Genomic DNA, 235,070 nt, shown 5'->3' with positions numbered 1-235,070 from the left:
GTTCACCAAGTGGATCGAGTACAAGCCGATAGCCAAGCTCACACCAGATCGGGTTGTTGATTTCATCTCTGATATCCTGCATCGCTTTGGCTTCCGGAATACCATCATCACGGACCTGGGATCAAACTTCACGGCTAACCAGTTCTGAGAGTTCTGTGAAAATGCATGCATCAAGGTCAAATATGTCTCTGTTGCACACCCAAGGGCCAATGGTCAAGTCGAAAGGGCGAACGGCATGATAATTGAGGGCCTCAAGAAAAGACTTTATGATGAAAACAGAAAGAAAGGAGGAAAGTGGATACAAGAATTGCCACATGTCATCTGGGGGCTCCGGACTCAGCCGTCCAAAGCCACAGGACAAACTCCGTTCTTCCTCGTCTACGGCTCTGAAGCTATCTTGCCGGCCGACATCATGTGGAAATCTCCACGGGTTGAAATGTACAATGAGGGCGAGGCGGACGAAGCGAGGTAGTTAGAGCTCGATTCTATCGAAGAGGCTCACTGCACCGCTCTTGTTCGGTCAGCTTGATACCTGCAGGGGATTCGGCGATATCACGATCGCAACATGAGGGAACGGTCATTCAACATAGGCGACTTAGTCCTGCGTCGCATCCAAGAGGAGTCCGGCCTGCACAAGCTCAACTCAACGTGGGAAAGTCCGTTCGTCGTCAAGCAGGTTACATGACTGAGGTCGTATCGACTACAATATCCCGAGGGCCAAGATGTTCCGAACTCTTGCAACATTGAGAACCTGCACAAGTTCTACCCATGAGCAAATATTCGAAGATAGCTGATCTCCGGGCGCTCAGACGGTCTCTTTTCTCCGAATCAATTTGGAGGCCACGTGTCACAAAATTCGGATTGTAAAATTCTCTGTGAACACACGGAGGCTACGGTCACGTGCATGTTTTATGTAAATCGACTCCTTGTCATAAGTTTGACGGAGGCTACGGCCACGTCCATGCTTTATCGACTTCTTGTCGCGAGTTTGGCGGAGGCTATGGCCACGTTCATGCTTTATCCACTTCTCGCTATGACCCCTGACGGTCGTTTGCGATGACGATCGTGTATTTCCCAACAAGATTGATCCGTTCGATTGGTTTATACCTAACTTGTTGGATGGGCTCCCATACGGAGCTATGTCGACTACGCCCAGAGTCATTGCACTCAGGGCAATTTCGACTCCTTGCCAGAAGCATGGCAGCTGCGTGACGATACTCGCGTTCTTTCCCAACAAATTTGATCCGCTCGATTGGTTTATATCTAACTTGTTGGACGCGCTCACATGAGGAGCGATCTTGACTACACCCAGATTCGATGCACTCGGGGTAGTTTCGTTTTCTTTGCCATAAACACGGCAATCCCGCAACGATGATCGCGTTCTTTCCTCATAGGTTAGACCTGCTCGATCGGGTTACGGCTAACTTGTTAGTTGGGTTCCTACTCGGAGCTACTACGACTACTTCTACGGTCGGTACACTCGAGGCAGTGTTGACTACTTTGCCTTTAAGTCTGGATGATAGTTCACCTAAGGCATACACAAGTCAAGATATCAAATAAGAATATATACAAGACAACAAGTACTTGTTTTTTACATTCTACTCTTGCAGTACATTTTCCACTATCTGTTCTGCTACAGGTCGGACTTCTTGGAGGTATTCGTTGAATTGGTCTTTGGTGTACTCCACAGCCACTCCCTGAGCAAATGTTTCTAGCGGAGCCTCCGGCCAAAAGGACTTTACAAAGGCAAGGGCATGGCTGACACACGCGACCGGGGCTTCCGAGAAGACCTTGACAACCTTTTGCAGCGCTCCGCGGAGTCGCTCCAGCAAGGGCCGCTCGCCTGCTTCGCCTTCTTCCGGTGGATCCACCATGTCCACCAGCTCCTGGGCGGCCCCCCTGAGTTCCTCTAGCTCCTTTTGCCACCGCTCATCCTTCTCGCCCAGCGTCTTGACCTGCTGAAGGCAGTCGGCGAACTGTTGTTCAGTGTCACCCGATCACCTTCTGCAGCCTCTTGATGTCATCTATACGGTGATACAGCAGGTTCTTCACGTCATTAAGCAACTCTTCTTTACACATTAAGATTTTTCTAAGTTCTGCGGTGAAGATTTTTTCAGAATGCAAGACAAACTGGTAAATGTAAGTATTCAAGGGAAGCACGGGCTTACCTTGGTGCGCTTTCTTCTGCTCTTTGAGCTGCTCCTGGTGCGCTTTTTTCTGCTCCTCGAGTTGTTCTTGGAGCTCGGAGTTGGCTTTCTCGAGGTTCCGCAGGTCATTCTTGAGTAGCCAAGTCTCTCGAGTCCTTTCCTGTTTCAGCATGTCGAGCTCCCTCCGCAGATAGCAGTTCTTCATCTTTTTATTGGAGACGCGCTTATCCAGAGCAGCAAGCTCTTGGTGACCACTCACAACTGCTTTTAGTTTTTCTGATTTTTTCTGAGAGTGTGTGATCACATTCTGCATAAAGGACGAGATTAAGACAAGCAACTCGACAACATATACAAGCAGAAAAGTACTTGGATCTTACCATGGCAAAATCATATAGTTCTTTGTAGGCCTTCTTGAAGGTATTTATGTTGCCAGCCGTCAGCATTAGATCATCCACCAGATCGGTGGTGATGATATTCTGGTACCCGGGCCCGGCCTTCACCAGTTCACCAGGACTCCCTGAAGTCCCTGCGGCGTCTTCAGGCGGTGGTTGCTGGGCACCTGCAAGGCAAGATGCTATCAGTACAGCATACCTGGGGCTAAGTAGCTAGCCATGGGCAGTCACACACTTACCTGTGCTATCTACAGGAGCGGCATCAGGGGCCTCGACTTGTCCCTCGCCATCGCCATCAGCCCCGGCTTCAGCTTGTTGTGGCTCGGCGGGTGGCGGCAGGTCGGGCACCGTCGTGTCTGCCCCGGTGGCCGGTTCCTGGGGCGTGGGCTCTTCCAGGGCTGAGGGCTCGGGGGCTGGGGTCGCTACCGCCGGCTTCGGCTTCTGCTTCACGGCGCTCGCAGACCTAAGGAAGTAGAGTCAGTCGTATCATCATACAAGTCGACAAGAACAGAATGTTTACTATGCAACAAGAGGCAAACTTACAGTGTCGACTTCTTCATGACGGCTTTCTTCAGCCGTGTAGCCCGTCGCGGGATCCTCGTTGTCGGCAGCGGGGCCACACCAGCTGATGGCGCGGTGCCCACCACGGCAACTGTAACCGCCGCGGAAGCCGCTGGATCTGTTTCCATCTCTTGGCATCTGGGCTGGGGTGGAGAGGCTGGAGGACTGCAAACGAAAATGTTAACATAGAACAATATTGGTGTATGACAACAAGACAGCATGTACGTACCTGGAGGACTCGATTTCTTGCGCCTTTCGTTTGCGCACGACCCGACGACCCTACGGGACCGCGGGCAGGGCGTCAGTCAACTCCACGGACGGTCCAGGGGAGTTGCCTCTGCTCGCCTCCTCCTCGGTTTCTTTATCCACCAGGGGGCTTCCGCCTTTCGTGGACTCGCTGCCGGGCAGAGCCTCGACTACTTGAGCTCTCTTGGCTTCGGCCGCGGCGCTGGGGAGGAGGTGGTCCGTCCGAGGGATGTCGGGTTGCGGCGGGTAGCTCCGGTACAACTCTTTGTGCCCCTACAGAAGGTTTTCAGCTAGCAGCGGTAGAACAGAGTTTGTTTTTAACAAAAAGTAGTCGAATACTGACCGGTCTTGGAGGACTTTGCACGGAAAACAGTCCTGGGACGTAGGGGACGGCGTTCACGTCCAACGGCACCCACTTGTCTCGGAGGAGCGCGGCTTCGTCTGACAGCTCCTCTGCGCACATGCGAGACCGATCTTCAGTGCCCGTGTACTCGAAGCCAAGACGATGGCGTTGTTGGATTGGTCGGACTCGGCGTTTGAAGAAAGAAAATATGACGGATGCGCCGGTCACTCCCATCAGCTTGTGCGCCGCTATGGTGTCTAACAGCTCCTCCACTTGGTCCATGTCCCCCCTGGACAGCTCGATGTTCCACTCCGGCCTCACAACAGGTGGACTGTTTGACTTTTCTCGGAGTTGGGGGGCATGATTTTCGATATAAAACCAATGGTTTTTCCACCCGGGAATGTTGGAGGGAAATTTGTATGCAAGGTACTTGTCGCCGACCTGTTGTCTAAGCTGGATGCCGGCGCCCCCTACAACGGATGGATTCTTGGAGGTGGGATGTGGTTTGACTCGGAAAAGGAAGTGGAAAAGATCCCAATGGGGTTTAATTCCGAGAAAAGCTTCGCAAAAGTGAATAAAGATGAAAATATGGCAAATGAAGTTCGGGTTGAGGTGATGGAGCTCAAGCCCGTAATAGTAAAGGAGGCCACGGAAAAAAGAACAAGAGGGGAGGGCCAGACCCCGTTCGGCAAAATGGTAAAATATGACGATTTCATCAACATTTTCCATGGGGAAAGGTTCGCGGAACGAGGGGCGCCAATTGACAAGATTCTTGTCTTGGAGCAATCCCTCAGAAACTAGCCTATTGAGATCGAGGGAGCACTTACTGTGGGTCCACTCCCCGGTCGGCGGCTGCGCCTCTTTCTTCTTCCCTTCTTTCTCCGATTTCTTGGGCGCCATCTCCGGATCCGCTCGCCACGAGTTGCTCGGGGGCTGCGGGGAGAGGGGCGGGGAGATCTAGGGGATTGGGATTTCTTCGGGAGGATGAAGGCGGCGCGCGGCTCTATTTGGGGATTTTTTGGCAGTTCTTGGCGGATTGCAGATTGGAAGCACAGTGTTCGCCTGGCGTTACCGCGGGGTTAAATAACCAGCGGTTGGGGTAAAGTTCTACTGTTTCGAAGTTGAAGAGTCGTTTCAGGAAATATTCGGAAGATGAGGGGTCATTTGGTGGATTGTTTAGACAAAATATTCGATTAATCATTTTTTCAGGGTTAATTGTTCTGAAAAAATAGGTTTTTCGAGTTCCAGATCTAACTTCCATCATTTGTACCATCATACTAGTAATTTACCATGTGGGCATTTTTACACTGCATGCCACGACTTTTGGATCCTTATCTCCAAATTTGAGGGATTTGGATTCAAGGCTCAGGGGCTGCGGGATACATGGCATCGACTACTTGTTTTTTAAAATTTATTTGAAAAAATAAGTAAGGAAGATTCAAGACTAATGCGACCCTCAGTCTGATTCTCCGATTCAACCTAAGGTTCGGGGGCTACTCCATATGGAGTGCGATTTCTCAATTGCACACCATATCAAAAATAAAATTCGGGGCATGAGCACGTCATAGCTTCGATGCAGCCAAATAAGTACTCGAAGAAGGACTTCAAGATGGAGCTTTAAAAGAAGCCGAAGACTATTTCGAAAGTACTCGATAAGTCAGCAGTACTCAGCTACGAAGAGCTCGGGGGCTTGTCAGACCCGGGGCCACGGGACTGTGTACATAACGTAGTTTGAAGAGGTTTAAGAGATTAAGTCCATCTTATCTCTTATTTACCTCATTTATCTCTTATTTATTCCGTTTAAATAGGGGATAAAGCTGACCGATACAGAAGGAATCTACTCGAGATATGTTCTGGTACGATTCCTTAGCTGGTGTTGGTTAGTATCCATGTAACTCTGGCCTTCCGGATATATAAGGTGGGACAGGGACCCTCTCAAAACAGGATCTCCATATCATTTTACACCAAAGGCAATACAAACCACTACACAGGATATAGGGTATTACGCGCCTCGCGGCCCGAACCTGTCTAAGTTTTATGTTACTTGCACCTTCGAGTTCCTGATCTCGGCGTCTTCACACCTAAACTTACCACCTTGGGTATACCCTTCGGTGGGCAGCCGGTAAAACACCGACAGAGGCATGATTTTGTTTCGAGCGAGATTTGATCGGGAAGGAAGATTAAAGAATCGGGAGTTCGATGGGGCATCTTAAGGATTCGAAGAAGACAAGATTAAAAGGATGTACAATAAGATACGGCTCGGTCCGACTATGATGAGAATCAAAATAGACATATTTTTCAGAACATATTTTTAATCTTAAAATAAATCTAGAAAAGTTTAGATAAATATTTTAAACCATGAAAAATATATCCGGAAGAATCCCAAAATTTTCCAAAAAACTCGGGAGGTAATTTTAGGACACGAGGAATCCCAATAGAATATTTGGACTTCATGAAAAAGAATTTTAGAGCTTTTCAAATAAATAATAATAATAATAATAATAATAATAATGGATCTAGCTCTAGGATAAATAGAATAATTGCTAGAAAAATCTTTAAAATTCTTGAAAAATTCTATTGATAGATGAACATATTTAAAAGATATTCACATAATAAAATTGAATATTTTAGGTTGTCACATTCCTTCATCGGGCGCTGATCGTTGGGGCCTCGTGTCCGGGTTAGGTTGATTTCACTATCATCACTACAGTAAGAGTAGTCCTTGGAATCAGGAAGAGTAGTTCCTGAAAAGTTGGACAATTCGAAGAGGACAAACCATGAGACAATGCTGCCAGCAGCGGACGACCGAGCTGGGGTTCGGTTGGCCTGTCCAGCTGGGGTTCGGGCAGCCCATCCGCATTCGAGTTCGAGCGCCGTGCTTCTTACAATTTTTTTTTTGAAAAAAATGCTGCCAGCAGCGTTGGCCTCTGGATGTTGGCAAGTCAGGGTCGTAGACAGCGTGCATGAACAGAAAACGATGATGCTTAATGCAAAGTTGTTTAATGCCTCCTGCCTCGCGATGATAATGACATATTCGGGCCCAATTCCCAAAATGATCAAGCCAAGTGAAACAGATCTCTGTGAAGACTAATCTGATTGAATGCATATGACTGAAATCCTCAATCTGATTTTGAACGCATACGACAACATCCTTTTTGGCCATGATAGGTTTCAGAAAACGTTCTAAAAAGATTTCGTCAAAACCAAAATTCCGGAAATAGGATGGATCAGAAGGGAAAAGTTTCCGAAATGAAGAGGAGGAGAAAGTGTTAGTCTGTCAGATTTGCATGGTTTGGCTTGCTGGTACGTATGCTAGTGCGTGATCAGTAGGGTCTTCTTTTTTTTTGGCCTGGATCAGTAGGGCCTTTGGAAGCATCCACAACGCAAAATGCAGATACTAGTGCAGATCATGATGGATCAATATAAAGTTGAAGGTTGCTATTACTGACACCTTGCACTGAAAAAAATGACAGATTCCGTCCCTTTCTCAAAGGATTGAGCGTAGGTCCTCTATGGAACCAGATGTCGATGTAGAAGTCGCCCAAAGGTCAAGCACCAAAAAGGAAATGATTGCGCAACGCAATTTCGTAAGATCAAAACTCCTTTTGCATAAGATCGAAATCCACCTCCAATTATTTTTGCCTTGGAAGATATGAACTGACTGAACCGCTACGGTTCAGCTTACTAGAACCATAGGCTTATTCTGCAACCAGCATAGACTCGTGAGCATCGACGGAAAGCAGAGGAAGAGGAGCATCACATCAGCTGGGCAGGATTCCCAGTGCCTTGCCGTACTCGACCATGTCGTCGTAGATGTGCTCCAGCGTCTTGTACTTGAACTCGAATCCCTGCTTCACCAGCTTCGCCGACGACAGGCACACCCTCGGCTTCTCAAGCCGCTCGCCGGACCTGCAAACGTGCAAGCAAAAGATATCATCATCAGTCATGGGCGCGAAATCTCCGTCAGAATTCGGAGCTCTGGAGCCTGTTCGATTCTTACAGCAGATGTGTTTTGACGCCGTAGTGCGGGTACTTGTCCGCCAGGAAACGCGCGAGCTCGGCGATGGTCGTGTTGAGGCTGCAGCAGATGTACCTCCCGGCGGCCCCCGCGTCCTCCTCGGCGGCGAACAGCTCGGCGCGGCAGAGGTCCTCGACGTGAACCAGCGGGATGCAGCCGGTGCCCCTCTCGATGCCGTGGAGCACGGCGAACGCTGCCTCGTCGCCTGAAAATGACAAGGCCATGTCACACACACACACACACACACACACACACACACACACATCCATGCGCACAAAAATAAACACGCGAGAAGCTGGTGATCCGATTCGATGGGTCTCGCCTGATAGAAGGGAGAGGCAGTTTGGGACGCTGGTGTGCGCGTTCGGGGCCGGCGCCGCGCCTACGGTGACGACGGGGCAGAGGGTGACGAGGCTGATGCCGTGCTCCTCCGCGAACCTGCACGCCGCCCTCTCCAGGAGCACCTTGGAGACCGGGTATCCCTGCGATGCAATGCAAACGGCGTCGCGCACACCATTAGCAGGCTGCGCATTCAGGACATGAAGAGGCGCCGGGCAAGGCTGCATGTACACAGACTGGCATGCGTGTGCGCGTACCCTGTAAGGAAACTTGGTGGCGGTGAGGTGCTCGACGTCGGACCAGGAGTCCTCGTCCAGCACGTGCCCGTCGCCTTGCAGCGGCCTGCTGGTGACCGCGGCCGCCGACGAGGTCAGGACCACGCGCTTCACCGTCCCCGCCTTCACGCACGACCGCAACACGTTCAGAGTTCCCCTGACCGCGGGCTCGATCAGCTCTTTCTGCCATCACCCAATCGAGCAATCGAAGAACTCATGAACAGTCGAATGCCGTCAGCAACTGCTAGGTAAAATGGGAAATCGGAACACAACGAGCTGCGAATGCTTGCTTGCGCACCTCAGGATTCTTTGTATGGATGTTCACCGGAGCGGCGACGAGGAAGGCGTAGTCGCAGCCAGCAACAGCTTCGTCAAAGCTGCCTTCTTCATCCAAGTCGGCGCGGAAGACCTCCAAAGGGCCAAGTGCCTGCAGGTCCTGGAGGTGGGAGTTCTTCGCCATGTCATCTGGGATTCAGAATCACAGTACAAACCGCTATTATCAGAGACCCAACCTATCACTGCCAATTCTTTGTGATCATCACTACTCCAGTATAACTCCACTGCATCGGTAGCTTAAAACACAATACAATTCCGGAATCTTTGTTGTTTGGTGATGCAGCTTTGCGTAGAATTCAGGTTCTTCAAAGTTGAACCATCTATGTCGTTACTACCTCACCAACTTGTGAAAGTGAATGCGTTCGGATTCTCTCTCTGTCCAGGAACAGGGATCGGACCGGCCACGGAACACTGGACTGAAGTGAAAGATCAAAGAGTCGAACCGGGGTTCCTGACCGTCGTCTTGACGGCGTAGCCCTTCTCCAGCAGCATCCTGACGAGCGCCGAGGCGATGTAGCCGTTCCCTCCGGTCACGCACGCCGTCCTCTTCTTTCCGCCGGGCGACATGGCTGAATGCCGGTCGCCTGAGAAGGGGAAGAAGAGGGCTCACTCACAAGCCACAACTAGCGCACGGTGGCTCTCAACCACTAACAATGGTTTGGTAATCGGCAGCTCTGAGCCTCCGACTCTCTGGGTCTGGGGGGCCAGGTTATAAAGACACCACGCGCACAGAAGTAGGTGATGATACTGACGTGCAGGAAGCACAGTATCCTAGGACGAGATGTGAGATCCAGGCCCCGTTTAGATCGCTTCCAAATGTTATAATTTTTACACTCTCTCTCCATCACATCAATTTTAGGACATATGCATGGAGCAGTAAATGTATGTAAAAAAATAACTAATTGCACAGTTTAATTGTACATCACGAGACGAATCTTTTAAGCCTAGTTAGTCCATAATTAGATAAAATTTGTCAAATACAAACGAAAATGCTACAGTATCAAAAAGTTCCAAATGTTATACAAATTTGCAATCTAAACGTGGCCCCACTTCTTGTAGGAAAAGGTGAAAAGGATCAGTGAGACATCTATCAATGAGGCCGCGTGCCAGCAATGGTGCCGACTGGTCAGGTGGTGGCCTAGGATACTTGGATCTTTCTCATAGTAGGATACCAGCTACTGCTAGTAAAGCGTGTGTGATCCAATTATTTGCTTGTTTCTTTCTGTATGTAAATATGTCACAAAACTGCACATTCCCAGTGGGTGAACCACCGTGTTTCTCCATTCCTTGATTTTGATTTTGATTTTTTTTTCTTCTTCAATTTTTTAATGAGAGAAATGTTAAAACCATTAATAATTGGGGAACAGAAAAGACAATAAAAGAAGAGAGAAGAGGAGGGGTCGGGTGCCCATGGGCCACTCAAAGCCTTTTGGGCCAAGCAGCCCAGGTGAATGGTGGATAACTCAGTTTGGTGCTCTTGACTTGTGGGCACCCTGCTGCACTCATGCGAAGCATATGTCGTGGTCAGTTGGGAGAATTCCCAGTGCCTTGCCGTAGTCGACCATGTCGTGGTATATCTCATCCAGGGTGTTGTACCTGAACTCGAACCCTTCCCTGACCAGCTTCGCCGACGAAAGGTAGACCCTCGGCTTCTCAAGTAACTCGCCGGAGCTGCAAAGCGCAAGCACACATTACATTGTCACTCGTCGTCATTGCAGGCCAACTAACTGTGTGTCAGAAAGAATTCAGAGCTCGATCTGAAGCTGATCCTTACAGTTCCGAGTTCACGCTGTACCGGGGGTACTTGTCTGCCGGGAAACGCGCAATCCCAACGATGGTGGTGTCGAGGCCGCAGCAGATGTACCTCCCCGCGGCGGCGGCCTCCTCGGCGACGAGCACCTTGGCACGGCAGAGGTCGTCGACGTGCACCAGCGGCACCGCGCCGGAGGCCGCCTCGACGCCTTTCAGCATGCCGATCGCCGCCTCGTCGCCTGGAACCACTTCATATATAGAAACCGTACGTTAGGCCTAGGCATGCGTGGCCGGTATGAAAGGGCGCGGCGCACGATGTGCTGGCGCTTTGGTCTCACGGGACAGCAAGGAGAGGCAGGCGGGGACGCTCGTGTGGACCTTTCTGGCCGGCGCCGCGCCGACGGTGACGGCGGGGCAGACGGTGACGAGGCTGATGCCGTGCTCCTCCGCGAACCTGCTCGCCTCCTTTTCCAAGAGCACCTTGGAGACCGGGTAACCCTGCCATGAATATAGTTGCAAGCGCCGCGCCCGTTCTCGTCGTCAGCAAATATAATGGTTGCTGGACTCTTTCTGAATTGGGTTCTGAGCTAGGGCGCGGTAGTGCAGGGCTGATGACGTGGACGTACGTACCCAGGGGGCAGACTTGTTGGCAGTGAGGTAGTCGACGTCGGACCAAGGGGTCCTCGTCCAGCACGTGCCCATCTCCTAGCAGCGGCCGGCCGGAGACTGCGCACGCCGACGAGGTCAGGATTACGCGCTTCACCGTCCCGGCTTTCACGCATGACGCCGTGACATTCAGAGTTCCACGGACAGCAGGCTCGATCAGTTCTTCCTGTCATCAGTCATCACCATGCAGATTGAGCGCAGTCAGAACAGTATAATATGCCATACATACACCTAGGTGTGACGTGCGTGCACCTCAGGATTCTTCGAGTGGAGGTTCACCGGAGCAGCGACGAGGAAGGCGTAGTCGCAGCCCGCGACGGCATCGTCGAAGCTGCCATCCACGTCCAGGTCGGCGCGGAGGACCGTCAGGGGGCCGAGCGCCTGCAGGTCCTTGAGGTGGGAGATCATCTCCAAGTCATCTGATAATAAAAATCACAACGTCCACTAGCGGATTCAGAACCTCAACCGATGACTCATTGGTTGCTTGCTTGCTCAATGTTCTGAGCTTTTTTTTTTTGAAAGATTAATGTTCTGAGCTTAGCAATCACATTCTTGACCTTGAGTACCTTTGCTTCCTCTGAACTAATCAAAAGTGAAACACTGAACCGAAAAGCGGGATCAAAGAATCGAACCGAGGCTCCTGACTGTCGTCTTCACGGCGCAGCCCTTCTCCAGCAGCATCTTGACGAGCGCCGAGGCGATGTACCGTACCCATCCCCTCCGGTGACGCACGCCGTCCTCTTCTTGTCGCCGGCCGACATCGCCGGACGCCAATCACTGCTTCTCCTGGCAAGGGACACTCACCAACTCATTTGAGTTTGAAACACTGATCAGATTCGCGTGATGGTGACTGCAGCTCCCTGGAGCCTGCCTGCGTTATACGTATAAGATATAGTACCCATTAGCAGGATAAAACTAGTTCACATACTGAAATTACGTGAGACAAGAGTAGCTGATGCTTGATCGGCGTGCTGCATTGGCGTCAGCAGCCAAGTGGCCACATGCTCGACCATGGGTATGGGTATTTTATAGTATTTTAGTCCGGGTTAGGATCAGGGACTAATTTTTAGTCCGGGTCGTATCAAAAATTTGGATATCAATTAGGGAGGCTAAATATGAGCTAATTGTAAAATCAATTGCATAAATAAAGACTAATTCACGAGATAAATCTATTAAATCTAATTAATCCATCATTAGCATATATTTACTGTAGCACAACGTTGTTAAATTATAAACTAATTAGATTTAATGGATTCTTCTCGCGAATTAGCCTCCATTTATGCAATAGGTTTTGTAACTAGTATACATTTAATACTTATAGTTAGCATCTAAATATTCGATGTGATGGAGCTAAAATTTAGTCCTGAGGATAAAAGGTATCCAGGGATGTTAGTTGAAGCTTAACCGGCGTGTACCATAAACTGCACACATTTAAGAATAAACGAGTCCTACTAATCGGCACATGTGAGCTAACAGGTGAACTCGACTGTATGAGAATTCTATATTGGAAGCTTTGCCGCCTCCCGTGTCCTTTTCAATTTATGAGAATTCTTCCCAAAGATTTCTTTGATTGATAATATCAACTTTTCAGAAAATCTTTTACAGAAAATGTGCTTTTTCATAACCGTCAAGAAAGGATTTTCAAAATAGAATTTCAAAACAGTTTGACAAGAACTTTTCACAAAATAATCAAAAATATTTTTGAAAAGATTTCACAAAAACAAGTGAAAACTTTTTTAAAAAAAATCATAAGAAAAATATATGGATATTCCCCAGTCCCCACACAAATAATTATCACCCCTTTCTTATCTACTGGTCAAGAGTTGTACGAAAATTATGTAACCCCACGCGCAATAATTATAAAACATCATTTAACTCGGCCTTTTTCCAAAGAACAACTAGTAGTTCATCCTGACATGGGGTGGGCTAGGTTACGGACCCTCAGGATACAATACAACCGCACGCACCGCGCGCGCGTTGGTCCGCCTTGATGGTCCACCATTCAACGTGTGGGCCCAACTCGGCGGCCTAGCAGTAGCCCTGTCAAGCTACTAGTCGTTGGCGGGCTAGCGGGCTTTTCTCCTCGAGCAGCTGAGCTGGCCCAACTTAGGCCCTATGCCATCTCTTTCGCTCCCACCAGAACCAGACGCGCCTAGGACATGGTGGGAGCTCAAGCTAAAGCTACCAACAATCCTGAAGAGAACGAACAGCATACAGAGACAAGACACCACAGGATTGCGAAACATCGTGGACGTTGTTATTGAAGGTATCTGATGATAGATTACACAATGTAGAGCCAGAGCATGAGTACAATGTATGGGAAGCAGATCAGAGGAGCATCGTCATCGTTATTTCAGTAGTGCAGAATTCCCAGTGCCTTGCCGTACTCGACGACGTCGTCGTACATCTCGTCCAGGTTCTTGTACCTGAACTCGAACCCTTCCCTAACCAGCTTGGCAGACGACAGGCGCACCCTCGGCTTCTCGAGGAGCTGATCACCGGCGCTGCAAAGTGTCGGAATCCAGAGCTCAGAACAAAACCACAGCGAAAACATCAATAATAGTCTCTGCTGGGGATCGGAGTCGGAGCTGAGGCCGGCCGATTCTTACAAGTTTGTTTCCACGCCGTACTGCGGGTACCTGTGCGCCAGGAAGCGCGCGAGCTCGACGACGGTCGTGTTGACGCCGCAGCAGATGTACCTCCCCGCCGCCGACGCCTCCTCGGCCACGAACTGCTCGGCGCGGCAGAGGTCATCGACGTGGACCAGCTGCACCGCGCCGGAGGTCTTCTCGATGCCTTTGAGCGCGCCGAGCCCTGCTTCGTCGCCTGAAGACCATCACGCATGCATCGATCACCACCGGAACTATGATGAGCGGCGTAAGCAAGAGCAGAAAGGGACCTCGTCGCTCACCGGACAGGAATGAGAGGCAGGCTGGGACGCTGGTGCTGACGATCGGGGCCGGCGCTGCGCCCACGGTGGAGACGGGGCAAACGGTGACGAGGCTGATGCCGTGCTCCTCCGCGAACCTGCGCGCCGCCTTCTCCAGGAGCACCTTGGACACGCAGTACGCCCACCAGAGCGGCGGCTTCTTGGCCCTGAGGTACTCGACGTCGGACCACGACTCCTCGTCCAGGACGTGCCCGTCGCCTTGCAGCTCCGGCCTGATGTAGACCCCGGCCGCCGACGAGGTCAGGACCACGCGCCTCACCGTCCCCGCCTTCACGCACGACCTCATCACGTTGAGCGTTGCTCGGACGGCTGGCTCGATCAGCTCTTTCTGCCGTGCACCGAGTTGGTTTGAGCGGGTCAACTGGTACCGCACGTACGGGAGAGAAAAGAAGAAATTTGCAGCAGAACAGTGAGGACTTTCAGGTGATGCCTGCGTACCTCTGGATCCTCCGCCGCCATGTTCACCGGAGCGGCGACGAGGAAGGCGTAATCGCAGCCGGCGACGGCGTCGTCGAAGCTGCCTTCTACGTCAAGGTCGGCGCGGAGGACTTCCAGGGGGCCGAGCGCCTGCAAGTCCTTGAGGTGGGAGTTCTTCGCCATGTCATCTGGGATTCAGAATCAAAACAATCCTTAGCACTTTCAGAGACTAAACCAAATCTTTTTAAACCAATAACAACTTGCAACAGTTTAAGCATATGTACACGATTATTAGCTCAGATATGATAATTGTAGGATGCGTTCGTTGCTTGCTTATGTCGCTGTAGCAATCAGATTCTTGAACCATCAAAAGTAATAGCGTCCAGATTCTACAGTTCCCAGCACATTCACCTCGTAGCTACTGAAGCGAAACGAGGATCAGGGAGGACCAGACCTGGGTTCCTGACCGTCGTCTTGACGGCGTAGCCCTTCTCCAGCAGCATCTTGATGAGTGCGGAGGCGATGTACCCGTTCCCTCCAGTCACGCACGCCGTCGTCTTCTTGGCCGCCGACATCGCCGCTAGCACATCACCTCGACGGTGCTTGCGACTGCGCGAAGCTGCCACAACTAGTTTGGGCCACGGTTTGGAGAACGTGCGAGCATTCTAATTGTGGAGAGGATGGTGAGCGGGTGTAGCTTTTTATCGATTTGTTAGGAACAGCGATCAAAGGTTGGGCAGTTTCGGACAGATCAAATGATATGAGTGGCATTCAACGATGCAATGTGGACGAACCTTCACCTCAAAAATAAACACTATTTACAATTGGTTTTCCATGATTTCCACGGTCGGTATCTGATCCGCTATAACTCAAGCTGACTTTATTTGAAAATGAACGAAAATAAGCATTACTGTCATAATTGGTTCTAGCCACAAACTGATAGTGATGCTATTCTTAAAAAAAAAACAGGCACAGAAAAAAATAGAACAAAATGTATCGTAACACTGGCTCCCATATGGTAACACGTTGCATGCCACAAAAGCCATTCTATTTTTTTCTCTAGAAAATACATGTATAACCTATTTATAACACGCTTACAAAACTCGCATAGGAGAATTCATAGACTCATTGATTGGGGGGCGTGAGGGGTACGGTACACGTAAATGTACAATCCATCAGAAGTACCAAAATTAGTACCAAAAATGTACAAGATATTAGTGTGATGGAATTATATTTTAGTACCAAAATTTTGTAGTTGTACCAATATTCCGTGCACTATATGTCTGCCACTGCTTTAACTGAAACCCTTACATTTTAATTAGCTTCTCATGCTGACTAGGTTTTATGGTTTAGAATTTAGGGTGCCGGATTAAAAAATTATCCTAGATTGAGAACAAAACATTTTAAAAATATTAATATTTTAGAAAGTAATAAAAATGTTCATATATGTTAAATAAAAATTTTGCACACCTAGAACATATCATGTAAGTTCATGGAATAAAAAAAATGTATACATATAACTAAGCATTGTTAATATGCAGCCAGTATTGTAAAATGAGGAAGAAAAATTATTAGTATAGATTATTACAACTTTGAATATACACTTGTGGAACAAAAATTAAGTAAGCTAGAACAAAAGTTTGTCCAACTTAAAAAGTGCAGAATGGAATGAATTAAAATATATCATGAAACAATAAAAAGCTAAAAAGATCTTCGAACTTTTTTAAAAATCATAAATCAATTGATTCATATCCGGAGGACAATAATTTTCTTAGGAATAAAACTTAATCAATATGTTACAGTGGAGGAATCTAAAAGGAAAATAATCAGGATAATCTAACGAAACCGACTTTTGGGTTGAATGCATACTACATATAGGACGGGCTAAGAAATATGGGCCAAAACAAAATAGTTGGACTGGTCCAGTGGATGAAGGATTCGGCCCAAAACAAACCCATAACCGGTTTGATTAAAAAAAATAGGAAAAGGATGTGCGATGGTCTGCACTCAGCAGGACACTTTCTGACAACTGATGGACACCTAATATTTTTTTCAGAAAATTAGAGCTCTGAATAAAATCATTGCAAACATTCACAATATAACATTCAGTAACTAGGAGCGTAAGCGTAGACAACCGTAGTACACTGCATACAAATTACAGAATTATACGATATATCAAGAGCATAAGAGCGTCGTCACATCAGTAGGGCAGAATCCCCAGCGCCTTGCCGTACTCGACGACGCCATCATAGATCTCATCAAAAGTGTTGTGCTTGAACTCGAACCCTTCCCTCACCAGCTTCGAAGACGACAGCCTCACTCTCGGCTTCTCCAGGAGCTGATCGTCGTCGGTGCTGCATGGCGTCGGAAATCAGAGCTCATCAGAACCAAATCACGGCAAACATTAATGATGTGCAAACATTCACCGTGATGACTGATGAGTACCCCCCGTGTTTCTTACAAATTTGTTTTCACGCCGTACTGCGGGTACTTGCGTTCTAGGAAGCGCGCGAGCTCGACGACGGTCGTGTTGAGGGCGCAGCAGATGTACCTCCCCGCTGCCGCGTCCTCCTCGGCGACGAACAGCTCGGCGCGGCAGAGGTCGTCGACGTGGACCAGCTGCACCGAGCCGGAGGTCTTCTCGATGCCTTTGAGCACGCCGAGACCTGCCTCGTCGCCTGACAGCAAGGAGAGGCTGTCGATGACGCTCGTGCGGACCCTGGTGGCAGGCGCCGCGCCGACGGTGAGGACGGGGCAGAGGGTGACCAGGCTGATGCCGTGCGCCTCCGCGAACCTGCACGCCTCCTTCTCCAGGAGCACCTTCGACACGCAGTACCCCTGCAATCGATCGGCATCATCCAACCACCGTACTTCGTCAGACCAGGTTAGTGACATGCGCATGTGTCATGTGATGATGGAGCACGGCCGGTGTAGCTAGTAGGTGGGGGCGGCTGACCCAGGTTGGTGGCTTGTTGGCGGTGAGGTACTCGACGTCAGACCAGGACTCCTCGCTCAGGACATGCCCGCCGCCCCGCAGCTCCGGCCTGATGTAGGCTCCCCCCGCCGACGAGGTCAGGATCACGCGCCTCACCGTCCCGGCCTTCGCGCACGACCTCATCACGTTCAGCGTTCCTCGGACCGACGGCTCGATCTGCTCTTTCTGCAAATCAGCAGAAGGAAAAAACACAGCAGGCTAGAGTGACGGAGAGCACCGCAACGAAGGTTCATGGTGGCGACGTTTGTGCTATGCACCTCTGGATCCTCCGCCGCCATGTTCACCGGAGCGGCGACGAGGAAGGCGTAATCGCAGCCGGCGACGGCGTCGTCAAAGCTGCCTTCCTCGTCCAGGTCGGCGCGGAGGACCGTCAGGGGTCCAAGCTCCCGCAAGCCCCTGAAGTGGGAGTTCTTCTCCATGTCATCTGGGATTCAGAATCAAGGCCAATTCTCAGCATGCGTGGGATCACATCACAACCATTTGCAACAGTAAAAGCTCATGCACGCCTTTGCTCAAACAGAGAGTTCGTTGCTTGGTGATGTAGTAGCAGAGAGTTCAGATTGTTCAACCATCTTATCAGAAATGAACTCGATGGGATTCTTGTGCTACTGTCCACTCCATTGTACTACAGAGATGTCGTTGCCTGCCCGGCTTGAACAGGATGAACCACGAAACACTGAACCGAGAACAGAGGGGATCGAGAACCGAACCGGGGTTCCTGACCGTCGTCTTGACGGCGTATCCCTTCTCCAGCAGCATCTTGATAAGCGCCGACGCGATGTAGCCGTTCCCTCCGGTCACGCACGCCGTCTTCTTCTTGTCGCCCGCCGCCGACATATCGCCGCTCACCACCGCACCTCGTCGAGTCGTGGATGTTGCTGGTGATTGCAACAAGCCTGATGATGGTCGATGAAATTAGTTTGCTAGGACTAGTTTGGGAAAGGTTTTGCCAAGAGTGGCATCCAGGGTATTTAATTTTTTCCCCACAATCCTTATATATAGGTCCATAAACTCTCAAAATAAGCATCTAGGTCCTTAAACTTTGGTTCATCTCAAATCAGAGTCCAGGTTTGTAATTTGAACTAGAGTGAAACCACATGAAAAGTTTAGGACTTCAAATGCTCATTTTGATTTGTTGACCTATACTATGTCCCTGCTCTGGTCCATTGTTGACGACCTGGATTTATAGTCACACTGGTATCGTGCTATCAGCATAGTCGCACATAAAGTGCACCGTTTCTCGACTCGGAAATACCGATCCCGCCTTGAAAAACCTATGGTAAGAACTGGTTTCTCAACCCCATCAATCCGGAAACTTTATGACTATGCTCACCGATTTGCAGCACCGCATCTCCCTTTAGCGCTCGCATATATGTACATCCATTCCAAGAAATGTTACCTCAGCCATCTCTTGGAGGATATATTTTAGCATGCGCCAACTCACTTTATGTAACTCTCTTATCTTATAGCAACTCCAGTAATAATCTCTAAATCAGATCCTTCAAATATTAAATGGGGTTGCCTCTATTTTTTAGGCCTCCAAATTCACTCCAACTCCAGCAATAGCCCTCAATTATAAGGGCTCTCTAGAGACCCTTAGAAATCGAGAATGGAGGAGAGGATTTAGAGGTCTTCCCGAAATAGAGAGTCTAGTAGAGTGTCTGCTGGAGTGTATCTTTTTTTGCTTAACTCTATAAATTTGAGATAGAGGTCTGTGGTCTGCTGGAGTTGCTCTTATGGCCAGCATTTTTCGACCCTTGTTATTCACGAGAATAAATATTTATGGACCTGTGGAAAAAATTAAGGGTCCAAGTGCATTTTACTCTTTTTGATAACATGTGAGGATTACTCTTCTTTAGGTTAGGTTAGCCGATCCGCTGGCTGCTTTTTGAGTGGTGATAAGACTGACAGCGATCTCAACTCGTCAGCTATTGGACAGATGAGCCCGGTGGTCCTAAATAACGGTTGGTGGCGCGTTCCTGTCACCTCAAAATTAAGAAAAAATATAGCAGGGTGATGGACATTTCGGTGGAAGCTATCTCGCGTGTCATTGTGCCAAACTACCTGTTTTGTGCTGAATTAAATTAAAATGAACATCTGCTTCGCGCATTAAGACTTGATGCGCTACACTTCTGATATTCTTGAGAGCAGGCATTGCTGCTTCCCTGTGCCGCCCAACTCCTCTGTCTCCGCCAGAAGTCCCGCCGCCAAATCACCACTATTGCCCTTCACCGCGCTAACGCCCAGTGTGCTTCCTTACCGGCATGGCGGAGAAATGAAAAGAAATTTCCTTATTTGTCCCGGGGGGGGGGGGGGGGGGGCGGCGGGCGGGGGGTGATCTCAATTCCTTTTCGATTCATAAAACCTTTTTTTCCTCTTTATATGACTGACTCTAAATTTCATTTCTTATTTGATACTTCCCTTAAGCCGAGATACATAAAAAAGCAACCTCTAAATCACCTCCAAAAATTATAAATTTTTTTTGGTAACAGTGAAAATGGTGATTGACCAATTTTGCTTAAAAACACACATGTACCTTTACAATTTTAATTAAAATCCACCACGTTAGGCTACTTTAGAAATTCATCTAATTTTTACGGTACTAAAATAGTTTCCCAAAATTACGAAAATAGCTAACATTCCATAAATGTGATGCAATAATTTATAAAAAAAATTCATCATAAGTTACATAGGGAATTGTAAAGAATATATTAACTTATGATGGAAAATTTTAGAAGCACATGCAGAGATGATCCGGACAAATTTTAGACCGTCATGGTTACTAGTGCAGTGCAAGTTGCCAGCAGCAGACAAGCTCCGTCACGCATACTGCACAGATCAAACAGCGGCCTGGACTTTGGCTGAAACAACAATGGACGCAGATGTCGCTGCTATGGCACGTATCAAAAGTTGGGCAGAATCCCCAGGGCCTTGCCGTACTCGACGACGTCGTCGTAGATCTCGTCTCGTCCAGCGTCCTGTGCTTGAACTCGAACCCTTCCCTCACCAGCTTCGCCGACGACAAGCAGGCTCTCGGCTCTCGGCTTCTCCAGGCGCTGATCGTCCGTGCTGAAACACGCCAAGCATAGTAGCATCACGATTCAGAATGGTTGCAGCTTGCCAGAAATTCAGAGCGGTTATCCTCACCGCAGATTCCGCATCACGTCGTACTGCGGGTACTTGCGCGCCAGGAAACGCGCGAGCTCGGCGACGGTCGTGTTGAGGGCGCAGCAGATGTACCTCCCCGCCGCCGCCACCTCCTCGGGGGCGAACAGCTCCGCGCGGCAAAGGTCGTCGACGTGACCCAGCGGCACCGAGCCGGAGGTCCTCTCGATCGCCTTGAGCACGCCGAGCCACACCTCGTCGCCTGAAATCACACGCCAAACTCACAACCCCCCTCAGAAATGGGATGAGAAGAAACCGAGGAGTGCCTCGCTGCTTGCGTCTGCTTCCGATCTCAATCCTCACCGGACAGGAGCGAGAGGCAGTTCGGGACGCTGGTGTTGATGTTCATGGCCGGCGCCGCGCCGACGGTGATGACGGGGCAGACGGTGACGGGGCTGATGCCGTGCTCCTGCGCGAACCTGGACGCGGCCTCCTCCACGAGCACCTTGGACACGCAGTACCCCCAGGTCGGCGACTTCTCGGCCCTGAGGTACTCGACGTCGGACCAGGACTCCTCGTCCAGGACGTGCCCGTCGCCCTGCAGCTACGGCCTGATGTAGACTGCAGCCGCCGACGAGGTCAGGACCACGCGCTTCACCGTCCCGGTCTTCACGCACGACCTCATCACGTTCAGCGTTCCCCGGACCGCAGGCTCGATCAGCTCTTTCTGAATTTGATTCATCAGGTGAGACAACAGCTTTCGAAACAGCGAGCGTGCCAAATGTACATCCCAAAAAGGAAACGATTGGTTGAACTTTTTGACGATGTCTGAATGTCTGATGTCGGCGCACCTCTGGATCCTCGCCTGACGCGAGGTTCACTGGAGCGGCGACGAGGAAGGCGTAGTCGCAGCCGGCGACGGCGTCGTCGAAGCTGCGTTCCACGTCCAGGTCGGCGCGGAGGACCGTCGGGGGGGGTGGGCGGCCGAGCGCCTGCAGGTCCTTGAGGTGGGGAGTTCTTGGCCATGTCATCTGGGGATTTCAGCTTGTAGCCTAACTAAGCATGTCACTCCGGAAATACTGAACCGGAAAGAGGAGGGATCAGATCAGAGAGCATCAAGCAGACCTGGTGGGTTCCTGACCGTGGTCCAGCAGCATCTTGATCATCACTGCAGACTGATTCCTAAACAAGATAAAGTTTGGAGGCGGGTAGAACTGTAGAAGACGAAATTAGTATGCGCAGAATACAATTTAAAATGAACAGAATGACAAGTCCCTGACACTTTAGGTAGTGACAGGTGGCGTTGGCGGCTACGGCTTTGCCAAAGATAAGAATCGATCGACAAAAAGACGTCAGTTGAATAACTGGACAAGATGGTATAAAGTATAAACATTTCATTTCTTTGAATTTTCCTAGTCGAAGCAATAAAACAGAGGAAGATGAATGCCTCGTAAGATGCAGCAGTGCAAAGCCAGGATGACCGACGTGCTGAAGCCTATTCCACGTCGGCACATGGCGCTGAAGACAGGACCTTTCCCGGCCTTTTCATAGTCATGGACCTTGGTATAAAAAATATATATTCCAAGGAAATACTATATAAGACATAAAGTAGTTATTTGAAGAGTCAAAATTTTGGCCACTAGGCTACATGAATTGCAAAGAAGCAGATGTCATTTCCAGGCCTTGCGGCCCCTGAACTGATTTCCGGAGCGCTTGCGCAGCTGCTTCTTCTCCTGCCGAGAACGCGCTGCCTTGGCTCTAGTTGCTGCCAGAGGCATCCTCTTCCTGTGTTGCTTCTGCTTATTGCTCAGGCCACCGGTCTGCGAGACAGCACACCATGCAATCAGGCAAAGTATATAGAAGAACGAATGATCAATCTGATGGTAAGCAAGATGTGTTGTAACCAGAAACAGACATGCAGGAACCTAAATCTTACCTTTTTCTGTTTCACAGCTGCTCTGGCTACATATGCCCCTCTATCCTCTCTTCCAGCTTTCACCATCGCTAATCTTTCTTCTTTCGACATCTTTCTTCTGACGTGAGCCTGCATTATAAAGTGTACGTGTCAAGCACTTGCGTGTGTTTCCGCGTGTGTACGAGTGCGAGAGAAGAAGGGAGCACCTCAAGCTGAAGTGGATCAACACGCTTCCTACTGAGCTGATCAGAAGATGGCATCTTAAAGGTTGCAGATTTCGTATCAACACCCTTGATTAGTCCATGTTGGGCCAAAGCCAGTTTTGCCTCTTTCTTTGCCTGAAAATCAAAATTTCCAATAAGACATCCATAAGCCATCAAACTATATCTTGTAAGAACAGAATGCAAGCAAATTTATTTTTTAGACATAAGTAGCTTCTCTTTCAATAAGCATTCCCAACTTTGTCGTTTGAACACTGCTATTGGAAAACTATTAGCCATCTGAAATTCACATACCTTGAGCTCTTTGATGCGCTTAAAATCTTCATCCGATAAAATTTTACCAGTTTCATCCGATGAAACTTGAGCCTTCTTGGCTCCTGCTAACCTCTTCAGAGCTCGAAGGCTTGCATCAGCAGCATTCAGCTCACCAATATAATCACTCAACTTCCTCTTCTGTACCTTAGAGCCGCTGCCATTAGACTTCTCTCCCTCATCACTGTCTTCGTCATGGTCTGAACCTTCATCCTCTGAACCATTTATGCTCTCCTTAAGTTCTTCATCATCCTCATCCTCATCAGACATATCAGTATCAGCATCCATATCAGAGTCATCATCTAATTCTTCATCAATATCATCAATATCATTGTCCGAGTTATCTTGACCCTCATCTGTACCATCATCATCAGATGCTTCGTCCTCCTCTTCGGTATCTTCATTGGCGTCAAGTTTGTTTGCATCAGAACCCTCCATATTTTCTTCTGTTCCAGGAGGGGCAGATGGCAAGGTTGTCTCATCATCGGAATCAAAAGCATCAGACTCATCATCTGAACCTTCCCCTTCCGATGAAATGTTTTCATCTAGCAACTCAGCACCAGGCACGTCGCTAGCGACAGTGACTTCACCAAATGCCTTCGGCCGAGCCTTTGGATCAACAGGACGGCCTCGATCTTTCTTGACTAACAATGAAGGGCAGATCTGAACTTCAATGAACAGATGTTTAGCACTAAGGAATTTCAACATACAGAAAAACATTGGAAATTTGCAAGAAAAGACCTGACCTCTCTGAACAAAGTGATCAGCGAACGAGCAGCAATGGAAACAGCTTTCTCATGGGATTTTTTGTACAAAACAAGGTCTTGGAGCAGATCCTCATTCATCATCTGCAGGTTTCCCGGATGAGAGGATGGAGCAAGGAAGATAAGGACAACAAAGATAATAAGTGTACATCACACCTGATATTCTAGAATGCACAAGAATCTCAGACTTGCATGTGCGTTCTATATCAGCAACAGCGCCAATAAAAAACTTTCGACCACATAATCAGCAAGAATGGCAGACAACCACAAACTAACACTGTTCAAAGGTTTATTCCTCTTCATTTAGTGACATGATTAGAATTTCTAGAAGCACAAATGTCGTGCTGTTCAGTCTATCAGTCATTGATACAGAAACCAAACAAAAAATAGTGAAATTTTTTTATATTGTTCCCTCTGCTTGTTTTGAGACTATGCTAGACACGAGGAACACGTCACATACAAAACACAACTAACATAAGCCCTAGAGTTCAGGGAATCCAGTGCCTTAAGGGATGTATGGCCAGTAGCATTGCATACAAGGTACAGGTTAAGGTATCCAAAAAGATTAAGGCACCTACCAAAGGCATTCTCATGCAGATCTCTCTCACGACATTCAAGCCAACAGCAATAGCCTAACAAAGCAAAGTCAGTATTTGCTCATGTAATCATGTTAGCTTGAAGAACACATATGATCCATATGCTGAATAAGAGAAATGCAAACCTCCGGGCGAGATTTGTCATGCACAAACTGATTTACTATCTGCTTGAACAGTGGTTCAACAGCATCCGGAGGTACCTAAGTTTGAACATGTGTATGTTTTGCATTTAGAAAAAAAAAGTGAAATAAGTGGGACCAATATAGATGAACAAGGAATGAGCTTTTGAAGCAAGACATAAATCGAACCATATCATGGCAAGCCTGAACTGCTGCAGCAAGTAAAGTTGTCACATCTCGTTGATGAGGCTGCAGCATTTATACCAGTGTTACTACAACCAAATTAGGCGGTGTTTCAAAGGTTGATACAAACTAAAATACCGTGTTAAATTAACATACTTGAACATATCTTTGAAGATATGGGTAGAAGTTCAACAGAACCAAGTGATGCAGCCCAATAGTCCTCGCAATTACTTTTAACATCATCATCCTTACCTGCAAGGCAACGGATTTTCTTTAAGCTTTGATTTTTATTAAAGAGAAGGGGGAAGAAAGTATTGACAATGTTACAATGGAAAAAAAAATGAGGATGACCTCAAAACGTTCATTGCATTTCTGCAGCCGGGAGAAAAGCTTCTCAGCAAAACCCTGCCAACCAAACCAAAAACACTTTCAGTATATAGAAGAGTGCATTTCATAGATACCATCTAAGGTGATAACATGATGAACAGTGGCACTAACGCACCTGGGCATCCTTTAAATACGTCAGGGGTGAATAGTAGCTGGAACCAGCCTCGTCAACAGATTTCCGCTGTTGCCTTTTCATGCTACGAATAACACGTTGTAATTTAGCTTTCTTCTTTTTCTTACTAGCAGCTGTGCCCTTGTGATTTGCCTGGGAATTAATATACCACCAAAAGATAAATAACGCATCAGAAAGGGCAAAGTAAATATCCGAATACTATCAGTTTTGGCATGATGAAAGACAGTTAAAACACCTTATAAACATCCTGTTTGCTAAGCAGAATTTGTGGGTTTTGATCTGCTTCATCTTCACTGCTTGATGCATCACTGTCATCCTCTTGTTCAGCATTTTCATATCCAAGAAGGAATGAAATAGCAGCTATCATAATCCTGCATGTCATGACAATCATTTAAGCAAGGAGCAGCCAATAGCAAAAAAACAGGATATTCTACCAGCATGTACCTAGAGGAAGGATGGAAGCAAGCATCGCATATTGCATTTGTTGTGCGTTCATCAAACCAGACCCTCCGACGGTGAAGATCGCACACTATAGTAAATGCCCTCTTTGCCCGCGACTCTTCTTCAGCCTGAGAAACAGGAGGCATAATTAAAAAGGCAAATACATATATGTTTTCCAATATGAATATATGATAAATCTGATAGTACTGATCAATGCACTTGCAAGATGTTGCAAACCTGTAAGAATTTAAAAAGGATGTTCTGCAGTTTACGATTCCTTGTATCATTCTTATGTTTCTGATTCATCCTCCTGATACTGTGTACAATATGCGAAAATGCTAGCTTTTTAACAGCTCGATCTCCAATAACCTGAAGCTCCATGAATAACTCCATTGTGTCCTCAAGATCAACAATCTAAACATTTTTTCCCAAAAACAAAAGGCAGGGATAACAGGTCAGATTTCAATGGGACAAAAAGGTCAAAATAATCTGTTAACACAATGCAAAAGTGAAATGTTTCCACCTAGTTAATACTCATCCAAACGAACTCTTGTTTGTGATACATATTTTCCCATTGCTTAGTTGAATGAGGGTACTTAATGCTATAAGTCTAGCAAAAGTCACCTAAGACTATACCTAAATGTAGTCGAGCCCATGTCTTTTAATCGAATCAAGGTCTACTGATGTTAGATCTTCAGATACAGAAACAGGGCAACAAGATATCACATCAAATTATGGAATTTTCTATTTTGCAGAAGATAAGAATCAAGGAACATGAGCTTGTCATTTTGCAACATCAACAGGAATTATTCTCAGTGCAAAGCCAATTAGCCTAATTCGTTGCTATCCTTTCTAAGCCAACCACAAGGGCATCGAACTCCTCAAAATTTGAGCCAACAAATCAAAACAAACTGAGCCCAAACCTACAAGATGTTGAGGCGAAAAAAAAACTAGTACAACTCTACCCTGAAACATTTTACCTTTCGATTCACCAGCAATATCAACGCCTGCACGAGGTGCGTCCTGAGCCCCGGCGGCAGCCCGCGCGCGTTGGTGTCGAGCAGACCCCCAATCTGGTCCGGCAAGTCGGCGAGGTCGTCCGGGTAGAAGGGCGCGACGTGGGCGAGGAACAGCGCGAGGTCGCCGAGCTCCTTGGCCACCTCCCCGCCGCCGCCCGATGCGGAGGTGGTGGCCAGCGCCGCCTGCTGGCGGAAGAGGAACACCGAGGACTCGAAGTGGCGGTGGAGCTGCCGGAGCTCGTCCTCGTAGCCCTCCGGGTCGCGCTTCATCTTCGCCTGGAGCACCGGGAGGTTATGCGGCTGGCCAGCAACGACGGAGGCGGAGGCCGCCTCCGGCGTGAACGCCGGCGCGTGCTTGCGCGGCATCGGCGAGGGGGGTTTGGTCTGCGCCGCCGGCGAGGTGCGCTAAAACCCTAGCGGCAGTTGGTCTGTGCGCGCCTGCGGAACTTTATTTTTCCCAGCGAAAAAAATAGTATATCGGGGAAGGGAAGGGTAGCTCTTTTCCGCTTTCGATGTGTGGTGGCGGAAAGATAGTTTCCGCCTTCAGAGTAAGGTCTGCTTCCCTGGATAATCTTCTACCTCCAACTGGATTGTGTCTTTTCTCTTTCATGCAGTGCCGTAGCCCTCTCCTCTGCAAGGCACCTGCGCAACGGTGCAACTTGTCTGTGACCGCGCGAGCGATGGGCTGAGCCACGACGGCGTCGACGAGTGATGCGCCATTGGCAGCGAGTACGCTCTTCTGTGGATGGAAGAGCAAGATGGGGAGCGCAGCAGCGGCGCGCGTGGCCGTCGCAAGTCGCTGCAAACAGACAAGGCCGCCCCGGCCGATCCCGGTCCCGGCCGCCGTCTCCACGCATGCCTAGCCCCCACCGCGTCCCATGCCATGCGTCATCGCCCATCGTCTCGTCTCATGGCCCGGCTTGCCTTGCTCCGGGCCCTACGATTTGTTCGCGTTTCAGCCTCTAGGACGGTGTCGCCACGGTTCGGTTGTCCTCAGCGCCTCCGGCGTGGCGACGTGCCACGGGCAGGCCCCGCCTCGCGGTCGCTCTCTCCCGTAACCCCGTGCCCATGCTTCAGCTCGTTCGCCCCAACCAACGGTGCCACGCGCGCTCCGTTGTCCCAGGCTCCCAGCCGTTCGGTGCGCCCGCCGCGCCCTCGGAGTTTGGAACGTCGTAGCGACAAGGAACCCCGGCGGCAGGCACTGTCACCGGCACCTGCTGCCCCGGCGTATCCCCCACCGACCGACCCGCGCCCGGGCTAAGGCTATCTCCAGCGATATCCCCTAAATCTCATCCTCTATATCCATCCTCCATATCAACTTCATCCTCTATACCAAATTTAACTCCAACAACATCCCCTATTTCCATCCTCTATACCCCACAATCTCAATTTTCGATCTTTTCTTCCAACTACCATTTCCCCAGCTGCTCCCGCCGCCCCTGCTCCCAACCGCGCGGTGCCGTGCGGCCTCGTGTCGGCAGGGGGCTCCGGGCTGGAACTCGTTCTGGACGCCGGCGGGTTGATGCGCGGTGCGGTTTCCCCGCCGCTTTCTGCAACCAAACGCGCGCGCCCTTGCTTGGTTTCTCTCCCGCGAGGTGGTGCGTGCTCGTCATCGCGACTTTCGATTCCAAAATCCTTCCTCGCTTTATCCCTGCAGCAACCGGCAAGCCAGTCAGTTCGTCAGTCAGAAACCTTTTCCCAGAGAATCTTCTACCGATCAGAGAGGTGCTCATCCATCGGTACGGCTCTATTCGAGTCAAAAATGATGCCTGTGGCACCAAACTTTCGCTGCGACTGATGTGACACGGACCCCATACTTGTCAATCCGCCATGCGATCGTCCTGCGTGAAGTGCACGACGGCGCTAGCTTCACCTGCAAAGCACCATGTCAGGTGGGGCGCGCGTCCGAAGCTACTACCAAGAACCGGATTACAAGCCACATTGTACACATCTAATGATGATGGTGGCGCCTCCATCCACAACCCGAGTCGCTAATCATTGCATCCCCGCACCGATACTTGGACTGTACTTAAAGCACGCACGTACGACATTCTACGCTTTGTATCAAACAAAAAAAATGAAGCTTTCAGAATTCAGAGCTTCATCAATAAGAAAAGGCCTCTGATCTGAAGAACGATCTGTGTGGCCCTTGTCTGCCAACGCGTCGGTGCTTTGGAGAAAGGTTTTGTGTTTTAACCTTCAGAAGAACTGAGCTGCCGGACAAACAGTCCCCAGCAGATCCCTAACCTAATCGGCAGTTCATCAGTCCCCAGCAGTGCCCAAATCATCTGGGAATGTTAGTTAAGCACTTGCTAAGCCCCTGACACGACGAGACAAAGCAGCGATTAGCGAGCGCCGATCGCCGGTAATGGCGTCTCGTCGTCGTCGTTCTCGTCCGGCGGTGAAGCGACTGAAGCCTACCACAGTTCCGGAGGCGCAAAAAGGGACGTGGCAACGTCGCGCTGGTGACGTGCCTCGCCTCGCCCAACCCAACCCGAAAGGGACAAAAGCCGGGGAGAGCAACGTCGCAACACGCTCGCTCCGGCGCGGCCCGGCCCGGCCCATCTCGAGGCCCGCGACGCGGAAGTTGACCGTTCATCGCGATCGAGTATGCCGGAACTGCCCCACCCGTGGGAACGAAACCCCGAGACCGCCACGGGGCCAGGCCGGCCAGCCACCGTTCCGTCACGAGCGGCCGCGGCCGGCGCTGAGCTACCCCGCCACCTGCCGCGCCACTCCCCAATGGCAGGGGGAGTAAATAAACCCGCCCTGCCACATCGGGCCGGGTACCCCTTGTCGTTTCGAGTTCAAAATATTTCGAAAAAGCTCCGCCGCCTCCTCCCCTCCCCCAGCCCCCCTCACATCGGCTTCTCGCTCGGATCCGAGCCAACGGAAAAATCCCCGGAAAATCGAAGGTGATTTCTCCGCAGGTCCATGCGAGCACCTCGGCCCCGCGGTTCTGCTGAGGTTTTCCGGAGCTTTTTGGATCCCGGGTGCGAATTCGTCGGCGCTTCAAAGCCACGAGATTCTTTGCCGTCGGGCTCACTCCACCCCGCACCAAGAAAGCTCCACCTCTCCCACCGCCGGGAGGAGAAAACCTAAGCTAGAACCCCTAATCCCACCAGGAACCCACCATGGCCTCGTCTGTGCCGCCTCGCAGCTCCTACCTGGTGATTTTTTCCTCGCCTCCCCCGCAAACTTTCTCCTTTTCTTGGGTTTGCTATTCGCTTCTGAGTTGCTCGGGATTCGGAATGCGGTGAGTGGTGACGGTGCTGCTGCTGTTGCCGCAGAAGAAGGAGAACGCGGGGACCGCGCGGCGCGAAATGGGGCTCAAGGTGACGCCGCGCCGGAACGTGCTGTCGGCCATCAACAACGGCGAGGCCAACGGCGGGACGTCGTCCGCGCCAGCAGATGGCGGCGGGGCGGAGGCCGCGCCCGTGGTCGAGTTCAGTGGGAGGGAGGACGTGGAGCGGCTGCTTGCCGAGAAGATGAAGGGCAAGAGCAAGAACGATTACAAGGTTGGTTCCGCGGGGCTTTATTGGTTAGGCGTTTTGTTGCATATTTGGAGGCGTTTTCTTGAATTCGTCATATTTCTGCAGGGGAGAGTCGAACAGATGAGCGACTACATCAAGAAGCTCAGGGCGTGCACCCGGTGGTATATGGAGCTAGAAGATGGCTATTTGGCTGAGCAGGAGAAGCTCAGGGGTACTTTGGATGCCGAGAACAGCCGTCATACTGAATTGGGTAAATAAATCCTAACTCTCCTTTTATTCTTTCCGTTTGGCTGAGCTCACGGAGAGGAAAATTGAGCCCTAGCAGGCTCTCAGCGCACTGTACTATTTAGTATCGGAAGATTCTGAATTATTGTTCATTTGAGTGTCTGTCAGCGCCACGTGGTATTTATTGATAGAATTCTCGTTGCAGAGACCCAGCTCAGCAATGCGATTGAAGAGTTGAAAGCTGCTAACTTGGACTTGACAAGGCGTTGCGAGAGTCTAGAGGAGACCTTGAACAGGGAGAAGTCCGAAAAATTGGTGAGGGATAGATAAGCTTATGTCACTGTTGCGTGATAATTGATACACCTCCGACTTCTCACTAAAATTTTGTTTGCTCAATTTTGTATATGGCAGATTGCTGTGGAGTCTTACGAGAAAGAAAAGCAGGAAAGAGAATCGGCTGAGAGTTCACGTGATGTACTGACTGTAGATCTAGAAAGGGTCACTCATGATGCCAAGCGCTTTAGTGAGCAGGTAATGGTTGGCATAATGTTTTCAGGGAAATAGTTAACGTAATCTTATCACCTTTTTAAATGGTTTTGTACCTCAAGACCTCTCTGTTAACATATATGTCATGAACTGCCAGCTAAAAATGGTTCAAGACACAAACAAAAGGCTTCAAGAATACAACACCAGCTTACAACAATACAACAGTAATCTTCAGGCTGATGCCTCAAAGAGTGGCGAGACTATCTCAAAACTACAAAAAGAGAAGAGCGCCATGATGGAAAGTATGGCCACTTTGAGAGAATGTAACAATTCAATGAGCAGCCAGCTAGAATCTTCTAGAGTGAGTACTTCCATGAAATATTCTTGATCAACTATTTATTGAATTTTAGCATGGACTGTTCAATGAATTTGAGTGATATGTATATTTCAGCATGAATTATAAATATATATGTTTTAAGTCTATTTTCTTTTAATATTCTGTTAGGCTTCTCAGCAAGAGGCTATTAGGGTGAAGGAAGAACTCAGGAAAGAAGTGGAGTGCCTTAGAGCTGAGTTGAAGCAGGTTAGAGATGATCGTGATCATTCGATTGCTCAACTGAACAGTTTGAACATTGAACTTGCTAATTGCAAGGAACAAATTGGTAGATCATCAAAAGAATGTGAAAGCATGAGTACAAAAGTATCGTCACTTGAGGTTTGTATCTGCAGGTTCGAATTCATATCTGTAGCTCATAACTATTGGGCTTAAAATCATTCTCTGTTATTAGGAAACATGCAATACACAGCAAAAACAGATTCAGACTTTTCAGAAGCAGCTTGCAGCTGCAACCCAGAAGTTGAAGGTTAGAAGTTGAAGATTTGCTAGTTGCCGCTAGTGTTTCTATACCTCTATGAAACTAATGTATTGTTTCATTTTTGTTGTTTGAAACAATTGTTTATCTATGCAGCTTGCTGATATGACTGCAATCGAGGCGATGACAGGATACGAAGAGCAGAAGGAGAAAATAAAATACCTCGAGGAGCGTTTGGCACATGCAGAGTCTCAAATTGTTGAAGGTGACGAGTTGCGGAAAAAACTACACAACACCATACTGGTAATACTTGAAAGCATACTATCTCTTTGTTAAGCTGTTATTTATTAGTATCTCTTTTTTTTAAAAAAAAACTTTGAATGAGCAGTTGAAGTATTAATATATAAGTTTTACTCTCTAGGTATTGATTGGCCTTATCTTTGCAGGAATTGAAAGGAAATATCAGGGTTTTTTGTCGAGTTCGGCCACTTCTTCGGTTTGATGGTGATTCAAATGGTCCAGAAGGTGCCTCTATCTCTTTTCCAACATCAGTAGAATCTACTGGGCGTGCTATTGATTTGATGAACCAAGGTAAATTATGTGTTCAACATGGTTATTTCTTGGGTTTCCTACTGAATTTTATATTATGATACTAATGTGGTGTTCCTTTGTTGTTATATGTTCCTATGAAGGCCAGAAGCTTTCCTTCTCATATGACAAGGTTTTTGACCACAATGCTTCACAAGAAGATGTGTTTGTGGAAATATCGCAATTAGTCCAAAGTGCCCTTGATGGATACAAGGTATTAACTTTGAATTACAACATGATGTGCTGATGGATAGTTATAAATGTTCATCTTGTATGGTTGCAATCATCCTAACTCCCAACATATGTAATGGAAATCATATGCTTAAAAGTATTAACATTTGGAGTTTCTAGTGATGTGGTGCCTTTGTTGTGTTAAGACGACCACATAATTCACACACAATCAAGTTACTACTATCCTGATGGAGCTTTCAGTTCATATGAATTGTCATTTCTTTTTCACATATCTTCGTTAGTTGCCATATCTTTTGTTCATCTATGAAGCAATTTATCATGGTTAATGTGTCGCTGTGATGCAGGTATGCATATTTGCATACGGTCAAACCGGATCTGGTAAAACTTATACAATGATGGGCAGGCCGGGGATTGATCAAAAAGGCATAATACCTCGCTCATTGGAACAAATTTTTAAGACAAGTCAATCTCTAGAGTCTCAAGGATGGGAGTATTCCATGCAAGTTAGTATCACACAAGTATTTGGCTTTCACAATGCTGCTTTGGTTTGTGTTGTTACTAATATAATTTATTTATATTTGACTCAATGTGTAGGTATCAATGTTGGAAATATACAATGAGACAATTCGCGATTTGTTAGCACCAGGCCGCCCAAATAGTTTTGACATGACACCCAGTAAACAATACACTATAAAGCACGACTCTCATGGGAATACAACTGTGTCTGACCTTACAATTATTGATGTCTTCAGTATTGCTGATGTGACTACTCTACTAGATAAAGCATCCCACAGCAGGTGAGCCTCTTTGATCGCACATATGCATTTGACCCTTGTTTTTTGTTGAGCATTGACATCTGCCGGTAATTTTTCACTTCAATAGAATAGACTTACTGGTGTATTATTTATTTTGTGCAAAGACTAGTGTTAATATATAGTGCTTGTTTTTAGGGAAGTAAAATCACTAGTTTAACCTTGTATCTAACCTGGTGTTCCTACATGTATATTTATGTGACTACATATCTGTATTGGATCTAATTATGTGTTCTCCATTTTTAACAGGTCTGTGGGTAAGACCCAGATGAATGAGCAATCTTCTAGGAGCCATTTTGTGTTCACACTAAAGATATTAGGATCAAATGAGGTATGCAAAGTCTACATATTGAGCTATCAGGAACTATATTAAAAAACTTTTAACTTTATTATCATGCCAACATCTACCAAAATATATAGTGTGCTTAATGCTTCATTTTCGTATGGATGTTAATTCTTTTTTTAGACAAATACTCAGCATTTTAAATAAACATAAATGATGGGAGAATTTTTTTTTCATTTTCTTACAGAACACAGGTCAACATGTCCAAGGGGTCCTTAACTTGATTGATTTAGCTGGAAGCGAGCGTCTTGCTAAAAGTGGTTCCACAGGTGATCGCTTGAAGGAAACTCAGGTAAGTGTTTGTTTCTTATAGATTTCCAATATTCTCAGCATTCGATAGTGGTATGTAATCATGCTTTTTTTTTTATGTTTTAGTCAATCAATAAAAGCTTGTCAGCTTTGAGTGATGTAATCTTTGCGATTGCAAAAGGAGACGACCATGTTCCCTTCAGAAATTCAAAACTTACATACCTATTGCAGGTTAGTGATTCAGGGTATCTATTTAAAGGTGTATATTCTGGAGTCTATTTCAAACAATTTCTTAGCTATAACTTGACTTTGCAGCCTTGCCTTGGAGGAGACTCGAAAACTCTCATGTTTGTCAATATTTCACCTGAGGCATCATCTGTTGGGGAGACGATATGCTCATTGAGGTTTGCTTCAAGGGTGAATGCTTGTGAAATCGGGATACCAAGACGTCAGACACAAGCACGTTCCTTTGATTCTAGGCTGAGTTATGGGTAAAGTCGTTGTAGCCATCATTGTAATATGATGTATAATGAGGTGGTTTATGCTACATTTGGCCACAAAGGTGAGGCGCGACAGAAATCTTGTAATTTGTACAGTGTAGGCAGTGGCAATGTGCTGAGAGCAGCATATGTTTGAGTGCTGACATCTTGTCACGCTTTCCGTTTGGTATAGCAGATTTTTGAGTAATATTAATTGTGACGGTGGTTTCAAAATTGAAACTACGTTTTTTTCCAGCCAAGCAGAACTCAGCTGCTGGCTTTATGGCAATTGGCAACAGCAACAGTACTATATGCTACTATGCTACAACGAAAAGTCACTTGGTACCTTGTACTCTACTTATTTGGGGTCATGAGTGGCTGTTCCACGGGACAACGCAGCAAAAACTGAAGTATTGCCTCTTGAAGCAGCCATATTATATATATTATCATGGACGAATCTTTTGACGAGCTAATGCCAGTTTCCAGCTTATGACACGAGTGACGAACAATTCACAGCCTGCTTGCTCGTTTGCTGCACTATGAGCTTGTTTTTCAGGTAACTTTCTTCTGTACTGTCTTTTCTCTGAAACCTTTGTATTCTTGCGTAAAACTATCAGGATGGCTATTCCAAAATTATTCTATATTTTTTCAATCTGGAGCACGAGCCAGCAGCAAAGTTTATGATCATTACTCTGGTTCATTCAATTTGAAAAAAAAAATGAAACAAAGAATTCTAATATCTTGAGCTCACACACGCGGCCCATCCTTATCCTGAGCCCAGGCACGCGCGCAGCTGCGGCCCAAGTTCAAGCCGGCGTTGCAACTTGCAAGCACGGGGAGCTCGTCAGAATCCGCGGCGGCGTCTTCTCCGGCGGCGACCGGAGACTTCGACGGCGCAGCGCCCTGAGACCTCGAGCGCTTTCCCGGAATCGATCATGTTCTTGATCGAAGCCAGCAGGCGAAAGCTATGAGCAATTCCTTTTCCTTCCGTGCGGCAATCGGTAAGTGTATGTACTATACACAGCTAGGATGCAAGGTGTTTGCTATAGGTTATAATTCTAAATTTCCAAAAAAAATTCATTTGTTTCCTAAGTCACTATCAGAATTAAGATAATGGCATGGATCTTGGGTAGAATTATGCTACATTACGCGTTCGCGATTTATAGGAGACAACATGGAGCTTGATTGTGATGTTAACTCGTACTGTGTACGCTATACCTTGTAACTACGCACTGGGGTTGTTTCATCCTGGATCAGTCCTTATGTATGATTGAATTCGACATTCCATGTTTGTGCCTCCACTAGATGGAATTTATGGGTTAAGCTGGTTTTGTCAAACTCAATTATTGCTCATATCATACAAAATCATTGCATTACGTGTAGGTAGGGGTTGTTTCCCCATCTATTTTGGATCTTATCCCTGTCTGTACTAAGGATGCAACACCAGTACGGATTGGATAGGTCTGTCGGATCATCCATGCTCACGCTGCCTTGAAACTACAAGAAGCAAAATAAATATATGGAAGATTCTGGATTTGTGTTTCTGCCATAAATTAGAAGATAGGTTCAAGGTGCCTTGTCTTGATTCATTTATTCCCATTTGGTGAAGGACTTTTCTTATAAGCAAAAGCACCCAAAGTCATACTAATATTGTAGGATGGAACTTTTATAATACCCCAGAGACCAGGTTATTTTTCATTGGATAATCCAAGTTCTATTCAACATCCCTTTTTTCTCCAACGATGCGTGAAAGCTGTGTGTCATTTCATTAAGAAGGAAATAATACAAAGGAGAGGCAGGCAGCCAACTCCCGGAGATGTCCAATTACAGACGTGCCACGTACGTTAGAAACTCGAGCTCCACCAAACACACCGACCTAAGTGTCAAGGATAATTGACCTGATGACTGTTCTATTCAACATCAAAAGATACCAACTAACGAAAGTAGGAAACTAGAGAGTTGATTGGTTACTTATACTGGAGGGGTACAGTATCTTTAATTGCCATAGTGCTGATAAGAACCTATGTATAATACTCATCTTCACGGGTTTTTCTTGGAAAAAAAAAGAAACTTATTCCTTATCTGTAGTTCTCATATAGTCCAGAAAATGATACCTTTTCATTACTAAACACACTGGGGGTCCATGAAGTGGTTTTCGTTACTAAACACCACTGGGGTCCATGAAGTGGCACCAAAGTAATCCTAACCTCATATGAGGCCCATGTTTTTGTGATGCCGTGTGCTATCATCGATGTGGTGCTATGTACCATCTTAGGTAAGGAAGCTGTTTTTTCCCTCAAGAAGATAGCAAGTTGATGCCACAGAAGAATGTAGCACTGCCAGCAACACACTATGATGTGGATTTGACTATGATGGACGCGTTTTACTAGGATGTTAGTTAATAAGGTTAAGTTGTGGGCTCCTTTCCGGCATCTTACCTGATAAGCATTGTATTAATATTTATGCCTCACATGTTCTCACCTTATAAGCATTGTATTAATATGCTTCCATTTGTATGCCTCTCTTTTTTCTACTACTGGAAGTATCTCTTATGTGGTTGACATAAACACATAAGATTTTTTAATACTGCATAGGATCCTCCTGACTTCAGAAAAATCAGACCAGCCAAAATAAGGCTGGACCCACCATCTGTAGAATATATTCCCATGCTTATCTTAGCGGAGTGGATTGGCACACCTTTGCTTCCGTAAACAATCTGTAAATCTTTTTCTTGCTGGGGAAGGGATCTGGGAGGAGGAGACCAAGAAGCAGAACAGAGAAGGGGAAGAAGCTTGTGTTCTCAGGCCATATGGAGATCCAGCAGCCCCGGGGGTTGGCAATTCGAAGGTCGTGAAGGTTCAGAGCGAGGAGGCATGGGAGCTATTCACCAATCAAGCAAGCAACGAAGGGCGCCCTGTGGGTACCCCTTCCTCTCCCTTTCCTCCTATCCCCTCTCCTTTGGCCTGGTTCTTTTCTTCTTGTTGAGATTCCGTTCAATTTTCAAAGTTCCAGCAATGCCCTTTGATGTTGTGGGCTCTCAGTCGTTTCCAGTTTGGTCCATTCTTTGTTTCTGTTTATGATTGTGCTAGAATGATTGATGTATATCATAACGCTGTTGCTTTTGTGAGATTATGCAACTTTTTAGCAACTTGGTTTCTATATAGCCATGCTCCTTCTTCTTCTTCTTCCTTTTGCTGTTTGTGCATCCTTTACATCTTTTCCTTTCATTATAATGAGCAAAATCAGTAGAGCTGGGGAAAGATTAGCCTGACGGTGGTGCTCTGTTTTGCTAGCGATCCTGCTCCTGTTTTTCAAATCCACACAAAATTTTAACCTTGATAAATTATCCCCCCCATGTCGTGCAGGTTGTTGCTCATTTCGGGGCATCATGGTGTGTGACATCCCTGTCCATGAACTACAAGTTTGAGGAGCTAGCTCAGACCCACCCTGAGATCTTGTTCCTCTATGTGGATGTTGACGATATCCAGGTAAATCACTTTTGATCTTACCGGTCATGTGTCTGGGCTTTTTATGGTCTAACCTCTAAGGAAAGAAAGGAACTCTCTTAGCCACATCATATTTATATTTTATAAATTTGATATTATGACACAACACATGCAGAAACTCACTCTTCGTACATGTCTCTGAAGAAAGCCTGATTATGCTATGCCACCATGATGTACTGACGCACCGTAAATGAATGCAGAGTGTTTCATCCAAGTACGGAGTGAAGGCCATGCCGACATTTTTCCTCATCAAGAACAAGGAGGTGGTGAGGAAGATTGTTGGGGCAAATCCAGATGAGTTGAAGAAGATGGTGGATGCTTCTGCTGATCCCTTCGAAACTCAGATAGTCGTCGAATAGTCGTTCCTCGCCACCATGTCCTCTGAAACTCTCATATGGCCGAGAGCACTGCCTGGTCAGGTCTTCTGAATCTGGACGTTCCAAACTGTACATTGTCGCGTTTGTGACTCTGATGGGTGTCGCTTTATAACTCAGTAGTCTTGCCTGTTGGTTCTGCAACTGTGACAGCAGTGTGTGTGACTCTGAAACATTTTTTTTTTGAAAGAGTGTGACTCTGAATGTGGCATGCGTTTGGGGTTGAAAAATAAAGGTCGCTTCAGAAATGGTTGATTATGCTAGTGCCAAATTCCTCTCTTCTGACAATGGAGTATTAAAGTGTTACCATCTCTGCAGCATTGCAAATGTGCAAATCCCCATGATTAAGCGTGATGTACAATCCCAGATTACGTTGGTAGGTACTATGTGGTAGAGGTAGCTTCTTTTTTTTTAGATAATGGGTAAAGGTAGCTTCTAGATAAGATTATCATATATTTGAAGGTGCCAGTGCAACTGCAGCTTTGCATCTGAATCAAACGAATATACAACAGAAATGGACCTGACCTGCAGGCACCACATCTAACCACCCTAGGATAATGAACAAAACTGCAAGCTGTGCTGTGGCCCAATGCAACATGTGAGCAACTATTGATATGTCACAGGTTGGCTTCAGCTTTTCCCTCAATGATACTCATCTTGGCCCAAGAGGCGCTGAAGAAAAAAGATGAAAGGGGAGACGAGGAAGGAAAGGCAAATCATTGCTGGGGAGACACCATGGCATGCTGCCATGGCACCATGGACTGTGGTGTACACTGTACAGTGCATTCTCCATGATCCCATTCCCAGGGTCTGTGGGGCTCTGAAGCTTCACACTTACTGTCGCCTCTTCCAATAGATCCCCACCAGGAGTGTCGGCAGAGTAACTTCTGTTACTGACAAGCACAACAGATGGTAGAAGTGTGCTTTTGTCGCCTGAGAATCTCTGCTTGTTTTCTGCAATTCTGCCGACATCAACCAGCACTTGATCCCTTGAATCTGTCAGGTGAATGCAGAAGAGTACTAGTGCAGAACGTACCACTGCAGAAATGATTTTGTGTTGCCGTAATCTGACCTTTCTGTTCTGTCATGCAAACCAGAAAGCACAGAGCATAGAGCATGTTCTTTCAAAAACAGAGCACAGAGCAGGCTGATATGATGACCAAACACCAAACTAACTGCTGAAACTGAACGGCACTGAATAAGATAAAAAGTTTTTGTGACATAATTAAGTTCTCGTGATTGTTTGTTAATTGCTTATAATACTGTGTGTACTTCGGTAACAGCAACTAACAGAACTTTTTCTCACGCTCTCTCTCTCCTTCACGTGTAGCCATGCACGAGCGCTAATCCGACAAGCAGCACCAACACCAAAAACAAAAGCGAGGTGGCCGAGTGCCCCCTCTTCCTCTGTGACCCATTCGCCATCACCCTACCTCTCTCTTCTCTCCCCCATTCTCCTTCCGTGCGTGCTCTCCTGCATGTTATGCTGGTGAGAGAGGAGGGAGTGGTGGCTAGAGGTTGAAGAAGAGAGGGAGCAGCGGCGGGCCTGCCTTCCGATGTGCTGCTACGTGGGCAAGGCCACCAAGATCTTCCTGTGCCTCGTCGCGGCGCTCCTCGTCGCGGGCCTCGTCCTCGGCTTCGGCCTGGCCCGCCACACGTGGGGAGCCAACAGGGCCCAGACAGACTGCCGCTGGCCCGACTGCCAGCAGCAGGGGCCCGCGTACGGCGACCCGCTCCTGCCGGCCACCGCCGGCGCCGCCACCACGCCGCCGGCCAACCCGCTCACGCAGCCCGCCGTGGCTGCGTTCCCCGGTGTCGCTTCGTCGTCGTCGTCCTCCGCCTCAGCCGCCGCGCCCCCGCCCACGGGCGTGCCCTACTTTGGGCCGCCTGGGCCGTTCGTAGTGGGCCTCGGCCCGGCTGCTCACGCATGAGGGGCTGAGGCAAAGCGAGTTGGATTTTGACCTTTTTTTTCCATTTGTTAGTTTCCTGGATTTTAGCGTTTGAATGCGATTTATTTCCTTTTTTGTATTTCTACATAGTTTGGATTTGTTTCGCTGTACAATTGCCTAAATTACTCCGAACATGTGCCTGTTGTTTCCTTGGATACATCTAAATTAAATTAAATTCACCTGGATTTCTCCGGTTCATGTTTGGGGGGATGGACTTCGTACTCCTCTTCCAAACGGTCCTGAAATTTCGACGAAATTCGTGTGAAATTTCACGTACCCAACAGTCATTATCTGCCGTTCCGTCGTGGCCTCCCACACGCTTTCTTCCACCGTAAGCCACGGCCGACCGTTTCCGTTTTCGCAGCCAATGAGAATATTTTCGTTTCCCGCTCGCGTCCTCCCACTGACAAGTGAGCCCGGGCGTCAGGGGCCCACTCAGCAGGCAAACAAAGCTCTGCAACCAACGCGGCGCCACTCTCCCAAATACTTTTTCAGGTCTCGCCCGCCCGCCCGCCGTCACGCACGAACCAACTCGCCGGATTCCCCTCGCCGCTGTAGATTCTCGCAGATTCCGCCGGCGCACGTGCTCCCCGGCCTTCGGCGCCGCGCCGCGTGCGTCCGCCCGTCGATCCCCGCCCGCCCCGGCTCGCCGATTTCGGAGCAGGTAACGACGACGCTGACTTCGCTTCCCCGTGGTGCTTTCCTTGATTGGTTCGTGGTCTGCTTCCTGGACGGAAAGCTATTATAATATGGTTTCGTTGGATGCGAGTGCTTTGATTTACAGGAAATTTAAACGGTATTGATTCCGCTTGGGATGGAAAGGCGGCGCTTTGCGCAGATTAGGGCGTTGTGGTTTGCCGGGAAGGGGAGTTGGGGAAGGTTTAAGCGATCGCGGGATTGGTTGGGTTTGCGAATTCCGCATATGTTGCCTAACGGGATTATTTTGTACGTTCGTATGTAGCGCTGTGGGTGTGGGTTCCTGTATTGTACTGTTGCTTGGGAAATAACAGTCTGATGACAGTTTTCCTGTTGCTGTTGTGACGAATCTACTTCGCTTGAATCTTGATCCTTGCAAAAATTCTGCACCTTTGAGTTCATTTTCTTTTCGACTAATAACCGGGGGGGGGGGGGGTGCAGTTCTGTTAACTTTTTTGAAGAGCTAACATCTCGCACTCGAGTATCAACTGTTCCATCCTTTTTGCACACTGCTGTCTCCTCCTTTGTTGAAGCCAAATAAAATTCTTGATAACCGTTGGTGTCTTTTTGTTGCTAGAGTTTCACTTCAGAATTTGCATTACTGCCGACCCTGACACGTGTAGCTGAAATTTCGTTTGCCATCTTGATGCCACTTGCAGGCTAGCTGCCGCCTGCTCTACTGAGATCTGGTCACAAGTACTAATCTGAGCTGCTTGAGGCTTGGTGCGCTATTTATTTATTTATTCCTTGTCACAAGTCATTTCATAGGAGACAGGCATCAGCCCTTCTGATGTTGATTAATTTGATTATAGCTGGTGATCAAAGCTAGGAATAACAGATATTCAACAAAGCAGATTCAACGCTTATGATTGCAAGCAGTATGGACATTATTGACTTGAGTTCAGATAGTGAGGAAGGCATCATTGACCTGTCTTCTGATAGTGAAGACAACAATGAGTTCCATTCATGCAGAGAAGATGATACCGATTATGATGATCCTGTTAGTCCTTATCACCTGCCTCTTGTTCCTTTGAGCACAGCACCTGATCAGAATAGCGTGGAACAACTGACCAGCCTGGAATACGATGATTGGCATGAGATCGCTAAAAAAGAATATGATGATTGGTTTAGCAGTAGAAATGCTTCATCCTCTTACAGCCCTGTGGACAATAGATCAACCACTGAAATGAGCAGTGGGGTGAGCAATGATATCAGTAGGGATCTTCCATTATCAATAACATATGGTTCTGCAGCAAAATCTGAACATTTCTATGTTCCAAGTGTTGAACATCAGCTTCCACAATCTTTCACCGACGGAAGTTTCAGTCCTCAATCATTTGCACCCAACCATTCAAGTTTAGATGACAACAGAATCAAGGAAGAGCCTGCTATGAAGTTTATTGGTTTTCAAAGATTCACTGCCAATGGAAATGGGATGTCTTCATCTACAATGCCAACCGGTGACATTTTATTTACTATCCAGTATCCATGAAAGGTTTTAATTTGAGTAATCCTACAATAATTGTGCTAAGTGTGGATATTAAGACAATGTTGTTTGGAACTGTCAGATGATGTCTTTATATATGGAGGTTCGCGTTCACATAGGATATTCCCTCCGCCAATGCCATCCAGGACTTCTGTTAATGATGCAACAATTGACAATGATGTTGAAAAAAGGCTTTTTGGTCTTGACGAGAGAGCTGTATATGAAGAAGCCCTTAAGGTTTAAATCTTTCCTATTTCTTTTTTTAGTCATACTTGGATGAACCATAGTAATGTTCCCAAAACAAGTGCAGCATATCAGCCAGGAAAAGGGCGAAGAAGATCTGCCTGAAGGTGTTATGTCAGTATCACTGCTTAAGCATCAGGTAACCTTTTCTTTAGTCTCAGTTCCTCAGTTATTTTGCTTATTCTGGAGGCCATCTTCACTCCATGTTCTTTTATGTTTCAAAGAAAATGGCATTAGCTTGGATGCTTTCGAAGGAGAATAGTTCACATTGTCTGGGTGGAATTTTGGCAGATGATCAGGTTATTTCTTACTTTTCTACCTTCAAGTAACTTTTAATTCTTTCTGTCAGATTCCTTTATGCTTCCTCTGATCACAAATATTAGTCCATCATGACATTAACATGGTCTTCAATGTGTAACTTTGACAGCAAATATCTATAAGATATATTCTCTCAAATAGCAAAACTTATATAGGAGTATAATGAAAGCGCATTTCATGATGAATCTACTAACATTGACCTTACATTGTCAATCTATGTGTGTTTTTACTTAGGACAAACCTAGATGGACTTATATTTGTGATTGGATGAAATATTAAGAAATTAACTTTCTGCGATACAGGGTCTTGGGAAGACAATATCAATGATTGCCCTTATACAGAAGGAGAGGGTTAAGCAGTCTAGGTTCATGACTTCTGGATCATACTGTACAACATCTGTCCTAAGCATTGATGATGATGACGTGGTGATTGTCATGGACAAGAAACAACTGAAGGCTGAACCCCTGAACAAGCTACATGATTCTACACAATTGCATGTTGCCAACAGTCTTAAGCTCTCTGATAGTCAGTCAGGTGCTGTTACTGATTGTGTTGAACCAAGGAAGAAGACCAGGGTGAAGCCCTCTGCATCAACCTTGGGGCCCAAGATTAGACATGCTGCAGGAACATTGGTGGTGTGCCCTGCTAGTGTTCTTAGGCAGTGGGCTAATGAGTTGTCTGTGAAGGTTATGGAAGGCGCTAAATTGTCAGTTTTGGTTTATCATGGAGGTTCAAGGACTAGAGATCCAAATGAGTTGGCAAAATATGATGTCGTTGTCACAACATACATGACTGTGGCTAATGAAGTGCCTAAAGCAAACTCTGATGATGATACAAAGGACATTGAAATGTCTGGAACTTGTCCGGAATTGTGTGTCGGTGGCAAGAGAAAACAACCCAAAAAAAAGCAGAGCAAGGCAAAGAAGAAAAATAAACCTAGCAATTCATATGGTGGTCCACTTGCCAGGGTACGATGGTTCAGAGTTGTGCTTGATGAAGCTCAAACTATAAAAAACTACCGGACTCAAGTGTCGAGAGCTTGTTGTGGACTGAGGGCTCAGAGGAGATGGTGCTTATCAGGAACACCCATACAAAACAAAATTGACGATCTATACAGCTATTTCTGTTTTTTGAAATATGAACCGTATTCTAAATTTAGTTCTTTCAAATATATGATCAAGCACCCAATCTCTAGAGACTCAGTTCGTGGCTATAAGAAACTTCAAGCTATCTTGAGGATAGTTCTACTGCGGCGCACAAAAGGTGAAATAAAGTACCTGAACCATATATATATATCTGTCTGCATTTTGTACCTCTGAGCTAGACTATGAAACCTGCACTGATGCACGCTTTAATTCTTTTGCCTGCAAAACTTAATAATTCCTTAATATGGAATGGCTTGCAACCATCAAACTTTGTTCAGCATATTTGATCTTGTTTGTTTCATCCAGTACTTTCTGAAAAAGAATTCTATTGTGTTTCGTATATCATTATTTCCAAGGTTTCTCAGTATATGCCATTGTCACTTGGTTCTTCATTGGTTGTGATATTTATCATTGATACACTCTTGAACGGTTGTCCATACAGAAACATTAATAGATGGAGAACCAATCTTAAAATTACCAGCAAAGACAATCATGCTGAGTAAAATAGATTTCACCCCAGAGGAGCGAGCTTTCTACTTAACACTTGAAGAAGGCTCTCGACAAAAGTTCAAGGTACCTTCAACTTTACGTCATCTTTCTTCAGTAGGGTACAAACTCAATTGCTTAAGTATGATGCTTTTTTAGTTGCAATCATGGTTGGATTGTCTTTGTCTAATCTCAGAAGTCAGTAGCAGTATTAGTATAATTGATGTATGCTCCTTATATTTGCACTACCTTTACTGAAGATTAGGTCTAGCGGTTTATAATCACATAAGAATTAGCTAACATATTGAAATGCCTTTCAAATTAAAGTTCAGTTGCTCCTTATGATTTTTGCCTTTTCAAATTAAAGTTCAGTTGCTCAGGAATTTCAGTAAGAAATGCCTCAGGTCATATGTTCTGTTCGTGATATAGGCCTATGATGCAGCTGGAACAATAAAGGAAAATTATGCAAACATCCTTGTGTTGCTGTTGCGGCTTCGGCAGGCTTGTGACCACCCTCTTCTTTTGAAGGGGCAGGAATCAGATCTGATTGACAATAATTCTATTGAAATGGCAAAGCAACTTCCTAAGGAAACAGTCACAGATTTGCTTGAAAAGCTGGAAAGAGGTCCTGCAATTTGTTCCATATGCAGTGTAAGCAATCAGTTCACTCAAAATTTGTCACATGCACAGTTTTTGAAATGTTTTCTTCTTCTTTGAATAAGCAAAAGAGATATGTGTTAGTGTGTGACGAAACATTAAACAGTTACCGGTTTGTTTCGTTTTAGCTAATGTTTCTTATGAGTACAGTAATTTATTTCCACATTTGCAGGATCCACCTGAGGATGCTGTTGTTGCAACATGTGGCCATGTTTTCTGCTATCAGTGTGTGCATGATACCTTAACGGGTGATGCACATGTCTGCCCCTATACACTTTGTGGAAAGAAACTGAGTGTTCGATCTGTTTTTACACCAGCAGTATTAAAGCTTTCTATCTTGCCAAAGTTGGAAATTGATAAAAAAACTAGTTGTTCCACTGTGGATGATAAAGCATCTTCAATCTGTGATAGCAGTTACATCTCCTCGAAGATCTGTGAAGCAGTGGGCATACTTAAATCAATCATCAAGACACGTGCCGTTACGATGGGGGATACTACTGAATCAATTCCAAGCGAGGAGGCCCCTGTTAAGGCAATAGTCTTCTCCCAGTGGACTGGCATGCTGGATTTGATGGGGCTTTCACTGAACAGCAATAATATACAATTTAGGAGGCTAGACGGGGCAATGTGTCTCAACTTGAGAGAAAAAGGAGTGAACGAGTTTCAAACTGATCCAGAGGTCCTTGCATTCTATCCTTTCTCATCCAGCACTGTTTGCTTATATTTGACACATATATTTAGATAATCCTTTTCATCCTTTAGGTGAGAGTGATGCTAATGTCACTGAAGGCTGGCAATCTGGGTCTAAATATGGTAGCTGCTAGCCATGTTATTATGCTTGATCCTTGGTGGAATCCTTACGCCGAGGACCAGGCGGTTGACAGAGCACACAGGATTGGTCAGACCCGTCCTGTTACTGTTTCGCGGTTTACAGTTAAAGAAACGGTGGAAGACCGCATATTAGCTTTGCAGGTAATACTTTGGCTCTTGCATTTTCATTTTGAGATCACAATATTCTTTCTTTTTGTAATTAGAGGACACATGCTCCGTTAATGGTGTCACATGTTGATTTTAGGGAATGTTTGGCATTGACAGCTTAACAGATTCAGCCTATAATTGATGAATCATAAAAAGTAGTTAAGCTGGTTCATATTTCTCTCAGTTCAATTTAGTTTTGTAGCCAACTTTAAGCCAATACAGTACTTCAATTTTGTACCACGTCTTTTATTAGGAAATAATGATTGCTGTAAAATGACATAGCAGCTACAATGAACAATGAAATGATTATGAATGATAGCCTAACGATATATATCAAAGCAGCTATTACATATGTACATCACATGCCAGTGTCAATCTCTTTCTTCCTGAAATAATTTTATGTGAGCTAGAAGGTCTATTCATCTTGTGGAGTGTATACTGCTAATCAATTTCCATGTTTTAATTGACAAGACGTGTATATATTTATCCTGCCAGGAGAAAAAGCGAACGATGGTCCAATCCGCTTTTGGCGAGGATGGTTCCAGCGGCAATGCTACTCGGCTCACCGTAGAAGATCTCCGGTACCTCTTCATGGTGTGATGGCGACCCGCAAAAATTCGTGGGGCTGATGATTATTTGCTGTGGCAGTCCTAACACATAGGCTAGGTTAGAGTTGATCGCGTATCTGGCACCCTTGTTTATGTAAGTAGGCATCTGAAGCTGAGGTAGGTAGTATATGCTTATGCACCTCACCATCACTGATGCTCCAAGCTCACATTATATCGACACTGTTCTGGTAGTTGCTGGACAATGTAGCGTTTGCTGGTTTTCGCAATTATGCCCATGCGTGTTAGCTAGTCAGAGAGTTATTCCATCCGCAGGAGAATACCTGTACATAAATGACATAGATAATCTTCCATTTTGGTTCTTTGATTATGGGGTCCACGGGCATGCCTAGAAATGAAACCTGTAACTGGTATGGTGCTGCAGAAGAAGAGGGCCAAATGCTTTTGAGGGTCGGCTGTGAATTGTGATGCAAATGATATGTCGATAATTGCTGACCATCTAGGCACAGAACGCCAGCAAATTTCCAAGAGGATTTCAGAAAGGGAGTGACTAGACATCACTTGAGTGATTTTTTTGTCTGGCTTTCAATCGATTTTTGCACCAATCTAATCATGGCACGTAGCAGTGCTGGGAGCAAACTCATTAATTGAAAAATGGACGCGATGTGTGGTTGCGCTTGGCGGTGGCAGGTAGCAGCAGAGCAACAATGGAGATTGGAGAGGGAGGAGGACGAGGCGGCGGCGGCCGCGGCGGCAGGATGAGACGGCGCGGAGCCGAGCCGCTGCGCCTGCGGGAACGATGTCCTTATCACGAGTCCTCGTCGCGATCCGTCCGATGGCCGCGACATCCGCGCGTCGCTTCGCGAGAGCAGGTACGCACACGATCCAGTTTGCATACCGGATGCAGCGAATTTTTTTCCAGTTTCCTTGCTTGGTTCCTGGTTTATCGGTCGCCCGCAGCCCTCGTTTTTTTTTGCGAATTTCAAATCGTCTCGGCCAACGGTACCCCAGGTCCCACGCCGCCAACAAATACCCTTCCTCCTTCCCCTCGATCGATCACCACAACTCCATCGCCCAAATTCCGCCCCGTTCGTACTCCCCCACGTCTGCAAGACTGCAACCGCGCCGGCCGCCGGCGCTCCACGCTGCTGTCTCCTCCGACGGTCCGGCCGCGGCGACACGCACGGACGCCGAGGTAATCCGAGGCTTCAGTACGTGATCACGAGTTCAGGTCGGCGTCGGTCGACTTGGATCATGTTGCACGCGCGTTCGGCAGATAGTGGCCGACTAGATCATGTTCTGATCAATCGCTTCATTTTTCGTACATTTATGTGCATCGTAGATTCACTAGTTCGATCGGCAGACAGTTCTTATATGCATGTAGCTTCCTTTTTATACGTGTTGGCAGATTGATTGTGTGATGCTTGCTGTGTGATGAACCCAGGGCATTTCCTGCTGTTCCTGTTGTGATAGATCTCCTTAGCGTATACTACTGCAGCTACACTTTTTGAGTGCTTCAGTTTGCCTTTATGTTGAAATAACGACTGCTCAATCCATTAGGCACTGCTGTATAGCCGCAGAAAATGCATTCTTGTTTACGTTTCATCTACCCGTCGAGCATCTACTGTTGACACTTTTCTTATAAACCAAATATATGACAAGGCAGGATTGGATCATATGCATGTTTGCAGGCACTATGGAAATCATCGACTTAAGTTCAGATGGTGAAGCAATTGTTGACTTGTGTTCAGATGGTGAGGACAGCAGCAGCACCAATATGTGCTCAGATAGCGAAGACGATCACGGTCACCATGATTTCCGCAATCCTTTTCGCCAGCAGCCTCTCCATTCTCTCAGCACAACTTCTGATGACACGAGTAGCGATGATGAACCAGTTATGCTGGATGGAGACGGCTTTTTAAGTACTCATCAGGCTACATCCTATTATAGAACAAGCAAGGACCTCCCTCGTCAGCCAATGCCATCCGTGACTTCTGTTATTGATTTTGAAGCCGATAGTAGCCAAAACTCCCTAAAAAGAGTCATTTTACTGTCGATGAGAAAGCCGTGTATGAAGAAGCCTTGCAGGTATGCTACTTCAGTTTTATTATACTTGGTATGAACCGAATTATTTTCTCCTGAACTGTATGCAGCATTTCGGTCAGGAAAAAGGGGAAGAAGATCTGCCTGAAGGTGTTCTGTCAGTTTCGCTCCTTAAGCATCAGGTATCTTTTTTTTTGATAATCGCAGTTTTGTAATTATTTATCTTACTTCGGGGGCCCTATTCATTCGTATGCTCTATGTTTCAAAGAAAATAGCATTAGCTTGGATGGTCTCCAGGGAGAATAGTACACATTGTTCTGGTGGAATTCTGGCAGATGATCAGGTTATTTCTTATGAACCTTATTCCAATACATTTTAGTCTTTTTTTTATCAGATTCCTTTGTTATAGGCACATAGTTTCATTTTCATGTGACGCAGGGTCTTGGGAAGACAATATCTATGATTGCCCTTATACAGAAGGAGAGGCTTCAGCAATCTAGGTTCATGTCTAATGATTCAGAATGTGATATATCTGCTGAAGACGATGACGAAGCAGAGCTTGTTGTGGACAAGAAGGACTTGAGGGCCCATGCTACCCAGTCAAGGCTGTTAAAGCTCAGCCCAAGAAGAAGACCAGAGTGAGCTCCAGTGCATCAACCTTGAGGAGGACGTCCAGGCCAGCTGCAGGCACATTGGTGGTGTGCCCTGCTAGCGTTCTTAAGCAGTGGGCTAGTGAGTTATCTGCAAAGGTTGCCCAGCGCGCAGAATTGTCTGTTCTGTTTTGCCATGGAGGTTCAAGGACTAGAGATCCAACTGAGCTGGCAGAATTCGATGTTGTTGTCACCACATATGCAATTGTGTCCCTTGAAGTGCCAAAAGAAAACACTGATAGTGAAATTAATAAGATGAAACTTGAGAAAAATGCAGCAGGCAAGGCAAAGAAGAAAAAGAAACCTAACAATTCAAAGGGTGGCCCACTTGCCATGGTACGATGGTTCAGAGTTGTGCTAGAGGAAGCTCACGCAGTAAAAAGACACCAGACTCAAATGGCTAAAGCCTGTTGTGGATTGAGCGCGGAAAGGAGATGGTGCTTATCAGGAACACCTATCCAAAATAGCATTGATGATCTATACAGCTATTTCCGCTTCCTAAAATATGAGCCTTACTCTAACTTTAGTTCATTACGCTCTATGATTAAAAACCCAGTTTCTAGAAATGCAACTCATGGCTATAAGAAACTTCAAACTGTCTTGAGTATAGTTCTGCTGCGGCGCATAAAAGGTCAGTTAAAATATTTTGAATACATATACCTTTCTGCAATTTTTACCTATACATAGGCTACACTGAAAAACCTGCCCAGTGCATCATTCTGCCTATAGCCCTTACTATTTCCCAAATAATCTGGAATTACTCGTAACAAAAAAATTCTGTGTTTAGTATATAGATTAGTTACATATACGGATGTATTATGTACAGGACTAGGAGTTATATAGTTGACAACATGAATTAAAATTTTCTGTTCTGAAGATGCATAGGCCTCTGCCATTTGCAAAAATCATGGGTATTGATGTAGCATATAAAGTATTATATTTTCTTATTACTTTTTATGGAATAATACTTGGCACATCTCCATTTCATTTCTTTTTTGTGTGTGTCCAGTTCTTTGTTTCTCTGAAGGAAATCCCATCATGTTTTCACCCTAAGTTTTTAGACGTTTTCAGCATATTTGGCTGTTATTTGATTATTTTCTGGTTATGATATTTTTTTCATTGATCTACTTTTTAACTCTTTCCATACAGAAATGCTACTTGATGGAGAGCCAATCATAAACATACCACCAAAGACAATTCAGTTGAGTAAAATAGATTTCACCAAGGAGGAGCGAGCTTTCTATTTATATCTTGAAGAAAGCTCTTGTCAAAAGTTAAAGGTAGTTTCCAGTTTACATTCTCAATTTTCTTTATTTTGTATTCTTTCAATAAGTAGTCAGTAGCTTGCCCCATCCCCCTGTTGTCTTACATGATAAATGTTTCAGTCCAGATGATAAGTTTTGATGAACATGAGCTAGTTGTCCACATTAACTTTATGAAAGTTAGGTTCAAGGGGTCACATTTAAGTCAATACTTATTCTATGTGTTCATTTTACATTTCTGTTTTCAAAGTAATAAGTTTCAATTGCGCAGAAATTTCAGTGTGCAATATCTGAATGCTTGTATGTTGAGTTCATTTTACAGGGACGCTCTAAAAAGTACATTCAGAAAAACTATGTGCATATCCTGGCCTTGCTGTCTCAACTTCGTCAGGCTTGTAACCACGCTTTCCTTTTTGTTGGACCAAGGATAAAGGCCTCCACCCCTCCCACTATAACACCTGGGTTTTATGGTCGGGTTGGCTAGGTGGGACGTTCTAACTTGGTACCAGAGCTGAGGTCCTGGGTTCGATCCCTCCTGGCCACGCATTTCCGCTGCGCGATTTCCCCTGCGTCTCTCGTGTGCTGAGACCTGCTGCGGGCTACGCCGGGCTCGCACGCCGTAGGGGGAATGTTGGACCAAGGATAAAGGCCTCCACCCCTCCCACTATAACACCTGGGTTTTATGGTCGGGTTGGCTAGGTGGGACGTTCTAACTCTTTTGAAGGGGAAACAATCGTTTGACCACTCTCTAGGATTGGCAAAGCAACTTCCTGTGGAAATAGCAGCAATGTGCTTGAAAATATGAAAAGAAATGCTGCAAAATGTACCATATGCAGTGTAAGGAAACAATTCACTCAGTGTTCGTACATGCAGATTTTTTTCACCTTGCAATAACTGCTAGCTCACTTATTCTCGGTATTAATTTTCTTTTGCAATATACCAATATTTTCTTTCTTTCTGTAGGAACCACCAATGAGAGCTGTTGTAGCAACATGCGGTCATGTTTTCTGCTGTGATTGTTACATGATAAACTAATAAACAATGTGAAGGTTAAAGAGAAGGTCTGCCCCGCTTCTCCACATTGTGGAAAGGAAATAAGTCCCCAATCTCTTTTATTAGCTTATGCTTTGAAGTTCGTTCTCTGGCCTAAAGTTGGAGTCAGATGCAACAACGAGTTGCTCCACATCTGAGGACCAACCATTCTCAATCTGTGAAAGTAGTTACACCTCCTCGAAGAGCCAGGCCACCATCGACATACTCAAGTCGGTCATCAACACAGGGAATGATCATGATGCAACGGGATCAATTCCAAGCGAGATAGCTCCCTCTAAGGCCATAGTCTTCACCCAGTGGTCTCGCATGCTAGACTTGCTGGAGCATTCACTGAGCAGCAACCATATTGAGTTCAGGAGGTTGGACGGGTCGCTGCCTCTGAATGTAAGAGAAAGAGCAGTGAAAGAATTTAACACTGACCCAGAGGTTCGTTTCTTGCGTTCTACATTTTATTTTCATTCCACCCTAGTTATTTACCTTTAGACATTTCAGAAAGTAATCAATTTTCATTCTTCAGGTGAGAGTGATCATTATGTCACTGAAGGCTGGCAATCTTGGCCTGAACATGGTAGCTGCTTGCCATGTGATCATGCTTGATCCTTGGTGGAACCCCTCAGCTGAGGATCAGGCAGTTGACAGGGCACATAGGATCGGGCAGACCCGTCCTGTTAGTGTCTCCCGTTTAATCATCAAAGACACGGTGGAAGATCGCATTTTATCTCTTCAGGTAATATTTGTCACGCCGATGCACTTACATTTTGGGGTCTTTATTTTCTTCCCCTGCTTAGATGGTATGAATTTTGTTGATCATGTGAGTTTAGAGAGAATTCAGATCACAGTTCAATAGAAAAATGGCCCCAAAAGACTAAGTTTTAAAGAAGATGGTCCAATCTGCACTGGGCGAGGACCAATCCGGTGGCAGCGCTGCGGCTCAGCTCACCGTCGAGGATCTCAAATATATCTTCAAGATATGACGATACCATGTAAAAAGAATTGCAAGGATCCTTCCTAGGGCTGATGTGATCAATATTTATCGCCACGATAAATATGCAGCCATGCAGGCTAGCTATAGGTTGCTCCCTTAACTGATGAAGAAAGCATGAACATGAAAGAAGAAAACACTTGCCTGCTAGTGATATGGACCTTGAGGCTGTTTTCCTTGCAATTTTTATCTTACCACAGATGTTATGCCAGACTTATTGTCTGTGTTGTGGAGTTTTTGGTCTCTCAACTTTTTTTTTAGAGGATTATTTTGGTCTCTCAACTGCCAATATGAAGCATCAAGGAATTTTTTTAAAAAAGGGTTAAAGAAATTAAATTCGAAAAAGGGGTGCTGTTTTGGAAATTTTCGAAAAATGGGTACCTCCCGCCCGTTCAACGGGCAGGATGCGTGGGGCTGGACACCTCCCGCCCATCCAACGAGCGGGACGTGCCAGATCTTTTCCCAGGCCCCTCCCGAGGGCCTCTTCGCGAATAAGAAACTTTTTTATTCGCGAAGAGGCCCTTGACACGGGCGCGGGGGCATCACACCCTCCCAACGGGCGGGAGGTCCGGGGCCCGTACAGTGCGGAGGGGCATCCCGCCCGTTGGGCGGGCGAGAGGTTCCCCAGCCCCTATATAAGCCCACACTTGCCTCCAAATTTTCATTTTATTCAGTAAAAATCAGAAAAAAAAAGAAAGGAAGGAGAGGAAGAGAGGAGAGGAAGCGGCAAAGCCCCGTTCATACGTCAGTTTGGAGTTATATACTCGTTCTAGTCGTATAATTACTTGAAAATAACTATAATCTAGGAAATATTTCTTAGGGCAGTTATATTTTGAATAGTTTTTAGTATTTTCAATTATTTTTAGAAATATTTCTTAGGGTAGTTATATTTTGAATAGTTTTTTGTATTTTCAATTGTTTTTAGAAATATTTCTTAGGATAGTTATATTTTGAATAGTTTTTAGTATTTTTAATTATTTTTAGTATAATTTATATTCTGAATAGTTTAGAATCTGGAAAATATAATTCGAGAATCGCAGAAATTTAGGGTTATTGTGTATTAATATGTAGTATAACTAGTTTATTAATAATTGATAGATATGTCTTCCGAGTAGTGTATTTTTAGTATATATTACGGAGAAGGAAATGTGATTTATGGGCCAAATATGGTAGATTTAAGTGAATTCAACTGTGCGGTCAGAGGAATTACCAGACTGCATGAGAGGACATTTGAATCCCTATGTAACTGGTTAATAAGTGGATTAAGGATTAATCAGGAGACACACACTGTGAATACACTGTGAGTATTCAGTGCGTCATAAATCGTACCACTCACGCTTTGATCTGGGAGCCGATGCTACTTGCAAGCAACGATGACTGGTTAAGTTATCTGCAAAATGCAAGTCATTGGCAATGACCACTGGTACACCTTGTCAGTGTGTACCAGAAGTTTTTGATAAACATCGAAGCTGTTGCGGGGATGAAGATGTTGATGAAGAAGTTGAGGAGCCAAACATTGAGGCAGGTGGCACCGCAGCACCTCAATGCGTGGCTGATGAGGGGGAGAACATACCCCGTATTGTTGAACAGCTACGAGACAAAAATCGTGAGTTCGATGAAGTAATGAATGTCGATTCGTCTGATGATGATGAGGATGTGCCTGAAGAATAGGTGAGCAGCGACTTCAGTCATCTTGTCATAGATGAGGGACCCAGCGTGCCTTGGGATTGCAGAGAGAACGAAGTTGTCCAGGGTGTGAGGTACCAGTCAATTGATGAGGTGAAGGAAGCTATTAAGTGTTGGTCTCTCTCTTATGCGAGAGTTCAAAACAGTCGAGTGCAAGTCTCGTAACTACGATGTTGTATGTGTGAAGGAGGGTTGTCCGTGGCGGGTGCATGCGTATAAGGGCAAATGGAAAGATTATTGGGAATGCTCAATTGTCACTCAGCACACTTGTCATCTGGACCCGGTATACCGCTGCGGCTGCCCAGACACGTGCGCCGTACGGGTTGTCCTCCCTGTGCACGCGTGACGAGGCGTACTGGCTCACAAAGGCGAACCTAGTGTTTGATATTGTCATGGAGCTCTAGTGCGTCGAGCGAGTGATGAGGCAGTTCGGGCGACGACAACACTTCCCTCTCCTACCCCGAGAGTTCCAGGCCGTGCCGCGCAGCGTACACGAGTAAGTTTGTGATAACTCATTTTCTATTAATTATATAACCGTTATCATAAAATAATATTGTCTTTCAAATGTTTGCAATAGATATTCGCGCAGGGGATATCATGCCAATGAAGTCAACTGGGTTGTCAAGCTGTAGGAGTACGTAAGAGGGTGGCTAGACGCACCTGACGATGTGTGGGACGAGCCGCAGCCACACACAGAGGCGTCTTACGGCGCATACCTCCGCTGGTACCTCACTCGCACGCGTTCGTACGTCACTCTTTCACGTATTGATGATGCGGAGCATCAGCACCCGCCGACCATCTCGGACACGTATCCCTTGTACCGTGATCAAGCGCAACGTGGCGCGGTACGACTTTCGCTACTTCAATTATTAAATCTTTTTAAAAAATCGATAATAATATTACTCTGCTTCCCATTACTCATGCAGATCGATCTGCTCCACTGCGCGGAGGTCGAAGCTGCATCTTAGATCACGTTGTTTGATCGTGGAGTACGTGTACCGGAGGCACGGTACAAAGAGAGCTTTCGTCGGATTCATGACAAGTTGACGCGAGCGTTACGTGCACTGACGTGTTGCAGCAGAGATGACGTGGGGGCCTCCAGTTCATCTCGTGCGTCCGCCCACGTATACACAGCTGGCCCATCGACCTCTCCAGCACCGCACGCAGCGTCCAGCGGTACTGCCGCCAGTTCGAGCTGTAAGTTCTTTATAATTACCATTTCGAACAACTTTGATTTACACGACTAATTTCATTTGTTTTTATAGTCATGCACTCAACGGCAATGTGGCCTCCTCCTGCAAGAATGGAGCCTCAGACGTTTGGCGCCTATGCTCCAGGAACGTCTCTCCTATCGGGTTCGACGCCAGCTGCTCCGTATTCTCAGGGCTATACTCAGCATGCGTGGTCGATGGGAGCTCTTGCACACGGTGGTCTGTTCGGTGTGCCGGACTGGGACGGCGGCTCCGTCAGTTTGTCGGAGTTGGAGGGCGGCGGCGCTGAGCCAGACATCATTGGCCTCTCCTAGATGTATGCCGCTCCACCTCCACAGTTCTAGGATGACTCGTTCACGCCGGCGCCTCCTCCGCCTCGTCCTCACCGTGCTTCAGATGCACTCACGTACTCGGAGGGGCACATACGCCGACGGCATAGGACTAGGGGGAGGACCAAGAGAGCGCGAGGATCGGGACAGGCGGAGTAGATACTCCTGATTCGGTGGACTCTGTATATTTAAACTATTTTTTGTATCATACTATTTTATTTTTAATGGCTTGATGTATCGTACTATCGTAATATTTGGATTCTACGTTGCAAAACGTTATCGCTTAACCATCTTCGTACGAGTTTTAGATACCATAATCTTCTTCGTAAAATTGAACTAAATTTTTTTATGTACACAGAAGAGTACGGTGAATAAATCTTGTATTTCAAAAAGTATTTTAAATAATTTGTAAAACATAAATTGAACAAAAAATAAGAAAGTGAGCACCTCCCACCCGTTGGGCGGGCGGGATGTCTTACAACGGGCGGGCGGGATGTCTTAGGGGCCTCTTCGCGAATAAGAAAATTTCTTATTCGCGAAGAGGCCCTCGGGAGGGCCTGAGAAAAGATTTGGCACCTCACGCCCGTTGGATGGGCGGGAGGTGTCCGGTCCCACGCCTCCCGCCCGTTGATCAGGCGGGAGGTACCCATTTTTCAAAAATTTTCAAAACGGCACCCTTTTTCGAATTTAATATTTTTAACCCTTTTTCAAAAAAAATTCAAGCATCAAGCAAGCATTCGAGCATTGCAGCGGCAGCAGCAGCTCCGGTGGGCTAGTTTCGGGTACCCGTTGGGCCATCTGGGCTGAGGATTGCACTGTGGGCCACGCCAGCCCAAAGCCTAGAATCCAAAATAAATAAGTAGTGTTGGGGGGGGGGGGGGGGGGGGGTCAAACTACTTTTGCGTTGACCCGTTCCAACCCACCAGTGCTGTGCACCAGCAGCACCGTAGCGGCGACGGCTGGGCGACGACTCCTGCGCCAGTGGCGACCTGCAACTGCCATCCTCTCCTCCCACCTGCTGTCCCCCTCCACTCTCTCCCCTCTTCCTCCGTTCGCCTCCCCTCTAGCGCGCCTTTCTTTCCCTGCGGCGACGACTGGGCCAGCGACGCCGCCGCCGCCGCCGCCATCCGCGCGCGCCAGGTATCCCTTCTCTTCTCTTCCCTTGCTGCCGTGCGAAACCGATTGAGCACCCCGAACCCTAATTGGGCTTATTTGTATTCGGATCTGAGTATATGCATGATGCCTACTGACTTCGAGTTTTTGCAAAAATTCTATCGGGTGGACACCCAGGTCCGATACTGGCTCAGGCCCTGGTGGGATACTGTCTCTCGGTGGCTGTGGGGACCTCTGAATTCGCCCTCCCCTTTTGTTTCATTTTTTAAATTTCAGTTCCTGGATTGGAGCTGAGAGGGAATTACCCAGATATGGCAAGGTTCTGCTGCTTCGGAGCCGTTCGCTCAGAGGTAAGCCCTCTTTCGATCAGTTTCTGCTGGCACGTATTTCGTTGATTGTTTGCGGCATATATGGAATTGTTCTGAAGCTTTTGTCAATTAATTATAATTATGTATTCCTGTGGTACTAGTAATTACTAGTGGCTACTATTGACTTATTGGTACAAAATACTATCCAGCGACACGAGTTTCATTAATTTGTCACCCTCCACCTGGAAATACTCTAAAAAGTAAGATGGTTCATGATATATCTTTATTCAGAAGCTTGCTAGTAAGCTAGGATGACTACTGCAACTTATATCATATTAACACTTCAACCACATTACCCATGCTGATTGTTCTGCTTGTGTACAGTTCACGGGGCATGGGTCGACAGCATCTGGTAAAGGGAAAGGCTGTCAAGGGCAAGTCAAGGTCTGCTATGGCTACAATCTTGTAAGAGGGATGACGAATCATCCGATGGAGGACTATCATGTCGCCGATCTTGTTGATGTGAAAGGAAACGAGCTTGGTCTTTTTGCTATTTTTGACGGCCATCTAGGAGATACTGTTCCTGCGTATTTACAGAAGAATTTGTTTTCAAATATTATGAAAGAAGTAAGTTTTAAGCTTTTGTTTCAATGAGATTCACTAGCGGTGTGGTGATCTTATTCTTATCAGGCTATTTTAGGAAGAGTTTTGGACACATACAGATAGAGCGATCACAAAAGCTTATGAAAAAACAGACCAAGCTATTTTGTCGCATACTCCGGATTTGGGACAAGGTGGCTCCACTGCCGTAACTGCCATTCTTGTAAATGGCAGGAAGTTATGGGTAGCTAATGTTGGGGATTCAAGAGCTGTTCTTTTGAAAGGTGGTGAGCCCATACAGATGTCAGTAGACCATGATCCGAATGTTGAGCGCAGCGTAATTGAAAATAGGGGTGGCTTTGTTTCAAACATGCCAGGTGTGTCCTCAATGGTTTACATTTAAGCACGGTACCTTGATTTAAAAGATTCAGGTGCCTGATCAACTTTTCAATACTCAGTTCACTGGTCTTGTTCCAGAGCATTTGAACATTTCAAATTCACAATATTAGTGAGATATTTTTTTAACGGTATTAGTGGAAGGCTTTTAGGTAGGGAAAATAAAAAACTGTCTACTAGCCAAGTTCAGCTACATGATTACTTATTTTAATCTTTGCTACTAGTCATATGCAAGTGTTCACTGTACAACATCATGTGGTTAGCTTACTATTGGATGGTTCAAAGTATGTTTTGATAAAACCATACATTTTGTAACAAAAAGGATGCTGCTAATGGCTTAATGATGCGTTGCATGTCAAAATAATGTAAGCAGTGAGTTCTTGTATTGTGATAGTTTGAAACAACAGTGTTATGCCATTATGGGCAGTGTTGATAGAAACATAGCAGTAGTCAATTTATGCACTTCCTTGCAAGGAATAATTCGAAATTGAAAATTACAATATTAGCATTGACATATATTAAGGAGTCCTAATTATAGTAAGGTGTAGTGGCATTACTTGTAATTCTTTGTCTTTTGGAAACTCTCTATACAATTGTTATCCTTTAAGATGCTATTCCTAGATAAGCAGTTAAGCAAGACCATGTGCCTTAAAAATAAGCAGAAGCATGACAGCATATTGAATCTAACACTCTAAATTTCAGGAGATGTTCCTCGGGTATGTGGTCAGTTGGCTGTCTCCAGAGCTTTTGGAGACAGGAATCTAAAATCACTGTTGAGATCAGAGCCCGATATAAAAGTTGAAGACATAGATCACACTGCGGAGCTACTTGTCCTCGCGAGCGACGGCCTTTGGAAGGTGTGGCTTGTTATTTCAAAATTTCCAAATGGGCAGAATATAGCTGATCGGAAGCATATCCATGGCTGCATTCTTAATACTTTTCCTTTTATCGACATCACCAGGTGATGAACAATCAGGAGGTTGTCGATTTGGCCAAAAGGTACAAGGATCCATATGCAGCTGCCAGGCAATTAACTGCCGAAGCGCTAAAAAGACAGAGTAAAGATGACATATCATGCATTGTTGTTCGGTTCAAGGCATAAATGGATCGCAGGCAACTCACGAGGATTTTCATGGAGAGCAGAAAACGAGCAAGTTAGGCTGCCTGACAACAGTATTGGTAATGGAATGGATGAATAATCACAGGGGGGCATTGTATGTTCATATATAAATATGCTAGGTTTATTCAGTTTGGCGATTTCAAAGGTATAGGTTTGAGGGCCCGAGAGCTATTTAAATATAGCTATCATCTGTAAATAACGGTTGCAGATATTGGAAGTTGACCGGTGCTCCACTGTGAATTTGTGAGAGTAGGTTTAGCCGACATTTGGATAGTTGCTAAAAGAATTGCAAAGTTCTATGTTCAGAAAAAAAGGTTCTATAGTTTCTATTGGCTCGTCTGGAAGAACTTCCACCGGCTTCTGCTTCACCTGCGAAAGCACTACAGCGACATTGTTCCGGCACTAAAGTGCAAAGTCGTTTCATAAATCGAGGCCCAAATGAACCGTAAGCCACTGAAGCCGCTGGCTTTTTTTTTTCTTTTGGCTTCGGAATACCTGACTTTTATGGCGCCGCAGACTTTTCCAGACGCCCATGCGGTCAATACAGTAGTGTTTTGTGCGTAGGATGGTTGCTACTTTGCCACCGCCGGATGGCACGGGCACGCGCGGTGTCAGGAAGCCCAAGAGTCTTTTTTTTTTGAGTGGCAGGAAGCCCAAGAGTCGGTTCAGAGTTCAGACTTCAGTACTACTTGGTTCTGCTTTACACTTAACCCCCTTACTTCGACACTGTGCTGGTAGTAGAGCAATGAGCCAAGATCTACGCTCACCTATTTTCTTTAGTAGTAGAGGTCGAATACGAAAAATGTACAGTAGCTGTACTATATGGAGTGCCGAGAGAGGCGGCAGTGTCCGTCCCTTGGCCTTCTCGACCTCGACGCGAGCCCCATAGATGCCGGTGGCGCTGGCGCTGCTTCGCGCGGTTCCGCTCGCCGGGTGAGCTCAGGCTCCGTTGCCCGCCGCGGCGGGACGCGCCCAGCTGCTGCGAACCCAGCGTCGCCGGGTCCGCGCCAGAGGGGCCTCGATGAGTAGCCATCGCCGGTAAGCAAAGCACCCATGCATGCCTCCTTCCCCTTCGGCGCATCTCCATGGCCACTGGCATCACCACCAACCACCGGTTCACTCCGGGAGGTGCAATTGTGCAAATAAACTGTGACCTACAAGTTCATCATATCACTTCCCCTGCTGTAAACTTTCAGATGATGCCAGACGTGCAAGCTTTCTGGCCCCGCCATTTCCATCCAGGATCTCTCGCCCCGGCATGCGAAGTTATCGGGTCATGCCGCCATTGTTCCCATCCAGCTGTAATAATGGCTTTGAAGATGTCGATGGCCGCGACAAGAGAAGCCAACCAGAGGAAGAAGGTTTCTCTCATCCTAGCGAGAGAGCTGTCTACGAGGAATACCTCCAGCTGCAGGTATGTAATCTCTGGTCCATCGAAGCACGCAAGTTCACGGTAACGCGTTAGCCCCGAGACTACAGGAACAATATATATGCTACCGGATTTTTTTTTAATTTATGCAGTCCATCCATCGAGAATGTGGAACAAGATCTATCTGAGGAAGGCATGTCAGTTACGCTCCACAAGCATCAGGTAAGCAACCTTCACTTGTTAACTACAAGTTTTCTTTTGAACGAAATGCACTATAGGTCCTTAAACTTTTGCAAACCAGACCCTTAATAATCTAATATAAGTAAGATAAGAAGGCAGGTACAAAGCTAAGTTAATCGGCAAACATTTTGTGATATGGCAGGAAAGGTAGTGATTTATCTGAAGGATAAAGATTATCCTAAATAAGGGTGGTTGGACCTTTGTTGACCTGCTAGCTTATACAAGTTTATGTATCTAGATATGCATTACATAAGTTTAGGAACCCTGTGTTGATTCAGGACATACTGTGGAGTTTACTCTAACTCTTTTTTTTTTCCTCTGTTTATTCCTGATACCTTTGTTCATTGGTAACCATTTTCCGTGTTTCAAAGAGAATGGCACAGAATTGGATGCTTCTCCGGGAGAACAATTTACGCAGGTTTCAGGCACCTTCAGAGGCTTTTCCCGGAGGCTCTTAGCTTTAGGTCGCAAAATTTGGTTCATGTAATAGCTTAATTGTTTTGGACCTGAACCTGGTTAGAGGAGCTCGCCATCGCGAGCCCCTTGAGCCTGTTGCCTGTTGTAAACTCCTTTCCTCCTCTTAATAAAAACGTGCTTAGGCATGGTCGCAAAAAAAAAACATTGTGCAGGTGGAATTCTGGCGGATGAACAGGTCATTTCTGACTTTCAACAGCCATTAATCATGCTACCAGATCCCCTACGTTTTACTGACTTTCAAGCTCACAGTCATGTTTTACAGGCTACTACCTCTTGTAACAGGGACTTGGAAAGACAATAGTAGTGATTGCTCTTATTCTGAAGGAGAGGACTCAGCACTCCAAATTCATGTCTAATGATTCAGATAGAGCAGCCATCGTTGTTGACAAGGAGATGAAGGATCAACCTATGAAGTTATTAGGAGCTTTTGCAAGCTTGTTATTTCGTCAAAAACCATCATGTCATGCCACCGATGTTAAGCTGCGTGATGTGGATAGAATGTCATCCTCTGTTTCAACCTTTGAGGTCCACGTACATGGCCAAGCCAGCAGGAGCAACACTTCTAGTGTGCCCGAAATGCATTCTGACACAATGGGAGGAGGAGTTGTCTCATAAGGTTACAAAGGATGCTACATTGTCTGCTCTTGTTTATCATGGATGTTCAAGGGCCATGGACCCAGAAGAGCTGGCTAAGTATGATGTTGTGATCACCACATGGGATTGTGAAGCAACAATTCCGTTCCAGGAAGAAGGGGGTGTTAGGATTGATCTAATCTGACATGGTCCAACGACCGTGTCGGACTCCTTGATCGCGCCCTGATCGGGGGCGTCCAACCCAACACGGTTGGCAAGGCCCCGTCGCGCAGCGCTATAAAAGGGGAAATGAGGCACATGGCCCAAGGTTCACTGAAATAGCACAACCCTAGATCCCGATTGATCCAGCGCTGAAGCGACGGGAAGTCCGCCGCCCTCTACACCGCGCCGTCATCACTGCTACATCGTCTCCAACCTCATCACCACCTCGCCGTCGGCCACCTCGTCAATCTCGACTTCGACTTCGCCGTCAGCTCCTCTACAGTGAAAACCGACGGTCCTCTACTCCTCCCTCTCCTCTCTTCTCTCTCCCTCTCTCTCGGCCTCACCCTCTGATTCCAACACTCTAGCGATTCCTAAACCTAACAGGGGGTTGCGAAGAAACCAAGTGATTCAGATGACCATAAAAGCAAACCGGTTGCCGCGGTACGATGGTTTAGAGTTGTGCTCGATGAAGCTCATGAAATAAGAAACCGCAATTCTTTGGTGGCCAAAGCTTGTTGGAAATTGGAAGGTGAAAGGAAATGGTGCATGTCAGGAACACCTTTGCAGAATAAATTGGATGATTTCTACAGCTATTTGTGCTTCTTGAAATGTATACCATATTCTGAATATAGTTCATTTTGCTTTTTGTTAAAGAATCAAAATTCTACATATGCAAGTCTCGGCAAAACGGAACTTGAAATACTGTTGAGAGTAGTTCTTCTGCAGCGCATGAAATGTGAAATAATGTGCTTTGACTGTTTGTGTGTCTGCAGTTCTATATCACTTTTTAACACCACCATTATGGTTACATACATTTGCATTCTGCCTGCATGTGAATTGAGCATACTACTGGTGCAAAATTAACTTCACCTGTTTCTCATCTTGTTTTTAGTATAGATCTGTTTAATTTTATTGGGGCTAATTACCAAAATTATGAAGGACATCAGAGAACTGGAAAACTGAACGAGGGGGATACATAGTTAAAGAATCTGTTTCCTCTTTATTTTGAGGAAGAAAATTGATGCTAGGCTCATTGATTTTATTTCGATGTTATTTTTCATTCTTCCTGTATGACTTTTTAAGGAACTTTCATAAGTTTGCATCCTTTGTAATATGCTCTTTCATTACCTTCGGCTTTACCCTGATTCTTCATTCATTGTTCTGTTCTATCATTGATATACTTGTACTTTTTTGCATACAGAGACACACATAAATGGAGAACCAATCATTAAATTGCCACCTAAGACAATTCAGATGGGGAAAATAATTTTCACCCCAGCGGAGCAAGGTTTCTATTCGAGGCTGGAGAAAGGCTGTCAGGAAATGTGGATGGTAATTTCCAGTTTTAATTCCTTCAATTCATTATCAAAGCGTCAATCCGTACTCAATTTTTGCAGTCATGATGCGTTATTACTGCTTAATCTCAGAATGCTAGCTAGCTATCCAATCCTTTCTTGTTGAGCCTAACTAATTGCACCTTTTTTATACTCTAATCTCAAATCAGCCAATTGTTTTCTGGAGCTCCTGTTGCAACACAATTACAGATACTTCTGACATAGCTCTTCATGTAACCTCTAGTAATGTGATAGGTTTTGATCTAGTAAGATCTTTTTACCTCATAGGCCTTGTACATTATTTTTTGTTTGTTTGATGAAGCAAATAAAATATTTGTATTTTCTTGAAGTACACTAGGTTTATCAATCCAGAATTCAATGTGAAATGCCTTTACAAGTTAGGGGTTTTGCTTCAGTAGTCCTATTTAAATAAGTTTGTAAATCTTAAAGTTGGAGTAGTTATTAACGACAATGGGCAAATCTATATGGCTATTAATCAGTTTAATTTCAAAATATTGTGATAAAAAAAAAGAAAACCGACTACTTCTGAATTCAACAAAGCTTGCTGTTGATGGATCATTTGTGTGCGTGTAAAGTTGTTCCTTCATCAGATCAAGATTCATCAGTTGGCTGTTGAAAAAGCTGTGCTGTACTTGGATGACAGACAGTTCCCTTCAGATCACAGGGTATTAATTAAGATATTATCTCTCAAAAACACATGTCGTAGGAAAAATGAGGAGATATTTGTTTGGATTAAGTGTCTAATTGAATCAAGTAATATTATTTATTTGATTTACCCATACTAATCATACCACTTTTTTAAAGAGGAGTGTGGAAGCAAATCCCTACAATTAATGAGTGAAATCCAGTTTCCATCTCACTTTCAATGCAAGGTACGAATATCCAGAACTTAGGAACGAAATGTCTGATGCTGATTTGGTTTTCATACTACAGGAATATGACACTACCCCGACGCAAAGAAGACGTCCTGAAGAAAACCCCCCTACTATGGACGACATCCTAAACTGATGAAGAAACTTCAACTGGCTTGCGGCCATCCTAGTCTTGTGAAAAGCCGAAGTGATGATCAACCATGTTCTACAATATTTGAGAGAAATTATGTCTCCTCTAAGATGAACACAATCATTGATATACTTAACTCAGTTGTGAAGAAGCACACCATTACTGAGAGTGATAATAATATTGAATCAAGTTCAACTGAATCAGTTCCTGAGAAGGCACTAGTGCTCTCCCAATTCACCAAGGTGCTGGACTTGCTGGAGTCTATACTGAACAGCAACGGTATACAATTCAGGAGGTTCGATGGGAAGGTGAAAGACAAATCCAGAGACAAAGCAGTGACGGACTTTTAAGACAAAACCAGAGGTCCATTCTTGATTTTTGCTCTGTTTTTCGCAAAGCTTCAACATATCACCAGCTGATGCATAGAATCATTTTCGTTCTTCAGGTGACAGTACTGCTTGTTTCTCTGAAGGCTGGCAGTGTTGGTCTCAACCTGGTTGCTGCTTCACATGTCATCATCGTTGATCCTTGGTGGAAAGGTGCTTTAGAGGACCAGGCAATGGGCCGAGCTCACAGAATTGGTCAAACCCGTCCGGTAACTGTGTACCGGTTAGTGGTTGAAGACATAATCGAAGAACGCATTCTAGCTCTGCAAGTAAGTAGTAATTTACTACTTTTAAAGACAACTTCATTGCTGAAATCATGAGCTATTCTTCTACAGTGGACATGCAATTTATTGCTTGTGTGAATCAGCACGTTTTACTGACATCAAAAGGAGTAAAAGCAAAATGTTCAGGGTCACATGTAATTTACAGTCACAAAATGAAATTTTAACATATATTTAAATCAGTGAGCTACTTTAGTTTCTTTCCCAATTGCCCCATACAGGGTTAATACTAATTGACCTCGTCGATTATACTTCGCCTACAGATTGTCATCTGAGGATCATTTTAATGTGTTTGTGTTTGTCTTCTCTTTCCTCTCTCTTTTTCTCTCACTTAAAATGCGTATTTCTTTTGTCAGAACATGAAGAGAAGGATGGTAGAGCGGGTTTTGGACGGGAACATATTCAGGCAACAGCTCAGCAAAGAAGATCTCAGATTTCTTTTTGGGTGAATGTTGGCGAGGCAATAATCCTCTAGTACAGGCTATCTCTGGATACTTGCTGCCGTCATCCTTTTGTAGTTGTGGATGTTGCCAATATTCTGGCTGTTGCTGTTTGCACTTTGCACTTGTAGTTGTAGCGTTAGCTTATGCAAATATGCCCTGGACCTAGGCTAGGTCACCTAGCTACCGCGTGTGTTCTGCATGTTTGCATTGGATGCATGTTGTGGCAGGCAGTGATGTAATGTTCCATACTAGCTTTTGGTTCTAATGCTGGAATTCTTCTCTAGTGATCAGCTTACTCAGGTTATTGGGCTTATTATCTCTCTACATGAACTTTGTTAGAACTATTGTCTCTCCTAAATGAACTTTTGTGCAAACCTTACCTTGCTGTGAAAACTATATATGGTACTGACTTTCTGAGAGCAGTGGTTTTGCAAGAATCATGCATTCAGTTAGAGTGCACGTTTCTTTTCCAATGAAATTTCGATCTCATGAATTGCACACAACGGTAGGGGCAGAAAATAAATTTTCAAGTTTCAACTTCACAACACATCAAGTCACACGCAGCATGTATTGCCAAGAGCTTATTACAGGACACACACAGTGCAAGTCCAGCCACAGATCACCAGCAAAAACCAAGTGCTCAGAAGGCAGCGAGCAGGGCTCCTCCGACGGCGAGGCCGAGCGCCAGCTTCGCCGCGAACCCGGCCGCGCCGGCCATCGGCACCGCCGAGTTCCCCTCTGGCTTCGCCGGGCTCTGCACGCCGGAGCCCGACACCGTGATGGCCACCTTCTGGCCCCGGGCGCAGTGCGACGGCGGTGGGCGTGGTGGTCTGCTGGTAGGAGAAGCAGAGCGCGGAATGGATCGCATGGGCTGCGAAGAGCGTCACCCATGTGCCTGCTCGGGCCTCCGGCAATGCTCGGCCCGGCGCTGGTCATCTGCACGGCAGAGTGTTCCCGACGGTGGCGCAGAACGCGGCGCATGGGTGCAGCGCGCAGGCGGCGCAGATGGGCGCCGCTGCCCGCTGGTGGCGGCTGTCGGGGGGAGGGTGCCGTTCGCGGTGTTCGGCGCGTTGGTCATCGCTGGCATGCTGGTGCTCTTCTACGATGAAGAAGCCAAGGAATCTGCTTCCAGCAAGTATCGCGTTCGTGTAGCTGCGAGCCTACTGAAGCGACTGCGCGTGAGCTTACGATTAGCTCAGGTTCAACCGAGCATGCCGGGTCCATTAGAGAAGCGAACGAGCTCTTCACCAGATTGATTTTTCACCAGCAGTCTCTGTGTATGTTTCACGTTTCAGCTATCAGCATCCATGCAAATCTCTCGAGGATCCAAATCTACGCGCAGCGCGAAGCAAATGTCTCTCAGGACTTCAAATAGATGCAGGTTGACCCCCTCCCTCTCCTCTTCTCCAATCGAGAGCCATGGCCCATGGGCAAGCAGCCAAGCAGCAATTCATGCCATTGCCGTGAGTCAATGGCGCACGACGCGAGGTGTCCAGGCGAAATCATGGCTTCGCACTCGAATGGCCGTGCTCCCAGCCGGCCCGCAGCAATCATCTGGCCGGTCTCCGCACATCAACACCGGCCACCACCAATGGCTACACTCGCCACCCTCCTCCATCGTCACATGTGCATCCATGGCCCAGGCGAGCTTTAGCAGCATGTGAAGGCGAGGAACGGAGATTGGGGCGGCGGCCGCTCCATCCCACGCTGGCCGTCGCAACCTCTGTGCGCCACCACGCGGAGCAGGAGCTGGGGGACATGCTTGCTCATCGTAGCAGGCGGCCGCCGGGGACGGAGGGGGCCTCAGCGACGGCGGGACTTAGCCGGCGAAAAATCTTTGCAAAATATCCCCGACTATTTTCATATACTAATCGCGATCCGGTGTTTTACATAGTGCCCCCTAATATTTTCATATACCCTCCTAATTCGGATCGCGATTAGTAATCGCGATCCGAATATTTGCAAATACACCCCCGGTTTTGGACGTCCGGGCCCTTGGCCTCCTCCGGCCGCCCCCTCGGCTCCTCCTCCGGTCCACCCGCCGCCGCCGTAGTCCCCGCCTGGCACGAGACACCACTTCCCACCCACCCGACTACCCCTTGCAGCACGGACCAGCTCTCCCACCCATCTGACTCCCGCAGCAAGCCAGTCCTCTGGTTCCCGACGATGGCGCCGAACGCGGCGCGGGGTGCGCGACGCAGGCGGGGGCCAACGTCGCGCCGCTGGTGGTGGTGCTCGGGTGAATGATTCCGTACTGCCGTTCGCGGTGTTTGGCGCGTCAGGCATCGTCGGCGAGCTGTTAGTCTTCTACCTGCCGGAGACGATGAACAAGCCCCTGTACGATGAACATGGCCAGGTCCGGGCTGGAGGAAGGGTACAAGAAGAGCCTTCTGGGTTCAAGGTCGATCTGCTGAGCTGCTGAGGCGATCACATCAACAGGGAACGATGGGAACTGTGAAGAAAGGAATCGGATGGTCTTTCAATCTTTTTGCAATTTCGTGTTACTGAAACTCTGAAAGAGTGAACGTTGTCGTCGAGGTTGTGAGTTGTGAGGTGAGTCCAGTTTCTGAATCCTACGTATGATTTTAGTGTTTGAAAAGTTCAAAATCGAGGTATGTACATGCTCTGCCGTCCTCACTGGTTGGAAGCCTAGATGTGTATGAAGAAGAGGAACTATTTCAGATACTGGATGGTTCAAGGTCCAAGCAGGAAGGGAGCATGGACATTGGAGGAAGAAAAGAAGGGAGCTGAGTTGAGCTCATGGCTGATGGCATCCTCTGATGTCTGAAGCCACTCCTACGTCTGCTCTGCTCATCCTTCCTGCACCGGGTGTCAGTAATCCAGGGAATTTGCATGCCTGCATGTATCGCGTTCCCATAGCGCTGCGAATTTGCTCCCTTCGGTTCAGGCCCTGATGCCCGCGCAAGCGGCAGTGACCTGACACGCCACACGCCTGACCCCCTCCCTCTCCTATTCTCCAATTGAGAGCCATGCCCACAATTGAGAGGCAAGAAGCAGCTCATGCCGTTGCAGCATTGCTGTGAGTTAATGGCGCGAGACGCGATGTGACGCGAGGCGGCAAGGCGAAATCATGGGTTGGCAGTTCGCACCGAATGGCTGCGCTTCCAGGCCGGCCCAACCGCCCGAAGCAATCCTCTGGCCACACGGCGTCGCTGCCACAGCAGAGAACAGGAAGCTAGGCGTCCATGGCTACACCCGGCCGCCGCACTCCATCATCACAGGTGCATCCATCGCACGCGGCATGAAGCCAGGACAGCTCCCGCATCACGCGATCTTTGCCAGCAAGTGGAGGCGAGGAACGGCGATTGGGGCGGCGGCCGCTCCATCCCACGCTGGCCTTCACCACCGCTGTGCGCCACCTCGCGGAGCAGGAGGCCGGGGGCATGCTTGCTCATCGTCGCAGGCGCTCACGGGACGGAGGGGGCCGCGGCGGCGGCGTGACTTATCCGGGGAAGCATCTTTGCAAAATACCCCCGACTATTTTCAAATACACCCCTAATCGCGATCCGTAGTTTTACATTATGCCCCCTAATATATGCATATACCCCCCTAAATCGGATCGCAATTATTAATTGCGATTCGAATATTTGCAGATACACCCCGGTTCTGGACGCCCGGGTCCTTCGCCTCCTCCGGCCGCCCCCTCGGCTCCTCCTCCGGTCCACCCGCCGCCGCCGTACCAGGTGCCAGCCTCGTGGAACGTGAAGCCGGTGCCGGCGCTGTTGTCCAAAAACAGCTCGCTGCCGAGGTCGCATGCCTTGTAGGCCGCCTCCGACGACAGCTCGGCCACGGTGTGCGGCGGCGCGTACTTGAACACTGCGCACAGCTCGTGACGCGCGCGCGCCGTCGTCATCGCCGGCGTACGTCTCGGTCAGATAGACAGATAGTACAATACAGAGCCAAAACAGGCATGGGGCCTTGTGGGAGCTAAAGCATTCGTGAGCGGGTTTGTGGCCGACCAGTCGTTGTAGTTCACGCGACCACCGACCACTGGATCGTGTCCTCGTTGGCGGCGGCGGCGAGCTCTCGGCCACGGCGGCCATCGCCATGTGGACCACCAAAGCTTCGCCAGCGTAGACATTCTCGCGCAAGATATGGAAGAAGCCGCCCCCGCTGCTTCAGAGGATTGGAGAGGCGCGAATATATGGAGCCGCACCGCACGTCGGGTGGTTGGATTGGATGACTGGATTGTGGATGACGACGACGACGAAGAAGAAGTTGGCGGGATGAAAAACTCACATCCCATTTGCATTGCCGTCAACAGGATGGCACGATTATAGCTAGTAGTTTGATACTCTGATCTGATTGACTGGATTGTGAATTGAACGTGTATTACTCCATCAGCTTGCCAAACAAAAAATCCATTACGTCTGCAAGAACATGTTCTACACATGGCGAGGATGAAATACCAGACCATTTTGAGTATCATGTAATAAATCATGAAATCAACAGTGCGTATTGCAAAGCGGCGAAGTGGCAACCGTGCTACTGTGCAAGCGCGACGAGTCGGCGACACACGGCCCAACCTGAACCAACACGAAGCGTTCGGCACACGATGGCGGGACGGAGCTCGGTCGATCAGTTGAAGGCGGCGAGCAGGGCTGCCCCGACGCCGAGGCCGAGCGCCAGCTTCGCGGCGATCCCGGCCATCGGCGCTGCCGAGTTCCCCTTGGGCGTCGCCGGGCTCTGCGAGGAGGCGCCGGAGACCGTGATGGCCACCTTCTGCCCGCCGGCGCAGTGCGACCCCGTGGCGCACGCGAAGTACCTCGTGCCGGGCCTGTCGAACGTGAAGGCCGTGCTGCCGGTGCTGTCCGACGACACCGCGCCGGCGAAACTGCACGCCGTGTAGTCCGCCTCCGACGGCAGCTCGTCCACGGTGTGCGGCGGCCCGTACGTGAACACTGCGTCGCCAGATCGTCGTCAGAACGGAGGCATAAATAAAAACAGGCAAGACGGCAAGGATCGATCGGTCACGAGCAGCTCACCGACGCTGTCGCCGACGCTGACCGCGTTCGAGGCCGACCAGTCGCCGTAGTTCCCGCTCGCCGACCACCGGATCGTGTGGTTCTTGGCGGCGGCTAGCTCGGCCACGGCGGCCATCGCCACGAGGGCGACCAGAGCCTTCGCCAGCGCAGACATTCTCGCGCACGCGATGGAAGGAAGAGGCGCTCGCAGCTGCAGAGGAGTCGGATAGAAGCTTTGCAGTTGCAGGCGACGACTAGCACTAACGCCACGGCCAAATGGTGAAGCCGGCATGCGCATATATGGAGGCGCACCTCGATCGGGCGGTTGGATTGGATGACTGGATCGTGGATGACGACGACGAAGAGAAGTTGCCCATTTGCGTCGCCACCAACAGGATGGCAGGCAGGATTATACATTGATTGATGACCAGTCCTTGTGAGAGTTGATGAGCACGACGGAGGGGTTAGTTCAAACAGAAATCAGTTGACGAGTTGTTTGTATTTGTACTCGTATACGCATAATGTATACTCATTCTGCGACTAAGGACGGTCTGATTGGAGGTAGTTGGGTCGGAATTATCAACAAGTTGTGCATAAGTATACGCATAATCTATTAATCCACTCCTTCCTACGAAAACATCGCCTTACGCTGTCACGGCCTAAAGGCGTAACAGGAGATACGTCTTCATGTGGAGGAAGCGTGTCCACGTGCTACGAACTCCGCCTGCTACCTCCTCTGCTGGAGGCTTGAGCTCAAACCCCAAAACCCCCAGCGGCCAGCAAAAGCAGCGGCGGCGCGGCGGCCAGGAGCTGACGAACCCGCCGCGAGAAGCTCCGATTGGCGCCGATCGACGGAATGGGTGGGATTGGCGCCAGTCCGTGCGATCTGGACAGGGAGTTCGCGCCCCAAATCGCCCAGCTCCTCGCCACGCCTCCTATTCAATCCGCGCTGGTACTTCCTTCCCGCACCCCCTCTAGGCTACTAGGCCTCGTCTGTTTGCTTGAGAATTCCTTGATTGAACAGTCTCGTGCCGCGGCAGTTACTAGTTTGGTCGTCAAAAGATGGTCAATTTCAGGTTATATCGTTGTCTTTTATGTCGTTTGATGCGGAATTATGAGGGGGATCTGTATTTGGGTGGTAACATCAATTGGTTTGATCCAGTGTTAATGATAGGTGTTGTGCGTAAACATGCTGCCTTTTGGTTTCTCAGGAATACTATGATGAACTCATACGGTCCCAGAAGCATGATGGCGTAAGAGTGAGCTACAGTGGCAAGCATGGGAAAGGTATTGGTTCCTGATAAATTACTCTACGGGGCAGCAATCCAGTATGCTTGTGTAAAATTGGCATAAGGTGAAAGCTGGCAATTTTAACAAACTAGTTTTTGCAGGTGTTTGTGCAAACAGGGACTTTGCTGAAGATGATGTTGTTCTAATGGATCAAATGTTGGTCGGTGCTCAGCACAGCCTTAACAAGGTTCTCTCATTTGATCAAAAGTAAATAATTCAGTACGGATTTTAAGCGAACTGTTTCTCTGAAGTGTTATGTTGGTTTTATGTGCCTTTTTGCAGATTGACTGTGTCGTGTGTAGTTACTGCTTCCGCTTCATTGGTTCTATAGAGTTCCAGATTGGCCGTAGATTGTATTTGCATAGCATTGGTGCTAGCACTGGCAGCACGTCTGACAGACATTGCCATGGAAGTGATGTTGGGTCAAGTACCGGTTGTTCTGGTTCAACAAATGGAAATAGTAATGCTGTCCCACAAGAGGTCATAATGTCACTTATGGATGGTGATACATCACTTCCTTTCACTGATCAGTTCTGTTTGCCATCAATTGTTGCTTGCCCTGGTGGATGCGAGGGAGAACTCTACTGCAGGTTTGTATTCGTAATAATTTGCAAAACCATTCTCTCTTTGCAAAGTGATATCAGATACGATTATGTATACCTGAAAGTTAACTTCTCTACAAAATATATGACACTTTTTTTTCCTCAATGTTATCACATCAGACCTAATTGCCTCATCGAAAACATTTAAACATGTGTCTGCAGAACATAAAACTTACTCTTGTTATTTCTTGGATATTTCATGTAAATGTTGTCTTGAGAATAATATTTGATTCATTGATACTGAAATTTCGTACAGCCAATCATGTGCAGATTCCGATTGGGATTCTTATCACTCTTTGCTGTGCACTGGATCCAAAACTGAACCATCACGCAGATCTGCCCTTCAGAAATTTGTAGAGCATGCTAATGGTAAGTCGGCACTAACTATTCATGGATCTATGTCATTATAGCATAATGTCCATTGTTCATTAGGATTCATGATGATTTCCACCATTCATATAGGCTGTAAACCTATTTTCTGATGATTGTTCTTTATTTCAGGAACCAATGATATTTTCTTGGTCGCTGCCAAGGTAAGTGACAGAAATATGCATAATATCTAGTATCTATGCATCCAAACATCACATCTAATGACTATTTATTTTTTATTTTCCAATATTCTCCAAGTGACATGCTTTTATATTCAAAAGCACAACTTAGCCTTGGTCAGATGCAAACAAAAAATTGGGTGTCAGGCTTAAGAGTTGATACCAATCGCCAATATCTGTCAGAAAATCCGTGAACCTGCTATTGACCAAATTTAGTGTACTTGATCAAATGCATGATAAGAAGATGGGTAGAATTATAAAGAATGCTAAATTGAGCAAACCAAAGAATCATATCTGCTTCCTTTTGTCTTCTAGCTTTCTATGTTGCGATTCATTCAATATTAATTGATTCTCATGCACCAGACTTGTAAATTTTATATCTCAGGCTATCACTTTCACCTTGTTGAGGTACAAGAAACTCCAAAGGCACCCTGCATCTCATGAATCAAGCTTTCCGCTCCTCATGGAAGCCTGGAAACCACTTTCAATGGGATTCAAAAAGAGGTAATAAGGCTGAGCTTATTTAGCTGCTCCTCAGATGACCAGGAATTGTTATTATGTCACTAAGCAACAGTGTTGTGTGATACAGCTGTTGTTAATCATGACAATTTTTCTTCTTTTTTCACATACATTAGTAACAATTTAATGGACAGAGTCTATGACATGCCCATGGAATGGTCTGAGTCTTTTTTCTTCCCCTCTTTCTTTCCCTTTTCTGCAGTTTTTGCACTATATACCAGCCAGAAGGCTAGTTATGAATGGTTTCCATGTACCTGATTGGATACATTTGTTCTTGTGATGTGCGAACTGTGTACTACAATTTTTTGTTAAAAGGAAAGCTTATGCTTGCAGATGGTGGGAGTGTGTTGCTTTGCCTGAAGACATTGATTCCAGTGAAGAAGATTCATTTAGACAGCAAATGAGGGATCTAGCATTTGTGGTAATTATGCAGCAGATCATTTACTTCATGGGACATTATGAACTGTTCATTTTCTACTGAGGATGTTGTAGTCTGGCCACTTCAATTGAGCATCTTTTTCATATAACTTTAATACATAGCATGGCAAGGATAAACTTGATCACTTCTAAGTACAAGTTATTCTGCTTTGCTGTATCTAATCCCAGTCACTGTCTCACTGATGTGTATTTTGCAGTCACTGCAGCTTCTCAAGGATGCAATCTTTGATCCTGAATGTGCACCCTGTATCCTTTTCAGTAGTCCGCAAACATGTTCAACATGTATAAGTTTCCTTGACACTATTTTCTTATCCAAGTTTGAAGTTTCCTTGACATTGTCTAGTGTTTTCGCTTGACGTCTATGGACATATAATTGGCATGTTTGAGCTGAACAATCTGTAAGTAAATTTAATCTTTTGTTTCATCGTACATGCATTGTCATTATTTTTCTTTGCACCAGTAATGAACACAAATATCTGTGCTGCATTTAATATCATAATATCTCCTTTGTTACAGTGATTTAGTTGTTGCATCGCCGGTTGAAGACTATTTCATACACATTGATGATCTTCCGGGGAGCGAGAAGGTTTGTTGATGGTTGGCCCTAATTCTGAGATCTTTAATCTGAAAAGAACCCAGTAGTTTGTTGACCTGAAGTACACTGTGCCCTAGGAGGAAGCAGAGAAGGTAACAAGACCATTCCTAGGTGCTTTAGGTGAAGACTATTCGGTTCCTTGTGAGGGTATGCACAGTTCCTCCTGCAGTACTGTGATATTGCATGTTTCTGTTTGCTAAACAGTATAAATCACTCTCCCTGACAAAATTTCATTGGCAGGGACGGCATTCTTCCCTTTACAGAGCTGCATGAACCACTCATGCTGTCCAAATGCTAAAGCATTTAAAAGAGATGAGGTGAGTGCGTGCATCTTCATCGAGCTGATTAATTCATTTTCCCTGCCAATTTGCTGTCAGCGTTGCAGATTCTGAGCTGTTAAAACTACCACTGCAGGATAAGGATGGCCATGCAGTGATACTTGCCCTCAAGCCTATCAGCAAGGGTGAAGAGGTACCAAATTTTTTTGGGTCAACTTATTTCATTTATGTAATCAAGATAAAAGGATATGCTATGTTGCCACCTACTAACAATGGGCATTCCAGATTACCATCTCCTACATCGATGAAGATCTTTCATATGAGGAGAGGCAGGTGCAGCTTGCAGATTACGGATTCACATGTGCATGCTCCAAATGCCAAGAAGAGCTACTTATCTGAAAGAAGACACAATTTGAACTTCGTTGGAAATTTTGTGGCATTGGCATCTTCGTGTAGTTTATTTCATTGGGGAATTTTGACAGCTTGGATAAAAAGTGAGATAGTGCACAAAGAACTAGACAAGACTCTTTTGATGTTGCAACTAGATAATACTTGTTCGAATGAATACCAATGCTCAAGTGAAAATGTTACAATCGATCACGTAAGATAGGGTTTGCACAGCTAATGAGATACTCTTTTAACCGGCTGCAACGAGATGTCTTCTTATTCGAATATTGGTGCTAATGTTAAAATGTTACAGTTGATCAATCGTTAGCATCATTCTTGATGCTTATCGTCAAATTGATTACTGTAGATAACAGACTCATGGGAGACGACAAATAGCTATCCACACAACGAATGGCGAGAGGAGCAGGTTGACAACTTCAATTGTTTGGTTCATACTTGTACATGAACACAACTGATACATCAAGTATGCTACTACATATGCTATCTCCTTGCATAGACTATGCCTTATGGGGCATCGTCTCCTTGCATAGCTTATGCCTCATGTGGCATCGCATTACAACGGGTTACTAGTACATGCCACAAGGCTTTTACACATGATACAGGAAAATCTAGTTCCATCATTCAAGCGAGAAGGAAAAAAAATGAACAATGATGTCCTCAGTTCTCACTAAACCGCAACTTTGCTGGATGGAGCTTGACCTGCAGGTAAAGAAATTTGATAGAAATTAGGGCATCTCTGCTAGGATCATGACTCAAGCTGTCTTACTGTTTAGAAGAGTTTATGTTAAGAGATTAAGATATATGTGCATGTACCTCTTATCATCTCTGATCCAGGCCTCCAAAATATTGCTCCAAGCTTGGGGAGCTGAAAACATTTGATGCTATTCTTTCTGGTCGCTGCGGCGAAATGTGCAGCTGATATTTGATAAACCTCTGCAGGAAAAAGAAACAGCAAATTAGAAAAGTATTACGAATAGCAAATTAATATCTATTCCAAGAATGTGTCAGTAATATGTTGTTGCAACTAAGAGTGAACGACTTACAGCTAATTGGTGGACAATTTCCGGACTTGTGTCAATGTGCCAATCAGGCTCAAGTTGCCGAACAAAAGATGTACGGCCATTCTCTGTACTACAGAAGAGAACCTGCAGCAGATTTCAATAAATGTTTAGTGACATAGCAAATGGCCTATGGCTACAAGCAATACTAGATAACAATCAGTTTCATCTTGCAGCATACCTTTTCCTTTATCAAGGCACCGCTAGCAAAAAGTCCAGCTTCACTCAGGGCAGATAAAACCTTTTCCTGCAGACATCATTCAAGTTCTAAATTTGGGTAGTCCATGTACATAGTAATGCAAACACTATGGAATCCAGAATCGTAGATCATCGAGCAGATGATTCATGTGCTCTCATTATCAACAAAAACTAGTTGCTACTTAGTACTTACCTCACTTTCATCGTCGAGAACACGCTCCATCAAATAGACATCACAGAATTTTGCAATTCCTAAAAGAACCTCCACAACAGAAGTCCTCACTGAGACATGGTTCTGCAAGAAGACACATAAATCCTTTAGTTGAATAGAACAATGTGATGTTTCTTTTAGCAACAATGCAGCATTGTTACAACCCACCTGAATTTCCTCTGGAGTTGTTTCCTCCAGAATCACACCAAGTAAGCGGCATGTGACCTAAAAATGAAAAGCATACATCAGTATAACATTACTCCATAAATCTTATAAATGTAGCATGAAAGAAGATATAGCATAGTACCCTTCGTCCTTCGCTCAGCTTATGCCTGACAAGCTGCTCAAGAGTCAACTGCAGAAGAAACGAGCAACTATCAAACCAACAAATTCTAGGAAAACAAATACATCATTCCAGTATTTAACACATGAAAAAAAGCAAGCGATACATTTACTGGCTGGAAAAGCTGACTGACTGCTTCATGCGCCCTTGAATCTGCTGATGAACAAGCATCTGTTGTGGTTAAAGCACCTGGTCGCGATCTACTGCTGGTGTTGCTAGATGAAGGGGCAGCCCTCCTACGAGGCCTCCGAGGTTGCTCTTGAGGAGCTCTCAACATTTTCCAGGCAAACAGAAGTGTGACCGAGATCGCAGCAAGTGTGGTAAGTGAACGAAGTTTCTGAAGCATGAACACAAAGAATTTCAGCAATTCATGTAGCAAGGGCTCACATGCCGGTGGTGAGTTTGTTTACGTGTAGCTACAAAAACTTGCTACACTTTTTATTCCGACAAAGTAATACACGTTGACATCAACCAAAGATCAGCCCAGATGATAGAGGTGCTAGATTTTTTTAAAAAAAAAACATGTATTATGGTGAACCATGTGAGTATGTTCTTTAATTATACACAACTAAAACAGGAACACTACAATGCTGCCAATCAAACAAGCCATGTCAAACACATCAGGTGCATGCACTGAGCAACTCAAATTATTTTATCACATCAATGTTTAAATTGTTGCTATGCCACAGACCTTGGCATTCTACATGGAATTGATCTTATATACTCATTGTTACTCAAGTCTAGGAACAGCACATTATAGAAACTAGAGTATATAGATTATAGAAAACTAACTTGATAATACTGTAATAACTATTACACTGAGAGAAGATGAAGCAAAACTGTGGCATTGAACAATTCTCATCTCGTTAAATGATTGATCACAAAGGTGGACCATTTCCGGACACCACATAAACGAAACAATTGAAAAATCTTCATTTTCTTAAAGAGATCGTCCACTTCAGAAAGTGGTTCAGATGAAATTTGGTTTCTCTGTTTTGCAGTAACTTTAAACGACCTGAAACCAAGAGACACATCAAAATCACAGGGGCCACACTAATCACCTAACCTTATGCCAAATTTGATCGCATTACTCAACAGGGGGGCTTTTTGCAGTGAACACCTGAAATCAACAGCTATATGCACAGCAATGCATACAGGTGGAGCCCAAGCATTTACAAGAGCTAAAAAGGCATTACCAAATCGATACTTGTGAACCTACAATTCGACGAGGGAATAGCACAATACCCACCCTAGACAAGTAAAAGCCCAACTTTTCCCGGACAAGGCGCCGTCTTTGGGCGCCCGGACCCCACAAATCCCCCCACAACGAGGCACATGACGGTCAAAAAGGCATCAGCACTCGGCACAGGGATCACAGATCCAAGCGCGAACCTGGCGATCGAGGTCGAAGGGTAGGCGATCAGCGTAGCGCGCGACGGCGTCCACGAGGCGCCGCACCAGATCGGCGAGCTCGTCGTCCTTCCCGCCCCCGGCGCCTGCCCCCGCCGCCGGGGCCGGGGCCGACGCCATCGCCGCTGACGAGAGGAGAGCGGAGCGGGCGGGCGGCGGCAGCGGAAACCCTAGAACGGTGCGCGCACTGGCGAGGGGCGAGAGGGGGAGGGGGCAGTGTAATTTTGGGTGTTGTACGAGGGGGTGGGGCGCGAGATGTCGGAGTCGGACCACGACGGGGAAGAAGAGGAGAGAGAGGAGGGACGGAGCTGTGCTTTGCGTTGGTTTTGTCAGGAGGAAGGAGGCGCGCAATTTGCAGTCGAAGGCCTCAGGATTGTTAGTATTTTTCGAGGATCCCTGGTGGTTTGGGACTATTTGCGGTATGTTTTTTGAAAATAATTTGCGGTGTGATTTGGTATTTTGGTACCAGAAATCCCAAGAACACCTGTCGGAAGCGTAAAAAGAAAAAATATAAAAGAATCTAACTATATGTCATTCATGAATAGTGAGATATCACCAATAATAATTGTTACCAACTTTGGCATTTGAAAAACTAGAAGCAGAATTTATCAGGAGCAGCATGTCACGTCACCTGAGACTCGTACTTTCTAACACTAACAACTGTCTGGGATATATCCCCTGGGTACGCGCAAGGAAGCTACCCGTGAGGAAAAAAAAGTCTGATTCCTACTAGAATTCCACTGTAATCCTATTAGAACTCATATCTTGTAATCCTACTAGGACTTCTACCTTGTAATCCTACTAGGAACTCCGTCCCCTGGAATATATAAAGGAGGGCAGGGATACCTACATGGGCAGAGAAACAACAGAGAACAAGTAGAGAACAGCCAACCTGCAACTCAACATCCAAGCGCAGGGCGCAATATACAACACCCCAAAACAGGACGTAGGGTATTACGCTACTCTAGCGGTCCGAACCTGTCTAAATTTGTATTTTGTGTCCTTGCGTTCACCTTCAAGTTTCAGATCTGGCGATCCCTTACCAAATAATCATCTACCTTAGGGTATCACTAGATAGGCCGACAGTAAAAACACCGACAGCAACTATGAACTATCTTACCGTGTGTGTCATGATTAAAATCGACATGTAGAAAGTGAAAAGTTGAAGACTCAATATGACTATTGTAGCGGTATACAAATGAAATGCGAAAAAAACTAGGTGAAAAAAAGCTTAGGTGCGAACACATAACCAAACACCATTTAGGAGAGGAGTCTCAAGGCGAGAAATATATCTTCTACATATAGTTCTCCCTCATCCATAAATCCAAGCTAAGAAAAATGGAGGGGCCCAAGCTCTTCAAACCCAAGTTTTTGCACATGGTAGGGAGGCTAAGCTCTTCGCCACAAAAATCCATCCGTACATGATTCAATTCCGGTGAATATTTGGTGCAGTTTTTATCAAAAACTAGCTCAACAATAGTTTTGTGGTATACTGTCATGATAATTTAGATTTTCCAAATCACAAACAATTAAGAAAAATTGTAAACTCTTAGGCATACATACTCACCATTGGATTGGTGAGATCTGTGCTTCAACCTAGGTTAAGGTCCTGCCGCGCGCATGTCAATGGCTATATTGAGGATTTAGATTCACCTTGGTATGGCATGACGACGTTGGTGGGTATGGCATCGGAGACAAGGAAGAAAGGCGGCGACTAGGAGATTGGAGCTAAGGAGATGGGGAGAGGATCACCATCGAGAACAAATGTAAAGTAGGTGGAATGGCGGCGGGACAGTAGAAACTATGAGAGAGGATGTGTTAAGGTTCGAGCGGACGCTATGCTTATATATACATGATATGTGACGGTAGGAAGGATGGATAAGATCGACGGTCTAGATCCAATAGTTAAGGATCGTGGGGAAAAGATAATTACTTATTTTTTAACAACTCGTTAGCTTTCTTATCATTTGGGATACATATTAATTCATAGCTCTCTAATTCTACCATACTATGACATATCAAAATTAATGCTACCTAATATGATACATTTCACTATTTCAATATCTAAACACGGTGAAGAAAAGCATCCAACCATACACCATATATTGCTATAAGGATGACTACCGTGTCGTACCAAAACCATGGTTACCAAACCTCCACAGTTTGATCCCTGGAGAGTGGAGACCCCAAGCACCAAACTCAGATCGAATAAGCCGAGTCTCCGGGGGCGTCGGTGCAAAATGCCCTCGATGCCGTCCACGCCAAAATGGAACGGAAAAGCAACGCCCGTTTCGCCATTTTCCGGAGCCGCTGCATCAGCATCGTCCTCTGAACTCGTCACGCATCTGCCCCTTGCCATTCCTGCCCTCTTTCGGTGGCGGTTCAGTTCGGCTTCTTCGACCTCTTCTGTGCCGACCCGACGAGGAGCCGCGCTTTCCTCGCGGGCGCCCGGGCGCGGGGGGGGGGGGGGGGGGGGGGGCGGGGGGGGGGTTGTTTCGGGGAGGCGTCCGAGCATGCGTCAATGCTTGCGTCTGCCTCGGACCGGCGTGCAGGGCGTGTGAGTGTGACTTCTCTCGTCAGAGTTTGGCGCCACAACCTCCAACCAACTTACCTAACCCGGGGTCTTCACTTCACTAGTACCCTTTTGGATGAGTGTTTTTGGCTGGCTAGCTTGGCGATCGGTCTGCCGTGGGGCCGTTGAGACGCCGCGATCGAGCTCACTCACCAGTCGCCTGAGTGCCTGACGGAGAATGAAGTGACACGGCAGTTGGTTTCGATGAACAGGTGGTTCACCACTGGTGATCTTCAGATCTTGGCACCATTTCATCCGATTACGGATTACCTGTAATTCACAGCACCGTACATGTATGGCACGTCCGATTATCCGTAACAATTCTGCAGATATATACACACGCACGTTCGATTAACACGCTCTGATGAATTTGCATCTTGCACATTGCTACCTGCTACTACTAGTAGTAATCCAAGGCGCACAGCTCCCGGAGGGTCTTGGCCCCCGGCGCCACGCCGTTCGGCAGCTTCCGGTCGTGCTCTTCGCCGGCACGCACGCCGTTCGGCGGCGGCTTCCGGCCGCGCTCCTCGCTGTCGCCGTCGTCAATCTCGGCCCGGCGCTCCTCCGCCAGCGGCGGCAGCAGGAGCTTGATGGCGGTGGGCGCGGCAGCCGCCCTCGTGGTCGGCTTGGGCGCGGCGCCGGGCGGGACGTGGTGGTCCCTGCGCATCTCCTTCTCCAGGTGCTCGCGGTACCTGTCGTAGGCGCGGTGGTCGACCGCGACGGCGAAGTCCAGCACGCCGAGGAGCTCCAGCTCCAGCTTGTTCATCTCCGCGTTGCTCACGCCGCCCACGCGCGCGAAGAAGGCGTTGCTGTGGTGGCTGCGATGCCCGCGCAGCGAGAAACCGCAGCACAGATCAGTGAAAAGTTTGGTGTCTCATGGATGCTTTGCAAATACAGTATGCAACAGTAATACCACATCATTTTCTGAACTTTTATGTCTTGAAAGCAGCTATCATGAGGCAGCTGTCATGGCTTGCAAAATACTTGACTACATGTTCGTCCGATGTCGTTGTCAGACAACAACAGCCAGTAAATTAATGTGACAGAACTAATCGAGAATAGAGAACATCCAGGTACATTTCTTTTCTTGGCTCAAGAGAAGTCACAGTTTTAATCTCGAAATATTATCTTTTTTCTGCGGTGTGAAATCGTCGATTAAATGTGGTCGTGGTCCGTCAGGCTGACCTTTGCCATTCTCAACGGCGATGATAAACTGGTTTGGAATTCGTTTGTTACGGACAGAATTAAGCAGTGTAGAAATATTTGTGTTCCTCACTTCCTCGCAGCACGAAATTCGTATAAAGGTCCTCTTTTTACGCGATTCTGTGGAATCGTCGATGCAGATGAATGGAGGTACTTACAAGTCGTCGAGGACCTTGGAGGCGAGGAGGAGGCAGGCGAGGAGGAGGCGGTGCACGTTCCTGGACGCGACGGCGGCGGCGGGCCGGCGGTGCGCGGCCATGTCGACGTAGGCGTACGCGACGACGTAGCACTCGGGGTCGAGCCCCGCGTAGCGGTGCATGCGCTCAAGGTACTCGGCCACGCCGATGCGCGGCGCCGGCGCGCCCCGGGCCGCCTCGAACGCCCTCATCCCTCTTGCTCCTCCGCCCCCGCGGCCGTCCGGCGCCGCCACCGCGTCATTCCGCGCCACGAGCCGCTGCACGGCGCGCGCCACCATGGCCAGCTCCGGCGGCGCGGGCGGCGGCCATGCGGACGCCGCCCGCGGCGGGGAGGAGGACGGGAAGCGGTCGCCGGCCGCCGCGGCCGTCATTCTCCGCTGCCGCTGCTCGTGCGGTGGTGGTGGTGGCTCGTTCTTCGGCGCTCCCGCTTGGCGCTTGTTTAACGCGGGTGTGGACGGCTGGGATGGACAGATGGGGTGGGCCGTGGCCGTCGGATGCGATGGACTCGACTGGTGGAGCTTTCTCTCGTCGGGCTAACGAACAGTAACGGATAATGCCGGTCGTTGGCCTTTTCTTCCTTCGATCTCGATGCTGACGTCTTCTTGCAAGAAAAGTCTTTCTTCGTTCGTCTATTTTGTCGGAGGATCATGCCAAACCAAAGCGCGTCGTGACCTAAAAATGATTAAAGTGGCTTTTCTTGCTGGGCTTAATTCGAGCTCGCAGTGTGTGATATTCCTGGGCTTTTCTGTGTGTTTAGCACTCTGAACGAGGCCCCCAAATTTCCCATACTAGCCCAGTTTCATTTGGGCTCGAGGCCTGGTTAGGCCTTCTTCATTCTTTTTTTTTTTCTTTCTTTCTTTCCCCTTCCTGCTCCATTCGGACAGAACTTGAGAAGTTGAGATGACGATCGTACCAACAGTTTGAAGCCTCGAGTCAGAAAAACAAAAAAACAGTTTGAAGCCTAATTGGCTGTTAGAGTTGAGGATCCACTTTATGTACGAAGTACTCCAGGAAGAAAAAAAAAGAGGAGGAAAAGATCAAGTGGGGGCAACGCAACGCCGCCCGCACGTCGTCCTGCCTGGGCACCGGCAGTTCCCGGCCTCCGGCATCTTAATACAAAGAAGTGCAGTTTTTCTGCATTTTCGATAAAAAAGTTCCCGGCCTCCGGCTCTGACGCGCAACTGGGTACCAGACCGAAGCCACCTGCCGAAAGCTTCAACAATTCTCTCCGGACTCCGGCAGACAGCAGCAAAGAGCCAAAAGAACTCGCTGCTGTCGCTGCATAGAATTCTTCATTCTACTTGGCCCGTTTTGGCAAGGCACCTGCTGAAATCTGCTCTGAAATCGTCCGCTGTCTGTCTGCTGGTCCGATCGGCTGATGATATGACGTGTGTTGTGGATGTGATGTGTGATGCCATGGAGCATGCAAGGACTGCGAAGGACAGTGGTTTGAATGAACTCACAACTCAGACGAATCGCCAGTATTTTTTTACGGATCTTCTCTGTTCAGCTCCGATCCATAAGATGGGATGATGGCCTACACCTACAGCAGTCAGTGGGTTAGCCTGAACTCCACTGCAGAATAACCCTTCTTCCACAACAGGTCTACACATGCTCCAATCTACTCTCGCTTTTTTGATGATATACTGGTACTTCCAAGCTACCCTGGAATAATGAGTCGAGTGTCCTAGTACCCACCAGCTGGTCCTTGTCCTTGCACACTCATAAGAACTACCGAATCCTTGACAGCAGCTTTCCATTGGAACTTCCTAACTCCTGAGCTGATGAACATGCAGGCGAACACAGGCAGCACTGTTTGCTTAGCATAAGACGATCATTGTGATTCATGTTTCCACTAATCAAATGAATCCCCAGCCTCAAAAGTTTAGCGAGTGGGAGTAAACTTTTGCGCCAGTGTCTCTCCATCTCACGTGCTGCAGGCCACCACTCCCTGGTCCCATCAAAAGCCAAGAAGCCATGGCTGGCTGCATGGGTTCCCACTGGGAGCAAACGTCCAGATCTGCCTGCCCATCTGTCGGCTCGCATCAGCGAATCAGCGGTGACAGTAGCAGTAATAACGATAAACAATCCCACGTGATTACTGATTAGCCTAACCAGCCCTGGCTCGTACTCGGTTTCGTCCTGGATGAACGAGCAGGAGATCCGGCTCCCCTCGCGGGTTCCGAGGCCGATCGATTCAGCTTTGCCGCGAGCTGAAGCTTCGTGCAGAGCCAGCGACTGACAGTGCCGGACTGGACAGCTCCAGCTTGCAATTGCGTCGGAATTAACTTACTTTTAATTGAAGGTTCCGGTAACTTTTCTGCTGCTGGTTAGATTTGTTTTGTAGCAGCTGGTAGTAACATGGTCACCCATGGATTTTGTTGAATGGGGTTGAGAGTCATGGGATTTAAAATGAGCCCGGTGGGAAAAGTGGTTTGTGGAAAGGTACGGGTGGCATGCAACAGTAAGATCATGAGGCCAAGGTGTGTCTGTCGGTTGAGTGAATCTACCTTTGCTCATTTCGTCAGCTAATTAAACTAGTAACTAATTCTTTCTAGAAAAAAAACTAGCAACTAATTCTCTACAGAAAAGAATCCATTTCCATGTTATAGTCTAATTGGCTAATTGCACATGGTTTGATCTAATTGACATCCAAATTATTTTCTCCAAACTGTTTTAACGAAATACTTCTGCTGCAGCTTGAATACTTATGTTTACTGAAAAGGTGCATCGCAAATTTGCAATGTAAACCAATCTTACCTGAGTTACAAACAAAAATGAACCAAAAAAAAGTGATACCCAAGCACACAATACCAACCTTAGTCTGTACCCAAAATAGATCCCCGAGTAAAGGATCACACCAATGCAAATGTCCCAGTGACACTCTTACACCAAGAAGGAAATATAATCTTTGCACCCAAAAAGAGAGAAGGAAATAGAAAAAAAGGGCAAAAGCATAAAAAAAAAGCTTAAACTAAAAGGAGTCTCAGTCTCAGACCTAAAAGGGCCCACCATCTCTTCTCCCATCCCTCCACCCCTCCACCTCCTCCCTCCCCCTCTCTTTCTCCATCTCGCCGGAATCTCACCTCCGATCCGGCGGCGCGCCACCACCGACACCGGGCAAACCGTCCCCGCCGCCGTTCCGCTCCACAGGAACCGTCCGGGGAGCTCTGGGAGCCGGGGAAGATGGAGTCGATCATAGCGCGGGCGCTGGAGTACACGCTCAAGTACTGGATGAAGTCCTTCTCCCGCGACCAGTTCAAGCTCCAGGGCCGTACCGCGCAGCTCTCCAACCTCGGTAGGATCCCTTCTCCCCTCTAAACTCTCCACCCCGGATGCCGATTTCATTGGGTTTTCTGATTCCGGTGCTGAGTGTTTGGTTCCGGGTGTGATTTGGCGGGGTCCCAGATATCAATGGCGATGCGCTGCACGCGAGCCTGGGGCTGCCTCCGGCGCTCACTGTCGACACCGCGCGCGTCGGGAAGCTGGAGATCACGGTAAGATGCCTCCACCTTCCGCCCTGGGCCTTATGGGCCGCATTGGTGGTAGATTTTTGACCATGCTGCTGCCAAGTTGCCCAAGTTTGGTGTATTCGCGTAATTTTTGTTATTCACTCTACTTGTGCTCGCTCGTGGGCAGTAGAAAACAGCAATTGTGCGTGGTGCAGTTGTGACTTTGCCTGTCCTGGCCATAGATAATCTTCGTGGTGGACAAAATTAGAGTCGTAAGTTCGTGCTTATGTTAAAATGATGATTTCATGAAGTTATTCGTTGTGTGAAATTTCTGACCCGTCATGTTAAATTTTCTGAGTTTGCTCTGCACTTGTGTTCACTTTGCTGCACTTCTGTTAATTTTTGGACTGTTGTCAGAATTATGGAATTTACAGTTGTAAGGGAGGGAGTTTGGTGAGTTTCTTGTCTGGATATTATTGAAATAGTGGCCAGTAGGTCATCTTTGCTAGATTTAGACACTTACGCTCAAATGGTTGTGAAGCCTGAGTTTGAAGTTAACAATAGCCTGGTTGTATGCCTATTAACCTTGCATTTGTTACTTTTGTTAACGGGATCTTATGTTTATCACTGCAGTTACCATCTGTATCAAATGTACAAGTGGAGCCTATTGTGGTGAACATTGACAAGCTTGATCTCGTGCTTGTAGAAAAGGATGATTCTGAAAATCTCAGCCCTAGCAGGTAATTTCATTTCTATATGTTGAAATCTAGTGCCTTTGTCTGACGATTCAGTAATTGTAGTTCTTTCTGTTATTTCCAACCCTTTTAGCACTACATCATCTGCATCAGCAACTAAAAGCAGCGGATATGGTTATGCTGATAAGGTATGTTTTCTTGCACTTGATGTTTAGCGCACACATACATTCCAAAAGTTTACGCTGTATAATCATCAATATTCTGATGTTTGCTCTGTGATTACTGTAACGCCATTTCCATGACCACTGAATTTAAACTTATCCATTTTCTCTGTGATCTGATATTCTCCTCTGCTCTTATATTCTTCCATTTTATACTACTACCCTGTTTTAGAATATGGATAACTTTGTTGAAGCAATACATACTTGCAAGAACTGAATTAGGAATGGGGTTTGATCTACTATATTGGCTTAGATTGCAGATGGAATGACAGTACAAGTAGGTATTGTGAACCTGCTCCTGGAAACTCATGGAGGGTCTCGCCGACAAGGAGATGCAACGTGGTATTTACTAATATTTGACTATTTGAGCGACTTTGGAGTTTTATTTAGCACGAGTCCTTTGCAAACTCAGGCCCAAGTAGACTTCATTGCAATTTTTGTGCCTGGAAAAAGGAACACTAATCTCTTGTAACTATCAGGTCACCGCCACTAGCAGCTATCACATTTCGTGATCTTGTACTGTACACAACAAATGAAAAATGGCAGGTACTCATTCTGATTTCAAATTATAATATTTAATAAATGGTATTATGGCATTGCCTGATTTCAAAGAATGTTTATAGGTAGTAAACTTGAAAGAAGCAAGGGATTTCTCCAACAACAAAGGATTCATTTATGTTTTTAAGGTTTGGTGCTCCCTACTTGCTTCCAGAAGATTACTCCCTGCTTTTTACTGCTTCCTGATCTATCACAAACTGAAACTTTCAAAGTCATAAAGGACTTCTGATATCACATATTTTCTTAACATTCACAGAAACTGGAATGGCAATCACTGTCAGTTGATCTATTACCTCATCCTGACATGTTCACCGATGCAAGATTTAACTCTTCTAGCAATCAAGATAATAAACGAGACGATGATGGCGCGAAACGGATGTTCTTTGGTGGTGAAAGATTTTTGGAAGGAATATCTGGGGAGGCTAATGTGAGTGCTTTGAGTTTAGGAACATATTGTGTAAAACACATTAATTTGTTAGTTTATGTTGAACTTCCCTTTTCCCGGGCTTCTTGACACGTTGATTTGAACTTCAGATCACGGTTCAACGGACAGAACAAAATAATCCACTTGGGCTTGAGGTTCAACTGCATATTACTGAAGCTGTCTGTCCTGCGTTAAGTGAACCTGGTAATCAGTTCCTGTCCATGAAGCTTGACCACTCTCTTTAGTACTTCAATTTCTGTTTGCAAAATTTCACACTTCTAAAAAATATTTTTGACAGGCTTACGGGCCTTTCTTCGATTCATGACTGGGGTATCTGTGTGCCTAAACAGGGGAGACGTGGATCCAAAAGCTCAGCAGGTTTACCTTCTCTTCTGTGTACTTTTGATATTGTGGTGCATGCAGTAAGGTGTATACATTTTTCAATTGTATCCTTATTACCTTTTACTATTTTTCGACCAGCTTGCTGAAGCAGCAGGATCTTCCTTGGTTTCCATTATCGTAGATCATATATTCCTCTGCATTAAAGATACTGGTTAGTAGTATTGTCAAATAACTTCAAATGTGTACTTTTAGTCCTGCTATAATGACTTCTTTGTCAAATCATTTGTACCAACAGAGTTTCAACTTGAACTTCTGATGCAGTCTTTGTTCTTCTCACGGGTAATTTCCTCTTGACTGCCATTGTTATTTTGTAGTATGATTTGGTCGCTGCTAATAGGGTCTGCTGATGATATGATTGATTTATATGTTTGACCTCTCAGAGGATTTAAAATGACTTTTTCTTTATCTTAAAGGCGAGCGTTTCAGATGGGGAGTGTTCGAAGAACTTGTCTTGCATAAAGGTTGGCGGGCTGTTTCTGAGGTACTATGTCTGTCTTTGGTACTAGTGACTCTTCATGTCTAAACTATCAAATGGCATTGAAGAAACATCTTTTGATTATGCACTACTAATGCTGAGATTACTCAGGGCGCATACAATGCTGAATACAGGATAGTGGGGCTGTTCATGTCAAAAGCATTAAATGGCACAAAACCATCATATTGCATCACTTAGGTTACTCAAGGGTCATACCATGTTGAAAATAGGGCACTTTAAAATTTGACTTGAATTAAAGTATGGGAATTTGTGATCTAGCTGAAAGTATCAAAAAACCTTTGCTGGACCTCATGTATGGATATGTTGATGCAGAGACACCTTCTCTCGCCCTCCGTGCACATTGATACAACCATCTATGCAAGCAGTTTCACAAGAGCCCCTGCCTATGCCTGACTTTGGTGACTTAACTATTTCTAATTCTTGTGCCAGATTAGATATCCATGAATATTGTTGAGTCTGATCTCAATGTTTGATTCTATCAGGTCAAAATTTTTGCCCTCCAATCTATCCATTTGGGAATCAACTACTAGAATTCGCTGCCGGGGTTCCTTTGTTTTCTCTCTATTGTCTTCAGATCACTCCTTCTCCATCACCTCCAAAGTTTGCTTCAAAAACTGTGATCACATGCCAGCCTCTTACGGTTTGTCTCCTTCATATATGCAGTGAAGTTTGTTTGTTTAGCATTTTCTGCTTAAATATATTTCTTGTGCTTCTTCATTCTTAGGTAACCCTCCAGGAGCAGTCCTGCTTAAGGATTGCATCGTTCTTGGCTGATGGAGTTGTGCCTAACCGCAGTACCGTTTTGCCTGATTCTTCAATCAACAGCCTGTCATTTTCCCTTAAAGAGTTTGATCTCTCCGTTCCATTGGACTCTGAGGAAATCACAAGGTGCAGCGGAACCAAGAACACGTGTCCTCAATCATCATTTTCAGGTGCACGACTTCATGTGGAAGACCTATACTTCTGCCAGTCACCATCAGCAAAATGTCCATTACTAAACCTTGATAGGGATCCAGCTTGCTTCCTTCTCTGGGAATATCAACCTGTTGATGCAAGTCAAATGAAGTGGGCTACTAGGGCTTCTCATTTAAGCCTCTCGCTCGAAACTTCTGGCGCTTCAAACGGACAGAGAGCAGCCAGGGACTCTTCTGCAAATTTGTGGAAATGTATTGAACTAGATGACATCCGATTTGAGGCAGCTATGGTTACCGCAGACGGTAGCCCTTTGTTGGATGTGCCACCCCCCGAGGGTGTTGTAAGGATTGGTGTTGCTTTCCAACAGTTTACATCCAATACCTCAGTGGAACAGTTGTTTTTTGTCCTAGGTTTCTATACTTACTTTGGTCAAGTTGCAGAGCGTATTTCAAAGGTCAGCAAAGGTAACAAGTCTGGGGTGACCAAATCCTCAGCTGACAAATTTGAGAATAAATTGCCAAGTGATACAGCTGTGAGCTTAACTATGAACAACCTCCAGCTCAATTTCTTGGAATCTTTGTCAGCACACGACATACATATGCCCTTGGTTCAATTTGGGGGAGAGGATCTGTTCCTGAAAGTTTCTCATCGCACACTAGGTGGTGCCTTTGCGGTCACTACTAACTTGTTGTGGAGAACTGTCTCTGTGAACTGTTTGGAGGGAGAGAGTTCTGTGATTTGTGAGAATGGTATCGCAGTGACTGGCAAACACAACATTGTGGTGCATGAAAATGGGCATCCCAAGATGAGAGCAGTCTTTTGGGTTGATCATATGAGCAAACACCAGGATAAAGAAGCTCAGTTTATTGATATAAACATCACTCACGTAATGCCTTATGACATGCGTGATATGGAATGCCATAGCTTGAATGTTTCAGCTAAGGTATCTGGTGTTCGTCTTGGAGGTGGAATGACTTACACCGAGTCTTTACTGCACCGGTTTGGTATCCTGGGGCCTGATGGTGGTCCAGGGGAAGGCCTCTTGAGGGGATTAAAGGATTTATCTTCTGGCCCACTTGCAAAACTATTCAAATCCTCGCATCTCACCGAGGAGGAAAGTAAGTGTTCGCAACTGTGTCATTTGATTTGTTACTTCAAGAAACTTTGTTCATACGCTGGAGTCTTGATTGTTTGTGCTCAGTTGTGAGATTTGAGATGTGATATATGAGATAGGTATATCCAGCATTCCTTGGGTACCCAGGATAGTTCTAACCGCATAATTTAGCATGACCTGATATCAACTTCTCTCCACATTATGCTGTGTTTAAACTCACAAAATACATAGTTTTCAGATTAAAGAACCATTGTTCATTTCCACCATCCATGGACATGTCTCCTTGCATCTCAATCCAGATATAAATTTCTTTTTAACTATACCATGCTCAAGTTCAAGTAACTGTTACAGTTGAAATAGTGTATGAAGAAAAATACTTTATTCCTTATTTCAGATGCAGGGCAAGTTTCTCAAGTTTTTGCTTTGCTGCTTTTCTAGTGCATTAATCATTAATTTCTCTTTTTTCCCCTCAAAATTACAGATGAAAGGTCCAAAGTTGATGATCTCAATTCAAAGTTTGATCTCGGGGTGCCAGATGATCTTGATGTGTCAGTTGAGCTTAGAAATTGGCTATTCGCACTTGAAGGAACGGAAGAAGTAGGAGATTGTTTTACTCCAACTCGTGGAGGTGATCATATCAGTCGAGAAGAAAAATGTTGGCATTCAACCTTCAGGAATTTACATGTCTCTGGAAAGAGCAGTAACCGGCTTAACTTGGGAGACGCAGGAAAGGCTTCACCCAAAAGGGCATTTCCTGTGGAACGCTTTACGGTACATGACTGTTATGCCTCTGGATTTCAGTTTGGTGTCTCCTTTAGGCTTTAAGCTTTTCAATTGTTTGATACTCTGTACCTGCAGGCTGGAATTGAAGGTTTGCAGGCAATAAAACCTCGCCTGAGAGATCAACACTCTGGAAAAGGAACATCAAACAATCATCAAATGGGCAGTGGATTTAATAATGCAAGTTCTGTTGGTGACCATGGTGTTGATGTTGAAGCTACCATGGTCATTGGTGAAGACGAGATTGAGGGTGCCAAGTGGACAATGGATAATGTTAAGTTTTCTGTCAAAGAACCGGTATGAACACATTTCAATTAATTGTCTAAACCTGTTGCAAATTTTAATATGCTTCCTGAGATATTTATCCATTTGAGAGCACAGATCGAGGCAGTTGCAACGAAAGAAGAACTAGAGCACCTCGCCATGCTTTGCAGATCTGAAGCTGATGCGATGGGGAGGATCACTGCTGGAATTCTTCGCCTCCTTAAGCTTGACAAATCTCTTGGGCAGGGAACTATAGAACAGCTTCGTAACCTAGGTATGGAGCTCCCCACAAGTTATTTGAATTACAACTCTTGTAAGTGCTCTGGGATTTCTAGGTTTTTTGGCACCTTTTGGCTTGTCATAATTGTTCATAATTGAATTGAGATTGGGCAGCTAGATGCAATTGCATTTATCGTGGGCATCTATTCTCATTCTTTAGTTCCTTGTAGGTCCATTTGATTCTTTTTTTAAATACTTAATACAGTTTTGCAAGCTTGACAGAACTTATGTTATTAGAACATTTACAGGACATGCTTTCTCCTGCCAAAAAGTAACCTTAATATTGCAAAATTAAAAGGTTTCTACTAAGTTTGTACCGCGTAAGTCAAGTTCCGGTTTCATGATTCTTAGTGCTGTAGGGCTCTCGTAATGTTTATTGTTCCTTTTCTTTCATTCCCTTTCAATTGACTTGATGAAGAGCTTTGGAAGCCATTTCTAGAGGATTCAAATGTCCTCACGATGTTGTGCCATTACAGGAAGTGGAGGCATGGACAATATCTTTAGCCCCAGGAGGCTCAGCAGGCAGAACAGTTTTGGCAGTACAGGCACTCCTAGGACTTCAACTATGCAAGCGATTGCAGATGTTATGGGATCGAAAAACACACTAGAAGCAACCATTTCTTCATTGCAAGTTGAAATTTCTGAATCCAAGGCTAAATGTGCGGCACTGATTTCCCAGGCAAGCAACATGGAAGATCAGAGCCGCACTGAGGATATCATGATACTGAATGAAAAGCTAGAGAGCATGCAATCGTTGGCGACACGATTGAGAACTTTGATCTGAGTTGTATATGGTTTCTTTTTTGTGTACAGTACACAAGATGGTTGTCCAATCTTGGAAGTGGCCAATGCTGCACTTCCTGGTGGCTGATTCAGTTATTCTTTTGTGTACATTTATATATTTTCCTTGGGATGGGGGTGTATAAAGGTAGAGGGGGTGGAATAATGGGTTGATAGGGTGCTGGAAGAAAATTTTGTAGGCAACTGGAATGAGGATGTTGTGTAGCACTTCATCATGATCAAATGGGTCATTAGGGAGGGTGCAGTTGTCATTTGTACCATTGTATTATTGTATTTGTATAATGTGATCAGAGACCGTTACTTTGGCGTACAATCGATCTGTATGTTTTGGCGTCAAAAGAGTTCAACACCAAACAACTAAAGAGCAAACAACACTTAAATTTTCCTTGATACAAGAATGGTGTACTTACAATCGGAAAAGGCACCATTTACGGTGTCAACATTTGATATTACAATGTCAACATTATGAACATCAAATGTTAAAATTGTTGAAATATCCCCCACTAATAAATTATTGATGGTATTAAAATAAATATGTCCAGAAGAAAGATAAAAGAAAAAAATAAAAAACTAAGCTGGACTGGCCTTTCTCGTTCATTGGGTCAAACTGGACCTTTTGCTCCTGCTTTACTTTGATGGTTGAGCCTTTTCAGCATGGAAACAAAAAAACATCCGACGGCTCTTTCGTCAAAAAATATATACATCTTCTCGAAACTTCCACCATCCGTGCTAAGTCAAAACAAGATCTCATGCGGGTAGGAAAGGAGGTGAAATATTGTAAGCGCAAGTTTATTGCTATATGTTAACGGTTTTACACGTCATCTCATGTAAATTCATGTAGGATTTTTATTAGGTGGCATAAAGGGAGAAGAGAGAACGAGATAGTTGTTTCACGAGACAACCGTATCATAGACTAAAATTTAGTACTATAAGTCCACTTTTTCATCATTATACGAGTTGTTATTGCCATACAACTCACAATATTTTTTTTCTATGCACAAATTATGGAATTATGTATTTACTACGAGACACCTTATAACACAACCCATTATATATATATTGTCTGTTACATCATCTCAAAATGACGTATCAATGCATAAGATCGTCTATTAGACTAGATCAATATACTCGGCTAAGAGTACAATAACTTGGCTAGACGGTGGGTGGTTGAAATTATTTTTTGATCTCGAAATATATTTTTCTTTCAATCTGTGAATGAGCTTTCGATTTGGTTGAACCACTATATGTTGCTGAGAATCAACATTCGTAATGTAGTATTTCAACATTAAAAGTATACATGCTCAACATTTTTGATATAATGCTTCAATTTTTATGTAAAATATTGCACTATTTTGTCCAAAATGTTCAATCTTGTATTTCAGAATATTATGCTATTCCCAAGAACTTTAGCAAACGTGACGAACAAAATAAAAAAATGAAAACAAAAAGGAGGGGACACTGGACACATACCTGCCAGGCTGCCCGCTGCGTTTTTGGGCTTCTCGTGGGCCTCCCGACTTGCGGCGCTCCCGTCGCACGGAAGAAGACAGGAGAGCCCCACTTTCCTCCTCTCTCCCACGCGGCCACGCCTCTCTCTCTCTCTCTCTCTGCTTTCTTTCCTAGCGGCGACGACAGGGGAGTGGCGCCGCCCTTGCCAGTTCTTCGTCGGGCGCTTCGCCGGCCGACAAGGGTATGACGGCCCATTCCCTTCCCTTCCGTTCCCTTTCTGCTGTGCGAAATCGAACACCTCAAGCCCCTAATGTATGCTATTTGTATTCGGATCTGACCATGTATTTACCTATCTACTAACTTCGATTTCGATTTTGTTTTGGCAAAAATCATGTACACCATGTCCTATACTGGGTCCACCCCTGCTGGTGATGATGTCCACTTGTTTGATACTTTGATGTTGCACTGTGGCAGCTATGGAACACCCTATAATCCAGCAAGTCATGGAGCATCCCGAAGAGCATGATGATGATGATGAGGAGGATAACAGCATAAGAGCGGAAGCGGCATTTGAGGGGGTGCACAGTCACAGCACGTTCAGGTACAAGCACAAGAAGAGGTCCAAGGTGTGGGAGGAGTACAAGCCCATCTTCCTGAATGGGAAGGTTCAGTTCGCAGAGTGCCTGTACTGCCGCAGCCGAATGAGCTGCAAGGATTCTAATGGGACCAGCCATCTGTGGCGGCACCAGAAGATCTGCCCGGGCAAGGAGGATGCGGCGCGGCGGCGGCTCAAGGATTCCTACTTCCCATGTGGTATACTTTGCTTTTGCCTATTCAGGCTTTGTGCATTAGTTTCTAGATGATTCCTGATGTTCTCTTGAGTGACTTGAGTCTATTAGTATTCTGCTGGTTTCAGTTAGCATGGTGTAGTTTAGGATCTAGCTGCGTAGATATTTCTCTTCTTAAAGGCAATTTACTGGTGGCATGTATGTAACCCATCCATATTTTATATGCAGTTTTGGTGAATGAGGATGGACCGGTTACACCGGGTGATCCAGTAAATCAGATTATTTCTGAGACACTTGATGACATAAACTCAGTAATTCCCAGCAGATTCAAGTCGAAGGTGTGGAAAGAGTTCTCACCTATCTATGTCGAGGGGAAGCTCCAGGCTGCAGACTGCGTGCATTGTCACAAGCGCCTCAGTGCAAATAAGTTTGGGGGAAGAAGCCATCTGAGTCGACATCTTCAGACCTGTCAAGCACGAAGTGGTCAGAAGGGTGTGTTTTACCCTTCTAGTCTACCTGGTTTGAAGTCCAGGGGGCAAGATGAGCTCTCACCTGCCTTGACAAATGGGAAGGTTCAGACCGCAGAATACAACAACAAGCTTCTCAGGTCTAGTAGCTCTGGTGACAATTCACCTATAGTCCGGCCCATTCAAGTGGTGCCGGCACATCAACCTCTCCCATCACCAGACTTTCCAAGCTTGAAGAAACAGAGGACCTCATTTATGACCACAACTACTGACATAGGCACAAGGAAGGTTGATCAAGAAACAGCTTATGAAGATCTAGCCAGAATGATAGCTTTGCATGGTTATCCTTTATCAATTGTAGAGCATGAAGAAATGAGAAGATTTGTAAAGAACCTCAACCCTATGTTTAATACAGTATCTCATAATGATATGGAAGGGCATTGCTGTGCTCTATTTATGAAGGAAAAGGCAAACCTTAAAGATAAACTGACCCTTTCCTCTCAGCGCATCTCTCTTTCAGCAAGTATCTGGACTCCTGATGGAGCTGAGCCAGAAGTAAATTACCTTTGTCTGACAGCACATTTTATTGATAAAGACTGGAAAGTTCACAGAATGATAATCAAATTTGGCATGTTTAGGTCTTCACCTACCAATGTGGAAAGGATGATACATTGTAAGGAGGCTTGTGTCCCAGAGTCTGAAAGTGGAGCATACAACGTCATATGGGATGCTATTAGAGATTGGAATCTTGATCAGAAGCTTTTGAGCTTGACTTCTGTTGGTGAAGTTAGGGATGATGCAAGTACCTCAAAGCTAAAGGAAACACTTGTAGAGAAGAAGTACCTTCCTATCAGAGGCAAGCTATACAATATTGCTTGTGTGGATGATATCCTTAATAGTATTGTTTCCGAAGTGCAACAAAATATCATTCACCTTGTCAGTAACATGGTAATGGAATTTTTTGGGGCACGTACATCTTCATCATTGAATCAAGAGCAGCTTGTGGAAGTCATTTCGCAGATGAGTTTGAAGTGTCCAAAGGAAGATGCCAAGTGGTGGCATAAATTTTATTTTAGGCTTGAAGTTCTTTTGCATTTCAAGAAATCACTCCCTTTTGAAGAGGTGACGTCTCCAGAAGATATCAGAGTTGCTGAGTCTATTTGCAAGATTTTGAGGACATTTTATCGTGTTATTGAAGTTATTTCTAGCCCTAATTCTCCAACAGCAAATATGTACTTTAATGAGATATGGAAAGTGCGAACAGTTTTGCAAGAGGAAGCATCAAATGAGCATGGAGAACTTGCTACAATGGTTACAGAGATGCAGGAAATGTTCAATCAATATTGGCAAAATTCATACTTGTGGTTATGTATATCTGTTATTCTAGATCCTAGATTCAAAATCAGTTTCATTGAGTTCCGTCTGAAACGAGCTTTTGGATTAAAATCAGCGAGCTACTTATCTGACATACGCGAAACACTCCAGGAACTCTTCCATGAATACTGCAGTTCTGTGGATCATCCGAACGGAGGTGCTACAAGCACTGAAGCCTTTGATGCAGATGATAATGACTCATTCGACGATTGGGATCAGCACCTCAATGAGCAAGCAAGTAGCCAGAAATCCACAGAACTTGAAAACTATCTTGAGGATGGGTTAGTTCCACGGAAGGATGATTTCGATATTCTGAACTGGTGGATGTGCCACACCATGAAGTACCCAACGCTTGCTGCTATTGCGCAGGACATCCTGGCGATGCCAGCTTCTGCTGTCCAATCTGAAGCAGCATTCACCAGCAGTGGTCCAGTGATTCCCAAGCACCACAGTACGTTAAGCATCAAGACGATCGAGGCACTTGTTTGTACTCGAGATTGGATGAGATAAAGCGGTAAGATCCTCCTCCTTTGTTTAGTCCCAGTATCAGTAGAGTTGAGACACTTTTATTTGTTACCTCTGTGCTTATACCTAGAGTCGTCGTGCCCTGATTGGAATATTACCTAGCAAACCAACACACTTGTGCGAACACATGGTAGTTGACGACCTGCTTTCCATCACAGGGTGTGTGCCGTGCTGCAGTGACTGTGAAGTGTAAACAACCAGGACGCGGTGCAGTTATGTTCAGGGGATGATCCAAACTGAACATGTAAGTGGCGCCTTCAACCAAAGGTAACCCTGCCACTGCCAGGGTTGGTGGTGTTGCTGACAGATCGGGAGAAAAAAATGAGAAAAAGATGCAAGAGTGATAAATAGAGAGGGGGGAGAAGAAGGGGGAAAAAGTGGAAAAAATAGTCTAGCCACTGACAGATGGGCCCTATATGTCAGGAGAGATGGGAAGGGCAAAGGGGATCTGCTGCAAAGCACTTCCCTAATAACCTGAAAATTGTGAAAGGGGGATTCCACTATAACCAGAAGAAAAGGGAAATGGGTAAGAGGATCTGTTGTTGGAGTTGCTCTTAGTTCTGACGTAGATGTGTATATATATATATATCAGCCATTTGCTTGATGTAGCTTCAGATGTATTTTTCAGGCCTCTAATGTAATGTCTCAGACATGCTTTGCTGTTGAGCCCTTAGTCCCTAGGTTGATGAAAGAAGATGCTGTTGTTATGTCTCGTCAATGGTCATGTAACACCACTCGTCCCTTTACAAAATCACGCACGCACGGGGCATCACACATTCACACTGTTGTCAGTTCTCAATCACTACTACTAGCTCGTAGCAATGGCGCCACTCTAGTCGATCTCCTAGAAGAAGTCTATGCTGCAGCGCTTCTGCAGGTACTCGGCCAGCAGCTGCCCGTCGGGGCCCACGGCCACCTCGCAGCGGACGTTGAGCGGGTGCCAGTGCCGGTTGCCCCAGAACGCCAGCCGCGCGCGGATCCGCGACCGCACCCTCACCGTCATCTCCACCCTGCCGTCGCCCTCCGCCGCGTCCTTGGCCATGTCCTCGCCGGCCGACACCTCCACGCCCTGGAACTGCAGCGGCGACGTGGTCTTGGGCGGCTGGTACAGCGGCGCCGCCGTCAGGGGGCGGTCCCTGGCCACGTCGGCGCCGCGGTACTCCACCGACAGGTAGAACCGGTCGAAGAAGTAGGCGATGTCCCTGTTCGGGTTGCGGACGGAGAGCTGCCCCTCAAGCACCACCGCCCCGACGCCGGACGGGATGCCGGACGCCGTGAAGGCCGTCACGTGGAACCGCGGCCGGTGCGGGCGGACGGCGAGGTAGGCGACGAAGACGATCACGCCGGCGACGAGGAGGAGCGTGAGGAACGCCGAGCACAGCAGCTTGGTGCACCGCGTCAGGTGCGGCCGCTCCACCGGCAGCGGCCGGATGCGGCCGGCGGCGAAGCCCGTCGACGAGGACGCTTCCGGCGGCATGGCGGTGTGTACAGCTTCTGCTTGATCTGTCGGCGTATGTATAGCCGCCGTGCACGCACACGGGCATCCCTGATCGTCCAAGTTTACGTGACAGGTTACTGGCCATTCTGTTGCGGTTTCGGTCGGTTTCTTTTTCACGTGGTGATTCCTTGACGAGAGCGGAGGGAAGAAAAGGCGAGGAGGAAGCCATGGCGGCTAGGCTAGGTGGAGTAGTTTTCTTCGTGTGTTGGTGTAGGGCATATTCGACAACTTTCTTGGCTCTTTCGGCTGCGGTTGGAGGATACAAAGGTGGTGAAAAGGCTCAAGTAGAATACAAGTTTGATTGCTTTGGTAACTTCAAGTTGATTCAGTAGTTCCTCGGGATTAACAAAAGGTTGATCCATTCTTAGTACTAGGAGTGGATGTAAGATAATCCATGATGAACTGCTGATGAATTAGTTGAGCAGAGTACTAGATTTGATCGCAAATGATCATAGGCTGGAAAGTGCAGCTGGAAGGAGTGCGAGGTAAGATTGACAAGTTGACCGGAGGAGATGGAGATGGTCCATGACCATGTGGAGGTAGCTTAACGACCTCTTATGCTTCATCCGTTAGATAAGGTCACTTCATGAGTACTGCATATCTATACTGCACAATGTGCACTTTATTCGCCAAGTGGCCACAAAGCATATTTCATCCTATCCTATTCATCATGCAGCCGATCATCACTCTGTTTAATTGTGCGTTCGTAAAAAAAAAAGAAAAAGAAAGAAAACTCTGTGCGAGCTTGCAACAACGGAGGCTCAGCAACATGACACTAAATTCTGTTTTTCAAGATGTTCTTTCGAAACACCAACTTCTTAAATTAGAGCAGTACAAGTTAGAGGCACCAAAACGTCATTACTTCATCACTGAATTAACCAAAAGCTGCTTATTTGATGTCATGAAAATATTACAAATGAACTGAACACGTGACGCACTCACACCCTGTAAACTGAACATGGTAATAATCTTTCTACACGCATGCAGTAAAATTAACCACTAATCAAACAATCCTCCTCACAATTCAGCACACGAATCACCGGACCAGGGCTGTACACGCATCTCCTAGTTCACAAACGCGCAGTGCCTCCGGACCTCCCCCTGCGCGCCGGTGAGCACCTGCACGCCGCCCATCCTCACCATGGACGCCGCGAAGTCGGCAAAAAACTCGGCCGGGTAGGCGCCGGCGTCGGCCACGGCGGCCTGCCGCCGGACGTAGGCCCTGGCGGAGGGGTCGTTCATGAGCGTCTGGTCGGAGGTGAAGAGGGACCTGCCCCTGGCGACGTGCCTGTAGTAGCTCGCGTCGAAGGTCCGGAAGCTGCCCGGGTCCATCTCCACCAGCGTCGTCGTGTCGCCGGGGCTTCTGCACTTGCTCTTCAGCCGCGGGACGTAGCGCCTGTCCAGGGACGGGTCTGGCATCATCGTGCCGTTGAAGTTGTGCAGCCGGTCGGCGAATTCCGAGCAGTGGGAGGTCCCCAGTGTGTGCCCCCCTGTTGCGGATCAACAAGACACAGGCGTCTCAGTCAGTAACCATGCATATATGAACATGATCATGAGAAACATAGTATATGAACAGCATGGTAAATACATTTTGCAATTACAATTTAACAAGATCTGAGGCTGCACTGCTACAGTTTCCCGAATCTGTTGACTTTGCCTTTTTTTTTTTCATGAACAAGTTGCTTGACAGTTGCTCTACGTAACCTTTATTGGAGAACGCTACTACCATGGATTTGTTGGGATCAGCACGGGGTTTAAATAAAACCAGAATAGATGCACCAGTGCCAATCATCTAGGTTGTCCCTTTCTTTATTAAAGATCATTGCATCGAATTAAGGATATTACCTAGCAGAACCACCTGATCCTTTGCGTCAAGGCCCTTGGGGATGAAGAACTGGTACAGGTTCCGACCGGCATCAAAGAAGGGCGGAGGGAGGTTGTCCAAGGCATCTTGCTTCACCGATCTCCTCCCATCTCTCCGCCCAGTTGGAACATCCCAGTGAGGCCCTTTCGTCTGTTGCACAGGAAAGAGGTGAACAAGAACCTTGGATTGAGTTCAGTCATTATCAGAAGTAAGGAAGACTACTGAGTACTGACCACTTTTCGCAAGAAGATGAATAGATGATCAAACTCAATTAGCGAAAGTCATTATCAGCATAATACAGCCAAATAGGGGAGTCACTTAAGAAAAATAGGTGAACTTTCTCCTACTTGAAGAATTAACGGACCAGATTGCCCTTAAAAGAAAAGAACTAATGAACAAAGATCAACAAACAATGTATAAGCTCTTACCAATACAACGACATCCCTTGCTACCAAAGCCAGGATATCAGCACAGGACACCACTCCAGGGCAGGCCCGCTCCAGCTTCGCCTTGACACGATCGATCGTGCCAAAGCCTCGCAGGCTGAGGTTCGGTATCGCCTCCTTCTCGGATGGTAACCCCCCTAGGCTATTCAGAAGAATAGAACCATCACAACCCTGCAGCATAGCACATTCAATCGTTCAGTCACATACCTTTTGAACACAGCTGAAAGAGTCCAGAACATACTGAAAAGATCACACTAACATTCACAAAGCAGTCGTGGAAATGCATCCGGAGCAGCGGGCCAGCGAGGCTTGGGACTTGAGAGATGGTCTTGGTCATTTCATCACGAACAATGGCCTCCGCATTCGGACATGTGTACCGGTAGAAGCCAACCCTCAGCCCTGATGGATTGGGTAGCCCTGATGATGTGGATTGTAGTCCTAATACTAGTGGATTGGATAGCACCGATGAAGATTGTAGGAAGAGAGGAAGGACAAATCCAAAGAGGAGTCTGAAAACCATGCTGTGCAACGATGCAAAGCGACTAGGCATGATGATTGATGAGAGATTCTTGCTGATTTTGAGGTGAGCTTGAACTTTCAGCCTGCTTTATAGTTCAGTTGCTTAGGTTGTACATAAATGGTAGTGAGCCAGCCATTTTCTTCAGTATTAGTGTAGTGGCTCCAGAAGCCCAGATGCCCTTGAGGCTGCATTCTATTCTTATATGATGAAGTCAGCATATGGCCCAGGAGTTAGTCATGTGCCTAGGGATCGGTATTTCAGGAGCCCTATGGCATGTGTTCATGCATAGGACCTGAGCAATATGCGCAAGTCTTGGATCAGGTGGAGCATATTACATTCAGTAATAAGCACATGAATCCCATAACTGAAGGGATGCAAGTTTACCGGTTACAAATTATGCGTCGTCGACAGTGTTAGTTCTGGGGTGGAGATTCTTCGTGCCAGTGCGCTTGTGTAATCAACACTCTCAAGATGATGCAGAGTACAACGTGTTGCTAAAAAGTGCCACATCAAAGCCTTGAACTCTAAGCTGCTAGCTGTGATCCCATATGTGTTTCTAGTTTAATATATTTGATTTTCTTTCTTTTTCTCTGTGTGTGTGTGTGTGTGGTTGGGGGGGGGGGTAGATTGATTCCGATCTCCAATTCCATAGTGAAAAACGGTATTCTGATGGTTATGAAATATTTAAAAATATTAGTACAAGAGGTGGGAAATAGGAAAAATTATTCATTTCACAAAATGGGGGGGGGGGGGGGGGGGGGAGGATGGTTATGGGACTCACAGGACCTTTTCCACAAACATATAAATGATCGCATGCTCCTCTTATTAATGTATACATATATGTTGAAAAAACACTGGAACATGGTTGAAGCTTTAGGTACTGAAATTTAAGCATACGTTTATCCACTGAACCCTTTTTTCAGTGGGTCGAGTTTATGGATTTGCTCAAGGAAAGTAGACTTTAGGTTCTCACTATATCCTTTCGTTATTTGTTTTGAATAAAATTATGCACGCAAAGGGAGAGGAAATAAAAAAGGGAACTTTTATCTCCTTACTAGTTTAAAGGAATTAATTTGTTCAATATGGGCAGATACTTTTTACTAGTAGGAATCCTTCCAATTCTGAATACCAAGAACATATGTCTATTGGATTATCAACTCCTAACCAAACAACAATATATCAGCAAAAATATATTGGAACACAAATGCATTGACGAACAAATATTTTCTTTTTCCAAATAAATGGAGCAAAACGTATTTCAAGTTCATGCTGATTGTGTTCATCTCACAGGAGCAAACCCAAGTAAAAAAAAACAGAGAGAGCCAGGATAAGATCAGTGCTATTTGATCATTAAGCTTATCAAGTTGGTATACAGAAATACTGCTTTGCTTTGAAAAAAAGCTTAGGTCTAGTCAAACGTATATGTAACTCAAGAAAGATTGAGCATGTTATATAGACACCACTACTTCAAGCCCAAAGACTAACAATGCATAGAGACTTGTGTAACAAATCATGCATAAGTTATGCCCTGTCATGATTGGCAAACTTGGTGTATCAGTCAGACTATACAACCATCTTCTACTGATGAAATGTCATCTTTGACAAATATAAGCAAGTTCACCATATTTTAAACAAACTTTAGTTTGATTTGCGGTTAAACCATCACAAGTGAAATTAAGTCAAGAAACTATCAGCTGTCTGGTGATTACTAGCACATGAATTGAACAATGTATTCTACTGTTTGTTGAGTAACTGAAACGTGATGGCTTCTGAGTCTAAGCCCTTAACAGATCATACATACTTGTTCAGTTGACCTATCGTGGCTTGAAATGACTGCTTCACTCAACACTAGTTAGTGTGTACAAGAGAATTCGTGCCATAACAAATTTTCACGAATTGTTAACACCTGCAGGTTCAGTTATTTCCATGGAAGGTCACAGACTGGTTATGAGACAGGGGTTAACAATTTACAACTACAACAGGAACAATGCAAGACACAAGGAACATAACTGTCAATATAAGAAGAAAATTTAGCATTCACAAGAATGAAGAATGCACTTACACTAACATGATGTACAAACTGTTCAACCGAGAAGATGATTGAGTGATCAGCATTCAGATAAGACGCAGAGGCTTGTAAGATATACCTGTTGTACCTTTTGGGAATCTGAATGATTCTAAATTAGCACGGAAACTAAGCAAGGAGCACAACAGGTCATGAATGTCCATACCTTTGAAGGGTGAATCTCACAAGACATCCCATCTTCAATTGTGCATTCTATAACACAAAATAAAGCAGCATAGAAATCAATAAGTGATCCCATAAAAATCTGTTCTCTCAAAAACACAACTTGACATGGCAAAGTTCACCACATTGCCAAGCACACTGTTCCAGAAGCTTTTAGAACTTCCAAATGTGAAATGGCAGGTAGCATCGCAGTCAACTTTGTATGGAATCTCGTAAAGGAATTGTGTGCCTTTTGAATAAAAATAAGTAAATAAAACGTCAAAACCAAATCAGCACATCAACAGCTGAGGTTGATGGAAGTACCGGGAAAATGAGACGACCAAAACGTCAAAACCAAATCAGCACTCAATCAAGCATCAAGAACACATGCAAACAAAAAGATAGCATCACCAGTGGATACTAAGAACAAACATTGAGTAATATAATATTTGTCAAAAGACTGATCACAATCCAAAAGGCTCACACGGCCTTGTACTGACATACTATCACGAAGACCTAAAGTTCTCATTTAGCTCATCTGAAACTCCAATTTGACCATAGCACTATGACACTCGAGCTAATGCTGCACTAAAACTTGTTCACAGACCACCACGCAGGCGGAGAACAAGGTGGAGGGTGGACTCCTTCTGGATGTTGTAGTCAGCAAGGGTACGGCCGTCCTCAAGCTGCTTGCCAGCAAAGATAAGGCGCTGCTGGTCCGGGGGGATGCCCTCCTTATCCTGGATCTTGGCTTTAACATTGTCAATGGTGTCGGATTACTCGACCTCCAGGGTGATGGTCTTACCAGTGAGGGTCTTCACAAAGATCTGCATGCCACCGCGGAGGCGCAGGACGAGGTGGAGGGTGGACTCCTTTTGGATGTTGTAGTCAGCAAGGGTGCGGCCGTCCTCAAGCTGCTTCCCAGCAAAGATCTGCATCTGCAATAAGAACAAAGAATAGGATTAACATCACAATTTCAAATCTGAATCTAAACGAGTACAATAGTATGTAGGCAAAGCATAAGCTTGTCCCAAACTATAACAATAGCAACAAGAGAGCTATGGTTCACGTAGGTACAGAGCAAGTTTCGCCTATGAATGAAATATAGAATCACAACAGAAGAATCTAAGTCCATCATTTCAACAGATTCATAAATTGTAAGGACAAAACTTAAAACTCGTGCATGTCCAAGTACAGTATGAAGAGATTTTTTTATATATAATACAATATGAAGAGACAGTGAAAAGAAACATGAATCCTTATATTAGCTGTTCACAAAAGCATATAGCCAACAACATATAACCATTGAACACATAATCACTAAGAACCAGACTAACAAAATTGAAGGACTAATCAGTCAAGGAGCATCTATATCAATGTAGACTTCATATGAATCAAGATGCAGCGAATAATCAGTTCTTATTGGATTGATACGCCAGTTTGCATTGTGATTGACAAGATCAACAAATCAGAATGTAGAACTCAGAATACACCTAGATTATCCGCACAATTCGCAGTAGTAACTACTCACAATATACCTAGATCATTATTCGCCCAATTAGCGGGAAGGGACCAGATTGAAACCACAAGTGATTTTTTATGCAACCAAGAGCGATCTGATGAAACTTGAAACCCTAAGGCTTGCCCACAGATTCTAAACAATTTTCACCACGGCCTTAAAAACTCTAACGCGATAGATAGAACTAACCACGAATCCGACGAAGCAAGCGTTAATTCGACTGAAAGGATGAGACTAACAATCGCGAGAAACCTTGAGAGCGACGCGAAACCCGCCCAAACCCTCTCGATTTGGCGATGAATTGACTGGAGATTTGATGGGGTTAGTTACCTTGACGAGGCGATTTGCTGCGGAAGAGGGATTTCGTCTGCGAAATCAGAAAGCGATTGCGATCGATGATGAGAGCCCGTGAGGTGGATCGCAATATGTATAGCCCTTCCGGTCGGGTTACGATCAGATCAGATCACAGCCGTCCATACCCGATCATCAGAGAAGCTCGTGACACGTTTGGGCTGGAAACCTGAAGCTGGGAAATTGGCCCAATTAACTTGACCCAAGTAAACCAACAGACAGCAACCCAACTCGCTCACGGCCCCGCCAAATCCCTATCTGGCCAAGCCCAATTCGGGCTCCCGCAGCCGCAGGCGAGAACGCCGCCCACGCCGCTCCCCAGCTCCTCCTCCCTTCCCCGCACGGCGGCTCCCGGCGCGGCCGTGCCCCCCGCCCTCTCATCTCTGCGCGCCCGGCCTCGCCGTCGCATCCCCCGAGCATCCCTCTCCCCATCCGCTCGCCGCGCGCTTCACCCTCTCTCGAGCGCCGCCTTTCGCCGCGTTCCGGTGCCGGCATATCCCCGGCTGCTCTCCGACGCCGACGCGGAAACGTTTCCTCTTGGCGCTATCGGCGAGCATGTGGCGCCGGTAGCAAAATCCTTCCCCTGAAGAGACGCCGGCTTCAGGTTGCATCACGCAAGTGGCGTCGGCCTAGGCTCGGGGACAGGCGCGGCTCGCCAGATCGACCTTCCCGACCAGTAAGTTGTTCTGATCCAGTCGGGTTTCTTAGGGCCTGTTCGGATCCAATCGAAAGAGAAAGAGAAAGTGCAAAACTTTTGCTCTTTTGCACTTTTTTTTCACTTTTGGATCAAACACCTCAAAGTGCAAAATGGCAAATGCTACCGTAATTTTATTAATTATGGATTAATTAGGCTTAATAAATTCGTCTCGTCATTTAGTCCTCATCTATGTAATTAGTTTTTTAATTAAACTATATTTAATACTTCTAATTAGCGTCCAAACATCCGATGTGATATGAGCAAAAATTTTACCATTTGCCCTTTTGCCATTTGCCCTTGGATCCGAACAGCGCCTTAGTTCTAATCAGACGTTCAAGGAAGGAACTTCGATCGCGTCACTTTCTTGTTTTCCATATCTTATTCCAATACTCTTCAGCCTTCGCTTCATCCGCTTATGCAAATTGTGAACTTGTAGGCTTGCTGTTCATGTGCTACAATGGCGTCTCTGGGCCGAAGAGCCGGGAGCTACATATGCTCGGAGCTGTGCGGCTCGGCCCTGAACCAGAGGCGCTACTCGTCTTCGAGGGTGGACTGGAAGCAGCTGCGGGCAATGATTCTCAAGAGGATTAAGAGCCGGTCAAAGGAGTACCCAATCAAGCGGATGATCCCGGTTGCAGAGGAGGTGGTCAGGGCTAGGGAGATTGTCACTGAGGGGGTCTCCACACTGCTCAACGTTGTTCCTGTGCATTCATGCAAGTAAGAGAAAGAAATACAAAACTTATTCATTGCTGGACTTGGTTCACCCCTGCACTGTAAACTGAAATGCTCTTGTCTTGCGATTCATAAGGCAGGGGCGTTGGCCCTAGAACTCTAAAGAAAATGAAATGTGAAATTAGTATATTCTTGTCTTAGCTCAGAAAGATAATAATTTCAGCAGTATAGGTTTGCTAAAAATGCTTTCTGTGAAGTACAGCATTTTTAAAGTAGGCAATCTCCGAAAAAAAATGTAGAAATGGCACAAGAAACTTAAGTAGAAATACTACTGTATTCATAGGTTAGTGTTGGTGTTGTGTATCTTCACGGTTTTAGGTAGTCTGATCCAATTCTTGCGATACCAAGTTAACAATTCTATGGTAGTTATGCCTTATCCCAGTGTTGATTTGTGCTCAAGATTTTGTCCGCATGATCTCAGTTTATTGATTCCTTCCCTGAAAATTTCTGCATTTTAAGAATCTTTTTAACACCTTCTGTGTTGATTTATGCTGAAGGTTTTGTCCTGAAGTTCACATTGGAGCGACGGGTCATGAGATGAAAACATGCCATGGTTTCAAGCGTATGACCAAGGACCGACCACATAAATGGGGTCCAGGCAATTTGAATGACATCCTTGTCCCTACTCAGGCTTTCCACCTGAAAGAAATGTTTCAGGATGAGATAAAGCATGACCAGAGGTTTGACTTTGCCCGTGTCCCAGCTGTACTCGAGCTCTGCCATCAGGCAGGTGCAGACATACCTGATGAAATTTTATACAGAAGTGAACAACTATCTACAGCAGTCAGAGGCAACAGCCAACAACCTGCTCCTATTTTGCCAGATCAACTCAGATATATCGGTCAGAGGACACTGGATGCATGGGAAAGCCTGAGATTTGGTGTCATGAAACTCCTTTTGGTGTACCCATCCAAAGTTTGTGAGCATTGCTCTGAAGTGCATGTCGGGCCATCAGGGCACAAGGCCAGAATGTGTGGAGTATTCAAGTTTGAGGGCTGGAAAGGGATGCACAAGTGGAAGAAGGCTGGAGTGGATGACCTAGTTCCTCAGAAGATTGTGTGGCATCAGCGGCCTCATGATCCACCAGTCCTTGTCGATGGTGGGAGGGACTATTATGGCCATGCGCCTGCTGTCATCGAACTCTGCATGCAAGTGGGTGCAAGAGTACCCCCGAAATACCATTGCATGATGAAGACACATGGCTTAGCACCACCTGTTCAATGAGACAATGTCTTATGAAGTTTATTGCCTAGTTAGATGTCTATTTGGTGTTATAAAGGAACTGTATAGATTAGACAGAAGGAAATTTCAAGGGTGCAGAAGATTGCTCTGGCAGAAGCCATCAGTTAACAGTAACGACCAGCAGTGCGAGTGTTATCAGAATTCAAAAGGTCGACTATCAAAAGGAATGAATTCGGAAGGTCAGTGCTAGACACAACTACTGATTTGAAGGTCCGCAGACAACAAAGTAAAATTGTTTATGCGTTGTAAAATATTAGAACGGATTACTTCATTGCCAGACTTGTTTCTCTAGAATGGAGGTATAGTCTGCTGTCTGCTCTTCAGTTACTCAACTCAGCTGCAGTAACATCTTGTGTTGTCATTCTTCACCTTGTTTTGTGTAATCTTCATTTTGCAAAGAGGATTGCCTTGATATTTGCTCGTGTCACTGCAGTGCCGTAGCTTAGAAATTTTTTCCCTCACTCAGTTTTCTGCCTGTCTCTGCTAGCCTTACAGGCAATTTTGTTATGTGCAAGCCATGTAAACATATAAGAGAATTTGCCATATTCTGTATTGTATGTATACCCTGCTGCGACATTTTACAAGTCGCAGTCATTCTATCTTACAAGCTGCTCTATCTTACAGCCAGTCACATTGGCTGCCTGACATCTGAATTCCAAAGCTGCAAAGCTGAATGATTTTTTTTTACTCGAGAAAGCTGAATGGGTTTGATCTGCATTTAACATGTGTTAAACTCATGCCGTGTCGCCGTCGTCGTTCAAGTTGGAGACCACCAGCGACGTGGCGCCGTCCGACGACAAGGCCCCCCTCGCGTTGGAGGGGTGGGGGTTGGCGAGCTACTCCGACGAGGACGAGGATGAGGTGAAGGCCAAGCCCGCGGCGCCCAAGAAGGGGAAGAGCACCGGCAAGGCCCGCGCGCCGTCCAAGGATAAGTACCCGCTCCCGGCCGCCAAGAAGCCCGCCGGCCAGCAGGACCAGAAGGCGAAGTCCGAGCCCGAGGATCAGTTCATGCCCGGCCCGGTGGCGGGCTTCGGCGAGCTGCTGTCCTCGTTCGACCCCTTCGCCGACGCCGAGCGCGCCGACGAGGACGACGCGCCGGCCGCGCCCAGGGACGGCGCTCCACCTCCGCGTGCAGCAGCGCAACGGCCGCAAGCAGCTGACCACGGGGCAGGGGCTCAGCGCGGCCTACAACTACGCCAAGATCCTCCGGGACCTCAAGCGGGACCTCTGCTGCAGCGGCATCGTGGTGGAGGACGAGGAGCTCATCAGCGTCATCCAGCTGCAGGGCGACCACCGCAAGGCCGTCGCCGGGTTCCTCGTCAAGGCCGGCATGGTCAGCAAGCCCAACGTCAAGATCCACGGCGCCTAGCCGCCGCTAGCTGTTTCGGTCGTGTTTCCAATTTAGTCGTCGTCGGATGCTCTGTTTGGTAATTTGCGTCTCGTTTTAGTTAGGCCATGTTTGGATGAATGGGAAAGAGAAAGAGAAAGTGTAAAACTTTTGCTATTTTGCACTTTTTTTTTCACTTTTGGATCCAAACACCCAAAGTGCAAAAGGGCAAATGCTACCGTAATTTTGCTAATTATGGATTAATTAGGCTTAATAGATTCGTCTCGTCATTTAGTCCTTATCTATGTAATTAGTTTTTTAATTAAATTATATTTAATACTTCTAATTAGCGTCTAAATATCTGATGTGATAGGAGCAAAATTTTTTCCATTTACCATTTTGCCATTTGGGGTGGATCCAAACTTACCCTTCGGCTGTCGTCCCGTGGATTTGTGCCGTCGTAATATGGATTGCAGATGTCATCTTCTAAGTCATGTTAAGGTCTCGTGTTCGTTTTGGGGATTAATAAAGCAGACTTTTGTTATAGTTTGGTTGCTTCTTGTCACCTCTGTTCGAATTCATGCCATTACTTGATTGCAGAAACGTTCACACGTATTCTGATCAAACGTTGCCCTTTTCTTTTGGTTCCAAGCAAAGCCAATGAACAAGGGAAAAACTTCTGAAAATACGGTGCAATGCAAAAACTCGTTCTGCTTTGTGCTTGTGCCATGTGCTCAATGTATATTTTTACTTGTGTTGAACCTAAAAGGCGCAGCCCGTCATCTGAAATGCACAACTCGTTCTGCTGATGGGTGGTGTGGGATTCGCCTCCAAAGGCCAAGGCCTGTTACAGAAGAAAACCCCTGTGGGCTGCGGCCCATGAGCAAGTACCGTGAGCTGAAGTGCTGAACCCAGGCGAAACGGTTAGTGAAACATAGTCCCACCTCGGAAGCGCAGACTATTTCAACCCGGCTTATAATGCTGAGCCTCGGCGGATGCAGCACGACCTTACTTGAACAGGATCTGTTCTATAGGATCGTACCGCTTCATCCTTGACTAATAAGGAGGCAAGCACTCAAGCCTGGTTGATGAGTCATGACCTGTGGGCTAGAGCGTGATTAACGGCTAGGATTGGAGCTTGATGGGCTCCATCTACGGCTGTAGAGGATCGTTCCTGGTCAGGCATGCTTGGCTGGGGTGGCCCTCAGGTTGTCTGACAGGCTCTTTTTTTTTGCTGTTTTTTCTTTATCTTGCGACTAAAACTTCTGCCTCGTGTAGCTTCAAACTGACCCGTTTTGACAAATTGTGAATCTAAAATTTGCTTCTACCCTTACATAACTTGGAAATTGTGTTTGATTTTACATAAAACTGTCAACAACAAATCCAGTAACCTGTGCCAGTCACAAAGGAAGAGGAGTTGACAGGATTCTACGATGATTCTGCCTTACAAAATAAGATTAGCATTCTTAATTATTGCTAGCCACAGAATTGTTGCCTACTCCAAAACTATCAATATATATAAGACCAGAATTCCACGAGGTGGTTTACTCCAAATCTTTCAGTCGAATCAACTGAACCATGGAGAAACACATGTCAACATCGCCAACAACTCTCTGAGGTATGTTGATCAACGTTCTTTTTGCAGAAATATATCCACCAATCCATCATTATGAACGGGATGATATTATATTTCATTCTTCACAATCACAAAACCAGGTTGGTACTACTTCTTTGTCAAGGGCCAGAAAAGCCTTTGAAACCCGTCGTACTGCTCGTCTCTCCCCTACCTCCTTGTTTCCGAGAAGGCCGCCGTGCAACGTCTCCTTCCAATGGCGTACAAGGTGAAAGGGTTCTTCAAGGGCTTCAAGGTCATCTCTCGGATATTCGGTAAGTGAATTCTTCCTTCACATGTGAATTCTGAACATTGATCACGTACGGTGAACACCGTAAGACAGACGCATGTTTGCTTGCACATCGTGTATCTTCAGTGCCTGTTTGCTGCATTATATCTTTCTTGCAGTGGTGAAGGAGCACGAGATGGAGATCGGTTATCCGACGGACGTGAAGCACGTCGCGCACATCGGCTGGGATAGCGCGGCGGGGAATGCCTCTCCAATCTGGGTAAACACACCTGTATTTTTTTTTTCTCCAATCGTTGCTATAACTTATTGTCCAAATGTCTGGTTAGTTCATCTTTTTTCTTCTCTGCGTTATTTCGCGTATCCTCACAGATGAACGACATCATGGCATCCCCCAACTTCTCGTCCTTGGGAAACTTTGCTGCGTCCACAGAGACCACCTGGGCTTCTCAAGGTACGGTGATCAATCGTCCTGCATTTTTTCACTTTCTTCAGTACACAAAGCATTTCGCTAGCTGTTTGATGCTGGTTCCATGTTTGATGCGCTGCGATTTCCTCATGTCGCCGTGTTTGGCGGTTTCTGTGTCGGTTCGTCGATCCCGTATCTGTAATCGCAGGGCACATGCAAATTAGTAAGAAAAACGCACGCTGCGTCAGGTTTCTGAAGTCTGAACTACCAGCAGCATCTCTGAATTGCTACTGGGTCGTGCAGACAAATGTTGATTAAGTAACACGATTTTGTTAGTTCATGGCTTCATGCAAACAATAGGAGAGACTTCGCTTGAACATATCCGAGTTGTTGCTTCATAAGACGGCAACACAGGCAAATCTGAAGCTTCCTTGTGATGGAGACACGGTCAATCATTCAATTGGTGTCGTTCATGCCGGGGTTCTCCAAAGAGATCGAACCACTGGTCGGCGTGTGGTTGGTGTTCCAGACGACAGACGCTGACCGCGGTCAGGCAGGCAACCGGCAGAGACCGGAGCACAGTGCTTCTTCCAAGATTACACACTGATCTTGTTTTCTCCCTTCCAGAATCAGCAAGGATCCCGCGCTCTGTTCTTGCCATGCGCTGACACGCGTTTCTGTGGCGACTGTCTGGCAGATTTCGGCGCGGTTTCAGAGACGACCGGCCGGCAGGAATCGACTACTTGCCCCGACGTTCCAAGGCGTCCGGGGAAGCCCAGGGGGAAGAAGCCGGAGGACGGATCGCCAACCCCGCCGACGTCCATGGACGAGCTGGCGTCACCACCGTCGGCAGCCGCTGAGGCTGCCGTAGGCGTTGCTGCAGATGGCACGCAATGATCCAAGCCGTGTCGCGGTCTTCCGTAGTGTTGTGATGGCAATGGCACAACGATTGCATGACTCGACTTTGTGTCAACTAGAGATGGGTACTGTACTGAGATTGGACTGCTGATGAAAATGGAATGAATGCACGAAATTCTCCGCGACGATCTGTTTGTTGTTGGTTGACTTGGGCCGGGCATTTCATCGTCGTTTCACGGGCCTAGTTCGTTCATGGTCTTTCCTTTTAGGCCCGGAGAGAAGAAGAGTCAGCCCATGTAGGGCCCGCTAACGCTAAGCCTTATTATTATGGGCCGCGTTGGAGTCCTATCTGACGGCCCGCCGGCTCGAGTAAGTGCATTTCCGCGTTGGACATCCCGTTTGTCGAACCCGGCCCATCTTTTGCTGAGACAATCCCACCCTGCCGCCGCGGAGACCGCCGCCGGCCGCCGCAGCTCTTTCCGTCGCGCCGTACTCCAGCCCGGCGTCGGCGAAAGATTGTAACTCACGCAAGTGAGTTCCACTCTCGTGCTCGTAGCAAGTAGCAACTGTCAATCCTCCTTTCATTCCCCCCATTTTCTCCTTGTCTCATGGAGTCCCCGTGAGACGATTTTGAATTGTTCCTCCGCATTGTCCTACCAAACTTGCAGATTGGCGAGCAACTTGCTAAAAATTATGCTTTCGATGGGTGCGGGGCTGTGGAGGGACTAAAAATTTGCCTCGGAGCCAAGACATCTCGCAACTGGATTGGTGCTCCAAAACCATCCACGGGTGCGGCGGCAGTCGGATACTCATGTGCCAGCGCGCCGTATGGTACCAGCGCGCGCGTCGGCTGCAGCCTCCAGCGATGCGCGTGGCGCCAGAAAAATACAAGGCTTCGAGCAAGTTGCGAGGGGATCGAGATTCGTTCAAACGATGCAGAAGGTTACAAAGTTCTAACCGCCGGACTGGAGGCTTTCGCCCTTTCTTTTATGCGCATGATTTTGCGGTTCCAACATATAATCGGTTCCTTGTCTCTTTCGGAGCCGGTGATCCCCAGCCGTTGCCGATTCCGATGCCTTTGGTTGGGTCCGGCACCACTGCGTTCTATGAACCTGCCCCGTCTATGGTTGGCCCTGTGCTATATCATACTATGGTCTGGAGTATATTATGTTAGTCTCCTGCAACCTTGACTAGGAGAAGGGTCTAGCTAAAACTTTCTTCTTGGGTCAACCATGAGTAGAAAATTGACAGTGGCCTTTCAGTTCGGCATCGGCAGTTCTCACTGGCCTTGGATTAGATTGTCACTTCAGTATGTACCAAGGCCACCTAATAATTACAAGTAGCAATGAGATACTGAACCATGAATCCCATTTAGATAAAGTAGAATCCTAAGCTTGATGTCCTTCAGGTTGGTAGTAGCTAAAATTCCAAATTCTAACTTGGCATATGCATCGAATAGTATTTTCAGTTAAAAGAAAGACATCCTTATGCTTTTCCACCTTTTGTCATTTTTTTCCTCCTTCCTTTTTTTTCAAATGATAAATTTTCACCTTAAATATCTCTGAGATGCCGGCACTATTCATACTTTTCGCACTTTTAGTTCAGTTGTCAGCCAGACTGCTGAAAGTGACTGTATTCTAAGGAACTTCCCAACAGCTGTGATGCTTAAATCTACAAATGCAAGGTTGTCACTAAAAAGTCCACCGAACAGATGAATACTAAGGATGCCAGTCAGACATGCCAAGTGGGTTTTTTTAATTAAAGACTTATCCAATGAGCTCTTCTACAGAAAGTGACCATTTGGAAGCACTGTGGATGTATAATGGAACAAAAAAATAGTCACAACTTGTGAAATAAAATAACCGTGCCTTTTCCAGCTAGCTAGTCAGTATAATTGTCTTGGGGTAGCGAATGCACAGAAATGTGCCATGCAATGTGCATATTTTGTCTGGACAATATAGTAAACTAGTATTTGAGTCCATCTTTTGTTCTGTTCTGCATCTAAATGTTAAAGGGGTGCACTTGGTTACCAAGCTTTCAGAACTTAGTATGCAAGCATTACAATCAGAAAGGCTACAGGCATTACAATCAGAAAGGCTCATGTTCTTTCAAAGACTTGAAGGGCTTATGTAAATTCCAGTAAGATTAATGTGAAGCATATCTCTAGGACACTCATGTCCTTTAAAATGCCAAAGCTTGGTACTATTTAGGAAAAATTCCATTGAATATTCTTAACATTGTCCAGAATTCAGGGTCCACTTGTTGCTAACTGTCTCCTTGTGATAGCACATGCAAATATCTTAGTTTGATAGAGAAATGTGTTGCTAGTTGCAACCTCTGCAATGGGTATATAAATTATTGAACTGAACTTATTCCATGAACACTAAATTACTTGTTTTGGTTTAGTCAGGACTTCGTATTTTTGGAAGGCCAGACATGCCATTCCTGCTTATTCTGACTCATTAAGCAGGTTTTTGGTACTAGCCTCTCATTAAAGAAATGTTAGCTTCCAGTGTCCCGAGGTCACTATTACAGCTTGCTTCTAGGTGGTCATCATATTACTGACGTGTGCACAAACATAAAGGGATTCCCTAAACAAGTGGTCTGTACACTGAGTCAAGCAGCCAATCATATCATTAAATTATTAATTTCGTGATTCCCACCCAAACTAAGCTGTTACGTTCTACTAATTCCTGCATTTCAGTTTGATGGGCATATATACCATAGAAGTTTGAGAATTCTGTCTGCTGAAATGAGGTATATGCATACATGTTTCGAGCTTGCAAGCTATCAAGGAGTTCCACTTCAGGGTTTCCCTGAATTTTGTAATTTAATACGTTACTGCTCAGTGAAACTATATTCAAAGTTTTTCTCGCTGCCATGAACTCGGTTTCTTGTGTTGCTTTTTTGCTTTTCTTTCCCCCCAAATAGTTGAATTTTTCTCTCTGTTTGAATGGTATGATCAGAAGAGCTCAACAGCTGGATGGGAGTAGGTTCTCTTAGCTGACAGAAGAGCGCGATGTATGAACTATAATATAATTGTATACAATTACATTGAATACTGGTAGTACATGAACTGTAATCATCCGAGATAGTTTATCAACATGGAGATAGGGACCAAGCAAAGCCCTTTCTTCCTTAGCTCATTACTCTCATACAGTGCCTTCTCATTGTTACTATAACTATTGATCAGTTGCTGATCTACTTTCGTCACCTGCTGTTGTGAACCCACAGCTTCGAAGTACTTGGCCTGCAATATTCCAAGAGCACACAGGTGTAAGTAAAAACAAGGGGCAAGCAACCATCACCAGCAAAAAGGAAGAGAATGAGACTGTTTCAGACGCATACCAGGTGGGGCATGTTGATATCAAAATTTTCCATGGTAGCTACCTGCGCAACAACAAACCGCAATCACGTTAGAAGACAAGATATGCAATGCTGTTATTTGACAAGCTATAAACTAGCGAATCTTTTGCTAACCTTTTGGCCAGCTGCAGAAGAGCAAGCAGTGTCCTGTAGAGACTCATCTTCCTCCTCGCCGTCGTTGCACATCAGCTCGGACGTGATGAAGGAGGCATCATCGTCGATGGAATCGAAGGAAGAAGAGAAGCCGGAGGAGAAGCTACCGCCAGAGACTGCTGCTTGTTGATCCATCTCCCTGTCCTGTGGTGTTGCCAGGAAGTTCGCGATGTGCATCGCCCAGCTGCTCTCGCCGGCTGACATGGTGGGTGTGGGTGCTGGGCTGACGCACGAGGATGGCGATTTGTTCTCCATTGTGCTCTATCAGTGCCTGTATGGACGAAGTAGCAGAAGAAGAGAAGCAGCAAATTTTTCTTCTCTGTTGTTCTTCTTTGGTGCCTCTGGATATGGAGTGAAGGCTCGCTAACAGTCCGTGGGTATATATAGCTCTAGCCTCCAGGGGAGGGACGGATATGGCTAGTGGCAGCTGCAGCAGTTCATGAGTATGAACTGTCTGTCAGTGGAATGCAGTTGAAAAATCCCTCTCTGAGAATCTTCCCGTTGCCTACTCTATTCTGTAATGATCGGGGATTGTTGTACGCGCAGTGGCGTATGGTGTATATTGTATGGTTATTATGATAACTATTATAGTGTGGTGTACTCTTTGCAGCTGATTGAGCCGATGAGGCCGTTGGGATGTATATCAGCAGCGGCTAATGGCAATCGGCATGTACTTCCAGCGAGAGCTACACTTCACCTGCTGCTTTTAAGTTTAGTCAAGATGAATCCGCATTGCCTTTTCGCTGGCTTTTGATCTGAATTTAAAATGAGCTTTTGTTTTCCCATATGGCCCATACCTTCATGAACTCGGTCGAAGATGATGAGTAGTGGCGCGGGGTGTGGATTAACTATGAGCAGGATGTGGATTAAAGAATTGAGCTGCAGTAATGGCGAAAAGTTCCCGAGGACGACGGAGCGGAAGAATCAGGAGGCGAGATTCATCAGAACGGGGATGGAGATCACGATACGCGGCGCGATTTTGCTGGTGGAGACCGGAGAGTTTGTAGCCGGGGAAACGCGATCCGGCCGGGTCACGTCATCACGTCGGCGACCGATCGATGGAGCACGCGCCACCTCATCCGATCCGGCGGCGATCACATTGCACGCGGCACGCGACGCAAGAGGATACGATCCGAACTCTGAAGCGACCGCATCCGACGGAGCCCTCCACAGACCACAGGAGCAGATCCTTTTGGTGGAGACACGTGTCGCGAGCGCGTGCGTCATGTGATGTCCAACTCGGCAGGGAGAGGCTACACCCTGTTGCTCTTGACCGCCGGCGCCACCATACATATGCCAGTATGCCACCCACCATACCCAGCTGCGCGCTAGGCATAGGCGCCTGCTAGCCGATGGATGGTTCGGCCGTTGGCGAGTCAGCCAACGGCCGGACGACGGATGTATGGTATGGTCCTGTGAGAGATCGACGGCGACGTTAACAATGCTGCCGCAGGTAGCCTCTCGGCGGCCGGGGATCTGCAGAGATTTTCCTCTTGCTGCTGCTCCCGCTGGCTGAGGTGATGGCCATCTGCGTGCATCACTGTAAATCCTCACTTGTATATTTTTAGTGCCGCAATTTGCATGCAAATTAAGCTAGCCGATGACGTGCACATCATCGTAACCTTGCAAGTTATTACTGGACAACACATAAGTGGTTGTAGGCCCAACTTGCCGCCTCTTTACCCCATTTCCTCTTTCTTCGTCGGCCCCAGGCCCAACTATCACACGCCCTCCTGTGAGCCCACTCGCTCGGCAGTCCGCAAGGCCCACACCCGCCTCACTCCTCCACCGGCGCCGCACCCGCCCGCCGCCGCCGCCCTCGCCCAGCCATCGCCGCCGTCTCCACGCACGGGCCCACCCACCTCGCCGCGCCCGCCCGTCCGCCTCCAGCCAGCTCACCGGCTCCCGAGCCACCCGACCACATGCCGCCCCTCCGCCCCCCGCCGCCGCGGCTCCTCCTCAACAACGTCTCGTGCATGCGGAACGCGCAGACGGTGCTCCGCGACATCAACCTCAGCGTCCACGACGGAACGGCCCTCGTCCTGACCGGCGCCAACGGCTCCGGCAAGACCACCCTCCTCCGCATGCTGGCCGGATTCTCGCGCCCCTCGGCCGGGGAGATCCTCTGGAACGGCCACGACGTCACCTCCCCGGGCGTGTTCCAGCAGTACAAGCTGCAGCTCAACTGGATGTCGCTCAAGGACGCCGTCAAGGAGAAGCTCACGGTGCTGGAGAACGTGCAGTGGTTCGAGCTCCTCGAGGGGAAGGACGGCAGCAGGTCGGGGCCGGCCATCGAGCTCATGGGGCTCGGCAGGCTCATGAACGAGAAGGCCAGGATGCTCTCCATGGGGCAGAGGAAGCGGCTGCAGCTCGCCAGGTTGCTCGCCATTGACCGCCCGATCTGGCTGCTGGATGAGCCCTCCGTCGCGCTGGATGCGGAGGGTACCAGGCTGCTCGAGTACATCATCGCGGAGCACCGGAAGAAGGGTGGGATCGTGTTCGTGGCGACGCATCTTCCGATCGAGATTGAGGATTCCATGTCCCTTCGGCTTCCGCAGAGGTTCCCCCGGAGGAAGACGCTGGTTGATCTTGTCCATTGATGTCAACGTGAGCCCAGGAATTTAGCAGTATCTTCTCTAATTCTTCTCCGGATATCTGTCTGAATGCTGTTGGAGCAATTTTTGACTGATGCTGCGTTTGTGATTCTATATTTGGGAACATGCCAACAGATTTACCATACCAATATATGCACAGCTGTTCTTTGTGATCATGGTTTTTATGTATTGGTCCAGATGTTCTACTTGCTTGTGAAATCTTCTTTTGTTTCCTATTCATTATGTAGTAGGTTTTACTGATGTGTTGCCTATCCATCTGAAGCTTCAGCTGGTGGAAACAAGGAAACTTGACCAAATTTGCAGACCTTTGTATCGAATCAGGTAACTGATGTACGGTTTATGAGCATCTGTTCTCACACTTTTATCAGTCTATGCATCAATTAACATTGATTTCTGTCCTCATAGTCACGTTTAGTCTGAATCTGTTTATTATTTTACAGCTTAGAAATCTTTATGCAGCTAATCCTGCACACAATATGTTCAGTACAAGTGCTGACTGCATTTCTGAAATGTGGTGTTGTATTTAACTGATGAACAACACTTGATCTACATTTAATCGCTATCCACTTGGTTTGTCTCTTCTGACAGCCCTAGTTTACATATCCTTTGTGGTCATGGGAATCCTCTGCATAAATCAGAAAGTAACGTTACATCTCTATAAATTTGGATCTACTGAAAACAATTTATCACCATTGAAGTTATTGGTAATCACCAATCAGTTTGCAAGCTGCAAAGAAAATCGTAGTGCTAATTGTAGAAGAACTGTGAGGAAAAGATCATTTCTTCAAGTTGAGGCATTTCCATGTGCTATGTATAAGTCAGGATAGGCAGTACCTTGATTTATTGAGAGCTTATTGGTTGGATATTGAAAGAGGTATTGAGTTCAGTCCAACTGGACTTTTGCTGTAGTGAGAACTTCTTTGTGAAGCGTATGTCAGAACAGAACAATAAAGATCAGTATGACCAATACATTGTTCCATATCATGTAGTCGTGCAGACATTTCCATGGTTACCAGTTAGCAAATTGGCGTGCATATTTTACGCATTGTTTCCATCGATGCTATGTGTGCTTGGTTATTCGGTGCTCCCATCCATTCATGTCTGCTGAAAAAGATTACAATCTGTTGTATCCATAAATAAAGGCCACAGATTTTCTGGAGGAAGTTGCTTGCTTTGTCAGATTTATTAAACAGTTCTGATCCCCTCTACATACCATCGAATTAAATTTCTGTGCCCTGTACAATTTACCAAGCTGTTTCAGGTGTCAATTCACAGCATGCTGTTTAGGACATTGCATTCATTTACATTTTCTGCCAAAAATACCTTTTCGTTTTCTTGGATATAGTTTTCAAACATAACGATAATAATTCTTATATGTACATAGTTGTCTTTATGAAGTTGAGCTTCTCGCCAATAATTGAAATGTTCTGATTCTGGAAGCAAAGTATGAGCAAAGGCTGATATAAAAAGAAGAGTTTCTTCCTCCTAGGAAATTTGAATAAGAAATTGATGTTGCCAACCAATGGCAACCATGGAAATAACTCAACAAAAATATAGTCTGTATATTTATGTAAATTCTTGTTCATGCTATGGATTTAATATACTGCCAGCTTCTAGTTGTTCCAAGCTAGTGTCTGCTATTTATCATTCTGGACATATTTTCCTTTTATAATATGTACGAACAGCTCGAAATATTGTGATTCCTTGTTCTAACCATGCGCTTCGTACTAAACCTTAAGAAATACTAGTATCTGCAGAAATTTATACATCATGCGGAGATCTGTCTTCATAGAGCAAAAAGAAAGCCAAAGGACAAGGTAAATCTTACAAACACTGCACGCTGCCGATATGTTTCTGTGATTTCCATCTGAACTTTCTTTTACTTGTTACTGCCTTGCTGATTGTAAGTCAAATCATCTGACGTACGCATTCGGTATACTAGGCTGTCCTGTGTTTACTCTCACAGTACACTGGCGCAGGCTGTAAGAAAAGAGCAGTGAATGCAGCAGAAATAAGTCTCTGGGGACCATTGGAGGTGCTCTCTGACCGCATTCTTGAGGTAGCTGGCCCACTATTCAAGACAAGGTATAAATCCACTTCCCAGGCCAGCACGGAGCCACCAATACTACATAAATGCATGCTGTTCTTATGCTGTATATTGTTTGGTTGGCACCGCTTCTCTAGGCCCCAAACTAGAGGTTTCTAGGGTGGAATCTTTGTACAATGGATCAGGATTTGAACTAATCTTTATATTGCAGTTGATCAGGTTTTGCCTGGATCTTGTTTAAGTTGTCTGTTGCCCATTCAACATTCAAAACGGAAATGGCCTTTTCAGTGGATGAAATTTGATTAGGACTTGGGCTATCTGGCCCAATATAGGCATACTGTCACAACTAATTATAAAGGGTTTGTCGATGTCGGAAGAGTGTGATGTGAAGTGTTAGGATGCTTATAAGCACCAAAAGTAGACTAGGAAAGGGATGCTTCAGAACAGATTCCTTTCGTTTCTTGAAAAATTGCAATGAGTGTTCGCTTACTCTTACAGGTCATGAATATAGTCAATATATTCAGAATAATTTTTCCTTCTAGTAATTCTTCTTTAAATTTTCCCTTCATTTGTAGGAGATACATTTATCTCCTTTTACTATTCTTTGCTGGACATTAATATTAATTATGTTTAACTTGTGAAATAAATAGAGAGAGTTCATTTGACTGAACAAGCAAACTCCAAGATCCAAAGATACACAAGTTTTAAGATAGCAGGTTAGCATCTGAACATTGATGTTCCTTTCCAGCCTAACTTCTGCAACTCCAAATGCTGGTCAGTTGTAGTTTCATTAAACTCAATATTTGCTTAACTGAACCTGCTTGCAATTTGGTGAGACCATAAACGAGGAAAGGAATGATTTGCCTTTGCTAATGCTGATAATCCTTTGGATCAATTGGCATCTTAGATTTGATTTGGATAGTTGAAACAGTGTTGGGAGTTATGTGGTTGTTTAATTCAACAATTGAGTAGAAGAGATATGACAGTGATGCCTAGAGTATGTTTATGGAAACATAATAAATGTTTGCTGGCATTCAAGTGTCATGTTGATTTTGCTTTAAAGGTGATGACCTAAAAGGGGGGAAATTTTCTGTTTGTGCTTAAGAAAACAAGCATGGGCCCAACCCTTATAAATACATCCAAGTGAAATTAATCATCATGCCAGCCTTTTGTTAGGACACTCTTTAAAGACTGCTGCCTTTGACTACTACATCAAACATTTAAGCACAGGCTTGGAATCCTATACCATTCCTTAAAGGGAGGCAAATAGCGTGAGCGCAGAGAAGGCCTTATTAATACACACACTAATGTGAAAAGGTGTAGTAAAGTGCTTTATCCCCCAAATGTCTAGGAGCGAGACACGGTGCGCAAGTAATAATGTATTGCTTCTAGTATCTTCTCTCTATGGCATACTATAATAACTGCATGGGCTCCAATCTTAATACCGTTCTGTTTCTGGATATAGAGTTTACATGACAGATGAAATCGTAATTGACCTTTCTACTTCAGCCCAAACAATAATACAATCAAGTGGTTCCCACATGTCAATATCAATGTGACACTATTGATGGTACAAGTGGAACTATGTATGGATTAGGATGCAATACTTACAGCTTTACCATCTAATCAGATTAATCATATGTGGTAAGATGACATCATCAAAAGGATGTGTAAGTGCCACCTAACTTTGGGTACAAGTTCAACAAACCTTTAGTGTTGGCCTACGCAATTGTAGTTTTTGCAGTTTTTGCTACAATCTATCTGTATAGTGTGTGTTGATTGTTACGCTGACAGCTAGAAAATATAGTTTATACGCAATGTAAGAGAGAATTGTTAAGCTGGATTTAGAATTGTCAATTTCTGGTTATGGGTCCCAGGATAGTAATGCAGGCGCAGAATGCAGCCACATCTTAGTCCATTTTTTTCACAAAGGAAAGAAACGTTCGTGATAATTAGAAGCTACTTGTCATGCGCTGCATCCATGGGTTAGCCATATGGAAAGGAAGACGCCATAATGGCTGGTTGGGTGGAAAATAAGTCTAGTTTCACTTTCTAGAATTATTGTTCTCCTTCATAATTGAATTTTTCAATGCTTGATTGGTAATATTTATCCATTGGAGCAACTTGTGCTCATGAGCGGTAGATATCACCATCATCATGGCGTAATGCTAGGGTTGGTTAGAGATTTCTAAAAGGCTGGCGCACCTAGCCTGCCACACACTTAGCAATCTCTCCTGGAAATTTCCATTGTCATTTGAAGAAATTGCAGCACATCGTGCAAAGGAAAATAGAGAAATATAGTTATATTTGTAAATACCAGTCAGTTGAAGGGGTTTTATGAAAATCTAGGATGCTTGATGCCATAGAGAGTTCTGGATACTAGGATTATGCATAATATATTCATAGATAGTACTAGCTTCTTGTTGATAAATGTTGCTTCTTAATTTATATATGTATCTATCTGTAAACCTCATAGGCTATTTGAAAAGGATCTGCTGCCATACGGTTGTATGGTTGTGTTATGCTTTCTAGGTGCGAGTATCTTTTCCACACACTTAAACCGCACTTATACCTAGATGCTATGACATAGATTAGAGCCACAAAGTGTACATTTCAATTATAAAAATATATGATTGAGTTGTTAGTAATTATTATGTATCACCAATATCATGATTATCCCTCTAGCCCATCTCCACAGTTAGTGGCCATGAGTGGTCCAATACTCCCATTCCAAAATATATGGTTCACATAGATGTGGAAAGATATGAAACCATCACAATGAAATCATTCAAAGGAAAAAACTATGCTAACAAGTGGACTAATGAACATTAGGGAACATATGCATAAGCTGCAATTATTTACTACTGTAATCAAAGTTGCATGTAAAGGACATATTTCTTTGCTTGGACTAGATTAAAAGTAGGGTGCGTGGATTGTTAGATGTACATGTACCTTTGTAGTTTTCTCCATTGTATAAGAGGTTTTGTGCATATTTGCTAATATATATACATATATATATTTGGGTCTGGAGCTCTCATATTGAAAGCAAGTGCTATGGTATCAGAGCTAAATAAATAAGGGTTCCTATCTCTCCCGGCGTTGCACTTGCGCTTGCTCATCATCGCCTTTTTTTCTTGCTAAATCATTCTCACGGGCTGCCCATTGCTCTTCATTTTGAGCAAATTGCCTTTCCATCGTGATTAGGATTGGCTGGAGGGGTCACTGGCCTTTTTCTTCTGCTGCTTCGTCGATCTGCTCGTGGAACCGATGGACCTTCCGCTTGATTTCACGTGAAGTAAAATCGATTCACTGTGGCACCTCGGTTTGATTTCGCGTGAAGTAAAATCGATTTGCCGCGGCGTCTTGGTGCTGTGCTACTGCTCCGTCGTCATGGCGGGATTCGACTCCAGCTTGATTCAGCAATCAATTCGGCGTCTTCCGCCCGCCTATACCCGCCTACCTGCACAGCCCTCTGCTGCACGTCCTTCTGGCATCCGTGGCTTGCGTGGGTCTTTCTTCTTCCGTGAGAGGTTAAGACCATCTGCTTGAAGGTAAAAAAAAAAGAAACCCGCGACTTTGTTCTGTTCTCTGCTTCCTTCGGTTCTGCTGGTGCACTCATCATTCCTGCAGTGCACAGCCCGGGCTCCAGAGATTTGCAGTACGTAAGGGGAAAAAAACGCTGCCGCTGCTGCCGCTTTTCCTTTGCACTCTCGCCATCGACCGCTTCTTTTCTTTTGCACTCTCGCCGTCGGCTGCTGCTGTTTGGAATGACGTCTCCTTCCGTTCCGTCATCCGGTGGTGTGCAGATTACACGATATCTGGTGCTTTTCAATGGCACCAACTATTGCGATTGGGTTTCTCGTTTACGCTGGCACATGCGTGGTCTTCGTCTTTGGGAGTTTCTTATTGGTGATATACTATGCCCACCTCCTCCTGTTGCTCCTGTCATGCCTACTGATCCTGATAAAGTTGTTGATGACATGAAGATGAAGCTGCTTGATGAGTATGATGCTAGTATGGAGTCATATGCGTCTCAGTTTGCTGCATATAGGACATGGTTGGATGAGGATGCTCATGCTGGTGTTGTTCTTACAGCTAGTATGGAGGAGCGTCTTTCTGCAGATATTGTTAATTTTGACCATGCATACCAGATGTGGGCTTTTCTTCATGAGCGTTATGAGCCCACCGATCATTCTACCTATATTTCTACTCTACGTTAGGAACAACTATTGCGCCACGGTGATTCTACTGTTGAGGATTTCTATGCTCAAATATCTGGAGTGTAGTGTCAGATTGATTCCACTGGTCCTTTGTTACCACCCAGCACTTATGACTCGTGTAAGGCTCAGAAGGTTGCTCTGGAGACTAGGCGCACTCATGATTTCTTGACCCATCTTCATGATGAGTTTGAGAAGCTTCGAGCTCAGCTGGTTTCTCGCGAGCCCTATGTTTCTCTAATGGAGGTTTTTGCTGCTGTTCGTAATGAGGAGCTGCATCTTCATAATACTGGCCTATTGCAGTCTTCTTCTTCTTCCGTATTGGCTGCTCGTTCTTCTTCGTCTACAGCTCTCGCCCCTCCACCCGTGGCGCCTCTTTCAGCAGCGCCTTCTTCTGAGGGGGGAGGGGGTGGTCATCTTCATTGTGACTATTGTGGTAAGAAGACTCATGTGGAGGCATATTGCTACGAGAAGAAGGCTCAGTCTCGCCGAGTTTCGCTCAATATATTTTTATAGATGATTTTTCTTGCCACACATGAATTTAGTTTATGAAAAATCGTAGTAAGGCTTTGTCTATCTATAAAAACTTTGCCACCATGATCCGTACTCAGTTTGATACTTCTATTAGGGTCTTTCATGCTGATTCTGCAAGGGAGTATCTATCTGGTGCTCTTCGTCGGTTCCTTTCTGAGCAAGGCACTCTTGCCCAATTCTCTTATCCTGGTGCTCATGCTTAGAATGGTGCGTTGAGCGTAAGCATCGTCATTTTCTTGAGACTGCTCGTGCTCTTATGATTGCTTCTTTTATTCCACCACATTTTTAGGCTGAAGCTGTACCACTTATCTGAATAATATTCAGCCCTCATCCTCTCTTCAAGGTGGGATTCCATTGAGCGTCTTTGTGGCAAGCTGCCTGATTATTCTAGCCTTCGCCTCTTTGGATGTGTATGCTATGTGCTTCTTGCACCTCGTGAGCGCACTAAGCTGATCGCTCAATCTGTTGAGTGTGTTTTCCCGGAATATAGTGCTTAGCATAAGGGATATCATTGATCCTGCTAGCCGTCGGATGATGATTTCACAAGATGTTACTTTTGATGAGTCTCGTCCTTTCTATCCTCATACTTCCCTGATGCTTCTCATGCATATGTAATTGAGCCACTTTCTTTCATGCTATTTTCTGATACCGCTAGTGTCCCTATGTTCTCTCCACACATAGTGCCTTGTTCTGAGGCTCTTGTTGAGTTGCCTGTAGTTCCTTCACCTGTGGAGCCTTCTTCTATGGCCCCTTCACCTGTGGTCCCGTCTTTTTCGGAGGCTAGTCCACATGTTCCTACGGGTAATGCTTATGACATTAAACCGCCTATCACACGTGTCTACACACGTACTCGGCGGGTTGCGGAGCCATGTTGCGCCGTCTCCTCCTGATGAGCCATCTTCTTCCGATGCACCTTCTCCTCTTGATGAGACAGCTTCTGATGCGTGTTCTCCACGATATGCTCTCCGTGATCGGCAGTCGATTCGGCATCCAGATAGGCTTGGTTTTGCTGGTACTATTCTTTCTGAGCCGACTTCTTACCGTGATGCCATTCATCATCAGGAGTGGTAGCATGCTATGGCAGAGGAGATTGCTGCTCTTGAGCGCACTAGCACATTGGATCTTGTACCTATTCCCGTATATGTCCATCCTATCACTTGTAAGTGGGTTTACAAGGTTAAGACCCGCTCTGATGGTTCTCTTGAGCGCTACAAAGCTCATCTTGTAGCGTGTGGTTTTCAGCGGGAGCATAGTCGGGACTATGATGAGATATTTGCACCTATGGCTCATATGACCACTGTTCACACTCTTCTTGTTGTGGCTTCTGTTCGTGAGTGGTCTATATCTCAGCTTGATATGAAGAATGCCTTTCTTAATGGTGAACTCCGTGAGGAAGTGTATATACAGCCACCACCTGGGTATTCGGTCCCTGAGGGTATGGTATGTCATCTTCGCCGCTGGCTTTATGGCCTCAAGCAAGCTCCTCGTGCTTAGTTCCAGCTTTTTGCTTCTGTGGTCACTACTGCTGGCTTTTCTGCTAGTATTCATGATCGTGCGCTCTTTGTTCACACTTCCTCTCATGGTCGGACTCTTCTCGTTCTTTATGTTGATGATATGATCATCACTGGAGATGACTCAGTATATTGCCTTTGTGAAGGCACATCTCAGTGAGTAGTTTCTTATGTCTGATCTAGGTCCTCTTCGTTACTTTCTTGGGATTGAGGTTTCTTCCACACCTCAGGGCTTCTATCTATCCCAAGAAAAGTACATTTAGGATCTTCTTGATCGTGCTTCGCTCACTGACCATCGTACTGTAGAGACTCCCATTTAACTTAAAGTTCATCTTCATGCCACTGATGGGGAGCCGCTTGCAGATCCCACTCGTTATCGCCACATTGTTGGGAGCCTTGTTTATCTTGGTGTCACTCGTCCTGACATCTCATATTCTGTGCATATCCTGAGTCAGTTTGTTTCGGCTCCCACTCAGATCCACTATAGTCATCTTCTTCATGTTTTGCGTTATATTCGTGGGACTATATCTCGTCACTTGTTCTTTCCTTGCTCTAGCTCTTTGCAGCTCCATGCATATTCTGATGCTACTTGGGCTAGTGATTCCTCTCATCGTCGATCTCTTTCCGCTTATTGTGTTTTTCTTGGTGGTTCTCTCATTGCTTGGAAGACTAAGAAGCCGGTAGCAGTTTCTCGTTCGAGTGCAGAGGCTGAGTTGCAGGCTATGGCTCTTGTGACGGCGGAGGTTACTTGGCTACGGTGGCTGCTCGAGGATTTTGGTATTTCTGTTTCTAGGCCGACTCCTCTTTTGTCTGATAGGATTGGTGCTATCAGCATTGCTCATGATCCGGTGAAGCATGAGCTCACTAAGCATATTGGTGTTGATGCTTCATATACACGAGCACAGGTACAAGGTGATGTTATTACTCTTCAGTATGTGCCTTCAGAGCTTCCGTTGGCAGACTTCTTCATAAAGGCACAGACGAGAATTCAGCATAGGTTTTATCTCTCCAAACTCAGTATTATTGATCCACCTTGAGTTTGAGGGGGGTGGGGGGGTGTTAGATATATATATATATATATATATATATATATATATATATATATATATATATATATATATATATATATATATGTACCTTTGTAGTTTCTCCATTGTATAAGGGGTTTTGTGCATATTTGCTAATACCTGTACATGTATATTTTTAGGCCTAGAGCCCTCATATTGAATACAAGTTCTATTCATAATATGGATATAGGTATTGTTATCAGTAAAGATGACAAAGGAAGCATACTTTGTGAGCTACAGGCTGCAGCTGTCTCCAAATTACTCTAAAAGTTCACCTTCAGTGCTTATCCTAATCAATCGTGAGCCATTCTGTTTTCAAGCCTTGATGTGCTTCCGGTGGAGCACTTAGTTCTCATGCCCATTAATTATCCTTTACTTTCCACAATCAGGTGCTTTGATTATTGTACCTTCCACATCAGTTTAATTCTGAATTTGTTTGTACAATGGCAATCTGTGAGGCTCTTTTTAACTCCCATAAGCCGTTACTGTTAAGAGGTCCAATCAATCATGTAACTGACATTATCAGTAATGGCTTGTATGAGATCTGTTTCTTTTGACAGGAGACATGTAAGGATGGATTTGCACGGGGCGCTTCAATCCAATGAAGACAGTGGAGAGCAATGGCGAGGGAGGCATGGCCGGCTTCACTGAACAAGAGGAAAGGTAAAGAAAAACCACGAGCGCTCATAGCAATGGTAACTTCCTGGTGCATGACAAGTAAGCATTCTGCGTTTCTCTCCTCGATGCAATAAAATCCTAATTCCTTGCAAAGAAATCCTAAGGTTCCATCATTAGTCAGATCATTGCCCCGTACGGCCTTCTGCCAAACCTTTCTTGATTGACATGAACCTGCATATTTGACCATGATAGCAAAACCTTCTTATCCGGCGGCACTAATGTATGATCGTTGAAACTGAGACCTGATTACCGTAATACTCCCACCATCTACTTTTATAAGCCGCACACGCATATCAAAATTCAAACTTTGCAATATTTGACCAATAATTTAACTATTAATTTTTTATTTTTATAATATAAACTTTATATGATTGGATTCGTAATCAAATATACTTTACCATGATTATAAGTTTATAATCATAAGTGATATAATATATGATAAATGAATGGTCAAAGTATTATTTGGAAGACCGTACTACGTTATACTGTACCTTATAAAAAATATAAGTTTATAATCATAAGTGATATAATATATGATAAATGAATGGTCAAAGTATTATTTGGAAGACCGTGCTATGTTATACTGTACCTTATAAAAAAATAGGAGAAGTATCATGTACGCTAAGGCTATTCACAATGGGAGTTTCATGGGGTGTTTCATGGCATTAATTAGCCTGCCACATCAGCAATTTGGATAATATGGCACATCATTTAAGAAGTAAGAGTTTCATGGAGTTTCATGAGGATGAAACTATGTTAACCCATTTCCAAGAACTTGGAAACTATGTGAAACCTCCATTGAGAGTGTTTTATTTCATCTTCACACAATTGAGTAGATCCTATTGGTTATTTATTTGCAGCATTTAAGTAGTATGTTGGCATATAAAATAGTGAGATGAAACTCTCTACTGAGAGAGGGTGTTTCATCCTACTACAAAGTTGACGTGGCATTCTTGGAAACATGGACATGAAACTCCCATTGTGATTAGCCTAAGCACCAACCCGGCTTAGTTGGGGAGCTAGCTGTTGACTCTCATAAATGACAGGTGACTGCAAATGACCAACACGCATTTCTCTTCCTGTTTCCCTTTTCTTTTTTCTGCAGAGAGAAGGAAGAAACCCCTAAACAAGGACTCCCCAATTCGATGGGTGCAGCTGGACCGGACCCTACATTGTAAATCTGCGCCTGTCCCGTTGCTCAGATGGTCAGGGCGTGGTATGGGTCCATGCACACATGCCCGAAGAGTGATGCAATGTTGACGGCGACCAGTGAGCCCCCATCGCAAGCGTCGTCGCAGCCAGGCGGCAGCGTCCTTGAATTGAGACGGATCAGAGAAGCCGATGTGAGCGGCAGCCGGCCGACCGGTCTTGCGAGCCGAGCACGCTCGGGTGGGCTGAGGTTCTAGACGGTGTACGTGTGCTCGAGGCAACTGGGTTTGCGAACAGGTTTGGATTCCCAAAGGCGTCATTGGGGGTCCAGATCGGTTGGAAGAAGGCAACTTTCTGATCCTGCAGACGGTGTGTGCGCCTTCTTGACCAGGGGTGTTTGTTGCGGACATGGCGTGCCTGACCGAGTCTGCCTTGGCGTCCTCCATGGGGAAGAAGATTTCGTGGCAATATGAGGTGGCCGCCGCCGTCGTAGAAGGGAAAAAGGGCTTCTGGCTAAGGCAGTTGATGTGCTGGATTTCATCTGAAGTCGTGTTCATGTCTACTAGTATATATGGGAGAAAAATGACCTGTACTGTACACGCCACCTTCGATGGTGCAAATTTCGAGGTGGAGTCTCGCATGTTTCCGAGAAGGCAGGTATTGGTACGGAACAAGAACAATAAACTCAAGTGTTCATCAATTGGGACCCCGTTTAGATGCATTGCAAATGTTATAATTTTTACACTCTCTCTCCATCACATCAATTTTGGAACACATGCATGGAGCAGTAAATGTATGTAAAAAAAAACTAATTGCACAGTTTAATTGTACATCACGACACGAATCTTTTAAGCCTAGTTAGACCATGATTAGATAAAATTTGTCAAATACAAACGAAAACGCTACAGTAGCAAAAAGTTCCAAATGTTATACAAACTTGCGATCTAAACGAGGCCTGGGTAAATCCAATGCCATTCTTCCGCTCATTTATGAGGCTGATGACTAGTAGTATGCTAGTGTCAGCTCCAGTAGTCCTGGTTCAACCTGAGTTGGACGGATCATGCCGCCATTGATGGATAACGCAAGGTCGTTTGACCCTTTCCCAGCTTATTGAGTTGGTACACGGTTGAAGTTAGTGGATGTCGTGGCGCAGGTGGAACGAACGTTTCAAAGTGAGGTCAATGCCCAATCCACGTTATCTGAGGGGAACCTCGTAATCAGAGGCTACAGATGCATTGGACGATTTGAGGAGAAATTTAGGGTGGTCGGTTTGACGAATGACTTCGTCTCGTGAATCTCGATCGGCTCTGGAACGGATTTCGATCTATTCTCTTCTGGTAATTTGATTTCCAACGTTTTAGCTAGAGTACTCGTAAGCTTGTACTGTCGACAATCATTTCCTTAATAAGATTCTAGCATTATTTGAAGCAGAAATCATGGTCAAAGTCTCTTCTCTGAGATGGCGTCAGTCTAGACCCCAGGCATGTGTTTTAATGGCTGTGAAGTAATCAACTCGAGCTGTGCAGGTCGAAGCAGCAACATTTTCTGGTTGCTAACTGAGTACCAGTAGTCAAGGCTAGTAAAACTAGCACGGCGCGGCAGCTCCATGCACAGCCAGTACCGTACGATCGTCTTCTTCTTCCTTCGACGACGCCGGGAACCGATCGAGGTCGAGCTCTCGATCTCGATCAGAATTCAGAAACGCGTAAACTACACGAGGCCACGGCGATCGGTACTGGCGCCAGCGGATCGCTGGAATCCCGTGGCAGGCAGGCAGGGCAGGCCCCTCCGCCGATCCGCGGCGGTGCGGGGCCGGGGTGCCGGCCGGTGGCGCCGTTGGGGGACGCGAGGGAGGCATGAACGCAGTAAATGCTGGCCGGCCGGGGCGGCCCGGCTAGGGCTAGCCCCTCCTGCGCCTGCTGTGCGGCGATCGAGTAGGGGTGGCCGGGTGGGTGCCCACCTCACGCGGTGTTGCGCAGAGGCCATTCAATGTGCTGGACTGTGGAGTGAGGAGAGAGAGAGAGAGGAAATAATAGGCGCGGCTCCAGCTCAGGCGGCGCCCTCGTACGCAGCTACCGTTCCGTTCCACAGCAACAGTTACTAGGCACATACAAAGCGACAAACTTTAGGACAAAAAAATTTACGAAACCAGCATCTTGCACGTACTGTGATCATATTGAACTCTCGTGGTTCTATTATGTTAATTTCCTTACTAAAATTGAAATACTTAATATATTTAGTCAGCTAGTTGTGCGAGCAACCTTTTCAATGTACGCGCGTGTCTATACTCACAATGTGTTTCGAAAGAAAAGAAAAACTTGCGTTTTTTGCTTACACAGGGGTCATGAAAAGAGAGAATAATGCAAAACACAAGTACGAGACACGAGAGGAGGATCCATGTACGGTCAACAACAGACCAACACGCATCCATATGCACCAAAAAGTTTTAAGTTGACATTGGTTCCCCTTCACACATGATGTGGTGCATCGATCGGAACACGCTGACCCATCCGTGCGAAAAAGACAAACGACGTCTCGAGGATGGGCAACACGCCAGCACACGCTCAGGGTCAGAAGACGGATCGCTACTGACAAAAGGAGGGGAGGAGTTACTCCTTCAAATGAAAACACTGATGACATGATCGACCACGTCCATGCATGCCTGGTTTGGTAAGGTTTACTGATTGTGTTCTAATTGTGGTTTCTCTGGTACTTAAACGATGCTCGTACGGGCAAGGAGATTTGACAGAAATATACGTCTTTGAAAAATCACTCCAGATATATTGACATTTACAGCCATATATATATATATATATCGTTATTGAAATACATTTTTAAAGACTGTTTTATTTTTCTACTGATCCTACTACCTGAAAGAAATACTCTCGCAGTTTTTGTAATGTTTGTTTGGTCCACATACCTGCCTGGCATAGTATTTAATTAATACCCCATTTTAAAATACAAGTACACTTGCCATGCCGAGGTATAAAAACAGTACACTACTCTGCAGCACTGAAGCATCTATCTCTTCGCCCGTTCTCCTGAAAAGTCGGGAAATGCATAAAAAAATTGGAGAAAAACCTCAGTCAAATTATTGGATCATTTGCATGCACGCATGCATTTCATTGCAGGAGTTTTGTGGCTGATCTTTGAGAGCTTCTTCGCTGAGATGGGATCAGCTTCAGTTGCAAAGCTCGGCATGTATCAATGAAATGAAAATGCAGCCTGGTTTCTTGAAAAATATCTTTTTTTTGGGGGTCCTGGCCAAACTATCTGCCATGTTGTTTGTAATTGTAGGGAGCGCACACATGGGATACTCGGCGTCATTAACTCTGTAACAAACTTGCTTTTTTAATACAATAGTGCATAGCTCTTCTATACATTATTATTGCATAATTTTTTGTGTACTTTTTCTTCTTTTTTTATCTTATAGATAGATTGAAGGAAGTCTTTTATTCCGACCTCTACATGGGTCGTGCAATCTACCATACATGCTCTCCTAGTATTTGAGAAAAGAAAAGGGGAAACCGAAGTTCTAGCACTAATACTGAGCCAGCAATACACCGGAGCAGTGCTGTGTAATATCTGTTCTCATCCCTTGGCTACAACTGAAGAGTCGCTTTAGACGCTCCGTATGCTATATATGATGAATCCATCACTCAATAACTAAGCCGGTTATCTAGTCTTAAACATCTGTCAACAGTGCATTATTCATGCACAAAACGTACGTCCACTGCCAAGCAATCCCTAGCCTGAATTAAATAACCGAGAAAAACGAAAAATACACCGACAAATTAAATTATGTAAGCCTACTATCTCTACATGGAAATATGCATGATTGGGCTTGCTGCCTTTATTTTTCTCCTCCATTGCTCTACATAGCTCGAATTAAATATATATGGCATGCAGATAATATGAACGCTCATTTTCACATTCTTTGACAAAAAAAAACTAGTATATACAAATGACATCCAATAAATCCAAAATACATGACATATTGTGCGTATTTCGCCGTATATATTGTGGACATAAAAACATATTTTAAAATCATGCACCAGTCTCTCTCTCTCCCCTAGCAATTACGATACGCCCTCTCAATAAATGCGGATTGCACCACCTCAACACTCGTCCGCAATAACTCCTTCCCCCCTTCTCCACATTCTCTTCCACCTCCGTTCCCCTTTCTCCTCCTCCTCTTCCTCCTCCTCCTCCCTTCCTCTTCCATGGCCGTTTAGCTCCTCATCAGGATCTCCCGGTCTCTCCACCTCTTGCTAGCTACCCTTCTGAGCTTGCACGCGGTAAAGGATCGTTTCCAGAGCTGCAACTTGCAGGCAGACGACATATTGAGAGATCAGAGTTCTATTTTTGCAAAGCCACACACATATATAGTTCTTCTGCTAGATCTCACTGCCAGTCTCACAGCGAAGGTACTTGGGGCTTGTAGCTTATCCCAAGATCTGTTGCTAGTCGTGGTGTTGCTTGGCAGGCAAGGTATCTCTATATAGGAATAGGATTAGCGCCTGTTCTTTGGCTGTGGAGGGAGTACCCATGTGTCTGTGAAGAAATGGCAAGGAGTGAGACGGCAAGAATTTAGGGCTTGAGAGGTGGCGACAGGAGAATGATGATCCCGGCGAGGCACATGCCGTCGATGATCGGCCGGAGCGGCGCGGCGGCGGCGTACGGGTCCTCGTCGGCACTGTCACTCGGTCAGGTAATCAATTCCTGCTGGTTTTCTTCTGGGCTGCTGAGTGAGGCAAAAGAATTTCTTCTCTTTTCTTTTGGAACATCACGACTTGTACTTGTTTCCGTTCTTGTTTCCTTTCGTGTTCTCTTTCTCTCTCCTGGTGAAAGTTTTGTTTCAATTTGAGGACTCAGTTTCAGAACTTGGGATTAGTGATAGCACAGAAGGGCCATGTGCCTGCAATATGCATGTACTGATCCTGCGAGGATTAGTAGCTTTTTCCTTGGAAACCGAGAAGTCCCAGGGATGAGAGAGAGAGAGAGAGAGAGAGAGAGAGAGAGAGGGGTTATCTCCAGTACTTAGTTGGCTGCTGTTCACACATGGATTAGGTCATCAGAGTACATGAGCCCCATTTCTTTAAGACTTGCTCCTATATAAAGGGGCAGATGAATGGGACAGCAACTTGGAGAGAGGGGAGACCTCGATCCCAGCTGACTCCTGATCTTACACGCACAAACAGAGGCTGTAGAGATCAACAGGTTGGTGTTGCTGTTTCAGCTGCTCTTTGTGTCTTGTGGCCCTTGAACAAGAAACTACGACCTACCTTTTCTTCCTCCTTCCCCATTGCAAGCTTGCTCACATCTCCCTTTCCTGAAATTATTGTTGAGCAACTCTTTCATTTCATCCCCAAATTACCTGTTTCTCTCTCTACGGGAACATTTATTTTCTTGGCAAAATGATTTTGTGCAACCATTATTTTCCGTTCCTTTTGGCCCATGAAACTTCTCCCCCCTACCATGTCTACCTACAAATTAATGGCGACGATGAAACGCACGGAATGCGTCAACAGACAAGCGTCCCAATTTTCAGCACTTAATTGATGTATTAATTTCAACTGATTTGTGCAGCAGTACAGTGATGTAGATTGCCTAATGATCGAGTTCTTCGATCCCCTTTCCTTGATGGCAGCCAAACCTGCTGGACAACCACCCGCAACTCCAGCAGGCGCTGCAGCAGCAGCATCTGCTGGACCAGATCCCGGCGACGACGGCGGAGAGCGGCGACAACATGATGCGCGGCGGCCGGGGCTCCGACCTGCTGGGGGACGAGTTCGAGAGCAAGTCCGGCAGCGAGAACGCGGACGGCGTCTCCGTGGACGACCAGGACCCCAACCAGCCGCCCAGCAAGAAGAAGCGCTACCACCGCCACACCCAGCACCAGATCCAGGAGATGGAAGCGTAATGCCCACACCCTACTCATTAATTCTGCATATATAGATTGTTCTTGGAATATCGTTGATGTTTAATTTCTTACATTTTAATCTTGTCGATCAATGTTTGGTTTAGAAAAAGGTGTGCATAAAATGTTGTTGGTTTGCTGAAATTGATGAGGAGAGGACAAGGGATAGTCAGTCGGTTACTACTAGCAGCATTCACTCAGACTGATGTAAGCTTGCGTACAAGTCAAATTGAGTTGTTGCTCGTCAAGATTCTTCAAGAGTGGAGTATATTGTATACGTTGACCCAAACCGTTTTTGTTCTTTTGCTCTTCTCGAAACAAACGAAAAAACAAACAATGCATTCAAGAAGTAGGATTAGTGCGCGCGTTCACACCGAACTTCCATGCTTTTTTTCCTGGAACGTACATTGATTCGTCCAGTCATCACTCACTACAAAGTACTCATCTTTTCTCCTGGAAATTGATTATATTGATGGCCAGCTTCTTCAAGGAATGCCCGCACCCGGACGACAAGCAGCGCAAGGAGCTGAGCCGGGAGCTCGGGCTGGAGCCGCTCCAGGTCAAGTTCTGGTTCCAGAACAAGCGCACGCAAATGAAGGTGATCGATCATCATCCTGTTTAATCTCACTCTGCTCATCTCTGATGATTTCTCCGGAGAATTTTGATCGGAGAAAAATTTGCTTCGATTCTCCAAGGCAGCGTCGCCACAACTACTTCATTTAAGCCTCTGACCTAGCCTCTGACAGCCTGCATTCATGGCCTATTACTATAACTGGACAAAGCTTGCCCACACACCCCATGTCCTCTTCTGCATGCACACTGCCAAATGTGCTGCCACAGCCCAGGCTGCCTGGCAGTGCCACCAGCCATAGTCAAACCCCACACCATGCATATGTCCTCCTCACTCCTGCTGCTGCCTACCTGGCATACGTTTACAACACTGTTCGTCTGACCCAGGCACAGCTGCACATGTACAATCAGCATGCATACGTTACTGTTAATCCTATACGACCTGTACTAATGATCAATCAAGCGTTAATCACACGACAGTTCATGTAGAGATACTCCATCATGTAGCTTGTGGTGAATGGTGATCAATGGCATTGTTGTGATTGATTGGTGTGCGTCGTGTGAATGGGCGACTTGCAGAACCAGCACGAGCGGCAGGAGAACTCGCAGCTGCGTGCGGAGAACGAGAAGCTCCGGGCCGAGAACATGCGGTACAAGGAGGCCCTGAGCAGCGCGTCCTGCCCCAACTGCGGCGGCCCCGCTGCGCTCGGGGAGATGTCCTTCGACGAGCACCACCTCCGCATCGAGAACGCGCGGCTCCACGAGGAGATCGACAGGATCTCGGCCATCGCCGCCAAGTACGTGGGCAAGCCCATGGTGTCCTTTCCTGTGCTCTCCAGCCCGTTGGCTGCCGCACGCGCGTCGCCTCTGGACATCGGTGTGGGCGCCGCCGCCGCGTACGGCGGCGCTACTGACATCTTCGGTGGTGTCGTCGCTGCTGGTGCCGCCGGGGAGCTGCTGAGGGGCGCTGCGCAGTCGGACGCCGATAAGCCCATGATCGTGGAGCTGGCTGTGGCGGCCATGGAGGAGCTGGTCCGGATGGCGCAGCTGGATGAGCCACTTTGGAACGCGCCGGGGATCGATGGATCGAGCGAGACGCTGAACGAGGAGGAGTATTCGCGCATGTTCTCCCGCGGGCTCGGACCCAAGCAGTACGGCCTCAAGTCGGAGGCCTCCCGCGATAGCAGTGTGGTGATCATGACACATGCCAACCTTGTTGAGATCCTCATGGACGTGGTAGGTGTCATGCTGCTGACTAGCTGATTTCTGAGAAACTTTAGGTGATCTGAACTTCTGATTCATTTTTTTGCGCAGAATCAATATGCAACTGTGTTCTCGAGCATCGTGTCAAGAGCGGTGACGCTGGAGGTGCTGTCCACCGGCGTGGCGGGGAACTACAACGGCGCATTGCAAGTGGTACGTGTTCTGACCTTAATTATGTGGAATGCATGGCTAGTTCGACGTGATCTGCTAATCCTGAAAATGGGACATGTCCACTGGTCTGTAGATGTCAGTGGAATTTCAGGTGCCTTCGCCACTGGTGCCGACAAGGGAGAGCTACTTCGTGAGGTACTGCAAGCAGAACGCTGACGGGACATGGGCCGTCGTCGATGTCTCATTGGACAGCCTGCGCCCCGGATCTGTCCTCAAGTGCCGGCGCCGGCCGTCTGGTTGCCTGATCCAGGAAATGCCCAATGGCTACTCAAAGGTACGTGCTAGCAAATTAATCAGTTATTCTCTAGCTAAATAACTGAATTACTACCATATAGCGATATGCCAGGACTGCTCTTTTGCCAAGCGTTGGTTCAGAAACTGATCGTGAGATTTGTACATCGTGCCCTGTTCATCAGGTGACATGGGTGGAGCACGTCGAGGTGGACGACAGGTCGGTGCACAACATCTACAAGCTGCTGGTGAACTCGGGCCTTGCCTTCGGTGCACGCCGATGGGTCGGGACGCTGGATCGCCAATGCGAGCGCCTTGCCAGCGTCATGGCCAGCAACATCCCGACCAGCGACATTGGTGGTAAGCTTTTGGTCCCATGAAATGTAGTCTAGTACATGTCCTTCCAACTGAAGAAAATAAAAGGAAGTCACAAATTATCTGTTGCAGTGATCACGAGCAGTGAGGGGAGGAAGAGCATGCTGAAACTGGCTGAGAGGATGGTGATGAGCTTCTGTGGCGGCGTGACGGCCTCCGCGGCGCACCAGTGGACGACGCTGTCTGGCAGCGGGGCTGAGGATGTCCGTGTCATGACCAGGAAGAGCGTCGACGACCCGGGCAGGCCACCAGGCATCGTTCTCAATGCCGCCACTTCATTTTGGCTCCCTGTCCCGCCCAAGCGTGTCTTTGATTTCCTCCGCGATGAGAGCTCCCGTAGCGAGGCATGCACTGCACCCATACCATCAAATGCGTCAGCGTATAGAAAAAATTAAACAAGATCTATTAACATCTTTTGTCATCATTTTTGTTTCTGTGCATGCAGTGGGACATCCTCTCCAATGGTGGCATTGTTCAAGAAATGGCTCACATTGCCAATGGCCGGGATCACGGCAACTGTGTCTCGCTTCTTCGTGTCAATGTAAGCAAATGCATGATTCCTCTTGGGTGCATGCGATAACGTAGGATGTTAGTGTTGATTGTGTGTTTGCGGATGCACATTGCTGCAGAGCACGAACTCGAACCAAAGCAACATGCTGATCCTGCAAGAGAGCTGCACCGACTCGTCGGGCTCCTATGTCATCTATGCCCCGGTGGACGTCGTGGCCATGAATGTTGTCCTCAACGGCGGCGATCCCGACTATGTGGCACTCCTGCCATCGGGCTTCGCCATCCTACCCGATGGTCCAGCCAGGGGAAACATGCAAGGCGAAGGTGGCGTCGGCTCAGGTGGGTCGCTCCTGACAGTGGCGTTCCAGATACTAGTGGACTCTGTGCCCACAGCCAAGCTCTCGCTGGGGTCAGTGGCAACGGTGAACAGCCTCATTGCCTGCACCGTGGAGCGCATCAAGGCCGCGGTCTCCGGCGAGAGCAATCCCCAGTAGCTTCGTTGAATCAAAAAATGTTCTTATCCTCGTATTGGAGGTATGCATCATGCATGTTAAACCACCGCGACGTTAGAAGTTGCAAATTTTCATCATTTGGTTTCTTGTGAAAGCTGAATGCTGATGAATTTGATTAAAAAAAAATTCCTTTGCAGGAGCAGCAAATTTTAGAGCTTCATCAGTGGGAAGTCAAGAACGCACCTCAGACTCTCCTTGCCATGTGGTGCCCATAGTTTGGGTTATTTTTTTTGCCTAGCTAGTTTCTGCAAAATTTCTGGAAACTCCAAGAAATGATTCAGTTATCAAAGAAGATGCGTCACCACTACGCAAGGGCAGTTGGTTCGGGTATTGACTTCCTCTTCATGTTGGCCTCTCGGATGCTGCTACCTGTTAATTTAGGTTTCTTGTCTTGTGGAGTACTAAACCATAATTTAATTAGCCTGTAACTTGTGCTGTTGTTGCTTTTGTTCGGACTTTTCCAGTATCCTGGTAGAAGTTCTAGAATAGAGATTTGTGTGCCTTTAATTCTATACTTTGTAGTGTTTCTGGTGTCCGGCCCCCATTTCAATCCCAAATGTGCCATGCGTGATGTGCTTGCATTGCTGCATGTCTTACTGCGTCAAGTTCTCTTTATTCGGTTGTAGTGCCATGGCCATGGAATGCAAATTTCTCAGTTATGTTCCCACCGTTTTCAAGATCATCAGCCTTACATTTGTCACTATGGTATGCTGGGTAAAATGTCCATGGCCATGCTACCACTTCAATGTTTGAGTCACTCCTTAAGTTGTACAATAAAGGTAGAGACGTTACATTTACACCACTGCTCTCCCCTCAGAAGGCACAGGAGTCACTCCAAATAGTCAAAACCATTTAACTGACACAATCACAAAATAAGGTCGCAATGGACATGGCATTCTGCTAGTGAAATTAGTGCCTGAACCGTGTCACTCATGATTCATGAAGGTATTTCTCTTCATTCTGCTGGGAGAAGGTCCGCAAATGAAAAATCATGAAATGGTGGACCTGCAACACATGTTGAGTTCAGGGGTAACTTTCCAGACAACCATACCAACTACCAATGAATAAGAAAACAAGCATAGCATGAAAATATTTGAACCAAGACATAGCAAGACTGTTCATAATGCATTGTTCTTTGCTTGATTCTATACCCCTTTAGTTTTACCCTTAGTTAGAATGCACAATTTTTCATCTCACTATACTTAAATCGCAAGCATAGCTCTCTTAAGAAAACAAAAGGATGGTCATTCTATATTTTTTAAATATTGAAGGGTTTGCGGAAACTTTTACCTTTTTGCTCCGCCAAAAGGTAAAAGGGAACATGAGCTACCATCGTTGTTCCTCCTTCGCACCAGTCAACAATACCAGGACCGTTTCCTTGCGCAGTGGACGGTCCCAGTACAGATAAACAGATGGCTGGTTCATTTATTAGCCCTAAATAGTCACAGGCACGTTGCCAGACTCTCCTGTCTGATGTTCGGGAACGAGCAACCTGCAGGAAAAGCAGTTAAGATGCCGTGCGAGAAGTAATATAATTATGGATGTTGTAAACACATCTAAAACTGCTCATTTATCACATAAAGGAAGGATGGAGTCAGCACCTTAGCCAATGATACGCGTGCTCTTGGAAGCAACTCACTGTGGCATGTTGCTAGTTTTGCAATGGCGGTCACCACAAAGCAGAGGAGCCTAGCTTGGGATGACTTTCTAGAAGATGCACCCATCGAATCAAATCCTGGTTCCTGGCTTAATCCCAAACGACTTGACAAGAGATAAAAGAAGTCAATCATATGTCATGCCATGGAAGTCTAGAAAACAAATACATAGTAGACTGGGGACTCACCTAGTTGCCAGGTTTTCATACAATAACAATTCCAAATTTTCAAATAATTCACGAGCTACATCTTTGCAATTTATACCTCCAGCTCCATGCTCACCAATGGCCCAGCATAAGTGCAATGCTAATTCTGTCTGCATAGGTCAGTCCATAAGAAAACAGATGCAGTGAATGGACATAATAGTTATTTGAGCAAGTGATTATCTAGCAATTTCAGTGGCATCATGGTGTAAGAACTCGAAAGATATACTTGCCTTTGCAGGATTATCATGAGCTTCACCAAGTCTGTCAGTAATAGGCTTCTGCAGAATGATTCAAAGTTATCATGCGAAATTGTTAACAAAACTCTTATATAAAGGAACTTTTTAAAGGCCTCCTTATTGCTGCTAAGTTCTACATAACATGGGCATTTATTTGGTTCAGACTTCGAAGTTCTGACTTGTATGTATAGTAAGAAATAAAGAACACAAATTTACACATTACCTTTAGTACTGCAATGATGTCAGGAGACCGCTGGAAGGCAGCCAATATGAAATCCAACAGTCTTTTCCTGACCTACAAGAATGTAATATAAGGGAACCTAGAATATGGGAACATGGAACTTACAGAAGTCATGTTAGGCAAATAACCAATTCCAAAGCCAGACAAGCCATATGAATATACCATCATTGTGGATTATAGGTGAAGGTTGGTATTGGCAGTTTGTACTTCTTTCATTTTGATCATCCAACATATTCCAACATAAAATAGATGGACTTAACATACCACTGCTGACTGCTCCAGTTAGTCATAGCATCATTTAGGATGGCTTTCAGAATTAGTAAGTTTTGTGAAAACAACAGCTGCAATAGCTCAACATATATGCTGAATCCTTCAATTTTGGCTTGTGATGTTGTTTATTAATTGCTTATAAATTGATTTCCTACAGAATTAATCTGTTATATCCGATCAAGCAAACAGAGATATTGGAAAGGTAATATATCCTTGGTTGCGAACCGCACCCAGCTTATGTATCTAACTATAGTTACAAAACATCAGTATAACACATAAGAGACAAGGAAAATTCAGAATAAGTCTAAGTTGTTTACCTCGAATGAGAAAACCTTGTCTGGGAACATTGCAGCATATCTTGACATAACTACTGGAATAAGAGCACACAACAGCGCTGAACAACCAAACATAGATTTTTCACATCAACATTATGTTGGTAATTTAGTATGTATATCAATAGTAATCATAATGAGAAAAGGTAGGCAACATACAGTCATTAACGTCCCGTAATGCAATTGCAAAATACAAAGAAAGAAAGCGAGGTGCCATTTCCAGTGACTGTTTTAATCTGTCCGATTGTGGACTGTTAACTGCCACTTGTAATGTCGAAGATATTGTAGGAGATATCCAATGTTTTGCCTGAAGGGAACAGTAGAAAAAGATACCACTAGTACTAAGAATTCAGGGGGAATATAGAAACATTGAACATACACTATTGTATAGGAGAAACTACTTACGGCAATACCATCATTCTCATCTTTTAGAAGGTCTAGGAACATTGGGTCAGCAAGGTCTAGGGGACTACTATCATCAGAACCTGAATTACCCCTAGAATCTTCTATTGCAGAACCAGTGTATGCCTCATCCATCAGTGCAAGAAGCATCTGCACCATAGAAAATAAAATGGCTTAGCCAATCTGAAGTAGGTAATTCATTCATAGCTTCGTGAATACATTCTGAAGATAACCTCAGGAGCAGCGCTCTTCTGGATTGTAGCTATACTACTACCAATAAGAGTTCCGGAACTTCTTTCCACCTTCTCCAGTGCCACCACCAACACTGGATGTCCAAATAGTGAGAGAGGAGCAAATGAGTTGAAATCAACCGTTATTACAGAAGAAAACCAACAATGCATAAAAAACACTCAGAAAAAAATGATAAATATCTGAATGAAACCATCAATTTTGGTAGTCCCCAAATAAGATCAATCTGAGAAGCTTGATCTATATAGTGTGACAACTAGTCTAGTTCATGTTCAGAAATAAAAGTGAACCAAGACCAGCAGGGACTAGGTCATGTAAGCACGCAATATCCATTCCATAAATCTCTCACATGATAGGGATGTGCTCCAGATAAAAGCAGAAACAAGAATTTAGTTATGCCATCATGCATCTAACTCATAAGCTAATTAGCTGCTAAAATCATGTGAATTAAAAAAAATTCAAGGAAGTCCTGAAAGCACATAATCAACAGGCTTACTTGGCAGATCCATAAGGGACAGGAAGAGCGGAAGAAAAGATCCTGCTGACATCATTAATGGAAGTACTTCCAAAAACTTCTTTTCCAGTCTAGAATGTTAGCAAAAACTTAGGTAGTTCAACAGGATTCCAATGAAATATTTATGCTACCAGTGTCAGGAAACATGTGCATAAAACTGTCAGAAGTTCCCAGCAATAAAGAGGACATACCTCTCACCATTTGATGCAATTAGCTTCAACAGCAATGGATAAAACTGCGTATAAACAACAGTACACAAGCATCATCATCATGCGCTAACATGCTTCGATCAATTTGGAAAATATAAAGAGAAGAGATAGATTATAGATATGCTTTAGAAACAAACAAGGAAGCTTAATTGATACATTGATATATTTGAAAGCAATGCTTTGCAGCAACATGACCTGCAGGAGCCTAGATCTACATGCATTGTTTACTATTTCTGTGTAAGTAATCATTTCACGTGTATGCACCTGTGGAATCAAGGTGGGAAAAGAACTAAGGATCTTTGTCTTGTTTGCTACAAGGAATTCAAGGGTGCGCTCTGCAACAATAGGATCCGCAAACTCTCTATTTACAAGAAAGAAAATTGGAGTGATTTTAGAAGCTTTTGAAGGCAATACATAATGGTATATACACCAAGAGACAAACGCAGAAAACAATATTACCTACTTAAGCAAGAGCGGAAGAAGGTTTTCAAACTACCATCAGCATCATGCAAGACTGCCTCTCCAAAGTCCAGGAAGAATTGCAGAATAGTCTGTAGGAAAAATACATGTCTCTAATCAACTTTTGCTAGAAGTATAGCTGAACTCTTTACAAAATAAGGAAACATCTAAAAGTAATCTGAATCCAACAACTGTGCAGATAAATTGATTGTTGGGTAAATCAGAAAGTATGTATACTTTTCATATGCTTAACACTAGATCAACTCTCTCCACAAAAGACTAGATTGTAAGGAAGAAGTACATTTCTACGCAAAAGGACCCTAGTTCGAGACATCCGAGCCTTCATCCATCAAAATGTTGAATAAGATCTTTGGAGAGAAAGACTCAGAAAAGTCGGCTTACAAGAAGCAGCACACCGGTGGAGGCCACGGCCTGCGTCGGAGCGGCGGCGCATCGCTGAAACAGCTTGCTCATCACCGGGAACGCCCGCGCCACCATCTCGTCCCTCGCCTCCTTCGCTTCCCGGCACATCTTGCACACCCTTCTTACCTTCACGCGGGAAAAGAAAAATGGCGCAAGAAGCAGAAAACTAAAAATCCGTATGTACATCCAATAAACCAGACATGAGGAGAAGGGCTCGAAGGGAGATGCGGTTACGGATTGGAGGAGGTTGGGGTCGGAGGCGGGGTCAGCGGCCGCAGCGGAGTCCCGTGAAGCTGCGGACAGCGAGCGGAGGTGGAAATCGTAGCTGCCGTCGCCGCCGCCGAGCTCCGGCGAAGCCATGGCCGTCGCCGGCCCAGGCGCTGCGGACTGGGCGCCGGCCCGGGCGCTGCGGACGGGCGCACCACTCGGCGCTGGTCCGTGCGTCGCGGACGGGAACAGCCCTGGGCGCCAGCCCCGTGCGGTGCGGTCGGGGGCGCAACCGTCGGCGCCGCCTCCTGTGGCCGGGGATGTGCCGCCGGAGCGGGAGAGGGCCGGGCCCCGGGGGTGCGGCTTCGGTTCGATTTTTGGGGGCGTCGGGAGCACCGTGCGATTCGATTTGGGTCCAGCTAGGAAATAAGATAGAGAGGGGGGTAGAATCGTCATTCACGTTGCTTGAGTATAAAAGAGTGGTAGCGTACCATGATTCTGGTACTATTTTTGTAATTCAACTTAATTTTTAAATAAAATTTTTAAAATTGTATAAGATTAGAGTCCGATCCTTTTAGAAATATTTAAATTATTCAGGTTAAAATTTAAGACGCTCTACCACCATCTAATTACCTATTTATAGTGTATCCTAGTAAAGATATATTTTCCAGTGGCTCATGGCAAAATCTATATTTTAACCGTGTCCACCTGCTAATTTTACTTTTTCTTTCAATCTGCCATTAGTGCTACGCTAATGCTACGGTCCGGCCGTCCGACGCGCCGTAAAAATATCGGACGCGGGCTAAAAAAAATATAGGATGCCTCTCTACCACTCGCTTGATCTTTCTCATTTTTATCCTTACAATCCCTGTTCTCTGTGTGTTTCCTTCCACGAGAAGCTATTGCCCTCACTCATTAGCCCACGCAAGTGATGAATGCTGGCGAGGCTCCAGTGGCCATGCTCCACGACACCCACAGCAGCCGACCCATGGCTCTTGCTGCGCGCAGCCGCCGCTGACCAGCACACCAAGCAGCTCTTCTTGTTTACGTTATGAGAGGTTTGATGCCATGGTTGCAGGATACTAAAGACAGGCTAGCCGCCATTTGCTCGCTCCCGCACCAGCGGTCGAGCCGTGCGCTGGTCCTGCTCTCGTGCCTGCCAAGGAGGAGGTCAAAGGGATGGAGAAGGTGAAAGGAGGACGTCGTCTGCGCACATCATGACTCCATTAGAGTTTTCTATCGTGGTATAGGAGGAAGAAGACTCCATGCTGACTCGCCGAGAGGCACCAACAAGTCGCAAGGCATCAGGATGCTTTGATGTTGCGATTGTAGATGACTCTTAATGTTGCAAGACTGGTTTTTCAGATCTCGAGTTCCATGCTCGATTTTTTTTCCTAATGCAGGAGATGATTTGATATGTAAGGATTAGTGGTTTTGTCAATGTTGCAAAAGTCAATTTGAAATGCCACAAAGTATTTTTTTTATGTTGCAACAAGTGATATTTGTTGCATTAGTATTTTTCTTGATGTTACATAAGGTATTAAGGGATGTTTCAAATATCTTATTTGCAAAGTTGTGATTCTTACCGGAAAAAGGAAAGATCTGGATTGGATGTTGCATGAAACATCTCTATTTGTTGTGGTGGCAATATATATTTTTTTAGAATCAGATGTGAGTGAGCTGTTATTTTATATCATATATTTTGTATGTTGCAAAGCTAAATTTAAATGCTGCACGCTGTGTTTTTCTATGTTGCATCGGACGTCCGAGCGCTAGCTAATGGTCCGTGCTGCTGGGCCATTAGTGCTGACCCCTGGCCTGCAGGTGCTCTTGGGTTCCTGGCCTGACCGAGAAGGCCGAGCACGACACGCTCGAGCTTGGTCTATCTGCATTGCTGGCTTCGTTTCCAACGTGAAATTTTTAGATTGGCCTATGGTGGTGTTTCATGATCAGCGGGGTAGTATGATCTTATGATGAAAGAATCTGAACATCGGTGTGTCTTTTTTTTTTTTTTTGAACTCATGACACTCCATTTTTCTTGTATTTATTTTTTTGGAGAAGACAGGTGAAACACGCCTTACCCATTGCACTAACAAGGCAGATAATATCCACGAGCAGTGCAGTTAAGCGTTTCACAAGTAGGGAAACGACGGGGCACAGCCCACAGCCAACACCCCCTCGGGTCTACTAGGCACCATAACGAAACAAAAGAGAAACAGCAACAAGACCACAGAACATTCGACGGAAACAGCAAACGGCGCAAGTGTTCAGGTGTTCAGCCATTCAGACCCCATTCTGAGCTTCTGCACGCCGCCTTTAGCGCCAAAGGTCTTGATAAAGCCGCCTCCAGAGAATCGCACCATTGGTCGACTCCAAGCGCCACTTGGTCCTTGAGCATAAGTTTCCAGGTCACCATGCACTTCCAGATTCTTCTATTTATTTTTGATCCGAGCTCTGTCATTCAGACTAGTATGTGTGCTTTGTGTCATTTCTCTATTTAATTCTATATCTTCTCTTGAAGCACAATTAGTTAGGCCGCTGCTTCTAGCCTCTACTCCACATAACATTTATGAATTCCGAATATATGCATTTTCTTTTCACTTGTTCTATTGTAAAATTCTTGTGTCTAATGCCACGGAATCTGCTTTTAATTTATTGTATTGTACTCCCTCTACTAGCAAAAGCTAGCAAAAGCTATATATGTAGATTTATCAAACGACCTACAATTTGGTATAGAAGGAGTATATTTTTTTTGCTATAACCGAATTAATGGAAAAAGGTTGTATTGTTTTGTACTTCCAAGATATGTGTCAGGTGAAATGCAGTATTTAACGTTGCATGAATTTCTTATATTGTTGAGATCAGATTAAATAGTGTAATCTCCTTGTTGCCTCAGATCAAATGAATCATATGTTCTTATAGTATTAATCTTTTTCTGGCTTTCTGGTAATATATTTCCATTAACGGGTTTGCTTTCTCTTCTGGGTTTGGTTAATATGGGGATTTGCTTTAAGTGCTTTTTATTTGGTTGATTATGTTGCTCATTTTAGTTAACATTAAAATTGTTTGTGTTATGTAGTTGCTCACATAAACAACAGCACAATCACCCTGTAAATACAATCACGTAATCCTACTCCTATAATTATATCTGAGAGATTGAGCCTGAAGATCTTGAGATTGACAAAATCACCATAGGCATCTCGCTATCAAACTACCTTTTACCTGCTATCAAAATAATAGATCTGTTAATTCCTAAAATAAATTTTGAAAAATGCAATCACTAATACCGAGTTGATGATTCGATTCAGTTAGGCATATTGCACCGTGAGGAACCTTGTTGTCTGAGTTACACTAAGTTTACAAGTCCAAGGTATATTTTAATATTGTTAATTTCAGTTTTTAAATATTTTTTACATTTATATCATATTTATGTCATGATAGATGGGACTATTAATACGTATGGGTGGGTTTTCTTTATGAGTAATTTTTACCCTAATTTTCAATCAATTCTCACTCGACCGGTCAGTTGACAAAATCAAGTGATCTTTTGTCTTAACATCATTCAAATTTTGGAAACTACCATTCCTACACGGCGCCGTTCTATTGGCTCCAAAATTTGAGTGACGACATTAAAACTTTTTACTCGGTTGTTAGGTAGTCATTCCCTTCCTTTTCTTTTGGTTATCATGTCAAGACCTTTCCCCCGTCTCATGCACCTAAATCTTCTATAGAAATTGAAAAATATTTTGAAAATATTTTAATTTGAAACTTTAAACACCGTATTCAACTCATTATCGAATAAGTGAGCAAAAAATTATCAAAAGAACCTAGCAGTTTTCAAAGATCCAACATGTGCAATTTGCTTAGATGATATATTTTACCTGATGATTGTTTTGTAAAAAATGAACGGTGAGAAACAAACATGGTCCGAACAGTTTGAGAATACTAGACTTTTGTAGGTTGCAGCCTTCATTTGGCCAAAGTCAGGATACTGGTCCATGAACCACATCGATTGCCATTTGCCAAAATACACTCGGAAACATATCAGTGCACAACCATAAAATTTCCCAGTTTACTAACAAATATCCCAGCTAATAACACTAGAGGTCTAAAGGAAAATTCAAATGATGAGATTCATCTCCGATGGCAGTAGATCGATAGACGCCCTTCCGTGGTTCAACAGAAAGTTCCAAGTTTTTTAGGATGGCTACAACTAAATTAGTGTCCTTTCCGAGTTTCCCTGACGAATCAACTTAGCTTCGCCCTTCCATCCTTGGAGCGGCAAGGCCCTGACAGATGCAAAAACCTTGCCCAACTTCAAGCCAAATGATGTCCAGAAGTGATATCTTCTGAAAATGATTGTAATCTTGGCAGGACTTCAAGACAAAATTCCTGCAAGAAAGATCACCGAGGAAAAAGTTCGATCAGCATTTCTCCAGAGAAAAAAAAGGGCATTTACAATGTTTACTCGCATCACAAAAGGACCTGAGCAAAAGTGTAACACTCACCTCATATGCAAGCAAGGAAACCGTAACTTTCCGTGTCCGTAGGAATTGGTTTACCTCAAACTGCAATAGATCACCACTTTCCTTGCTTACAGTTACAGATGGTGCTCTCTGAGCCTACAGAGTTTTGAGGACACCCTGAACTAGTTTCAGTGTCTTATCTATTTGGATATTACTGGAAGCATGCTGTCCCTGGATGCTTGAACTTAGTTCGGCAATTCTTGCTACAACTTGACAGATGCAAGAATCCTTGGCCCTGTTTGATGAGCAAAGTGATATTTTGTGAAAAATTGTGATCTTGGCAGGAACCCTGGACATGATTCCTGTTAGCCATATAATTACTGACAAAATGGTAAACGCTCGGTCAGTATTTCTCCAGGGAAAAATAATACTAGCATTTACAAGTGTAGTACAGTCTATAGACATCTGAAACGGGCGTGAGCAAAGTATATATAACACTCACCTCATATGCAAGCCGACCAGTTTCTACAAGCTCGAGCGTCAGTGGATACACATCATGCAACTCAGATCAACTCCGAGTGCAATGTGAAGGACCATTTGGTTCACAGCCACTTAAGGTGGCACGCCTTGAAGAAATGGCTAGACCGGCCAATCACAAGGTTGATCATAGATCAAGTAGGGTTTAAGTGTGCACTACTGACAGACCACAGTGCCATGGCGCCCGATCGGCCCGCTTGGCCCGCGTGGGCACGCCGCACGCGGTGCCTGTTTCTCGCAGATCCCCCCCCCCCCCCGCACCACCGTTGTTGGGGGCGGGTGCTGACGGCGCCGCCGCGCCACGCCATCCGCGCCACCACGCGGATAAGGGAGGGGTGGGCATCAGCACTAGCGCGCATGAAAGGGAGGAGCTCCGGGCTCCGAGTACCGGCGTCGGCGTGCGGGCACGGGAGGAGGTTCGGATGGGAGTCGAGCAAGCCGGCTGCACCGCCGCGGGGAAAGGAAGGAGGTGCAGGCGGCCAGGCGCCGCCGCCGCGGGGAGGGAAGGAGAGGCGCGAGTGGGCAGCCGGCTGCAACGCTGCGGGGAAGGGAAGGAGGTGCAGGCGGCCGGGTGCCACCACCACGGGGAGGGAAGGAGAGGTGCGGGCAGGTGGCCGCCGCCGCCGGGCAAGAGAGGAGGGCGGTTTGGGAAAAATGCCGTTAGAGTTTGGGGATGAAGATATGTGTGTGTATATATATGGGCCGGTGGGGTTGTTTGGTTTGATGAGCTGGAATTACAGAGCACATTGGGCCATTTGTTAACCGTGCCGTGCCGGGCCGGTTCACGTGCTAAGGCGTCGGCCCAAGCATGGCACAAGACCCGGGCCGGTGCCAGGCCCGTGCAGGGCAAAAAGCCATGTCGTGAGCCGGCCCATGGGCCTCAGGCCGAATGGCTATCTATAGTCAGAACGACGTGAAGAGTTTGAGATGTGGATTGCTGAAGAGCAGGGGCTTTGTGCAGAAATGGAGAGTGGAGATGGCAAAGAGCAGTTGTGCGGGAGGATCGGTACACCGGAGGGGGAAGATGCGATCGAGCAGCTGCGGCAAGTCAATGGTCCCAAAGGATCGGACGATTGGCTGAAGTAAACTAATCTCTGCCAGCGCAGCATGCCTTGGCCAGCAATGGCAGTGCCGCAGAGGTTTTTTTTTCCCTTCTTTTCTTGAAACAGCCGCAGAGGAGTTAACTATGGAAGAAGGCAGCAAAGAGCAAACTGGGTTATCGTTGATTCGTTGGTACCGTAAAGTGTGGGCTGGAAGAAGACAGCAACCGGCTTTTTCTTTAAAAAAATTCTTTTTACCTCCGTGAACTTTAGGCTAAATCCGAGTTTACTCTCTAGATAATGAAACCATCTGCCTGGACTATTCAGACTCGCGATATCAGACACATGACCTTCCTGACTGGTTTCTCTCAATGGTTTTTCTTTTTTTCTTAAGTTGATTTTGACTGACCTTTTTAAAAAATCATAGTAAATAAAAAAATAAAAAATAAAAAATCTAATTTTGTTGGAATCCATATGAGTAGATCTATGCAGTGAACATATTATATGATATAATTTAGTAAAAGAATTATTGTACTTTTAGATATATAATTAATTCATATATACAGTTTCCAAAGTTCAATTATGGTGAATTTTTTATAGTTGGATAATCATTATATGCTGGAGCTATAGTAAAAGTTTCATGCCTATTGAATCATGTATGCTTGAGAAACTAAATTCCAAACTATATCAGAGACTCTTCATTTCCTCAAGCATACATGATCCAACGGGAATGAATTTTTTATTACAGCTGAAGCATATAATTATTAGCTTACCATAAAAATTTCACCATAATTGGACTACGGAAACTATAGCTACTAATTAATTACAGAAAAGTATATATCTAAACATACAATAAATTTTTTTACTAAATTATATCATATCATATCATATGTTCAATGCATAGATCTATTCATGTGGAGTACAACAAAATTAGATTTACTATTTCATGATTTTTTGTGATTTACTATAATTTTTTAAAGATTCAGCTAAAATAAACATAAAATAAAAAAGAAAAATCATTGCGAGAAACCAGTCAGGGAGGTTGTGTCCGGTATCACGAGTCCGAAGAGTTCAGGCGGACGGTTTTATTATCCAGAGAGAAAACTCGGATTTGGTATCACGAGACCGAAAAGTTTAGGTGGACGGTTTTATTATCAAGGGAGAAAACTCGGATTTGGTTCAAAGTTGGAAAGTAAAAAGGATTTTTTTCTTTTCTTTACGGGCTTGATAGCAATCCGGCCCACACTTGTGAGCCTCGGCCCAGGCCCAGTTAAGCACAGAGCTGTCAAGAGCTCGTCCTGTGTGTGAGATATCTTTCAGTTTCAGGTTCCAATCCGAGAGGTAGCAGTCTAGCAGACGTGGGGACCTGCCATTGGATGGCACTGGATGCGCTTCTCCCCCATATTCATCGGCCTGCCGCAGAACAGCATTCCCATTCCATCTCCGAGCTGCCATGCCACGACATGGACAACGAAACTCCGCTGCTGCATAATCCACCGACTACCAAGAAGCCTCCGAAAGCGGTCTCGTCGGCCTGAGACTTGGAGGCAAGCGCGCGAGGCCGCTGGAGCCATGGTTCTCGTGGCGCTGGGCTGCTCCCCCGCTCGCTCTCCCACTTCCAGGTATTGTGCCACTAACAACAGAGTGCCGTTTGTGGTTGGTTTTCTCTGTTGATGCTTGTGGACTCGATCAGGCTGGGGAGGTTTTTCAGATTTCAGAATGCGGTGGGGGGCGGCGGCAAGGTTTAGGTGCTATTGGAATCTCAAGCATGTTTGGGTGCTCCTGAATCTTGATGCTAAATCGAAATCCTACTTCAGTGGTGATCCAGCTACGGTGACTAGTAGTAATTAGTAACTTAAGCGAACCATGTTGTGACTATCCTTGTCATTGCTATTCTGGATGCAATGCTGATGAGTTTATTATGAGTACCAAAAAAACAGGAGATTTGCTGTAAAACTTACTTGGTTTTCTGGATGCCTTTCCGCTCTAAGTTTCTGTTGGTTTCGACTTGGCAGGAGAAAATGTAGCACCACCAGACAGAGAATCGTCAGATGCTCTCTGAATGAGGAAATGCCACCGAACAAACATGGAGTAATATCCAAGCAGATAATCTCTTGCTTTGCTGCTTCGCTCGTGTTCATCTCTCCACCTTGTCAGGTACCTATTTGTATGTTGATTTTGTTATGTTAGATCCCCTTGTATCATAGCAGAAAGAAACACAAATCTTAGAGATTATAAAGAGAAATTCCCGCATTATGTTCTAGCTTCTTAGTATATGCACAGCACGTACATATCACGAAAGGATAAGAACTTGGAGATCACATAAATATTAATGTTGAGCAAAGATTATACAGCACTGGATTCATTCAAGTCAGCAAAAATGGTTAAGAAGGAAATAATAAGAATATGATTACCAGTTAAAAATAGTATGCCGCGATATCGATGAACTCTTCTTGTTGACCAGGCTATTCCTGCAGAAACCTCTGCCCAGCTGGGCTTGTGCCAGATTGCAACAGTGGCAGCCATCGATAGTGCTTCAGTTCCTCTACAATTTGACAGCCCTTATGATGAAGGCAGCGCGGGGATGATGATGATGAGGGGTATGACTGCCAAGAACTTTGATCCAGTTCGCTACTCTGGTAGATGGTTTGAGGTAGCCTCACTGAAACGTGGATTTGCTGGTCAAGGACAAGAAGACTGTCATTGCACTCAGGTATTGTAATACCTGAAACATCGAACAGAATAGCACTAAGGAGTCACTTTGGTACTATATCGCTTCATCTGCATAATACCCCAATAATGTATCCTTTCTCAATTGTTACAACCTGATTTTGACGTCTTATTAACAAACTGCTTTTTGGCCTTTTGCAATAGATTTTCACGGGATGATATTCCCATACCCTTTGCATGATGTAGTCTGTAAGTGGATTGTTACAGAAATTTGCTGCCACTGCAGGGTGTGTATTCATTTGATGAGAAGTCACGCTCAATCCAGGTGGATACATTCTGTGTCCACGGTGGACCTGATGGATACATAACTGGTATTCGGGGCAGGGTGCAATGCCTGTCTGAAGAAGACATGGCGAGTGCTGAGACAGATCTTGAGAGACAGGAGATGATCCGTGAGAAATGCTTTCTTCGGTTCCCGACACTACCGTTCATACCCAAGGAACCCTATGATGTTCTTGCAACTGACTATGACAATTATGCAATTGTATCTGGAGCTAAGGATACAAGCTTTATTCAGGTGAGGAACTAAACTCTGAACTGCTGAAGGTTCTTTATTTTGCAGTTATAACCAGGTTCCTGCAAAAGAGCTTACAATCAAAATTTTACTAAGAACCGATAACATTGTCAACTGAACTATGCTAACTTTTAATCTTTTTTGTTAAGAACTGGACATTGAAAAGTAAGTTCTGTAGAATGGCAACATTAAGCAAGTATGAAAAGTATATCTTTACAGTAGTAAATACATCTGCATATCTGATGCCCTTGTAATGTGAAACATCATAAGCCCTAACTCATTTTTCTGCCACTGAACCAGATATACTCAAGAACACCTAACCCTGGGCCACAATTCATCGAGAAGTACAAGTCCTATGTTGCCAACTTCGGCTACGACCCGAGCAAGATCAAGGACACCCCGCAGGACTGTGAGTACATGTCCTCGGACCAGCTCGCCCTGATGATGTCGATGCCCGGGATGAATGAGGCCCTGACGAATCAGTTCCCAGATCTAAAGCTGAAGGCACCAATAGCACTGAACCCATTCACAAGTGTGTTTGAAACCCTGAAGAAACTGCTTGAACTGTACTTCAAGTAAAGGGAGTGTTAGTGTAGCATTCTTCAGTATCCAACTGTCCACTTCTCCACTTGGAGCCTCAATTGAATAAAGTTCAGTTCGCTTGTTCTGACATTTGGTAATCTGAATATTGGTAAATTCTTTGCCTTTTCCAGAAGAAACATTCAGTTTAGCATTCCTCCAAGCACATGGTACTGATCGACTTGAGCATCCAGTAACCTTGGTTTAAGCGTCTGAGGTAGAAGGTTAGAACTCACCATCAGAAAATCAACTTCCGTAAGAAACATTCAGTTTAGCATTCCTCCAAGCACATGGTACTGATCTACTTGAGCATCCAGTATTCTTGGTTTAAGCGTCTGAGGCCATGAGCTAGAAGGTTAGAACTCACCATCAGAAAATCGACTTCCGCTGCCTGATTTGCAAGCGCGCCAACAAATACCCTGTCTCTTTGCCTTGCTAAGCAGAAGGCAGGGGCGCCGCTCGAGTATCAGGTTGCTTCAGCAGCGGCATGTTGGAGTTCCAGTCACCGTTGAGAGATGCTGTGACAGCAGCAGACCAGCACTGAACCAGTGACGGACGGAGCCCAGCCTCTGTCGCAGGACCTGAGCGGCATGGTGAGGGAGGGGCGGCCTACCACGTCGCCGACTTCGGAGTATAGGGCGACGTACGCATTGGCATCGCGGTGTGTCACCAAAAGAGGGTGGCATTTCTTCCCTTTGTCGTCGGAGGCGGCTAGGGAGGACGGCGGCGCGGAGGCTTCGAGGGGTGGCCCTTCCGCCGCTGCCAGGGAGGACGACTGGTTGTGTGACTGTCCCCTCGTTTAACGCCGGCAACCAAATAGGAGTTAAAATGCCTGTAATTTGCTATGAACAAAAAAGATTAAGTAATGTTTCAAAGTTGTTACATTGCGTGGTTCAAAAAGAAAATTGTTCTATTGCGACGTGTTCAGCTTTGCCTATCTCACTTTTAAAGCAAAGACCGAGGCTATTTCTAATGGGGTTCTTTATTTTGGTTTTATTTTCATTATTAGCATGTCATGTAAGTTTCTCTGATGACGTGATATAAGAGAGGCAAGCGGTCGCCTGAATAGCTAGATGTGGCCAAACACTTGCAGTTGCGCTGTAACCTTCTGAGTTCTGCCTGGGCAGCCACAGCTGGAAGGTTCGGAGCCTAGCAACACTACTCTAGGATCACTCATGGCTCATCACTTGTTCAGTATCATAGGCTTCATGGGCTGTCCTGATTAAAGCAGCCAAGTGCCGCAGCGCCTTAAACCTTACTTTACGGGCCCACAGCATTTCTTCATAGACTCTGTAGCAAGCCACCTCTCGTAACCCTTTGTTTTTATACTTAGGTGCATCCTCTACCAGCGTTGAATAGTCATCTCCAAAAAGCTGAAAGAAACACACTTTGGGCCATTAATTGAATGAGCAACAACCTGACAGCATGTTTGCAAAATATTATGATTTACCTTTTTAAGATTGCCAGCTACAGTTTGTTCACCTTTAGGGTAACCTACTATCATGAGAGCAGTTGCAAGTTTGAGTAAATCCCAATCCTCAAAGTCAATGCCAGATATCTCCTTAAGGTGCTCACCAGCATAGTGCAAGGATTCAGCATGTTTTTTCACATTAAAATCACATTCATATACAAGACCAGTCGCCTCAATAATACTTCTATTAATCTGAATACAAGAAGCATCGATACATCACTAAAATAGAGCATAAGGCAAAATTTTCTGTTAAAATACTGTATACAGATAAGTCAGTTTTAAGGGCTCGCAAGTGCACATGGAGCTATCACGTGCAAAGCATTTTATGTTAGGGAATGAGGTAGGGAGCTCACTATCTCTGGTTTGACATCAAAGCGATAGCGATTCAGGACAAGTTTCATCCCTTCACACATTGGGTGGCAATCCTTGTTAGCAACCTTGGAGTATTCATCAGGCAATAAGTATGGCATTTGATTGTTCATTAGCTCCATATTGTTAGTGATCACTGATGTTTCACAAAGTTGCTCTGCCGTGGTCTCCAATAAAAAAATTACGACGCCGCAAGCGGCGCCTGAACATCCGATAAATTTTTTTTCATAGGACGCTCCGACGAAACATTAAAAATTACTTAGTGAAACATCAGTGATCACTATTTGCAACATTTTAAAAAATGACTATATGGTTTGATTTTGGTATAAAAAGTTTCTACCGCAATATGGACACTATATTTCATGCAATATTTACTATAAAATATATAGAAATAATAGTTGCAATATCGATACTTAACTATTGCAACATATATCGGAGTGTCCAATTTTTTTAAGATTTCGAACATCAGTTTTATAATCATTTTGTAGCATTACCGTAAAAGTAAAAGTTCAGAATATCTCGGCCTCGGATCGACCACGGCTTGGGATCCTCCAGCTTTGGTTGGCAGGCGAGCCCGAGCTCGGCTCATTGACAGCCCTCCCGCTCAGGGCTCAGGGCCTCACGTTCATCTCCTCCCTCTGTTTCTTGAACCTTTCCCTTCTCTCGGACTCTCTCCTCCCGTGCTCTTCCTTCCCTGGCGGCGACGACCGAGCGGCGGCGCCATTTGTCCTGTCTTCGCCCAGCCCTTTGCCGGCGACGAGCGCATCCTCCAGGTATGCCCGCCCCTTCTCTTTCCTTCTGCTGTGCGAGACGGAGCACCCCAAACCCTAACAAAACTATTTGTATTTGGATCTGAATCCAGTTACAATATATTACCTACTAACTTCTATTTCTTTTGCAAGAATTATCGGGTGTACATGTGTACACCCATGTCCTATGCTGGGTCCGCCCCTGGTCCATATAGGTTCTGATTAACCTCCGATTATTAACCTTTCACGCTGCGACATGATGCTGTATAACATTCAGAACCAGAAAATATGCATATATCTTTGCTTTTAATCCTCGTGAAAAATCCTTCCGGTACTGTGGGTCGTCCGTTTGATTCCAGGTCTAGGTTTGATGATTCCCATGCTCTGTTGCGTTTTACCCCCAAGGATCCTTCTATTTGGTGAAATAAGCTTGTGTTGATTTGTGACTAATTACGACTTGTTGATACCTGCGGTTATGCAGTTCTTTTGTTTCGATTTCTGTTCAAGATCAGATCAGTTCATTGATCAGTTTAATTGGGTAGCTCAGAAAATTTGAGATGTCAGCAAAACAGAAAAAATATTATTAGTGTCCAGCAGCAAATTGCCACTGATTTGTGGAGTCTTTTGGCAAAGACATTCCTTTTTAGTGGTCTGTAGCAAAATCCATGTTTGAAGGGTGTCCACCAGCCAATTTTGCTTTTTACGTTGTTGGTTGCAGACTGCGCCATGTAGCATGTGATAATTGCTCTACAAGAACTGCCTTCATTGGATTTCATTATTGGAATACAGACTGATGAACCATGTGTATTCTAGTAACTTATCATCATGTTTTGTCACCCTTCTCATTTTTTATGGCATTTCTTGCACAGCACCACTTTTCATGTTTAGAGGAGAAAAAGTAGGAAAACAAATGCCGATTGACACCAATAAGTTATTCTTACCCTTTTCAGATTCAGCTGCTTGAACAAAACAAGTAAAGATGGCATCAGAAGGGGATAAAGATGCACCTAGTGAAGCTCTGTCCATGGAGCAGTCATCAACTTCTGGTGCAAAGCGCAAGCGTGGTCGCCCAAGGAAATACGAGTACCCTGTATATGATGTACCACAAAAAGCACAACCCATTCAGAGTGTCCCACCTCTTCGCTGCACACAAGATGGCTTGAGTATTCGACAGGATGGGCTGCAGGCCAGCCATACATCAGGTGGCAGTGCTCATGGTAATCGGTCTGGTCGACCTAGGAATTCTGCTAACACGGTGAATAATTCTGACAACCAAGCATCCTATCATAACAATGCTCCTCTGCAACGTAATTCAGGAAAGGATGACGTTCTCGGCAAGCATTTTGTTGGCAAGCTGACAAAGAAAATTCCTGGATTTGCCCTCATTACGGTAAAAGTGAAGGACAATCAGGTGCTCAAAGGTTGGGTTCCAGATGAAAATAATCTCCGTCCAATAACACCTAAGGATGACCTTGCCCCAGAGCTCCCCATGCTTCGACCAAGCCAAGTTCGAAAGCGAGCATCAGCAATCCTCATGCAAGCAGCTCCTCCTGTGCCAATCCACTTGGAGGATGTTACACTTGCAAAGCCTCTGCAGATGAGGAGGCCTGCTGAGAAAACTATTGCTAAGCACACTGTCCCTCTTGCTCCAAGGCCTTACATGGGTTCTGCTGTTCTAGCAGCAGTACCTGTATCAATTTCACCCAGTAATCCTGAAATGAGAACTTTGGCCAAGCAGGATACTGAACCTGTGATCACACAATCATCAGTTGCTGCCGTGCCAATTAAATCCGCCCGTCCTGTATTGGTACCATGCAAACAAGTGGATAATCAAAATGAACTTCCTGGAAAGAAGTCTGTCAATGAGTTTCAGAAAGATTCGGAGTCTTCAAATGAAACTAAGGAGTCATCAGGTATGCTTTGCTGGATCCGATGTCCTGCTGAGTTTCAGATCATTGACTAGAAATCTCAAAACTGTTTTGTCCCGCAGACAAGTTTAGAAACTTTCCAACCCTGTTTATACATGATTACCAGGAAACTGCATTTCCCATCTGAGTTTTCAATCTCATAAATCTTTGCCACATTAATGTTTGTAAAATTTTCCTTTTGTAGTGATAGGTGAAAAAACAAACACTGCTCTTGTGGATGTAGTAGTCAAGGATTCTCCAGGTTAAATATAGTTTTTATTACACTCATCAAATTGAAATGAACATTACTATGGGTTCAAAGAGATTTAAACTAATGTAGCCTGATTTCTTTTCCTTTGGTTGCTATAGAGGGAAGGCAACTGCTTAATGTTCAAGTAATGGATGTGGTTAAGGAAACTTCTGGTAAGGTCTATAATTATATGCTTGAAATATAGCTGGCATAGTGCATGCAGTTTATGCGCTCTTTCTCCTGGCAGGCCAAACTCAGAATGTTGATGCAATAATTACTGATGAGATCAAGATAACATCAGGTACAATATAATTTTATACTCCTGATTCACATTTGTTATTGAAAGTGACCATTAAGTGGGGTATTTCTTCAGGCGTCGGAGATCAGCCAAATTCTGCAAATAGTGAGCAGCAGAGTTCTAAGGAGCCATCAGGTGATGTATGAGCCCAATATTTCCCACATTTTGAACTGGCCATGGTCTTATACTCTGAGTGTGAATATTTAGATATTACGGAACAATCTGAGCGGCTGAAGACACAGACCAGTGTCCTGAAAGGAGTTGATGGCTTAAAGTCAGGCGCCTCAGGTAAAAACTAATCCTTCACCTTTACTTTGACTGTTTCTAGTGGCATCTTCAACGACATCTGAATCCAGGTCAGATAGGACTGTAATCATTTGATTATACCCTTTTATCTGTGCAAAATAAAAATTCCTATGCATGTAGCAAACTTATATTTACTGAAAATATATCCAAGATGTCTAGTTATTACCCTACACTTTCTTGTACAGTGCTAAGCACATGCTAGATTTGTTGTCTGCCATGTGTAACTAGGCCATAACTTATTCTAACCAATTTTTAGAGGAGCTGTGCCTACGGCTGAAGCTTAAGTACAGGCAGTACACCATATCCATATAAATATGTACAGGCATTACCTGTATATTCTCTTGTTAAAAGTCTTCTTTTTTTACTGCAAGAGCTAATAAACTACTGTGGTGTTTAAATTTGTAATTCCAGATGATGTGCACCCTGCACGATGAACATGAAATGAAGTTTGACAGCAAATGAAAGCAGAGATCAAGTTTCAAGAAATGCAACACAGCTCCTGTTGTTTGGTGGAAGCTTGCAGTCTGGACTCTGGAATGTTTCCACCAATCTTATCATAATTTCAGTTGCATGGGGAGCTGGAGTTGTAGCGAATGGCTCAATGCTTTAGGTCTAGACTCTTATCGTTACAATTTAGTTTTGTTGCTCTCAGTTATTGGTGAGAGATTCAGTAGAGACGCCTCAAGTACTCATGCAGTAGAACTGTAAATAGAAAAAGAAACATACTTAATAGACTTAGCATATTTAGGAAAGCCACATCTGAATCTTCAGTTTTTATTGTACACATGGCTTATGACATTTAAGCCTTATTCTCAAAGCATCAGGAACACTGATTCTAAAGATAACTGGCAAGTGCTACTCGTCTCTGCTATTACCTAATTTCCCCAAAATACTTGCAACAAATTGTGTCCCTTCATATTGAGCATGACTAAGTTTATTTGCAGAATTCTTTTAACTGTGTCGTTGCCTTGCTATTGTTACCAGGCTGTCAAGCAGATCAACCTCATACAAGATGATCTTAACTTTTTGCCATATCATGGTCCCAGGAAAGCTTTACAACAAAAGATTATTTAGGCTCAGCACGGCCACTCGAAGATTTGCAAAGCCCTTCCAACAAATAACGAGTTATGTTGACAGCAATACAAATGTTGATCAGAAGCAGTTACACTTAGCAAGATGAATGTACATTAGCCTTGTGAAATAAGGCCTTCACTATCTTAATCATTCACAATGTCACATTGTACATCTCTTGGAAGAAGAAAAGGTATTGCTAAGACAAAACAAAGAATTGCTGCAATCTTCTCTCTATTTCATATTACTCCCCCATGGAAGTATGGAACCCACCTAAAAAGAATATTTCAGAAACCCACACAAACTATGAAGAATGGCAAAAGTTGCAAAGCCCTTCCAACTAAAATACGGACACAGACCAGCAACTGACAAGTGAATCAGGAGACTAGGCAAAATCGTGAGTCCTTTGAGACAAGAGACATACCCCAAACCAAAGGGGTAAACCAGGATTCTTCTAACAAAAGGAGATGTCACATTGGTCTGACAAGTTTACATGTATTTGCCTGGGATCATGCTGCTTGCAGCAGGAACCATGATGGGATGAATTGCCTGGAACGGCTGCACAAGTGGTGCAGGGCTTGGTACCTCCAATGGCAGATTCCCAGTTGCCATGACTTGAGGGGCCAAATATACAGGGGCGTTTCCTGGAGAAAAGATTTTGCATGTACTTCCATTGTCAGTTGAAATATGTATCTTCCATTCAAGAAAAAGAAACTGAACCTAAACATTGCAATATCATTTCTACAGTAGTCTCAACCATGACTTAGGTCCGTTACCTTGGAACTTCTGCATGCTAGCTTGGTATGAATTCAACATCACAGGGCGAGGCCATCCTTGAGAACCAATGGGTGTTCCATGTATTGCATCCTTCAATGAGAATCAAGAGTCAATGAAAAGATTAAATAGGTTAACTGATCAAAAGTAACAGAAAAGAACAGTTCCAACAGAAAAAAAAAAATCATTCCAGTTAACTAACGAACTGGAATGGGGACTGTTGCACAAAGATCAAGTAAGGTTTTATTAGACAGAAAATTAAGTTATCAAGTAAGAACATGAACAAAACATTCATCAATCTGTGTCAACACTTTACCCAAGGTCTAGGTTGATCAAGTAAGAACACTCACAAAAAACTTCTATGTTGGTATGTAAAACAACAACCTGTGCAACATCAGGACTGGCAGCAAAGATCCATCACATGAGAAGAACAATCACAGTTGCTGGAGTGTAAAGCTAAAATACTTTACCCAAGGTCTAGGTTTTAGTAGATGGAAAATTGAATTTTTTAGTAGATGGAAAATTGAATTCTCAAGTAAGATTTGGATAATTTCTGCCTATTCTGCCGATAAAGCAACACAGATGGCATATCTGTCTCTATGAAATGGGGACTATCGCACAAGTCATATAAATATAGCAAAGCAATTCTTTGCATCGTCTTCCTAGTCTTGATATATCCACTAAAGTCTTAAGACAATCAATAGTTGTGAATCACTCACCTGAGAAATTGGGTGAACATAAACAACAGGACTGAACTTCCCGGTCATCACCTATCATGTCATCACATAAATTTAATATATAATTTTGGAGACATGAGCATAATTTTACCCAAAAGAATAAAAAGTAGATGAGCAATCTCATTTAAAGAGCATGCAAACTTACATGCTGAGGACTAGGGCTATTGTAGGATGCTCCCATTTGCATGGGATGGTATGGTGTGCCAATTCTAGCTGGATCTAGCCTGGATGCATTATGCCCCACGACCTATGATGCAAAAATTTAAGCAGTATTAGAATTTAGAAGTATGATAATGTTAGAATCAAACATTCATGATAGAGGTAGGAAGCAAGCAAGATCAAATTTAGGTGTATTTGCACATATACTTGCACAAAGTACAATTGCAGAACATAAAAGAAAAGTTGTTAAAATAAGCCTTCAAACATCAAAAATACATTTGCATGTGAGCTAGTTTTTTAATTAAAAAAGACAGTTTAGAGGAAAAGGAGGTGTCACGTTCCTTGCATCGGAATGAAATTAAAGCTGATAAGCTGAAAGTTGGTGTGGACAATCTGCTACAGGTTCAAATTATTCATTTGACCCAGCAGAAAAATCAGATTAGATAGGTAATAAATAGCAATGGCTTGCATAGCTCAACCACAAAGCATGTGCATAGGAGCAAGTGCAAGAGCTCAAATATAGAACAAATAATAATGGAGTAACCCATGTGTAGCAATCAACTTGGCCTCAGGGAGGCATGATACAAGTTCCTATGTGATATTTCCCACTTTATCCAATGACAGGCAAAACTATTGAAACAATCATAAAGCACATAAGAAATAAATTGAAGTACTTACTGACTGAACATATTGAGGTGAAATGGCATAATTTGCAGGAGACAGGTTACTGCAATGAATCTTGTTGGATAGAGATGAAACGCCTGGTGCAGATTTTGGCTCATATACAGGTATGCCCGTTGGTACTTCAGGGGCACAGTGTGAGATGTAGTTTGAGTTAACAGGGGGCGCAGCTGCATGTGCTTGTCTAGAGCTTGCAAAAGATGGAGAAAAGACCTTTGCACAAGGATTGAGTTTAAATTCCTGAAATAATGGACCATTGCTCTATTAACATGGAAAAGAAACAGTCATAGAACGATTGGCATTTCAATAAATTTGTACAGCTAGAGAAGGGTCAAAACAAAAGATAAAATCAGCAAGCAATACTTGTAGGTCAGAAGTCAGATCACTAGAGAACTGTCAGTCTCACAATTCAAATTAAAGGAGTTCACCTTAGCATTGGTTTTGCTTGATGTGACAATCTTGGTAGCCGAATTATTGGCTGGTTGAGAGGTTTTAACATCTGAAGTCACCATGGGTGCGGGTATAACTGAGCTTGAAACAACATCAACTTTAGGCCCCATAGTTGCAGACCCGGAAACCCCATTCATGGACAAATATGGCCCCACATGTCCGGGAGAAGGGCTGACACTTGTAGCATTACCACTAACTGAGAAATTGAGCAGGTTTAACGCAAAGAAGAAAAAGGGTAAAAAAAATACTATCTTGGTACTAGAAGAAACAAAAGGGATTCATATGTTGACCATTTTTATTGACGGTGGCATTTTTCTCCTTACCCTCCATGGTGCATTTCTCAACTTGCCTGTGACAGAAATAGTATTAATTGAGTTACAACGATTAGAAGAATGAAGAACTTAATCAAGTTAAATAGATTGCTTGATATCTACATTTTGAATCAGCATGAGGGGGAAATTCACTTTGTCATTTACATTGGGGCCAAGTATGATGCATACATACAATCCAAAAGGGATAAATATGAAACAGTATGCGTAGCTTGACTTGAGAACATACTCAAGTGGAGATATATTTCCAGTTTTAGACATTTTCATGTCGTTTGCATATGAAGTCTGAGGCTTCAAGGATCCACTGGCAACCACCACATTGCAATCAGGAGTTCTACCAAAAATGGGTAGTGTGAGCCCCTGGGGAAAAGGAAAGGATGTCATGAACGCCAGTGATTAGACAATGCTTTGTAACGTACCACTGAATTAAGCCTACCTTTGCAATCACTTGAACAAGATCATCTGGGTGAACAACAAGAGTATCCACAAATGCTCCCAGCGACAGATTGGCGTCTCCCTTCCCATTTGCTATCTTCTTTGCTTTCTTTAGCACAACACCTGCTCAGTATAAAACCATCAATGCAATGTTTTTTTTGGCAACAGGAAAATAAGCTTTCATCTTTTAACATTTGGCGTTTCAACTCACGACACGGACGGTATAGTCAAACAAGGAATAAATGATGACCGGAAATTTGTCACATACTCTACTTGCACCCTAGAAATCAGGACCGCTCCTATGATCTCAGAAATGTCGTATAAGTTTTCCATGTAATCTATCCTTGAATCCAATCATGCTGTGGTGCCACGACAATGCAAAATCAGCGCTTCAACCAAGACCACGGAACGACGAGATCTTGGCCGCTAACAAAAGAAAGCATGCATAGCTGCATCACAGAGGGAACCAAACCCGGCGATCTCTGCCACTCGCCTCCAAATCCATCCCGACGTAACAAAAACTAACATCCGGCGAGCTCCCAGCGACCACAATCACCCGCCCGCCAAGCAGATCAAATGGATGCAGAGGAAAACGGGGCCACCAACTAGCCCGGCAGCATCCACTGTTCCACTCCACCCACTGTTGGATCACGTCCCGAACGCCAATCCCGCGATCCATCAAACCCAACGCGGCCACGCTCAACGAGACCCGCGAACGGGCAGGTTTCGACGAGAACGGGTGGGAGGGGCAAGAGGTTACGGTCGCTCACCGTATCCGTCGTTGACGCAGGCGGTGTGGAGGACGCCGTCGTAGGCGGATCCGTCGCGGACCTGCACCTCAACGGGGAGCCCCACCATGCAGACCGTGGCCAGCAGCAGCGCCTCGGCGAGGGACGGCGCCGCCGCCTTGGGCGGCGAGGGTGGCGGCGGCGGCTTCGCCTTCCGGGGGCGGGCCATGGGGGAGGGGGAGGGAAGGGGAGGCGACGAGCCGACCCGAAAAAGGCAAGGGGGAAAGGACCAAGGGGGGCGTGGCCGTGTGACTCGGTTCGGAGGTGGCAACGCACCGCAAGTGATGGCGCCTTTTGTTTTCCTTTCCGGGATGATTCGTTGCGCCACGCGAATCTTAAAGCCTCACTGACGGCGTGATTATGCAAATAATATTGGTTGTATATACAAAATAAAAACTCCGTTTGCCTTTATAGGTCAGATTCGCCCTGTGCTATCCTGGTCAAATTTCGTATCTAACAATTTAGTTATTAATCTATACTATAAAAGATCAAAAATAATTAAAAATATTTCTTACTCAGATCGAGCCCGCTGTACCCTCATTTTGAACTCATCAAGAAGGAGCGAGAGAGGTGGGAGGAAGTATATACCTATAAAAATCACGAATTGGTGAGTGTTTATGCCCCGAACCAATAGTTTTTTTCACTTGCCGTGATTCCCCGCCCGCCGCGTCCAAAATCACACTCACCAACCGCTGCCACACCCGCGCCCAAGCTCCCTCTCCTGCAACCTTTCCTCTCTCGCTTGCTTCTTCCCCCTCTCGCCGCTGCCGGCCCTTAGCATCCACAGGAGGAGTCCTTGTTGCGTGGCCGCCCGCCCGTGTGAGGACGTCGTCGAACGGCTGCGCCTATAACTGACCACCGCCGTGTCGGGTGGTCGAGCCCAGCCAGTAGCTCCTCAAACGCGTAGTCGACCGCCGCCGCCACGGAGCTCGGCAACAGCAACGCGCATGTGACGTCCTCCATCATATCCACCTCATCGCGCACAGGTGGTAGCTCTGCTCGACAACGAGCCGGAAACCCTCAGCCTTCGCCTTGGATGCGGTGGGCGACGGCGTTGTAATCACCGAGATCACACCTAGGGATACCGTCTTGCCGTCCTGCGCGAGCAGCACGAGCTCCTCCACCGCCATCGCCATGTAACCCTAGTTATTAGGATCGGACCGGACCGGCGATCGGAAAAAAAACCGCGAACCAGAGACTGCAGCGGTCCGGTTCACTTAAAAGACCCTCCATGCAATTGGACCGGTAAAAACCAGAAGAGCTGGCCGGTTTTTTAGAATGGTGAACCGGCCGGTCCATGCGAACCGGACGATTTTCATTTTTACCAATATTACCCCTCTGTGGATTCAGTACAACCTCATCTACCTAGGGGTATAAACGGAAAAGGCTGTTTTTCTCTCACGTTTAGGTTGCAGGCAAACTTTGGAGGGGAAAATTTTGACGAATCGCCTCATTTGGCGTGGCGGCGCATCTGGTGGAAGCGGAAAGGGCAGTGGCGCATGTAGCGGAGGTGAATCCGGCGGCGGAGGCCATCGATCCGCTTGCTGTTCTTCGCCGGAGGCAGCTGCTCTACCTCGTTAGGCGTCTCTGCCCGTTCTTCGCGGCGGCGGCCTGCCCGATGCCCTGTTCTTTGCCGGCAGTGGGCCAACGACCTGTCCATTCTGCGCCGGTGGCGGCCCCTCAACGGCTTGACCGCACCACCGCGGCCTTGCCTGCAGCCGTGCTGCTCTTCAACTGCAGCTGCAGCACGGGCCGACGACCGGCGGGGGCTCCAGTGCTTCACGGTTGCAAGCAGCAAGCCTCCAGCGGTCCACCCTGCACTTCCGGTCGTCCTCGTCATGGCTAATGGTCAGTAACTGAGTATACATATTACAGACTTTTAGACTCAAATGACTCAATTTGTATATTGTTCAGACTTCATAGATTTAGAGTTCAGAGTAGTATGCCGATTGGACAGAGCACACTTGCATGTCAACGGTTGCACGTATTCAGTAGATTTAGATGAAGAGGTGGAGTTGTGGAGACGGAGACGAAGAGGAACGCGACAGATGGACATGGTCAAGGGGCCAAATAGTCCATTCACTTGGATTGTAGACTAAAAACGAAAAAGAAAAGTGAGAAATTAAGAAAAGGAGAAAAATCCTCCAAATCGAAACAATTCGTAGGCAAAGGGTTATATTTTGAAAGGCTTGCGAAATGAGGTTAAAAAAGTGAGAAGTGCGAATTAAATATCAAATATCAAAATTTCTTCCCGCAACCGGTTCCCGTGCGATACATGAATGCTAGTTTAACAAACGATGAACTCACGCACAAGTTGGTGAAGGCTTCGAGACTTTAAAGAAAGGAGGAAAAGCATTGCCAAGGGTAAATAAGTGCGCAATTTTGGAATAAACTCAAACGTTGGCTTAATCTGATCGCGCTAACCGACTTTGTGCAAGCATCACTGCATCAGCATTGTGCTAACGGTATGCGTACAGAACCGCAACAGTCCACTGATAAGGATTTGCTCCTAGTACAAGCAACTGTTTAAGGATCTCTCATTTGCGAGTTAAGCTACGTTCAGAAAGACTTGTCGAAAGTTCAAATATACAAATTCTTAGGTGGCCGATTCCTGAAAATGTTATCACATCTCGTTTCGTAGTTCAATCGTATACTAAATCGTTTCTACGGTCACGACCATGATGGCAGCTAATGCTTCTACAGTCATGGTTGCAAAACATTTAACTGTTTGTGTTTAAACAAAGAAAGTGTTTCAAAACAATCATTGCCGAGCCACATTGCTCTCGACACATTCTGTCCTGAGTCATGCATGCCCATGTGCTAAATCAGAGAACAAAACAGAACTGTCCTGAAGTGACACAGCGAATCCAACGCGATAATAAAGTACCCAGAAAGATGCAACGGGAAGCAAACGGTACAGTGTACATATATAGCGTAACAGCAGATAGAAATACACATTAATATAATGCCACTAGATAGGAGAACACTGAGAGAAGCTAAGAAAGCATGTCTGAGCATAGCAATCACAGTAGACCACCACTTGTTCATAGCCATAACACAATGCCATAATAACAATAACATAAAATAGATGAAACCATGCAATGAGGCAATCAAAATCAGGAGCCTTCCGAAACCATCTCTCTATTGACAGGAGCTAGAGTGCAATATACCAGTGCCTCGAAATAACTTAATACGTCTCACAACCCAATGATTTGACTGAGAAAAACAGGCTTCACTGTAAGAAAGAAACAAAGCAGTGTCAGATTGGTAAATAAGGTTATGGACACTTTGTAATGTCAATTGATACTGGCACGTTGTAGTCTTGTAGACCATGCCGATGTCAAATATGGCATACATTTGTTATCAGATAGATAATTTTTTCACCATTAAATTCACAACACTTAATTATTTGAGAGCCTCACCTGTTGTTGCTGTGGCTGCTGTGCAGCTGGTTGCTGTTGGTAATTGGGATAACCAGCATAAGCACCATAACCATACATGTTAGGATCCTGAGGTTGTGCATAACCACCACCGTAAGCCTCATAGCCTTGTCCATAGCCAGCATAGTAACCACCAGCAGCAGCAGAAGCAGCAGCCCCACCCCATTGGTTGGAATCCTGCTGAGGCTGGGAATTTTCACATAAGTATTAGCACTTCAGCTACAGTTAAAACATGCTAAGAAAGAACATTGCTATGCAATGTGACATGAACCTGCTTGTTGGACAGGCTTCGACCCCATGAAAGCCGAACGTTCTGCCCCCCAATTAAGGTCCCTTGCAGCATCAGCAGCGCTTGCTCGGCAGAAGGTCTGAAAATGCGGTGTCAGAGTAACTAGGACGAAAATGCTCGACATATACATTTCAAAGGAACAGCTGAATAAAAAAGAAACAACTGAATAAGAGTCACCTGGTAACGAACTGAACAAAACCACATCTTTTCCCAACAGGGATCTTAACATGGACCACTTCTCCGTAAGGAGCAAAAACTTGTTTCAGGACATCTTCAGTGACGTTGGGATCAAGGCCACCAACGAATATCTAAAGACAAAGACAGACAAAAGTCAACAAAAACTGAAAGATGAATGACTGCTTTGCAGAAAAAAGAATTAAGAACGCACAGTGGTATTGTTAGGATCATTCTCAGACTGAGCTCCTTGAGAATTTGGTACTGTAAATGAAAGCAAAAAAAGTGAAGGAAACATATTGTAAGATTTACGAATATCAAAAGCTATAAAAGAATGCAATCGTGCAAAGGTTTGTTGGGCACTAAAGATGTTGGGTTAACACATATCAGACAGTAAGAACTTGTATACGTGTATTTCATATCATACAAAGAAGAATAGAAGGCATCACATTGTGCAATAAACATTAACGAAGTTAGCCCAACAATAAGAGCACATAGTTATGAAGAATGGTTGTAGAAACAACCTGACAGGTGCAACACTTAACTGACTAAACAACATACTCATGCGGATAAAGATTGCCAGTGAAGAAATAACAGATCATATGAAAATAAAAGCAGCCTAAGACCAAAAACAAAAGGCTGTTTTGAGTGTTAAAATCTCAGCTCAAATCATTGATTTAGCAGAATAAGGAAGGCTCAAACCATGCACGTGCTCATATATATATATATATATATATATATATATATATATATATGTATGTATGTATGTATGTATGTATGTATAAATCCAAGTTCAGGGAAACAAAGGAAAATAAATACAAAGTCAAGGACAACATAACCGAAATTAAATGAAAGAGAATAAAAATTTTACACCCCCCTCCCCACCCAAAAACAAACAAAGGTGTGTACGAAACTATCTTGTAGGAAAAGAAGGAAACAGCTAGTATTTCAAGCTCTACAAGTCCAAAATGAGCAAACAGATTTAATCCTGCCCTCGCTGAAGATGCAATAACAAGGTACCATGCTAACTTACCTGTGTACTTATCAAGAATGGGCGTATGAAAAGAAAATGTGCACTAAATGTATACATAGATGAAAACAGAATAAAACTAGCAACAGAAATAAATGGACAAGGCACCAGAAACTGAAGGAAACCAACTTTGAATTTAGGACATAAATGATTTACACTGACCTAAATGAGGCCACGCATTAAACATGAAATGCATCACAGCTCAGGTCAGTTCCAAGGCTCCTATTCATAGAGCCTGTTGGTATCCTGCTTCCAGATAACATGAGTTCCATGAGTCTACTATCGTTCTAGTGAATTAAATTATCCAAATTCACACTGGGAATGCTGTACTAGGGGGGATGACTTTTTTGAAGATAAGTGGTCGAAACCATGGCCTAGCTTCCATTTGAACACAAGTAATAAAACAACCAAAAAAGACAAACATGAACAGAACAAGGTAACCTCAAGGGGCACCAATCAGCAACATGTAGAAGCTAACAAGTATCAAAGGGGCACGAGGTTAGCCATGCTTACCTCTTTCTTGAACTCCTGTTGTTTTCCTACTTGCTGCAGGACCAATACGCATAGGCCTGGATGAACAAGGCATTCCATTCATTTCCGTCATTGCACGAGCTTGCTCAGTAGGATCACCAAATTTCACAAACCCATAGCCCTTCGAACGCATTGTCAATTTATCAGTCACAACTTTTGCACCCTTCACCGAAGGATAATGAACCCTGAATGTCTCTTGTAATAAGTAATCTGTAACATCTGCTGCCAAATCCCCCACGAAAATAGTATAGTCAGGGGTATCATCACGCTTTTCACCAGCACTGGCCCAGTTCAGCCGGAATGTCAACTCAACATTGGGCATCATTTGCCCATTGTATGTTTGAAGAACTCGCTCTGCAGCTGCACGGCTTGTAAATTCAACAAAGCCATAACCCTGGAGCTGCCCTGAATTCTTGTCACGGATGAGCTTCACAGATTGAACCTGCAAATTAACATAAATGTAATGTAAGTAAAGCGTCAGGAAATCATAAATGCATGGAGAAATATTGCTACCTTGCAGTTCTTGTGATCTGAGCAGCATAACAATAAACATCAACCAGTACACTAAAAACTGGTGCATATAAATAGTTTTGCACAGCAATTTACATGGCTGCTAAACATTATTATCACCCATGTGCGAAAGACAAATTGGGGAAAACAAAAGAAATACAGAAAGCGATGGTTTTAGGTTACTTCACCAGATACAATTCTCGCTAGATCATGGTATCAAACTCACGAAAACAAATTTAAAATTACTGGTTCCAAAATCACATATAACCTAGCCCAAAGCTTGATTATTACAAGAGAATCTAGAAAATCTACCAAGTAACTCGTACCCTTGAGCTTCAGTCGTTAGCAGTCATACGAAATTCACAACAAAATCTACATAAATCATGAGATTTTACAGCGGCACCTATTAGCAACAGCAATGCGCCGTATCTGAAATTCCGAGAAGAGCACAGCCCTAGAAATCATGCGCAAGCACAACCAGCATCAGATCGGACCGCATACCTCCCCGGTGCTGGCGAAGCATCCGTAGATGTAGTTCTCGTCCATCCAGTACTGCAGGTCCCCGATCCAGAGCGTCCTGACCTCGTCCGCCGCCGCGGGGGCCGCCGGCGCCGGCGCTGGAGGCGCGGCGTAGTACGGCTGAGGGGGTGGCGCCTGCCCGTAGTGAGCCTGCGGCGGCTGCTGGGCCCACATCGCCGGCGTCTGCTGCGGCGGCGGCGCGCCGTACTGCTGCGCCATCGGCGGCGGGATCCCACCCCACTGCGGCGGCTGCCCGCCCGCGGGTGGTGGTGGCGCCATACCCGGCTGCTGCTGCGGCGGCGGGGGCTGCTGCATCATGGCGACTCGGCGAGAGGCCCTAACCCTAGCCGAGACGAGACGAGCGCGAGAAAGAGAGAGGAACAGCGGACCAGGAGGAGACGGGGAATGGAGGGGAGAAGTGGAGAACTCGTCACGGTTGAGATTTTGTCTCTACGCGGAGACTTCACGTGGGCCGTGGGCCGTGGGCCGTGTGGTCCAGTTTGTGTCGGTACTTCTTGCTTCGCGTCATACAGCTGGAATGCTGGATTGAGCCTGCACGATGCTGGAGTGATTATATTACCGGATATACTAGTATAAGAAGAAACTTACGTTGGAAGAGCCGGGACGATGCTTCAGTGATTATATTATCCCATATACGGAGTAGTATAAGGAACTTTGCTTTGTCAAAAAAAGAATAGTTAGCCGCATCTCATGAAGATGTTTCAGTGCAGGTCTGGTCATGTTCATGAACCCAAGGCAAAAGGATATTTCTGACAGCATCGTCAAACTTTTAGCAGATATAATATACATCTATATCTTGACCATGTAGTGACATGGTGAACATAGCCAGGTCGGTCAACCTCAGTTGGGTCTGGGTGAGATGTCATAGCACGTCATGAAAACACAGAGTCATCTGTACTCCGGTCGGTATCATCACAAGGTTTTCAAGTAATTCAGAAAATATCTGAATCAATTCTTTAATCTTTATCCACTATGCTCTGAAGAACTCGTTTGCTTGCTGCATAGTGCATATAGCACAGAGGTACACTTAGTGCATCGAAGTCACGCCTTAAAAATAGAACCTGAAGATATATGCATTGTCATGGATAAATCATAGACATCAGATGGGGCCTGCAGACTGGTTCAGGACAAATGCAACATAAATCATGATGCATCCCACGGGATACAGAAATGCAGGACACGAAATCTGATGCTGACAGAGATCGTGGGCACTGATATGGGATCGAAAGGGGCAATCACAGTCACTCTGCTTACATATCGCAATTTGAGGAGGAGGAGGAGGGGGGGGGGGGGGGCAAATATGATTGGAGACTGAAGCATGAATGGGCAGCAACCCAAATTCTGAAGTTCAGAATTTCGTTCAGTACTGACAATTAGACATTCAGACAATAAGAATATATAGATGGATAGCATATGAAAATGCCCGAACCTACAGAAATTTTACATTAAAAGAGCTAGAGTCAATTTATCATGGATTCATGTTACTGTTCTTACATGCTTGAGAAGTCTTACTCCCAAGATATCACAGTAAAGCACAAGACTTCAGATAACCAAAGGCATCTAAAATTCAGTATCACTCACTGGTCACCGGTGCTGATTATCACTCCAAATGCATGACACCTTGTCCAAAATCTCCTTCAAAACCAAAGGGCAGCTTGCAACAAGATGATTGAATCCGTCGGATTCCATGACTGGGCCAAGCATGTTGGGCGAGGCCATGAACCCGATGCAAGCTCGTTGCAGCTGGGAGCAGTTGTGCTGCTCTGCTAAGGCTAGTGTGGTCGCCACCGTTTCCACATCAATGGCTTCGCTGAGCTTACTCTCACACATCAACCTTAGCCTCTCTACTCCATACCGGTCAGCGGCAACTAGCAAGTGCTGCATCGCCGCGTTCCGACCATCATTGCAGCTATCTGGCAGACGATCCGTGTAGATGAAGTGGAGGAGTGCCTCGAAGATTGACGGCTCCACGTCATCGATCCTGATACAGCTTGTAGCTTTCTCCTTCATCGGACCAAAGAGCTCGGCTCTAAACACCGGAGACCGGTAAGCCAGAACACATCTATGGGCACGGAACGATTGGCCATCCACATTGAATGTCACGTCTGCCCCTTCACCATCTTTCAGCATCTCCCCGAAATCCTGGTGCAGGTTCGGCGGCGGGACGACAACCGAGTTCATTTCGTCCTCCACCGTGCGGGACTCGATCACGACAGTCAGGACGCACCTGATCGTCAGGCTGTCCTTGTGGAGGTACGGCGAGCCCGTCAGCAGCTTGGATTTCTCGATGAACTTGATGAAGCCCCAGTTGTCGCTGGCCGGAGAGAAGGTGTGCTTCATGTAGGGGTTGGTCGTCTGCTGGGACATCCTCCCGTCCCTCTCGAGCAGGTTCAGGGTGAACCGGGCCCTGACGCCGGCCGCCAGCTGCCGGTTGAAGTAGTACAGGAATGCGGACACGTGGCCGAGGCAGCCCGCCGTGGCGCCGTCCGGGTAGAACCGGACGGCCCAGTCGCGGCCGCCGGCGGCGAAGGTGCTGGAGCTGACGTACCTGCCGACGCCCATGCCATCGAGCAGCGAGTAGTCGGTCACCTTGAAGTCGTGCACCGCGGTGACGGACTTCGTAAGGCTCGTCGACGACGTCTTGGGCAGGCTGAATACATCCGGGACAGCCGAGCCGCCGCCGTGGTGAGCCGTGTCGAGGAGGGACGACGGCGCGATCGGCTGCGGAGGCCCCGCGACCGATCTTGCATCCATGAGGCCGATCAAAAGCCGCGCGATGAGCTATCCGACCGCCCTCAACGGCGAATCAGCCCTTCGGGGCGGATCGGCGGCGACGGCGAGCAAAGCGGCTAGCGCGCCGTTGATGCAAACCCTAGCTGATGATGGAATCGAACTCGAACATCGTCGGGAATTTTGGGGGAGAGATGGAGGGGAACAGATCCACAGCACGCCCGGGCAGCCTGGTCTTGGAATATCATCAGGGATTGGGAGAGCAACAAATCCCCCGGGGTCGGGCGCCGTTCGTTTAAACCCCTCCCGATGGCTGCGGCGGTGCGACCTGCCGCTGCCGGAGGGAGTCAGGGACGGGACTGGGGGGGGAGGAAGTTCGCGGAAGAAAACCCTCTGCTCCCTCGTGCGCGGTGCGCGCACGGAGAAAACCCCCCGCCGCGGCCCCGCTGCGGTCGTCGGGTCAGGTCAGGTGCGGGAGTGTGCCGTGGGCCCGCTGCCCGTGCGCACGTGTGGGGTCGCTAAAATTTCGTGACCCGACGACATTGGCCCAGCTCTGCGAGAGCCGCGGAGGCCCAATGCAAAGGGCCCGGTCTGTAGCCGCGGCGGCTGGCCAGGAGACGGATCGAAGCCCAGAGGCCAGAGCTCAGGAGACAGATCGTCTGAGATTGCTAGTTGCACGGCAAAGGACAAGCTCCACTTCCTCCGTGCACATGGCGCGGATGGCACTTGGGCATGAGCGACAGAGAGCTATGTATATGTTCAAACAAGAAAGCATAGCTAAAAATAATAGTAAACACTTCAAAACCTTCGCGCACGTTCCAAGCGAGAGGAGTTCCAATGCAGAGTTTGCAGCAAACAGTTCACATGATAACAAGATCTCGACTACAAAAGGTAAAACTCAGCGCTAGACTGAACAAAGAACTCCTTACTGATCAATTCTGGCTGATGTGGTCGTCTAAAATCTCCTTTGTAACCAAAGGGCAGCTTGCACTGAGATGCTTGAATCCCTCTGTTTCCATGACAGCGCCAAGCACATCTCGACAGTCAATGAATTTCAGGCAAACATCTCTGAGCTGCACGCACTGGTGCTGCTCGGCTAAAGCTAGCGTGGTTGCAACTGCCTGCACGTCAAGCCAACTGCACAGCTTCTCTTCGCGCATCAAGCGTAGCCTGTCCAACCCATACCGATCTGCGGCAACTAGCAGGTGCTGCATTGCCACAATCCTATCCGCGTTGTCATTGCAGTCATCTGGCACGGAATCTGTTTAGGGACCAGTTTGGTAGAGCTCCCGGAAATGATTCTCTGCTGAATCCAGTAATAGCTCTGCCAAACAGTTTTTCAGAGAGAAGTGATTCTCTGCTAATTCTGTGGAGTGATTCTCTGAAATGAACTAAGAGGCTGGAAGCTGAAAAAAGTAGCTTCTCCTGATTCTGTGAAGTGATTCTTCATCCTGATTTTAAGAGTTTATGCTAGAGAATGACCTTTAGCCATAAAATCACTTCTCTTAGAGAATCAGCTCCCACAGAGAATCAGCATAAGTTGGAGCTCTACCAAACTGGCCCGAAGTAGAGTAGCCACCCGAAGACAGTCGGCTCCATGTCATGGATCTTGATGTGCTGCGTCGCCTTCTCCTTCATCTCGCCGAAAAGCTCCGCCCTGAAGACCACGGACCGCGCGGCCAGAACGTACCTGTGGGCATGGAACAATTGGTCGCCCACACTGAATGTCACATCCGTGCCTTCCCCGTCCTTCAGCATGTTGGCAAGATCTTGATGCAGGTTTGACTGAGGGACTTCGATGGCCATCTTGGTCTGCCGTTGGGCCTGTTTGGCTCCGCTTCTAGCCCCGCTTCTTAGCAATTTTAAGCGGCTACCCGGCCAAACGCTTCGCTTCTTGAAGCGCTTCCCCCGCCAGCGCTTCCCCGACCTCGTTCAGAAACGCGGGTAACGAGCAGCGGGAGCGGACCAGCTTCTAGACCGCTTCCCCGCGCCGGCCCCTGCCTCCCCGCGCCGGCCCCCGCCTCCCCCCGCGCGCCGACCCCCGCCTCCCCCCGCGCCGGCCCCCGCGTCCCCCCGCGTCCCTCCCCCGCCCCACGCGCCGGCCCCCGCCTCCCCCGCGCCCCGCGGCGGCCCCTGCGCCGCTCCCCCGCCTCCCCCCGCGCCGGCGGCCCCTCCCCCGCCCCACGCGCCGGCCCCCGCCTCCCCCGCGCGCCGGCCCCCGCTTCCCCGCTCTGGCCCCCGCCTCCCCCCGCCCCCGCGGCGGCCCCGGCGCCGCTTCCCCGCGCCGGCCCCCGCCTCCCCCCGCGCCGGCGGCCCTTGCGCAGCTCCCCCGCGCCGGCCTCCGCTCCCCGCGCCCGCCTCCGCCCCCGGCCTCTGCCCCCGCTCCCCGCGCCCGGCGGCGGCCCCCGCCCCCCGTGCCCCGCGCCGGCCCCGCCCCCGAGCCCGCCTCCGCCCCCGCGCCCGCCTTCGTCCCCGTGCCCGGCGCCGGCCCCCGCCCCCGCGCCCTGCGCCGCCCTGCGCCGGCCCCCGCCCCCGCCCCCGGCGCCGGTCTGCGCCGGCCCACCCCCCCCCCCCCACCCGCCCTGCGCCGGCTTTTGGCTCCTAATTGCATGATTAATTGTATCATTATCTTGCTTGACAGTAATCTATGATTAATTTTATGATATATTAATTGTTAATAATTTATAAACAAGTTTCAGCTGTGCCAAACAGGGCCTGTGACCAGCTGCTTCTCTTGCCAGCTAACCACCAGCTGGTTTCTGAATAAGTTTCAGCTGTGCCAAACAGGGCCGTTTAATGATAGTTAGGACGCACCTGATCGTGAAGCGATCGTTGGACCTGAGTAGCAACTCCTTCAGATGAGATTTCTTGATGAACAGACTGCCCCACTTCTCGTGACCTGTCGGCTCATCGGTGCTGTGGCTGCGAGTCACCCGTACCCTTTTCCCATCGCTAGTCCTCCACACCTTTCTTCTCTCCCTTCCTCCTCTTGCTTTTTACCCTGAATTACGATCTTTGTCGAGTAAACTTAAACTGAACTTGGTCCTCCTAGGCGCTGCCGATCCTCCTCCAAGGAAACACAGGTAGATCGACACACAATCAGCAAGTCCCTTCATCCAGCATCCGTTGGGGTAGAGCCTACAGCATCCATCGGGGTTGAGCCTGATGTTCCAGTCGCAGCCGCCGCCGCTGAAGGTTCTGGAGCTAACGTACTTGCCAATGCCCACGCCTTCGAGCAGCGAGAAGTTGGTAACCTCGAAGGTGCGCGTCGCCGTGATGCTCTCCATTACAAATCTTGACGACTTCTCCGGTAGAATTTGTTTGACTCGCGAGCTGTTAGCCATGGTGGAGATGGCGCAATGGAGAAAGGGCAACGGGCGAAAAGCTTGAAGAGAACACGGCCACGCCCTTCACGATCATCTTATAAGTACCAGAACTAGGAGGACTCCTAGGCCTGTGCAACTCCAATTAGTACTGGCCGGAGAGATACGATGAAAAAAAAATAAGAGTTTCAGTTTTAAATTAATTTGAAGATAAATCATAACCATGATGAAAATTGTATACAGAAAATGAACATATCTAAACATACTCATCAAGTGATTTAAGATATAACATTGCAGCAGCAAGATCAACCCTAATCAGATCGTACTAGGCATGAAAGATATAGTTAGGGACAGAAAACCGTACATTTCTTGCCTGACCGGAATAACCGGGTAAAGAAGACGACAGCGACGATCAGCACCTCCGCGCGCTTGACGACGCCGAGTCACGCCCCACTGATGAGGAAGAAGACGAGCCGTGGCGATGAGGACGCAGAGGACGGCAATGTGGAAGCGTTCGAGCGGCCGCGCAGAGCACTTCCCAAAAACCTTATTCGCTCTCTCCCGGCGCAGGATTAAGGACGAGATTCCGGAGACCCGCTCTCCCGATCGCCGGTGCACGCCGACAAATGGGATGAAGTAGCGTATGCGGCGGCGCAGCAGGCAGGTTGAAGTGTGTTGTGCGTCTTCTGTATATGTTTTTTCCTTCGGCACCCACGCGTATTTATAGGAAGGAACCACTAGGGTTTTTGGCGTCCCAAAAACCAAGTCGGTTACTGAGTCCTAAAATTCCGCGCGTGAAATCTGTAACAGATTCGAAGTGGCAAAATAAATCTGCGTGAAATCCGTAACAGATTCGAAGTGGCAAAACAAATCTGCAAAAGGAAGTCGCGTGCCCGCAAGGATTGGACCGGATTTTGGCGGACCATTCACGCGCACGTCGCGTGCCCTTCGCCCGAGACCGGCGAGGCGAGCAAGCGCACGCGTGTGTTTTTCTTTCTTCCTCTCACCCACACTTGCAAGAGCATGGAGAGCATCCAACTATTTAAGTTAGGTTTTCTCCACCTCCACTAGCAAGGTGGGACTAAGTCGTTGCCATGCACTTTTGCACTAATGGGTCTTTGAGATTTTATTGAAATTATTTGGATTTACATGGTGGGCTTTTGGACTAATAGGCCCAAATATTCCAACAAAATATATATTGCATTGTAATCAAACCATTGCCTATTTTGTGCATTGAGGACTTCTTTACGTTGAGAACAAGGACTGGAGTATAGGTCAGGGAGACAAGGAAAGATGCTGGATATGAATGATCCAAGGGGAGAAACAATACCCTTCTGATCATGAGTTCGTGACAATAGCAGATGACATGGGCAGAGGCTGAGAGGTTCTCCTAGAGTTATCACTATAGATGGCTGTTGAAAATAATAATGCATGCTTGAGAAGGTTCTACAAGAATTTGAAAATGGCAAGAGTGAGAAGTTGTCATGCTTCATGGTAAGACAAGAAGTCTCTAGAATTATATATTTTGCATAGTTGTATAAGGATGATGAAAATTCTAAAGATAGATATTTTGTAAATAAGAGTGTGGAAGTTGCCACATGGCAACACCACAACATCCATAAGCACCTATAAATAGGGGTATTCTCATCTCCCTTGCCATATCATAGCATAAGGGGTCTTAAGCAGGAGGTGGCATGGTAGTAATACAGTGCAGTAGTGTCATGATAGGGCAGCCACGTAGGGAGTGCACGAGTCTTTGTGTTGTATCAAGTTTATCGTGGTGAATAAAGAGTTGAGTCCCCATATAGTGTTGGTCTCCGTACTGGCGTCGGTGTCAAGATCTCCTTAGAGTAGTGTGGGTTTAGGATCCACTGAATAAGTAGTAGCACGCTACTTTGTGCCGCTTCTAGAAAGTCGGTGCATCGAGGCGCCAGTTTCTTAACAATGGCCAAACGGGCCGTCCGGCCCAGCACGACACAAGGGCAAGATCATCGTGCCGGCCATGTCGGCCTGCTAGGCCGTGGCAAGCGGAGCTGAGAGGTCGGTGGCCGGCGGGAGTTTGAAGTGCGGAGGAAGGTCGGAGCGGCAGCCAACGGAGCGGGGAGGCTGTGCGGGAGGCCGGAGTGAGAAGACCACGTCGTCCATGGTCATGGTTGTCTTATATCTATAAAATTTAGAAAATAATTGTATGCCTGAATTAGAACTTCTAAACCTACTTAAAACTGTCGTGACAACTGAATCGTAACTATATAAGTTGTCGGCCAATCAGAAAAGATCAGATATCCCATATTTTTTTAAAAGAAGGTTCAAATAACTCCCCTTAAATATGGCGAAAGTCTGTATAATAAACTTCTAAACTATTTTTAATTCTATTTTACCCTTAGTATGATTATATTTTTTTGAAATAAAACCTTAGTACCATTAGTCTTTTTCTGTTTACATGAATCGATAGGTTAAGCCATCGCAGTAGAATTGACGCATGACTTTTACTCTTTCGATGTTGGTTGTCTTTTAAAACATGGAAAATACATTAGAGTTTCGGACGTACGACAAATAGAAACTGTTTAACTAAACTCCTTGAGACGCGAGCTTGTCTAAAATATCCAACAAGACGAAAGGGCAGCTTGCGGCGAGATGATCAAACCCTTCGCTTTTCATGACAGCACCAAGCACACCCCGTGAAGATATAAACCGGATACAGGCGTTCTTGAGCTCCACGCAGTGGTGCTGCTCGGCCAAAGCGAGTGTGGTCGCACCCGTCTCCGCGTCGATGCTGCTGCACATCTTCGCTTCGCACATCAGCCTCAGCCTGCCCAGCCCATACCGATCCGCGGCGACCAGCAGGTGCTGCAACGGCGGGACATTTCCGTCGGCGCCGCAGTCATCCGGCAGAGCATCCGTGTAGACGAAGTGGAGGAGCGCCTCGAAGGTGGAAGGCTCCACGTCGTCGACCTTGATGTGCCTCGCAGCCTTCTCCTTCATCGGGCCGAAGAGCTCCGGCCGCCAGGACGCACCTGTGAGCCGGGAACAACTGGCCGCCCACACTGAACGTCACATCCGCGAGCATGCTCGCGAGGTCCTGCAGCAGGTTCGACTCCGGGACGGCAATGGCGCCGCTCACTGCATCTTCGACACGGGGAGGTTTTATGACGGTCAAGACACACCTGATCGTGAAGCGGTTGTTGTTGCCGCGCAGCACCGGCTGCAGGCTGGATTTCTCGATGAAGTTGCTCCAGCCAACGCCGTGAATCGCCGAGTCGACGAAGGTATACTGGCCGTTTTGCTGCTCCGCCACCTGACCATCTTTGCCCAGGATACTCAGGCTGAACTTAACCCTCTCACCCGCCTGCCCTCCTTGAGGACTCAGGTAGGCCGAGACATGAGCTTTGCTGTCCGCTTTGTCTCCGTCAGGGAAGAGCTCGATCATCCAGTGGCAGCCGCCAACGCTGAAGTTTCTCGAGGTGACGAACTTGCCGAGGCCCATGCCTTCGAGCAGCGGGAAGTTGATCACCTCGAAGTTGTGCGCCGCGGTGGTGGCCTGTGTCAGGCAACTCGACGACGTCTCCGGCAGGGATTGGTCGTTGGCCGACGAAGCAGAGGCGTCAGCCATGGCGAAAGGTAGGAGGAGGGTTGAATAGAGGGCAAAGGGAAAATTAACAAATCCACACCGCACCCTGGCCGCCTAGCTCACCGATGTAATTACCTCTTCCGCTGGCATCTCCTGTAAATCGGGCGCATCCATGCTGTGTGGGCAGCAACCAGACGGGTTCCAGTGCCACGAAGGTCATCTCGATTGTCGTCATCGCTACGCATGATGGCGCGTGACAGGACGCCAGCGGTGGACGAGCGCTCGGACGCTGTAGTTCGCGGGCTAACCAGTTCATTAATCATTAGTGGTGCTGCGGCAGGAGCGGCTGGTTGGACCGTGGTCGAGCTGCAAGGCCCGAGCGGTGCGGTTGATGCGGAGGTGCGCAACGCCTGTGGACATCCGCTGCATCGCCACTGACCGCCTCAACGAGTCGTCATACCAGTATGCCGCCGCCGCCACATTTCAGTAAACTGGTAGATGTCATTGCTTCTTTGCTTTACTTATAGATCCTGCCATTCCTGAAGCCTTACCATCCAAGGCAAAAGAACACCTTTCTATATCACTCACAATCGTCCAGTCACAGGCAGCATCACTGACCATTGTGGCCGCTGTTATTCAAGACAACGCTCTATATCTCCAAGGATTAAATAGGCAGTGAAAGCACGAACGACGTTACGTTAGCAACACGTACGCAAGTTCTATGGGCGCGGCGTAGCGCGCCGCCCGTCCTAGTTATATTATACATACAGGATAAGGAGTTAGCGTATTGTCCCAAGGCCAGGATTACTAGCTAATTCGTCGAGGATACTGATCGAGTACGAACTGTGAACAGCCAAAACTCTAGGTACACTACTGAGACATGACACATGAGCAGGTTTTTTACCGGCGCTCGTGCCGTCGGGGTACACGCTGAGGTTCCAGTCGCAGCCGCCGACGCTGAAGTTGCACGAGCTGACAGTGTTTGCCGACGTCCATGCCCTCAAGCGAGCAGCGAGAAATCGGGCACCTGGAACTTGTGTGCCACGGTGACGCTAGCTGTGTGTCAGGCATGTCGACGACACGTCTCTCGCCGGGGAACTGGTTGCTCGATGAAGAGCTTGAGTTGCTAGCCATGGCAAAGACAGATGAATACACGGTAGTATAGTAGGGCTAAAAAAGGTTGAAGAAAAGCTTGCCCAAGTCAACGTTCGTGTCACAGATAGATGAATACGTTTAGAGAGGTTGACATGAAAGTGTTTCAGCACTTGGCAGAAATCATGATGATCGATATATAGATCGGCCCAACTTGGCATGCAGCCAATAGCAACACTGAAACCAACTGGAGTTCTGGTTACATGGAATCAATATCCAACCGAGCGGGAACCGGCACAAGCTGTTGGAGTGCATGAACGAAATAACCTCACGTGAAGCAAATAAGAGGGTGGACTTGATAAAATGAAAATTATCTGCACCAAACTATAAGAACGAAGATCTTTTTTTTTGAAACTAGCTATATAAGAAGATCAACAATGAAGACTAGTGAAATTTATCGTGTTTTTCCAGTGCCATCGGCCACAATGATCCGGCCGCTGATGTTTTTCTGCCAAGATTTTCAGAAAAAATTTGAACAAAGCCTATTCACCCCCCTCTAGACCTAGTGTTGGTCCTTTCAACATTATTCTTGAATACGAATTCAGCCATGCAACAAGCTGAGTGATACACTGGTCATATAAGAGAAATCTGATAAGAGGTAGAACTGCAACTCATTACTCTAGCTTACTCTTGCATGACTAAGGACTTTATCAGTTTTTTCTAGTGCCACCAGGCAGACAGACACACATTATTCTTGAATAGTTCAGCCATGCAATAGGCCACACACTGATACCGTGCTCACGTGAGAGAAATCTGATAAGAGCAACAACTAAGACTCATAGCTCTTGCAACCTTGCATGATCAGAGATGCTGCACACTCGTCCTCCTCCTCCCGAATGTGGCAGTCTTCTCTGAAATCTCCTCTAGGATCAAAGGGCAACTTTCCTTGAGATGTCTGAACCCATCGGTTTCCATGATAGGACCGAGCACGTCCCTTAAGGCAATAAATCTGAGGCAGGCATCTTTGAGCCGTTCACAGTTGTGCTGCTCCGCCAAAGCTAGGGTGGTGGCAACCGTCTGCACATCAATGCCCTGGCATGGCTTGGCTTCGCACAACGCCCTCAGCCTCTCAAGTCCGTATCTGTCCGCAGCAACCAGCAAGTGCTGCATTGTCGTATTTTCGTCAGAGTTGCAGCTATCTGGCAGGGAATCGGCGTACATGAAGTGAAGAAGCCCTTCAAAGATGGTAGGATCCATGTCGTTGATCTTAACAGGCTGTGCAGAATTCTTGTTCAGTGGGCCAAAGAGCTCCGCATCGAAGACAGGTGATCTTGCAGACAGCACACACCTGTGGGCATGGAACAGGTGGCCATCTACGTCGAATGTGACGTCGACGCCCTTGCCATCCTTCAACATGTGCTCAAGATCTTGGTGCAAGTTTGCCGGTGGGACACTGATGGTTGTGTTCGCATCTTCAGTTCGGGACTTGAAGACAGTTAGAAGACACCTGATGGTGAGGGAGTCGTCGTTGAGGTACAGAAAGTGTCGCAACTTGTATTTCTCAATGAAAGAAGGAATGCCCCAACTCCATTCTCCATGTTCCACATTGAAGGTACGCATCCATGGCCTGTCGTCTCCCAGCATCGGAAGCTTCGATACTCTACCATCTCTATGCACCATACTTAGGCTGACCTTCGCCCTCACGCTCGTCGCTTCTCCTCCGCTAAATTAAAGCACAAGAACACCGAGACAACGGCATCTTGGTTCTCCTTCCAGAGCCCGTCCGGGCAGAGCCTGATGTTCCAGTCGTAGCCGCCGACGGTGAAGGTGCTCGAGCTCACGAACTCGCCGATGCCCATGCCGTCGAGCTGCGAGAAATCGGTCACTTCGAAGTTGTGCGTGGCGGTGAAGGTCTCCGTCACGCACCTCGACGACTTCGTCTCGTGTAAGCCCTCCTGGCCATGTCTGGCAGCAGCAGAGGCCGAGTCGTTGTTGGCCATGGCATAGACGCACGTACAGGAAAGAAAAGCTTGTGTGGGCTTATAAGCTTATTGTTTCTGATCGTAAGCTTGAAGAAACCATAGAGACGTCCTTGCATTGCTGTGTTCTTGTACGACGCGTACACAGGAAAGTTATTATGCCTAAACATACTAGGACTCCGAGGCCTACGGGAATACCAAGATCACAAGAGCCCCATTGTGATCTTTCAAAAAAAAAGAAAGAAAGACAAGAGCCCAATTGTAGAAAGATTGGACTCTAGTTATATGGGTGGCAATATGATTGTGGACCTATTTTGTGCATGGGATAAAAAAAGCTTCTAATTTTGGACTTCTTTTGGACCGTTATTCGGAAAGAATTTAATTTAAGTCGCGCAGATGAAAGGCGTTTTAACAGAAAATGCAGAGATTCTAGGCACTCTCGGGGGCAGCGCGCGTGTTGTCGCGTCGCAGAAGCCTGTCCCGTGATGCTGCGCGGCCCGCCTTCTCGGCTTGCCATGCACGTGGCCCAAAAAGCTGGCCCAAATTGATTACAGACATAAGGATTAACATGAAGTTGAAGATGTTTAAAGTTAACAAAAATATATTTGCTAAACTGATTACTCAAATCAAATTCAGATTAAATTATTCTACCTTTATCATCAAAATGTTCTACTTTCATGATAAGTTGTTCTACATTCACGGTTAAATTGTTCCCCATTCACAAATAAATTGTTCTGCCTTCATAAATAAATTGTTCCAGATTCACAATTTGAAATAGTTTATGAAAAATGTTCCTAATAAACAACATTTAAATATAGTCTGAGTGTAGTATAGTTTTGAACGGTGCAATTAAATTTTAATTTAAATAGTAATTAGTCTAAAAAGTATATCTTTTTATACGTTGAATTTGTCTTCCACGAATTCAAGTTACGTCAGTGGAGGGATCCTTTCCCGGTTGCTCCCGTGCACCATACAACATGCATCCACATGCATCCTAGTGGAAAGAATAAAAAAGAAAGTAAAAGAAACAAAAGAAAAAGAAAGCAAACCTGGAACCCACGACATGGCCAGCAGCTAGGAATCTGTTGTCGTGTCGTCCGGACGCGCGTGATCGCACGGCGATCTGGGCCTCTAAATATATGTAGGGCCCTAACTCACATCTGCCACAGCCCAGCCCATCCGGCTTATGGCCCAACAAGGGCCCAGCGTCCTCCATGGTCCATCAGGGTGCATAAAATTGCGAGTAGCACATTTTGCTAAGAAAAGACAACTGACACACGTCAGGGTTTTGATTCACAAGCTATGATTGAATAATAAACTGTTGATTGAATGATTGGTTCCTATAAAACAGGAAATATTTTATTTTATACTAAAGGAGGAAAATAAATGATAGTGGGGGGGAATCTATATGGTATGCATATTTCTTTAGAATTGTTGTAGTGCCAGTAGATCAGTACACACATGCTGGATAGAGTTTCTACCAGGATACGGTAATGCACTGATAATGTGATGGCCTGACAGTAAGCCGATAGATAGAATATTAATGCGTTCACCACTCAGGCAAAGAAGATTGAATGATGATAGAGGCAGAGCCCAACTAGAGAAACCCCAACAGCAATTCAGTATCACTAATTCAAACTCAGCTGAACTCACAAACTTAACAAACGCTACTGACTCTTGCCTTTGACGATCCTGTCCAGAATCTCCACCAAAACCAAAGGGCAACTCGCGGCGAGATGCTTGAACCCATCTGTTTCCATGACAGCACCAAGCATATCCCGCGAGGCAACAAACGCGAGGCAAGCATCTTTGAGGCGCGCGCAGCGGTGCTGCTCTGCCAGAGCCAGAGTGGTGGCGACCGTCCGCGCGTCGATGCCACGGCACAGCTTGGCCTCGCACATCAGCCTGAGCCTGTCGAGCCCGTACCGATCCGCGGCGACCACAGGTGTTGCGTCGCCGCATTCTTGTCGGCGCCGCGCTTATCGTCCGAGATCCGATCGGTGTACATGAAGTGAAGCAGCTCCTCGAAGACGCAGGGCTCCATGTCGTCGACCTTGATAGGCTCCGTATCCTTCGTCTCCTTCATCGGGCCGAAGAGCTCGGCCGCGAAGACAGGAGACCGCGCGGCGAGCACGCATCTGTGGGCACGGAACAACTGGCCATCGACGTCGAGCGCCACGTCCGCGCCTCTCCCGTCCTTCAACATGTGCTCGAAGTGCTGGTGGATGTCTGATGGCGGAAAGGCCATGGCGCCTACGTCCTCATATTTAGATTCTCCAACGACGATCAGAACACACCTGATCGTGAAGCCGTCGCCGTTGAGGCGCAGCAGCGGTTTTAGCTTGGATTTCTCTACGAACTTGGGAAAGGTAGCACCAGGCGTACCAAATGTATGTGATGTCATGGTGGTGGTGTCCTGGACCTGGAGATCGGATACCTCGCCGTCTTTCTCCTGTAACTCTAGACTGAACTTCGTCCTGGCGTCCTTCGCGCCGCCGACAAAGCACAGTAAGACCGACGCGTGGGCGGCTTTGTCCTCCTCCTTCCACCCGTCGGGGTAGACCCTGATGTTCCAGGCACGGCCGCCGGCGGTGAAGGCCCTCGAGCTGACGTACCTGCCGGCGCCCATGCCCTCGAGCAGCGAGAAATCGGTCACCTCGAAATTGTGGGCGGCTTGGGCGCTCGTCGTCACGAGCCTCGACGACGTCTCGGATCGGCGCTTGTCCATGGCTGGCGCAGCAGCAGGAGGTCGGATCGTCGAGTCGTTGCCCGTGGGCGGAGGAGAATCGCGACGGGCACCTTCGAGTTAGATTAGATCTTGCTTGCTGCTTGTTTCGTTTAATCTAGCCGCATCAGTAATCTCGTGGGATTATATTAATTCCACCCTTCGGATAAGGAAACAATTATATTAGTGCACAACCGAAATACTAGGAGGAGAAGAAGTTCTTGCCGTGTTGTAAAATATTATAGTAAATCTATCTACATGTGAAAGGGATTATTATATATACATTACATAAATCTTAAAAAGAATCTAAACATAGGAGTAGCTGTCAGGCACCCTGCCACCCTCCAAATCTTTCGTAAAGAAATCCATAGCGTGCAGGACAGAATGGAGGAATGCGATCGAGCTCCAGTATCAAGAGAAATCAACAGATTCACGCAAGCAGGCTGTGTGAAAGAAAAGAAGTAAAAACTAAGAAGACAAATGAAGGGCAAATTATGCTAAAACCTATTGAGAATCCCATAGAATTTCATTGTAGCAATGGATCAAGCACATATTCTCATGCATCCTGCAACATTGCAATATAGACAGTACTCCATCCGTTTCAAAATATAGGTCGTTTTGGTAAATCTAAATATATAATTTTTATTGTGCATCTAGATAAATATTATATCTAGATACATAATAAAATTTATACATCTAAATTTGCTAAAATAAACTATATTTTAAAACGGAGGGAGTAGAAACGAAGAAAGTCGGCTTCGGTACCGATCCAATTCAACAGATTTAACGCAAGCACAAAAAAGGTACAAGCGAGATGAGAACTGAAGGAAAAAAGAATGCTAAAACCTAATAAATTTTTTTAAAGGGCACAACTAATTTACGGCCGACCGTAAATTAAGCCGATGGCCACGCATTTTAGGAAAGCTAAAGGCGATTAGCTTTCTATTTTTTTGCAATCAACCTCGTGGTGCACGCACTGTCGCTGCAGGCATGCTGTTTTCTGCCACCCCCCACTGCCCACCCCAACCCAACGTAATCCAGAAAATTTAACTATTCCATAAAAGTGTACATAATTTGCCTAGAAAAAAATTCAAAAACTGCACGCATGCATATCTGCACCTGAGCTGCTCATAATTCTGGTCAAGCAACATCTCACAAATTCTTTGCCAGCCTTATCTATACTTCAAACTATTTTGCTCATAATTTTCTGTACAAAAAGCAACCTGATCTAGTTTTCTTAACTAATAACCATTACAATTTCAAATATTTGTATTATCTGGACACAACCATATGACCTGCAAAATGCAATGATCATAACTAATTCAGATCTTGCAAACAATTAATTCTAATCTGCAGACTATGATATTTGTGCATTTGCACTACCATCACAAGCAATTCACCAATGATGACTGCACATTTGCTTCCCTTCATGACCACGCCATCACCTGCAATGCTGTTAAGAAAAGAATATAATGCATAATTGGAGGAAAGCACTAGAGGTTGAAGACTTGACAGTGTGTTGCCTACATGAAATATTAGATTACCCCCTACAAAGACACTATAAAAAAAGATGTACTGAAAAAAGAAATAGCAGTAAAGAGGGCAACTGGAAAAAAAATGGTAACGATATTGCTTAAATTGTGCTAGCTTGCAATTTCTAATAGTTTATTTGGCTACCGCTGAAAGTAAATTATTACAGAAAAAGGGGTAATATGGAAAAGAAATGGTAGCAACATTGCTTAGTAATATCAGTATTTTTGCTTCATGCTTTTCATTAGGTAGCTACTCACTTCAGAATAATTGCAGCAATGCTACTATATCCATTATTTTTTATCAGAGTTCAGAGACAATGGAACTCATACAATACATAAACTACTTAGCTTCAAATACAAGTGGTCAGGAAAATGCTAGAAATGCTATAATGAACATGTACAATCACAAGATGGGAATGCGTGAACATCAGATTTTAGACATTGATAGACATAACACTAGAATGAATAATTTGCTAGTTGATTTAGCAGCTAGTGATGCTGCCTGTGGCGCAAGCACAATAATTTGTGCTGATCCATACTGCAATACTTTATGCTACAGCAGTTGCCACATGATGGTTCATCAGCTTCTGCAGCTGAGCAGGACATTCAATTCCTGCAGTTTGAGCGGCGCGCGTGCGCATGGGACGATCGGAACTTGAGGTTTAGTTTTCCGTGAACGGGGGCATCGATTGTTGAGAATGCTAGGCGTCGTTTCAATTCACCCGCTCTGATCGGAGCCAAATAAAGTTCATCAATTGAGCAACCGTGTACTGTTCGGAATACGAAGGGGTTCTTGGAAATAAAGTGTTATTAACCACATGAAAGCGGCCGTACGTGTTCCTAGGCGAGTAAAAGAATTAATTCCACACTCCATTTCTCCCAACGGAAGACTGTTCCCAAGAGTAAACTTTGTAGTGCAATATCTATTTTTTTTTATAAAAAAATCTTCGATACGTTCCATAGAAGTTACTACAAATTAAGCATCGGTGAGGTGGTGACTGGAACTGTGTTTTGCTACTAGATTTCTTGTTGATCAGTTGAAATCTTGATGCAAATCCAGTGGTCGCCTGTGAACTTGGGAGGTGCTTCTACTCTTGCCAGCCTCAGAAGAAGGCTACTTCAATTCTTTTCGACGGATGCACCTTCAAGGCTTCCCCTCGAAACCAGCTGGGGGCAGCTCGCCATCAGGTGCTTGAACTCGTCTGTCGCCACAAGGACTCTCAACACTTTCGGCGAGGACATGAACGCAATGCAGGCTTCCTTAAGCTCTTGGCAATGGTGCTGGTCCGCCAAGGCCAGTGTGGTCATGACGGTCGACACATCAATGCTCTTGCACAGCTTCTCCGCGCACATCAGCTTGAGCCTCTCCATCCCGTACCGGTCCGCCGCGACCAGCAGATCCTGCGCCGTCGCGGTGCTGTAACCCTCGAGGCTGCCCGGCGGCGAGTCCGTGTAGATGAAGTGGAGGAGCATCTCGAAGACCGCCGGCTCCATGTCCTCGATCTGCACGACGCGCCGCGCGTCCTTCTCCGCCATCGGGCCGAGGAGCTCGGCGTCGAAGACGGGGGACCGCGCGGCGAGCAGGACCCTGTGCGCGCGGAACTCCCTCCCCGCCACGCCGAACGTGACGTCCGCGCCCCTCCCGTCCTTGAGCGCGCGCTCGAGGTGGCCGGGCAGCTCCGGCGGCGGGGCAGGCGCCGGCGTGGTGTCCTCCGTGCGCGGCGGCGTGAAGACGGTGAGCTCGCACCGGATCTTGAGGCGGTCGTCGTTGAGGCACCCCGATAACCGCAGGAGCGGCTTGAGGTAGAAGATCTTGAAGCCCCAGCTCCTCGGGTGCGGCCACCCGTAGGTCACCGTGGCCGACCTGCGGCGCCAGAACCACGACGCCGCCGCCCGGCCGTCCCCGTCCACGAGGCTCAGCGTGTACTTGGCGTTCACGGTCACCGCTCCGTCGCAGATGGACACGTACGCGGACGCCGCGCTCATGCAGCAGCAGCAGTCCTCCATGGACTGCCCGTCCGGGTAGAACTCGATCATCCAGGTGTAGCCGCCGACGGAGAAAGGGGCGGACTTGATGGACCTGCCGGTGCCGATGCGGCCGTCGAACAGGGAGTAGTTGGCCACCTCGAAGTCGTGCGTCCCCGTCACCTTCTCCGCCCGGCACCTCGACGACGTGTCCGGTGGACGGCGGCGGCGGGCCGAGACGTCAGCCATGTCAGCAACAGGTGAAAGCTAGCTTGGGAAGATAGATCAACCATTCGGTTGGGCAGGCTCGTTGCATGATACTATATATACAAGTAGATCAATAACCGTACGATCTTCTTAGAGATAAGAGTATCTCTCTCTCTCTCGCTTCTTTTTTGAAAGATCCGGACAGATTGTCCAGCATTCATTAATAAGAAGAATAGAGATTTTTCCCTTTTTTCTTGCGAACGAATTACTCCGTATCTTTTTATTTTCGATTCAAAAGGTATGACAATGAGATAAATAAATTGGACTTTCCGTATTATTTCTCAAGTACTAGTAAAGTAGTAAGTACTAACTGCACGGAGGTAGTCAAATAAATTTCCAATCTACACCATCAATCATCGATGAGTTCAATAAACTAACTGCATTAGAACAAATTAAGGATCGCTACATCTTCAATAATTTAGCAAAATGAAGAACTAGCAATGGACATTTGGATTCAGGCAAGCATCTCTGAGCCTCGGGCAGTTGTGCCGCTCCGCTAGAGCCAGCATGCTCGCCACCGTCTTCTCGTCGACGCTAGCGTGCAGCTTCCCCTCGCAGATGTGCTTCAGCCTGTCGATCCCGTACAGATCCGCCGCCACGAGCAGGTGCTGCAGCGTCGCGGTGTCACAGCCCTCGCCGTCGCCCGGCAGCGAGTCCGTGTAGATGAAGTGGAGGAGCAGCTCGAAGATCTCCGGCCTCACGCCGGCGATCCTGATGCGTCGCGCGTCCTTCTCCATCATGTGCCCGAAGAGCTCCGCACGAAACACCGGGGACCGCGCGGCCAGCAGGACCCTGTGAGCCGGGAACGCCCGGCCGCCGACGTCGAAGGTGACGTCCGCGCCCATCCCGGTCGCGAGCAGGCTCCCGAGGTGGCCGGCCAGCTCCGGCGGCGGGACCGGGTCCCTGGTGCGGACGACGGTCAGGACGCACCGGATCGTCAGCGCGTCGTTGTGGAGGCACCGCCACTTCTGGAGCATGGTCGCGCTGGCCAGCAGCTTGTGGAAGCCGTAGCTGTCCCGCGGCGGGGCACCAAAGGCTGCCGTCATGGTCCGCTTCGCCATCGGCGACACGCGGCCGTCCTTCTGCAGCAGGCTCAGGGTGAAGCTGGCCGTCACCTCCGTCCCCACGCCGGCGTCGCGGAGCTGCAGGGACGCCCCGGCGTAGAAAAGGGGCGGCTGGTAGTGGGCAATCACGTTGCCGTACTGCTTCGGGTAGACCCGGATGGCCCAGTTGTGTCCACCGGCGCTGAAGGTGCCGGAGCTGACGTACTGGCCAACGCCCAGGGCCTTGAGCTGCGAGTAGCCGGCCACCTCGAAGTCGTGCGTCACGGTCGCGCTCTCCGCCACGCACCGCGACGAGGTCTTGGACTGGCGGCGCGCGTCGCAGGCCGTGACACGTTGGTGCAGGTTCATCGTGCGTGCTGCCATTGGGGAACGACAGGCGGTGGCGGCGGCGGCGGCGCTACAGATTCTGACGTCCGTTGGTTGAAGAACGTGCTCGATCGTTGTTTCTGCAATTGTGGGCAAGCAACTTCTCATCACCAATATATAGACGCAACGAAAGTATTGTTATCCGCATCGGTTTAGGCCTTACGAGTTAGTACGAGCGAGGGCAGATCATCACAAAAAAAGAGAGAGAAACAATGGAAGCCAGGAGGTCGACTCGAGACCGAGTCCGACATTCCGTCGAACAGGCGGGCGTCGTGGCTTTGCCTGAGCAGTGACGAGCGAGATCAGGGATATCGTGGGAGCTAATGGGCCAAGCGGCACCTCCACTAGCGGCTCAGACGCTGTTGGGCTAGGTGGGCTTTTTGTGCCAATTATTTAGGCCCATATTCTTGGCCCGGCCTGGCACTAAACCCCCGAAGCCGTCTTTCTCCTCCTCCAGCGCGCGCGCCCGCGCCGCCGAAACCGCCGCCGGCCTCCTTCCAGGCTTCCACCGGAGGACGCGACCCGCAGCGAAGAAACTCTTCCTCCTCCTCTCTTCGTCGTCGTCTACTTCCGCTCTATAGCCGCTCACCTATTGGTATTGACTTGGCTTGGGGTGGAGTTCCATCCGCACGTGGGGATTGGTTTCTCCTGTTAGTGATAAACCCTAACTCAACGCGCCAAGCAATGTGAGGCGTGCGTTTGGATCACTAAGATTAGCGCGCCACACAATCTTAGGCGAAGTACAGCTCGCTCGCCACCTGCGGCGCTCGATTTGGCCGCCACAACCAAATCGCGCCGCAGCTCGGTCTCCTCCCTCCTCCCGTCCGCGCCGCCCAGGTACTGGTCCTCCCGCCGCCGGCGCCGCCCGCCCCCCACCCCCGGTCCGCCGCCTCCTCCTGGCCCCCCACAGCGCTGCCCCCCAGCGCTCTGGAACAGATCGTTCCACACCGCCCCCCCCGGTCCGCCGCCCCCCCCCCCCCCGGTCCGCCTCCTCCTGGCCCCCCCCCCCCCCGCCGCATTTGGCTAACATTTTATTTCAGGTTTTTCTTCTTACTCAACGCGCCACGTCATCGATTTCAGTTGGCGCCATCGGACTTTGCAATCGAAAGTGCGGCTGCAGTTTATTTGGCAGAAAACTGAGCTAAAACCCCATGGGCGACAGCATGGCCTCCCCTGCGGTGGAACCCAAGCGAGAGCAAAATTTTCTAGTGAGGGTGGGGATGGATGCCTGGACTCAGCCATTCGCGGTTTCCCACAAGGTCAGGTTGGTTCACATCCTCAAGAATCTCCACACCTCGGAGGTGAAAATCTACTCGGACGCGTCCAAGGAGTTCATTAAGCTACTGGACGGTGAGTCCGGTGGGGAGGTGCTACGGGAGTACGTGCAGCAGTCACCGCAGCTCGGGGAGCTGGTCGAGGCGTGGAGGCTCCACCGGGAGAAGCCGGGGGTGGCATACATACTTTCGCTCTTTGCGACGGTCCTGGGCCACCCTGACAGTAAGCTGCGGCGACATGGTTTGGTTAAGAAGAGTCTGGATGGTGTTGCGAGGATGATACTGGAGGATAAGGAGAAGATGGGGGATGTGTTTCTGGAGCTGAACAGTGGCGAGTTCCGGCGGCAGAATGCCGCGCTGGATTTGCTGGCTGCAATCGTCAGGCGTGGTGGGGGTTTGGCGTCAGAGGTCGCTGAGAGATTTGATTTTAAGATGGCTATTTTGCCACAGCTTGCAGGAACAATGAAGAAGAAAGGAAGCAGAGATGGAGGGAAACGGCAGAAGGGTGCTGAATCTGGGTCCACAAGGCGGTCATTTGTTGGGTTTGCCATGTCGTTTTTGGAGGTTGGGAACCCAAGGCAGCTAAGATGGGTCCTTCAACAGAAGGAGGTATACTCAGGGGTGCTTCGTGGGATCGGGAATGATGATGCCGAGACTGTCATGTACATCCTCTCAACTTTGCGAGATAATGTCCTGATAGAGGAGTCACTTGTGCCACCAGGGCTCAGGAGCGTCCTCTTTGGAAGTGCCACATTGGAGCAGCTGAGCTTGATTTCAGCGAACCGGGATGCAGGAGAAGCAGCTGACATTGCTCATGAGGTATTGGTCATGGTGTGCACTGATCCGAAAAATGGATTGATGCCAGGATCAAACTTGAGAGGTAATGAGAAACGCTTGCTGAATCTCATGAAAAAGTTAAAAGCTACTGAGGTTGCTCACCACAAAAATTTGTTGCTGGCCATTGTGAGTGAGAGGCTGTCTCTTTGTTCGGCATACATGAATGAGTTCCCTTATAATATCGAGCCACGGTCATCTCCTTCATGGTTAGTTCTTCTGAGCATTTATATATTTATTTTCTTTCTAGTACAATATGGTCGTGCTGGTCTAATTATTATTTGCAGGTTTGCGGCCATCTCCCTTGCAGCTGATGTTATAGCTTCAGCAAAATGTGATAGCATTGTTCATACTCTTTCATCCAATTCACATGGTCCGGTATCTGTAGATGATGAAGAAGTTCAGGTAGTCTTGAAGTGCATCATGCCCAATGTATGCTCTCGAGCAGTGATAAATAGGGGGTTGCTGCATTCTGATGATCTTGTGAAGCATGGTTCACTGAGGCTTGTTTTTGAGTCAGTTAACCTGTTATGCTATATTATCGACGCCCTCAATGGCATGGTATCAAGAGGGAGAGCAAAGTCAGAATTCATTGGCTCACCGAAAATAACCATCAAAATAGATGATTCGCCTGTATTAAGCTGTTCTGATGCTGCAGATGCATCCTTAGTTGATGAGGTTCACCAGGGAGATGAAATGCAGGTCAAGAGGTGGGCATCTCTAAGAGAATACATCCAAGATGAAGTTCACGGAGCTATGCCTGATCCTCAAGTCCTTCTCAAGTTACTCTCTTCTGCTAGTCAGAAGCATCAGAAAAATGCTCACATTTCAGAGCCGCCGCAAAAGAAACGAAGATGCAATTCTTCCAGTGAGGTTGATGATATTATTATTGGTGGGATTGATGCTGTGCAGGATAAGGACACATCTGAAGAACAAGACCTGGAGTTAAAAAATGATCCCACAACCACCTTGTGTGAGATATGGGGTTTAGATAAACAAGATCCGAACATGAAAGATGCAAAAGTTGTAGAAGATGTCTTCCACTCAAAGTTGCTGGATGTTCTCAGGCTTTATTTGGTAAGCTGCAGCTAAATTCATTTATGCTTTTGCTTGCACTTGCCCTTTTTATTTGCATGTTCTGAATGTATTTCCTCTGATACTGACCTGAATATTTGTTTTGTTGACTTCTTTAATTGATGGGATTCATTGGCAGTTTATAACCTTGACATTTTCATCATCTAATTTTCTTTCAGAGGGTGACGCCTAGCTCTTTTGATGGATCATATGATTTCTTTAGGATTATACCACCTAACCCATTGGATCTATCCATGGATGAACAACAGTCCTTATTATCTCTTTTACTCGAGTATTCAGGCCAATCTGGAGGATGTTGGAACCTAGAAAGAGTTCCAGAGTCAATGTACAAGTATCTACAACCCTTGTTTTACATCATGTTGAATTCACAAAATAAGAACATCTGTGATCAAGCATACATTTTAGTCAAAGCTGCTATGGCAAGTTCTGGTGCGTTTGATCAGGACTTCACGGAGATTGATGCATGGTTGGCTTTCTTGCCTGGTTATGTGGCCAAATGGTGTATAAGAGAGAACCAAAGAGTTGGAGCACCTAATAAATTGTCACACATTGTGATTCCTTTCCTCTGTGATGCTGTTTCAGTAGTTGGTAACAACTTGTACAAATACCAAGAGCACACACGCAAACTTATCTCTAAATCAGGCCAGTTTGAAGGTAATACTTTCTTTATGAATGTTATAATAGATCAGTAGTTACTCTTTCGATATATTATGTCAAATGTCTGTTCAAGCTAAACTTTTTAAACTCATCTATGTTCCACCATATCAGCTATACCGCCTGATACTCATGCTGTAGAATAGTAGTCTCCAAAATTGAATGCCAACTTGCCAATAATATGTAGTTGACTTCCAAAAAAAGAATTGCACATCACCTGAAACTTAGTAGTTCTGTCACTGTCAGACTGCCAAGGTTTGAGAGGGCATACCCTTCCATCTTATCATCTGACCATGTCAACAACATGTTTGTTGATATGCTTATGTCATGTTAGCATTTATTTAATCGCAGTCAGTTTTTCTTATTGTGATTTAGATTTATGTGCTACATCCTAAAATCACTCCGTAACACTTCCTTATTATAAACGCTTTACGCATTACATTTTTTTTCTTTGACTTCTGATCACCGAGTCATCTTGTTCATGCTTCTCATTGTTGTCTGTTCTGCTATAAATGCCTGATGAGATTTAGCTTCATCTATATGCTCAACCTTTTGCGTTGTGGTTTGTAGGCACTCCAGCTTTCAGCCCTCTGATTATTTGTGTTCTTCAGAAATGCCTTAGGCTACTTGACTCAGAGTCCGGAAGTATGAAATTACACGAGAAGTCCACTATTTCATTGTATGTGTGCAACACGATCCACCTTATTCTGCAGTCTCAGGTATATTGGACATTCATTATACTATGGCATTTTTTATGGATTTGCGTGATGAATTGACTAGTCCGATGATTATAACAGGTGGACGTGCAATTATTGTCTGATCTTATAGGTGCTGTTCTAAATGAGAGATTTGATAAGTTTTCATCTGAAGAAATGAACTCTTCGATTTATTTTGCTGAATGGAGGCCATTAACAACTATGCTGCATTTCTTGAAGAGAATTTCCAGCCAGCACACTTATAATCTGTTCACCACGGTGGAACATTCTTCTGAGTTTGATGGTAACTCGTTGTGCTCTGTATCTAGAAAGGTTGAAGAAATGTTGAATCAAGAACAAACTAATTTGCCGGATGATGTGGCAACTGCATTCTTATTTTCAATCATATGTGCACCTCCAAAGGATATTATCAGTGACTTTCCAGATCTTCTTGATGTTGTGAAAACACATTTTCCATCTCATCTTGCTTTCCTCTCGTCGGTTCTTTTTCTGCAACATGATTATCTAGCTAAAGTTGCTAGTTGTTGGCCAGATATATTCTTCAGCAGCATCAGACTGTTCAAGGATGATCTGAATTTTGACCATGTAAACACTGTTGAGGACAAATGGCAAAACCTCTCTGTTTCTACAGAATCAGCTCCCCTGAGTACATTTTTAAGTGTCAGTCCCTTCTGTGCACTTTTACCTTCAGTATTGAGCCTTGCATTTTCTGTGCCAGATGAAATCAGGGAAGCACATAAGGATGCACTTCTAAGACTTCTTCAAGTTAAGTTGTCTGAATGTACATTCAGTGAGGTTACCTTGTACCTGAGAGTCATCTTGTTCTGGAGTCATCACCTGCTGTCATCATATACCATTAAGTCTTCAAATATTCTTGAACAACTATGCCATTTGTGCTTTGCTCTTGTTGATCGAGTATTTGAGCGCATTCAAGTTTTGACTGCTGACAGACAGTCAAAATCTGCAGACCTGTCCTATCCAGTTCAACATATCCAAGACATTGTTGATTCCGTTCTTCACCATCCTATAATTGCCCTGTCTTTGTCACGCTCTTTATCCAATTGCCAGAGTTTACCAGATGGGAGTTTGGAATATCTGGAAGAAGCTTTGGCTGTTTTTTCAAAGGAAAATATGCACCTTTTAGATCGTTTTGTTTTAAACCTTTTGGGTAAACTGTATGATCTTTTACTAATGGTTCGTAGCTTTGAAACTAACTACTCTAGAGATGATGGCATGTCCCATGAGTCACTGTTTGCTGCTCCAAATCTTCTGCTGGAGAACATACTGTTGTTGTTCAAGGAGAAGTTTGAGCTCTGCATGGACAAAGTGAACTTTGGATTGCTTTTGCTAAATTTTGACATGGTTCGTGCACTGTCCAAATTCTTTTCTCCTGTCAAACTCCTGGACCTTGCAAATTGGATGTTCACAAAATTGGGCGGTTGCAGCTCCAGTTGTTCACCTGCTTTTGTTCCTGCTGCTTTGATGTGTCTATATATTATTGATGTTGCCATGGAAATGATATGCTGTTATCTACAAAAAACTGACCAGAGATCAGAATCATATCTACTATGGGACTTGGAGATTCATACCACCATCATTCAGCAAGCTTATCACATTGTTCTTCATTTTGCTACTAAATGGAATCTTGAATTTGCGGATCATTGCTTGCTGAAGATGCTGGGTCGTATCCATCACGCAGAAAGATATGCAAGGTGGAGCACTGACTATGTTGTGTTCCATATCATATTATCTACATTGGCCATCAATACTCCCATTGACGTTCTTCATCACTGCATCTTGCCCACATCTAAGGTTAAAGCAAAAGCCTTACTGTTGCTTTTGGAAGCAAGTCCCATGCATATGAACCTTTTTGGCAATATATTCTTGGAAATTTTAGAAAAGGACAATTCTGTTCTGCAAGTCAAGGATTCTGATTCTAATGCTTCATGGGCTCAAAAAGATGGTGCTATACTTCTATTGCCTGCTGCTTTATCATGCTTGAAGTATCACAGTGATGACAATGGGCGGTGTACTGAATTCCTTGAGCCAGTTTCAATCTTTTATTCTGAACTCCTGTTATGTGATAAAGGGTTTTCAAGCTGGAAAAGTTTTGTTACCAGAAGCATTTTTGAGGAAGATTTTAGTGACTTTATACCCACATCAGTTAAAGATATAATGGTTTATTTCAGTGGCACTCTTTTGGGGAAATCAGTTATGTTGTTGCACTACTATTTTGCTTCAAAAGAAATGTCCAAGAAGCAACGCATGGAAATAGTTAGTTCAATATTTCCAGAATCATCTGAGCTATTAGATTCTGATGTTAATGATATTAATCCGACTTCATGCACGGGCATTCTGAAGGTTACTAATGAACTGTTTGCGAAGATATCGCTAATTAGACTGTTGCTATCTCCTAGAAAATTATTGTCCAGTGAAGTAACTTCAGAGAGGGAGTCCAAGAGATTGCACAAAGCAAAACTAAATTTCATTAGCATATTGGTGAGAACTATGGATAAAATACTCATGAATTTCCCTTCGAGTGACAATATCTTATCACACTCTGCTAAGGAACAAAAGGTAATCTGTTTTCTGGAATATGTAATTCTCAAGAATATCATCGAACTGTCTTCAGAGATTCAAAGTCATCTAAACCAGTTGAAGTCAATACCATTCCTTAGCCAATTCATTAGATCATCCCTCCTGCACAGATTCAATGATCCTGTCACAATAAAAGCAATTCGATGTATCCTTGTAGTGCTATCACAAGGAAAATTCTCTGCTGATGAAATTCTTGAACTTATACTGGGTCACTCCAATTTTGTGTCGACAATAACATGCAGTGAAGTTTCTGAATATCGATCTGCTTGTAACCCGACAGGGGGGATGCTACAGCCAGCTCCAAGTATTTTGAAATTAGTTGATTCTTCTTTCATGGAAGAAAACAAACCACAACTTTGTATTGCAGAAAAGAGAAGAGTTGAAATCATCAGATTACTAAGGGTACTGTATGATATTAAGAGCAGGCAACAGAATAATAGTCAATCGAGTGAAACAAGAGAATTGGTTTTCTTGCTTTTGTCTATTTATGGTGCAACTCTTAGTGAAACAGATTTGGAGATACTTCATCTTATGAATGAGATAGAATCACCTGAGTGCAGAACCATTACTGAAGTGGACCATCTATGGGGACCTGCAGCTCTGAAATTCAGAGAAGAACTGAAACTGGATTTTTCAAAATTAGACACACATAACATAGAGAATGCAGAAATTACTGAAAGACGAAGGGCACTGTTTCGGGAGAACATACCGGTTGATTCCAAGCTCTGTGCAAAGACAGCTTTGCTATTTTGCTATAAACGATCTTCAAGGGCTTCTGCTTTCTCACTGGAACAGCTTCAACGGGAGAACTTTGCCGATAGCTTCGAGGTAATTTTGTAAAATAATAGTGTCAACTGAACTTTGGACATTGTTCTAGTTTTTATGCTTTAACAATAATGTTATTTGAATCTACCTCGTTCATTTGCCTTCCTCGATCTGATTCTTGTTGGCAGGTAACATCTCAAAGAATGGGTGTTCAGATTTATGATCCTATTTTTATCTTGCGGTTCTCAATTCATACTCTCCTCATGGGTTACATTGAGCCTGCTGAATTTGCCCGACTAGGGCTGCTTGCAGTAACACTTGTTAGTATAGCATCTCCTGATCAAGAATTAAGGATGCTGGGCTATGAATGCCTAGGAGCATTCAAAAAATCCCTTGAGGTACTTGCTATTTCATGAATCTCTAAATTTTACCTGTTGTCTTGATTAGTTTATTTGCTTATCAACTATTCCTGTCTGCTTATGTTAGATTTCCTATATGACAATTTAGCTTCGTGCAGTTAGCATATTATGGTTAATATACATGCTTGTATCTGTATGTTGATGTTCCAATTCTAGCATTTGTAAGAACGTTTACATGCTTGTATCAGTATTACTGAAATTCAATTTATAGTTTACATTTTCTTGGTTTGTTGAATTTATTTACATGTGATGGCTTTTATTCTTATTTCACTTGAATGGTGGCAGAAGGTTTATTCTGTATCTGTGATCCTTTTATCCAAAATATATCTGTTATCTTCTTCAGAAGTCCACTTGAAAGCTATTTTCACATTTTACAGGCTTCTCAGAGAAGCAAGGAAACATGGCAGCTTCAGCTCCTTTTGACATATCTTCAGAATGGGATATCCGAACAGTGGCAGAGGATTCCTTCCATTATTGCTGTTTTTGCTGCAGAAGCATCTTTGACGCTACTGGACAGCTCACATGCTCAATTCACTGCCATTAGCAATTTTTTAATGAATTCGACCTCTGTCAGCATGCAGGTAACTCTTCTTTTATTTATTTGCATATATGAACTATCTGAGTGTGTATTCTACAGTATTGTATTTTAGTATATGATCTTTCTTCTCCTTTTTTTTTTGCAGAGCATTCCGTTATTTCCAACCTTATTGCAGAGTAGTTCAGTTCATTTTAAAGCTGAACGATTGTGGATGCTTCGGTTATTATCTGCTGGATCAAACTTAGCTGATGATGCCAAAATATACAAGAGAGGAAGAGTCTTAGAGCTTGCTCTTGCGTTCTGTTCTTCACCTGTTTCAGATTCTGAATCGAAGGTTTTAGTCCTTAAGGTAAATTTTGTAAACTTTTAGTGCATTTGACTTACTGGGATTTAGTAGCTGCGTAGATATTTGAACATTTGTTTCCATTTGATGCTTGTTTTCCATTCTAGGTGCTGAAGAAGTGTGTGAAGCTGCCAGATCTAGCTCATCATCTAGTAAAAGAGTCTGGCCTTCTGTTGTGGTTATCCTCTGTTATGTCAATCTTTAGTGGAGGATCCGATGGTACCGAAAGCTCTTGTTCTAGAGTAACTGAATTGACGTTGGAGGTAAAACACTTAAGTTATTTTCTGCTCTACTGCATGCCCCTTCAGAAGGGGAAAACAAATAAAGCACATGATCTATCATCTTTTAGCATGAGTCTTCACTGCAACTGGGAATTGATCAATTGTTTCATGGAAGTTCTGTTGATGACCATGAGGACTATAACATCATTATTTTGTGCAGAAAACTGCTTTAGGTACTGTTTGGTATACTATATAGGACATACTGATCGGTTTTTTTTTCTGCATTAAGTCAAACTCACTCTGCTAATGTTATAGAAATACCCTTGAGGTAATTCAACATATTAGAGGTGGAACAGATTGATTTTTAGAAATCATGGCCTTTTGGTTTATGGACATTAATCTTTTGACCGAACTTATGGATTAATTGGCGTGTATTTCAGCTCCATAATAAGTTTCTTTTTGATTTGTTATGCTTTTATCTCTTCAGACAACAATTACCTGGGTTGCAGTTAACCATTCTAATAAAGTTCTTAGCAGTTTTATACTTTTATATAGCAAACAGTTGCTGAAACCCACATTTGCTTTGATTATTGTATTTATGAAGGGATAGGATTGGTACAAATGTGTCATTGTTGTTAGTTGTTGCGTTTTTCATCTGAATGCTAGAACTAGCATGGATAAAAATGATCGAGTGACTTGTTCTTATGTATGGCTTTTCTGCACCATAACTTCATAGGTGTATCGTAAATCCTCCATCTGTTGTCAGACATCTTAGTGTGGTTTGGAGATGTTATTTATGAATAATTTAAGTTTTTCTAGCTATGAAGGTATTTGATCTGTAGCAGATTTGCGAGCCATTTGTTTCATCATTAATCTGCAACTTGATTTGCTTTCTTCAGGTAGTCAATGATTTGATAACATCAAGACTAATTACAGATTGGCTCCAAGAAACTGCCCTTGAGCAACTCTCGGCGATATCATCAGACCTTTGTGTCCTTCTAATTAACAATGCCAAATTATTGAAAGGAAATGTTCCCTTGTTGACTTCAATGCTTAGTGTGATTACATCAACAATGAGGTTGTCTATGAAAAGGAAGATATACCAACCCCATTTTACCTTCTCCCTCCATGGTGTATTTAATCTGTGCCAAGCTACTGGTGGCAGCTCAAGAAGTGCAGAGCATAAGCTTGCAATGGAACTTGGTATCGATGCCATTCTTATGAATGGACCTATGCCAATTTTATCTGAAATGGTACTTTGTTCGTGCACTGCCTTTATTTCACAAGCGGCTAAAATCACATTTTTAGCATTGTCTTTTTTTAATAATTATAGCATTGTCTGTTTGTCATGAATATCTAAAAATGTGTAACCCTTATGTTCCTTTTTTGTATTGATTTTTTTTTTGAAATTCAGTAGATTTTCACTGTACAATTATTACATATCCTATATCATATTTAAGGTTTATATAGATAATAATTAGGTATGTGTATCATCATGAACAATGTATACATCGTGTCTGTGCATACAAATTGCCAAACAGTTGTTTTGCCTGCCCAAGGATTACATGGAATGTTATATAAATCTTTGTTTTGTTTGACAGGATAAGTCAAGGATATCAATGGTTGTTTCTTGGGCAACTTCAAACATCTTCTGGTTGTACTCTAACCAAAGGTCTCTGTTTGAAACATCCTCCAAAGAAACACCTATAAATGAGTCTCCACTTTCAAAGCTTTTGCGATTGTTAGTGGCTTCTGTTATACTTGGGAGGATATCCAGCATCCCTCATGGAAAGAGTGGAGATCTTGCTTGGAGCTCCAGCAGTCTTGGAACTCTTCATTCTTTCTTGAATGATGCATATGAAAGGGTTGAAACAGTGGAGAGTTGCATGGCAAATGAAATGCTAGCTGTCATTATACTGTACCTTCAAGACCATGGGCAGAGGAACAGTGATTCTTTGCCATCAGTTGTGATGGCGCTTTGCTTGTTGCTTCTTAACAGATCCAGTAAGCAAGGTACACCTCGACTTTGTTGCATTCTAATGCTAACCATAAAGAGTTTTGATGAATCTAAATTAGTCTATGAACTTCAGGCTAGTTTATTGAGTTACAATTGCATTATGGAGTGCCTTTGTGCTCTTGTCATCTCCTTGCCGGAGTAATGAGGCATCTCATTCTTTTTCCCCCCTTTTACCTTGTTAAAGCAGTGAACAAGCACCTGGCCAACAACCGTGGAAAAATTGAAATGCTTTGCTCAAAGATACGCTGTCCTGCTGAATCTAATCCTTCATGGAGATGGTATGGGCACTGAATGTTCACTATTCCATTTTTATGCGCTTATCTTATGATGGCAAAGTGCTGTATATTGTGAAATTTAATCGTGTTTATTCGTTCTCAGGCATTACTATCAACCCTGGAAGGACCCTGCTGCGCCGCGCACCGAGATGGAGCGCATGGAAGAAGAGCAGGCCTGCCGAAGCCTCCTTATCCTATTTTCCAATGCTTTCACTACCTGCCGGTCAGAATTTCCGGTATTGTCACTGGATGATGTTGAGAAGTCCGGCCTATTCCAGTGGGAAAGAGAGTCCATGGTTAAACAGCAACATTGCGCTTAGTTTGCTGAAGAAGTAAGATGGACATAACACTGGTACAACCCCAACATTTGACCTGCGTGCAACTCATTCAATTGTTGGTGTTTAAAGGAATGCTTGGTCCTCAGTTGGATTACATATAGAGTTCCATGCACAGAGCGTGACGGGGCTGCCGAACGCAACCATGTTCGACACTTCCACAATTTTGTCTGACATTCACAGTGCTCCTTTCAACCGTATAGGGTTTCTACTGTTGTACAAGTCTTGGCAAACAAAGGAGTACTGCTGCAGTGCTGCGTTTCCTGTGTAGTAACAGATTTTGAAATCGAAGCCCATGTCTAACAGAGAGATACTGTCTCCATTTACAGAAACACGAGAACAGGTAACCTATGTTGTTCTTGGAAATCAACAATCAATGCGTGTGAACTGTGAAAGTGTGAGCTAGCTAGCTAGTTAGCCTTCCTGGCGGCCAGAGCGTCCGGCGGCTTCTGCGAGTCGGGGAGGTTGCGGACGTAGAGCGACCGCACCGTCTCCAGGTGCTCGCTGATCTGGCCTTCCTCCCAGCCGTCGGTCCTGATCGGCGGCAGGACCTTCACGGTGAGCGGCACCGGCCGCACCCTAACGCTGTTGTTCCTCCACGCCTGGTGCGTCCCGGTCACCACGATCGGCACGATGGGCAGCCTCGTCTGCAGGGCGGCGTGCACGAACCCCTGCACCTCGAGATTTTGCACCCATGAAAAGGAAGCTCATCTGGGCCCATGTGTGTTTTTTTCCGTTCAGCTGCTGCAGGTGCAGCCATGGCGATGAATTTGTGTGTACCTTCTTGAAGGGAAGCAGCCTTCCGTCTCTTGATCGTGTGCCCTCCGGGAACAAGATGAGCGACAGGTTGTTCTTGACCACTTCACGAGCAACCTGGGGAGCAAAACAAGCCAGGCATCAGCACAAGTAGAATTCAGCAGCTGACACTGAAGACTGAACTTAGGAGGAGCTACCTCTTTCATGGACTCGATGGCGACGGCAGGGTTGGAGCGGTCGATGCGCAGGTGGTTGGCCAGCACGTAGAGCTGCCCGAACAACGGGTACCAGATGATCTGCACGACAGGCAATCAGGCAGCGTTCAGTTTTTGACCTGAGCAGCTAACCTAGATGATGGAGCGAGTCACCGACCGACCTCCTTTTTGGCGATCCCGACGGTGCCGGTGGGGGCGAGCCACATGACGAGGAAGATGTCCAGCGGCGAGGCGTGGTTGCAGATGAAGATTCCCCTCGCGCGGAGGTGCTCCAAGCCTTCCACTTTGATTGGGTTCCCCAGGATCCACAGCTGCAATTGCAAAGATGTTGCTAGTCGTGGACAGACACTAGTCTCGTTACTGATGAACAATCTGAATGGAAGAAGACAACGCACTTCAGGAAAAAAAGAAAAAGAGCATTTTCTACTGTGAGCGAGGACGGAGCTGCCTAGTGTTCACCGAGTACGGGATCACGTTTCTCGTTTCTAGCTCCTGACTTATCACACGTTCTCCATCTTGAGTCGACGTGCTAAGCTGAGCTGTCTAACTGCTAGAATATAGACTCGCTATATATGAAACTTTATTATCTTTGGAAGAAATATAATATAATAGTATGTTGTACTAATGACACAGAACTGACCATCAAAAGATGTCATGGAACCGGACAAATTTCAAGAAATACAGGATTGAAGCTTTGCTGATAGTTACAGGCAACGTTTTCACTCTCGGTGGCTTACTTTTACTACGCCGTAAAAGATGTTGATTCAGAATTAGACAAATGAAAAGGAACATTTTAGCTAGGAGGACGACAATTGCTGCTTAAAGTTGCCATAGATGAAATCAAGAAGTGGAACCAAAGAAACCATCAGGAAACCATCGTTGATCGCCCTGCAGGCGATCGAGCGTACCAGCATGCGCCCGGTGACGTGGCCGTAGACGTTGCTCTGGCGGATGCGCTCGCAGGGCCACGGCAGGAGCAGCAGCATCACCACCGCCCACACCGCCGTGGTCACCATCATGGCCAGGAAGCACGCCACGACCCGCGCGGCGGACACCGCCGACGCCACCAGCCCGTCGCCGCCGCCTCCGCCGGCCGCCGCCAGGTACGCGGCCCCCTGGCGCCGCGCCCACGGCAGCCACCGCCGTCGCTGCACCGAGGTGGAGGCGGCGTCCATGGCGCGAATGAGTGAAAACTCGGGCGACGAAGCTAGAGCGGAGGCGCGGGAAAGGTGGTGGAGGAGGAGGAGGTGAGGTGGGGCAGCGACCAGCGAGGGGAAGATTCTGGACTGGAGCAGCGGTGTGCGTCGCCGTTGGTTGGTTGGTGTTGATGATGGGCACGTTGTGCCGAGTCTCTCTTGGACTTCATGCGAGTGAGTTGCTTAATGCTTGCATAGCGAGGTGGCCAGAGCTCAGGACTCTTCTTCCATCAAAGGGTGGCTTTCTCTGATGAAGCTTTGGACTATTAGCTGTAGACTCCATCATCATCGCACGCATGACGTGAAAACAGATTGTATATCTACCTATATGCATCATGATGGTAACATTTGGCATGAACATTTACCGCGTGTTTGGTACTACCTTCATCAGAAACAAAAGCAGGGGCTTCTTCTCCGTTTCCTAGTAAACCAGTCCAGACACGGCTTAGCTAGCTTCTCCGATATTCGGTTGCCACTTGGCAGGGTTCTGGCCACCAGATGTCGCTGTTTTCTGCTCCTTTTTTTTCTTTTGATTTTGAGAGGAAGATGTCGCTGTTTGGGGTTGGCCTTATGGGCCTCTGACCTACCGTGTGCGCTGCCTGTACTTGCAGAGCAATAGGTGCCACCAACGCTGCATCATCCTCTGCAATTGTGGTGCAGGAAAGAGCTGCGGAAATCACAAGGCCGAGAGGTCCACGAGATGGTCGGAACGGATTTAAGACGATCGAGACCCGTCGTCCGTGCCGTCACGGAAGCCAATCGGAGCCCTGAATGAGGCTGCATCTGATAAGGCGCTTATCTGAATTCTGAAGAATCTGAACCCTGCAGCACATCATACTATCCGAGTAAGATTTCTCCGCCGGAGGCCAGAGGTCAGCGTCGCCTGCAGCAAATCATCGCATCGTATGGGTTTGTTCGACCAACCGGTGCATTCCGCCGCCGCCCACACGACCGCTGCCATTCTTGACGCAGCCTCAAGTGATCTGAATGATCAGATGAAAGCGAAAATACGAATCGCCGCTTCCCTTTCGCTGGGCTTCCTTTGCTCTAGCAGAACCCCGTCTGCCAGATTGCCTCCAGAATCCAGATTCACGGAGCTGATAGGCAAGTGCATGGCCTGCCATCCCCGCTCATGGACAGCTCTCCACCTCCGCCGGAGAACAACGCGTGCGCGCGGCGCGGACCTACATGAACACCGTCCGAGTCACCAACGAGGGAGGAGACAGGGAGTGGAGGCGTCCGAGCGCCCAAGTGGGACATGGAGGAGTCCATGATCGATCGGGGTGGCCACCGGGGACGCCATGGGCGGCCTGCACGGCGCAGAAGTTTTTGCAGAAGAACCCTAAACGAGATCAAAATATTTACATAAAACCCCCTAGTACGGACCGCGATTATTAATCGCGATCCAATTGTTTTCATAAAACCCCTAGATTGGATCGCGATTACTAATCTCGGTCCAACTATTTACATATAACCCCCTAAAATAGGATTTAGTTTTTGCAAGAAAATCCCTCTGTTCAATCCTTTGCGGCGCGTGCAGGCGGAGGACGGCTCGAGGGGGGAGCCGGCCGCCGGGGCTTGAACGACCTGTGGGCTGGTGGCCGAGTGGTAAGATGTCGAGGTTGACGACGGAGCCGGAAGTCTAGGCAGGACGCTCTGGCACCGGAAACCTAGTGTAGATCGGGCGCATCTAGGGGAACGACCAGGCGGTGTTGGCGCGGACATGGCCGGTGGCCATGGCGGCACGGTCCGGTACCAGGGAGACAAGGACCAGCGACCGGTCCCGGCGAACTACGCGAGACGCGATCAAAACTTACCGGGCAGCGCAAATGACCCCCTAGCACGAGCACAAGCCGCGGGACATGGACGACGACCACCGGCGGTGGAGGAAGGGTGCGCGGCGCTGCCCAACTGCCCAGCCTTCCGCAAAGAATATTCATCGGAGGCGCACGCAAATGTCAGGGTGATCCAGGCCGCTGCGATCAGCACCGTCATGGTTTGGGCGGGCGGCGTGCATCCTGCGGCCATGGCGCGAACGCGGATTCGATGGCAAACAGGCAACAGGGTGTGGGCGCGCGTGAGGAGAGGAGCATCTCAGTTTGTGCGCCGGCAGCCTGGCACGGCGCTCCGGCGGCCACGCAGCTCGGTGCTCCCTAGCTGTGCTGCCTACGGACTACGGTGTGCGGCTCTCAAGTCCGAACTCCGAAGGCGTTCGCCAATCGCTATCCTATCCTCTGCACCTCCATCGTTGCTGGCCGCTGCTATCGATGATCCAAATAATGGCCACGGTAAAACCCTTATTGCCGGTGGCAAAGATGGCAGTGGACGTGGACGCCGCTTCTAGACTGTGGTGGGAGGGAAGACGCACGCTAAAATTCCAAGAAAAATCATGAGCGCTGAAAATCCATCGCCGCAGCATGGCACAAAATTTCAGACCCTCGTACGCTGTATAGAGCGAGAAATAAAAATGAGAATCCGATTCGCGCCTATTTTCCAGAGCTACGAACGCTTAAAAATCTTGCGAAAATTCATGGGTATCGGGAGTGGATCCCCGCAGCATGGTACGGAATTTTAGACTCTGACATGTTGCACCGGGGGAGAAATTAAAAGTGACAGGCTTCTGCCTTGGGTGGTCGGTAAATCGGATTAGACCCCTTTTTGCCAGGGGTATGGGTTCGTAAAAATTTCCAGGAAATTCATGGAGGTAGAAAATGGTTATCCTCAGCATTCCACAAACATTCAGGTTCTAATGTTTGGACAGAGATGAAAAAGATGAGTGTGAGAGCGAGGGAGGGGGGAGAGAGAAATTGGGAAAGGCACCCCTGCTTGCAGGTGCAGACCAGTCCTGGTGCAGACTGCAGAGCATGCTCATGTCGTGCTGTAACCGCTGTTGTTGCCTCTTTGATCCACGGTACTGCACAAAGTTTGTAATTTTGGAGCTCAGTAAACGAGGATGCATGCGTGCCCGATTAAGCATGTAATCAGCAGGTCTGATGCTGCCAGCCAACGCTAAATGAACTGCGGCGCAGGCAGTTTGTTCTCTGAACTTTTCCGTGCCAGTACTCGGTACACTTTCTCATATTTTTTTAAGATCACGTGGTTCGACGTATATTATTAAGAAGAAGAAAATTAACCTAGTTTATATATAAACAGGTCCTGAAAACCATACACCACCAACAACTACACCACATACAACTAGCAAATATGGCTAAAATGCTCATCATTGCCAAGCTTATCACACACATGACCAAGCAGCTCTGAATTGTAACCTAACCGAACAACCTCTATAGTTTTAAGGTACCACAACACCAACACCAACACCAGGATGACAATTCATGGAAGAAGCAACCATAAATAGCTTCGAGTCATCATTGCTGAGCTCGCCCAAACATCTCGACGCAGCACCTCCGACTTCCAAAAACCACCTACACCACAGTCAAGCACGACCAGTCAAACATCTCGCGGCGACGCCTTCAAAAAGTACTACGACTAGGCTTTCACCCTGACCTCCACCACACCACCACGAGTGAACGACCTCCACCACACCACCACGGGTGAACGACTAAAAAGCCATGCCACATAAGACAAGGAGGTGCTTCGCTATGACGTCATCCCATAGCCCCGGCTCGCTAGCCACCACACCACCGGGCCTCCACCTCCGCTACTCCACCGACCCTCCGTGCCACCACCGCGCCACCACATTTGTCTGCCGTATCCTTATCCACCAACGCTATTGCAACACCTGCACATCAAAGGGGTGGTCCGGTGCCACCAACCGCTCTACCTCTACACCGTCGGCGTGCCCCCACATAGGCCGCCACCAGCAACATCACCACGACGCTGCTGGTGTGCCCTTCACACAAGCCGCCCCCAACAACACCACCACAGCACCACCGCCGAAGGCAGATTTGCGCCGTCCACCGCCGTTCCCACCGGAGCACCGAGAAGATGACGATGCTGAACCGAGGAACGTGCCGCCTCACGCCAAGCAGAGCACCAGGTGACGCCAGGGCGCCGGAGTGGCGTCGTCCACACCGTAGAAGGCAAGGTCCCCGCAGGGACGCCTCGCTCCCGCACCTGTGCAGGGCCCCTGCCGTCCGCCTCCACGCCAGTAGCAGCCGCACAGCCTCCTCCACGCCCTGCTCCTGCGCAGGCCCCCCGCCAGCCGCAACTGCGCCAACTCGCGGCCACCGCACAGCCTCCGCCATGCTCCCGCAGTGTAAAGATCAGAGGTGCGGTGGATATCGTGGTGGAACGCCGACCTCCAAACTCGGAGACCTCAGCGGTTGCGTGTTGATTAATTAAAACGCACAACATGGTGCGATACATATATATGGCGCAGATCATGACCGGCTAGGAGATATTCTAGGAAGGAAAAGATTTACAACAAGAGTCCTAGACTTATACAACAATCTACATCCTTAGCCGGTCAAGTCTCTCCATATTTAGTTACATTTCCATATTTGGTTTATACTATGTTTAACACTCCCCCTCAATCTAAATCTTCTCTAGATTCAGATTGCCTTTGAAAATCTCCAACTGCCGTGCAGCTAAGGGTTTTGTAAACCCATCGGCTATCTGATCCCTTGTCGACACATGTTCAATATCAAGTAAACTTTTTGCAACCCTTTCTCGCACAAAGTGATAATCCACTTCAATATGCTTTGTTCTTGCAAGAAAAACTGGATTTGCAGAAAGATATTTGGCTCCTATATTATCACACCATAGCTTTGCTTTTCTTGGTGCTTGAATTCCAATTTCTAACAGCAAAATCTGAATCCACATAATTTCTGCAGTTGCATTAGCCAGTGCTTTATACTCAGCTTCTGTACTTGACCTTGATACCGTCGCCTGTTTACGTGCATTCCAAGACACCAGATTTGAGCCTAAGAATATTGCAAAGCCTCCTGTAGAGCGCCTATCATCAATACATCCAGCCCAATCTGCATCACTAAAACCATTGACCAGAAGAGATGACATCTTCCCAATTTTGAGTCCAAGTTTCATAGTATGCTTAATATATCTTAGAATTCTTTTGACTGCTGCTCAATGAACTGTAGTAGGAGCATGTAAATATTGACATACCTTGTTGACTGCAAAAGAGATGTCTGGTCTTGTCAATGTTAAATACTGTAAAGCACCAACCATGCTTCTATATTGTGTCGCATCACTAGGACCAAGTAAATCCCCTTCATGAACACAAAGCTTTTCTGAAGTTGACATAGGAGTATTTACTGGTTTACAATCACTCATGCCAACTCTTTTTAAGACATCTGAAGTATATTTTTCTTGAGACAAAATTATACCATCTGAAACTATATTTACTTCTATTCCAAGAAAATAATGTAGATCACCTAAATCTTTCAAGGCAAACTCTTTATTAAGATCACTGAGTAAAGCTGTAGTTGCACTTGGCATTGAACTAGCCACAATAATATCATCAACATAAATAAGCACAAACATGCTAATATTCCCTTTGTTATAAAAGAACAAAGATGTATCTGCTCTTGATGGCTTGAAACCCAGACTTTGTAATTTCATACTCAATCCGGAATACCACGCTCTTGGAGCTTGCTTAAAACCATACAAAGCTTTATCAAGTTTGCAAACATAGTTAGGCAAAGATTTATCCTCATATCCTGGTGGCTGTCTCGTATAAACTTCCTCTTCCAAAACTCCATGTAAAAAGGCATTTTGCACATCTAATTGACGAAGACTCCAACCTCTTGACACAGCCACAGACAAGATAACTCTAATTGTTGTTGCCTTTACTACAGGACTAAAGGTATCTTCATAATCTATACCATATCTTTGCTTAAAACTCTTTGCAACTAAACGAGCTTTATATCTGTCAAGACTTCCATCAGCTTTTCTTTTTATCTTATAGACCCACTTACAATCAATAATATTAGTTCCTTTCCTTGGAGGTACCAAATGCCATGTTTTGTTTTTCATCAAAGCAGAATACTCTAAATCCATAGCTTCTTTCCAATGTTTATTTCCAAAAGCTTCATTTAAATTTTGTGGTTCTCCTGATGAAGTAAAACAATTGTATCTAATGGTGCCATCAGTATATACCTTAGGCTTCCGTATCCCGGATTGTAGTCTTGTTCTTGGCCGAATTGTTGTTTCCTCAACAGAAGGCACACCAGCAGGCTCGAAGCTGGTTGGAGCAGAAGATCCAGGAAGGGCCGACAGCACAGGCGGATCAGTTGCGGGATTTGCACCACTGGTCGATCCAGGAGAATTTGCGCTAGGAGAACCTGTGTCCGCGTCGGCTTCCTCTCCTGTTGGCAACGTGGCGCCCTCCTGTTGGGTCGAACCTGCACCGGCCGATCGGAGGATTGGTACAGACACCGAATCCCCCCTGTTTTCTGCACACACTTCATCACATGAATTATTAGAATTAAACATATGATCACTCGATAGTTCTCCCCCTTGATCAAGTGTCGATGGCCTAAGATCAGAAGGAAGAAGAGAGATCTCATGACGAAGACGAGTTCCTGCATTTGGATGAAGTTGGGCAAAGGGGAAAATATTTTCATCAAATGTGACATCCCGAGATATATAAACTCGACCTGTAGAAGGATCTAAGCATTTAAATCCTTTGTGTAAAGGACTATAACCAAGAAAGACACATCGTGTGGATCTGAACTGAAATTTGTGGGTATTATAGGGGCGAAGATTAGGCCAACAAGCACAGCTAAAAATCCTAAGGGAGGAATAATCTGGTTTTTTATGAAATAAACGTTCAAGAGGAGTTTCAAAATTTATAACTCGACTAGGAGTACGATTAATCAAATAAGTGGCAGCGATAAAGGCATCCTCCCAAAACTTAAGCGACATAGATGCATGCGCTAATAAAGCTAGGCCAACTTCAACAATATGCCGATGCTTTCGTTCGGCAGCCCCGTTTTGTTGGTGAGCATGAGGACATGAAACAAGATGAGAGATGCCAATGCGCTCAAAAAAGGAGTGAAGTTTTTGATATTCTCCTCCCCAATCAGTCTGCATAGATATAATCTTGCGATTAAAGAGCCTCTCAACAAGATTTTGAAATTCATGAAATTTCTGAAAAACTTCAGATTTGTGCTTAAGAGGATAGAGCCACACAAATTTGCTATAGTCATCAATAAAACTAACATAGTATTTGTTTCTTCCAACACAAAAGGGCGAAGGTCCCCAGACATCTGAGAAAATAAGTTGCAAAGGTTGACTCGGAGCACTATGAGATTTTGGATAAGGAAGCTGATGACTCTTTGCCTTTTGGCAAGCATCACACATAGATTCTTTATTTGATTCACCTAAACAAGGGAGATTATTCATACTAATAACTTTAGAGATAATGGGAGCAGACGCATGACCCAAACGACTATGCCACCTTTCAAAAGATGGCTTGACAACTCCAAAAGCTTGCTTTATGGTGGATGAAGGAGGAAGAGGATATAGGCCCTACGGCATGATCCTCTAAGTATGGTGTTCTTCGTGACCTGATCCTTGATCAAAAAATAATCAGGGTGAAATTTAAGGAAAGTGGAATTATCTTTAGTAAGACGATGAACGGAAACAAGATTTTCAGCAGCTTTTGGAACGTGAAGAATATTATTTAGATGTAAATCACGAGTTGGGGTATGAACTATTGAATGACCAATATGTTTTCCATACATGCACCGCTTGCGGTGTGAATCTGATCGCCTCCGTTGTACTTGTCACGAACGGCGAGCTTCTCAAGATCACTAGTTATGTTGTCCGTAGCACCAGTGTCTATGTACCAGTTTTGATCCATGGAATAGAGGCTCATAGCAGCAGCAGCGTGTCGTTCCTCTGGAACATAATTCTCATCAAAACGGTGCCAGCATTCAAGCGCCGTATGTCCTGTCTTGAAGCACACTTGGCAAATGGGGCACCCATTGCTGTCATGGGCTGCAATAGGTCCGGTGGGAAAATTCCTGCGTGGCTGGTTCTGCTGGTTGTGGCGTGACTGTTGCTACTGTCCACCCCCACCAGAGCCTCGGCCAAAGCTTGATCGCCCACGACCGCCACGGCCAGAACCACGCATCTGCTGGTTCCCGCCACGGCCGCCTCTCCCTGCGGTGTTGGCTGATGAAGATCCTGTGCCAAGCTGTAGTTCTAATCTAGTCTCAAAACTTAGTAATTGTGAGTACAGTTCAACAGGGGTAACAGGTTCAATCCTAGTTACAAGAGCAGAAACTAAAGGATTGAATTCTAGATCTAGACCATTGCAAATATACATCACCAACTCTTCATCATCAAGAGGCTTTCCTGCTGCAGCCATCTCATCTGCAAGTCCCTTCATCTTGCTGTAGTACTGGGCTACGGTCATGTTCTCCTTCTTTGTCGTGGCGAGAGCGAGTCGTACATTGGTGGTACGAGCACGCGTGTGCGACACGAACATATCGCTGATCACCTTCCATGCTTCAGCAGAAGTCCTTGAGATGGCGACTTGCGCCAAGATGTCCCTGGACAGGGAGCTGAGCAGAAAACCGAGGACTTGTTGATCCGCGGCAAACCACTCCTCATAGGCTGGGTTGGAGGCCATGATGGTCTTGCCGTCGGCCTTCTTTTCTTCAACCTCTGCAGCTGGAGCAATGGCTTTACCGTTGACATAGCGCTCCAGCCTCGCGCCTCGTAAGGTCGCGAGAACCTGCGCCGACCACATTGCATGGTTCTGGCGGGTGAGCTTCTCGCTGACTTGAACGCCGAGAAGAGGCTTAGACGTCAAGCTTGAGGACGCCATGGAGATCTTGAAGCTTGAATCGCCTAGGCTCTGATTACCATGTAAAGATCAGATGTGCGGTGGATATCGTGGTGGAACGCCGACCTCTAAACTCGGAGACCTCAGCGGTTGCGTGTTGATTAATTAAAACGCACAACATGGTGCGATACATATATATGGCGCAGATCATGACCGGCTAGGAGATATTCTAGGAAGGAAAAGATTTACAATAAGAGTCCTAGACTTGTACAACAATCTACATCCTTAGCCGGTCAAGTCTCTCCATATTTAGTTACATTTCCATATTTGGTTTATACTACCGCCACGTGCCCGCGCCTGCACCGCGCAGCGCCCCCGCCTGCCGCCACCTCACGTCCTCCTAGGCGCCCGCGCCGCCACCACCACCATGGGTGCTGCCTCCACATCCCAGATCCGGACGATCCCACCCTCGAACCAGAAAATGCAGCCCCCCCCCCCCCCGCCGTCCTTGCCATCACACGGGCTTCCGGTGACGTGCTCAGCGGCGGGGGCTGGGGCGAAGGGCGGAGGCGGCTAGGGTTTGAGGTGCCGCCCGTGTCGCTCCCTCGGAGAGAAAGCGACGCGGGGGCCTGTTTCTTAAAATCAAACTCGTATTATAAGATTGTAGGGGTTATAAATGAGCTCAGAGGAGTTATATAATGTAGAATCCCTCTCCTTTTCCGATCATTTTATTTTTCTTTGACTTATTAAGCCTCCTAATCAGCTCTGTGTTCCACACACTTTCTCATATCATACAACACCACATCATGTTCACTCGTCTACTAACTCTGACGAGCAGACCTAGTCACCTAGCTTAAAAGTTGAACGTGACGCTGCCAATGCATCAGCCTTGATAGCTTCTCAAGATGTCCAAAATCAACTTCGGAATCTGAGTGAAGGCACGTGCCTTCGTCCCTCGGCGTGGCCCAAATAGCCCCTTATACCATTTCGACCCAATACTTGCTTGTCAGTTGTCACCATGGACTGGCCCTAGGTGATGGCCCAGCAGCAAGGCAAACCAAACAAACAGCAGCCACCGTCAAAGTCTCACAGCCCACGCTCGCTCGGCCCATCTCGCGCCTGCGGCCTGCGCAAGGCTCGTGTGTTGTTGTGCGCTCTCCTGCTCGCGCTGGCTGGTACCCACACCCTAGCCGAATTCGTCGAGCCCGTCCCACTGCACCACGCCCACGCCACCGCGATGGCGCTGCACCACCTGCGCCTCGCGCCGCATGCGCTCCTCCGCGTCGCTGGCCTCCAGCCTCGCGCCTCCTCCCGTCTCGCCGCGCACCACCACCGCCTCCTCTTCTTCGCGCCGCCGGCGCGGCCGTGGCGCCTCCTCTCGCCCGCTGCGAGGCCGCGCGCGCTCACCACCGCGGCGGCCGAGGCCGACGGCGCGGTCGACGGCTTCTTCGCGGAGGAGAGCACGTCGTGGGGGTCCCTCGGCGTGTCCGACCGCCTCGCATCCGCCCTGCGCGGCGCCGGGCTCGCGAGGCCCTCCCTTGTCCAGGTAAGGCTCTCGCGCGCTCCGCTGCTGCTGGTAGCTGCGACACACGCCACGTGCTCGACGAAATGTCAGAGCTCGTGTGATCGTCTCACGCCTGTTTAACATTAACTGTTAAACATTTTCTAATTCGAAATGCTAAGGTGGAAATTGTAAGTCCTGGCATCATGTCCCTAACATTGCAACCACATTATTATCTCGATAAGTAATTGAAAACACTAGAGGATTCAGGTGACATGACCATATACCTTTGCCATTTGCAAACAATTGGAATTTTAGACCCTTTTGCTACTTACTAGTGTTGTCATCAGTCATCACTCTGACAGACTTATCTTTTTTTTTTTGTCTCATAGCTGTGATTGGATTTGGTTTTTTTTTTTTACAACCACCTTTTGGATAAATATTCGATCAGATGGTAACATAATAATATTTTCACTTGGAGTTGTATGTTCAAACTGCCTTGTTCAGTGCTTATTGTTGCATAAATGACACTTACACAAAGTTTCAAATGTTATGCAGGCAGCCTGTATACCACATGTTCTCACAGCGAATGATGTCATTGTTGCCGCAGAGACTGGCAGTGGCAAAACCCATGGTTACCTGGTTCCCTTGATTGAAAAGTTGTGCTCCAAATCTTCTAACACAGAAGATGATAATTCCCAGGACACTGCCCCAGGGGCACATGACATCGTGTTGGTCCTTTGTCCCAATGTCATGCTGTGCGAGCAAGTTGTTCGCATGGCTAGTTCATTGCTTGACGAGTCTGGTGAACCACTTAAAAGTGCTGCGGCTGTTTGTGGACCGAAGGTATGCTCTATCCTAAAACAGTGTATGCTAATTGATAATATTGTAAACTCATTTCTTTCCTTGTCCAACATATAGATAAATTTATAATTAGCCGTATCACATTCCACATCTGAATACCCATTTTAATAATTCTGACTTTGCGGTTATAGATCTGTTTCCTAATGTATCTTTTATGTGATTAGCAGGTATCTTTGTTTAAACTTTTAGCTTCTTGTTGGCAGCAGAACTCTTACAGCACCTTGTGCAGTGATGTAGTAGAAACTTATTCTGGTATAACTTATGGCCATGTTTTTCTTAATTTGCATTGGCAGGGTTGGCCGGCTGTACATCCAGATATTCTCGTAGCCACCCCAGCTGCTCTCTTGAATTATCTATTTGACTATGACCCAGAAAAGAGGCGGAGAGAAAGATTCATGCATAACGTAAAATTTGTAGTAAGTACTTGAGCAAAACATTTCTTTTCTGTCAAATTTGTATTTTGTGTTTTATTTAACCATTATCTGAAACTGATTGGCAATGCTACAATAGTAGTCTTGCCTTTTTCATTTCCTGTTGCCTGGATAAGAAATATCTCGAATTGCTTGTAGTTGATAAATGAGTATCTCTGTAGTTTTTTTTTTTTGCTATTCAGTAGGATTTCTTAAATGTCCCTATTCGTGTGTCTGTTCTGTTTTAAGGCAAATATTTGAATGTCTGTACTTGGTCTTGCGACTACCCTAAAGTCCTAATAGTTGTATTTTTGAAATAGGTGTTTGATGAGGCAGACATGCTACTTTGTGGAAGTTTTGAGAACCAGGTCATTCGTCTTATCCATATGCTGAGATTTCATGAAAAGCAACTGTCTAGAGCACAAGATGCTGGAAAGGAAGTATCACCTGGGAGTGATGATGAATATCATCATGAGGGTTCAGACTCTGAGGACTCTGAATTCAATGGTTTGGATGAGGAAAATGAAGGCAACCTTGTTCAAGATAGACCAGGCAAGGTGGAGAATAGTCCTGCTGGGGCACGCAAGGACTGGAGGAGGGTTAGAAAAATGTATAAACGGAGCAAGCAGTATGTCTTTGTTGCTGCCACCCTTCCTCAGAGTGGCAAAAGGACTGCTGGTGGTGTACTGAAGCGAATGTTTCCTGATGCTGTATGGGTTAGTGGAACTTATTTGCATCGTCACAACCCCAGGTATCCACTTTGTTTTGACTAAAAGCCTTTAAATGCCCTCTCTGGTTGGGTTCTTCTTTTGAATTTCCTTGGCTATTTTGTTCAGCATGAGCGTAAAATGGTATTCACCTTCAGCATTACAATTAAATCTTGCCTTTTCTCTTATAATCCCAAATTTGTTTTATGTTTCTTCACATCATATTCCCACCTTAATTTCCACATATCTAATATATATATAATGTGGCTTGTATGCAGATTGGAGCGGAGATGGATAGAGGTCACTGCTGATACACAAGTTGATGCTCTTTTAGATGCAGTAAAATATGGCCTAAAGCGTAAAGATCATGATGCACCAAAACGAACTATGGTGTTCACAAACACTGTTGACGCTGCCAATTCAGTCTCTGACATATTGCAGCGAGTTGGCATTCCATGCATCTTGTACCATCGTGAGAGTTCAGTAGAGGAAAGAGCTAATAATTTGCAATCTTTTCGGGAAAATGGTGGTGTGCTTGTATGCACTGATGCTGCTGCCCGTGGGCTCGATGTCCCAAATGTTTCTCATGTCATTCAGGTATGTTCCAACGGTGCTGTTGCTAAATTAATTTCTTAATGCCATCTACTTTTGGTGTCAATGTTATTATGGAAAAAATCATGCAAATTATGCATACAGAATTGTTTCTTTGTCATATTGCTCGAGTAACCCAGCTACATTTTAATTTCTTTTGGGTGGTATAATCTCATCAGAAGGTCTACCTATTGTTGTTTGCTTCTGTAGGCGGAATTTGCTGCCTGTGCTGTTGATTTTTTGCACAGGGTGGGTCGCACAGCCAGAGCTGGCCAGTCTGGCATAGTGACCAGCCTATTCACAGAGGCAAATCGTGATCTTGTAAGAGCAGTCCGCCAAGCAGAGGAATTGGCCCAGCCAGTGGTAAGACTCTCTTCATTCTTTTCATCATTTGGCATGGTTATAGTTTTTCTTTCCCTTGAAACGTGCTTAGATACAGACTAACATTATGGTTCAACAGGAGAGAGCGTTTAGTAGGAAAAGGAGCTTCCGCAACAAGTTGAAGAAGCAAGCATTACAGAGACGGGAAGCGTCGCTAGCGTGACCCATTATATTTGTAGAGAGGACAGCGTAGTTTTTCTCCTTTATTGTTGGTGATGAATGTTTTTTGTATTACATAGAGAGCTGCAACATATTAGATGGAAGTTATTTTCCAGATGGAATGCGTTGCATCAATCTGACGAAAGTGTATACTTTTTGAGCAACTATATTCCAGACTTGTCCTCAGCACTATACAAAACTCAGGTCCCGATAACCTGTGCGGACGAAGTAATGAAAAGGAATGAATTGGCTACTCTGCATGCTCATGTCTAATGCTGTTGTTGCCACTTCGATGTACGGCCCGTGACGAAATCTTTCCTCACAAACCTGCAGAGAGTCACTAAAGGCGCTAAGCTTATCAAATTCGTTGTAAGCTCAGCAATCGAGCATGCCTGCGTGTCCGATTAAGCATGTAATCAGCGATTATTAATCGCGATCTGAATATTTACATAACCTCCCTAAATGGAATCGCGATTAGTAATCGCGATCCAAATATTTGCATACGCCCCCTGATATTTTGCAAATAGCCCCATTTTCAGCTGCAATTCCTCCAGGCCCTCTTCCCCTCCGGCTCCGGTGACGGCGACGGCCGCTCGTCGCGGCGAACCAGATTCCGCCCCACCGGCTCTCCCCCCTCTGCTTATCTCCGGATCTCGCCTGCTGCATCCCTTCCTACTCCGTCTCTCCACCGCAGTTCATGGCTCTGCACCTTCTCGTGCCGCAGTCATCGCCGTCGTCGAGCAGGACGAGGAGCCTAGGAGCGCCGTCTCCGATCGCGAGTTCCAATGGGAATCCTCAATGGGCTGCATATCTGATAAGAGGCTTTAACTGAATTCTGAACTCTCCAGTGCACATCTGAACACGATTGCTCTCGCCGGAGACCGGCATCGCGTGCAGGAGGTTTCGTGCTTGAAATCTATCGAACTCGCGTCCCTCGGCCTTCTACGAATTTTCATCGTGGCCTGGACTCGATTCTGCGCCCGATGTGTCGGTGCCACATGCACGCTAAAATTCCAAGAAAATTTCATGAGCTCTGGCAATGCCTCGCCACAGTATGGCACAAAATTTCAGAACTTTTAAAAGCATCTTCAGCGTTCCTCAATAAATATTAGTAGTTCTTCAATAAGCATCTTCCAATAAGATATTATTGAGATATCACAATACCACTTTTATAGATTATTCGGAGAGATACTTTTACAATTCGCTAATAACCTCATCCCCAACTAATATAATGGGAGAGCTAAAATTCTCCCTTATTTGAGAGGAGTTAGGTTTAAATATTGGGACAACCTAATAATTATTGGGGAAAGGAAGATGTTTTGGAGAACTGATTGAGTATATTTTCTTTATAGTATTGTTACTTTATTGGGGAGAGGCTGGAGATGCTCACTCGTAGACGTTGGGAGTAATCCCCGCAGCATGGTTTAAAAGTTTGGACTCTGACATCCTGCATAAAGAGGAGGAATTAAAAGGACAGGATTTTGCCTGGGGGTGGGTATTTGATTTACATTTACCGACCACCCAAGAAATCTGATTCGGTCCCCATTTGCCAGGGTTATGGATTTGAAAAAAATTCACAACAAAATCATGGAGATAATGAATGGTTCTCCTCAGCATTCTACAAAAATTCAGGTTCCAATGTGATGTGGGGTTCATATCTATTGAGTACTTGCCTGCTGTTTTCCCACTTCGATGTATGGCCACTGGAGAAAACATTTGTGCACAAGCCTGCAGGCTGCAGCCCTGCACCAAGTCACTAAGGCACTAAGCTTGTCAATTTCATTCCAAGCTCAGCGACCCGAGCACGCATGCATACCCAATTAAGTATGTAATCAACAATTCTGAACTTCTGATGTGAAGCCAACATTCTTACTGACCAGCCATGATGTATAGAACTGCAGTGCAGTTTGTTCTCTGCACTTTCGTGCCATATTCTTTCCTCAACCTGTTGCGATTTAGAGCTTTATCATTTTTTAATACAAGATCATGTCGGCTCATCGATCGACTCTTTGACTGGCTGCTGAGAACTAGCATGAAGAATGGAATGGGCAAAACTCAAGAGGGAGATCTGTGCGTGAGTGCTGAATAAGACTGCCAGAGATTCTCTTCTTCGCCCAGGTCTTCTCCCTCGCGGAAGTAGCATGACACCAAGGCCCGAGCTGGCAATGGCAGGTTGCTGATCAACGTGATAGATGCTTCCCTTCCCTTCCCTTCTCCTTCTCCTGGCCAGTCCACACCCAATCCCATTCTACGTCAACCTGACGAAATCATTCAGCAGAAACCTGAACGGAGTCACTAAGGCAGTACGCTTATCAAATCCGTTTGAAGCTCAGCAATCGAGCATGCATGTGCGCCGATTAAGTATGTAATCAGCAGTTCTGATCGTGCCAGCCAACGCTGAATGAACTGTAGTGCAGTTTTTTTTTGTTTTTTTTAAAGAACTTAGTGCAGTTTTTTTTTTGAAAGAATGTAGTGCAGTTTATTCTCTGAATTTTCGTGCCATATTCTTCCCCAACTCGTTGAGATTTACAGCTCTCTCATACAAGTATACAACCTCCGTGACTGAAATAGGCTGAAAGATTTTCTCTACTTTGCCCAGGTCTTCTACCTCCCGAATGTAGCTTCGCACACCCCCGTGCCGTCAATGAGAGCTTGCTGATGTGCAGATAATTGCAGTGGGCGCGAGACGACCGTGGAAAAGGGACGGCGTGGGAGCGGTGGAAGAAGGGCCCAGACGGCGCCCTGCAGCTGCCAATCCAGGTCGCGGAGGGACTGAGATGTTGGCCACGTTTGCACGACGCCGTTCGTTGCTGTGCAGCGCTGCAGCTCCATGGCAGCCGTTGCTTCCACCTTTGGCCTTCTCGGCCTCTCTCGTGTTCGCGTCTAGCCTTCTTCGGTTCGGCAGCGGGGGCTTACGAGATGGGGAAAGGAAGGCTCCGTCCAGCGGGGTGCGGAGGCGGTCTGAGCGCAGATCTGGGGCCTGGAAGCGGGCTCGGGGTGACCACCGGAGCCGCCGCCATGGCCGGCAGGGTCGCGGCCAGGCAGGGTCGGGGATGTTTTTCAAAAAGCCCCCTCAAACGGATCGCGATTCATAATCACCATCCATATATTTACACATACCCCCTTGAATCGCATCGCGATTTATAATCGCGTATTCGGATCGCGATTCATAATCGGGATCTGAATATTTTCACAAACACTCCTGGTATTTTTCAAATAGCCCCCTCTTCTGGCTGCATTTTTTCCGTGCTCTCCTCCCCTTCCGCTCCGGTGACGACGACGGCCGCTCGTCGCGGCGAACTGGTTTAGGCTCCACCGGATCCACCCTCGACCCGCTCTCCGCTGCGCCAGATACCGCCTGCTGCTCCCCTTCCTAGAGTGGTTGTCGCCAACTCACCATAGCTTTGCATCTCCTCCCCCTGCAGCTGGCGCCGTCGTTGACTAGGCTGGGAGCGCCATCTCCGAGCCCCAGTTCGTCTCGCGTCCGATCCAAACATAATGGTCATTGGATCAGTCAATCAAATAGATCTACTAAAGGCCCAAAAAAAAGTTTGAGAAAACAGAGTTATACACCATCAAAAGCTTGAGATTTGTTTTTTAAACGAACGGCACTCGCTGAGTGTGTTTTTATAGATATAGCAGAAAAATATAGCTTGTGTCAATGTCCCTAGCCATAACTAGGCAAAAAAAGAAAAAAGAAAACTAGACGAGCAACACCGGCAGATTAGATTGGAATATCAACACGCGCTGAACTTAACATTACTCAACAACTCAGGCCGATCAGATTGAAACATCGACACAAGCCGCACAACTCGTCTCCAAAGGCAACTTTGCCCGATCGGAAAAAACTTCACGCGACAAACGCAGCAGTACCGGAGCCCGTGGTAACCGCTAAAACATCCACACTCATGTAATCGCCGAGAACCTCCCCAGGCGTGATCCTGCATCGATAAATAATCGAAAGATGCAGAGTACACTGCACCGGAAAGACCACCGCCAATGCCACTACAATATTACCCTCCACCTGATGGAGTGATACCACCAAAACTGGACCTCTTGTAGGCTGCCTTGCAGTCGCCACCACGATAACACAACGCGCGGGGACATCGTCACTTCTGCCGTTGGACCTCGCTCTCGTCTCCTCGAAGAACCACGCACGGGGGCCTCGCCGCTCCCACCACATTACTCCACGCCACAGTTCCGTTTTCTTTATCGCCATCGGGGTGGTCAGCAATGTTGCCGCACGTCCCCAGATCTCCATCAATGCCGAGCCACCGCCGGAGGCCGACCTCATCTACTTGTTTCACCCGCGCACATGACCTCCACCGTCGTGCTAGCAAACCGAAAAAGTCGCTTACATCATCTTCCGATGATGTACCGCATCAGATGGCCTAGCCAAGCTGAGCAGCCCACCGCAATCTGCTCCAAGCGACGTCGTCCCATAATGCTGACGGCGCAAGCACCGTACTTCGACGCAGTCCCACGCCGTGCTCCCCTGTTATCTTTCAGATAGCCTCCTCTTTCGCTGCATTTCCTCCGTGCTCTCCTCCCCTTCCGCTCCGGTGACGGCGACGGCCGCTCGTCACGGTGAACCGATTTACGCTCCACCGGATCCACCCCCTACCCCCTCTCCGCTACGCCAGATACCGCCTGCTGCTCCCCTCCTAGAGTAGTTATCGCCAATTCGCCATAGCTCTGCATCTCCTCCCCCTGCAGCTGTCGCCGTCGTTGACTAGGCTGGGAGCGCCGTCTCCGAGCCCCAGTTCGTCTCGCGTTCAATCCAAACATAATGGTCATTGGATCAGTCAATGAAATAGATCTACTGAAGGCCTAAAAAGAAAGTTGAGAAAACAGAGTTATACACCATCAGAACTTGAGATTTGCATTCCGCGTGTTGTTCAGATTTTCATGCACCGTCCAGATAACAGGTGGATGATGATGAGTTGATGACTGGGGCAATAGGAGATGGAAAGGCAAAGGCTCTATCACCACGTATCTGTTTACACGATCAACAAAGGTTTGTTCCCAAGCAAGTTGGGGGTAGGCTCACAGCAATTCTTACGTTTGCACTTCAGAAGGTCTGACGTATGGCACACCAGCTGCATTTAGATACAGTCGTCAGTCGGCATGCATGCTCAGTTTCAGGTTGAGCCTGCCCGGAGACAGCATAGCCGGGTCAGAAATTGAGACCCCAACCATCTCAAACCATTGTACAGAGGTTGATACAGACGATCCATGCTTAGCAAATTCTCTCTTCACAGGCACAAATTTTCAGATGTTCCAAGGGATCTGGAAAGATGACTATACTGGATCACCGAGATGTACACATGGAACCAACCAGATATAACCAAGAGGAAGTGACAAAAGGGATACGTTATGCCGATTCATCATGGATTGTTGAATCCCAAAGCATGCATACCATGAAATCATTACTTGATGAATGCTACGAACGTGTAACCATGTTTTGTACATCCAAAGGTGCGTACCATCCCTTTGCATATGGATCCTTGGCACTTGGCACCTAACAGGCTAACAAAAGAACACGGTAAAGCAGTAGGAGCTAACAATATTTACAAGCACACGAGAACCATGTATTATTGATGTATACGTGTGCCTCCTGACATTAAAGAAAATCGAGATCAATTGAAGCTTATTACATGTTCTTTCAACAAATCGGCTATGAAGTGAAACGCACAAGGCAAAAACTAACTATAGAATCCTGCCCATTGTGAAGCTGGGCAAGGAAACCTGCCTCTCAACGCTTCCTTTTTCCTCTACCTCTACTAGAGCCTTGCTTCGCCGCTGTTTCAACTTTCACTTTAGCAGCACCTTGTTTGGTTCCAGATGAACCTTTCTTCCTGTACCTGTTGAATCCCCTGCCACTTTCCTGTAAGGCACATTGAGATGGCGTTAGCAGCATGCAGTAAAACAGACACATGTTTTCTTTTAGCTCACTACCACAATTTTCTACTCTGAATTCTGAAAGTATCATCAGTTTTTCCATCATTTTCTAAAATATTCTAGGAAAGTTTGGTTCAGGTAATGGTCATAGCGAAGTAGCTAGCTACAAATGATTGATCGCCAGGTGCGTTCTTAATAATTCAATCCCTAATCAAACACAATGTTGGAGGTAATGTAGGCATAATTGTAAGAAGAGGATATTTAAATTTCCCTTATCGAAAAAATAAATAAATTCCAGTAAGTCCATTACCTACTACCAGTTCTGCTAACCCGACTAAAAGGACAAATCACAGGAAAAGATCAGTATGCCATCACCTTTTTATATTGTCGATAGGCACCTCGGCCAGTCAACTCCTGCCCATTTTTTGAGACATAAACCTGCAGCTCAAATCCAACAAAGCAAAAAATTATGATTGAATCTGCTTTCTTCAAGAAGAGGGTAAAAGAAAAAATCTTGAAGTAACACAAAATGGCCAAATAATTTCGTATTGTTTAAGAACAAGTGAACTGGAAATCCAGAAATACAGCCTTACCTTCTTCCCGTTATCACTAGTAAACCAATGGCCAGAGCCAGATTGAGTTCCACTGGCATGCACCCTTCTTTTGCCAACATCAGTTGGAACTGGTATCCTTCCATTTGGAGTCACCCAGTCATTATTAGCAGCTGTACTAGAGCTGAACCGCCTCCTGCATTAAGACAAAGAAAAAAATTAGAAGCAATTAGCAAATGACACTACTCAAAGGATTGAAAAGCAATGATCATGATGTGCACCTGTAGCTGAGACTTTCTCCTCTGCTTTGCTCATTTACTCTGGTACTTCCTGCCCCAATTGGAAAGAAATGATGCAGCCTGTCACGGACTAGATCACGCACCCTTGGGTCATGGTGGAAGAAATAATGCATAGCAGGAGGATGACCGTCCAGGTTGTCATCTAGTACATCTCCACTTGAAGTGCTTTGCTGCTGGAAATGCCCTTCCATCTCACCAACGGTGTATTTGGGTTGAGAAACCTTGGAACAACGAAAACTATTGCCTTCTTTCTGCTGAGAAGAACCTGCATCATTTGTAGATTTGAAGTATTCATTGCAGAACTCATCAAAGGCAGGTGTTGCCCAATTGTCATTCATCGTAGCTTCACTCTTCTGCACAGTGGTACTCCCTTGGGGCTTGCTGTTCTGTTGCAATGTAGGCTTTTCCTGCATATATTTGTGCATGGAGTCTTGTCTCTTTTTAACAGGACTAACTGGCTTCTTTGCTTTATTTTGATTTTGTTCATCATCCACATCTGTATCAGAGTCAAGCAAGTGGATTTTCCTCATTGGGCTTATTGTTATCTTAGGGAGTAGTTTCTTTGTGCAGCTTTCTTCCAAAGATTTTGAAGCAGAAGAATTTGATGTCTGTGTAAATTTTGATGTCTTTGCTTTGGTTGCTGACTGAGTCATGAGGACACCACGGTTGAGCAGAGAGAATTTTGAGTTGCTGGAAGTGCTGCAACTACCAACGGAAGGTGGCGCATCTGCAAGTAAAGATGAGAACCCAATGATGTTCTGCACAAGGAAATAAGAATGTCCCCAAAAAATGTTAACAGAATAGCCAGCTAGGTACAAAGATCCATAATCATGGCATGCATGTTTCTACAGAAAGCCAAAGAAGTATTCATAGAGGCACATAGCCAAATACTTCTAACAACAGAAGTATTCCATAAATAAAGTCAAACATAAAAAATACAAGATAAAACTACACGAATAAAGGCTAATATTGCATTGTCAACTCAATTCAATTTAAAGGTCCTTACAAACTAATGAGTTCCCGTATGTGCCTAAAGGATCGTGTATGGGCAGCAATGTTGTATATCATAGACAGGTCGCAAGTGAAAGCTACTGACCACATTTTATTTGCATTAATGACATAAATTGGGTGTCGTCATAGATGTAGTAAACCTGTAGCAAGAACATATCTCAACCCATGATAGTCGATGAATTAACAAGTAAAAGGAGACAAACATGAACGAGGGTGTGTTATATGGTCTAGCAGCTGTTTGTTCGAGTCTTTGGTCAACACAAAGTAAGATGGACATTGAAGAGGTTTTAGTCTCTTATCCAACAGAGGTAATTTAGAAAAGTATTCTTTTGTTGCAGGGGAAATGCCTGCTCAGGAGGGAAACTGAGATTAATACTGGTGATTGTTCAATCACTCGAGCGACGACTGCAAAAGATTTGAATGCATAACTTGTGCACAAAAAAAGTTGGGAAGGTTACTGTTCTTTTGTGTGTCTAGATCTAGCTACTGGCGCTTGTATTTCTCCAGTTTAATTTGCATATTGTATTGGGTGGTCTGTTGGCACTTTATCTCTATACATTGCAGCCTGTTGTACGTTAGCGGTGCCTTCTGAGCTGGTTTGTCTAAGGAATTTGCTGCATCATATGTACTTCTTAAGTTTTCAAACAAAGCTGGATAATTAACCCCAACAAAGTCAACTATAAATATTTCGATGGTATAGAATAAAAATGACTCCCTGAAATATATTGGCATGATTGCACTCTAGATGCAGAATTATAGGCAGACATCAGTAAGATAAATGAATGCAAAATGTTATAAGTTCAGGGCTCAGGCAATCACCTCGCATTGGTCGATCCTCATCTGTTGTACAATCTTCGATCTCATCTTCTAAACTCCCAGTCCCAACCGCCCCCAGTGCTCCATTTTCACTCATCACTGGAGACACTTCCGCCGTTGGTGGTCCTGGCACCTTGAGAGGAGGCGGTGCCGGCGCCAGATATGGCAGCACGGGGCCCTTCTGCAGCCGCTTAAGTGGAGTCGCTTCAATCCGGGCTGGCTCTGCCCTTTGATCACCAGCAATGAAGAAGTCGGCCTCATCTTCAAAACTGAACGACGAGGGGGCACGAGGCACTGCCGGTGGTCTCGATTGCTTATGATGCTGGCCGTCAGCAAGGAACTCCTCGTCGTCGTCGCTGATGCCCAGGGAGAAAGAGGGTGCGTCTGGCGCCTCACAGCGCCTCACCTGCGGAGTTGGCGCCGGATGGGCTGGCGCAGGGCCCTTCCGCAGCCGCTTGAATCGATTTGTCTCCGGCGGCGGCTGCTTGCTACCGGCGAGGACAAAGTCGTCGTCCTCATCTTCAGCGCCGGCCGAAGGGGGAGCTTGAGGCGCCACCTGGGGCCGCGCCTGCTCGTGACGCTGTTTGGCGGCGAGGTCGTCGTCGTCGTCGTCGAAGCCCAGGGAGAACGACGGCGGGTCGGGGACCGCGGAACCCCGCGCCTGCTCCTCCCGGCGGCCTCCCGCGCGGGGTCGGGGCTCCTCCTCGACGTCGTCGACGAAGTCGATCCCTAGCGAGAATGACGGCGCGTCAGGCGCCGCGTACCCTCGCGGCTGCTCGCGCGGGCCGCTCCCGGCCGGGGGAGGGGGGTCATCGTCATCCGAATCGAAACCCAGCGAGAAGGAGGGCGCCGTGAAGTCCATTCCGGAGCTGGTGAGGGGGCGGCGCCGGCGGGAGCTAGGGTTTGTCTCGGCGCGAGATAGCTCGATTTGGGGAACGGATACGATGCGACGGATTTGGGGAGAGGAATGGTCGTCGAAATGGACGGGTTATTGGCGGGAGAGCTTTGGTTTCGTAAAATTTGTGGAGGGAATCCGGAGGTTTTCGAATGGGTTTGGAGTTTGGACTTGGGCTTGACCGCTTGAGGTGGTGCTGCGCCGCGCGGCTCCGGGGCGAGGTGCAGGTTGGATGCGCGGCGTGGGGAAGAAGACGACGGCCAGCCAGAGAGCATACGGCGCGGGCCCGCGCGGGGCGCTGCGCGCGGCCTCCCAACGACTGGGCTGAATTTTGGCCCACGTTTCCAAAACCCAGGCAACAGAACCGAAACAGTATTCTGGGCCGGCGTAGGTTTTAGTCTTTGGTCGAGGAATTTTTTTTAAAAAAGGGCTTAAAAACATTAAATTCGAAAAAGGTACCGTTTTGGAAATTTTCGAAAAATGGGTGCCTCCCGTCCGATCAACGTGCGGGAGGCGTGGGGCCGGAGACCTCCTACCCATCCAACGGGCGGGAGGTCCCAAAATATTTCCCAGGCCCATCCCGAGAGCCTCTTCGGAAATAACAAATCGCGAATAAGAAAAATTTCTTATTCGCGAAGAGGCCCCTGACGCGGCCACGGCGGCATCCCGCCCGTCTAACGGGCAGGAGGTGACCCGAGGGGCATCCCGCCCTCCCAACGGGCGGGACGTGCCTTCCCCACTATTTAAGCCCCCACCCACCCCCAAATTCCCATATTATTCAGCAAAAATCAAGAAAAAAGAAAGGGAGGAGAGGAAGCAGCGAAGCCCTGTTCACACGTCGGTCTGGAGATATATTCTCGTTGCAGTCGTATAATTATCAATGTTTTTAGCAATATTTGTTAGGGTAGTTATATTTTGAATAGTTTTCAGTATTTTCAATAGCTTTTAGAAATATTTGTTAGGGTAGTTATATTTTGAATAGTTTTTAGTATTTTCAATAGTTTTTAGAAATATTTCTTAGGGTAGTTATATTTTGAATAGTTTTTAGTATTTTGAATAATTTTTAGAAATATTTCTTAGGGTAGTTATATTTTGAATAGTTTTTAGTATTTTCAATAGTTTTTAGAAATATTTCTAGGGTAGTCTTTCGCAACTTCAATTATTAAATCTTTTTTTATAAAAAATCGATAACAATATTACTCTGCTTCCCATTACTCATGCAGATCGATCTGATCAACTGCACGGAGGTCGAAGCTGCATCTCAGATCACGTTGATTGAACGTAGAGTACGTGTACCGGACGCACAGTACAAAGACAACTTTCGTAAAATTCACGCGAGCGTTACGTGCACTAACGTGTCGCGGCAGGGACGACGTGGGGGCCTCCAGTTCATCTCATGCGTCCGCCCACGTGTACACAGCTGGCCCGTCGACGTCTGCAGCACCGCGCTGCAGCGTCCAGCGGTACTGCCGTCAGTTCGAGCTGTAAGTCCTTTATAATTACCATTTCGATCAACTTTGATTTACACGACTAATTTCGTTTGTTTTTATAGTTATGCACTCGACGGTAATGGAATCTTCTCCTGCAAGAATGGAGCCTCAGACGTTTGGCGCCTATGCTCCAGGAACGTCTCTCCCGTCGGGTTCGACGTCAGCTGCTCCGTACTCTCAAGGCTATACTCAGCATGCATGGTCGATGGAAGCTTTTGCACACGGTGGTCTATTCGGTGTGCTGGACTGGGACGACTGGGAGGGCGGCTCCGTCAGTTGGTTGGAGTTGGTGGGCGGCGGCACCGGGCCTGACATCATTGGTCCCTCCCAGACGTACGACGCTCCAGCTGCACAGTCCCAGAATGACCCGTTCACGCGAGGCACCTCCTCTGCCTCGTCCTCACCGTGCTCCAGATGCACTCACGTACTCGGAGGGCTACATACGCCGACGGCCTAGGACTAGGGGGGACCAAGAGAGCGCGAGGTCCGGGACACGCGCGGTAGATACTCCTGATTCGGTGGACTCTATATATTTAAACTGTTTTTGTATGATATTATTTTATTTTTAATGGGTTGATGTATCGCACTATCGTAATATTTGGATTCTACGTTGCAAAACGTTATCGTTTAACCATCTTCATACAAGTTTTAGATACAGTAATCTTTTTCGTAAAATTGAATTAAAATTTTATATGTATATAAAAGAGCATGGCGAATAAATCTTATATTTGAAAGAAGTATGAATTTTAAATAGTATGTAAAACAAGAATTCGAATAGAAAATAAGAAAATAGGAACTTCCCGCCCGTTGGGCGGGCAGGATGCCTCGGGGGCCTCTTCACGAATACGAAGAGGCCCTCGGGAGGGGTCTGGGAAAAATTTTCGTACCTCCCGCCCGTTGGATGGGCGGGATGTCGCCGGCCCCACGCCTCCCGCCGGTTGATCGGGCGGGAGGCACCTATTTTTCGAATATTTTCAAAATGGTACCTCTTTTCAAATTTAATTTTTTAACCCTTTTTTTAAAAAAGGTCTTTGGTCGAGAGCTGTGTTCCTTGTTTTCATAGTCTTTTTTTCCTATTTATTGCGTCGTGGTTGCAATGTTGTGTGTAATCTGTTATTCCTGTTGTGTTATACTGTGCTAGCAGTTGCTATTGTACTTTATAATTTATCATACCCTATAATACATCGTTCAAGCTGGCAGCTTGTTCTGTGCAGTTTCCCTCAAAAAATAGTATTCTAGCCGATGTCACCGCAGTACTTCATTCATGGGCCGGTTTGCGTGGCTGGGTTTTTTTTCTTTTCTTCGCTTATTAATTTTTAGTATTTCGATGAAATATAGAGCTTGGCTTAAGTTGGCAGACTGCCAACCCAAACTTGATCTCTTCTAGAGCTGTCCCCTCTCTGAAAAAACCCAGGCAAAGTTGTGTTGTGAGTGTATGCCTTCTGTATGCTGCATTGATATACATCTACTCGTTCCTGATTTAATGTTTAGGACTAGATTTTTTTTTATTTTTGTTTTTCATTGCAAGGATGACTCGTCTATAAAGGACTGAATTCATCCACTAGCTAAAAATTATAAAAGCTACTACTCTCAAGAACTACATCTGCATTGGGCGAAAGTCTATTCGAGAGATTGTTGGGCCATGTGCTGGTCTACATCAATGTTGCGCGATGCAAGCTGCCTTGGATGCTACCGCTGACCATGTTCACCACCGATACCGGTATCCAAAGAATGCGTAAACAAGCACACCAATGCTTGGTTGGCACAGGACAGTACTCCCCGAGAATCAATGACTACCAGTCTTGTTTACACTCTTGCCCTGCATTGTCTGCTTAGCTACCACACCGTAGGGGTACCCTACACGATCTGACTACCGTGCCGACGCTTGACAGGGGACGGTCCAACCCAACTGCCCCGTGCTGGCCAGGCAAGGCGAAACACGTACCACGCTTGACCGATCCACACCTACGATCACGGAGCGCAACCCCGATCAGACGCTGATGATACTACCTGTCTCGCCGCCGAGCCGGCAAGGATGGATGGATCAGGCAGCATACACCGTCGAAGCAGGACAAGGTCACATGGATCGCGAGGGAATCCACAGTAGAATACACAGCATCCGACAAGCACCACTTAGTCGAGCAACATCGTATTCCCTTCCGGGCGGTCGAGCAGCTGGATCCTAGATCATTACTCCTGACCTACTAAGATTACACTAAATTTACAGCGAGCTTGTCTGTCTACCTGCATCACGAGTGCACACACGATCCCAGTGAAAGAGTAAAAAAGTACAGCCGGATTTACCCGAACGGCTCATTACGGATAAGCATGGGATTGGTACAGTGGTTTGCACAAATAAGTTTCGTTTAACCTCGGGCCTGATGTTACTGTTAGCTTTGCGCCATTCGATTTAAATTTTGAACCGCACCGCACGAGCCTCGACTGTTCCATCGCAGGAATCGCAGTGCCCCTGCTGCTGAGCCACCAAAATTTACAGTGCCCCATGCGGCATCGTCCCCTGCACCGGTCGTCAGAGGGCCGCACGGTGTCGTCGCCTTCCCGCCACCATTCTATATTCCCGCGGCCACGGCGGATCGCGACGGCCGTGGCACCCACCACCACCAATACCCGCGGTCACGTGGGGGCCCGTCGGCCCCTGCGCCCGCCCACGTCCTCCTCCCTCTCGGGTCCGACGTGGCGGGCCGCGAGTCTCCTCGTGCTCCGCCCCTCGGATGCCCTTCCCTCCCCCCGCGCGTGCCCGCGCCCGAACACCGGGCAGCGCGGCGCCCGTGCGCGCGCCGGCCACGCGGACGGGCCGGTGGTGGCGTTCGGATCTGGAGTGGAGAGCGCCGCGCCGCCATGGCCGGCGCGTTTCGATTGGATTGGATGGGACGGATTCAACGGAACGTGGGGGAGCGCAGGCAGGGGCACCGTGCGTGGGGGCTGTTCCGTTATTGCCCTCCGTTTTGGAGGTGACTCTGGCGGCGGTGGTGTGTAGTGTCTCGTCTCGTGCCGGGGATTTGTTTGTTGTTCTAGGAAGGGTGCGTCATGAGGGTGAGGCGGGACCCGCCGGCCCGCCCAGGCGCATGGCCGCTCGACACTAGACTGACGTGGTTAATTGTCTGAAGCCCTCCGATCTGTCCAATCGTGCCATTTCCGCCGACGGCGAGGAGAAGGTCAGCAGCAGGATGCAAGATCAGCGACTCCGATCGATGTACGGTGCGTTTGTATCCGGCGACTAA

General features: G+C 46.3%; 36 protein-coding genes, 3 long non-coding RNA genes, 2 other non-coding genes and 8 pseudogenes across 65 annotated transcripts; 22 read left to right on the top strand and 27 right to left on the bottom strand.

Annotated features, from left to right (window-relative positions):
- Positions 1–7,292: 7,292 nt before the first annotated feature.
- LOC112899177 (anthocyanidin reductase ((2S)-flavan-3-ol-forming)-like) lies at positions 7,293–9,331 on the bottom strand. Its single transcript, XM_025967539.1, has 6 exons — positions 9,101–9,331; positions 8,620–8,786; positions 8,304–8,504; positions 8,030–8,189; positions 7,690–7,912; positions 7,293–7,598 (listed from the first exon to the last, which is right to left on the bottom strand). Exons 1-6 carry the CDS (start codon positions 9,222–9,224, stop codon positions 7,451–7,453), a joined length of 1,023 nt encoding a protein of 340 aa, XP_025823324.1. The 5' UTR covers positions 9,225–9,331; the 3' UTR covers positions 7,293–7,450.
- A 587-nt stretch (positions 9,332–9,918) lies between these two features.
- Positions 9,919–11,836, bottom strand: LOC112899180 (annotated as a pseudogene).
- A 1,474-nt stretch (positions 11,837–13,310) lies between these two features.
- Positions 13,311–15,116, bottom strand: LOC112899176 (anthocyanidin reductase ((2S)-flavan-3-ol-forming)-like). Its single transcript, XM_025967538.1, has 5 exons — positions 14,897–15,116; positions 14,464–14,630; positions 13,987–14,353; positions 13,685–13,901; positions 13,311–13,579 (listed from the first exon to the last, which is right to left on the bottom strand). Exons 1-5 carry the CDS (start codon positions 15,015–15,017, stop codon positions 13,429–13,431), a joined length of 1,023 nt encoding a protein of 340 aa, XP_025823323.1. The 5' UTR covers positions 15,018–15,116; the 3' UTR covers positions 13,311–13,428.
- Positions 15,117–16,477: 1,361 nt separating this feature from the next.
- LOC112900870 lies at positions 16,478–21,708 on the bottom strand (annotated as a pseudogene).
- A 259-nt stretch (positions 21,709–21,967) lies between these two features.
- On the bottom strand, positions 21,968–27,087 carry LOC112899175 (protein SDA1 homolog). The gene is made up of 15 exons (XM_025967537.1): positions 26,594–27,087; positions 25,851–26,027; positions 25,617–25,741; positions 25,408–25,543; positions 25,155–25,304; positions 25,004–25,057; positions 24,809–24,904; positions 24,659–24,718; positions 24,476–24,550; positions 24,333–24,386; positions 23,737–23,838; positions 22,973–23,653; positions 22,664–22,795; positions 22,479–22,586; positions 21,968–22,362 (listed from the first exon to the last, which is right to left on the bottom strand). Exons 1-15 carry the CDS (start codon positions 26,996–26,998, stop codon positions 22,213–22,215), a joined length of 2,505 nt encoding a protein of 834 aa, XP_025823322.1. The 5' UTR covers positions 26,999–27,087; the 3' UTR covers positions 21,968–22,212.
- Positions 27,088–29,492: 2,405 nt separating this feature from the next.
- On the top strand, positions 29,493–34,567 carry LOC112901591 (kinesin-like protein KIN-14H). The gene is made up of 17 exons (XM_025970538.1): positions 29,493–29,802; positions 29,923–30,150; positions 30,232–30,376; positions 30,557–30,666; positions 30,763–30,882; positions 30,995–31,198; positions 31,343–31,552; positions 31,626–31,700; positions 31,806–31,952; positions 32,096–32,240; positions 32,342–32,451; positions 32,774–32,932; positions 33,024–33,226; positions 33,491–33,572; positions 33,772–33,876; positions 33,960–34,064; positions 34,149–34,567. Exons 1-17 carry the CDS (start codon positions 29,767–29,769, stop codon positions 34,326–34,328), a joined length of 2,364 nt encoding a protein of 787 aa, XP_025826323.1. The 5' UTR covers positions 29,493–29,766; the 3' UTR covers positions 34,329–34,567.
- Positions 34,568–35,486: 919 nt separating this feature from the next.
- Positions 35,487–38,463, top strand: LOC112900869 (thioredoxin-like protein CXXS1). Its single transcript, XM_025969656.1, has 4 exons — positions 35,487–35,519; positions 36,992–37,228; positions 37,678–37,800; positions 38,019–38,463. Exons 1-4 carry the CDS (start codon positions 35,487–35,489, stop codon positions 38,175–38,177), a joined length of 552 nt encoding a protein of 183 aa, XP_025825441.1. The 3' UTR covers positions 38,178–38,463.
- Positions 38,464–39,517: 1,054 nt separating this feature from the next.
- LOC112901546 (uncharacterized protein Os04g0629400-like) lies at positions 39,518–40,288 on the top strand. Its single transcript, XM_025970477.1, has one exon. It carries the CDS (start codon positions 39,749–39,751, stop codon positions 40,121–40,123), a length of 375 nt encoding a protein of 124 aa, XP_025826262.1. The 5' UTR covers positions 39,518–39,748; the 3' UTR covers positions 40,124–40,288.
- A 355-nt stretch (positions 40,289–40,643) lies between these two features.
- Positions 40,644–47,105, top strand: LOC112899855 (helicase-like transcription factor CHR28). 2 transcript variants are annotated; one of them, XM_025968494.1, is made up of 12 exons: positions 40,644–40,805; positions 41,497–41,560; positions 41,650–42,297; positions 42,406–42,560; positions 42,634–42,705; positions 42,791–42,865; positions 43,187–44,147; positions 44,472–44,602; positions 44,945–45,166; positions 45,345–45,851; positions 45,935–46,144; positions 46,646–47,105. In XM_025968494.1, the coding sequence occupies exons 3-12, from the start codon at positions 41,703–41,705 to the stop codon at positions 46,748–46,750; spliced, it is 3,033 nt and encodes a 1,010-aa protein (XP_025824279.1). In that variant the 5' UTR covers positions 40,644–40,805; positions 41,497–41,560; positions 41,650–41,702; the 3' UTR covers positions 46,751–47,105. The 2 variants fall into 2 exon arrangements, with proteins under 2 accessions (XP_025824279.1, XP_025824278.1); XM_025968493.1 differs by having other exon boundaries at positions 41,497–42,297.
- A 1,307-nt stretch (positions 47,106–48,412) lies between these two features.
- Positions 48,413–52,946, top strand: LOC112900868 (annotated as a pseudogene).
- Positions 52,947–56,812: 3,866 nt separating this feature from the next.
- LOC112901092 (probable protein phosphatase 2C 41) lies at positions 56,813–59,795 on the top strand. Of its 2 annotated transcripts, XM_025969923.1 has the most exons (6): positions 56,813–57,072; positions 57,223–57,395; positions 57,738–57,980; positions 58,054–58,330; positions 59,052–59,206; positions 59,311–59,795. In XM_025969923.1, the coding sequence occupies exons 2-6, from the start codon at positions 57,357–57,359 to the stop codon at positions 59,449–59,451; spliced, it is 855 nt and encodes a 284-aa protein (XP_025825708.1). In that variant the 5' UTR covers positions 56,813–57,072; positions 57,223–57,356; the 3' UTR covers positions 59,452–59,795. The 2 variants fall into 2 exon arrangements, with proteins under 2 accessions (XP_025825708.1, XP_025825709.1); XM_025969924.1 differs by lacking the exon at positions 59,311–59,795 and having other exon boundaries at positions 58,054–58,384; positions 59,052–59,184.
- A 560-nt stretch (positions 59,796–60,355) lies between these two features.
- Positions 60,356–61,044, top strand: LOC112898949. The gene is made up of 3 exons (XR_003229955.1): positions 60,356–60,507; positions 60,666–60,883; positions 60,991–61,044. It is a non-coding gene; the product is annotated as an uncharacterized LOC112898949 (long non-coding RNA).
- Positions 61,045–63,557: 2,513 nt separating this feature from the next.
- LOC112901553 lies at positions 63,558–65,911 on the top strand (annotated as a pseudogene).
- Positions 65,912–66,460: 549 nt separating this feature from the next.
- Positions 66,461–69,694, bottom strand: LOC112900867. Its single transcript, XM_025969654.1, has 2 exons — positions 69,522–69,694; positions 66,461–66,653 (listed from the first exon to the last, which is right to left on the bottom strand). The coding sequence occupies exons 1-2, from the start codon at positions 69,692–69,694 to the stop codon at positions 66,461–66,463; spliced, it is 366 nt and encodes a 121-aa protein (XP_025825439.1).
- A 492-nt stretch (positions 69,695–70,186) lies between these two features.
- On the bottom strand, positions 70,187–71,239 carry LOC112901452 (blue copper protein-like). The gene is made up of 2 exons (XM_025970378.1): positions 70,827–71,239; positions 70,187–70,742 (listed from the first exon to the last, which is right to left on the bottom strand). Exons 1-2 carry the CDS (start codon positions 71,101–71,103, stop codon positions 70,420–70,422), a joined length of 600 nt encoding a protein of 199 aa, XP_025826163.1. The 5' UTR covers positions 71,104–71,239; the 3' UTR covers positions 70,187–70,419.
- A 281-nt stretch (positions 71,240–71,520) lies between these two features.
- LOC112900059 (histone-lysine N-methyltransferase ATXR2) lies at positions 71,521–75,680 on the top strand. Its single transcript, XM_025968784.1, has 15 exons — positions 71,521–71,757; positions 72,017–72,092; positions 72,197–72,282; positions 72,378–72,685; positions 72,954–73,066; positions 73,199–73,230; positions 73,631–73,749; positions 74,098–74,185; positions 74,400–74,448; positions 74,546–74,600; positions 74,719–74,788; positions 74,875–74,944; positions 75,038–75,114; positions 75,212–75,268; positions 75,361–75,680. The coding sequence occupies exons 1-15, from the start codon at positions 71,662–71,664 to the stop codon at positions 75,472–75,474; spliced, it is 1,410 nt and encodes a 469-aa protein (XP_025824569.1). The 5' UTR covers positions 71,521–71,661; the 3' UTR covers positions 75,475–75,680.
- Positions 75,681–75,859: 179 nt separating this feature from the next.
- LOC112900060 (peroxisome biogenesis protein 22) lies at positions 75,860–79,011 on the bottom strand. Of its 2 annotated transcripts, none has more exons than XM_025968785.1 (9): positions 78,686–79,008; positions 77,400–77,630; positions 77,258–77,305; positions 77,119–77,175; positions 76,933–77,034; positions 76,723–76,788; positions 76,527–76,628; positions 76,297–76,416; positions 75,860–76,182 (listed from the first exon to the last, which is right to left on the bottom strand). In XM_025968785.1, exons 1-8 carry the CDS (start codon positions 78,821–78,823, stop codon positions 76,303–76,305), a joined length of 858 nt encoding a protein of 285 aa, XP_025824570.1. In that variant the 5' UTR covers positions 78,824–79,008; the 3' UTR covers positions 75,860–76,182; positions 76,297–76,302. The 2 variants fall into 2 exon arrangements, with proteins under 2 accessions (XP_025824570.1, XP_025824572.1); XM_025968787.1 differs by having other exon boundaries at positions 75,875–76,182; positions 77,427–77,630; positions 78,686–79,011.
- Positions 79,012–81,502: 2,491 nt separating this feature from the next.
- On the bottom strand, positions 81,503–83,099 carry LOC112899970 (cyclin-P1-1-like). The gene is made up of 2 exons (XM_025968645.1): positions 82,637–83,099; positions 81,503–82,093 (listed from the first exon to the last, which is right to left on the bottom strand). Exons 1-2 carry the CDS (start codon positions 83,044–83,046, stop codon positions 81,676–81,678), a joined length of 828 nt encoding a protein of 275 aa, XP_025824430.1. The 5' UTR covers positions 83,047–83,099; the 3' UTR covers positions 81,503–81,675.
- Positions 83,100–85,690: 2,591 nt separating this feature from the next.
- Positions 85,691–93,386, top strand: LOC112899914. Its single transcript, XM_025968571.1, has 20 exons — positions 85,691–85,973; positions 86,084–86,172; positions 86,761–86,867; positions 86,956–87,010; positions 87,297–87,385; positions 87,523–87,589; positions 87,667–87,729; positions 87,858–88,028; positions 88,136–88,229; positions 88,324–88,403; positions 88,506–88,578; positions 88,663–88,706; positions 88,841–88,908; positions 89,236–89,321; positions 89,406–89,563; positions 89,648–90,956; positions 91,434–91,723; positions 91,811–92,029; positions 92,114–92,270; positions 92,752–93,386. Exons 1-20 carry the CDS (start codon positions 85,862–85,864, stop codon positions 93,057–93,059), a joined length of 3,639 nt encoding a protein of 1,212 aa, XP_025824356.1. The 5' UTR covers positions 85,691–85,861; the 3' UTR covers positions 93,060–93,386.
- Positions 93,387–94,626: 1,240 nt separating this feature from the next.
- Positions 94,627–98,386, top strand: LOC112899134 (zinc finger BED domain-containing protein RICESLEEPER 2-like). Of its 2 annotated transcripts, none has more exons than XM_025967480.1 (4): positions 94,627–94,766; positions 95,000–95,335; positions 95,542–97,668; positions 97,838–98,386. In XM_025967480.1, the coding sequence occupies exons 2-3, from the start codon at positions 95,002–95,004 to the stop codon at positions 97,662–97,664; spliced, it is 2,457 nt and encodes an 818-aa protein (XP_025823265.1). In that variant the 5' UTR covers positions 94,627–94,766; positions 95,000–95,001; the 3' UTR covers positions 97,665–97,668; positions 97,838–98,386. The 2 variants fall into 2 exon arrangements, with proteins under 2 accessions (XP_025823265.1, XP_025823263.1); XM_025967478.1 differs by having other exon boundaries at positions 95,000–95,338.
- A 137-nt stretch (positions 98,387–98,523) lies between these two features.
- Positions 98,524–99,156, bottom strand: LOC112900866 (NDR1/HIN1-like protein 10). The gene has a single exon (XM_025969653.1). The coding sequence runs from the start codon at positions 99,154–99,156 to the stop codon at positions 98,524–98,526; it is 633 nt and encodes a 210-aa protein (XP_025825438.1).
- An 864-nt stretch (positions 99,157–100,020) lies between these two features.
- Positions 100,021–106,215, bottom strand: LOC112899135 (peroxidase 1). The gene is made up of 7 exons (XM_025967481.1): positions 106,084–106,215; positions 105,040–105,172; positions 104,239–104,285; positions 101,747–104,174; positions 101,470–101,658; positions 101,023–101,191; positions 100,021–100,667 (listed from the first exon to the last, which is right to left on the bottom strand). Exons 4-7 carry the CDS (start codon positions 102,035–102,037, stop codon positions 100,243–100,245), a joined length of 1,074 nt encoding a protein of 357 aa, XP_025823266.1. The 5' UTR covers positions 102,038–104,174; positions 104,239–104,285; positions 105,040–105,172; positions 106,084–106,215; the 3' UTR covers positions 100,021–100,242.
- A 132-nt stretch (positions 106,216–106,347) lies between these two features.
- On the top strand, positions 106,348–109,379 carry LOC112901168 (APO protein 4, mitochondrial). The gene is made up of 3 exons (XM_025970017.1): positions 106,348–106,780; positions 107,238–107,518; positions 108,031–109,379. Exons 2-3 carry the CDS (start codon positions 107,259–107,261, stop codon positions 108,755–108,757), a joined length of 987 nt encoding a protein of 328 aa, XP_025825802.1. The 5' UTR covers positions 106,348–106,780; positions 107,238–107,258; the 3' UTR covers positions 108,758–109,379.
- Positions 109,380–109,556: 177 nt separating this feature from the next.
- Positions 109,557–110,337, top strand: LOC112901169 (annotated as a pseudogene).
- Positions 110,338–111,104: 767 nt separating this feature from the next.
- On the top strand, positions 111,105–111,325 carry LOC112901764. The gene has a single exon (XR_003230353.1). It is a non-coding gene; the product is annotated as a small nucleolar RNA U3 (small nucleolar RNA).
- A 535-nt stretch (positions 111,326–111,860) lies between these two features.
- LOC112900043 (CRIB domain-containing protein RIC10-like) lies at positions 111,861–113,404 on the top strand. Its single transcript, XM_025968759.1, has 4 exons — positions 111,861–111,989; positions 112,123–112,223; positions 112,334–112,415; positions 113,068–113,404. Exons 1-4 carry the CDS (start codon positions 111,932–111,934, stop codon positions 113,265–113,267), a joined length of 441 nt encoding a protein of 146 aa, XP_025824544.1. The 5' UTR covers positions 111,861–111,931; the 3' UTR covers positions 113,268–113,404.
- A 704-nt stretch (positions 113,405–114,108) lies between these two features.
- Positions 114,109–116,858, top strand: LOC112900044. Its single transcript, XR_003230148.1, has 3 exons — positions 114,109–114,170; positions 116,463–116,579; positions 116,726–116,858. It is a non-coding gene; the product is annotated as an uncharacterized LOC112900044 (long non-coding RNA).
- On the bottom strand, positions 116,217–117,652 carry LOC112900042 (vascular-related unknown protein 4-like). Its single transcript, XM_025968758.1, has 4 exons — positions 117,545–117,652; positions 116,709–117,444; positions 116,577–116,618; positions 116,217–116,478 (listed from the first exon to the last, which is right to left on the bottom strand). The coding sequence occupies exons 2-4, from the start codon at positions 117,000–117,002 to the stop codon at positions 116,311–116,313; spliced, it is 504 nt and encodes a 167-aa protein (XP_025824543.1). The 5' UTR covers positions 117,003–117,444; positions 117,545–117,652; the 3' UTR covers positions 116,217–116,310.
- An 828-nt stretch (positions 117,653–118,480) lies between these two features.
- On the top strand, positions 118,481–131,304 carry LOC112900041 (ABC transporter I family member 1). 15 transcript variants are annotated; one of them, XM_025968752.1, is made up of 7 exons: positions 118,481–119,354; positions 119,631–119,683; positions 121,120–121,179; positions 121,305–121,447; positions 122,060–122,125; positions 129,299–129,455; positions 130,522–131,304. In XM_025968752.1, exon 1 carries the CDS (start codon positions 118,670–118,672, stop codon positions 119,345–119,347), a length of 678 nt encoding a protein of 225 aa, XP_025824537.1. In that variant the 5' UTR covers positions 118,481–118,669; the 3' UTR covers positions 119,348–119,354; positions 119,631–119,683; positions 121,120–121,179; positions 121,305–121,447; positions 122,060–122,125; positions 129,299–129,455; positions 130,522–131,304. The 15 variants fall into 15 exon arrangements, with proteins under 15 accessions (XP_025824537.1, XP_025824535.1, XP_025824533.1 ...); XM_025968750.1 differs by having other exon boundaries at positions 119,625–119,683; XM_025968748.1 differs by having other exon boundaries at positions 119,625–119,683; positions 121,111–121,179.
- A 3,394-nt stretch (positions 131,305–134,698) lies between these two features.
- Positions 134,699–140,698, top strand: LOC112899303 (homeobox-leucine zipper protein ROC2). Its single transcript, XM_025967720.1, has 11 exons — positions 134,699–135,276; positions 136,216–136,484; positions 136,966–137,083; positions 137,635–138,291; positions 138,370–138,471; positions 138,563–138,763; positions 138,906–139,080; positions 139,168–139,439; positions 139,541–139,636; positions 139,725–140,139; positions 140,255–140,698. The coding sequence occupies exons 1-10, from the start codon at positions 135,184–135,186 to the stop codon at positions 140,097–140,099; spliced, it is 2,358 nt and encodes a 785-aa protein (XP_025823505.1). The 5' UTR covers positions 134,699–135,183; the 3' UTR covers positions 140,100–140,139; positions 140,255–140,698.
- Positions 140,699–140,756: 58 nt separating this feature from the next.
- Positions 140,757–145,900, bottom strand: LOC112899304. Its single transcript, XM_025967721.1, has 16 exons — positions 145,548–145,900; positions 145,293–145,439; positions 144,891–144,982; positions 144,696–144,792; positions 144,414–144,457; positions 144,205–144,293; positions 143,693–143,784; positions 143,463–143,609; positions 143,217–143,364; positions 143,043–143,119; positions 142,438–142,509; positions 142,209–142,256; positions 141,961–142,088; positions 141,719–141,878; positions 141,408–141,609; positions 140,757–141,122 (listed from the first exon to the last, which is right to left on the bottom strand). The coding sequence occupies exons 1-16, from the start codon at positions 145,671–145,673 to the stop codon at positions 141,073–141,075; spliced, it is 1,719 nt and encodes a 572-aa protein (XP_025823506.1). The 5' UTR covers positions 145,674–145,900; the 3' UTR covers positions 140,757–141,072.
- A 3,581-nt stretch (positions 145,901–149,481) lies between these two features.
- On the bottom strand, positions 149,482–150,722 carry LOC112901549. The gene is made up of 3 exons (XR_003230320.1): positions 150,489–150,722; positions 150,029–150,366; positions 149,482–149,912 (listed from the first exon to the last, which is right to left on the bottom strand). It is a non-coding gene; the product is annotated as an uncharacterized LOC112901549 (long non-coding RNA).
- Positions 150,723–152,984: 2,262 nt separating this feature from the next.
- LOC112901446 (chloroplastic lipocalin) lies at positions 152,985–155,479 on the top strand. 2 transcript variants are annotated; one of them, XM_025970373.1, is made up of 6 exons: positions 152,985–153,185; positions 153,257–153,396; positions 153,579–153,720; positions 154,028–154,276; positions 154,520–154,810; positions 155,108–155,479. In XM_025970373.1, the coding sequence occupies exons 2-6, from the start codon at positions 153,356–153,358 to the stop codon at positions 155,384–155,386; spliced, it is 1,002 nt and encodes a 333-aa protein (XP_025826158.1). In that variant the 5' UTR covers positions 152,985–153,185; positions 153,257–153,355; the 3' UTR covers positions 155,387–155,479. The 2 variants fall into 2 exon arrangements, with proteins under 2 accessions (XP_025826158.1, XP_025826157.1); XM_025970372.1 differs by lacking the exon at positions 153,257–153,396.
- A 1,076-nt stretch (positions 155,480–156,555) lies between these two features.
- LOC112900864 lies at positions 156,556–157,348 on the bottom strand. Its single transcript, XM_025969652.1, has 3 exons — positions 157,211–157,348; positions 156,837–157,049; positions 156,556–156,759 (listed from the first exon to the last, which is right to left on the bottom strand). Exons 1-3 carry the CDS (start codon positions 157,346–157,348, stop codon positions 156,556–156,558), a joined length of 555 nt encoding a protein of 184 aa, XP_025825437.1.
- Positions 157,349–157,799: 451 nt separating this feature from the next.
- LOC112899324 lies at positions 157,800–161,925 on the top strand. Of its 4 annotated transcripts, none has more exons than XR_003230029.1 (9): positions 157,800–157,999; positions 158,926–159,888; positions 160,088–160,144; positions 160,252–160,305; positions 160,380–160,433; positions 160,506–160,565; positions 160,638–160,718; positions 161,148–161,346; positions 161,721–161,925. XR_003230029.1 is itself a non-coding variant. In XM_025967755.1 (9 exons), the coding sequence occupies exons 2-9, from the start codon at positions 158,955–158,957 to the stop codon at positions 161,168–161,170; spliced, it is 1,164 nt and encodes a 387-aa protein (XP_025823540.1). In that variant the 5' UTR covers positions 157,802–157,999; positions 158,926–158,954; the 3' UTR covers positions 161,171–161,626. The 4 variants fall into 4 exon arrangements, 3 of the variants coding, with proteins under 3 accessions (XP_025823538.1, XP_025823540.1, XP_025823539.1); XM_025967755.1 differs by lacking the exon at positions 161,721–161,925 and having other exon boundaries at positions 157,802–157,999; positions 158,926–159,192; positions 159,292–159,888; positions 161,148–161,626; XM_025967753.1 differs by lacking the exon at positions 161,721–161,925 and having other exon boundaries at positions 161,148–161,626.
- On the bottom strand, positions 161,920–166,390 carry LOC112899323. 2 transcript variants are annotated; one of them, XM_025967750.1, is made up of 10 exons: positions 166,143–166,390; positions 165,374–165,495; positions 165,167–165,297; positions 164,899–164,957; positions 164,587–164,804; positions 164,156–164,398; positions 163,464–163,565; positions 163,301–163,351; positions 162,584–162,674; positions 161,920–162,451 (listed from the first exon to the last, which is right to left on the bottom strand). In XM_025967750.1, exons 1-10 carry the CDS (start codon positions 166,327–166,329, stop codon positions 162,297–162,299), a joined length of 1,359 nt encoding a protein of 452 aa, XP_025823535.1. In that variant the 5' UTR covers positions 166,330–166,390; the 3' UTR covers positions 161,920–162,296. The 2 variants fall into 2 exon arrangements, with proteins under 2 accessions (XP_025823535.1, XP_025823536.1); XM_025967751.1 differs by having other exon boundaries at positions 164,932–164,957.
- A 2,646-nt stretch (positions 166,391–169,036) lies between these two features.
- On the bottom strand, positions 169,037–173,068 carry LOC112899785 (polyadenylate-binding protein RBP45-like). Its single transcript, XM_025968391.1, has 7 exons — positions 172,636–173,068; positions 171,607–172,066; positions 170,278–170,327; positions 170,067–170,197; positions 169,872–169,968; positions 169,583–169,786; positions 169,037–169,395 (listed from the first exon to the last, which is right to left on the bottom strand). Exons 1-7 carry the CDS (start codon positions 172,969–172,971, stop codon positions 169,393–169,395), a joined length of 1,281 nt encoding a protein of 426 aa, XP_025824176.1. The 5' UTR covers positions 172,972–173,068; the 3' UTR covers positions 169,037–169,392.
- A 1,034-nt stretch (positions 173,069–174,102) lies between these two features.
- Positions 174,103–175,836, bottom strand: LOC112899786 (BTB/POZ and MATH domain-containing protein 2-like). The gene has a single exon (XM_025968392.1). The coding sequence runs from the start codon at positions 175,426–175,428 to the stop codon at positions 174,259–174,261; it is 1,170 nt and encodes a 389-aa protein (XP_025824177.1). The 5' UTR covers positions 175,429–175,836; the 3' UTR covers positions 174,103–174,258.
- A 500-nt stretch (positions 175,837–176,336) lies between these two features.
- Positions 176,337–178,748, bottom strand: LOC112900863 (annotated as a pseudogene).
- Positions 178,749–181,295: 2,547 nt separating this feature from the next.
- Positions 181,296–182,337, bottom strand: LOC112900862 (annotated as a pseudogene).
- Positions 182,338–184,248: 1,911 nt separating this feature from the next.
- Positions 184,249–185,387, bottom strand: LOC112900861 (BTB/POZ and MATH domain-containing protein 2-like). The gene is made up of 2 exons (XM_025969651.1): positions 185,092–185,387; positions 184,249–184,972 (listed from the first exon to the last, which is right to left on the bottom strand). The coding sequence occupies exons 1-2, from the start codon at positions 185,385–185,387 to the stop codon at positions 184,249–184,251; spliced, it is 1,020 nt and encodes a 339-aa protein (XP_025825436.1).
- Positions 185,388–187,033: 1,646 nt separating this feature from the next.
- Positions 187,034–188,094, bottom strand: LOC112900860 (annotated as a pseudogene).
- A 2,648-nt stretch (positions 188,095–190,742) lies between these two features.
- LOC112900859 (BTB/POZ and MATH domain-containing protein 2-like) lies at positions 190,743–191,837 on the bottom strand. Its single transcript, XM_025969650.1, has one exon. It carries the CDS (start codon positions 191,835–191,837, stop codon positions 190,743–190,745), a length of 1,095 nt encoding a protein of 364 aa, XP_025825435.1.
- Positions 191,838–192,289: 452 nt separating this feature from the next.
- Positions 192,290–193,267, bottom strand: LOC112900858 (BTB/POZ and MATH domain-containing protein 2-like). The gene has a single exon (XM_025969649.1). The coding sequence runs from the start codon at positions 193,265–193,267 to the stop codon at positions 192,290–192,292; it is 978 nt and encodes a 325-aa protein (XP_025825434.1).
- Positions 193,268–193,338: 71 nt separating this feature from the next.
- Positions 193,339–205,678, top strand: LOC112899541. Of its 2 annotated transcripts, none has more exons than XM_025968045.1 (14): positions 193,339–193,880; positions 194,326–195,602; positions 195,681–196,470; positions 196,647–197,142; positions 197,713–197,861; positions 197,940–201,284; positions 201,410–201,619; positions 202,018–202,221; positions 202,324–202,527; positions 202,629–202,784; positions 203,642–203,995; positions 204,344–204,755; positions 204,947–205,037; positions 205,138–205,678. In XM_025968045.1, exons 2-14 carry the CDS (start codon positions 194,437–194,439, stop codon positions 205,352–205,354), a joined length of 7,794 nt encoding a protein of 2,597 aa, XP_025823830.1. In that variant the 5' UTR covers positions 193,339–193,880; positions 194,326–194,436; the 3' UTR covers positions 205,355–205,678. The 2 variants fall into 2 exon arrangements, with proteins under 2 accessions (XP_025823830.1, XP_025823829.1); XM_025968044.1 differs by having other exon boundaries at positions 204,944–205,037.
- LOC112899543 (1-acyl-sn-glycerol-3-phosphate acyltransferase-like) lies at positions 205,426–207,826 on the bottom strand. Its single transcript, XM_025968047.1, has 5 exons — positions 207,249–207,826; positions 206,502–206,651; positions 206,323–206,421; positions 206,150–206,242; positions 205,426–206,040 (listed from the first exon to the last, which is right to left on the bottom strand). The coding sequence occupies exons 1-5, from the start codon at positions 207,513–207,515 to the stop codon at positions 205,780–205,782; spliced, it is 870 nt and encodes a 289-aa protein (XP_025823832.1). The 5' UTR covers positions 207,516–207,826; the 3' UTR covers positions 205,426–205,779.
- A 7,849-nt stretch (positions 207,827–215,675) lies between these two features.
- LOC112901820 lies at positions 215,676–215,814 on the bottom strand. The gene has a single exon (XR_003230397.1). It is a non-coding gene; the product is annotated as a small nucleolar RNA Z247 (small nucleolar RNA).
- Positions 215,815–217,447: 1,633 nt separating this feature from the next.
- LOC112899542 (DEAD-box ATP-dependent RNA helicase 22) lies at positions 217,448–221,118 on the top strand. The gene is made up of 7 exons (XM_025968046.1): positions 217,448–217,798; positions 218,312–218,599; positions 218,911–219,033; positions 219,348–219,778; positions 220,013–220,331; positions 220,536–220,688; positions 220,786–221,118. Exons 1-7 carry the CDS (start codon positions 217,490–217,492, stop codon positions 220,867–220,869), a joined length of 1,707 nt encoding a protein of 568 aa, XP_025823831.1. The 5' UTR covers positions 217,448–217,489; the 3' UTR covers positions 220,870–221,118.
- A 5,117-nt stretch (positions 221,119–226,235) lies between these two features.
- LOC112900046 (nucleolar and coiled-body phosphoprotein 1) lies at positions 226,236–230,554 on the bottom strand. Its single transcript, XM_025968760.1, has 5 exons — positions 229,447–230,554; positions 227,599–228,343; positions 227,360–227,513; positions 227,142–227,204; positions 226,236–226,752 (listed from the first exon to the last, which is right to left on the bottom strand). The coding sequence occupies exons 1-5, from the start codon at positions 230,303–230,305 to the stop codon at positions 226,621–226,623; spliced, it is 1,953 nt and encodes a 650-aa protein (XP_025824545.1). The 5' UTR covers positions 230,306–230,554; the 3' UTR covers positions 226,236–226,620.
- Between the last annotated feature and the right edge of the window lie 4,516 nt (positions 230,555–235,070).

The sequence above is a fragment of the Panicum hallii genome, chromosome 7, assembly GCF_002211085.1.
Source record: "Panicum hallii strain FIL2 chromosome 7, PHallii_v3.1, whole genome shotgun sequence".
Classification (NCBI taxonomy): Eukaryota; Viridiplantae; Streptophyta; class Magnoliopsida; order Poales; family Poaceae; genus Panicum; species Panicum hallii.
Note: the sequence above shows the minus strand (reverse complement) of the source record. Positions and strands in the feature narration are given on the sequence as shown.

What these genes read in the sequence shown, in the direction of transcription:
- LOC112899177 (XM_025967539.1), bottom strand. Translation starts at nt 9,224, where the DNA reads ATGTCGCCCGGCGGAAAGAAGAGGACGGCGTGCGTGACCGGAGGGAAC. An exon ending in TCCATACAAAGAATCCTGAG is followed by an intron (nt 8,505 to 8,619) that starts GTGCGCAAGCAA and finishes GGGTGATGGCAG; the next exon opens with AAAGAGCTGATCGAGCCCGC. An exon ending in CCACCAAGTTTCCTTACAGG is followed by an intron (nt 8,190 to 8,303) that starts GTACGCGCACAC and finishes ATTGCATCGCAG; the next exon opens with GGATACCCGGTCTCCAAGGT.
- LOC112899176 (XM_025967538.1), bottom strand. Translation starts at nt 15,017, where the DNA reads ATGTCGGCGGCCAAGAAGACGACGGCGTGCGTGACTGGAGGGAACGGG. An exon ending in TGGCGGCGGAGGATCCAGAG is followed by an intron (nt 14,354 to 14,463) that starts GTACGCAGGCAT and finishes GGTGCACGGCAG; the next exon opens with AAAGAGCTGATCGAGCCAGC. An exon ending in TACGGCGTGGAAACAAACTT is followed by an intron (nt 13,580 to 13,684) that starts GTAAGAATCGGC and finishes GACACTTTGCAG; the next exon opens with CGCCGGTGATCAGCTCCTCG.
- LOC112899175 (XM_025967537.1), bottom strand. Translation starts at nt 26,998, where the DNA reads ATGCCGCGCAAGCACGCGCCGGCGTTCACGCCGGAGGCGGCCTCCGCC. An exon ending in TTCAGGCTTGCCATGATATG is followed by an intron (nt 24,551 to 24,658) that starts GTTCGATTTATG and finishes GTTCAAACTTAG; the next exon opens with GTACCTCCGGATGCTGTTGA. An exon ending in ATGACAAATCTCGCCCGGAG is followed by an intron (nt 24,387 to 24,475) that starts GTTTGCATTTCT and finishes TTGCTTTGTTAG; the next exon opens with GCTATTGCTGTTGGCTTGAA.
- LOC112901591 (XM_025970538.1), top strand. Translation starts at nt 29,767, where the DNA reads ATGGCCTCGTCTGTGCCGCCTCGCAGCTCCTACCTG. An exon ending in GATAAAGCATCCCACAGCAG is followed by an intron (nt 33,227 to 33,490) that starts GTGAGCCTCTTT and finishes CATTTTTAACAG; the next exon opens with GTCTGTGGGTAAGACCCAGA. An exon ending in AGATATTAGGATCAAATGAG is followed by an intron (nt 33,573 to 33,771) that starts GTATGCAAAGTC and finishes ATTTTCTTACAG; the next exon opens with AACACAGGTCAACATGTCCA.
- LOC112900869 (XM_025969656.1), top strand. Translation starts at nt 35,487, where the DNA reads ATGGAGCTTGATTGTGATGTTAACTCGTACTGT. An exon ending in GTGATGTTAACTCGTACTGT is followed by an intron (nt 35,520 to 36,991) that starts GTACGCTATACC and finishes TGCTTATCTTAG; the next exon opens with CGGAGTGGATTGGCACACCT. An exon ending in TGGATGTTGACGATATCCAG is followed by an intron (nt 37,801 to 38,018) that starts GTAAATCACTTT and finishes AAATGAATGCAG; the next exon opens with AGTGTTTCATCCAAGTACGG.
- LOC112901546 (XM_025970477.1), top strand. Translation starts at nt 39,749, where the DNA reads ATGTGCTGCTACGTGGGCAAGGCCACCAAGATCTTCCTGTGCCTCGTC.
- LOC112899855 (XM_025968494.1), top strand. Translation starts at nt 41,703, where the DNA reads ATGATTGCAAGCAGTATGGACATTATTGACTTGAGTTCAGATAGTGAG. An exon ending in TATATGAAGAAGCCCTTAAG is followed by an intron (nt 42,561 to 42,633) that starts GTTTAAATCTTT and finishes AAACAAGTGCAG; the next exon opens with CATATCAGCCAGGAAAAGGG. An exon ending in AGTTTCAAACTGATCCAGAG is followed by an intron (nt 45,852 to 45,934) that starts GTCCTTGCATTC and finishes TTCATCCTTTAG; the next exon opens with GTGAGAGTGATGCTAATGTC.
- LOC112901092 (XM_025969923.1), top strand. Translation starts at nt 57,357, where the DNA reads ATGGCAAGGTTCTGCTGCTTCGGAGCCGTTCGCTCAGAG. An exon ending in TCGGAGCCGTTCGCTCAGAG is followed by an intron (nt 57,396 to 57,737) that starts GTAAGCCCTCTT and finishes GCTTGTGTACAG; the next exon opens with TTCACGGGGCATGGGTCGAC. An exon ending in TTTCAAATATTATGAAAGAA is followed by an intron (nt 57,981 to 58,053) that starts GTAAGTTTTAAG and finishes AGGCTATTTTAG; the next exon opens with GAAGAGTTTTGGACACATAC.
- LOC112900867 (XM_025969654.1), bottom strand. Translation starts at nt 69,694, where the DNA reads ATGACGACGGCGCGCGCGCGTCACGAGCTGTGCGCAGTGTTCAAGTAC. An exon ending in TTCCACGAGGCTGGCACCTG is followed by an intron (nt 66,654 to 69,521) that starts GTACGGCGGCGG and finishes TTCTCCTACCAG; the next exon opens with CAGACCACCACGCCCACCGC.
- LOC112901452 (XM_025970378.1), bottom strand. Translation starts at nt 71,103, where the DNA reads ATGCGCATGCCGGCTTCACCATTTGGCCGTGGCGTTAGTGCTAGTCGT. An exon ending in CAGCGTCGGCGACAGCGTCG is followed by an intron (nt 70,743 to 70,826) that starts GTGAGCTGCTCG and finishes CTGGCGACGCAG; the next exon opens with TGTTCACGTACGGGCCGCCG.
- LOC112900059 (XM_025968784.1), top strand. Translation starts at nt 71,662, where the DNA reads ATGGGTGGGATTGGCGCCAGTCCGTGCGATCTGGACAGGGAGTTCGCG. An exon ending in CTCCTATTCAATCCGCGCTG is followed by an intron (nt 71,758 to 72,016) that starts GTACTTCCTTCC and finishes TTGGTTTCTCAG; the next exon opens with GAATACTATGATGAACTCAT. An exon ending in GAGGGAGAACTCTACTGCAG is followed by an intron (nt 72,686 to 72,953) that starts GTTTGTATTCGT and finishes AATTTCGTACAG; the next exon opens with CCAATCATGTGCAGATTCCG.
- LOC112900060 (XM_025968785.1), bottom strand. Translation starts at nt 78,823, where the DNA reads ATGGCGTCGGCCCCGGCCCCGGCGGCGGGGGCAGGCGCCGGGGGCGGG. An exon ending in TTCTCGACGATGAAAGTGAG is followed by an intron (nt 76,789 to 76,932) that starts GTAAGTACTAAG and finishes TGATGTCTGCAG; the next exon opens with GAAAAGGTTTTATCTGCCCT. An exon ending in GTGCCTTGATAAAGGAAAAG is followed by an intron (nt 76,629 to 76,722) that starts GTATGCTGCAAG and finishes AATCTGCTGCAG; the next exon opens with GTTCTCTTCTGTAGTACAGA.
- LOC112899970 (XM_025968645.1), bottom strand. Translation starts at nt 83,046, where the DNA reads ATGACGGCCGCGGCGGCCGGCGACCGCTTCCCGTCCTCCTCCCCGCCG. An exon ending in TCCAAGGTCCTCGACGACTT is followed by an intron (nt 82,094 to 82,636) that starts GTAAGTACCTCC and finishes CGGGCATCGCAG; the next exon opens with CCACCACAGCAACGCCTTCT.
- LOC112899914 (XM_025968571.1), top strand. Translation starts at nt 85,862, where the DNA reads ATGGAGTCGATCATAGCGCGGGCGCTGGAGTACACGCTCAAGTACTGG. An exon ending in CGCGCAGCTCTCCAACCTCG is followed by an intron (nt 85,974 to 86,083) that starts GTAGGATCCCTT and finishes GCGGGGTCCCAG; the next exon opens with ATATCAATGGCGATGCGCTG. An exon ending in AGTTTTCTGTCAAAGAACCG is followed by an intron (nt 92,030 to 92,113) that starts GTATGAACACAT and finishes TTGAGAGCACAG; the next exon opens with ATCGAGGCAGTTGCAACGAA.
- LOC112899134 (XM_025967478.1), top strand. Translation starts at nt 95,002, where the DNA reads ATGGAACACCCTATAATCCAGCAAGTCATGGAGCATCCCGAAGAGCAT. An exon ending in GGATTCCTACTTCCCATGTG is followed by an intron (nt 95,339 to 95,541) that starts GTATACTTTGCT and finishes TTTTATATGCAG; the next exon opens with TTTTGGTGAATGAGGATGGA.
- LOC112900866 (XM_025969653.1), bottom strand. Translation starts at nt 99,156, where the DNA reads ATGCCGCCGGAAGCGTCCTCGTCGACGGGCTTCGCCGCCGGCCGCATC.
- LOC112899135 (XM_025967481.1), bottom strand. Translation starts at nt 102,037, where the DNA reads ATGCCTAGTCGCTTTGCATCGTTGCACAGCATGGTTTTCAGACTCCTC. An exon ending in TCCACGACTGCTTTGTGAAT is followed by an intron (nt 101,659 to 101,746) that starts GTTAGTGTGATC and finishes GCTATGCTGCAG; the next exon opens with GGTTGTGATGGTTCTATTCT. An exon ending in GGATCAGGTGGTTCTGCTAG is followed by an intron (nt 100,668 to 101,022) that starts GTAATATCCTTA and finishes GATCCGCAACAG; the next exon opens with GGGGGCACACACTGGGGACC.
- LOC112901168 (XM_025970017.1), top strand. Translation starts at nt 107,259, where the DNA reads ATGGCGTCTCTGGGCCGAAGAGCCGGGAGCTACATATGCTCGGAGCTG. An exon ending in GTTCCTGTGCATTCATGCAA is followed by an intron (nt 107,519 to 108,030) that starts GTAAGAGAAAGA and finishes TTTATGCTGAAG; the next exon opens with GTTTTGTCCTGAAGTTCACA.
- LOC112900043 (XM_025968759.1), top strand. Translation starts at nt 111,932, where the DNA reads ATGGCGTACAAGGTGAAAGGGTTCTTCAAGGGCTTCAAGGTCATCTCT. An exon ending in GGAATGCCTCTCCAATCTGG is followed by an intron (nt 112,224 to 112,333) that starts GTAAACACACCT and finishes GTATCCTCACAG; the next exon opens with ATGAACGACATCATGGCATC. An exon ending in GACCACCTGGGCTTCTCAAG is followed by an intron (nt 112,416 to 113,067) that starts GTACGGTGATCA and finishes ACTGTCTGGCAG; the next exon opens with ATTTCGGCGCGGTTTCAGAG.
- LOC112900042 (XM_025968758.1), bottom strand. Translation starts at nt 117,002, where the DNA reads ATGGAGAACAAATCGCCATCCTCGTGCGTCAGCCCAGCACCCACACCC. An exon ending in CTTCTGCAGCTGGCCAAAAG is followed by an intron (nt 116,619 to 116,708) that starts GTTAGCAAAAGA and finishes GTTGTTGCGCAG; the next exon opens with GTAGCTACCATGGAAAATTT. An exon ending in ATATCAACATGCCCCACCTG is followed by an intron (nt 116,479 to 116,576) that starts GTATGCGTCTGA and finishes GGAATATTGCAG; the next exon opens with GCCAAGTACTTCGAAGCTGT.
- LOC112900041 (XM_025968752.1), top strand. Translation starts at nt 118,670, where the DNA reads ATGCCGCCCCTCCGCCCCCCGCCGCCGCGGCTCCTCCTCAACAACGTC.
- LOC112899303 (XM_025967720.1), top strand. Translation starts at nt 135,184, where the DNA reads ATGATGATCCCGGCGAGGCACATGCCGTCGATGATCGGCCGGAGCGGC. An exon ending in CAGATCCAGGAGATGGAAGC is followed by an intron (nt 136,485 to 136,965) that starts GTAATGCCCACA and finishes ATTGATGGCCAG; the next exon opens with CTTCTTCAAGGAATGCCCGC. An exon ending in ACAACGGCGCATTGCAAGTG is followed by an intron (nt 138,472 to 138,562) that starts GTACGTGTTCTG and finishes ACTGGTCTGTAG; the next exon opens with ATGTCAGTGGAATTTCAGGT.
- LOC112899304 (XM_025967721.1), bottom strand. Translation starts at nt 145,673, where the DNA reads ATGGCTTCGCCGGAGCTCGGCGGCGGCGACGGCAGCTACGATTTCCAC. An exon ending in TTCCGCTCTTGCTTAAGTAG is followed by an intron (nt 144,793 to 144,890) that starts GTAATATTGTTT and finishes TCTTGTAAATAG; the next exon opens with AGAGTTTGCGGATCCTATTG. An exon ending in GTCCCTTATGGATCTGCCAA is followed by an intron (nt 143,785 to 144,204) that starts GTAAGCCTGTTG and finishes TTGGACATCCAG; the next exon opens with TGTTGGTGGTGGCACTGGAG.
- LOC112901446 (XM_025970372.1), top strand. Translation starts at nt 153,136, where the DNA reads ATGGTTCTCGTGGCGCTGGGCTGCTCCCCCGCTCGCTCTCCCACTTCC. An exon ending in TCATCTCTCCACCTTGTCAG is followed by an intron (nt 153,721 to 154,027) that starts GTACCTATTTGT and finishes CTTGTTGACCAG; the next exon opens with GCTATTCCTGCAGAAACCTC. An exon ending in AGGATACAAGCTTTATTCAG is followed by an intron (nt 154,811 to 155,107) that starts GTGAGGAACTAA and finishes CCACTGAACCAG; the next exon opens with ATATACTCAAGAACACCTAA.
- LOC112900864 (XM_025969652.1), bottom strand. Translation starts at nt 157,348, where the DNA reads ATGGAGCTAATGAACAATCAAATGCCATACTTATTGCCTGATGAATAC. An exon ending in TTGATGTCAAACCAGAGATA is followed by an intron (nt 157,050 to 157,210) that starts GTGAGCTCCCTA and finishes TCTTGTATTCAG; the next exon opens with ATTAATAGAAGTATTATTGA. An exon ending in TAGCTGGCAATCTTAAAAAG is followed by an intron (nt 156,760 to 156,836) that starts GTAAATCATAAT and finishes TGTTTCTTTCAG; the next exon opens with CTTTTTGGAGATGACTATTC.
- LOC112899324 (XM_025967753.1), top strand. Translation starts at nt 158,955, where the DNA reads ATGGCATCAGAAGGGGATAAAGATGCACCTAGTGAAGCTCTGTCCATG. An exon ending in TGAAACTAAGGAGTCATCAG is followed by an intron (nt 159,889 to 160,087) that starts GTATGCTTTGCT and finishes TTCCTTTTGTAG; the next exon opens with TGATAGGTGAAAAAACAAAC. An exon ending in TGAGATCAAGATAACATCAG is followed by an intron (nt 160,434 to 160,505) that starts GTACAATATAAT and finishes GTATTTCTTCAG; the next exon opens with GCGTCGGAGATCAGCCAAAT.
- LOC112899323 (XM_025967750.1), bottom strand. Translation starts at nt 166,329, where the DNA reads ATGGCCCGCCCCCGGAAGGCGAAGCCGCCGCCGCCACCCTCGCCGCCC. An exon ending in CTGCGTCAACGACGGATACG is followed by an intron (nt 165,496 to 166,142) that starts GTGAGCGACCGT and finishes TATACTGAGCAG; the next exon opens with GTGTTGTGCTAAAGAAAGCA. An exon ending in TGCCACCGTCAATAAAAATG is followed by an intron (nt 164,805 to 164,898) that starts GTCAACATATGA and finishes TCAATTTCTCAG; the next exon opens with TTAGTGGTAATGCTACAAGT.
- LOC112899785 (XM_025968391.1), bottom strand. Translation starts at nt 172,971, where the DNA reads ATGATGCAGCAGCCCCCGCCGCCGCAGCAGCAGCCGGGTATGGCGCCA. An exon ending in GCTTCGCCAGCACCGGGGAG is followed by an intron (nt 172,067 to 172,635) that starts GTATGCGGTCCG and finishes GTTAATTTGCAG; the next exon opens with GTTCAATCTGTGAAGCTCAT. An exon ending in GAAGCCTGTCCAACAAGCAG is followed by an intron (nt 169,787 to 169,871) that starts GTTCATGTCACA and finishes GAAAATTCCCAG; the next exon opens with CCTCAGCAGGATTCCAACCA.
- LOC112899786 (XM_025968392.1), bottom strand. Translation starts at nt 175,428, where the DNA reads ATGGATGCAAGATCGGTCGCGGGGCCTCCGCAGCCGATCGCGCCGTCG.
- LOC112900861 (XM_025969651.1), bottom strand. Translation starts at nt 185,387, where the DNA reads ATGGCCAACAACGACTCGGCCTCTGCTGCTGCCAGACATGGCCAGGAG. An exon ending in GCGGAGGAGAAGCGACGAGC is followed by an intron (nt 184,973 to 185,091) that starts GTGAGGGCGAAG and finishes TGGAGAATGGAG; the next exon opens with TTGGGGCATTCCTTCTTTCA.
- LOC112900859 (XM_025969650.1), bottom strand. Translation starts at nt 191,837, where the DNA reads ATGGCTGACGTCTCGGCCCGCCGCCGCCGTCCACCGGACACGTCGTCG.
- LOC112900858 (XM_025969649.1), bottom strand. Translation starts at nt 193,267, where the DNA reads ATGAACCTGCACCAACGTGTCACGGCCTGCGACGCGCGCCGCCAGTCC.
- LOC112899541 (XM_025968044.1), top strand. Translation starts at nt 194,437, where the DNA reads ATGGGCGACAGCATGGCCTCCCCTGCGGTGGAACCCAAGCGAGAGCAA. An exon ending in ATGTTCTCAGGCTTTATTTG is followed by an intron (nt 196,471 to 196,646) that starts GTAAGCTGCAGC and finishes ATTTTCTTTCAG; the next exon opens with AGGGTGACGCCTAGCTCTTT. An exon ending in TGCCAATTTTATCTGAAATG is followed by an intron (nt 203,996 to 204,343) that starts GTACTTTGTTCG and finishes TTTGTTTGACAG; the next exon opens with GATAAGTCAAGGATATCAAT.
- LOC112899543 (XM_025968047.1), bottom strand. Translation starts at nt 207,515, where the DNA reads ATGGACGCCGCCTCCACCTCGGTGCAGCGACGGCGGTGGCTGCCGTGG. An exon ending in ACGTCACCGGGCGCATGCTG is followed by an intron (nt 206,652 to 207,248) that starts GTACGCTCGATC and finishes TTGCAATTGCAG; the next exon opens with CTGTGGATCCTGGGGAACCC. An exon ending in CCATCGAGTCCATGAAAGAG is followed by an intron (nt 206,243 to 206,322) that starts GTAGCTCCTCCT and finishes TTTGCTCCCCAG; the next exon opens with GTTGCTCGTGAAGTGGTCAA.
- LOC112899542 (XM_025968046.1), top strand. Translation starts at nt 217,490, where the DNA reads ATGGCGCTGCACCACCTGCGCCTCGCGCCGCATGCGCTCCTCCGCGTC. An exon ending in TGCATAACGTAAAATTTGTA is followed by an intron (nt 219,034 to 219,347) that starts GTAAGTACTTGA and finishes TTTTTGAAATAG; the next exon opens with GTGTTTGATGAGGCAGACAT. An exon ending in AGGAATTGGCCCAGCCAGTG is followed by an intron (nt 220,689 to 220,785) that starts GTAAGACTCTCT and finishes ATGGTTCAACAG; the next exon opens with GAGAGAGCGTTTAGTAGGAA.
- LOC112900046 (XM_025968760.1), bottom strand. Translation starts at nt 230,305, where the DNA reads ATGGACTTCACGGCGCCCTCCTTCTCGCTGGGTTTCGATTCGGATGAC. An exon ending in TGAGGATCGACCAATGCGAG is followed by an intron (nt 228,344 to 229,446) that starts GTGATTGCCTGA and finishes CTTTACTTGCAG; the next exon opens with ATGCGCCACCTTCCGTTGGT. An exon ending in CTAGTGATAACGGGAAGAAG is followed by an intron (nt 227,205 to 227,359) that starts GTAAGGCTGTAT and finishes TTTGAGCTGCAG; the next exon opens with GTTTATGTCTCAAAAAATGG.